Genomic DNA, 217,137 nt, shown 5'->3' on the forward strand with positions numbered 1-217,137 from the left:
GTGGGCAAAGCAATTTTTTAAAAAAATTTTGAGCGGCTCACTCTATGGAGCACGCCTGCGCCTTTTCCCACCCCTCTCCCAAGGCGGTTTCCTGGCCTCCCTCCTTCTCCTAAGCTCCAAGGGCCCTTCTTCTGCCTCTGTAACTTCTTCCCTGAGCCCATGCAGTTCAGCTGGCGCACTTCTTCCAGGGCTCACTTTTTCTACCTTGTGACTTTCTAAGTAAACTTTTGCTTGTGAAAAAAATAAAAATAAAAAAGCCCCACAATTTTAAAAAAGAACTACTAGTATAAATGGGGAAATCTGAATAAGATTGATGAATTATATCAATGTCAATATCTTGGTTGTGATATTGTATTATAGTTTTATAAGATGTTACCATTGGGGGGAACTGTAAAAGGTACATGGGAGCGCTCTCTCTGTATTATTTATTTTTATTTATGTATTATTTTAAAATTTTTATTTATTGATTTGAGAGGAAGGGAGATGGGGAGATAGAGGTAGAGAGAGAGAGAAACATCGATTTGTTGTTCCACTTATTTATGTATTCATTGATTGGTTGATTCTTGTATGTGCCCTGACCGGGGACTGAGTCCTGAACCTTGACATATTGGGATAACGCTCTAACCAACTGAGCTACCCAGGCAGGGCTCTCTCTGTATTATTTCTTACAACTACTTGTGAATCTATAATGATCTCAAAATTAAAAGTTAAATTAAAAAAAAAAAATTAAGCCCTAGCCGGTTTGGCTCAGTGGTTAGAGTGTTGGCCTTCGGACTGAAGGGTCCCAGGTTCGATTCCAGGCAAGGGCTTGATCCTGGACCTGGGTTGGGGCACTTGCAGGAGGCAATCAATCAATGTATCTCTCCCACAACGGTATTTCCCTCTCTCTCCCTCTCCCCCTCTCTCCCTCTCCCCCTCCCTTCCACTCTCTCTGCAAAGCAATGGAACAAATATCCTCGAGTGAGGATAAAAAAAAAAATTAAGTTGGAGAACTTACACTTTCTGAATTTAAAACTTAATATAAAGCTACACTAATCAAGACGGTATGGTGCTGGCATACAGACAGTCATAGAAACTGACAGAACAGAATTGAGAGTCCAGAAACAAATCTTTATATTTACGGTCAACTGATTTTCTACAGAGTTGCCAAGGCAATTCAAAGGGGGGAAGAATAGTCTTTTCAACAAATGGTTCTAGAACAATTGGATAGTCACATATAAAAAATATTAATTTAGTTCAGTGGTTTTCAATCGCAGTGATTTTGGCCTCCCAGGGAACACTGGCAATGTCTGGAGACAAGTCTGGTTGTTGAAACAGCGCAGGAGTGCTACTGGCATTGAGTGGGCTGAGGCTAGATATGCTGCTAAACATCCGAGGACGCACAAGGAGGGCCCCCAACAGCATGATCCAGCCCAAAGTGTCAATAGGGCTGAGATGAGAAACCCTGATTTAAACCTTTATCTCACACCATATACAAAAAGTAACTTTAAAATAGATTACAGATCTAAATATCAGAGATAAAACTATAAAATTTTTAGAAAAGAATACTGGAAAAAATTTCTGTGACTTTGGGTTAGGCAAAAGTTCCTTAGGACACTAAAAAGCATGATCTATGAGGGAAAAAAAAATTATTAAATAAGACCTCATCAAAATTAAAGACTTTTACATTTCAAAACATCATTATGAAAATGAAGTTAAGTAATAGATTGGGAGCAAATGTTTGCATACCATATATATGATAAAGGACTTGTATCCAGAACACATAAAGAATGATAACAATGCAATAATAAGACAAACTGAGACAGGCTTGTAAGCCAGGACCACTAGGATGGGAAACGGAGACAGATCGTTAAATGGCCAATCAGTTTACAGCCATCTAGTAAATTCCCCAATCCTATCTTCCCTAAGCAAAGGTTTACACTTCTCCCCAACCAGGTAAATAGCTTAAACCACTCTACTTAGGAAGGCAGATAACAGAAACCCAATTACTGCCATTTGCCAAGGACAGATGAAGTTATGGGAATCAATCTTATTTTGGTACATCAGCATAAAGCTGATGAATATTCTATTGAGATCCTCGCCTACACGTCCAGCCTTTTTTTTTTTTTTTTAAATATATCTTTATTGATTTCAGAGAGAGGAAAGGAGAGGGAGAGAGAGAGAGATAGAAACATCAATGACGAGAGAGTCATTGATCGAGCCCGCAACCCGGGCATGTGCCCTGACCGGGAATTGAACCCCGATCGCCTGGATCCTAAGTCGATGCTCAACCGCTGAGCCACACCCGGCCAGGCCAAGCCCAGCCTTTAAAACCCCTCAAAACGAAGGTTCCAGCACGTGCTCTTCCTCCCAGGAGCACACCGGTGCCTTTCCCATCTTCCTCCTCTTCCCCCACAGGCATGCACCTCCTAAACTCTAAGGGATCCTAGGAGGGCTGCAACCAGGGGAGCAATGGGCAGCTGGAGCTTGTCCCCGACTAGCTCCCTGAGCCTGTCACCAAGGCTTTCTTTTCTCTGACTCTCCAGTGAGCTGACAACAGCCCCACATTGGCTCACTTCTTTCCTGTAATGTTTCTAGAGAAGGGCTTCTAACCTCAGCCCTTCCTTGTTTCACTGTCCCTGGCTTTAATAAATGTAATCTCAAAATCACCTGACACGTATTGTAAAATCTTGCCTGTGTGAAGTCAAGAGCCCACACCCTGCCCAGCCAGCGTGCCTCAGTGGCTGAGCATCAACCCATGAACGGGGAGGTCTTGGTTTGATTCCCAGTCAGGGCACATGCCTGGGTTTCGTGCTTGATCCCCAGTAGGGGGCGTGCAGGAGGCAGCCGATCAATGACTCTCTCATCATTGATGTTTCTCTCTCTCTCCCTCTCCCTTCCTCTCTCTGAAATCAATAAAAACATATTAAAACAAAAAACAACCCACACACTACTGGCAGGCCCTCTCCAGGCTCGTCTGGTAATGAGACAACCCAATTAAGAAATAGGCAAAAGATTTCGACAGACATTTTACCAAAGAAGATATCTAAATGGTTATTATGCCCATGAAAAGATGTTTAACATCACTAGTAGCAGGGAAGTGCAAATAAAAATCACAATGAGATACTATCTCATTCCTACTAGAACAGCTATAATAAAAAGGGAATACAAAGGGTTGGCAAGGATGTGAAGAAACTGGAATGCACATGTGTTGCTGGTGGAAATGTAAAGTGATACAGAGACTTTGGAAAATAGTTTGGCAATTTCTATTTAAAAGTTAACCATAAATTTACCATATGACTAAGCAATTTTACTCCTAGAGATCTCAAGGTAAATGAAAACACGTCCACACAAAGACTTGTACTTGAATATTCAATAGCAGCATTTTTCATAACAGGTAAAAAGTAGAAACCACCCAAATGCCCATCAACTGGTAAATGGATAAACAAATGTACTATATCCCTACAATGGAATATTAGTTAGCAATGAAAAGGGATGAAATAATGCTTAATGCTACAACATGGATAAACTTCAAAAACATTATGCAGAGTGATAGAAACCAGACACAAGAGACTAAATATTGTAAAATTCTATCGATAGAGGCTGAGAGTGGATTCGCAGCTGCCTAGGGCTGAGAGTGGGAAGAGACGTTGAATCAAATGGGCACAAGGGATGTTTACAACTGAATTGTGGTGATGCCTGCCATAGCTTCATAAATGTACTAAAAATCATTGAACTTTACACTTAAACTAGATGAATTTTATGGTATGTAAATTATCCTTCTATAAAAGCTGCTTTTAAAAAAGAAGGCAATTCAATTTAAGCGCTTCTAATCTTCAAAAAAAGGAAAGAAAGATAAAAGAGAGGCAAGATATAGAACTGCGTAGCTAGGCAGCAGTTAGGAAGCTCAAAAGAAATTGTTCCTATTCCAGATAAACACGTAGGTTTAAGTTACTGTGCAGTTCATAACACACCGAGAGAGCAGGCCGGGGGACATCGTTAAAATGCCTGGAAAGCGAGAAGTAATGCAAATAGTGGAGTTACAATAATTAATTTAAGGCAGGAAAGACTTGCAAGTGTAGCTTCATTCTTTGAGCTTGATGTTGCTTTCTAGTTCATTTGAAAGTTTTTAAAAAAGACCCAAATGAATCAAGACAATGACAAAACACAATAAAGCTCATCTGTTATAGCATGAAAGATTTTAATCAGATAAGTATCATTTTGTTTTCCTTCTCCCAGTCTTTGAAGAAGCAAAGATGGCTTCTCTTCTCTTTCAAGAGAGTGTCCCGTGGTCTTGGCCAAATGCAGAAGATATGACAGCTGACGAAAGCCCCTTTCCTGTCCTAGGAGACTGTGAACTTCAGTGGCAAGAAAGAAGTCATCAACTTGAAGTGTGGCTGGTTGAGAACTTACAGGGAAGCAAAGCGTAGGGTGTGAGTTCCATCCTGAGCTCATCTTGCAGGAATGGGGACCACCAGCTGAGCAGATGAATCATTGAGGTTGAAAAATTTTAAGGGAATTGTTCCCCAGTTTTAATCTGCTGCTGTGGAGAACCTGCAGGGACACTATTTTTCTAAGTCAAAGACTTGCTTCATAGCAGGTTGGGAAGTTGACTTACGAAGTATTTACCAAAGACCCATTTACAAAAGAGAAACCAACCAGGAACAAAAATTCAGATGCTTGCTTAGAATTTAAGCTACGTATTAATAATGGTTATGAAGACCATAGCACCACGGAAAAATGTTTACGATGTGTTACGTGAAAACAGCAGGACACAAAGTTGAATCTATACTGTAATTATAACCAGGTAAAAAACGATATGCATGGCAGAAAAGGCTAGAAGAATTAAAAAAGAAATGGTGATGTTAGCATGGTGAGATTGTGATTGATTTTTTTCTACTTTCCAAAATTTCTTTAAAGTGGTTATGTTGTAGGAGTTCTGGCTAGGAATGAAATCAGAGTCGAGACGCAAACTATAAGAGAACATTTATTTGGAAAATCACAGAGGTAGAAGAAGTAATTTGTAGAAGAAATGGGCTTAGGAAACAAGTTACAGAGGTAAAGGAAGGAAGGGCCCTAGGAGCTTGGGACCGAGGAGGGTAATGGGGAGGGGGAGGAGGAAGGGAGAGGCACAGCATACTCCCCGGAGGGAGAGTTCACTGGGTCCTCTGTCCTAAGGGTTTTAAGGGTGAAGATTTTATGGGAGGTCCCAGGAGAAGATCTCAATAGAATATTCAGCAGCTTTCCAGGTGTGTCCTTTCAGTGCCTAGATCTGCAGTGACTGAGAGGTCTGTGCCAGGGCAGGGGGTCATTATCCAATGCAGCTGGTTGTGAGGTCAGCCATGGGGTTGCTTGTCTGGTTTTGCTGCTTTTCTGGGCCTGGAGCTGAAACACAACTGAGGCCTAGATGTTATCTCTAGGGAGGAAAGGTCAGGGGGTTCACCGCATGACCAGCGATATGCTAGAGGAGGAAAGGTCACCCTCGGGGCAAGGTCTCACCCTATAACTGTTCTTTGCTAGGCACCCAGAGCTTTCCACCCTGGTGACCTTCTCTACCTGGACCATTGCCCTTGCTCTGCTCATGTGCGTCTAACTGCCTACCACAGTTATTGACTTAAATGTGTTTAAAAAGTGAAATTTAAGCAATTTCAACAGTTTTTGCAGTGTCGAGTCCACTCGTTTGCTCACAGGACAAACAGTGATGGGTACACTATTAGTCTTAGAAGTGAGCAGATCGAGTTGAGAGAAAGCTAATGTTCTTCCATGAAGATGGCATCAGCATCTCCCAAATAATAAAAAGAGAATGAAAGCCTGAGAAACTTTCTCTTTCTATGGAAGAGAAAGAAATACATACCTAGAAAGAACACTCCTTCACTAATAGAGGGCTAACACCTAGCATATCAGACTCCACGGACAGGCGGGGTGACCTAAAGGGTGGATGGACCCCGCTATCTTGACCCTGCTCCCCAGGTGACACCTCTTTTTCAATCACCTTTAGAAGTATGTTATCTCCTTAATGGAAAGGCAGGACCCATTCTGAAAGAAGAAAAGTTAATTTGAGAAGGGATTAGTACTGAAGGTAGGAAAAAGGAAAGAGGTAAATAATTATCTTGTTAGATTGCTTTGTTTTAAAGAAAGTGCAAATAACTTGATTATTACTAAAATATAATTAACAATAATGGAAACTTAATAATAATGGGATGACAATCTTGTCCTCACAGTTACATAGATTAGAAAACCAAGCCAATCCATCTCTGCCCTTTTGTGCTTTGGGTGCCCTCTCTAGGCTGAGAGGCAGTCATTACAGAGTCTAAAGATAAATCCTAGAGCTTCCATTGGCCACAAAGGTGATCTTAACCATAGGATTTTAGTGGGAAGACACATGAAGAGGCAGAAAAGGATCTTCTTGACACTAAGAACTGGAAGGAGACTGAACTGAAAAGGGTTTTCTGAAAAGCAAGGTTTTCCGTATCAGTGATGGACCAGCTGATTAACTAGAGCCTTTAAAAAAAGGGTATCCTTCAGCTGCCATTTTGCTGATTAAACACAATTTCCCCAAACCCACTTACCCAAAGAGATCTATGTTGTAGCAACCTGTCAGGTTTTGAAAGGTGATCATACAATCATGGCTATTCCGATTACTTTCTGGTCACCTGAGTTCAATGAGTTGTATATGTCTTCTACCCTAAGTGTGTAGGTGTCACGCACATCCTGAGCCATAGCAGTAACATTGTCGGAGAGAAGATAAAGTGTCAGACACTGGAGAATGGGACCTGGACCAGGCAAATAAGTCGCTGGTAATTTATTTTTATGTGTGACTAGATAAACCACATTATATGAGCAAGAAAACCTGAAGCAGATTTAGTGCTGTCATCAAGTAAAACTTACAACCAAGTTTAATGAGAAGCGTAATCCTTACCCTCTTTCAAAGTCTCTAATCCTGAATGGCAAATAGCTCACTATCTAATCAATATCTAATTGATTTTTTTTTTATGCCAGAAAAGTTTTTTTCTAAGTTGGGGAATTTTTAAAAAGAGGACTTAGTGGGAAAGAAAACTGGGAAATAGAATTTACATGTTTAGAAAAGAACGCCTCTAGAGGTGGGATTGAGAAAGATGTATCAGGCACAAAGGAAGGGGGTGTGTGTGGGGGGGGGTGCAGGCGCAAGGGGGAAGTCTCGATCAGCAACATGAACCGCTGGGGAGGCGGCCTGCCCGGGAATGGCTGGGGATTTCTCAGCAAGGCCGTGCTCTGGGAACTGCCTCTCCTGGAGTTCTGCAGTGAGACACCTGATTTGTTCCACAAGTGTTCTTTGAATGCCTAAAGCGTTGCCACTGGTCGAGATGGTGGGGACCTGGGAGTGAATGGCCAATTGCAAGGGAGTGCTGGTGAAGCTGGGAGGGAAAAAGCGGAGGTGGATAGTCTGGGCATAGGGAGGACTTTTATTTCAGGGACAGGGCGACCTGAGCATACTCACAGCCCCTAGAGGAGACACTGAAGACTCAAGAAAAGGGACGTGAAGGAGACAGGAGGCTACAGGCTTGAGCTTTTTGGAAAGGAGGTGATCCTCTCTGTGAATGGGGCTAATATTTACCCCCCGAGTGGTGATGGGATTCAAACAAGATGGAATAGTTAAGGCCCTTAACACAGAGCCCTCACTAATGCAATCTTTATTATACTCTCTGACAGGGAGCAGAGTGCAGGTGAGTTCAGGGACCTGGAGTGAGGTTTGAAGGAGATAACTGGCAAGTTTTGGGGGACCAATGGAAGGAGGCATGATCATGGTTACTGACTGAATTCTTCCCTCTAGCAAGAAACTGGAGGTGGGGGCACTGACAGACAAGGGTGAAGGATGGGACATGCTATGGCCACTAATTCTACCATTCCTTGGCCACAAAAGTGTAATTAAGCATGTCTTGGTTCCCCATATTTCTCCCTAGAGGTTGTGTGAAATTATAAGAACTTAATATGAGTTAATAAATAAATATCCCTGAAGATGGGGCCTGGAGAAAGGCTATCAGTATTTAATACTTTAGAGTGAATTCACCAATGTGTTACGTTTAACAAAAGCATGCCCAGATGCTGAGGAAGTGAGAACTCCGCTAAGTAAGACCTGAAAAGACAGGCAAGGTGCCCCATGGGCAGAGCAGAGCGCTGTCACTCACCAGTGAGGGTGGTAGGAAAGGTCCCAGAGAAAGCAGAAAGGTGGGTGTTGAAACAGGAGCCTGGGATTACATGTCATGCAGAGGTGAGCTGGGAATACTTCAGGTCACCTGGGAGGCAGCTGAGCAAGAAGCCTGCCATTAAGTTTCCTGCATTCCTTCAGGGCCCCTCTTTGGGCTTCACCTTCCCTTGTCCTTGAGTCTCACATAGCATCTTTGTTATCTAGACAGTCAGAAACGGCAAACTTTTAGAAAATAAGACAAAGCTGGAAGGGACTTCATATGCTGTCATTTAACCTTATTTTACAGATAAGGAAATTGAGGATCAGAGGGAAGTGATTTGCTTAAGGTGACACAGCAAACCAGTGGCTATACCAGAACCAGATGTGCCCTAGGATCTTTCCTTGTGTCCCGTGGCACCTGGCCATCTGCTCAATAAAACCTGCAGCTTGCCTAACTTCCTGCACACCCACACAGCGCCAAGCACAACTCCTTGGTGGAAGTTAATGATTAAAACCTAGTCTGCTCTAAAGCATCTAACCATAGTTATTAATTAAGCCCATTTCTGTGAGAAAAGGCATTTCAAACAGAAAAGTGTTCTCTTAAGTTAGACCTATAGGCCTTCAAATTGTAGTAGCATAAACTGTACAATTATAATATTTCAAGTACACTTAAAATATTTCATAATATAATGCATCAATCTCTGTAGCTGTAGATTTTCTCTTCATTGCAGGCCTAATGCTGAGCCCAGACAAAATGGTTTTGTAACTTTTTGGGGGGGGGGGCGGAATTTAACTAAAATAACTTCACTTAGTGTTGGAGTGAACAAGGTAATAAAATCTGTTTGCTGTGTCTGCCGTCTCCAGATAGGGCTGTAATTACACCACATAAGGAAGAAAGGTAGCTGAGTCTCAATCTAGATCATTTATGTAAACTCAGCCTCCTTGTCAACGGTGTTCTCATATTGCATGCACGCAAACCACACAAATATCTCCTCTGAGCCGCACGGAGACAGTGTCCGGTTGCAGGCCTGTGAGCTGGCTTCTATTCCTTCTGAAACTGATGTCTGTGGTTCAGACCAAAAATTCACATTCTGAGGTTTAAAAAAAGTATTGCCAATGAATTCCGTAGGGCAACTATTTTATTTATATATATATATATATATATGAAACTTATAAAAATCAAAGGTATTCTTTACTCCAGAGTATTACAAATAAATGCATTTCACTTGAAAAAAGTATCTTGTTCAGCTTTTAAAAAATTTTTCATTCTTTGAAATGTGTTTAAAAAAAAAATAGGTCTTTAGGAAAGAAAAACAGGCATTTCCTACTACAACCAAGTTAACATTTGATAACATTTTAATCTCTTAATTCAACTATTTGGCATTTTACCCCAGCAATCCCCCTGCAAATCTCACAAAATTCACAAAGCGTAAAGTATATTCATACTGTATCTATAAATACAGAGAAAGAACGGCCAGAAGACAAAGCATAGCTTTTTCGTAATCACTGGACTGCGTCTGTTATGACAAACAGGTCACGTCTTTGACTGACAGTCCTCCCTGGCCGGCCTTGTCAGTGTTTCTTTTGACACCTGCAGCTTCCAGCTCACTCCGTCCTCTCTAGAAGGAAAACCACAGGCCACCACCCTGGCGCCATCCCTGGCTCAGTCCAATCAATAAGGACTTATTTCCTGTCCATTTGCTGAGGTCACAGGAGCAAATCTCATTAATTATTTCTGCTACTGCAGCCTCAAGTGCGCTTCTGGCGTGACAAGTGAAAACTGCTTGACCTTTTTTCTTCTAATTTTGTTTGTAGCAGTTCCAAAAAGAAGGCGGTATTCATTAAGCAATGGGATAAAAGGAAAGAAAAGTGTATGTTTTTAAAGTCATTAGCAAATTGAGATATTTCATTATGAAAGCTCCCGGATCACCTCATTCCTCGTTTTTCTTCAGCTAACGAACAACAGTGTCTTTTTAATTTGGTGTCATGAAAATCTGGTCACAGCAAACACAATGTTTTCTAAAGCAGATCTGGCCTCCGAGGGAGGAAAGCTCTCCAGGGCTTCCAGGGCCTTGTTTCCATGGTAACGACACAGGTCAATAGCTGAAGTCACACCTTTGCCAGCTTTGATTGTTGCTCGCAACTGTTAAAAAACAAATGCACAATAAAAGTCAGTTTTTAAGGTAGCACAATTAAACTGGGAGGGGAGGGGAAAAACAAAGAAGGGGACAACCAGTATAGATTCCTTGTTTCTGCCACACTCTTTTGAGGTAAAGACGACATCGTTTCCCCAAGATCTTGAGGCACTAATGCTCCCTAAGGCTGTGCAGTGTCTGCGCTCCAGAGGAGCACAACAGGCTCAATCAGCCTGATGACATGCCCCCCACTCCCCACCCCCGTATCTTGAAATGTGCCCTACTGGGGGGGGGGGCGTTTGCGCCTCTGGCATTCTGAATTCAGCAGCCCGATATTCTTATGTGAGGAAGGCTGCAGTAACATCCTAGTTAATAACTAATTTTCCTACACTGTATGTTGACATGATATCCTTATGAAAATTCAAAGATAGACACTACATTAAAAAAGTGAACACTACATTTTTAAAACGGACTTTCTTTGGGAAGATTGAATTGAAAACGGCCTTTGTAAAGAATAAAGTAACTTCTCGCTAATGAATGGAGCTGATTTCCAATAAAATGGTTAAACTTTAGGGCTGAAAAAGATTCAGCCTTCCCCTCGCCCTGTCTTCTCTCTCTCAGTGACTGCCTCACATGCCTGCCTAAGTCCCTGATCAGGGACCCGAGAGTCCTCCATCCCTCACATCCACTCAGGCGCCACGGCAGCACCAGCTATGTTTACCCGGGACTGCGCTTTCTAGCCCCCGAGACTGGGTGGGGCCAAGTGACAAGTTTAAGTCCATGTGAAGGATGCATGCCACTTTGGGCTGCTAATTGTTCGTGTGAGTCCCTCCAGAGCCTTCCCTCTGGCACATACCCCAGCCACACTGGAGGGGCTCCTCAGCCTGGATCCCAGGGGGCCACTGTGAGCCACCACGGTGCCTCTCCAACCTGACGGGACGTGTCTTACGGGCAAGAACCACATCTGTGTTGGGATTGTGAGGGTGTCTGCAGCCATCTTGACTGATACTGTCACTGAGCCCTGGTCATTCTATCTTTAAAGCTCCCAACTTTATCTTTTGCTCTTTACGCCCATTGCCACCGCAGTGGTTCAGGCTCTCATCCTCCCTCGTCTGGGTTATTTTTTGTAATCACCTCCGAAAGTCTTCCATCTGCTTCCCCCTTTCATCATGTATGTAGGGAAACTACTTGCGGCTCTCGTCTCCCCTGAGGCTGTCTTCTTCTCTGCCACCAAGCTTCCCAAATTCGGAATGCGCTCAGCTAGGATGACAGCCCTGAGGGGCTGGGTGTCACTTCCAGGAGCAGCTATAGTGCCCTCTGCATACTGCAGTACAGCAGTTACACAGAGTTGTATTTTTAATTCTTCATTCACCCATCTGTCTCTTCATTAGATGTTAAGCTAGTGCATAATCCACGAAATATAAAAGAATAAAAGAAATATCCTGTTTTATTCCTCTAATCATAAGAGATCACAGGGGTCTGGAGAAGCTCAGTGGCTCACCCTAGAGTATAGATGGACAGTGGCAAAGCTGAGATGAAAAGCCAGGTTTTTCTTTTCTTTTTTTAAAATTTATTGATTTAGAGAGAGAGAGAAAGGAAAGGGGGGGAAGGGAGAGAAAGAGAAAGATCAATTTGTTGTTCCACCTATTTATGCATTCATTGGTTCTTTTTTTGGGTTGATTCTTGTGTGTGCCCTGACTGGAGATGGAACCCACAACCTTGACATATCAGGACAATGCTCCAACCAACTGAGCTTCCTGGCCAGGGCCCAGAAGCCAGGTTTTTCTAACACCCAGTCCAACAGCACTTAATACTGTGCTCCACCAGACTCTCAGCACTTCATGGATACTTCCACCCTGCATGTGAAATTGGGGTGAACTTGGGGACTCTTGCAGCCTAGGGGTCCCTGGTCTCTTGCCAATCGCTGAATGCATGAAGACACTAAAATGGTGCTGGGCATCACAGGCAGCCAGATTCAAACTCCCATTCTCGCTTTGTAATCTTAGGGAAGCCATTTAACTGCCCTGCGTTCTAAATGGAGGTAATGCCAGTCCCATGTAGGACTGCTGGGAGGACCACATGAGCTAGCAGAGTGCTTGACAGTGCTAAATGCTAAAACACTACAGATGTTCACAACGACTTAACTCTTCCTCCTCAGCCCTTAGCCACTGGCTCTGTTTTCATCAGGTTTTGTGGGAATGTAACCAGGCCCGTTCACTTAAGGACTGTCTGGCTGCTTCTGTGCTACGATGGCAGAGCCGCAGAGCTGAGGAGCTGCCACAGAGACTGTACAGCCTGCAAATCCTCAAATATTTACACTCTGAATATAGAAAAAGTCTGTTGGCTCCTAGACTAAAACAATGAATATCTTCTACCTAGATTCAACAATAGTTAATATTTTGCCATTTTTATTGTGTCTACACGTGTGTGTATGTTTATGTTTTCTGAACCATTTGAAAATAAATTGGGGGCAGTGGCATGCTGGTAAGTTAGCTCTCCAGGGGAAGACAAAGCTCTATTTGTAGCATTTGCAGAATTTTGCAATATAAAGACTCCCATCATTGAGTTGAAAGCTTCCATGGGTGTGGGATCACAAAATTAACAGGCTCAGTTGGTGGGACCTGCCTTGGAGACACCATGAACGCAGGAGGCTTCGCCCATTTTGACGTGTATCTCCTCAGAACATCCCTGACATAACCAGAATACCATTATCACAGCTAGGAATGTTCACGACAATTCTCTAATATTATCTAATATCTAGTCCAGGTGCAAATTTCCCCAATTGACTCTACAATGTCTTTTTTTTAGCCTTTTCAATTCCAACCATGGCCCGGCTGGGGGTGGCTCTACAGTTGAGCGTCAACCTAAGATCCAGGCGATCGGGGTTCGATTCCCGGTCAGGGCACATGCCCGGGTTGCGGGCTCGATCCCCAGTTGGGGTGTGCAGGAGGCAGCCGATCAATGACTCTCTCATCATTGATGTTTCTATCTCTCCCCCTCTCTTTTCTTCTCTCTGAAATCAATAAAAATATATTAAAAAAAATAAATCCAACCATGATCAATCCTGGTTTACACAATGCATTTGTCTGCTATGACACTTTAATCTTTCCCCCCTACAACGTTGTGTTTTTTTTGGCATTGCTATTTTGAAAGGACCAGGTTGTGTCATACATTCTGTATTTCTCTGATCATTTCATTTAGTTTGGTACTCTATTACTCAGCTAGGCTCAAATGAATATTCAAAGGTGGCTTATATGATATGTAACCCTAAAATGAAGGATAATTCAGATTAGGACAAGACAGCACCCAGGAGGACATCACTGAAAGTTCCTCAAATCCTAAAAGAGTGAATTTCTCTCACCCAATGATGATTTTACTTCCAGTTAATAGCTGAATCTGTTCTGTCCACAGAGGTGGGATCTCAGGGCTTCAAGTGCCAAGGGACCTGAGTCCAGGTGTAAAATGCCCACTTAACAACTCACCAGTAATCTAATACTTCATGGAAGGTACTGTTCCTCACAGCATCTGTAAACACTTCCACCACGTACACAAACTATTGGCTCAAAGGAAATCCTTTAGATATAATTAGTAGACTATACATGAGATTTATTTTATACTGTAAATTAGAATAAGCAATGGGTCTATCCTGATAAGACAGTCTTTTCCTATGTATACAAATGTGACAAAAAACACATTAAGCTGGGGTTGTCAAACTTGAGTGACCATAATATTCACCTGGGGAATTTTAAAATGCAGATGCCTAGACCCCATTCCTGGAGATGGAGTCAGTAAGGCCTTTAAAAAATGTCTTTTAGGTCATTCCGATGATTAGCCAGATTGGGGAGTACCTCACATGTATTTTGAGTTAGTTTATTTTAATAATATTTGTGTTGGGTTTATACTGTTTCAGCTACACTTTCAACTAATTGTCTTTGCAATGATCTAATTCAATTCAACAAGCATTTGTTGGTCACCTATGTAGCCTAGGTATGTTGTAGGAGCTGGAGACACAGAGAGAAACACCACCTCCCAGGACCACCTGTAAGAGGGGCTGGTATAGGGCTACAGGACCAGAAAGGGTTAAATAGAACATAGAGGGATTGGATCTATGATCTTGGTTCTAATAGCTGCAAGAGAAAAGACCACAATTAAAAAAAAAAAATCCTTCTACTTTTGCCTTCACCTACATTTTGACTGGGCAGAGCCCAAATTAATGCAGAGACAGAACTTTTCATATTAGGACATGGCTAGAAGAGCGAGCATGCCAATACCGGCCCTTACGACTGGAAAAACACTTTAGCTGTGGGATAAATAACACACACACACACCCTGAAGGTGAATTACTAGTCTGTGTTTTATTTCCCTAATATAGCACTTTAGGGCACTAAAATAATTAAATCTCTAATTAATTCCACTGAGCAATTGTATAATTGTGGCATCACCTGAGATAAATTAAGTCCAATCTCCTGCTAGAGGATCCAATTAAAGGTATTAAAAGACAGAAGAGGAGGCAAAGTACTTAAAGGTAAGTGCACTGTCACCTAACGTTTGTCACAAGGTGTTACTAGATACCTTTTCAGCAATAAATGCTGCTTCAAGAAAGCCTTTTCAGAAAATCATTGTATGTCTCTAAAAGCCATTTGGTTCAAAAGTGCAAGACCCTGCCACGGGGTTTAAGTAGCTTTTGGAGAAGTGGAGGCAGAAGTCACTGGAGAAGGAAACCAGAGAAAGACTTGAAGACCCAGAAGAAATGCCAAGCACAATCCTATCTGACTTCATTTTGCAGAAGACACTGGGATGAGAGAGGCTGCACAGGGAATTTGTGAAGTAGCCTGGGTTCCATTCTCACATCCAGGCGCTTTCATTCTACAGCACTGGGAGACATTTGAAGGTAACCCCAAGTGTCCTTTCACCCAACTGGACAGAGTGCTTAGAGAAAACTGGGATGCTGAAACTCATCTGGACACAAAATACACCTTCTTCTGAAGAGACCAGGTAACAGAGAGTAAGGGAGTATAAAACCATACATTAAAGTTTTTTAAAAATTTATTAATTGATTTGAGAGAGAGAAATGTCAATTTGTTGTTCCACTTATTGATGCATTCCTTGGCTGATTCTTGTATGTACCCTGACTGGGGATCAAACCCGCAACCTTAGCACATTTGGACCATGCTCTAACCAACTGACTGCCCAGCACATTAAAGGTTTTTTTAAAACACCTGGATAAGGGTAAAAGGAAACAAATGGAAGCTATGGTGAAATGGGAAGAGACCATATAGTTCTTTTTTTTTTTTTTTTTTTAAATACATCCTTATTGATCTCAGAGAAAGGAAGGGAGAGGGGGAGAGAGAGAAACATCAATGATGAGAAAGTCACTGATCGGCTGCCACCTGCACGCCCCCAACTGGGAGTCGAGCCTGCAACCCGGGCACGTGCCCTGACCGGGAATCGAACTGCGATCTCCTGGATCCTAGGTCGATGCTCAACCGCTGAGCCACGTCGGCTGGGTGAGACCATATACTTAATCAAGGGCAGAAGTGGACCATGCTTCCCTGGTGGAGATGATGATGCTGGCAGAAAGGTAAGATTCAGGAATGATAAGGACTTCAGTCTTTAAACATCTGCTAAACTCACGTATCGTAGTTGACAAATTCCTGGTGTGCCTGACTGATACAATTTTATGTATCAGAAGATAGAAGAAGCACTTCTCGCTTAACTGCGTCAACATAATTGGATGTAAGGGTGATAGGAATCTGGAGAGAGAGAGAGGGAGGGAGGGAGAGAGAGAGAGGGAGAGAGAGAGAGGACACAGGCCATCTTGGTATTAGAATCAGGTTAAGAAAGGACCAGCGGGCGTGGTTTTAGACACCCAGACTATACATTAGAAGAGTGCATTGCAAAAACTAGTGAAAAGATTACCATGATTCTAAGAGGTCCTAAGTAGAAATACAAGGTGGGAGACAGTAGGTCTACAGTTATTTGTATAGAAAATAATACATTAATAAATAATAATACAAGAATAAACTCAGCGTTTCTTGTACTCACAACTGTAAACCTACTTTGCTCGCCCTGCATAAAGGGCAATAGGAACCTCTGAAAAACTAAATTCCAACAATGGTCATACTTAATTATGAACAAAACCAAAATAAATGGCTACCGACTAAGCTGCCTCAGGGCTCAGACCCGAAAGGGCCCTGGCGTGAGGGGAGGAGCATATCAGCCCTTCTGCTTCTGGGCCCGGGCTGAGCACCTGCTCTGCACAGGGCAGCTCTGTGGAGATGGACGCTATCCCTGATTTGAAGGCGCTGACAAAGGAGAGGAACAAAGCTGCAAAAACTTGTGGGAATCCACCCATAAGTCTCTACTGTCACCAGGATACTTGTCACAAATATTTTTAAAGTTCCATTCCTTACAGAAAAATGTTCAGAAACAACCAACCTTGTTAGAATCTGCAAAAGACTGATGGCTGTGGTCGAATTAAAACAAGTAAGCTCAAATATTCACAAAAGATATATTGTTAAGAGAAGACAAAGAGGAAATGGAACAATTAAAGAATGAGTTAAAATTGTAATGACTAAAATAGGTTACATGAAGAGAGGCCTTTAAGGGTGAAACGTACATCCACGAAGCCATTACCAGTTGTCAGGAAGGCCCTGGATGCAGCTGCCATCCTGGCTTTTTTTCTGCTTTCCGGTGTCCTTCACTTTCCAAGACCACCCACCCTCCCAGTGCAAACACAACATCTCTAGAAGAAGTAACCAGCAGCTTTCTCACTCATTCTGTCTGATGCTCCTGTCAGGCTTCCATCTTCCGGCGCTTCCCCTCTCTGCCTCCCTCCTCACTCTGAAGACCTGGTTTCTGGTCTGGTGCACGTTCCCAGAGGCACCTACCCACCTCTGTCTGCTCCTGCATGCTTAGGCTGCACAGACATGTCCCTTCCGGCTAACTGAAAGATTGTGAGAAACCTCAGGGATGGTGAGATTCAAATCACTTTTAACACAGGACAAAAGACAAAGATGAGTGTGCAAAGGTGCACGCCCTGGAACACAGGCCAGTGGACTTATGAACAATTATGGCAAAATTCCAGAAAGGGTTATTAAATAGATGGTTTGTGGTGATGGCAGTCCCAGGATAGGTCACAATGGACAGGTAAGTCATGGCAAAAGCAAAACACTCTCATTTGCCTTTGGATATGACCACTTGGCTGTTAGCTTCAGAAACAGTAAAGACGAAGTATATTCAGATTTTGGAAACTTGGTCCTTTGTGGATAAGACAGAGAAATGGGGTCTGAATTAGAGTATGTATTATGGATTTGAATATGTAAAACAACTATTCCTAGAAAGTGGTTAGTAGTGGATTGACATCGAGCAGAAAAACGATTTTGAGTGTTGTGCTATAGGACTCAATACCTGCTTTCTTTCCAGTATCACAGTTCTATGCATTGCTTGGGTGAAGATGGAGAAGAAATGCATATTCACTTTTTTTAAATTTTTAAAAATATCTTTATTGATTTCAGACAGAAGAAACGAGAGGGAGAGAGACAGAAATATCAATGATGAGAGAGTCATTGATCGGCTGCCTCCTGCACGGCCCCTGCTGGGGATTGAGCCTGAAACCCGGGCATGTGCCCTGACCAGGAATCCAACAGTGATCTCCTGGATCCTAGGTTGATGCTCAACCACTAAGCCACGCCCGCTGGGCTAACTTTTAATTTTTAGATGTCATGCGGCTAAGAGAGGGAGCTAACACATGGACAGCATGAAAATGTTAATGGTTCTGACATGTTGAACAATAGACTTATACTAGCCAGATGAAATGTAACAGGGATAACAATGTAGTTGTGTATTTAGGTTTCAAAAATTAATCGTAAAAGTGTAAGCTCAGTGTAGCGATGACTCATTAAAAAATGCTGAGAATCTGTGATAACCACATTCCTTACAAAATTCAAGACTATAATGTAGACTTAAAAAAGCAAACGCAAACTTTGGCAGCATCAACAAGTGTACATCTCCAAAACACAGGTGGGAATGGTCACATCACACTCTCTGATGGTCAACTCATGTTTAGAAAACTATGTTCAGTCCGGGCCGACACTGCCATGTGTGAGAGGGGCATTCAAGACAGACTGGGTCCAGTATTAGGATGAAGAAGCATTTGGCAACACGTCATGGAAGGAAATGTTTAACCTGGAGGATTAAAGGCAATGATGAAAGCTATCTTCAAATATCTAGAGTGATCAGATGGAAGGAGCAGTCCTGCTCTATATGCCACGAGGCGCAGTTCTGGAAAGCAGATTCCAATTACAGATAAGACACAGCTTTCAAATGTCTAGAGTTGTCCAACAGCAGCATAATTATTTTTGACAAGTTGTGAACTCCCTATTAATCGAAGTCCTTAGCGACTGGATGACCATGTCAGGGAAAGTATGAATGAAACTCTGAGCAGGTGTGGGAGGTGGAACAAGGCTGCTTCCAAAGCGCCATCCAATTCCAAGGTGCTAGCTGACAGTGCTTCAATGGGAAGGTCTCGTCAACTTCTAAGTGGCAAGACGGTACATCAGGAAAAGCTATAATTATAAACCTTCCTCTACTATGGTAAAGTGCAAAATGCACTGCAAACGACATAAAAAGCATTCCTTCTTACTTAAGAGTAATGAATTATTTGCAAGAATCTATAAGAAAAAGATTCTACTGATCTTACCTAAATATCTTACTTTGGCAGAGACAGGAGAAAGAAATAAGAGAATTCTTAGTTATTTTCTTAATCGCACGAATTCACATGCAAAACAGTAAGCGTTCTATTAAACTGAGGCTTGAGAAGCAATCGGTGCTTATAACTGACCACAGCTTTATCCATATTCTGATTCAAAGCTGGTTTTTAATTTGGGTATCACATGCTACAGAGGAACTTAATTCTACACACAACATTCAAAAAGCAAACCTGGGACTGCGAAGCTTTTTAGTAAACTCTGCAAGAGAAATTCAAAAGCAAAACACAGCATAGGCTGTGGAGTGCAGTGAGGAGCCACTCTTGCCTGTAGCTTTTTTAGGAATGAGTCAATAAATACTAAGCGCTGTAATCTGACAAATACTGTGCTGGTTATTTAAAGAGAGCACTGTAGGACGAGAGCACTCATCATGTAGGCATCAAGCAGTCCTGGGGGCTCTTTGAGGAATACATAAACTATGTAAGAGTGAATTTGGGTTTCTATTATTTTACTTAGGTCCTTATCTGACTTACACATTTCTTAAATCCTTCTCATGTCTCAATTTTCATCTGCTTTAGCATTTGGATGCTGTTACTTGGGGATCACTTCCCTCAAAACTACTTCCACCACCACCACCATCCACAGGACCCTACATTCCTAACATCCTAACACGGATCCTGATGCAAAATGAGCTTAAAGCACATTTATGACTTCCATCTCTAGAAAGCACCTCAAACTACAGAACAATTACATTTAGTGAGAGTAATGCCAACGAAATAAATGCGTACCCCAGCCAAGCCTTCGAGGCTGCGTGAGGCTCGGGAGAAATGCGGGGACCGGTGTCTGAGGTGAGGACGGTACTCTCTCTGCCGTGTATGATTACGATCATACCTGCAAGGTCAGCGCCTCTTCCGGGCGCAGGTCTCTGTGGTAAGCCACAGAGGGTGTATCTGTAAACACACATCCTTGCCTCCCTCAAAAGAATGATGGTAAGGACCTGTTTTAAATGGTTATATCTATAAAACACTTTTGGAAGAATGAAGAATGCTTACCAGTTTAAAAAAAATCATAATAATTAGTGCACTGGTTGAGCAAACATAAATCCTAAGAGAGTCTTTTACTAGACAGCCGCTATTTCTGAGACTAGGACTGTGCTGGATTAGAGAGCAATGCATAACGCTTTCTGGGTGCGTGACCAGAGCCTGCAGTTCTCCCTTCTTCTGTCTTGTGTCTAAAGCATCGTGAGAAGCAGTAAGGTGGCAACACACCAGAGTCAGCAGACGGGGGCAGAGTCATGACTCGGCGAGACGGTAACTGTGAACACTGTTAGATAATTTGACCTCTTCTCCATAACATGAAGGGCTTCAGGGATAGAATTTGATAGAAACATCTGATCAGGTGTGTCTTGAACAGAGCGCACACTGAAACACGCGTGTGAGGGCATGATGGCGTGCCCCACAGAAAGATCATGGCACATACAAAGGCCCGCAACCGTTCCTACCCAGTGTCGCAGATCTCATCAGAGTGGACGCAGATGAAGGTTAGCAGACTTTCCCGAGATCTAGACCAGGGAGGCCTTCCACAGGGGGCGCCATTGCGCTACACAGGAGCCAATCTTCAGAGCTTCATCATTGGCTTTACCATGGCCTGGTGAACAGGTAAGATCCTTCATCAAGCCAGGACATCAAGGACTTGGGGGGAAGGGACAGGATCCACTCACCACAGTGGGGAGGCTGAGCAGTACTTGCGGACACTGCTTAGGAAACATGGCTTCAGATGCAGCAACTAAATAAATTACAGGTTTCTGATAGATCAGACATCCTGAAATCACAAAATCCTTATTGCTGTACAAAATCAGGCTGCAGGGTCAGTGTATAAGTTTGGAAATATCAATCTAGGTTGTGACAAAGACTTCTAACTTACTAAAACTACATTCAGCATCTACACAGAAGTGCTTCTCTTTCCTTTCTCTCAAAAAACATACTTTTGGAAAACCCGTGTTTCTCTATTTTTTGTGTGTGTGTTTTTTTTTTTTTTTAATGACAAGGAAACAGACAATATTCCCTTCAGCTCTCCTCAGAACTCTTTCAGGGGACTAAACAGGCTCCTCTGTGGGGACAGAATGCTCTAGCCTCTACATAAAGCCACATAGGCTCTCCCTGTGCACAGGTGGCTCCTGATACCACAAACTGGGAGCAATAATTGAATCCAGCTATCCCACAGTGCAGAGCATTCACCCACAGAACCAGCCTAGAGGGCATTTTTAGTTAGCTTTCTAGACTAAGATTCAAAAGGTTACTCCAATTGCAACTTTATTTCAACCCAGGGAGGGCAAGGCATGGAGGATATAACAATATGATCAAAAGAATACTTGGGGCAAAATAACAGGAGCAAAGGTGGAGTCAAATACGCCTTATGAACTAAAAGTACAGAATATAGGCACAAACATTTGGCATACCTTAGATCATTTATTCATTCAACAATAATTCAACAAACATTTATCGGTTACCTAGTACGTGCAAGGCACTGTGTTAGGCCCTCAGGGTATATATAATGGTGAGCAAAACCGGACAGGCCTCCAGGCTTGCAAACAAGAACTGGTCATTGACATTCTAAGTCTGCCCAAGCTTCCTGACAAATGTCAGTTAGTATGTAAACATGTCATGTTTTAGGGGCCAGTAATTCAAAATGGTTAATTTAAGAATGGGAGAGATTGCCCCACTAAATATTATTCCTATGAACTAAGTAATTTCACATTTTATTTTTTTTTAATTTTAATTTTTGTTTAAAATATTACAGATGTCCCCTTTTCTCCCCAGTGACCCGTTCCACCCCCTCTTACCCCTCCCCAGTCCCTCTCCCCACCATTGTCCGTGTCCTTGGGTTGTGCATATACGCACATAAATTCTTTGGTTACTCTCTCCCCCTCCACCCACCTGCTCTCCTCCATCCCTCTGACATTCGTCAGTCTCATCTATGCTTCGGTGTCATTGAATCTATTCTGTTCATCAGTTTATTAAGTTCTTTAGATTCCACATATAAGCGAGAGTAATTTCACATTTTAGATATAAAATTAGAAACCAAAGATCACAAAGTAGGAACACATGATCTGAAGAAAAACAGAAAAGAACTGCTTAGAGGATTGAATTAAACTAGTATTAATAGTATTAGGCTAACAACTGAGGGGGTGGCATATTTTATGATGTCCTACAGAGGCTTATTATTGATATCATTTAATAATTTTATTCATGATGCACAAGGGAATAGAGATTATGACCATTAAATCTGCTGATGCCATTGAGGTGTGTGGGATTGCTAACACCTCAGAGGACAAGAATCTAATTTTCAAATAACATTGAGAAATTAGAAGACTAGATCATCAAAGCAAGATGATAGTCACTGAGGACCAGTGCAAAATAATACACTAGGAACATTTAGAAGGAAAAAAACCCAGCTTGATGATGAGCAACAAATAAATGTCCAGAGGGCAACTGTTTTGCAAAATGACTCGAAGGCTTATAATAGGCACACCCTGGTTAAAGACATTAACGATCGCATGTGTGATTAGAATTTATTTTGATTAAAAGTTTCACAGGGTACAAAAGCTTCTAAGATTTATTATGAACAGAAACTGATCGACGATTATTTTTCCATCATTAATAATTACATATTGAGGGAGATTTGGTATCAGAGCAGTAGCTGCAAAAACCGATTTTAATAAATTAATTGTTCTGAAAAACAGAGTAAGCAAAATCCACTCATTATTGCTGTAAGAAAAAACAGTTGTCTGAAATGTGATTGCCAAAAGAAAAAGAACTGGTTTTATCTGATTTTTACGGAAACACAGAGTGGGGATTTCAGGCTTTTAGCTGGCAGCTCTGCAGATTCCTCCTGCACCGACCACGGCGCTGCATCAGGTCATCACACAGCAAGGCAACGCCTGCCCAGTGCACTAGTTCCCATTCTCTCGGCTGTCCCCCAGCACCGCAACCGCCTGCGGCCTAGCATAAAACTTGACAGCGTAAAACATTTACATTTCAACTGGGCATCTCTGCCTCTTGCCATAGAAGCAGGCAATTCTTTAGGAGCCTAGAATTATATTCTGATTTTATCACTACAAACGCATTTTTCAAAGCTCAGTAGCCCAGGTCATAATCTGAAAAAATTCCAATTCAAATCAGAGTTCACTTTAAAAGCAGAAATCCTTAAAAAGTACAATGTATTGCTTATTTTAAACATCTGAAATGTTGTCATCATAATGCCCTTATTTTCATTTTTACGTGTTGTCTCCCAGTCTTTATCAAGCATATAACATTTTACACAGTTGCATCCGTATCATAATGGCATTTGAATTCGGATAATTTTTCTTTAAATTCTACAGGGTGGAGCAAAAGAAGGTTTACAGTTGTTTGTATGGGAAATAATATAATAATTAATAAATAATAATAGAAGAATAACCTCTATGTTTCCCATACTCACAACTATAAATCTACTTTTGCCCACTCTGTATTATAAACATCTGATCTAATTGGACCACAAGTCCTTTATGGAAAAAAGATGGGGGAGGGTAATGTGAATGCTTCTAAATAATCTCCATAATTATCACTAAAACAGAAATCCTAAATGTTAAGACAACTTCAAGAAGGCTAGAGGGAACAAGAGATTTCGCGCATACAGTGATGCTGTATGGGATATTCTATCAAAGGAGCTAATGTAAAGTCCCAGGGTAGGAGAGGCAGCATCTGTCCAAGAAAGGGGTACTGGGAAGAGAGAACACGGCAACATCTGGTCTCTGAATGTGCCAATGTGAAAAATCCTCAGAGCCAGTTAGCTAGGGTTTGGGATAGAATGAGCAGGCATAAATTGTCTGCCAAGAAAAGAAAAACGAGAAAAAAAAAAAAAAAAAAAGAGCCTGGTTTTGTCAGTAAAGAAAGGACAATAATATTTATAGAAAATTTTCTATATTCAGGGTTCAAAACAAGAATTTTGGACTCAATATGCAGCAAAATGTTTGACACAATCTATGTATAATAAAAGGGAAAAACTGGCTAAAAGGGCAGCCCTTGGAAAGGAGAAACATGACATGAAAGGAAAGACTTTTTTTCTTCTTAAAGGGGAGTGATGATATGTGATCATGCAAATACAAATGCAAATGTCTGTGGACAGCACTGTTAGATGGTTGGAAGAGAATTTTAATGTGTACCCTATGCAAATGCGTTTTATAACAAAACAAAATGTGCGAGGCCTTCTGCGGGTGGGGAGGAAAGAGGGGAGCAGCCACTCTAGACTCTGTGCCTGAGAGGCGAGGGAGGACCAAGGACCAGGCCGGAAGAACGTGCTGCTCTGGGACCCTGAATAAATTCCAGGAGAGAGGGTAAGTCCAAAAAAAAAAAAGCTCACCCAGCCTGTGTGGCTCAGCAGATAGCCTCAATCCATGAACCTAGAGGTCATGGTTTGATTCCCAGGCAGGGCACATGCCCGGGTTGCAGGCTCAATCCCCAGATGTGCAGCAGGCAGCCGATCGAAGTTTCTCTCTCTCCCTTCTCCCTCTTTCTCTCTAAAATCAATAAAAATTTTTTTTAAAAATCCCTCTTACATTTGACTGAGGACTGGATGCCTAATAAATTAACACCTGCAAGACCTTTCTTTACCTAGTGCTTCATCTTGAGCAATTCTCTGTGGTTAGAGTGAACTTAAGAAAACAATAGAAAGAACAACTCTGCTGTACTGAGTCATGGGGAAAATTATATGAACTGCACAGCAAAGACTGGTGATGAGTATGAAGAAAGCTGCTGTAAATTTAGAGTCTTTGTGTCAAAATTAGGATGAATGTCAAGGCCCATTTAAGGCCCAGTCCTAGGCACTTGTGAAAGAAGAGCAGGAGGCCCACTCAGTGCTGACAGGGTTTGGTTCTGACCAAGTGACATTTATATGTATCTGTATATCTGAAGCAATTATAAAAAAGAAATTAGGAAAAGCCTGCATCTCTGTGATGGAGATATTTAAGCAAGCCATTCTGAATGTGTTAAAAAATTAAAATTGTAGAATGCCGAACCATAGGTGCCATGTTTTGCCTGAAGTGGTAAAAATACCATCTGCCTCAGTCTTTTAGCAGCATGCTTATTTCACGTAGCAGTAGGCTAAACTACAGGCATACGCTCGGCTCCAGCTGGGGAAAATACACAGACGCTTGTAGATGTTTTTCTAAGCAAGAGTAGTCAACATATTTGCTTTCTTTCAGACATATATATTAGTTACCATAGCAAACCGAGTGCGACTGTGGTCCGAGAAGCTTCTCCACCAGTCCCAGCACATGGTCACAAATTCCTGCAATTCAATAGGTGGCACTCTTCCCTCTACCACTGAACTGAATCGCTTGTGCTTAACCTTGGGGCCAGAAGCCTCCGGAACAGGGAGACACACATCCAGGGCTGCAGACCAATCACTGTAATTAAGATCCCCACAGCATTGTGTATACGAGCAAAACTGTTAGCACCAGCTTCTTGGTCACAATCCACTTCTGGTAATTACATTCTGTCTAATAAAACTTCTGTAGTTTTAACTAGGTAAGCTACTGGGTAGAATCGCCTTACAGTTAAGCAGCTTCCTTCCCTGCCCAGGCCCCAGGTGGATGAGTTTCAGTCATGGGTAGAGGACTCCTGTGCTTGTGTTAACGACCTTACAGAGGGGATAGAGACTTAATGAATTAATAGTTGTCGAGTGCTTTGATATCTTAAGATGAAAGGCACTGCAGCCGTGTAGAGCATTCATATTCAGGCTCTATTGCAACAGGAACTCAATTAAAAAGTGATTCAATTCCTTATCTGAGTGTTTGCATACTGACCACTGTTTTGCTGAATGTGACAGACATCCTCCAAATCCAGCTGAGACTGATTCTGAAATGATCACCTCTTCTGCCCTCTCCCTACTGCCTCGCCATTCTCAGACTGACAAAATATGAGAGATGATATCTAAAGCCACAGAGCACATGGCCAAAAGAATTTCCTATGGTTCTTGAAATCTAATCTTTCAGATAAAATTTGGCTTTTGAGTAAATACTCATAACTTGGCAATAAAGAAATTTCCAGCAACAAGTAAATTTCATGACGGTCCCCAGAAATGGCCACTGAGTTTCAAATGTAGTTTTACAGATAAATGCACCAGGGAAGCCCTAAGCCACTAAGCATGGTGGCTGCATTAGTCAGCATGAGCACTGTGATCACACAAAACAAGAGGTGAGTAGACCTTAGGTAATGATGTGTACACGGCTTAAAAGACTATGCAAGCTGCACATTGCTGACATCAACTCCATACATAGTAGAGATGGATATAATCTTTCTTCCCCATGGTACGTGGGTTTAGGTCTGTGTAAGGATGACGGGTCTGGACTAATTACCTAAAGTTATGCCCTTAACTATTAGACTATCACCACATAGTCCAGAGTGGTAGGTTTCTGTTTACTGCATGAGAAATATTGTCACTGGGGACTTGGGAAGGTAAACTTAGGGCTACTGAACATTGGAATGGACTGTGTTAAACAGTCAATATGCTGTTAAAAATGTGAGTTTGAGTCTTCAGTTCTGGATTCCAGGCCACTCAGTCTCCTGCACTCCTCCTAGAATAACACTAACGCAAAGCTCATCCACAGGTATATCAAGCGCTCCTGTGTGAAAGCCTGTGCTGGGTACAGGTGATGCAGCCATGAGCAAAGAGACACCCTGAGCCTTGCCTTCTGGGCTCTGACAGTCTAGTAGAAGAAGAAAGAAACAAGCAACTAAATAAAAAATGATAAATGTTAAGAAGAAAAATATAAAGCAATGGGGAGTGCCTACTTTAGACAGGGAGGTCTGAGTCCAGGAAGTGTGTGATGGCTGTGTCAGTCTTGTTCATGCTGGGAGTCAGCACCCACACAGTGCCCACACATATTAAAGATCAAATGCATAGTGGATGGGTGGATGAAGTGGATAAAGGAATGAGTCTGGACCTCAGGAGTATACAAGATAGGAATCCCCCCCCCCCAAGAATGTCTCCTCTCAAATTTGGAAGGGCTAAAGAGTAAAACAGCACTACTCTAAATTGCTTGTTTTATACTAAAGAAACTGAGGGAAGACCAGAGAAGTTAAGTGATTGATATCAGATTTTGCAGTGAGTTGGTGGCAGAGCTCGGTCCTGGGGTATCTGATATGTGCATCATATTTTTTTTCTTCTCTTTGACACTCTTCCATTGCAATAAGAAACCCTAAAGGAGTTCTTTGAGTCATAAATAAGCATCAATGATCAACAGTCACTCAATTGCCAAATCTTTTCCTTTCCTTTTTTGTTCATAAGTTAGCTTTCTTTTACTATCAGAGTAAAATCCAAGCCTTTATCTCCAAACTAGTTTATTACAACCTTCCTCAACAACCTTCTCAATCTGGTTGATACCTGCAACATGTGTCAAAAGCATTCCTTTCTTCTCTGAGATAGAAAACCCTATCCCAGATTTTCTCCTGCAACTGACTTCATGTGTCTTTTATTTTCTTACTCATGTCCTCACTCACTCACTCACACACCACTTACCAAGTGCCAAGCACTGTGTTAGGCACTAAATCTACAAAGACAAATAAGACACTGTCTTTGCTCTCAAAAAGCTCACAGGCTATGATCTGTCTCATAAACGGACCATTGTAACAGTAAGCTTGGTGACCGAGAGAACCACAATGCACTGAAGAATGGAGGAAAGCAGCCTGGGGAGCCTTCCGATAGGACATGATCACAGGAGGAGCAGGAGGGGCCAAATGGAGGGGCAAGAGCATTCCAAGCAGAGGGTTAGTATGAGTCAAGGCATGAAGAACAGAAACAACATGTTTTATGTAATTTGGTGCCGCTGGAGTGCAGGGTAGAGGAGAAGCCAGAGAGTCCCTCCAGGGGGTGAGATCACACAGTGCTTTATATGCCAATCTAGCAAGCTTTGAAATTGCTTTATAGACAACATAGAGCTAATGAAGGGTTTCAAGCTGGAGTGTGAAACTGTCAGATTTGTGGTTTAGACATTCTGAGTGGTAACGGATTTGTGGGGACAAAGGAGAGGCAGGGAGACCAGCCAGTAGGTTTTCCAGGGGTTCAGATGAAGTGACTTACACTGAGCAATGGAAGGGGGATCAAGAGGAGGGGCTGGATTCAAGGATATAAAATTTTTCACAATATAAAACTGGAATGACTTGGTCATAGAACCAAGTTTCTCACATGATTGATCAGTTGGATGACAGTGCCAACAACAGGAGAGGGAACAAGTAACAAGGACCAGAGATACAACACTAAGAGTGGACCCTAATGTACACTATGGACTTTGGGTGACAATAATGTGTTAATTTCAGTTCACCGATTGTAACAGATGTACCACTCTAGTGCAGGATATTGACAGTGGGGGAGGCTGTGCATGTGTGTGGTTGGGTGGAAACTCCCTATACTTTTAGCTCAATTTTGCTGTGAACCTATAGTTGCTTTAAAAAATAAAGTCTATTTAAAAAAAAAATCAGAGATGTCAGGAAGATGCTGAGTTCCATTTAAGATGCACTGAACTCCTTTGCCTGTGGGAGACCCAAGAGAATTATGTCCACAACCCACATTTGGGTATATGATAAGACTCAAGTAGACATCTAAGAAAAAGTGACAGATATGGAAGTCCAAAGTGACAGATACAGCGCTCCTATTATCTAATTTTTCTTGAAGGAGGCAAAAGTTTGTGAAACAGAGAAAAGGAGGGATGCCATTCCAGGCAAGGAAAGGAATTAGAGTAAAGGCGTGGAGCCCTGGTGTGCACCTCGGGGCTGCCAGAAGAGCACAGGTTGGGGCCAGCCCTGAGAGAGCACTGTGGGTTTCAGTTGTCCCCCTGCAAGTAGAACTTTTACACGTCATATTTCTTCCTCCCAGTCTTTGGATGCAGGTGTGCTCACATCCTCGATATTCTTGCTGTTGCATAAACCAGATGGTTAACCTGTTCCTTTAGCCAAGCATCCATATGCATCCCACACACCTGCTAAAATGTTCCACTTGTCCCGAAGGGGAAAACAGAATGCGACCCAAGTGTGTTCCTAGGCTTCACTGGTAAACTGAAACAGCTCCCCAAGCAGCTTTTAACCAAGGCTGTGTGTCAAAGTATCTGCTGCACCTTTTCATAAACCCTTCCCTCCTGCCCCTGCCCCTGCTCTTCCCACCAGGGGGTTTTGATCTCGGTGAACAAGGGTGTGATGCAATGGTAACCCAGACACGTGTGTTTTCCAAAGCTCCACAGGTGGTGTGAGATATACTGCCTTTAGGAGCCCGAGTCTGCCCTGTTTGGTGCTTCCCAGGTACGATCTGATGGCACTAAAGCTCTCTTCCTTCCACTGGCCAAAGGCATCTTTCCAGCAATGCTTCCTGATCTTACCTTCCCTGTTTATTTTTCTCTTCGTAGCACTTACCCCTACCTGGCATTATATTATGTATCCACTTAGGTTTTTTTTTTTTATTAGTTATCTGTCTCCCCCACTAGATTGTAAATGTCCTGAAAGGAAAAAATGGGTCTGGTTCACTCTTGTATCCCCAACACCCACCATGGTGTGAGGAATGAAGCGGGCACTCAGTAAATAAACTTATCGTTGAATGAATCTTATTTTACCTGCTAATGCCTCTTAGTTAACAGGCAATGCCCCTCAGCTTTGAATGTGATTACTCCTTTGAACTTTCAAATATAAACAAAAACCGAACACCCAACTGAAATGAAAAAAACTGTGTAGTATAAATAAAATCCACCTACCTTAGCATAGTCTAACCTTCCTTTCTCTTGAGCCTAAAACAGAAAAAGGAAAAATTAATTCATTAGTTCTTTAAAAATTCAGTGCTTCCATACTTTTCTTCTCAAGGAATAAAAGTCAACTCCCTCCTTCATATATATCTCTACATATCTCTATAATGAACTATAGAGATATATGTATATAGTTCAGTAGATGGTCTACATATAAACATTTAAACATATTGGAAAGCTGAAAGAACAGCACAATGAGCACACATGTGCTCTATATAGATTTGACAGTAGCAGACATAACTCTTCACCCCTCCATGCTTTAGGACACATCCTGTAAGCATAGAACATCTCATACATAACCATGTGACCACAATTAAAGTAAAAAAGGTAACAATAATGCCATATCATCTAACATACAATCCATATTCAAATTTCTCCAATTGTGTCTAGAATATCTTTTATAGCCTTTTTAAAAAACCCAAACCAGTTTATCAACGTTCACACATGGCATTTTTTTTTTTTTTTTTAATATATCTTTATTGATTCCAGAGAGAGGAAAGGAGAAGGAGAGAGAGAGATAGAAACATCAATGATGAGAGAGTCACTGATAGAGCCCGCAACCCGGGCATGTGCCCTGACCGGGAACCGAACTCCGATTGCCTGGATCCTAGGTCGACGTTCAACCGCTGAGCCACGCCCGGCCGGGCTGCATTTGTTTTTTTTAAAAACTTTATTTTTATTATTGACAGTATTACAGATGTCCCCATTCCCTCTACCCCCACCCCCTGGTCATCACCTCGCTGTCGTCTATGTGTATGGGTTATGCATATCTGTTCTTTGGCTTATCTCTTCACTTTCTTTCATCAGGTCTTCCTACCCCCTCCCCTCTGACAGCTGTCAGTCTGTTCCATGTATCCATGCCTCTGGTTCTATTTTGTTTGTCAGTTTGTTTTCTTCATTAGATTCCACATATAAGTGAGATCATATGGTATTTGTCTTTCTCTGACTAGCTTATTTCACTTAAGCCTAATTATCTCCAGGTCCATCCATGCTGCTGCAAAAGGTAAGAGTTCCTTTTTTTTTAGTACTCCATTGTGTAAATGTCCCACAGCTTTTTTATCCATTCATCTACTGAAGGGCATTTAGGCTGTTTCTAGATCTTGGCTACTGTAAATATTGCTGCAATAAAAATAGGGGTCCATATATTCTTTGTGATGGGTGTTTCAGGATTCTTAGGATATATTCCCAGAAGTGGGATCACTGGGTCAAAAGGCTGCTCTATTTTTAATTTTTTGAGGAACCTCCATACAGTTTTCCACAGTGGCTGCACCATCTGCATTCCCACCAGCAGTGCACCAAGGTTCCCCTTTCTCCACACCCTCCCGGCACTTGTTTGTTGGTTTATTGATGGCAGCCATTCTGGCAGGTGTGAGGTGATATCTCATTGTGGTTTTACTTTGCATCTCTCTGATGATTAGTGATTTTGAGCATCTTTTCATATGTCTATTGGCCATGTGTATGTCCTCTTTGGAGAAGTGTCTATTCAGGTCCTTTGCCCATTTTTTAATTGGATTGTCTGTCTTCCTGGTGTCGAGTTGTGTAAGTTCTCTGTATATTTTGGAAATTGATCCCTTATCAGACGTATCATTGGCAAATACGTTCTCCCACATAGTGGGTTCCCTTTTCATTTTGATGGTTTCTTTTGCTGTGCAGAACTTTTTAGTTTGATGTAGTCCCGTTGGCTTATTTTTTCCTTTGTTTCCCTTGCCAGAGGAGACATATAAGCAAAACTATTGCTATGAGAGATGTCTCAGATTTTACTGCCTATGTTTTCTTCTAAAATTTTTATGGTTTCGTGACTTACATTTAAATCTTTACTCCATTTTGAGTTTATTCTTGTGTGTGGTGTAAGTTGGTGGTCTAGTTTCATTTTTTTGCATGTGTCTGTCCAATTTTCCCAACATCATTCATTGAACAGACTGTCTTTACTCCATTGTATGTTCTTGTCTGCTTTGTCAAATATTAATCGATCATAAAAATGTAGGTTGATTTCTGGGCTCTCTGTTTTGTTCCATTGATCTATATTATATGTCTGTTCTTATGCCAATATCAGGCTGTTTTGATTACAATGGTTTTGTAGTATAGTTTGATATTAAGTATTGCGATCCCTCCAACTTCATTATTCTTTCTCCAGATTGCTAAGTCTATTTGGGGTCTTTTTTGGTTCCATATAAATTTTTGGAATATTTGTTTTAATTCTGTGAAATATGCCATTGGTATCTTGATAGGAATTGCGCTGAATCTAGATTGCTTTGGGTAGTCTGGACATTTTAATGATGTTAATTCTTACTTTAATGATGTCCATGATCACGATATATGCTTCTTTCTTCAGTGTCCTATAGTTTTCTGAGTATAGGTCTTTTACCTCCTTGGTTAAATTTATTCTTAGGTACCTTAGTTGTTGTTGCATGCACTTGGTTTTTATGTTTTGGCTAAATCTAGACTAGTTTCTTCTCATTTTCATGAAATGAAAACAAAAACCATTACCTTTTTTCATAAAAATCATTGACTTTTTGAAAAAACCAGGGCAGCTGTTTATAAAATGTCCCTTTTTTTGGGATTTGTTTTATTACTTCTTCATTGTGTCATTTAACTTGTCCCTATTTTGCTTACAAACTGAAAGCTGGGCCTGAAGATGCTTCCTTAGCTTTAGGTTAAACATTTTTGGCAAGAACACTTTATGCGCAACAGTATGTACTTCATAATGCATCAATTCAGGAGGCACAAAATGTCAGGCTTTCCCACGCTTAGTAATGCTATAAATTTGATTACTGGGTTAAGGTGGTGACTATCAGATGGTTCTACTGTAATGACATATTTCCTCAATTCTTTCTGACTTCCCTTGACATAATTTTTATTATGCTGTATTATATCGAAAGACCCCCATATCCACTCTCTACCCCCACTGGGAATGAGGAAAGGAAGAAAAGGTGGAGGTGAAGGAGACGTCCTGTATGAGGTCAGATTTTACTTAAAAATACTTTTAGTTATTAAAGAACAACTTAATATCAACACATATGCTCAAAAGTGTTATATATCAAATTTTAATACAATAGAGACAACTGATGTGTTTATCTTTGTTGGTAGGTCAGCTCATTTTTTTGTAGACCAAAATAGAACTTCTCCTGCCACCTCTGCACAGAACAAGAGCCCTTCAACTTACGTACATGTTGGCCTTAAGATCATTTTGATCCTGAGTCCAAAAGGACACTATATAGATAATAAACACGGGTAGATTACTTTCATGAGAGAAAAGGAGAGGTTTATAACCTTGGTCCTGACTCTTCTTGCTTCTTTACAACCTTTTAAAATTTATCCAAATATGCCTGAATTTTGTTTTTCTTATTTTCATTAGTGTCATCATAAGACACTGCTCACGTATTAGACACCATCACAAACCACGCTAACATTGTGACTTGAACATTTTCAATGAGACAAAAGGCCCTTGCAAACAATGTACTATAAAAGAGAATTTGGGGTTTTCAATCTGTTCTTTAAAGATTTTGGGGGTGATGATTTAGGATTCTTGGTGAACTAAGAAGAGTTTGACCTTAGTCTTGAGATGTATTATGCCAATAGGAATATGAGTTAGTTCTTACAGAAATTTGAAAACCAAGATTCTTCTTCTTCCTGTCCATATATTTTACATTTACTTGATTGTCTGTTTGTCTATGGACATCTTTTCCCAAAATAAAGTAGTTTTGTCTATGCTGAAATCCCTCTCCCCCTCTGTAACTTCTGCAAGAGCGGCAGGGAGCCTTAAGCATGTCTGGATAATGCATTCATGTCCTAGTTACTCACTTAGATACTGTGCAAATGTGAATTGGCCTTGATCCTATGAATAATCTGTGGCTTGTGACCAACATTTCAGCAGCAGCATTTCATTATATGCTTAGTCTTTAAGTTCTCAAACTTCCAGTTCTCTCTTGAATTCATTTTAGCTGAGAGATATTTGGCGCTGAGGCTGACCCTGTGGTTGCAGGTGTCCTACCTTTTCAATTCGTCCTCCCTGTCTCTTGCTGACCAGTAGGGATTGCTCAGGCGCAGCACTTTACATGATGCAGAATCACTTCTCTCAAACAACTCATTCCTGAAAACATCTGTCATCTCTTCTCTGCCTTTAATTTTGTTTCTGTTCTAACAGCTCCTCTTCATTCCAGGTCTTTCAACATTCTCATCTCTCAGGGTTTAACACAAAAGACAGGTTAAAAGTGTTGAAAATGGTATCTGTTGAAAGTTTAAGGAAGTTGAGGTGCTTTTATGTCTTGAGATTGCAAGGCAAAGTGTGGAGACAGCATATAATTTACAATGACTTAGGGTGGATTTCCCCTTCTGGAGGCACTGAGCCATTTCCCAGTTTGTCTCATTAAAAGAAACGCAACAGTATTTCTTCAGGTAGTAAGAGCGAACATAATGCTGATTATAAATAAGGACATCTAGAGTAGTCCTACTATAAATTCTTATAAAACCATGTTTTCCATCACATACTTTGCTTATAAACTAATCATCTTAGAGAATCAATCACAAGCTCTCTCATTTTATTTTGTATTCCTAGCTTGGCCACCACCCTTTCACCCAGTATAGATACACTTTGCTGGAGAGGATGGCAGAAACACCACTCATGTAATCCATATGCATTCAATATCAGCCCTTAAATGTCCTGAGAGCCGAGATATTAGAAGGCTACATAAAATGGCAGCACGATTACTACAGCCATTACAACCCCAACAGACTGTAACTACTCATAGGCGGCTCCTGCGAATGTCCTTTTATGTTATCACAACAAATATTCTAATTCTGTGAAACCATTTCATCCTTGGCTGCTTTAGCTTGTACATAAAAATATCATTTATTTTGCCTGACCGATGTGGTTGAGCATCACCCATGAACCAAGAGGTTGCTGATTCAATTCCCGGTCAGGGCACATGCCCAGGTTGCAGGCTCAATCCTCAGTAGGGGGCGTGCAGGAGGCAGCTGATTGATGTTTCTAAATCATGGATGTTTCTCTCTCTCTTCCTTCTCCCTCTCTCTCTAAAAATCAACAAAAACATATATTTTGTAAAAAGTACCATTTATTTTATAAAACAAGTATGAACATTTAAGTCTTTATAGGTATCCTGTATTTTATACATACATACATATATATATATATATATATTTTTTTTTTTTCCCCCAGCTGCTACGTGAGTTAAAATCTACATATGTCATATACACACCTGAAGTACACATTCTGATAGAAAATTTTTTTTCACAAAAAGCTTTTTGGGGGAGATGGGAAGAGGTTAGCCAAAGAACTTATATGCATAACCCACGGGCACAGACAATAGTGCAGTGAAGGCCTGGGGGGGTGCGGGGTGGACGGGGTCAATGGGGAAAAAAAGGCGACATCTATAATACTTTCAACAATAAAGATAAATTTAAAAAAAGAAAAACATAAGAAAAAAAGCTTTGGCAATAAAAATAACAGCAAATTAGAAACAGATGCAAATGATGACTTTATCTCCTACATAAATAATATTTCTCATTAAACAGTGCCTATTCCATTTCTTTCTGTAAAATAGTTCATCTGGGAGGGGCCACAGTTTCTATTTAACCTGATGGATGCTCGTTCACTAAATAATGATCCACTGTGCAGTTAGTAGGCTTAGGCACTAGAGACACAGCCGTAAAAAGAACTTCATGGAGCTTATACTCTAGGGGGCTGCACAGTCTTGTTTTAGATAGGAAGGCTTCACATACAATCTCCCTTTAGAAGTAAGGCTCCAGGAGAGTAGGGAAATTTCTCCCATGCTCACAACTGTATTTCACGTCTAGATCAGTGCTAATGTATAGTAGATGGTCCATCATATCTGGCGAATGAATGAACAGATGGGTGGATGCTTTTTCTTGATAAGTATTGGTTATGTACTATCTATTCAAGAATCTTACAAAGTTCACTTTACTCACTCTTAGTTCTAGGAGAGTTGGGTATGTAGGTTCAGAGCCAGAATGTAGCAAACGTAGAGTCATTAGATATGCCTTACAAATAATTTTTACCCACACTGAACAAAACCGTATCTTCACTTCATTATCCAGCTTCTATTTAAAAGTAGACTAAGGAAGGGAATCTACAGAAAATAAAGTCAAAGAATTCATGAAAATCAAACAACAAAAGGGCAGAACAGAGAAGAATGAGCTAGTAGCCTTCTCACAGAGGCAGTAGTTTAGTGCAATTAAGGGCCTCAACCTTGAAAGTAGTATGTTAAAGTGAAGAATGGAAGTCAGGCGACCTCAGGAGATGTCTAAATGCACACCTCAAAGCCTCCAGTGTTAAGTAGGTCTTGTCTACAGAGGAAAGCAAGTGGCCTAAGATATTAACTGTGACCACCTCAGGAAACACTGTGACCTCGTGGGAGGATGGATATGCTCCTCCTCCCAGACAGAAAATACGGTTTCTAATCCACAACAGGTTAATGCCTTGAATAGTTTTAAAAATTTTATGTGGGCCTTTTTTTCTTATCTGTAAAATAAGAGTACTGGACTGGACCAGACCAGATGTTCCCAAATGCTGGGCTCTCACAAACACTGGGCTGGCTGCATCAGAATCACTGGGCTTGTTAAAAATACAGACCCTGTGAATCCTGGCCCTGAGATTCTGATCACTGCTCTAGCCTATGTCTAATGTTATTTTTGACGAATGCTTCTGTATGCATCAGTATTTATTTCAAAGGTTAAAAGAGTGCTTGCTTGCTTCAGCAGCACATATACCAAAATTGGAACAATACAAAGAAGATTAGCACGGCCCTGAGTAAGGATGACACACAAATCTGTGAAGGGTTCCGTAATAACAAAACAAAACAAAACAAACAAAACAAAACAAAGGTTAAAAGAGAACAACTGTATAAACTCCTTGTCTCAAGAAAAATGTAATGCTGCAACTTCTCTTTTTTCTGACACCTGCCACTTATGTATATTTCTAGCAGAGCAAGATTTTATTAAAATAACTTTCTCACTGGGGCCCAAAATAGGCAGATATAAAATAAATGCAGGCTGTATTTCAACAGCAAGCAGTGCTGAAACTCTTCCTGCCACACTGTTCATTTCCAGAAGCCACTGTAAATTCTACCATAGCAGGCAATTCCCTAAGGGCTTCATTACCAGGGTCTTTAAAAGGCACTCACTCATCTTTTTGCCTCCTGTAGGTGTGCTTCTTGTCAATCCAGGCCATGAGAAAAGAAAGTAATTTTTGCTAGTCTTTAGCAGTTCACAGAGAATGTATGGTTTGAATCTTGTTTTATCTTAAAAACATGTGAAATTGGGATGACAGCAGAATAGGTGGAAGCTACACTCACCTCTTCCCAGGCCAAACTGGAATTACAACTAAAATATAGAGCAAGCAAGCTGAATAACCAAGTGAAGACTAGCTGAACAGAAGTCTTATAACCAAGGATTTACAGAAGAAGCCACATCGTGAAAAGGGCTGGCCCCGCTTCTATAGGAGGGGGTTGAGATTCTGGAGGGATATCTCAGCTGCAAAGGTTTCCCCTGAAAAGAGTGGGGTCTTAACCCCAAGCCAGGCCCCCAGCCCAGGGCACCAGAGTCAGGAAGAGGCGCCCACATAACATCTGGCTGTGAAAATCAGCAGGGACAGATTACAAAAAATGAAATTGAAACGGTAATTTAAAAACTTCTAATAAACAAAAGTCCTGACTGGATGGCCTCACAGGTGAATTTTACCAAACATTCAAAGAACTAACATCTATCTTTCTCAAACTATTTCAAAAAATTCAAGAGGAGGGGAGACTCCCAAGCTCATTTTACAAGGCCAGCATTATCCTAATTCCAAAACCAGATAAAGACACTACAAAGAAAGAAAATTACAGGCCAATACCCCTAATGAACACAGATGCTAAAACCCTCAACAAAATATTAGCAAACCAGATCCAGCAATACATTAAAAACCTCATACACTGTGATCAAGTGGGGTTTATTCTGGAGATGCAAGCTTGGTACAATGTCCACAAATCAATAAATGTGATACACACATAAACGAAATGAATGAAGGATAAAAATCACGTGATCATATCAATAGACGCAGAAAAAGCATTTGATAAAATCCAGCACCCATTCATGATAAAAACTCTCAGCAAAGTGGGAATAGAGGTAATATCCCTCAACATAATAAAGGCCATGTAAGATACATCCACAGCCAACATCATACTCAATGGGCAAACACTAAAAGTGTTTCCCTTAAGACCAGGAACAAGACAGAGATGTTCGCTTTCACCACTCTCTTTTTTATAAAATATATTTTTATTGATTTTTTAGAGAGAGAGGAAGGGAGAGGGAGAGAAAAACATCAATGTGAGAGAGAAGCATTGGCAGGTTGCCTCCTGTAAGAATCCTGACCAGGGACCAAACCTGCAGCCTGGGCATATGCCCTGACCAGGAATCAAACTGGAGACCTCTTGGTGTTTGGGATGACATTTAACCAACTGAGCCACGCCAGCCAGGGCTCGCTTTCACCACTCTTATTCAACATAGTACTGGAAGTCATATGCACAGAAATAAGACAAGAAGAAATAAAAGGCATCTAAATTGGAAAGGAAGTAAAATTGTCATTATTTGCAGATGACGTGATACTGTATATAGAGAACACTAAAGATTCCACCAAAAAGCTACTAGAACTGATAAATGAATTCAGTAAAGCAGGATACAAAATAAATATCCAAAATCAGTTGCATTTTTATGCACCAATAATAAACTATAAGAAAGGGAAACTAAGAAAACAACCCCCTTCACAATTGCATCAAAAGAATAAAATACCACCTCCTGGATCCTAGGTCGACGCTCAACTGCTGAGCCACGCCTGGCCGGGCTGAATACATTTTTAAAAGGCTATTGGGAGGGCATTATTTTGAGTGATACTTTAAAAGTTAATATTAAATCAGATTGTAGCCTGGCCGGGCATGGCTCAGCGGTTAAGCGTCGACCTAGGATCCAGGAGATCGGGGTTCGATTCCCGGTCAGGGCACATGCCCAGGTTGCGGGCTCGATCAATGACTCTCTCATCATTGATGTTTCTGTCTCTCTCTCTGCCTCTCCCTTCCTCTCTCTGAAATCAATGAAGATATATAAAAAAATAATAAATAAATAAATAAATCAAACTGTAAATTAGTTTACATATATTGCCTTAAGGACCTACTAAAGAATGTGCCACCAACTTTAAGGGATAGTTGCAATATCCTTGTCTAAAACAAAAATCAGTGTTGACTGAAACATTTTAACACCTGTCTTTTTTTTTTTAAACCTGACCTTTCTCTTGCTCTTTTTCATTGAGGAAGTCCTTTACCTTCCTTACTCACAGAGAAGTATTGACGTCATTGTACACATTCTAAAGTACTTCTGATTTGAATATTTTTGTACATTTTTATCAATTATTAAACCTTCTTTTCCAGAAAAAAATACCAATGGCACGTTTCACAGAACTCGAACAAATAATCCAAACATTTATATGGAACCAAAAAAAGAACTCAAATAGCCTCAGAAATCCTGAGAAGGAAGAACATAGTTGGAATAATCATACTACCTGATACCAAACTATACTATAAGGTCATAATAATCAAAACAATATGGTAGTGGCATAAAAACAGACAAATAGATCAATGGAACAGAATAAAGAGTCAGAAATAAACCCATGCCCTTACGGTCAATATTTGACAAAGGAAGCAAGAACATACAATGGAGTAAAGATAGTCTATTCAGTAAATGATGTTGGGAAAATTGGACAAATACATGCAGAGAAATGAAACTAGGCCACCTTCTTACACTATATACAAGAATGAACTCAAAATGGGTTAAAGACTTAAATGTTAGACGTGAAGCCACAAAAATCCTAGAAGAAAATACAGGCTATAAAATCTCAGACATTTCTCATAGTAGTATTTTTTTTCTGATATATCTCTTCAGGCAAGGGAAACAAAAGAAGAACAAATGGGATTACACCAAACTAAAAAGGTTTTGCACAGCAAAGGAAACCATCAACAAAATGAAAAGACAACCCACTGAATGGGAGAACATACTCACCAATGATACATCTGGCAAGAGGTTAATACCTGAATAGATATTTCTCCAAAGAGGACATACAAAATAAACATATGAAAAGATGTTCAATGTCACTAATCATCAGAGAAATGCAAGTTAAAGCCACAATGAAATATAATTTCACATCTGTGAGAATAGCTATCATCAATAAATCAACAAGTGTTGGCGAGGATGTGGGGGAAATGGAACCCTTGTGCACTGTTGGCGGGAATGCAGTATAAAGTTAACTCAAAAAATTAAAAATGGAACTATCATTTGACCCAGTGATCTCACTTCTGGGAATATATCCTAAGAATCCTGAAACACCAATCAGAAAGAATATATGCACCCCTATGTTCATTGCAGTGTTATTTACAATAGTCAAGATTTGGAAGCAGCCTGAGTGTCCATCAATGGATGAGTGGATAAAAAAGCTGTGGGACATTCACACCATGGAAGACTACTCTGCATAAAAAAGAAGGAAATCCTACCTTTTGTGACAGCATGGATGGACCTGGAGAATATTATGCTAAGTGAAATAAGCCAGTCAGAGAAAGACAAGTACCCTATGATTTCCCTTATATGTGGAATCTAATGACCAAAATAAACTATCAATCAAAACAGAAACAAACTCATAGATACAGAGAAAAGACTGACAGCTGTCACTGGAGAGGGGGGATTCGGTGGGAAAGGTGAAGGGATTAAAAAAACAAAACAAAAAAACAAAACTCATAGACACAGATAGTATGGTGATTACTAGAAGGAAAGTGGGGTGGGGGGAGGTAGAAGAGGGTAAAGGGGGGATAAATTACTTGGATTGGTGAACACACAATACAGTATACAGATGATGTATTACAGAATTGTACACCTGAAACCTGTATAATTTTATTAACCAATGTCACCTCAATAAATTTAAAAAACACACAAAAAACTATGTGAAACAGACAAGATAGCATGCCAGTGCTCATGACATTGGAGGCCTCCTCAGATAGCTACAGTGAGTACTGTAAGACAATATTCTGTACAAAAGCAAAAAAAGCCATCACTCTGAGAGGATGCACAGAGGTATTAATTCCAGAGGTTTATATACCAGTCTCTGCAGATTCCGTGTTGGTAAGTAATGGATGTACAATGTGGTCTTTATTTTAAGAAGCAAGTGCTTTTTTATAAGTCAGGTAACAAAGAAGGATTGAATGACATAAGTGAACTGTTTCCAGTTTCCAACTACTGTTACTTGAACTTTTGAAAGCTGGATATGGGAAAACCTTTTTCTAAAAGCAGAAAACTAATATTGCATAGCAGGGAGTCCAGCAATTGCTAGAGGCTGATAATCTCTACTTATCATGTTATTCTTCCTCCATGCTATCAGCTATATTTTGGAATAATGGTCTTTTTAAAAAAAAAATATTCTCTTCTTAGGCCTTCAAAGAAAACTACCTTTCCCTCAAACTTTTTAGTTGAAAGAAACAGAATAAACTTCCATTTGCCCTCCACCTAGATTAACCAATTGCTGGCATTTTGATATATTTGCTTTCTCTCTAGATAATCAATTGCTAAGTATATGAGAGTGAGTTGTAGACATCATAATGCCTCATCCCTTCAGCACTTATCTCCAAAGAACAAAACGGTGTTCTTCATAACCCTAACCCATGATCATATCCAACAAGTGTAACATTTACTATAATACTTAAGATAAAATCCATATTCAAATTCTCCAAGTCAACCAATAGTGTCTTTCAGAGCTGTTCTTTATGCCAATACAAGAGCCTATTAAAAATCATACATTCCTAACGGATGTTATAGCTTTTTAATCTCTTCTAATCTACATACTACTACATTTTCTGTCTTTCATAATATTGACTTTTTTTGAAATACTTTTTTTTTTTTAAAAAAAAATTCAAGTACCATTCTGATCACTCATAGTCCAAGAACTTTCAAGTAACAAACCAAAAAGAAACAGATGTTAAAGACAGGTCTATAAACACTATAGCCAATGATGCCACTTTTACCTATGACTTGCCTACATAAAATCATATCCACACCTCAGTGGCCACCAAACCATTCAGCAGAGCTTTCTTAACTGTGAGCTGTTTGAAGCTACCAGTTTGAGCACTATTAACTATTTTTTTCAAGTTCTGAATAGCTGTAGGGATCTCAGCAGAGGCTGGAGGAATCAGCTCAACCTTGGCATAGTGCCAAAATATGGCCAATGGGGGCTTCAATAAATCACAGCAGCATTTTATCAGCATGGGGACCTTCTCCATGAGATTATGGACAAACTGGGCCATGGTTCTAGGGTGTAAATTCTGTGGCCCCGAATGGCTAGCTGAATGTCCAATCTTTGCATTTTTTTAAGAGTCCAGGTCAGTTGCTCTGCAGAATGTCCCTTATCCAGGATTTGTCTGACTGTTTTCTCATGATTAGATTAAAATTAAAACATTGTGGGAAGACAACTATATAGATGATGCTGTCTACTTCTCTATTACATCAGGAATCACACAATACCAGTTTGACTCATTACTGGAGAAACTAAGTTTGTTTAATGTATTTAATTTGTAATCTATAGGATGCTTTGAGTCTATGTGAATATTTGGTTCCCTACTAACCATTCATCCAATTGTCTTAAACAATTATCCATCAGAATCCTTGTTTAATTAAAAAATTACATTGGTGGCTGCAAACATAAAGACATTTAAAGATATTTTGCCTTGGCATGGGCAGAAATATCATTGGTTCCTTTAGAGAAAACAGGTCTCACTGAAAATAAACTCTCTGCACATTTGCATTGGTATCAAGAGGTAGAGTTATACATAAAAAGGGAGTTTGTTGGGGGACAGAAGAAGGAAGGATACCTTCATCCTCAACCCAGAATGGTTTAGGTATAGTGTATAAGGATTTAAAAAGGTCAGAAATCAGAAATCTACTATATCTGCTAGTCCAGCAGTTGAAGCAGCCAGTTGAGCTTTGGTTTGGTAGAAGAATCAGGCCTTCTATTGTCAGGCTCTCCAGTTACAGAGTTGGAAAGGCATTAGAATATAAAGAAACACGCAGGCCTCTTCACCATCTTGACCATTCCGGCCTGCTAGTAAGAAAGCACAGAAAGCATCTGCAAGGAAGTCAGCACCATTCAGAAATGGACTGCTCGGGTACCTCATTTCACCATGTCTTTCACCTGGAAAAGCCAACCTTTGAAGGTAAATGCGAATGTCACATTTAAAAAGGTCACAAATCAGAAATCTACTTTAGATTAATTTTGTTAATCTACTTTGGATTAACTTTCTCGTATTTTCCTTTGATTCGTTGAGAAAAGAGGAAGTGAAAGACAGGTGCAGAAGGCTGTGGTACCCAATGAAAACAAAAGAGGAGGGGCTTGTATTATCTACTTGATAAATCTCTCTGTTCAAAAGTCTTGTTATCGCTTTGCAACCATTTTTCTTGCTATGATCTCTTAGAATCTAGGAGAGACATGAAATTTAAAATTGCACAGTTTGGCCAAGAGAAAAAAATCTACCCAGATTGCAGAAAAGCCATGAGGAAATTAGGTTGACAGTGGAATTGGGCTGTTTCCTCCAGTGGCCAAGTCCCAAGTGACAGCCACCTTGATGGCACACCTCACGCTCACCAAACTGACACAGTTTTTCTACTGCACTTTTCTATTCTTCTTAAAGGTAAAATACTTCCTGATATCCAAGTTGAAAATCCTGGTTCTGGCCCCCCATGGCCTCTCCCTGCTAGACACCTGCCAGCTCCTCCTATCATATCAGTTTTCAGGTCCTATACATTTTCTCTCTGGAACTGGTTTAACTCCTAACCTTCTTACCTTGCCATTCTTGTTGCCAACACTGACTGGGACTTTTCTCCTGCACCTACCCAAAGGTCCCCCCAAACCTCCTAACTGATCTCCTCTCTAGTATCTCCTTGTTCCTTTCATCTTATACAAGGTACCCAGACACACCTCCCTAAAATGCATTTCAGACAGACATTACCTGGTTCAGAAACTTTCAACGTCTGCTCCCTGACTTCTGAATCAAGTTCATTTTCCACAGGCAAACATCCTAAAGTGTTTTTTTTTTAAGTTGAGGTAAAATTCATATAACATAAAATTCACCATTAGGATATAATTCAGCGGCATTTAGTACATTCACAATGTTGTGCAACAGTCACCACTATCTCGTTCCAGAACATTTCTGTCCTGCTGCAGCATGTATCAGTACCGCACTCCTTTCCACGGCAGGATAACACTCAACTGTACAGATATGCCATATTTTGTCTACTTATCATCTAATGAACACTGGGTTGTTTCCTCTTTTTGGATCTTGTAAATATTGCTGATCTGAACATTAATGTACATATTTTTGTTTGGACTGAAGTCTTTACATATAGTCATTATGTACTACTTTAGATCAATTCTTCATCTGTCCCTATACTGCCCCATGTTTTTCACATTTCATCCAAATGATAACTTTTTTTCTTTGAACACACTGCACACTTGCCCATCTGCATTCCTTTTCTGTGGGTTCCACTGCCTTGGAAGCCAGCCCCTCTTTTCCATCTTTGCTGTCAAGATCTTCAAGGCCCATTTCAGATCACCTACCTCACAAACCTGCCCTTGACTTTCCCAACTCCGTATAAACTCTCCTTCCTCTGAGCTCCCTAGATGGCATCAATTACAGTATCCCTTGTATTTGTGTGCTTCTCTTATACCCTCTTTATGAGGCCATAGACAACATTTAGGCGATTTCCTGCTGTATCTCCTGTAGTGAAACACTTTGTTTCCTTAAGTGCAACAGAAAACCTTAAGAAAAATTTTAATTTAGGTGGTATCTAGAACCACTTCATAGTCTTTGTGATTTCAGATACAGTCCTTTCAGATGCTCACAGTGTACACCCTCTATGGTATTATTACTCCTTTTGAAATAACACAAAATAACTTAAATCATTAGAAGACTATCACAGGGCATTTATGAGGACTCTCTGAATATGCATGGTCTCTTTTGTTTACAAATATGCATGTATTATGTTCATGCATATTAGCCTTACCTAACAATCTTTGTTTCACTTTTGGAATAAGAACAGTAGGATATCTGGGGACAAGTGAGTCACAGCTTAGCATTAGTAATATGTAGTTCACTTACGGTATTTTATGGCTGGTTATGACAGTATACAGTGTCAGAATGTCACAAGCCTAAGTGACATTTCAGTACTTTCAGAAATAACCAAGAAAATATAATCATAATTCTTATTTCTTCAGGTGACTTACAATGGCAGCAGGAAACTAGAAGGATCATTAAAAATAAAGCTGCTGACCTGCAATAGCCTCTGGACTCCCTGAGAGAGTCAGAGCTCTGTGATTCCCTGAAAGATTCTACTTTCTTTTATTAGGAATCAAAATGATAACTGAGTAATGACTTCACCTCCCTAGGGTGAATCACCCATTCACTATCAGTATTTTTACCTGATCATTATTTTTCAGCAGCTACAAATTTAAATTTAAAATTAAGGTAGGGAGAAATCTGTAGAATTTAGTATGGAGACATCGCCCAACAAATATTTTTCAGCTCTTTCAGGTCTGGCCTGGTGCCCTAAACTGCCTCTTGTGAAGGAGTATGGTGTGTGTTTGTGTGTGTGCACACGTGTGTGTGTGTGTGTATACACCTATGGGTGTGATGGAAGAGGGCTATCTAATCTTAAGATTTTTGAGGGAGGCCTGGCAGGGCGTGGCTCAGCGGCTGAGCATCGATCTAGGATCCAGGAGATCGGGGTTCGATTCCCGGTCAGGGCACATGCCTGGGTTGCGGGCCAGGCAGCTGATCAATGACTCTCTCATCATTGATGTTTCTATCTCTCTCTTTCCCCCTCCTTTCCTCTCTCTAAAATCAATAAAGATATATTAAAAAAAAAAGAAAAAAGATTTTTGAGGAAAAGAGGGAGTTGGAGAGGAGGTAGCAGGTCCTGATATGAAAAATACCAGAGGTGCTCCTCCTCCTGGCCCACAGTGATGTTGAATGGGCACTAAGGGCATGTTGTCTCCTCCTTCCTTCCTTGTCTAGTCATTAACTCACTTTCCCAACCAGGACATCAAAAGAGAAGATGGGACACAAACCTGTCTGAGCAGAATGGAGAAGTAATTTCATATGCGATAATAAGAAATCATAGGTGACTTCTATCATTGGGAGCAAGACTTCTCTATTTCTCAGTGTCAAAACTAGTATTAAACTTCTAAGAGAGATAAAAATTTTTCTTATGATGCATCTCTTGCCCAAGAGACCTATGCCTTAGATTTATTTAAGAGCTGAAAGAGACTTTAGAAATGATCTCGTTCAAATGCCAACATTTTCAGAAAATAATTTTTAAAAAGGTGAAAGGATGTGATTAAAGTTATACAGATGCTAGCAGAGCACAAACTAGAATCCAGATCTTCCAGATCTTGGTCCCCTATGGGCCATTTCTACTACACCAACTCAACTCTTTCTATTTAACAAAATGGGCTGCCATCAAACATAGCGCACCCTGAGAAGATCACACCACACATACTTTTTGAGAAATATTAATTGAATGACTACTCCAAGTAAGTTACTATGGCAGGCACTATTGATAATGCAAAGGTGAATTCACTATTATCTTTAAGGATCTTGCAATAAAATTCAAAACTCAGGGGAGGAAAGGATCACAAAAATGCAGAGGAGCTAAATTTCATGAAATATTGGAAAAAGGGCAGGAGAAAGAACCAATTTCAGGATTAATAAGAAACCTCCTTGAGATTTAGGATAGAATGTCTCTCTCTCAAGTGTTATGCAGATTGTTCCCTAACTCTTTCATAGAGTGGGATCATTATCTTATAGAGCTTTATATAAACATGAATATTATAATTTAGAAGATTAAAATAAACTCATTAGGAGTCTTCAATCTGAAGAATGTTGCCACCTGCAATACAGAAACATTTATTTGCTTCAGATGAATTCATCTTCTCTCACCAGTGACCCCTGGTCATGACTTACACATGCAGTTATAAAGAGAAGGTCCTGAAATCAGAGGCTACACATAGATGATTTGGAAAGGATAGCCTTTTGAATTTAAATCAAGTTAGGGATAATGATTTGGGAGTATTTCACCAGCTGTTTAGGAAATCCTGGACTTTCATGTTGTCTACATTTACAACTTAGTATGCCTGCAAAGAAATGAGTTAAATATGTCCCTTTTCTGTGAAGCTTCTTTAAAATTCATATCTATGCTACCCTTATATGTATATGCATATATGTGAATAGCTGGTAGGGGGAGTTGGTAGCTTTCATTGAACATATTTAGCTGTATCTTTTCAACAAAAATGTAAATCTGCAATGTATTCTAATGTAACTCAGTTAGAGCTACTAACACCATCTGTATATATATTTTCAGTTCAGCTGTCAAAAACACACAAATACACCCTAGTAATACAATATTCAATAGTTGTGTGATATTTCATTGTACAATGCTTCATTTAACCATTTTCTATATTGAAATGCATCAATTTTCACTTTCTTCCTTTTAGAATTACTATTTTACTATATATTTTAATATGTAAGTCTTTGCCCACATCTCTAATATTTTTCTTGGTATAGATGACTAGAAGTAAAACTATTATAGTAAAGTATATACATTTTAAACTAAAAGTTTTAAAATAAAACCAAATATGTGTATATTACTTAAAAAGGTCAAATAATACAAGACTTCCAACAAAATACCCTAGCACTCTCCAGACTTGTCTGTCCTGTGTCCCTCTCTTTGTTTCTTCTGCTGTTAATCTTCAAATACTGTCCTTCCTCAATTATTATCTATTGATCTTACCATGAAAGGAATAATTATATGACATTACATTTTTTTTCCCTAGCTGCCTTGCACTGATTACATTTTTTGCTTTAAATCAATATTCAATATTTGCATTTTATGCTATTTAAATATTATTTTCTAGGCCATGTAGAGTACTGATTTCCTTTCTCACACATTAAAATTTTTTTCACTATAGCTAATAACTGTCTCATTTTTTAATATACTTTTATTGATAGAATACCTCACCTGCTCCCTGAAAAAAGATGCTTGGGAGGTAAGTTTTTTGAGACCTTATTTATCTCTTTTAAATTGTCTTTATTTAATGTCACACTTGATAACATGACTGGCATAAAATTCTAAGTTGGAAACAATTTTCTCTTTGAATGTTGAAGTAAACTCCATTGTCTTGAAGCTTTCAGTGTCACTACTACAGCCATTCTGATTCTTTTTATTTTTTTTAAGTGCCCTGACCAGGGATCAAGCTCACAACTTTGGAGTACTGGGACAACGCTCTAACCAACTGAACTACCCGGCCAGGGCTCCATTCTGATTCTTGATCCTTTGCAGGTAGGGTTTTCTTTTTCTTTCTATAAGTATTAGGATATCTTCTTTATCCCCATTGTTTCAAAATTTGATAATGATATGATTTGGTGTTTTAAAATTCATTATTTAGGGTAACAGTTAATTTGGAGACTCAGGTCCTTCAATTCTTAGAATTTTCTTTTCTTTTAAAAAATTCATTGTTAATTTTTTCACTTGCATTTCCAGTATTCTCTTCTGGAGTTCATAATAGATATGGAATCTTTCAAGTTGGTCCTCTAATTTTCTTATTTTTTCCCTTTTATTTCCTATTATCTTTTCATTCAAATTTCTGGGAGATTTCTTATTTATATCTTCCATTAAAAAATTCTGCTTTCATATTTTTATATTTTATAATTCTGATTTCTAATTCTTGGATTATCCTTTTTAAAACATATCACCTGCTCTTATTTCATAGATTTAATATCTTATCTCCTGAGTATACTGATTGTAATGCTTTTGTGAATGTCTTTTTTTATACTGTTTCTGTTTCTCCTAAGTCCCTTCTTTTAATCAGTCTGCTTTTGACTCATTTTTTTTTTTTTAATGTTAGTTCATGTCTTATATTAACCCATATACAATTACTTGTCTTCTGGTTTGTTGAAGCAACAGGTCAGACAACATTTGCCATAACAGTGTCTGTCCAAAAAACTCCAGCACACATTCACCTGCAGGACACTCCTGATGAGGGTGACTGGCTTTGCTACCCTCAGCCACCTTATAGTACTTCAGGACAGCAGCTTAACCTTCTTTCTCTGATGCTTATTTTTCTTGGGAATAGTAGAAGACTTCTTCCTTTTCTTAGCACCACCACAAAGTCTCAACATACGATGAAGGGTGGACTCCTTTGGAATATTGTGTGTCTGTATTCCGGTTGCTTGCCAGCAAAGATCAGTCTTTGCTGATTAGCAGCAATTCCTTCCTTATCCTGGATCTTGGCCTTTACATTTTTTATTGTATCCGAGGGTTCAGCCTCGACAGTGATGGTCTTCCCTGTAAGGGGGCTCATGAAAATCTGCCCCTTGGAGGGGATTCCACTGCAGATGGCGGACTGGAAGGAAGAGCCTTGACTCACCCTTTTACGGCAGAGGCTTTACTCAATGCCCAGCGGTCCTCTAGTGCCTACTGTTCTGCACTTGGATACTTTGAGGCTTGTCAACTGGTAGGCCTCATGGTTGGAGGGCTGGTCAGGGACATGGCATGCTTACTGGGGGAGCCTCAATCATTCACATCTGCAAGTCTTTCTGCCCGGGTTTGACAGTTTCCCCAGAAAGGAATCCCCATTGTTTTCTACCTGGTGAATAAGAGGGATTTTAAGATGGCGGATAGCATTTTGAGAGCCAACAAGGGAAGAGGGGTAGAAGAGCAATAATTTTATCTTTCTGAATGCAGATATCACTTAGGATCCACCTGCTTTAAGTATGGTGGCTACCCGCACCCTCAGCTGCGCCTGGCTCCTTCCCCATGTCAGCCTCAGGTTAACCCAATCATTCAGAACCATGAAGTGAAATAAATTCCATGAAGCTTTGGGTAAAAGGGAAAGAACTTTTGGACCAGAGTTTCTGGATTAAACAAAAATCAAAAAAGTTTCCTTTCATCACCCACAACTTCCCCCATCCCCCAAAATGGAAAATTTAGCCAATTTAAGCCCCGTAATCCCTCCCACTTGACCATGTTTTTCCCCCTATGATAATGCCTCAGAACTTTAATATTCAGGGCCCAAGTTTGTTTTAAAATAACCCAATCAGCTGACAGACGGACCTCCTGGAATTCTGCAGCTTGTGCTAGAGTCTACAGATGGAAAATTGCCGTCAGTTAAAGGGTGGTGCTATTACCATAGCCCAATTTTTGAAAGCCCTTAGAAAAAAAAAAATCATCTGAGTTAATTAGTATTCACCACACACACTAGTTTTGTGTTGCAGTATTCTAAGAACTCAGATAATAACAAATATGGTATTGTAGCTTCTAACTCACTAATATTTTACCTCTTAAAATGTAGGTTATAAAGGAAGACTTTTACCTGTTATATGAATGAGCTCTTATATGGCTGATCTATATGGCTGATGTCTTAGATCATCATAAAATACAAATTATGTTCTAAAATTAGCTAATACTACTGGTACCTAAAATAGGAGTACTTTCATTTACCTCGCCAATCTGTTTGATCCACAAATCTCTTCCAAGAATCTCCTGATGTAATACTACAGGAGCTGAGTTCAGATTAAAAGTCGTGGAGTCACTGGTCTTTTCTTTAATAAAAGGCTGGAGATCAGAATTTATCTAGAAGAAGAAGTTAGAGTTAAATCAGTGAAATGCATATACACTAGTATGTTGTAGTCACATACAGGAAGCACTAGGTAAATACAGAGAAAAATGAAGCTTAAGGGATGCAGGTTTTAGATATACTTTAATAAGCCAAAGAACACTTTATATAATTAACAATAATCTTTAAAATTCTTTAATTTTTCCCTAACAAATTCCTTTTTTATTTGGCAGAAGCCTTTATTTTACTTTAAGTTCAAGGTAAGAATTTACAAAAATATTTAATGTATGTAATTGCTTAATAAACTAACCTAAGATATAATAAAATATGTAAAAAATCATCTGGAGATATTACGTTTATATTAAAATATTTCCCCCTCTTCTGAACTATTTAAGTAACACCTAAGGTGTGTATGTGTGTGTATATATATATAGTTAATGAAATTTGACAATTACATATACATAGAGGAAACAATACAACAGCTAATTTTAGGACATTTTATATTTCAATATGCCCATTCAAAAGAATCAGTTATTAGAATTTAAGCTTTGAATTTTATTCAGTATATTTCCAAATTTCATTAACTTTCCACAATTTGTTTTACACGAGGAACTATAAGGGAACTGTAATAAAAATGAAAGTATTATTTTATTCTATAAATGGCAACATTACATGTTATTTAATAATTGCCAGAGTTCTTTCAAGAACCCTTTCAGGTGGTAAGAAAAGATAAACATTACAAATATGGTTAAAATACGTTGTAGCTTTCTATCAAAATTACACAGCATTCACCAATCACACTGTTTATGTAACAATCACTGTCTATGACTGATACGTTTTAAACACACAATAAACATTTTTTGAGATATAAAAGCTTATCAAACGGCCAAAGGTTTCTCATGTTTCATTTTAGCTCTTTCAGTACTGAAAAAGAGAAAGGGGATGTAGATACCTTATGACTCATGGCCATGTGCTTCCCATACTGAAAAGCCATATCTTGAACCTCAGCGTCATGCTTTGCTAATTCCATTGCAGCTTGGCAGCTCTTTGCTAATAAGGCACCATGGGAGAGAAAAGTCTGCTCCTTCCAAGTCGATATTCCAATGTCATTTGTGATATAATCTTCCTAAAAAATGTAATAAAAGCCAGACAAAAAAGATGTTGGGAGTAATTTATTTGTTTCAGTTTTTGAAGAGTAAGAGTTAAGATATAAACTATTCAAAACACTCATGCTATTGCAACAAGACAGAACTAAGAGATGCTGAACCTTTTTTAGGGCAAGGGGGAAAATGAAAAAAATGCTGAAGCAAATTTTATCTTCACCTAGGGAACTTCTATTAAAATACATTTATAAAATAAAGCAGAATTAGAAACTTGGACCTCTAACTCCCTTCTATATTCACACCAGCTCCTAAAATACAAGAATCCTACTGCTTTTAACTTACATGAAAATGCCAAAGGCATAATGAAGGAACTGCATTCTTTCGTCAACAGTTAAAGAGAAAGTCAGGGAGAAGGCAACCGATCTTAATGGAGTGTGATCAGATCAGATCACCCATTGAACTTTATTCCCAGAAGAAGAAATAGCATGATGAGAGAGGGTACAACTGTAGTTTATTTACTTTCACCCTTTTGAAATTAGGAAAATCACTGCAGTATCTGTAAGTAAACACATACTTACTCTATCTAGACCAGTGACGTCCAATAAAAATATAATGTATGCCACATGTGCAATTTAAAATTTGCTAGGAGCTACATTAAAAAAGTGAAAAAAAGGTGAAATCAACCTTAATGCCATATTTTATCTATCCCAGTATATCCAAAATATTACTTCTATATATTATCAATATAAAATTGTGAATGAGATATTTTACATGCTTTTTATACTAAATTTTCAAACTCGGTGTGTATTTTATAATTACAGCATATCACCAGCCACATTTCAAGTACTCAACAGGTACAGGAGTTAGTGGCTAGCCTACGAACAGCTCTGCTCTGCGCAGCGCTCTCTGAGGGCAAGAATGATGAAGTAAATATATAAAACAATGTTTATCTTATGGTGTTTCTGGGAAGCCTTTAACTAGAATCCATCGAGAAGGGTTAATTAACCAAAACATTTTACTTCCTGTTGTCCATACCATAATCCTTCTTTCACCATTATTTGAATACAAAATAAAAAATAAGAAGAAAATTTTAAAAGGAACCATTAAAACAGGGGTGGGGAACCTTTTTTCTGCCAAGGGCCATTTGGATATTTATAACAAGGGCCTTGATTCACTTAATATATATTTGTTTTGCTATGAAAAAAGCTCCTAGAGTTATTGAATTTTGAATTCTTCCTGCGGTTGTCCTGTAACCCAGCAATCCTGCTTCCAGGAATTAATCCTACATATAAGCCCACACACATGTGAAATGAAATGCATAGAAGGTTACAGTCCATTGTTCACCTAGCTGCCAGGGTGATCATTTTAAAACAAAAGTCAGGACAACCACCATTATTATTAGCTCATCTCTTACGAGTTGTGAAGTTGAAACTGCCCTAGAAAACTGAGGGCATAAGGCTTGGTATTCAGATTCAGTGGAAAATGGATCAATTATATTTTCTCTTACTGGAGTTGCCCTTTTATTGATGGATGCTAAAGAATGCTTTGTATCAGCTGAAGAAATATTTCTAGCCAAAATGAGGAAGTTTATTAACATTCACCAAAATGTTTTTTTGGTTCCATCTGCTGCCCTCCATGGGCCCGAGGAATGGAAACTGATGTTCAGGATTCAGCAGAGATTCCTTACGGATACCTCCACTACACAACATAGTAAATGCTATTAATCTTCTATGCACTATAGCTAAGATCACCTCCAAACCATACATAGAGTGCATCTGCTACAGAATAACAACTAAAACTTACATCATTGAGCAAATTCCTGTTTGGAAAACACTTCAAAAGACAAAACTGAGTGATTCATTTAACCCAAATTAGAGTATCAATCATAAACGTTCGTTTGCAAGAATATTAAAATAATCAGACCAGTTGAATTATAATGTTCAAATATGTATTTAAAGATCTTTTAAAATTTAAAATAATAAAATATATACAATTAAAACTGAAAAACAGCAACAACACACCACACCAAAAACACATAAGCCAGACAGAGCCACACTGGCCTTCATGCCGTTTCTCAGGCGCTCCGGGCTGATCCTCCGTGCGGCCTCTGCACTTGCTATCGCTCCATTCCACACTTTCTTTCCCCAGGTGTGTGCATGGCTCGAGTCCTCATTGTTTTTGGGTCTGTAATCAAATTTTAATTCCACATCCCTCCCCCATCACTCCCCCTTTCTTTACCCAGCTTCAAATATTTTTTCCTTGATACTACTGGACCCCTGATCCAGTTATCTGTTTACTGGTGTATTGCTGATGTCCCTTCACTAGAATGTCAGCTCTGGAAACCAAGGCCTTCATCTTGTCCTCAGCTGAATTATCAGCACCAACAGAGTACGTCAGGTGCCCAATAAACACTTGCTGAATCTTCCCTTTGGTGTCCTTCTCTTTCCCTTTCACCTCCTCTATCCTTCCTGAATGGGATATAATAAAGAATTGAATCCATTCTCCTCGAATGCTTTCCTACCACCCACAGAATCAAGATGAACTCCGTAGACAGCATTCAAGGACCTACTTTTTGATACCAAGCAGTACTTCTGATTCCATCTCCTACCCCAAATATCCCCTTTGAGGCCCGAATTTCAGCAACACAGGATGATTTGTTGTTTCTTGGGGAGAAAAAAAAAAAAGTACTTTCACACTTGGCATGAATATAAAAATAACATTCCTTTCAAAGGGAATATCATCTCCTCTCATTCTCTGCCCATGGAATTGTACATATCCCATTCAAATATCACTTCTTCGAGAAGCATTCTCAAATACTTCCACAAATGCTTTCCTCTTTAGACTAACATTACCTTATATTTCACCGTAGCACTTAATTCTCTCTGAATTGTATGATTTCTTAGTTGTCTGTTTCCTTGAGGGCTGGATATGGGTTGCAGTCACCTTTATATTTTTAATTCCTTAGGCCATCTTTAATTTTCAACAAATGTTTGCTAAATGAATAGGCCGCATTTATCTGTTGCATTTATTAAGTAGTTGTGTGCTCTTTAAAAAATTTTAAAATGAGTAGATATATCCATACAATGGAAGATTATTTAGCAATAAAAAGGAATTGCTGACATGCTATGCCATGGATGAACCTCAAAAACATTAAGGTAAGTGAAAGGAGCCAGCCACAGGAGATCACATATTGTACATTCCATTCATCCGAGTTGTAGATTAGCAGTTGCCTGGGCTGGGAGTGGGAACAAAAAATGGCCATGAAGGACCTTATAGGGCATGTTTGAAAAGGTTCTAGAACTGATTTATGATAATGATTATATCACTCAATAGTTACCAAAAATCACTAAATTCTATGGTTAAAACGGGTTAATTTTATGATGTCAAATATATCCCAATAAAGGTGTTCAAAAATAAAAAAAGGTAATGAGTATAATTTTACATTTCTTGGTCTTAAGTGCTTAAATTAGCATTTAAAAAAATTTATATGACTCTCAATGAACTTCTGGTGGTTTGTATACATCCTCCTTTAATCATACAATAAACATTTATTTAGGTTCTATTGTAGGTCAGGTTCTCTGTGAAACAATACAGATATGAAGATTTTAAATAGCCTGTCCTCAAAAAGCTCACAGTTCAGGAATGGCATGCATATATCTCTATATCTTTATTTATATGTGGTTATAAATGCACAGATACATCAATACAGTTCTGTGGCTAGCAGTTAGACAGGCATGAGCAGAGCAAGGACAATGGGCAGGTACAGAGGTCACCAGGGAGGAAAGCCCCGGGTGCCTAGCAACGAGCAAAACTGGGAAAACAAGGACCTTGCCCCCATAGTGACTTTTCCTCCCTAACATATAGTTAGTCATGTGGGAGACCCCCCTCGGAGGAGGAACAAGGGACCAAAGAGTGGCCTCATGCGACCCCTATACAGACCCTTGCACAACCACTCTCTTAAGCATTAACCCTTAGGGATAACATCTAGGCCTCAGTTGTGTTTCAGCTGCAGGCCCAGAAAAGCAGCAAAACAAGTGATGCCATGGCTGACTTCAGGACCAGCTGACTGACTCTCTGCCCTGGGGCTGACCAATCAGTGGAGACCATGACGAACCTGAGAACAGACACACACACACACACACACACACACACACACACACACACACACGAAAAGCTGAAGAATATATTCTATTGAAATCCTCCCTTGGGACCTCCCCTGAAATTCCCACCTTTGGAGAGCAGATAAAAGTCTTTAAGATGAAGAACCCAATGTAGTTATGTGGTTTTCTCTATGGAGCACACGGGCACCTTTCCTCACCCCCTTCTCTCTCTTTCTAAGCTCCAAGGGCCCTTCTTTTGCTTCTGTAACTTGTTTCCTGAGCCCATTTTCCTATGGCTCACTTCTTCTACCTCTGTGACTTTCTAATTAAACTTTCTCTTATAGTTCAAGTCTTGGCTCTGAATTCCTTCTTAGCCAGAATTCAAGTACTGAGGAAGTTGCTGAACAAGGTCCAATCGCCAGTAACATTCCAGTGCCATTTTGCCACCAACAGTTCTATATGAGAACAATTCTTGCAGGATATCCAGTGATCAAAGATTAGTTTTGTTCATTATATTTCCCTTATTGTGATGAAGACATTTTATTATTCATCATTTCTATGTTTTCAATTAGGTAATACACAATCACTGAAAAAAATTAGAAAATCCAGATAACCAAGAAACAATTTATAGTCCCTTGAAATCTACTACTATAAGTTAATCATGTCATAAATCTGCTACCATAAGCTAACTAGGTCATAAATTAATAATTCTCTTCCTAAACTCAGAAATTTTATTCTCTGAACATTAAATTATTACTTATTGTGAACTTGGTTACAAATGAAACACTCCCTCCATTCATTTTCATCAGCTTGCCATGTATATATTAAGAAAGCATGCTCTATTACAAAGGGAAAGTTAATGTACAGTTGTAAAATACTGAGGAACTGATCTGATAAACACATCCAAATCAATATCTGCAGACAGCAAATATACAGAATTGGTGTGAAATGAATGAAGGCAGTCAGGGTAAATGAGATTTAGATACACTTACAGTATCAACTTGCATATGTGCAATTTTTACTGATGATTTATTATATATAAAAGGAAGATACATTCAGTGGATATTGATCTTTGATGGGATTCTCTTTTTTTCAGAAGGGTAAATGTATACCAACATATCTATCGAATGACTGTCAGAAGTACATTAATTTTAAAAATGAAGGTCTCTCATTCACCATCACATGATCTTTTTGCTCAAGTAAAGCTGGTTCAAAAACACACAGGAAAAAACCTGAAGCTTGCAAGACAATGTTTGCCTGAAACAGTGGCACCGGTGGTTTTGCTCACATATTATATGCTGTTCTGCTGCTGAGATGTCTGGGGGATGTGTGCTGTGAGTTGCCTTTTTAACAGTAGTAGTACATTTGTACATACCTATTCACATGACAACAAAGTATGTTTGTAAAAGTAGCTGCTTGGGATTAAAGGTCTGGTCCATGGACACAGAAAAAAGACAAACTGACCCAGGAAGATATCAAAGTTCCAAAGAGAACCTGCCAAGCCAAACGTCTATCGTTCACATTATCAGAAGGGTTTAGGAAGCTGAGGAACTAACTACCTGTTGAATGAAAAGTATTTTAAAGAAAGCAGGCAAACATCTCCTGTTCTCATACTTTCTACTTCAGGTTCTTATTTTATAAATGCAGCATAAATCTGAGTTTGATAAGAGACCAGATCTCTTTAATGCCACACTAGAACATTTTAAATGCTTGTTTTGAATTGCCCTTTACAGCTCTTTTGAGAAGTTAAACAAGAACCAAAACAGTTTACTAGCCTTATTAAAAAAAAAAAGTCAAGTTCAAGAAATTTTCAATAAAGACCTTCTACATTTAGGGATGAAAAGAAGCAAGGGGGGAAGAGAGTCTAATATTTCCTGGGACCTTACTATGCAATGATACTTTCACATACATTATATTAGTTCTCAAAAAGTTCAATTATTCTTATTCCCTTTTAATAGGTAAGGAGATTTAAAGGCTGTATTTTGACCAAGATTCAACATTCATAAGTGGCAGACATGGGTCTCAGGTGTATGGCAACTGGATTCTACTTTGCTTAATACGTAATAGAAATACATGCAATGCATCTTTTATAGTTTAAAAATTAGGTTGTATTTAGGAGTAAACGACATGTTTTACCTATATATCAAAAAGCATTTTAAACCTGTAAATTCAGTTTTTAATAATATCCATTGAAGACATCCAAGAGTCTATAAGTAACAAGATTACACATAGCAGATATCATAAGTATTTTTCAGGAATCCCAAGGAAGGAAAAAAAGAATACTATTTTAACAGCATCATCTAATAGGATAAAGTAATTTGCTCTGATTTATAATCCAATCACACGGGAGGTAAGTAAAGTAGGTATCTGGAAACTTTACATCTATGGAAATCATGGGAAAGAACCTGATAAGATTAGATAAATGTACGTAACTAAAGTCTGTTTTTAAAAGTGCTTCTATACAATAAATAAAGCTATTAAAGTTTTACTCACAAGGTAGAGAGAAGGGTTGTCAGGGAATTTAAAAATCAGGAATTCTTTGGTCTAGGGCCAGCAATCCCTTCCTGCTCTCCCCACTAGTCAGTTCTTGCTGAGATGTATGGGAATGACCAGGCTGAAGAGTGGTCAGGGTGAAGAACGGAAGACTATTTTACAGCACAAATCCTTCAGCACAGGTATTCTTGGGATGGGGGAAACTTCCAACAGCTAGAGGGCAGCAGACAGTTTTCAGATGGGTTGCACAGTAGGAGCTGCAGGGAATATAAATTCTTTGAGATGAACAAACTGAACAGCACCAAAAAGAAACTTGGGTTGCTTTGAAATGCTGTGTATGCTAGTGCTTGATATACTATGTAAAAGTAGGTGTGTGTGTATGTGCTTACTGCATGCCAGGGCACTGTGGATATGTCTAGGAGTAATGTCTAATTACTCCTTATAATTAGGCATTAATAGGCATTACTCGTTGACCTTTAGTAGAAGTTCAGCAGGGGAGAAACACAGTAAATAGTTAGAAAGTAGTTTGGTACATGAACGGAGAACTACGCTTACAGCACAAAGAAAGGAGTTAATAGTTCTATCAAGGAAGGGTTAAAGAAGGCTTGGGGTGGGGGCTGTTAGCCGAGTCTGGTTCTGAATAGTAAACTGAAATTAGCCAGAAAGATAAGGTAGGGGATGACTTTGGGGCATCGATACTAGTTCCATACTGTTGAAGCATACGGTGGGAGAGGTAGGTGAAGAAAGACAGGACTAGTGAGGTAGTTAGGAGGTCTTATTTGTGACACAGGAGGTGGGGTAAGGCTGCTGAGGGGCAGAGGTATTAAGGATGAGCCCTAGATTCTGACTTGAGAATCTAGATGAATGGTGGTGCTCACTGTGAAGACAGAGTGCAGTGGAATGGGTCTGGAGAAAAAGAGCACAGATCTGGTCTTAACATGTACTGAGTCTGAGATGCTTGTGACACCCTGAGTGGAAATATGAGTAAGCGGCAAAATATTTAGCTCTACATCTCAGTAATCTGGGATGGAGATATAAATTGGGACTCACTGGCATATAGGCAGATGGTAATTGACGGCTTGGGCTTCATTTTCTGAATGGTCTATTCTTGTCCTGAGATCAGAATGGCATTCTATTAAACAATTTACATGCTTAATAGTGAATGCTTTATCTCTGCGGCAAATAAACTGCTGACAAAGATGTTTTGCTGTGATAGCTGTCAGTGAGTGACCTCGAGTACCTCTAAATGGTATATAAATTCAATTTAACATTTAACAAATAAAAGCATTCACCAACCAGACCCACTCGAAACTTGAGGGTTTGCTTAATCAAAAGGGCCATTCTATGTACTAAGCTCACTCAGTCACTAATAGTTTCTCTGCTTTCACATACGTGTATCAACCTTTGCTTTACTGCCTTGGCATATCTAACTTAATACTCCTATATTTGATTTCTAATATATCCCCTTCATAATACATTTGCTGCCTTTTCCTTTAAATAAAAACACTTTGTGGATTAAAACATATATTTAGTATTATTTCTTAAGTGTGGTGGTAGGCACTTAGGTGTTTTATTTTATTATTACTATTTAAGCTATATATATATATATATATATATATATATATATATACACACAGAAAAGCATATATAGGTGTCCCCAAAAATGTATACACACACTTTGAATAATTATAAAAGCAGTGTTTATTAAAATGTTTCATTTTTAAAACTGATCTATCAGCTGTTAAAGTGAGTATACATATTATATAAACTCTCTTTTGTATGCTTGATACATCTTAAAACAATTAAGTCACACTCAATTGCCTTTAAATCTGAAGAAATTCAACATTTTTATTTGCAACAAATGACTTAAGACTGTGTCAGCTTTATGAAAAAGTAGTTGTTAGTAAAATCATAGATATTTATTATCACCACCACCAGCATCTTTAAAGTCTTAAATATGTGAGTGATACAAGTTTGAAGAGATGCCCAGAAAACAATAAACATGACACGGCATGTTTTATTAGCTCGTGAACACATGCCTTGGGTACAGTGTGAGAGGTAGGTTATGAGTAAAAGTACTAGTGAAAGACGTACATTAGTACCTATTTTTGCTAATTGAAAAAACCCAAAGAGAATTTTTGCATTTACAGAAGGAGGCAAAAAGTGTAAATAGTGTTTAGCATTTGTTTTCAGTGAGCCATTATAGAGGCAGTGTGTACCCAGAGCAGCAAGAGTGGCATCACCAAGCTATTTCCCTGGGAACTAACTACACTAGGCATCTCAGCATCAAGTCTCCATAACTTTGAACTGTGTCTCTGAGCATCTGTGCTTCATCTTGATTTATTTTGTGTATCCATTAGCAAGATGTGTGCTCTGAAGTATCAGAAAAGCCTAAGAGAGCTTGTAAGGGTGTTATGTTTTGTGCAAAACTGGATATAATTAAGCATTTCAATTATGGTAAATCAGATAAAGACACTGTGCTTGAGCTGAATGTGCCTGCGTTCACCATTTGTACTATTTACATGCAAAGAGAAAGATTCTTGAACACTGCCCAAGTCACTACTGGTTATAGATCCAGTAACAGATAAAACAGAACATCTAATGCCTGAGTGGATTGATGAGTGTATAAAGTATTGTGTTCTGGCAAGTTATTTATACTTAAGGAGAAGTTGGTCAGTCTTTTTTACAAGCTGAAACAGAAAGCACTGGATGATGATGATGAAAGTGGAATTTACAGGTAGTTCTGGGTGGTTTGATTGGTTTTTGAGGTGAGGGCAGCTTCAGAGTTTAAAGGTAACTGGAAAGAGTGCTTCAGCTGTTGCTGAAGTTGCCGAGAAGTTCCCAGAAGAACTTAAGAAAATAATTACAGAAGATGATTATTTGTATAAGGAAGTGTTTAACTGTGACCAAACTAAAATTTATTGGAAAAAATTGCTGAGCAAGACATTTATTTTGATAGAAGAAGAGCAAGCTAAGAGACACAAAGCATTAAAGGACCAGTTTACCCTAATGCCTATTATTAACGCTACTGGTGATGTTTTCCTTAAGCCTCTACTAGTGTACCATTCAGAAAATCTGAGGGCACTTAAAGGTATTAATAAGAAGACATAAATAACCTAAATAGCCCGATAGTTATTAAAGCAATTGAATTTGTAGTAAAAAAAATTTTTCCATAAAGGAAGGGCAGATGGCTTCACTAGTGAATTCCATCAAACATTTATGGAAGAAACAGTGCAAATTCTACACAAACTCTTCCAAAAAATAAAAAAGAAGACTCCCCAATTCATTTTGAGGCTGGCATCATTGTAGTACTCACACCAGACACAGACATTATAAAGATTAAAAATAACAGATGAATATCCCTCATGAATATAGATGCATGAATTAACAAAACTTTAGCCTATCAAATCCTACAATATATAAAAATAAGATTGCATCATGACCAAGTGAGGTTTATTTCAGGAAAGCAAGGTTGGTTTAACATTTGAAAATCAATCTATTAATTCATATTAACAAACTAGAAAAGTTTCTAAAAGAGAAAAAAACTAAAAACTAAAAATATGATTATGTCAATAGATACAGAAAAGAATGGTCAGAATCTAATATTAATTCCTGATAAAAAAAACTCTCAGGAAATTAGAAATATAAGGGAACTTCTTTACTAATCAAGAGCTTCTAACAAAAACAAAAACCTATATCCACTTAATAATAAAGTACTGAATGTTTTCCTTCTAGCACCAGGACCAAGGTAAGGATGTTCATTTCACCACTTCAACACTGTATTGGAGGGTCTAGTTGTTGGGTCTGAGAGTTGATTTTACCCTACATATAAACTAATGAGTTAGCCTGTTAATGTTTTACAGGTGCTAATAGAAGACACAAGTCTTCTGGGTCAGACACAAAGAACTTTATTATTCATGACAGGGCAAGAAGTATGTGCATCAGCATATTTGTGTTGGTTACCCTTGGTGCCAAGTCCTGCAGGGGCAATGCAGTGGGCTCAGGTCGATACTATGCCTTCAGTGGATTTGTGTTATAGCAAAAGAACAGTGAGTTTGGGGGAATCCACTGCTTTTGTAGCAAGCAGTAAGCAAGCCTGCTCATTGGGAGTGATGGATATGTTTATTATCTTGATTGTGATGATAGTTGCATTGGTGTACACATATATCAAAACACACCAGACTGTACACTTTAAATATTTGCTGTTTGTTGTACATCAATAAATGTGTCCAAAAAATGAGAAAAAATCTTCCATTCCATGCATTTGAGACCTTTCTATATCATTAATTTAACCAATATTTTGGGGCTACTACTAATATGCTAAGCACTGGTCTGGAAAACAACGATAAATAAAATCCCTCTTCATATTCTTACAGTAGAAGACTGAAAATAATAAGTAAAACACCAAATGATGACAACTGTGATTAAAAAAAATAGAATGAAGTTGGGTGGCTACTTTAGATTGGGTGGGGTGTTCTCTCTGGAAAGGTAATACTAAGTAGAGCTATGAATATCAAGAAGGGGCCAACCATGTTGAAGCAGGACAAGAGCACCTCTGACGTTCATTATTATTTTGACTGCCTGACTGTTCTCATTTCCCTTCAATCTCTTGTAAATGACTGTTGAATTAACTTTCCCAAAGGTTATCTCATCATATAATTCCTTTGTCTAAATGCCTTCAATGCCTCTCATTTCAATTACTATATGGTATTAGCTCTACATACTGGCATTATGGTCTTTATGCGTGTGATAAAACCTACCTTTCCATTCTTCTCACTGTCCCTTTATTTTTATATTTTACTTGAAAGCTGCCTGAGAGACAAGGGAAGATAAGCATAAAGATAAAACAAATAAATGGACAGAAGTTATTCTGTCCCACAAAAACATAATACTCCTCATAAGAAAATAATCTACTGAAAATATAATCTGTGCTTGGGAAACAAATAGAATGGATGTTTACAATTTAGTGACTTTGTTAAAACCAGTTCTTTTCCAAGAGAACTCGATTCTCTTTAAAAACCTCATTTTCCTGAGACTGGGGACAAGCTAACATGAGCAGAATTTCTGAAGATAGAGAAGAGGTGTGCTATTCCCCATCTCAACATGAAAGTGAGCTGAAGACACTTCCCTTGCGGAAGCCCTTGATTAGATTCCTCCAGAGGAAACAGGAGTGGGTAGAAAATAAACATTAAAGAATCAGAAAAACCCCAGCCAGGCATGGCTCAGCAGTTGACAGTTGGCCTAGGATCCAGGAGATCGCAGTTCGATTCCCAGTCAGGGAACATGCCCAGGTTGTGTGCTCGATCCTCAGTTGGGGGCGTGCAGGAGGCAGCTGATCAATGACTCTCATCTTTGATGTTTCAACTCTCTCCCTCCCTCTCCCTTCCTCTCTCTGAGATCAATAAAGATATATTTAAAAAAAATAAAAATAAAGAATTAGAAAAAGAGTGTGTTGAGGTCCCCAAGACCATCCTCAGCTTTGATGATTTGTTAGTAGGATTCACAGGACTGAGCACATAGTTAGACTCACAGCTATGGTTTATCACAGCAAAAGGATACAAAGCAAAACCAGCCAAGGAAAAAGCTACATGAGATGAAGTCTGGAGGAAACCAGGTACAAGTTTCCAAGTCCTTCCTCTACCAGTGGAATCACACAGAATGTGCTTAATTCCTCCTAGAGTTAACACATGTGGTAACACATATGAAATGTGTTATCTTTCAGGGAAATTCATTGGAGACTCAGTGCTCAGGGTTTTTGTTGGGGTTGGTCATTCAGGCATCCTCTACCTAGGGGGTACCAAAATTTCAGACTCCTAGAAGGAAAGCAGGTGTTAAGCATAAACCACATTGTTTGCAGAAACAGTTCAGGTACAGCAAGCTGCCCTTATCATTAGAGAATGGTAGAAACACTCCTAAAATCCAAATTCCCAGATGCCAGCCAAGGGTCAGCCTTACAAGCAGGCTTTTCTAAGGATAGTAAAATCCTTTTCTGCACAGGGATGTGCAACATGAATATCTTGCAAATTTTCATATGCAATGTGAAAATATTCTTGCCCAGCTGCCATGGCTCAGTGGTTCAGTGTCGAGCTATGGACAGGGAGGTCATGCTTTGATTCCCGGTCAGGGCACATGCTCCGGTTTTGGGCTTGATCCCCAGGATGGGGCATGCAGGAGGCAGCTAATCAATGACTCTCATCATTCATGTTTCTCTTTCTTTCTCCCTCTCCCTTCCTCTCTCTGAAATCAATAAGAGTATATATTTTTTAGAATAAATATTCTTACTTTTTTATTAAAAAGATCTCACTCTTAGAATGTTTTATATACAAGGTGCTCATCACAATATTGTTTACACTAGTAAAAAAAAAAAAGGTAAACAAGGTAAGTGCCCCAAAATTGTGCAATGGTTTAGTAAATTATAGTATAGTAGTATAAAGAACTATTAACTAGTCATTAAAATTATATTTTTGAAGAACAAAAATGATTATCCTAGGGAGTAAATCAGTACAAATCAGTAAAAATACACACACACACACACACATATATATACGTATATATACATATATACATATATATACACACACACACATATATATCCTCCAAAATGGGAGAAATGCAGAATGAAATCCAGAAGGAAATACACTAAAATAAAATATAATCATGATTCATTATTTCTGGAGGATAGTTTAATATAAAATCATTTTTATTTTCCTCTTGACCTTTTTCTATGTTTTCAATTTTTATTTAATGAACATGTATTTACTTTTCTAACTAGAAAACAAGTTATAATAATAAGATAATTATGTTTAAAAATATTTTAGATATAAAGGTCTATGGATTCAAAGCCAATTTTGCTAAAGTGTTAAATATTTAGTGTGTACAGTGAGTAACATGAGCACAATGTATAAGGCAGCTCGATTGGGGAATTCTTAGAATGGCAAATGACCATTTAAAATGTGACTTTTCTATTTAATATGCTTCTCTCTTCAATTAGCTAACAAAAAAAAAGTAGAGAGAGGGAAGATTTTATAAACATTAAAGAAAGCACGGTGACTAATTTTTATTGTGAGGAAGAAATGGTTCACAAACTAGCAGATGTAAAAATAAAATTTCTATTTTTCAATGGCTAGAACAAAGGATAAATTTCCTAAATTACTTTGAATGTTTATGTGATCACAATTGACCCACAATCTGTTAAGTATTACTAAAATAAGTTGCATAAATTTTCATACTTTTAAGGATTAGACAATTGGTCTACAGACTTCTTCAGGAGAAGGTGATTTGAAACATGTTCAGTTCCGGTCCCCTCCACGTGCTTCAGTGCATCTACCTTATTACAGACACCACTCCACAGGAAGCTATTTTTATACTGCCCAAGATAGATTCTCCAGCACTGCATTAAGTCGGCATATAAAAAACAGACCATTATTGTAACCTCTTATCCCCAGACTGATGAAGTGGTTTGCAGCTTATTTTAAATCACAAAGCAATTCTTTTGTGTACTGAATTGGCCCAAGGCTGGGAGGCTGTGCAACTCACTTCCCACGTGACCTCCACTTCGGGTGGCTTCCCAGTCCTGCCAGAACAGGAAAGCCTTAAGGCACTCAGTGTGGGGCAGTGCTCTTTGCATCTGAATCGATTCCTGGGCCAAGTCAGAAAAACCAAATTCAGAAAAGCCATTCCAATGACAAGCACATTTGGGGGGTAGGGAGTGGGGTGGGACCAGAGCTTTTCTGGTTAGGAAGAGAAACGTGGTTAACCTGAATTGGACATGGGGCACAAATGGAGACATCAAAAAGTACACCAACTGCCTTAGTTCAACTATGCATTTTTGGTTCCATTATTTTTAAAAAGGCACTTTAAGTAGTTTGGCTATATTCAGAAATGTAACTGCTTTAAAAAAGGTCTCTACTGCATTAAAGGACTGTGTTTGGGGAGGTGGTGGGGAAAGAGGGCAGATGAACAAAGTATTGCTACAAATTCTTTTAAGTAAAACTTACTCGCTAATCAAAGCCAGCAATTGCTGCTTGCTAAGTGGTGGTTCATATATGATCAACAGTCCTTCAAAGGCTTTGCTGCTTCATCTTTCCTTTTTCCCAGGAAGAAACAGATTATATGAGACTTGGAGTAAAAAAAAAAACCTGGGTTCCGATCATGTCCCTGTCAAACATGCACTAACAATTTCCAGGCACTATGCTTTCCTGCCACTTGTCATTTCTGAATTTCAGTCTTTACCTCTAGGAAGTAGGTATACCACAAATGTCCCCCTTTTCATAGTTGATTGTGTAGAAAGAAAGTATAAGCAAACTGTAAAGTGCTAGCTAAGCATTTATTGTTGTTGTTGGTATTAGGTCTTCCTGATATATAAAAAGTACTTAACAAATATTCACAAAATTATTAATGAACTGGGCTAATTATAGTAGACAGATGTTAAGAGTGGATAAACCATGCACCTTTAAGCCAATAACACCTTCACTTAAAAATGAAAAGATATTTAACTGTAAAATATTAATATTTTACATAAAACCAAGTTGAACATCTTGAAAATATCCCATGGGAAAAGAATACCTCGACTGCCAGAAGAGGTCACTGTACTCATCATATATGGTGGGGTACCAGGTATGGCAGATGGCTATTAGCAAAGTCAGGTTTCATTAAGGCACAGAGGCAGCAGAATGAGAGGTTAAGAGCCTGAGCTCTGCAGTTTAACTCTCAACTAATAAGCTGTGTCACCGTAGGCAAATAACTTAATCTTTTCTAGACCTCAGTTTTCACATATGTAAAATGGGGATAGGAGTAGTATCTGCTAGCACGATTTCTGGAAAGATTAAGTGTAAAAACACGGGTGAATACTTCCACAGTCATGTCTGGTTAGCTATCCATCTTCATCATACTATATACAGGATAACTTTCTATAAGTGGAACTGAACCAGGGGTCTTCCATCTTACAATCTCCTATTAACCTTTAGCCGTGGTGAACTATGGTATGTTTTTGAAAAACACAGCAAAGGGGGACCACTGTGATCATATATCCTGCCAGGTCTCCACATACCACTATGCTGTTTGGGTGAACTTACATACGCTTACTGGGAACTGTAGTTCCCTGGACATATTAGCAGATGTCCAAGGTACAGTTCTTCACATTTCACTAACCACTCTCTGAACATCCAGAGTCCCTGGGTTATACTTTTACATTTCTTATCCAAGTTGCTCATGCTCTGTGTTTCACTTCCCATAAAATTTATCTTTCTTTTTTCAAATGGGAATGTCAAAAAGCTGAAGATGTGCATACATGCATATTTTTTCTCATTTGCAGTGAGTGAAATCTTGCTAATTCAGATGCTAAAGAAGTTAGAATAATGAAACACTATGATAGGAACCCCTTATAATAGTATATACCATGTTAAATGACAATGGTGGTCAATGAAGCAACTGCTTCACATTCAATATCCTATTGAAATGTATTAACTGCATTAAAAAAAAAATAAAACCTAACCCTTCTTGAGATGTCCTGCCAAATGAGTCAAAAACCTTCATTCTAGAGCTATAAAATTTATCAAAATAATCCAACTGTGCAACCATTGAAATTTTTATCATAGAGAATTTAATAATGCAGTAAATTCGGGATCTTCGATATAAAAGACATTCCTCCTTCAGGCCCCCACCAATCATCTTCTTGAAATCACATCTACTCCTCTGGGACACAGAAGGCCCCTTCCTCTGGGGAGAGGCTAGGCTCAGTCACCTCAGGATGAGCTGTTCCCTCAGTTGGCCTGTCTGTGACAGGTCGCTACCTGGCAGCCAGCAACATCCTGGTGTCGCCTGGGCTGCTGCAGATTGAGCAGACTGTGAATCCAGCTAAAGGATAAGAGGTTGTTTTAATTGGCTAAATCTGTGATGTACTAAGCGTATGGCCATGAATTTGTAGCCAAAACACTAATCTAAAAAAAATGTCATGTGCAATTAAAACAGAAAACAAAAATGACATTTTCACTCGTCAATTCTAGTGTTGCCACAGGGTTTTTAACCTAACATTTTATAATGAATACCAAATTCTTACCTTTGCAGAAGTAGAATTTTCATGGTATACTCCTTGTACCAAGTCCCTAAGGGCACTTGCTAGAAGTTCCACAACCTAAAAAATAAGATCAAAAATTTTAAAAATACAATTAAAAAAATTATCCATATTTTTACCCCAGAATGCCTCAGAAGGCTTAGGAGCAAGGCAGTATTTATGTCTGATAGAAAAAAAACCCACAGTGTTATGTGCAAAGATTCTGGCAAATGGCATTGGCATTGCCCACCTGAATATTAAGAGCTGTGATCCAATTTTTTCAGTCATAATTTAAGCAAAAAAAAAAAAAAAAAAAAAAAAATCTTATAAGCACAGCATTTAACTAATAATATACATGAAAATCCAGTAATAGCCATTTTGAACATAAGCTTAAATTTCAGACAACTAATGAAATCTTAACCCAATTTATTTTTTGTATGTTTATTTCTGTTAGGTAAATACTTTTTCAAAATCCTCATTCTGGGAGCCATTACAATGCTAATTTTCATACTTAATACAGAAAGAAAAGCAAATGCAAAAGAATGGTTAACCTTTCCAACATGTTTGTTCTGATATGCACCGTGGATATATTCAGTGAAGGGACTCGGACCAAACACACCTTATTCTCAAACCTGAACGTTTTTACAGAAACACTAGACTGAAATCGTGTTCATCAGACCTGTATTACTTTCAAGGCTCAGGCTATTAAAAAAAAAAAAATCAAGCAAAATCAAAAGCTTTGAACTTGTTCCAGAATGTAAAACAAGCAGAAAACAGTAAATGGTCTCTTTGGAACTACTGTACAATTTAGAGTTGTTTGCATAAACCATCTTAATTCAAAGGATAAAATGGTGCTATTTATTATAATGATCACTGCAACCATTTCAAACAAGAATTCCCCAAGGCAACCCTATCCTCTTCTTATGAAACCTTAATATCTTGTATATTTAGCTTCCAATATTATGCATTCTGTATCTGATTCTCACTCTTTGTTTCCTAAAATTTAGCTCAGCTCTGATTGAATTAAAGGATTCTGTTTCAGCTTTTATCATTCTTGTAATTGAAGACATTAGTAAGCAAAAGGATATAGACCCAAACAACAAGATATTTCAATTCCAGGTACCCTGGATTTAATAAACATTTTCTTAGAGGCAAATTACATTAATTTGGAGAAAGACTTGCTTTACTATTTTAACACATGAACATTTATCTCCAAATTTACATTTATATGCATACTGCATAACATACACAAGGCTGCTGATATGGAAATTTTGCTGATTAAAAGCATGTTTTTTTTCTAGCTCTGCAAATAGGTTAATTTGTAAGACCTATACAAAGTCTTTTTTTTTTTTTTTAAATCACATTGCCCTTTAGGTAACCAAATACTTAAGAAATATTGTAGCAATATGAGCTGCAGAGGAACTGGAAGGACAATGATCCTACAGTGTTACCAGATGTGTTGAGTTATTTAAGTGGGGAAGAGAGAAAAATGAATGGATTTTTTTCCTCCTGAAGGTATCAGATAAACCCTATTCCCAAATCCAGGAGGATTGAGTATCGCCAATAGGTCTATGAAAGACTGTAACTAAATGCACAGCATCAGATTGGATTACAGTTTATACAAGCAACATCCCAAGATCCTCCTGATGGCTGGACACATAATACAGATCAATCACTCACTAAGAAATGTTATGGTTTTGAAACAGTTTGAGCTCTGAGACCAGCACTGGTAAAGCAAAGAGGAATTTACAAAGAGAGAAAGTCTGACACTAAATGTCAAAATGACAGTATGTATGAACTTTTAACAAAGAATCTGGATCTGTGTTCCTTTACTTTCCTGAAATTCCAGACCAGGCAGAAACAAGAAAAACATTTCATTCTCTTTCTTCTCTTAATGCACTCAGCATATACAGGCAGACCTGTACTTACAAATTCATAATTTGTAAATGACCTATACTTCCAAATGGCCATACTTACTTGAGCAGAATATACCTCCATAGCCAATGACAAACGTGAAGGAAAAAGCTTTGGACTATTGTGGGTTAACAAGTCCAGGAAGATAAGAGATTATGTAAAGCAGGAATAGCCTAGGGGAGTTGCATGTGTCCCAGGCAAGGGTGACTTGCTCAGTGAGCACAGAAATCTCTTTCCAACGCCTCAAATGTTTCCTTTACTTTTAAAATTATACCAGAGAGAGATGTGTTTAAGTATCATCCTCCTTTAAAATTGCAAACATTTTCAGAAAGACCACAGGGCTACCAGCCACACACATACTTTAACAAAACTTATCTTTTTTTCATTATACGGCTTACTACCTCAGGCATTCACCTGCTTAGACACCTATAGTACTAAAATATAAGAAAGCAGTTGCTTAATGACATTTCTCTTCTTCAGATTCTTGAGGAATAATTTGTTCAAGCAACCCAAAATGGTAGCAAGGACAATGGCAGCCAAAGGAAAATCCAGAAGCCTAAATGCTGAACCTCCTGAGGCTAAGAGCCCAGGGGCCAGACTTCTTGTGCTTTAGATAAGAGCAACAGGAGAAACATTCAAGGACTTTTGTTTCTCAAGCCCAGGGGGGCAAGCAAACACTTTAGCCTGAAAAAGCCTTGATGGTAGCAAACCTAAGAAACCGGACAGGTTAGACTGGAATGACACAGAACAGGTGACGAGTCAGCGGGTCTTGAATCTACTTGAAGGCTGACTATTTATTTGTGAGATTTGGGGCAAATCAATGAATTTCTCAAAGCTTTGGTTTTCCTCAACTATAAACGAGGAAATTTGCAGGCCATAATTCCTTAAAGTCCCTTCCAGTTCTAAGATTCTGAGCTTCTAGAAATGCAAATCTTAGAACTTATAGTTAGGCATGTAAATTTAAAAACTGCTTTTTTGGTAATCTGTTCTTTTTACCTGGACCTTTTCTTCTCTGTCTGATTATTTGTGAAACTTTTTGTCCCCAACCCCCCTTGGTTCTAATACTTAGAATTGAAAGGAAACAATTTCCATTTTTAAAAACCATTATGATTGGTAGTCCACTCCATCAGCTGGCAAAGAAGTCCTACTTGAGTTGTTTAGAGGACACATTGCTGAGTTTGGGTCTTGAAGGGCCCTAAAGCTTGGGAGTAATTCACACATATGAGATTCAGAGTGACATCAGGTTTAAGTGAGCAGTTGCATCAAACAAATAATGGCACTAGTTGGCCCATCACTTCCTTCTCTAATGAATAAATATGTGGAGCGCTTAGAGAAGCATCTGGACCATAATAAGTCTCACTGAGTGTTTTAGTCTCCTATACGTCTATATTATTACTCAATATTCAATATAAATCTTGGATAAATGAAATGCATAGTATGGAAACCAAGATTACAGTGTCTTTTATGTTGTGTGCTCAAACATTTTAAAAGAAAGTGGGGTTTAATTCAACAACAGAACACACAAAAAGACTACTTTAACTAAAATCAGAGATCTCTGTCACACTGACTTGTTGCACCCTGAAATAATTTCAGATTATATGACTGTCACCATCAATGTTATAAAATCTACTTTAGCAGTGTAGAGAGTACACAAAAAGGAGGTAGTTTTCATTTCTGCATTTCTGGAGGTTGTGGGAATAGCAGAATCGCTCACCTGTACATTCAAGTGCAAAAACGCTTTTCTCTTCATTTTGTGCCATATGTTTAAATCTGACTCTAGAGCAACGCCACACATTATCCTCCAATCTTCTAACACCTTAGATTTCAGTGAGACAGAAGTGGTAACCATTCACAATGTCATTATTATGAGCTGGCTTCTCCTGCCACCTCGTTTTTTGGCTACCAGGGAGGTCACATAGAAAAGTAAGTGAACAATGTATTCCCTTCCAACGGGTATTCTTAAGCAACTGCTGATCTTTCTCACTGCATTCACTACTCTATAGGAATAGGCCACATTCATATGTACCTAACCCTTGGCACACAGATCTGATTTAGTAAGAGAGGAAGGGAGAGGGAGAGAGAAACATTGATGTGAGAGAGAAACATCAATAGGCTGCCTCCTGAACACCCTCTACTGGGGACCAAGCCCCTAACCTGGGCATTTGCCCTGACCGGAATTGAACCTGCAACCTTTTGGTGCATGGGACAACGGCCAACGAACTGAGCCACATTGGCCAGGGCTATTCTGGATGATTTTTAATTAAAAATTTTTCCTTCAACTTTTCTGAATTGTTTAAATTTACAATGTATTACATTTCCTCCCTCTTTTTATGAAACTGCTGTAATAATCAGATAAAACAATAAACCTCCTTCCGTGGGGGAGAACATGGGGAAGAATACCTTGCTTTTGGTTTTAGAGAGGCTTCATGCTACGCTGTGTTCACAAGTTGATTAATGGAATATATCAATTAATAGTCCCTGGATTAGCAAAACTAGGATCTGTAAATGGTGGCAAGCATTCTGTATAGACAAGTTGTTCCTTTTTCAATAAATGTGACTCAGGAGTAATTTCAGTTAGCATTTGGCAGAAGGAATAGACTCACCAGAGTTGTAGATGTTTAACTAGTAAACCAGAACACTTTGGTATGAGCAGAGCACCTATCTTAAGTTAAAAGTAAAATGCAACTAAATCTTTAGAAAAAATGTTAACTATATACTAATGTGGCCCAATCAAAGCCAGCCAGCATAAGTTAACTGAGCTGATGTAATAAGGCAGTAGAGTTGTATTTTATTTCACTTAAAAGAGGTTGATACATATGCAATTTGCTTGGTAGGTATATAAAAACTGTGGAGGCTATTACAGATTTACAATCTTCTTTCAAAAACTTGCGCTGGAAAGGTTATTTTAATGACGGTTTTTACTACAGTGTGGAATGACAAGACAACATGTGATCCATCACTCTATTTAGTAGGCGAATGAACACATGGCCCACAGCCTTTACTACTCTTAACAGCTGCTAGCAAAGGAAACAGTCATGTGTGCACGCATCTGCAGCTCTGATGGCATTAATTACACGCAAATTTACTGCACTCCACCCCCACCCCCAGGAACAAATAGCAGTGCATAAAGTAGTAGCAAAGGTAAAGTGCCCTTGGGGAAGAATTATTTCTCATATATATCCTGGGAGGAACAAAAGATGAATTTAATGTAAATATGTCATTTTCTAAGAGCTTTGGCACTTGAAGGGCTATTGTCAAGATTTTTTAAATCCACAAAACCTGTATCGTCAGTGAAAAGGTCTTACAGAAAAATACATTTATAGATAAAGGATACTGAATTGCCTGCTAATGGTAATAAGAGGAGTTAGCAACACGCTTTAGTTCCTCTTCATGCAAATGAGGCATGAAGTATTTGAGGGATGCATTTAAAGACCAAGGTAAGGTAGAAAGGGGCTGGTTAAGAAGTGCACTCCTATATGGGGACCAATAATAACCTCTAACATTTGTAAAGCAGTTTATCATTTTTAAACTGGGTTTAAGCAAACTATCTCCATCCACATGGATTCAGTCCTCAGTGCTCAGCCAGAGCTACCAGGCTGGCAGGCTCAGTGGAGAAGCAACCTCGAAAGAACACGGGGAGCAGTAGCAGTGGCCAAATAAGGGGTGAATCTTCTCACCCACCACCTGGGCACACATAACCCAGATGAGCCCTAATCTGCAGTGCTGATTAATATAAATGAGTGGCTTTAATAAAGCCATTGATGAAGTCTATGAAAGAATGGTTCTCTCCCCTCCTTCCTATCAGACAAAGATGAAGTTTAATGAAGACAATGATGAAAGGTCTGTTGCAATAAACACACCACTAACTCACAGGAGTTCTGGAGGAAGCGTTTAACTTGGCTTTTTGAAGGGAGCCTTTTCAATGCTGCCAAATGTGTAAGGCCGAGCTTATTTGTGGGAGGGATGGCAATCTGTTCTCATGAGCTGGAAGTTCTTTCTGGCTAAGGGGGAAGAGCAGAGAGAGAAATGGCACTACCAGTGGGACAGGTGCAGCAAAAACTAAGCAAATTGATAATCTTAATTTTTAATTTAGAACAGCTGATACATTGGTTTATAAACTTTAACTACCAGTAACATTTGTCAAAGAGGATTCAGGAAAATTTAGTGAACTAAAGTATAAAATCACAACTCATAAAACGTAAAAGAAATAGGCCACAAGTTCAGGAAAATAGTGTTAATCTAAAGTGTTGAAATTTAATATTATTGACTAGTGCACTCATTCCATAAACATCTGCTGATAGCCTACTATGTGCCTGGTGCTGTGCTAATGAAAGCAGTTATAGCCTTAAAGATAAAAGACATTGATTTGTGTTTGATCACTTAGGAGGTTAATATATAGGTATGTGGCATGACCTCAGGCCAGCCATATCAATTCTTTGGGGCTCAGTTTGCTGGTCTAGGTAAGAGGTGTCTGCTTTATCAACAGTAAGCTCCATGATCAGAAACAACTAAATGTGCAACTGTATACATTTTTTTATTCATAACAATTGTAATAGTTAATTAGCCAAAAAATGTAGCTTTCTTTTACTAACAGTAAAAAGGCAGTCTAACAATTTGTTCATCTTTTGAATAAAGGTGCACAGTTCTTGGCCTTCTGTTTGTTACTGAACAATGACAAATAACCATTTATTTATTTAAACAATGATTAGTTCCCTGAAAAAGTGGCAGATAAGTTAAAATGCTTAAATCAAGATTAACTTTTCAGCCCGGCTGGGCATGGCTCAGCAGCTGAGCGTCGACCTAGGATCCAGGTAATCGGGGTTGGATTCCCGGTCAGGGCACATGCCCTGGTTGCAGGCTCAATCCCCAGTCGGGGGCGTGCAGGAGGCGGCCGATCAATGACTCTCCCATCATTGATGTTTCTCTCTCTCTCTCTCGCCCTCTCCTTTCCTCTCTCTGAAATCAATAAAGACACATTAAAAGAAAAAAAAAAAGATTAACTTTTCATAAGACATAAAGGAGAAGATGATTTCCAGTAGGTTAAAAAAAGCTGGTTGTGCCAAGTATCTAGCATTACTACAAAAAGTGTAACTAGTAGCTGCAAATTGAATGCTTAGTCATGAAACAAAGTAATTCTGACATGATCAGACAACAGTTGGTTTTTAAATTCTCCACCTTCTTCCATGTGGGAACTGATGTACATGAAGTCTGTGGTACTCAGGATGTTCCACAGTAGTGCTTACTAATTAGCTCCTTACTCAGTGGCGCTGTAATACCCTGTTCTGATCGAAGTTTCTCTGAGAATTATGCCTGCCATTTCAGTGGTCTGCCCACTTTTCCCCATGTGGCTGATAATCTCTATTTTCTTTCAGTTATGTTAAGTGATGTTTTCCAAGTGTGATTTTACTTAAAAGTTAAACTTGAGAAACACAAGTTCACAATGTGAAACTTGAACGCCAGAATCACAGTACAGTATTTCATTCAACTGAATGGAAGCTGCTGGCTAGAGCACTGCTAGTAGTATCAACTTCCAAAATTTTAAAATTGCAACTCACAGTAAAAACTGTATTTTACATCATGACAAAGTACATGCATGCATATAAAAATGAATGAAAATTTCCATAAAACAAAAGTTTCATTATTCCTCTATTTTCTACTATATTCCATTAAAAAAGTGTTGGTAGTGATTTGCTAAATTGATTTCACCACCCACCAGTAAACAGGATGCGATTTGTGGTTTGAAACATGACCTTATATCATAGCTCAGGCCTTGGTTAGCCATCTGCAGTGCACATGAAGTGCCCACATTTCTGACATGCAGTTTAAACACTATTATTCTGAAATATGTTTGAAAAAATGTTAATTTATTATTTATACCCAAACATGTAAATTAGCTGAATGTAAATAGAGGCTGAAGGCAGGATGAAACAGAATCATTCCTGGGTACTGTGGGGTTTATTCTGTTAGGTGCATATCAGTCTTGTTGGTTTGTATAACTGATGTTGACCCTTAGCTTTGATCCTACAAGATTTATAAAAACAATTGGCTTAGACCACATTTGGACAAAGAGTTAAAAATTTCAGGATTTATCTGGGATTCACACATACGTCTTGGAAATTCCAAGGCTACCATATCTTTTGGGTAACACAAGTCACTTTTTAGCTCCACCAGCAGTTCCCTTTAAATTGGGCCACACTAAAAGGCAGATGTTTGTAATTTAGAGACATCTCCAGGTTTGTGCTTCAAAGGCAGCCACAGAAATCAAACATAAATTATATGCATTAAAACCCATGCATCTTGTCTAAACTGTAATTGTGTTTCTTCCAAATACCTCCACAAGCTCTCTAAAATGTGTGATTCAATGGAATTCTAAAAATAACCTGGCCCTACTGGTACTACCTTCTAAAAATTCAGGTAATCCTTTTTGCCCTCCTTCAAAACAATCAGGTAGTAGAAACTGGAGAATGGCTGCATTGTGCCCTTGAATCAAATATTGAATACCTTTGGGTTAGAAATTCTCCAGTTTATAAAGATACACATACAGCTTTTTAAACTGATACCCTCAATGCTAAGTTAGCACAATGTACACAAAAATTATTTTTGAATTGCCAATACTGTTCTAATATGTAAATTAGTTATATTAATCATCACTATTTTGAAACAAATTTAGTTATCACTTTTTCACTAATTTCAGAAATTTACATTTGCATATCACCTTATACCTTTTAAAGTCTTGAACAAATGAAGTTGTATAAGTTCCTCATCACAAATCTGCCATAAAGGTGAGTTTATGAATTTAGGGCATTACTTTAGATTGCTGAATTATGCATCTAACTCTGTAGACCTCTGGCATTATAAAAGATTTTGGATTCATGACTATATCTCTGATTTGATAAACAATTTTTCTTGATTCTCTTTTATTCCTTCATATTTCATGCCGTTTTCAGGATCTGGTAATATGCTGTAAGTTTAGACCCGTTCCCACGACACGCAGAACTACAGAATATTGGAGCAAGAATATGGGGGATGCAGATAATGCTGCCTTAGTTTACAGGTGAGAAAACTAAGACAATTAGTTACTTTTGCTTAACACTTATTTTTTTAAAACGTTTCCAATGCCCCATTGATGTTTGTATTGAAATATTTAGTCCAATATTTAAAAATTACTAGTTGTTTTTATAAATATATAAATTCCAGGATCGGTAACTGTAAAGTTGCTTACAAAAAGTTATCGTGGTTCTTTGCGAGCTTGTTAGTTTTCTACTTTAGTTAAGCATGAGGGTTTTGGAGCCAAATGGCCTGGATTTAGACAGCAGCTCTACCATTTAGTAGCAGCGGTACTGCGAAGAAATTATTTAACCCTTTCCTGTACCTCACAAGGGATTAAATGGGTTTATACGCATAAAGCACTTACAACAGTGTCTACTAGATAGTAAGCACTAAAAAATATGTTAATACTATGTTTAAATGTTTGGTAGTAATTTTAATAAATATTAAACATTCTACATTATGAGGTTTCTAATTTCATTTGTAAAGTGAGGTAATTAAGACATTAGATAAATAGTCTGGAAAAAAAGAGATCTGAACGTGGAATTCTGAGAGATAAAATGAGCTATCCAATGTTAAATGGCTAATTAAAAAAAAAAAGTCAGAGATGGGAATTAAGTCCACAGACTTCTACCTCAGGGTTCTTTCCAATTCTCTTAATAGCTTTATATGTCATCTCTGAGGGGTATAAAATAGGTGAGTGCCTATATAGCTCTACACATTATGAAAACATAAGTGGTCCACAAGAGTGTAGCTGAAGATTAGTAATGAAATAGGTAATCTGATATTCTAAAGAGGGAACATGTCCTTTAAAAAAACTAAAGACTGGACATACAGTATAGCTTTGGTGTTTACTGATGTCTGACTGACTTACTGTGTACAGTGAAAATGGCCCCAAAGACAATTAAGCCACATGAATAATAACAAACAATTTAATGCATTTTCCAAACTGCTTAAAATGAAACTTCTTTGGCAGAGCTATACTTTCCAACAAACTCACTTTAATGTTTTCACAGTTTACAATATGAGAAATGACCTTGGGGTCAGGCGTTTGTCAGTTAATGACCTGTTGGGCTAATGGCCTTCAGCTTTGCCTTGGGCACATAAGTCCTCCAGTAGGTCATTAGCTGCCAGAAAAGGGCTCTTCCCCAATCACTATTGCTAAATAAATAAAATTTGCTCCTGGGTTAAGGCCTCATAAGCCAACTTTAGCTTAGAGTGATTTTTTGTTGTTGAGAATTTACAACTCTGAGGATTCAAGAAAATGATGGAAATGCTAAAATTAATATATCAATACAACTGAGCTATATGTGGCTACTAATGAAAAGTAGTCACACTGATCCTTTTGGATGCCCTTAAATTTTATTTTGCTTATGGTGTTCAAATTCAGTATTAATCTTTTACAGCAGGCATCAGATTACAAATGCACTGCACTTTAGAATTTCATCTATAAGTCAACTGCTTGGAGCTCACACCACATTTTCCCATTATGCAAGGTTATAAATGGTGGTTAGGTTCCCAGATCAGCCAACAAAAGCTTGGTTAGCCCATACATTAGAAATACTATATACTTGTCATTAAAAATAGAGTAGAAAACCACAATTACCCAATACCTGCAGTTAAACAAAATAGGAAAACAAAACTAAATAGAAATGTTTTAAAAATGATCTTTAAATATTGATATTACAGGTAAATTTGGTATAATAGGAGGATCAGGGTAGAGAAACTGGTTCTATCTTATGCCTATTGCATTTCTAATTGTATAATTTTCCTTTTTCTGAACGCAAGTGTATACCAAGCTTTACTCTGATGTTTTTAAACTCCAGGTAAAGTTTCTTGGTTTATTTTTCCTCTTGAAAGGAGCAAGGAGAAGGCAAAAGGTAGATGGTGATTTTTCTGAATAACAGGTAAGAGAAGGAATGAAAGAGAGTTGAAATCAACTGAGCTGTGAACAGTAAGAGGCAAAGAAAGAGCACTGCGTGCCAGTCTACAGGGGGAAGAAAGGACGGGTGGAGAAGACGTGGTAAGGCTGCGGAGGATGCCAAGGAAGGAATGAGCTGTTCATCTGCCCAGTGCTTTTGTAAACTCCTAATTCAGGAAATTCCCTGAGTGAAATCATTAGAAAGGCAAAAGAAGAAGACTGAATAATGCAAGCTGGAAACAGACCTTTGGCTTTGTAGAAACAGAATTTATGTCAGGAAAATGAAGGGGGGGGGAGAAGCTGGCTTAATTAATTTTATTTCTGGAAAGTAGAAAAAGGGATTTAAAAAATTGAGGTTGTTAAGTACACTGTAAAATTGCTATAATCGATATATTTCTATTTCTCATGGCCAACCATGGTGTGGGGTTCAACTCCACCAATATCTTTAGAGGATGTATTTTTATTGAACACAGACTTTTTTTAATGGGCTTCTATGAATGTCCAGGCATATGGAAGAAATGCTTTCCTTGCTCTTCTTCTTTGTCATCTATGTTTCACATGGACACTCAGAAGTATCCATAGCCATTTCGCATGATGGCATCTGACCTTCCTATGCAGGAAAGGTAGTTTGTTCCCTTGTTTTATGGTACCAAAAGGACAAAGTTCAAGGTTTTAATGAGATAAATTTTAAAAGAACATAATATTTTGTCTTCTTTTTTCTAGTAGGCTTCTCAAACACTAATCGCTTATCACTTTTACTTTAAAGATCAAGGAAGGAGGCTCAGAAAATAGAGTGTCAGTTTAATATGTGGCTATATAAACAATTGGTAAGAAAAACTGGAAAAATTAGTTTGGGGATTTTGAAATTGTAATTTAACAATAACACTTTGACTTTTCTATTTAATCGATATGGAGATAGTTTCCTTTATTGTTACAATATATGACACCCCACTTAACCTTCTGTACCACATTTACTCTAGTCATGAAAATCTACATTTGAGTGGGTTATATGTAGGAAAGGACATTAGTCTTGGTGTCAAACGAGGGTAGCTAAAAGATGTTAATTCAATAATTTCCACACGTAAAATAGTGCAGACAAGACTATAAACACACAAGGTCACAATAATGCCTATTTTAAATGCCTATGATAGAGAAAAACTTAAATTTCGTAAGACATAGAATGTTTTTAGGTGTTACTTTTCAACGTGAATTTAAAAATAAAATTAATACAACAGATAAGACAAACATCAAATAACCAATAGTAGGCTATTTATTAATATATATAAATGGTATGAAAGGAGGTGATTTACATGTATAAGTTGGACATATTTATACAAACAAAATTCTTCCTTGTAAACAACATATTTATGCCTTTAGGAAAACAAAGTTAACATATGGAAATACATCAGCTCTGTAAGGAGTACATCTGTGCCACTGGTTATTTTGAAATATAAATCACTAATGCTTAATAGAACAGCCCCCAGGAGTGACATCATGATAATATTCTGGGTGTTTAGACAAGATTCAGGCTAACTCACAGTCTCTCATCTGATGTATACTGATAGGTCCAATAAGTGAAAATGAAAAATAACATTGTGAATTCAATTCTTTAAATACTAGGGTTATCACTATATATGTAAAGTAAAACACTGTGTTTTTGTATGTTTTTTAAAGATGACAAGTAGTAATCCACAGTCATATTTGCACTGTGGCTTAATCCTAAAATACATATCTAGTCTACAAATAAACACAGGGACCAGGGAAAACCTGTAATGGTCAGCCAGATTTCTAAATTATAGTGCTTTTCCATTTCATGATTTCCCTCCAATTATTCAGCACGTCTCACTGACAGCTTGATACTCAAACACTTAAATTCTAGATTTTGGCATGACCCTATCATCTCAGCATTCAGCGATATTCTACAAGAACATAATATAGAGTAACTTATTTCAATGGTCAGGGAATTTGTGGCTTAAAAAGAGGTATTTCTGAGGTCTCTCAGTCCAGGGTTTTTATATAGTGAAGTACCAAAATAGAAAGTCGCCTTTAGGTTCCGTAATTGAAAATGAATGAAAACCCAAGCATTAATTTTTAAACTCACTCTTGAATCCCAAATCTTGTTAATTCACACTTATGTGACTACAGCTATAATAGTAAGAAGACAATTATGAGAGGATTAATATACCAATTTCTATACTTAGAGATGTTTAAAAATCTAAATGTTACCTAAGGCAATTACCTCAAAGACCTCTAATATCTTCAGGGAAAAGCCATAGGGAGAATAATTGACTTTGCTAATTTTACACTTGGCAATTATAAAAAAGCTCTGAATTTCATATGACTGCAGAACACTTCATCTAATGGTCTGTCCCAGGAGAAGTACAGAGATAAACACATAATGTAGAAATTCAGACAAGAATTCAGTAGCACAAGAAAATGGAAAATTGGTAGAAGTCATAAAAAATTAAAGTTGCTACAAATATGCTAACTTTAATTACCAAGTTAAATGCATACCCTCAAAGATAGGGTAGGCTATCACTGTGAAAAAACCCAGTGACATTAAATTCTGTATTAAGTTCTGCCTGCTCACTCACTGCTGTGGTCTCTATTTACATTGCTATTGCTGAGAATTTTTCTTTCTTATAAAAGAAAATTAAAACATCATTAAATAGAAATCTAACTTTACCAAGATATTAACCATATGTGGAGAACTAAAGAAAACTTAATACTGCCCCAAAGAAATACTTATGGCCACCTCCTCCCTTCCCTTCCAAAAACCCTATTAATGGTTAGTATTATACTCAATCAAGTTAAGCTTCTGGGAACTCATTTAATAAAATTAGCCCTTGTCTGAGATATAACTTTACTTTCCTTTAAAAAATATTCTGATAGGAATACTGCCAAGTATTTAAATGAAAGGAATTGGTTTTGAATATGGGAGATTTGATTTATCAAAGAAAATTCTTGACTTTCAAGCATTTTAGTTACCCCTTATAGTATCCTCAGCATAAAATACTGATCAAATTATTTGGAAATCATCTATTATGATTAAAAGAGGGCTACTAAAAGCCTAGAGTTGTAGAACATCAATTACAGACCCCCTGGACATGGTATGCAAGGTCTTTAGCCAGGTCTTTCACAAAAAGTTTCTTTTGAAATTGACTTACAGAGCCTTCAATGTCCCTTTGGAGAAAAAGGTGCAAAGGATCCATGCTTTGGGTGAACAGGAGAGTTGCATAGAAGAAAGGCTTCAAGTCAACACACAACTACCAAATTAAAAAAGTACCATGGCCTAAAAAGGGAAAAAATTCCTCACCAGACAAAGGCTGGTAAAATGCAAATCTAAAAGTGTAAAGCTGTGCAGAGACCATGAAGATACTGGGCTCACTGAAGGGGAAGGAAATGCCTGGTCATTTTTATTTCAATGAGAAGATTCAGGCTGGACTGTTGATTGCATATGTTAAGTTTTTGTTTTTCACTGTTGTTGGGTTTTTGTTTTTTTTTTTGTACATCAAGTAGTGCTACTGAAATCTACTGCCTAATGGAGCAGATGGTGGAGGTCTTAGATTCTGGAACATTTATAGTGATGCATCTGAATGCTAAACACCAAGAGTAGATTTCACAGGCTGTGAATCTGATTTGATTTTGATGGGAGTAAAGTCTCCATTTCTCTGAACTTGAACCACGCTGAAAGAAAGAATGTGTGAATGACACAAGCCAGCTAAGGAAAAGGAACACATTAAATATTATTCCCATAATGTGAAGTGGTTAAAGTAAGTGAATACTTGTTTGTGTCACTATAGCATGATTATATTTATACTTAATACTACCACTTTAACTTTATATAATATTTTGTCAGAATAGCTTAAGTAAGCTTTGGTTTCTTTAAAGCAGGGGCCAGGCTGAGGGCTAATTACTAAAATGTGGACCTAGTTGCTCTGTCCAGACCATCTCTTCCTTTCAGGTATGTGGGTCTAATCCATGAGTGGCCAGTGTCTCTGGCTAGAGCTAGTCAAGTGCAGTTCAAGGCACCCAGAAACTACACCAGCCCTGCACTTTCTGAGACCTCCACCTTCTCCAAGACTCAAAGTTCACCACAGGCCATAGCAGGTGTGGTGAAGGGGGAAGATGAACGATGCAGCCAGAGTGGCTTCCAGGGACAACGGATCACTCAATCTTCCGTCTACATGTAAATTCCAGTAAAGGAGAGAATTCAGTGGGACCCATCAAAATAGACTATACACACAGACAATAGAGAAATTTGAGGGTGAATAAAAAGAGAATCAATGCCAAAATGGTAATAAATCTCTGGAGGGGGATTTGAGATGATCTATTATTTCATTTATATGGCAGATAATTTCTTATTTTAACTTCCTTTTCATGTAAATATATACTACGTATTAAAGATACTGTTCTATATTCTCCCTAAAACCCAGGCAGTCTGTCCCGTGAAAAATATGTGCTAGCTAAAGGTGTGATGGGAAGGTAGGACAGAGACTGCCACTTGTCTCCCATTATCTATTCTCTCTGTATCTTCCAGATTTTTGGCTGGACACATGGCTACTCACAATAAAGTTTACATTCCCTAGTCTCCCATATAGCCGGTATGGCCATATCATTAAATTCTGGCCAATAAGATGTAAGCAAATCCTCCAAACTGGGATATCTGAGAGTAAATGAGTGTAGTAAAATAATTAACATTTTATACTTTTTGAAATATATATTTATTAACTAATAATTAATTTTATTATATTGGTGGACCTGTAACTAGTTCTGTTAAAAAACTATTTGCAGTACTGCCAGGCGTGGCTTAGCAGTTGAGCATCGACCTATGATCCAGGAGATCGAGGTTCAATTCCAGGTCAGGGCACATGTCTGGGTTGCGGGCTCGATCCCCAATAGGGCACTTGCAGGAGGCAGCCGATCAATGACTCTCTCATAATTGACGTTTCTATCTCTCCCTCTTTCCCTCTCCCTTCCTCTCTCTGAAATTAGTAAAGGCATATTTAAAAAACAAACAAGCAAAAAACTATTTGCAAAAATAAAATTTCAAAAGAAATAAAAATAACATATATTCATATACATTAAAACAAAATAAAAACATATTGATGATCTGAATATAAAAAATAGTAAATTTGACCCAGTGATTCCACTCCTAGGAATGTATCCTAAGAATCCTGAAACATTCATCAGAAAGAATATATGCACCCCAATGTTCACAGCAGCACAGTTTACAATAGCTGAGATCTGGAAACAGCCCAAATGCTCCTCAGTAGATGAGTGAATAAAAAAGCTGTGGGACATTTACACCAAGGAATACTATGCAGCTGTAAAGAAGGATCTCGTGCCCTTTGGGACAGTATGGATGGACCTGGAGAATATTATACTAAGTGAAATAAGCCAGGCAGCGAAAGACAAACATCACATGATCTCACTTATACGTGGAATCTAAAGAACTTAATAAACTGATGAACAGAATAGATTCAATGACATGGAAGCATGGATCAGACTGACGAATGTCAGAGGGATGGAGGAGGGTGGGAGGAGGGTGGAAGGGGAGAGAGTTACCAAAGAATTTATATGCATATATGCACAACCCAAGGACACGGACAATGGTGGGGAGAGGGATTGGGAAGGGGGAAGGGACGGGGTGGAACAGGTCACTGGGGAGAAACAGGACATCTGTAATATTTTAAACAAACAAACAAAAAAATTTAAAAAAATAGTAAAATAATTATTCTGGGTACATATTCACATACTTTAATTCATTTCTTCAGTCCATGGGCTGACACTCTAACCATTGACCCAAACTGGCTAGGGAAACTTATATCTTCTTTATACTGAATATTTAACACTATCCTATAATTAACAAATAATTTCATTTGTAATAAAAAAAAAAAGAAATTAATTTCAAAATTCTTTCCTAACATTTACCAGTTTTATCTGGTGTTAACACTGCCATCATCATCATCATCACTATCATCATCATCACAACTTTACTGAGCATCTACACAGGGAGAGCTGGGGCAGCAGGGTGCACAGACCTCTGTGGCTTCTGCAGTCAACCAAGAGCCACCTAAAGGCCATTCGGACACAAGCAAACCCTGCCCCAGTTTTACCTTGGTGTTCTGGAGCAGAGCTAGTCCGTTGCAGGCATTTGCTAGAAGAAAGTCTCCACTCAAGATAGCTATTTTATTTCCAAAGTGCATGTCCTTCAGTGGCCCATCAGAAGATTGCAATTCATTTAAATTTACTATTCCACGATGTACAAGGAGAGCAGTGTGGATAAGTTCTGTGATCTCTGCCAAACTTCTTTGACTAAAACATAAAAGTAAGATTTGTCTGAATGTCAAGAATACCATCTTATCCCTAATGTGTGACTTTAGTTTTCAACAAAAAAATATTTATAGATTAGTCTTTTTTTAGGTTCTTTTTAATGACATTTTAAATTGAGATATAAATTACATCCATCACCACACACAGTTACAATTTTCTTGTGATGAGAACTTTTAAGGTGTACTCTCTCAGCAACCTTTAAATATACAATGCAGTATTATTAATGATAGTCATCATGCTTTAGTACATTATCTATTCCCATGACTTATTTATTTTATAACTGGGAGTTCGTACCTTTTGACCACCTACACCCATTTCACCTACTCCGCCATCCCGTCTCTAACAACCAACCACAAATCTGTTCTCTGTGAGTTCAGGTTTTTTGTGGTTTTATTTTTAGATTCCACATATAAATGAGATCATATGGTATTTGTCTTTCTCTGTCTGACTTATTTCACTTAGCATTTTGAAGTTTGTTGCTTTTTTTTTTTAAGGTTTCAATGTACTTTATTTCTTCAATTATGCCATATTTTAATGGGTACACAGTGCTTTTACTTGGCAACAATTATGAGCTGGTTTTGAAAGAATTCACTATTATACCAGCTGGGATGATTACTGATCTCTTCATTACTTTGGGGTAACTGCCAACAGGGACAGGTTCCATTGTATTCCAATCTGTATTGCTGTATATGTCCATATAGTGGCTCCACTAGCTAACACAGCATTACCATAAGTGCTATGGAAATCAGGTATACATTTCTGGTGGCTGTGCCTTGCCATTGTCTGCTGAATGCTTTGAATTCAGAAACAACTGAGTGCGTTTTTGGCTGAGGGAAACATCGTAAAGCTAAAGACAGAATTGTGGCAACCACAGCTGCTGGTTTGGGGCAACTCTGAGTCAAGCGCCCTTGCAAAAAGACTTTCGTGAAGTTTTTAATAGAGGCCTCTCCACTGAGTAGTTTGGGCTCTATATACAAGCAGATCTTGACACCTACCTTCTCTAAAACATTCCCCACTCTCTACTCCACGAGTCACCTGGATTCCCAGAGAAGCTGGCCAGTGGAGGGCAACGCGTCACAGTTCTGTTTTCTTTGTTCTCAGTATAACTTTCCCATGTCTGTAATTTTAGGATTTCTAAGAATCCTTAATAATGTCTAACCGAACTCCTATATGAGTGGGAATGCCAGACATTAGGTTAAGCACTTTTATGCATTATCTAATTTAATCCTAAATACAAAAGAAGAGTAAGTTCATGGTTTAGATTTAAATGTCATTACATGTCCTCCAAAATCACAAAGAATGGAGACATATAAGACTACTGAGAAGTTAATAGAAAATATTTTTTAAAAAGGAGCTAACATTTAAAATTATCCTTTAAAAGAACAACTAAAAGGAATAAAAATATATTTTATTACTACCCTGCAAATGTTTTCTAGTTTGAAAACCCATTCACTATAAAAATCCATAGTGTTACATTTCACAAAAATTGAACAATGAGATTATGGGCAAGTATAAAACTCAAGAAAGGTTAAGCACTGGATAAATCTTTTATGAAATTCAGCTTATAAAAGTAATAACCAGGCAAGCAAGAAATTGCAGTTGTTTTGAATTACCCTAAGGATGAAAATGAATTATTGTGAGCTTTTGATAAAGACATCTATAATCATAAAACAGCATTCAATAAATGAATAGCAATCTTTAAATGTCAAAAGACCAGAAACAACAAAAACAATGGTGATAATGAAAGTGAAAACCCATCATTTGTACAGTATCCACCACTACAAATAACTTTCATTTATATTACCTACTTGTGATTCTAATTATAGCAGGTCTGGAGAGATTAAACACCTGAATGAGAACACTCTGTTTATGAAGGACAAGGCTGGAACTCAGAGTCACCAAGTCATAGTGACCAATGATAATTTAAAATGTGTACTTAACTAATGAATAGTAAATAGGGGCGGGGGGGACAAAGTTACCACTGTTACCAACACTAGTATATGCCCACCACAAATATGTCCAATTTTTATCCTTAAGTTCTAAGCATCACAGAAGAGAATTTTGCTAGGAGAAAGTATATTATGAGCAGACTTGACTCTTTTGTTCAAGGTAACTGGGAAAAGTAATCAAGTTGTTTGCAAATTATCTGGTCAGAACCAAATCAAGAGATTTAGTCCAATCAGGAATCTAGATAATAGTTCTAATTTTGCCTCTAACGCCAGACTGTGGGCAAATCCCTTAAACTCTAGACCCATGGTTTTCTCACCACTGAAAGAAGGGGAACTGGAGATATAGTCCCTTCCAGTTCTAAGATTCAGGGATTTCAGTTCTAAAATTTAATATTTAGTTATAAAATTCTAAGTTTTGAGGGTTTAAAAAAACTACCTGGGTTGGCAGTTGTTAAAAAAAAAAAAAAAAAAAAAAAAAGGCTAAATAATTGCTATTATTAGTACCTATTTTTCTATAGGAAATAGAAATAAAATGACTGGTCATCTTGAAACCTGGCCTGTAATTCCACTATCTAGTACTGCGCTCTCAACCTCTAAGATTTTAGCATCAGATAACTCCAGATGACATTGTGCAGGAGTCTAATTTTGTGCACAGCAGAGCAGCAGTATGAAAGCTGGGAATATTTTCCTCTCATTATCTCATTCCTATTTTAGCCACCCAAAGCAATCTAGTAAACTTTCAATGTACTAGACTTAAAAAATTACCTTAAATAAAGGCCTGCATGCCATTTTATGCACATGTATTTTAGCACTCTTGGGTATTTTTTATGCTAAATCTTGATTGGAAAAGAGTCACAAATGAATGCCACTTATGTTAAGTAATCAGAGTAAGGAAGTAATTACCACATTGGACGTAACCCGGAGGATTAATCTATGTTTTCATAAGAATTTTCACCACATTACTTTCTTTCAATTGTATGTTGAACAACTTCATCTGTTTTCATCTATTTTCTTCCAACATTTCTCCAAACTTGTTAGCACTCTAAGCTTTAGAAATAAGGATAGCAGACACTGCTAGCTACCGACTCACTATTTCCTTCCTCACTACTAACGCATCTTTGATTATATTTGGAGTAACAATGTCCTCACTTAAAACACTTGTCTCCCCAAGGTCCCTGAGACTAGAAGTGATCATGTAGCACAGTCTGGCCAATGAAAGTAGGTAGAAGTTCACTGGGCAAAGTTTCTGAGAAATCTACCGAGTTCCTGATCTAAGAGGACAGATTCAGTTGATGTGCACCTCTGGCGTTTTGGGCCTACCCTTTTTTCTTGTCTGGAATACGGCCCAATGGCCTGGAGGCACAGTAGACACCTAAGGATCCTAAAGGGAGTTCCCAATCCAAGAACAGTGAGCAAGAGGAAAGGAGAACCCTGGGCCCTTAATGACTTCTTGAAGTCAGCTCGGATGTGCCCATCTCTACACATTTTATTATCAGAGTTAAATAAACACTGCACTTCTTTAAGCTACTGTTTGTTAGAGTCCTCTTATCTGTAGCCAAGTGAATTCCTGAAAGATACTCAATAAAAATTATACTACAAAAATGGTAAAGACACTTTATGTTCATATTTCTGTACTCTGGTTTTATTCACCTAATACTATCTCTTGGAGATAGTTCCATATATTACTTACAAATAGAGAAGTTCCACATTTTTTACAAACAGAGAATCTCCTTGTTCTATTTAACACCCATCTCTATAGAGGTTCATTGTGTAGCTGTGTCATGCCACTTTTGCTGCTATAGGGTGAATAATAAATCTATATTTGTTTACAGTATTTTTAAGAATCAGCCCCTGTGCCAACTCCTGTGAAGTCTCCCCTCATTTCCCCAGAGTTAGCTCCTGCGCTTTAAAGCATCTCAACACAGCACATTCACTGTGCTAACTGGGCTAGTTTCCTTAGCCATCTATCTTTCTGCCATGTCTCTCCCTCACTACACTGTGAATTATAATACCCTATTTCCCTGGCTGCCTATAAATACTTGTTAAATGAATAGCTCTTTGCTTAACAATCAATTGTGTAAAGCAGCTGATGTGCCACAGTATTTAAAACATGCAATACCTGACTATTTAGTCAGGGCCACTGACCTCTTTTCCTTTAGATTGTCAAATAAAAAAATGACAACAGCCAACAGAACAATAGTCATCTGATGTGAATGACTCAGGATTATACCTTTTTTTTTTTCCAAATCGGGAAAAAATGTAACCTATTTTTTGGTGTGCCGTAGAATTTTAGTAATCAGTTTATGTGCCATGAGATAAAAGGTTGAAAACTGCTGGTATAAAGGTACAGGGAATTGTTACCATTCTTAGTTTCATAAGGAAAAGAATGATGTCAACTAAAAAGTCAGGTTTATGGAATCAGAGATGGAAGTGGCCCCAGAGGTCAATTAACCTCAATTAACCCCTTCCAGGGATGAGCGATAACAAATTACACAGGAGCCAGGTCTGCTGATTAATAGTTTTAATTATTAGAAATTGTTCCTTATATTAACTTGAAATCTCTTTAAATGTTTTACATTTTCTAATTGATGTTAAACTAGTCAGAGGGTCAACTGTGTTTCAACACACAGGCAAGGAAGACCAAAGACAACAGAGTTGCCTTCTCTTTCTTTTTCCATTTTTCCTTTTCTTCTGCCTTCCCTCCTTGCTTTCCTTCATTTCAGAGGTTTAACAAAATACAGAAGAGTTCAGAGAATAACATAATAAAAACATAATATTCCACTTAGAAATAACAAATGTTTACGCTTTGTCATTTTTAACAGTTTTTAAAGATGCATTTAAAAAGAAGTTTGTATTTTGGGTATTTTAAAACATTCTGAAGTGGAAAATATAACATAAAGCACCTCTGTGGACCCTAATCTTGTTTCAGCTACACCTTTCACTATCTTTCCAGATTATTTTGAAGTAAATGCCAGATATCATGTTATCTCATCTGCAAATACTTCAGATATCCTATATTTTAAAATGCCTAATTTCAATTATGGCTTTTACTATCTAAATTAACTGTTTTGAGCCAATGACTTACTGTATGCTGAACTATTTTATACAAAAAAATTTTGCAAGCATAATAACTCAATCAACAAATTAATAAAATAATGTAAAACTCATAACAGCTATCTGAGGTAAGCATTATCATCTCTACTGTGCAGAAGGGAGCTGGGCTGGCAGACTAACTTGCTCGCGTTCACATAGCTAGTAAGCTGCAGAGCTGGATTCAAGCCCAGAGCTCTCTGATTTTAAAGCCCAGGCTCTTTGCATATCAATAGGTAACTAATAAGAACCCCAAACACAACATGTACAAAATTCAGGATGTCTCTGAAAGCATTTAAATGGTAGGTAAGAGTCATTTTTTAAAAAGATTTTTTATTTATTTTTAGAGAGAGAGGAAGGGAGAGGGAGAGAAGCATCGATGCTAGAATGAAGCATCAATGGGCTGCCTCCTGCACACTCCCTACGGGGACTGGACCTGAAACCCGGGTATGTGTCCTGACCAGGAAGTGAACTGTCAGCCCTTTGGTGCAGAGGACAACGCCCAACCAACTGAGCCATACTGGTCAGGGCAGTTAAGAGTCATTTACTTAAAATAATTTTGTTTGAATCCTAAAAGGCTTTTTAAATTGTAAAACTGACTTTTATGCCCATGTAGAAAAAATAACTTGAAAATTACAAAGAAAATTTTGGAAAATAAAATAAAAGGCCTGCCATTCTAGATTTTAAAACTTATTATGAAGCTACTGCAATTTTTAAAACTATAGTACTAGTATCACAAGAATAAACTAATAGATTAGTGGAACAAAATCCAGAAAGATATCCAAATGTATTTGGAAAATAAATTATTAATGGTTAAGATAACATTTCAAATTGTTAGGGAAAAGACGAATTATTCTTGTAAAAGATGTTGGGGCAACTGGCTACTGATTAAGAAAAAAAAAATAATAAAGTTAGACCCCTACCTTACTCCATAGGAAAATTTTTTTTTTTCTGGAAATAAAGATCTGAATCTGAAAAAACAAATGTACAAATTTAAGTCAAAAGGTAAAAAAGAAAAAAAAGATTCAAGACTAAAAACCTACTTGAAACCACAGCTCTGTGGCTCATCTTGATGGATATAAAATACCATTGTTTTTTTAAAATTTAGGAAAACATTCTTACGGTGAGACCTTGGGGTGAGAAAACCTTGCAAAATAAAATAGAAAGTTAGGAAGCCTAAAAAAAAAAGAGGACACATTCGAGTTACAATATACAAAAATGTTTATATAAACCATAAAAAAGACCAAGGCAAACAAAGACTTGAAATAAAGTATTTGCAATACATACAATAGACAGATTATATTAAAAATATGCGTGCAGCTTGTCCAAATTGGACAAGAAATTGATAAGAAAAAGATAAACAGTTCAAGAGCAAAATGGGAAAGAAGATGAAGAGGTAATTCTAGAAGTAAATGGCCAAAAACCACACAGAATGATGCTCAACCTCACAAATAGTTGGGAAAGTAGTATTATAATAATAATGAGATAATATTTTTAGTCCATTAGCTTTGCAAAAATGGAAAAGATCAGAAATGAGGCGAGCAGGAAGATGAAGACACCATTAAACCCATCACTTAGCTCCCAGCTCAAAACCCTCCAGTGGCTCCCCGTCTCACTCGGGGTAAAAGCCAAAGTCTCTCCAAGGTCGAACACAATCTGACCCAGCTCCTCTCCCCTCTCCCCTCTCTGACTTCATTTGCTACTCTCTTCCCTCCCTGATCACTCTTCTCCAGCTACATTAGCTTCCTCAGTGTCTCTTGAACATGCTGAGCCTGTTCTTGCTTCAGGGCCCCTGCCCTTCCCTCTATCTAGACCCATCTTCCCTGACATATATGCAAGACTTAGTCACTTGCTTCCTTTGGGTCCCTTCAAAGTTCACTTGATGAGTAAGGCCTTCCCTGCTTACTCCATCTACAGCTACAACCCTCCCACCCTCACCAGCACTCCCAATCTCCACTTCCTGCTTTTTCCCCCCATAGCACTTATTGCCACCTGACACACTAGCTGTTCTGTGTTTTGTTTCTCTCTCCACAGCCACACAGAGAAAGCGCCAACAAGGGCAAAGAATGGAGTGGGCAGGGGAAGAAGCAGATCAGAGCAAGAGTGTCTAAGATATACTTCCAAAATACCAAAAGTCAAAAATATCAAGGCATATGAATAATAATGAAAAGAAAAAGTGTATGTTCTTAATAAGTATATGCTCTTAATGCCAGGTAAGAGAATCTTTCATGGTGATAAACTTTAATTATGTGTTAAATATTAATTTTTTTATAAGTAGGCCAGACCCCAAACTCTAAGAAATTCATTCAATTCATTACAGTAATTATAGAAACATAATGATTTTCCTGTTTTGCCATTTATTCATGTTGATAACCTAAGTGAAAATGGAACTTTGAATTTTGGGTTTGCCGTGATCACAGCATTCAAAACTAATCTTGTTTCATCCCTGTATTTGGAAATGAGAATTCTGATTTAAAAACAGGTGACTGAAACCAAAAATCTCAACCATTAAAAGCAAAATGGCAAAGCTGAAGGCTATAGTAATGGTGACCTCCAAATACAGATGGAGTCACAGGTTCAAGGGCTGAAAAGAATGACCAGGCCTTACTTCCAGCTCTGACCACATGCACTAGGCAATCACCAAAAGTGCTGTGGGCCTCCGTTTTTTTTGTTGTTTTTGTTTTTTAGTAAAGCGAACCTGACATTTTAACTTAGACCAGTTTGCAGCTGATCTCATTCAAAGAGAGTAGATACTTGAGTCTATGTTAGAGTTTTGCCGTGCTATGAAAACACAAGGTCTGTAAGTGAAGGGGAAAAAAGACAAAAATCCTTAAGCAGTGCTTCAGTAGAAGCCTTTAAAACAAAGTTCTTCCATATTCAGTACTGTAATTTTGAACTACTGGGAGTTATACAGAAATATAATTTTAAAATAATCATAGCTTAACACAAAGACTTATCTCTCTTGATTTATTTCCAAAAATGAAAGCTCAGTATCTTTCATATTTTTAAGTAAAATTATATATATTTATATATACTTAAGGTATATAAAATGCTATTTTGATAAACATACACATAGTGAACTGAAATCATTATTATAGTCAAGCTGATTAACATATCCATCTCCTCACATAGTTACTGTGGTTTTTTTAGAAGAAAGCTCAGTATTGCCCTGGCCGGTGTAGGCTAGTGGTTAGAGCATTGGTCCCGACACTGAAAGGTCAAGGGTTCAATTCCCAGTCAAGGGCACGTACCTGAGCTGCAGGTTTGATCCCAGTCCTGGTCGGGGTGCGGGTGGGAGGCAACTGATCTATGTGTCTCTCTCACATCAATGTGTTTCTTTTCTTTCTCCCTCTCCCTCCCACTCTCTCTAAAAATCAATGGAAAAAATATCCTCAGGTAAGGATTAACAAAAAAAAGAAAGCTCAGTATTGATGTGTTCTGCAATTAGTTCCCTCCATACATGCTGACCAATCTACTAAGAGGTGAGCCGCCTTCATGGTGGTAGTGATGCTTGAGAAAGCAGAGGTTGCTGGGACTCAACAAGAAGTCACTCTAGTTATTACCAGAAATTAGCCAACCAAACAAAATTTGTAATTCATGTTCTCTTTATGCATGAACATAAAGTTCTGCTTAGTGATAACTAACACACCTATGAAACTAATAAAGCGTAACTATGCCAGGTAACTTACTGTATTTAAGAATATTTTCAGAAACATTATTTTGAATAACTAGACACAAACTTGACATTGTCAACACATAATTATCCTGCAGGTCAACTAGATACTTGTTATGATGAGGAAGAGGGTAACTAGTAGTATCTGGTTTCTGGAAACAGTTTAAGTTGGCCTGCTTTCTGCCAGAGAAGCAAAGGAAAAGCCTAGCTGGCATTGTTATGTAGGTCTCTCTAATTACTTTTTGGTTTGGGTATCACAAAAAGGGTTAAAAATACTTGCGACTACCAAAAAAGCCTAATAAGACATCTGGGTGCTGCGGCTGTCACTGTAAGGGCAGCCCTTGGAGGGAATGCCCGTATCAATTCGGTTTATCAGATGGACAGCTGATCAACATTAAACAGACTTGCTCTGGGCAGGCTGGGCTGAGCTTCCTGACATGAATTCCAATGAGAGCCCTCTGCACGCTGCCACCGAGCCTGCCATTTTTTACTGCTGCAGCTCCCTGGACATATGGGAATCCCTAGCGATGAGCACATAAAGCTGCCTCTAACTCAAGTGACGGCTCATTTCCCCCGGCTGAAGGCAGACATTAATATCCTGAGGAGATCAGACCCGCCTCTCTGACCCCCATCTACCGAAGCAAAACGACTGTCCTAGTTTTTCATTTAATAAGCTTTTAATGAAGAAACCCATAACCCCCTCTCTGACTGCAACACAGTTCTACATTAAAAGGTTACACAAATACATCCGATTCCATGTCAAAGTTTTCCAAAATATCTGTCCCTCTCCCCACTGGAGAGTAGTCTGTCACCCCCCCCCCCCCCCCCCCCCAGTGCTAGTTCTTCCCGCTGCAGTGCAGGAGTTCAGTCCCTCCCTCCCATGATTATGAGAATTATGAGCCGTCTCCATGGCACGGCAGGCGGAGACTTAAAGAACTGGTTACGAAGAGCGTGCTGGTGTCTCCATTTTCATTACGTACTTTTTTCTTGGAAGGCTCATCATTTAGCTACGAAAACTGCTTCAGGCACAACCAGACTGGGAGAAATGACAGTCCAGGGACAACCCAGAATGTACACCAGAAAATGCTTCTGAGTTAAATTAGAATATGAGAAAGCTAAAAATGTTTGGTGAATTGGGGTTGGCATACCTACTTTGGTTTTAGGAGGGATAAAAGGATGCATGATGGCAAATGAAGAAGCCAAGCAGATTTGTACCTGTGAATCATGAAGGTGGCTTAACAATGAGAGAAATCGGAATCATTGCTGAAGTTGAGTGCCGGGCCCATTGCCTACTGCCAGGCTCTGTGAGCTCTGAATTGCTTCATGAGGTTTGAGTTTTCTCTCCTTAAGAAAGCAAGTAGGGGTTAGGAGAAAAGTGAAGGCTGTATGCTCAATGGGGCACAGGAAGCACTGCAGGAAAGAAATGTCATTCTGCAAAGATCTCTCCAACTAATAATAGGAGGCAGCGATGAACTGAAAAGGGAACCTTGGCAGGCTTCATTTAGACCACGAAACATGTCTAAGGCTGGGAAGGGAAGGTGAGAGTAACAGGGAAAAGATGTTTCCTATGGAAAAAAGTGTCAGGGCATAGGCTCTGCAGTGAAATGCTGTATATTAGACTGCTCATAATGCCATCTAATCAACCTAGGTATCTAGAGACATGAAAACAAGTCCTAAATGTTCCCCCAAATATTTCACCGGGTCTTTTCACTGATGAATAAAAGTAGAGTGGCTCACCACCATGTTTAAATCACAGACAATAAAAGCTATGAGCAGGTACTCAGTGTATAGGTTAATGTACAATTAATGTGCTATGTCTCAGATACTATGATTTTTAAATATAGCATCTCATTTAATCTTCACATTTAGTTATTAACCCTGTTTTACAGATGAGGAAATGGATTTCCACAGGGGAAAATTATCCAGGAGATGGCAAGACAACAATCTGAACATTAAATGGAAAGGAGATCTGAAATCAAGTGACATTTCCAAATACCTCTGTAAACAATCAGATTCTACAAAATACTTTTGTTACTATGCATTAAATTATTTCAAACTGCAGACATGACTATAAAAATTCTTGATAGCATCACTGAAGGCTATTCAAAGAAAAAAGTTTTATTGAGATATAAATTACATATCATAAAATTCACCCATTTTTAAGTGTACAATTCAATGAATTTGTAGAGTTGTGCAACCATCACTATAATCTAATTTTAGAACATCTTCCTAAAAAATAAACCTTCATTAAGAGTCATTCCTTATTTAGGCTGTCTTGATTTCCACTTTCGTTTTCAAGTATGTGGAATTTTTAATAAAATTACTATAAACAGCAACAATATAAAATGGAAATGTCAACATAGTTTTACCGAAAAAAATTACAATCTGTAGCAAACAGTAAAATGTCCATATAATGCATATGTTCTTGAAAGCCAAATATGAATGATATATTAGGTGTCTAAAAGTAATGCTTGTTTTTAAAAAACTGACTATAAGGTATCTCAAAGGACAGATGCAGAATAATATCCATATATAACATTCAAGCAAATCACTTTGAAAGGCAAATATATAGCTTATTTAGTCACCAAAAAATAAACTTTGTTACTTTATAATCACATCTTATACTCCAGGCAAGCATTAAGTTTCACATTTCTTTAGTGTGTTTTTTGTTTACATCTATAGAAATAACAGAAATGTTCAAAGGGCTGCCACAGCCTTGGGAGGAAAGGAGTAACACATACATCAAAGCAATGAAAAAGTCAGTGACTCACAATTTAGATTCTATTAAAAGCTATCTCCATTCATTCTTTCAAACTGCATCACTTTATTTAATTCCAATATAGACTTATTGTGTGTTCACTGAGATGAAACTCTATGACTACTGATTTTAAGTGAAACAAGTGTGCCATCCAAATTCCTTTTTCATAGAAAAGTGGCACAAGAAGATGAAAAGGTGAGATTAAAAGTCACCTTTAAAAAAACATCACAACTATTAAAAGGTCTACTTACAAAAACGAGTCATGCGAGTCAGATAAGAGCATACACTTACTGTAAAAAGTCAAAACAATATACAAGTATATACAGCTAAGCTGTTCAGATGGTAGACACTAACTACATGTAGCTATTAAGCACTTGAAATGTCACTGGTCTGAATCCAGATGTGCCAAAAGAGTTAAAGACTTAGTACAAAAAGTTTTAAATATCTTCAATAATAAGTGTTTTACACTGACACATTGAAATGATAATATTTTAGATATATTCATTTAAGTAAAATATATTAACATTAATTTTACTCACTGGTTTCCTTCTACAATTTTTAGCAAATTAAAAATTATATTCCCATGGGGACACACCAGGTTCACCATCCTCCTTCCCCAGAAGTTCTTTCTTTTACATTTTAGCATATTTTCTTTCAGAATTTTGTTATATGTGTTTAACATATGTTTACAAACATATAACAAATGCAGTACATTTGTAAACACAGAGCAAATGCTACGCATTTTTCCATGAAAATGAGTTCATATTATATATACTGCACTGTAACTTGAGTTCATACTAAACATATTGTACTATATTTATTTAGTCACTTAATGTAGTTTGAAGAATTTTCTTGTCACTACATATGGTACTACCTAATTCTTTTTAATGATGGATGTTTATCCACAGTATGGATGTACATAATGTTCTCCAAACTCCATTAAATAAGATTTAGGTCACTTTCTATTTTCTATTATTATAAACAATGCTGCAATGAACTCCCTGATACATATATCTATGTGCATATGTGGGAGTATTTCTGTAGGATAAACCCCTAGAAGTGAAATGACAGGGTGAAAGAGCATGTTGCTTAAAATTGTGTTAGCTATTGCTAAATGGGCTATTCTACTTTCGAAACAAAAGGGTAAATGATCTGGTTTTTGGCTATCTATAATTTCTCCATGAGCCTCTGATATGATAGGGAGATAAACTTCATGTCAGGGATTATTTAGTGAAAAAATAATAATTCTAACCTATGCTCTTAAGTCAGCCTAGACTTAGCCAATTGATTACTGTGGTGGGTACCCTTGAGGTGACTGGCCTGATAATGATTCCCTTTTCTCTGGAAATGGTGCTTCCCTACCCTCACTGAAATCATAAGGTGGGTGACAGCTGCCATATCTGTTCTACATGGCCCTCAACATCTCCTAGGCTGGTTGAGTGACCCAAAGCTGAGCACCTGGCCTAATCAAGGGCGCTCAGGTTCCTTCTCCAGGGAATCTGAAATTCAGGTTAGGCTGGGAGAAGCTAAAGGCAGTGCTCCAAAGCAGCATTTATGAACTTCAGTTATTTACTTAGTACATTTGTCATTCCTGCATATATCATACGTACTCATATGTAGTTAAGGTTTTTCTTTAAATCTGATTTTTAAATCCTCTTTTAGGATTTTTTCTAGAGATACAACATAGCAAAGAGCTTAAGAGTACAGATTCTGGAGCCAGGCTGCCTAGATTCATGTCCCAGCTCTGCCACTTATTAGCTGTGTGATCTTGAACAATTTGCTCAACCATTCTCAGGCCCCAGTGTTTTCATCTGTGAAATGGAGATAATAACAGCACATATGTCACTGTTGTGGAGGTTAAATGACTGTACGTATAGTTCTTAGAATGATAACTTCACACAGTAAGTGCTCAATAAATGTTAACTATTGCTGCTTTTAAATCAATTCACTTTTCCATTTAAATAAATCTTTACAGGAAACTTTACATCCCAACTTTCTGGTTAGGACAGGTCAGAAGTGAATCACCCACAAAGCAGCAAGACCTGAAACTATGGAAATGGAGTTACCCATTACACTACCACAGGCATTCTTCAGCTGGGCTTCCTGGGCCTGGTGTAGACCAGAATCTGGTGGGCTTCTAGATGCCTCCCTTGGTGATGTGCAATCCTTTTCTGCCCCTCTTGTCCCATCCTCACCCCCTACCCTGAACAGACCTTAAAGTTCTTGTATGAATCTTTGAAAGATCAACTAATCTAGATGAACATATCTATGGTACAGATGAGGAACTGGCAGATCTGAAAGGTCTACTTAATTACTTAAAGGCCCATGGGCTGTATATATTAGAACTGAAATCCAGGTGCCCTAACTCCCATCCAGTGCTTTTTCTTCTACAGCCAGTAAATTTGTTTTAGGAGATAAGAAAAACTTTAAAAAAATTTTTTTTATATTGATACGTTACCTTCTTGAAAGAAAACTGCTAAATATTTCAAGTAATCTCAGTGGTTGAGCCAGGTACAATTCTAGAAAGGTGGTAAGCTTAATTTCTGAGTCCCTGCCTCCTTTCAGCACTCGCTCATCCACCCCAGGTATCTTGCCTCCCCACATCAGAACCTTTGGGGATAATCACGAGTCATTTATGCTTTAGGGTAAGTTCGGTTTATCTAAACAGTGAGTTTTGTTATCAGAAAGCTCTGTTTTTAACTTCTAGCTTCATTTCCTAAGATCTGCAGAACCTTACAAGTTATCCCTCCCATCTCCCACCCCAATCTTGGTTTCCTATTGAAAATGGGGTAATTAACAGGTATTTCATAGGATTTTTGTAAGGAGAAATAAACTTCATTCACCCAGCAAGCAACAAAGACTTATGGAATACCAACTACTTGCTGGGGAGCAGATGAGGTCTTTTCCCAATTACACAAATTGCTTAGAGGGGCAGACAGATAACACATATCTTCTTTTGTTTCTTTTTTACAAAGTAGACATAACTGTTTATTCATTCAAGAATCATTTATTAAGTACCTGTTACATGGCAGGTAGTACTCAGGTCACTGGGAATACAGAGTAAACTAAAACATGGTTCTAGCAACTTGTAGTGGGGAAGGGGTTTGATATTACTCTTAGATCTTCCTAAACTAGACACAAAATATAGGACCCTTTTTCAGAGAAGAATAATGAGAACCTTGGATGCCCATCATACAATCCTGCTCTTTCATTATAGATGCAGAAATCAAAGTTCAGAGATCCTAAGTACTCTCTTCAAGGCCATACAGGTAGTTATCCACAGTCTTGATTTTAGACTGCTAGAAGTACAATCTTCATCTTCTAATCTTTTCTATATATTATGCTGCCCCAAGAAGCAGACAAAACAGTTTAAATGTAAATTTTCTAGCTGGAAGCTTCTCAAAAAAATGTCAAAATAAAATCAGGGAGTACAGAATAGTCATTCCTTATTTTATGCTGTAATGTATATCTTCCAGAAATTACAACTTATTAGAGGTCCTTCAGATATGCATATGGTATGCAGATATTTTATTATACAGAACTTAAAAAAAATTGAACTAGTATTTGTCAAGCAATCTTAAAAATCAATTAACATTGATTACATGGTTCTAAAATAATCAAAGATAATCACAGAGATGAATTTTGTAATTTAATTTGTGAAATCCGTCTCTTTCTACATAACAAACACAGAGACATCTGAAAATGTACCCTGTAACCTCAGGAAATGTGTTAATTTATCAAAAATATGTTAAGTTTGCATATTTTGGCTGCAAGCCCCAAGTAGTTATAAGCATAAAGATCTTATCTATTTTCAGAGACCTCCACATTACTTTGGGCTGCACCTTCTCCTCTCCCCAGTTATCTTTCTCTTTTCCTGTATCTAACCATGACTTTCATCTCTACCTCTGGATTCCCAGTGCGCATCTCTCTTTCTGGGAAAGGCAAGTAATATGGTTTATTAAAATATGCACACATCTTAAGAGCATACATTTAACACATAACTAATAACATGTACTTAAAAATGGTGGCCAAATGTACACATGGTTCTGTGGATCTTGTACTTTGTGAGCTCCTGTGATGTGCCAGGCGCTGGGCTTGCTGCCGCCTTTACACCTAAACCCATCAGAGTCCTGCTGTCAAGGAGCTTATAGCCCGGGAGGGACAAAAAACAATGAACAGAAACTGAGACGTCGGAAAATGCCCCCGTTCACCTCAGAAAATATATCTACTTTGCAAAGGAATAAAAAAACTACACAATCCAGTCAGCAAACATTTTACTCGTGCTTTCAGCTGATATACCAGGAAGCATCTTACGAAGTCTGGATTTAAATAATAAAATAGAGAGCTTGAAGCTCACTGAATACACTTTGAACTCATAGAAAGACACTCCATATGACTTTTTTTGTAAACAGGAAGTTGAGAGTGTGGCTGCCTTACTTCTTCGGAACAAACTGTACAACCACATCTTTCCACATTTATAGTCAACTGGGCATTTTGCTACTATTATTGTCTTCTCTATGCACCAGCCTAGTTAATTCTTATGTTCCCAGTATGGTTTCCTTTCACCACTCCGCAATCTTAGACATTCTTCTAATCAAGTCCAATCACTTAAAGCCTATAGTAATTATTTTTAAAATACTGGTGGCTCCTCTCTTTACAAATGAATGTATTTGTAAATAAGCTTTAAAAATAAGAAGTCTGGTAAAGAATAAGATGAAGTTGAAATATCTGAGTATAAGCCACCAATTTCCCCTGTTAAAAACCTTTCTGAGGAAGAGATTAACCATAGATCATATATGCATATATGCATAACCCATGGACACAGACAACAGTGTGGGGAAGGCCTGGGGAGGGGGCAAAAAAGGGGCAAGTGAGGGCATCTGTAATACTGACAACAATTTAAAAAAACCCCAAAATATTTCCCATAGTTGATGATACCAAATGGTTCATAAGCCAGTTTGGAAGTCAAAGATCAGCAGAATGTAGTAAGAAAAGAGTCATTTAATAAATACTCACTAGATTCAGATTACACATAGTCCCATTACAACAAGCTAAAATATATTTACCATAATACATATTTCACAACCAAATGAAATAGCCACTCCTGAGTTAAATTATGGGAGGGGGACTTTAAAAATTAAATATTTTGATTATTTGTAACTTAAAAGAGTCAGAACACGTGAAAATTGAGACAACTGTTAACCTGGATTATCTGATTATCTTATCAGCAATAAAATTATTAATATAATACCTACTATATGTCAGATCCTAAAAATATAAAGTATAAAGGAAGTGTTTTTGTTCTATCAATGAGTATGTATCAAAGTGTTAGTGTTTATGTATTTTTCCTTTAAAGTAGTCTAAAACATGGTCTGTGCCCTGAGGGCTCATGGTTTAGTTGGGGATAGAGTACAATGACATAAAAAGATTTAACGAGAAAACCATACAGTATATAATAAGTGTAAAATGAATCTCACAGTCAGTAATTGCTGTTATGATCACTAAGGATTTGGGGGGAGTAATGAGAAGAGGTAACAGGAAAGCTGGGCTTTTCTTGGAGGAGAAGCATTTGAGATCAATGAGAGCAAGGCTGCTGCTGCTCACCCCCACGGGTGCCAAGTGTGGCTGCCACAGCAGTGCTGAGGGGTGTGGATGGGAGTGACTCTCCAGCCAGCCAGCCAGCCAGCTTGCTGCTGCTGCTGCTGGTCCCAACAGGGATCACTGTCCCTGCCAGACAGTGAACAGAGTCGGCAGCTGCCCTGGAATGGTTTGAGAATGGCTGCAGCCAGCAGACACAAACAGGAAAATGGGCGGAGCACAGGTTCAGGACAAAGGCTTAGGTGTCTCCTCTCAGACAGGGCCTGAAAAGAAAAGAAGTGAGAACAATACAAGAAAGAAGGAGAAAAGTGCAGGGACCTCCTTCACCTTCTGGCCAAGGCCTGAAATGACTTGGGTAAATTAAGGACAATATGATTGAATTGCTACTATCTGCCAAAAAATCATTTTCACACAGAGACAAAAGAATATTAAATAATATGCTTCTTATTTATATTTTGTTTAAGTAAGGTTACCTAAACCAAAGAAATGTGGGTCTTAGGTACTGCTGTAAAATATTCACTGCCAGGTAATTATCAGGATGTGAAGTCATTATACTACCTAATTTCACCAGCATACTTTCATCTGGACACAAGGACCCTGCTTGGGATCTAAAACACAAGCCTACATATTAATCAGAGTGGTATGATACAGTTAACTCAGTCTGAAGAGAGCAGAAAAATAATTTAGCCCTTTGTCTTCATTCAAGTTCTAAAGAAAAGAATGCCGTGAAGACGTCTATCGGGGAGGAGATACAGAGAACACCATGGCTTGTTCCTGATCTTAAGGGAAACACTTTCAGTTTTTGCCCATTGAGCATGATATTGGCTCTGGGTTTGTCATATGCGGCCTTTATTATGTTGAGGTATGTTCCCTCTATTCCCACTTTGCTGAGAGTTTTGTCATAAATGGGTGCTGGATTTTGTCAAATGCCTTTCCTGTGTCTATTGAAATGATCATCTGGTTCTTATCCTTCATTTCGTTTATGTGGGTTATTACGTTTACTGATTTGTGGACATTGTACCAACCTTGCATCCCTGGAATAAATCACACTTGATCATGGTGTATAATCTTTTTAATGTATTGCTGGATCCTATTTGTTAATATTTTGTTGAGAATTTTAGCATCTATGTTTATCAGGGGTATTGGCCTGTAATTTTCTTTCTTTGTAGTGTCTTTATCTGGTTTTGAAATTAGGATAATCCTGGCCTTGTAAAATGAGCTTGGGAGTATTCCCTCCTCTTGAATTTTTTGGAATAGTTTGAGAAGGACAGGTGTTAATTCTTTGACTGTTTGGTAAAATTCACCTGTGAAGTCATCCAGTCCAGGACTTTTGTTTGTTGGGAATTTTTTGGAGTATTGCTTCAGTTTCATTAGTTGTAATCTGCCTATTCAGATTTTCTGATTCTTCCTGATTTAGTTTTGGAAAAGCGTATGTTTCTAGGAATTTCTCCATTTCATCCAGATTATTCAATTTGGTGGCATATAGTTGTTTGTAAAAAACATTAATTTCTTATAACAAAATAAAGTTAGGAAAAAATAAAGAAAACCATGGGAAAGATGAATGAGACTCTGTAGCTATAAAGCAATAACTTTATGAGCTGAAACCAGAAATATAAACCATAGTCTTATGGATCTTATACATACAAAGAAGGAGCTTTTGGTATTGTCACTTCTTTGCCAACAGAGATGCTCTTTTACAGTATGGAGGAAAATCTCATTCTCGGTCTCTGTCTCTCTCTCACACAAACATATACACACAGGTCTTGTCACATGTTGGCCCTATACTGATAAAAGAACACCAATCCTCAGGGGAAGCTTCAAATACTCTAAGACAAGGAGCTGCAAAGGGGAGGGGGGAGAGCAGATAATCCTCTATAGAGACATTTTATATACATATACACTATTTCTTAAACCTAAAATACATATAATTTTTTCTTTAATTACAGTTCCCCATATAACCATTAGTGGGTTCCAGTGATGCAAGCCATATTTATTAGAGGCAGCATGTCAAATAGGAGTTGACAATTACAGTCTCTATCAATACATATTATGCCAGACGGTAATGAGCCATCCACAAAGGGCTAGCCATCCAAAATAATCATGCTGCTTTCCAGAGAAATGTCAAAGAGGTTATGGTTTATTACACAGTGCTCATTAGATATACAGTAGCAGCATTAGCAATTTTTCCTTCATTTGCGTCTCATTTAAGGATCTGCCCCCACAAGCACAGTCAAATTAGTACACAAGGTTAAAACCATTATGCCCAGAAAAAAATTAAGTTGCATTTTATTTTACAGTAATGGTGGATCAAAGGTCCTTGGAATCTATTATTTGCAAAACCATTACCTAACACAGAATATTAACAAAAGGGAAAAGAAAGGCAAGGCCCTGCCAGCATGGCTTTGACAGGAACAAAGGCAGACTGTTTGAAATAAGCAAACACCACATTATTTAATTAAATACCCCTAAAAACTATCTTAAAATAACACTAAGGTTGTGACATCAACTGACAAAAGTCACAAAATTAAAGTTGATGAGGCATCAACCTATACTTTGAAATGCTTCATTTACATCAACTTATTTTTGCTCAATATGGTTATAAATTTACTAATTGCTATACTTATTTTATTAAAAAGATAACCTAATTTCTCATCTTTGTGGCAAACCCACATTTATTGATATTTAATAAATTGAAATTTTGGATGTAACTATTATAACTAGAAAGATCTGGTCAAGAAGGCAGATCTTACAGTAAGTTATAAAAATTAAAATAGACACCGCTCAATAAAAGCTGCTTAATGGATTTTGTCAAAGCATTGCATAATTGATTAACAGCACCTGAATTACTGACACAGTAAATAGTTGTAGCAAGGAGATCTTTTGAAGAGATTTCTAAAGTCCTGATTGGTTGTTAATAAAATGTTACAATTCATCATAGAAGCTAGTATTTCAAATATACTTTCTCCATATTTTATTATTAACAGACTGCAATTGTAGTGAATATTCAAAGATTCCTTGCTTTCATTTAATGAACGTTTACTGAGAGCATGCCACATGTGATAGACTCTGAGAGTGCATCAAAAAAGGAAAGAAAGCATCGCTCTGTCCTCAAGAAGCTCACTGCCAGATAGATCTGTGAAGGATTTAGGCAGGGAACCAAACCATTTCAATCCTGAGTAATAATTGCTATCAAAGAAGTAAACTCAGGATGCCAAAGAAGCCCAGAGGACATAATCCAAATCTTGATGGAATAACAGAAGGATTTCCAAAGGAAGTAACACTTCAAGTGGGACCTAAAGGACAATTCCACCCAGGAGAGAACTGTGGGAAGAAATACACTGAGAATGTGGAGAAGTGAAGAGCGAGGGGGCTGAAGTGGGATCATTTACCTCAAATAATCAGAATATACAATGTCAAGGGATAGCGTTTAGTAGCTGATCCCAAATAAGAAGAAAACATCCTGAAGTTGGAATGATGGGCTTTATGATCAATCAAATTTCTTAGTAGACCAGTTTATTATACATCTAATTTTAACTGTAAGTCTGACTGAATAATGTATCATGGTCAAATTTTGAACATCATTGGCTATTCTAATTGGTCTTTATCCTTGCAAATACGGTAAGCATCCTTGTCTCTTTCCCCTTAAACATGATGAAAGTGTGAAATAATATGTTATATTTGTAATATATGTATGTCTACTTTCAAAATAGATGTAATAGATAATAAACTTTGAAAGGACTGAAAGTAGACTGATTTAATCTTGAGGGTATGGTACCTAGTACCAGATACCTACACAAAAACTGAAAAACGGAAATGTCGTTATGTCCTAGTACAGAACTATATATACCTGTGGTCTTTGATACAGTAGCTTCTTCAGGGACTGAGGCATTATGATAGTAAAACTTCATTTCTTAAAAAACAAAACAAAACACACACCTTCATTTCTTCCAGAGTATAACACATTTCTTCTTTTTGTGAATATTACGATATTTCTAAACTAGGTCCAATATATTTACACTGATTTAGTTTTTTATATGACTACCATGTACATAAAGGTTTGTGTAAATGGTTGCAGCATCATTCCTGACTTTGAATTTTACTTGGTTCAATTTTTTTCTACCAGGAAAAGTGCCAGCTAAAGAACATCAGAAGTCACTAAGGGTACAGAGCATCATGAGGTGATAATCATAATACAACAAGAAGTCCTACAGTTGAACTATGGAAAAGGAAAAGGCAATGGGGCCCCATACTGGTCATTTATTGCTCTATATTCATTTCATTACCATGTGTAATTATGAATTTCAAGGACCTAAACAAGAATGAGACTGCTGAAGATGGACATGGGGAAGAGCATGGGTGGCCCACCTCAGAGGGGCACCCAGAGGCCCTGCCAGCTAGGTCATTTTGTCAGGGTGTCTTTTCTTCCCACCACTCTAAGGACAAATTGACTCATCTGCTCTCACCTCTGCCTTATTATCGAGAATTAAAGATGGTTTAGGTATTCCTAGGTGGTGTTCGATTAAAGACAACAAGCACACCCAATAGGAGTGGGGAAAACATGAGACAAGAGATAAAGTACGATAAATTGAGAAAGATTGAGAAAGAGAAGAACAAAATGGAAGGGAGGCAATTAGCAATTAGCTAATAGTTTGAATTACAGATTTTAACAGAGCATTTGGAAATAAAGCTTTTTTCTCTGTGTGATGAACTTGCTATTTTATCCTAAAATGTAAAGATAAGTTTTAGGCTTGATGACCATGCATTTTCTAAAGACAGTACATGGATTAAAACCTTGCCTGACCTCCCAGTTTTAGGAAAGAAGGAGAACTCTGTCTTGAAAACTATCAGGGCTTTGGGTTATATCTCTAAAACCTATTCCATGGGTAAAAGTAAAAGCTTCTGATATAATATTCATCATTTATAACAATAACAGAGGGGGTAACTTCATACTGTTTGAAAATGGCACTAAATTAGTAATGGCCACTATTTCTATAGCAAGAATATTTGATCACTTATTGCTTGATGATACTGTTTATATCAGTGGTTCCCTGCCTGGATTTTTCACAGTAGATAAATAATTCTTAATAGAAGTGAGTTACTTCCCCCTTTTCCAAAATGTCTAAGGAAAGCCATTCATTCACCCCTGGATAAAGGTACATCTGTTAAAAAAAAAAAAGTCAAATATCTTTAGCTTGGTACTCATGAATAAGATGTGATAGTAGTAGTTATCTCCTGGACATCAGATGCTCAGACTCTCAGTTACAAGTATATCTAATAAAAAAATAGAAAATCTAGTAATCACAATTTCACATGTAGTGTGTTTGGTAAACAGACTCTTTTTTTTAACAGGAGGGTGAGAGAATAGCAAAAGGAGTCCCAGATGGTAAAGAGGCTGGAAGGTTATCATCACAAAGTCTGCACTGGCTAATTTCCTTCCACTTTTCCCCTTTCTTTCATGAAGACCATCCAAGAGAGCAGCCGTTCCCTTCAACAACACAGGAGGCCAGAAGAGGTCAGTGGAGAGCAGTTCCAGGCACCCTGTCCTCCTACCCAGAGGGGCTGGGCTCTGGCACATCTTAGGTCTCTACCCAAAAGGAAGAAGCCAAGAAAACAGAATAACTCTTTATACTCATTTTTTAAAATTTCAAAACAATTAGAGATGGTTTTAAGGCTGTTGTAATGTTTGCCTTAAAAAAGCAAAAGGTTTAAAATAGAAAACAAAGAAATTAGCCAGTGTGGTTGTAAAAATACAAGTTTTTACAGCAAAAGTTCCCTGAAGAGAACAGTGAGAATAAAAATAATAATGTCTTGATATTGATATACAATCCTATTCTCTCTAATAATCCATTATTTCTCAAAAAACATGAATTGCAGGTATACAATAATTCCCATTCAAATATACTCAATATCTGATTATTTCTGTTTATGGAAATAAAACCACAGTATGTGATAAATAAAAACTGATTAAGTATTAAAAAGCCCCCACCTTCTAAATTAATTACAAAACAAATAGGAAAATAGAAAAATTAAACATGTTGTTTTACATATTTAAACATAAAAATTTCCTAATTTCTTCTTTTAGCTCCAGGGAAGTATAAACTCAATAGAAAGCCACCCCGAACCCCTTCCCATTTAGAAGTGAAACATTAGAAGGAAAAAGGCTATAGAGTTTTAAATACCAGTTCCTGTGTTTTTACTTGTGTGTCTTAGGAACTTCCGTCACTGAAGGCCCACCTATAAGGTACAACATCAAAAAGCGAGCCTTAGCTAGTTCTTCACAGAGGAGCTACTTTCCCATCAAAACGAAGGCCATGGTTTGGGGCATATTTATTGAGTATAAACTTGTAGTACTGTATCTGGCAGAGAGAATGTAAACCACAAAATATTATGTGGTACCTGACTTTAGGGGTTTTATGAATGTAAGAGGGGAACCAATAAAATCAGAAAATGCTAAGGAAAGACCTAATATGAGTGAAAAGATTCAAGAGATTACAGAGAGGACCAAATAACCATGCCTACACTTCTAATTGTTCCCAAGGAAGATTAACTTCCAGCCAAAGTGCTAAAACAAAATCTGCGTAAAGTAGATTTGAAAATAAAGAGTTGCTTATTAAGCACTGCAGATATGTAAAAAAGAAAAACAGGTTTTGCAAAATTGAAGTCATAAATTGAATTAAACCTAATAATTTAGTACTATTCCATTTAAATTCCCTGACAATACTGATTTTCAGATTGTTTTTGTTAAATTAAAATTTCTCTAGCCCGGTCAGGCGTGGCTTAGCAGTTGAGCATCGGCCTAGGATCCAGGAGATTGCGGTTTGATTCCGGGTCAGGGCACATGCCCGGGTTGGGGGCTCAATCCCCAGTCGGGGGGTGGGGGGGTGCAGGAGGCAGCTGATCAATGACTCTCTCATCATTGATGTTTCTGTCTCTCCCTCTCCTTTCCTCTCTCTGAAATCAATAAAGATATACTAAAAAAAAAATTGCTCTAGCCTATCTACAAAAAGAGATAAAAAGTAAAGTCCTATTTTTTAACGTCTGGAATTGAATGATATAAAATTAAATGCAGAGATGCATTTTAAGTGCAAAGTATCCTCCCACTGTGCCAGAAAACAACTAACAAAGGGGAATTAAGTAATTTCACCACCATTATTTTCTCACTCTCCTTTACTGAGAACATAGTCGTTTGTATGGCACAATAAGCTGTAAAATATAAACGTTTTTACACAGCCTGCTGCAAAGAAAAGTCTGCCAGTTTTCTACGATATTGGACAGTGTTCAAGTGATTAACTACAGCTTTGGAAATAAGAGGTGAAAACTTGTCTTGCATCTCAGTTTGTTGTTTCTCTTTTGCACAGCCTCTAGAAATCCATTACATCACTATTTGCCATGAATATGTAAGTAATTATAATAGAGTGATAGAAACTCCACATTACTGTGGGATATAAATTACCCACAGACAGAAGCAAACCTTGTAGGTGAATAATTACCAGGTATTTCCTTGAAACAGTGTCTCCAACGAGTATGAATGTAATGGTTTTCAACACCAAAATTTTTAGTACCCAGCATTTCAGAACTAATGACAAATGAAATCCATGCTGTTCTTCATCTATAGGGGAAGCCCATTAGACAGATATTTGCTTGGGGCACAAGTATATTTAAAAAAAATGGTTCCTTTATCAAAGAAAATATATAGGTATCTGTATCCCCCAAGAGATAAAGAATAAATCTGTGAAAGGAAATGTGCAGTAAGATACATAACCTGAAAACATAAAAGTTTAAAATAAAATTATATAGAGCATTACCACGATCCATATTCAACCACAAAACAAAATCAAATTTTGTGTCAAAAAATCAGCAATAATTCATGGAGCATTTGTATGCGCACCATAGTGCTAGGGCTTTAGAGGCCAAAGAAAAATTCTATAACTTGGTTTCTATTCACTACACAATTCAATACTACCACACATAAAGATCTGCCCTCAGTGCTGAGGATGTCAAGATGAATAAGAAAGTATATTTAGGGCACCCTAATCCATAGGCTGTCTACAGTAATGGAGAAAGCATGGATTCTACGGTCAAATGGGGTTTGAATCCCAACTCTGCCACTTACTTACATTATAAACTTGATCAAGTTATTAAATTTCTCTAAGTCTGTTTCCTAAGAAGTGATTCTTTTGTTAATCAATGTTGTAAGGATTAAAGAATATATAAGAGGCACATGGAATAGTGCCAGACATATAGAAAACTTGATATGTGTTAGCTACAGTAATAATAATTATTTTTCTCTATTTATTACAGTCAGATTTACACATAGCAGGTGCTCAACAAATGTTTGTGGAATAAATGAACTGGTCAATGAGTATGTGAACAAATCTAGTAGAGGGATAAGATAGGTATACTAATTACTACAAGATAGACAGGTGCCCCAAGGTACAAAATGTAATAAAAGGCTCAGTGGTAGGAGAGTTGCTGGGTTGGAAGATGACTAAAACACAGGCTCTTAGCTCTAGAATGCACTGCCCCATTGGAAAACATATACATACACAAATCAGTCATTATAAAACAATGTGTTACATGTTCTAGAAATGCAGAGAACATTCCATCTTGGTTCTGGTTCTAATTGAGCCATGGCTTTTCCTGGGGCACTCAAATCCCTGTATCTTTGTAAGCGGATATACCTAACCTCCTACAAACCCACACACTGAGGAGTTGAGAGGTGGGGCCAGTGCTCTCCTTATTTCCTCACCATCTTAAGAAAACCACTGTTCTCTGAAGCCAGCTCTGCTTTCCCCTATCACTCCTCTTCGCCATCACTCTAGATGCATCGATGTCTTGGGCATTCTGTTCAGTTCTGCTGTTCTCTTGACTTCAATCACATGTACTATCCATCTGTAGTTTCCTGATCTACTCAGTTCAGCTTCTACTATATTCTGCCAACCCCGCTCTCAGGAACAACTGGAACTTGTTGGAGGTAGGAACACTCAGAACTGTCCTACCTTTGAAATGTTCAACTCAAATATCCTACTTTCTATCTACAGTCTCCTAACCTCTCAGCTCTTTCACAGTTTTACTACTTCTAAGCCTGTAATAGGAATCATCATGACCTCCAGTTCTTAATCACTATTTCCTCTCTAATTTTGGACTCCCATAGCCCCACTTCCTTTCTGATTGAGCCTAAATAATTTTATTAGGTCAACCATTCCTTTGCACAGACCCTTTTCTTGGTGAGCAAAGAAAAACCATGATCATGCTTTTACCTTCTTTACTTCTTGCTCTAGGGCTGCTAGGAAGTGCATGCTGCTGTGCTAGGGAATTTGTATTTAATCCCTTAGGGAATGGAACACCACTGAAGAACTAAAATCTTTTGCTCCACTTAAAGACTTTAAAACTTGAGCAAAAGAGGAGGGAATCTTAATAATAGAAAATGGTGACTCAAGATGCCAGTAACAACAGAGAGGAAGGATGCCACGGTTAGAGATAACTAAGCTGAGCATCTGGTCTCTTTGCCTCTGTTTTCACCAACAGCCAGCTAAACAGTCTAAGAGTGAGAAGAAAAGTCCAAGGGCATAGTGAGGAAGGAGTTCCTCAGGCAGTAGGCCACCTGTAGATGCCAGTTCTCTCCTAGCACCTTATATGAGTGGTATTAAGGACTATTTGTCTTTAGTTAAACAAAGGGCTGCCAGTGAACGTGGGTGGATTATTAGGCCAATTGTGAAGATTATAGTTCTAGAAGTTAAGTTCCAGAAACAGAGTTCTAGAAATGAAATTGCATTGATAGTGTCAGAAGGCTGCTAGATGCATAAATTGTTTCATTACCTTGTCACATGGGGTCAAAGACGGTTTCTTATTAATATTTGCATTTCCCTCAATTCTCAGCCCTGTGCCTTGCAGAGAGGAGCTGGTTAGGATGTGCTATATTGGACCACACATTACCCAAACCCAGTTGGGTATGTGCCCTGTTAGGCTCCCTGATTTGAAGCCCATTATCATCCCCATCTTATACATGAGTAATCACATACAGTGATTAAGCAGCTTGTGTAAGGTCAAATAACTAATCAGTTACAGATTTGAGACAAGAACCCAGATCTCTGGCCCTTAACCCATGTCTCTACCATACCACACTTGTTGACTACTGGGAGTGCCTTGAATTTGGGTCCAAAGGATTGGGATTAAGTCATGAAACTATTAAGCACACTTTGCATTAAACATTTTAAGTAACTGCAAGCCTTCTGCATAGAACGAACATTAGTATGAATGTCAAGGATTAAACTGTTTAAAATGCAGAATTAGACACTGGGCTTTGCCTATGACTGTGGTTTCTACTAGTCAACATACAGGCTTTCTTTAAGAAAAAGATTTTAACTTCTTCGCCATTAACAAAACCATTAACACAGCTTGTTTTTTGCTATGATGTAGCCAGGCAGGTTAATCTATAGCAAGATATTTATATACGATAAACTAACCCTCAGCTGAGTGGATTAGTAGCTGAGCCCACCTACTTTTTGTGGTTAATTATACTTTTTTTGTAAGAGGCTGTTCTTACGTTTTTCCAACAGCTCTGGTGAAGTAATGACTTCTGCTGTGCAGTATGTTGAACATAAAGAGCCTTCCCCTTTCTTCTTCAACATGTAATTGATGCCTTTGTGCATGCTGTGTACGTTAAAAATAATAAAAAGTTAATTAAGAAAGTACTGATTGTAATGAATTAGTAATATTGTTAGATTTGTATCCAGAGTTTATTTTTATTGTTGAAAGTGGAATGCAATCAATAGAAATATGTAATCAAACTGGACATGCTTTCATTTCTTGAGATCTCCCTGGAAAGGAGCTAAGACACCTTTACCTTCAAAAATCTACTCTAAATTCTTCAGCATAATCATTTTAAATAAGCACTCCCCATGCTCCAGGTTCTTGTAGTACAAAAAGGTACATTTCTTAAATGGGCTTTCATTGCTTTCTAAGTATGAAACATAACTTTCTTTTAATTTTGAAGTTAATTTTAATTATACAAAATAATATGAATAGATTCTATTTAAAAAAATGAAATATTACTAATAAAGTTCTCTTTGACTATTCCCTTACACCTACCTGTTCCCAAACTTCCCTCTTCCCTGTGTCCTCCACGGGGTAGGTGAGGTTCCTTCTACTCTTTTCTAACATTTACATGTCATCATAATAAAAACAACAACAACAGTTTCTTTTAATGTTATATATTTCAATGTTAATTATTTTGCATTAATATAATTGAGGCCTAAATAAATAATGTGATCAACATGTTCCTACTTAAGCCTCATTAAAAAATATATATATATATATCTTTATTGATCTCAGAGAGGAAAGGAGAGGGAAAGAGAGAAAGAGAAACATCAATGATGAGAGTCATTGATCAGCTACCTCCTGCACGCCCCCCACTGGGGATTGAGCCCGAAACCCGGGCATGTACCCTAACCGGGAATCGAACCCCCATCACCTGGATCCTAGGCCAACGCTCAACCGCTGAGCCCCGCTCCGCCGGGTAGCTTCATTTTTTAAGGTGTTTTTTGATTTGGTCAATACCCAAGGGAAACGTAGTTTGTTAATTTTGTTTGGCACTTTTAAGTGCCAGACAAATTCTAACATGTGAAGGTAAGGATTGACAGTCACAGCCTATTGTTAGTATAATTAGAAGTCATCAGAACCTAATTAGTACCACATTAAAATAATAAATTACGAACTACCATATCTGCAGCTGAGACCAAGAGCAATTCCCTAAATTTAAAGATTTATTTTAAAAACCCCCAAACTTGCTTCATTCACAGCTTTTTATATTCTCCAGTTCTCTTCTTAAATTAAGATTTCATATAGTCCTCCAAATATTCTACCACTTTTCTGTACCAGCATAACAAGCTTGACCAATTTTCCCCTAGAGGAGAAAGTAACGCTAAGATCAGTAAATTTACAAAGTTTTCTAGATTTAACGTATAGTATTGTTTATACTGCTTTTTCTGTGATTAGTTCTTGAAGTCCAACAAGACTTCATGTATCTTAGCATGTATCTCATTAAATTAACTTTAATCAATTTAATAAATACACTGAGTTGAAAAAGAATTAGCACACTTACCAAGAAACTGATGGTATCAATTTTAACATGGATGATAAATCTAAGAAAGTTAATCTAAATACATCATTTTGCTTCACTCCTGCTTTCTTTATTAAAAAAAAAAAAAATTGTAGTTTACTCATGTTCATAGGATATTTGATCTTGTCAAAGAAGGCAAAAGATAAAAAGTTCAGATTAGATCAGGGACTGTAAAGCCCTCATTCTAATAACAGGACTAGGCTAACTACCTTCACTTAGCAAGGTTTTTGTTTGTTTACCAGTGTTTTTGTTTTTTGTTTTTAAATATATCTTTATTGATTTCAGACAGAGGAAGGGAGAGGGAGAGGGAGAGAGGGAAACATCAATGATGAGAGTCACTGATCAGCTGCCTCCTGCATGCCCCCGACCAGGGATCGAGCCCGCAACCCGAGCATGTGCCCTGACCGGGAATCGAACCTCTATCTCCTAGATCCTAGGTCAATGCTCAACTGCTGAGACATGCCCGGCTGGGCGGATATCAAACTTTTTAATCTTTGCCACCGACAGGGGAAAACTGTGATTTTGTTTTAATTTGCCCCCTATGATGAAATTAAAGTCCGGCCTTTTTTCCTTCCTGTTTACCAACCACCTATGATACTTCTTAACTGAACAGCCAATACCTACCTTTCGTCCATGTTATGTCACATTATCTTCTTGATTCATAAGATCCTTAATTGATTTGTTTATTTAAACTTGGCCCTTTGTTATGTATGCTGCAAATATTTTTTGTAATTTTGGTAATTATCTTTTGACTTTTGGGAATTTTATTCCATTGAAGAATTATCTTTTATACAGTCAAGTGTGTTAATCTTTTTCTTTATAGGTTCAGTTCAAGTCTAATCTTGAAGCAAGAAAGACTTTCGGCAAAGTCTTTCTTGCTTCAAGATTAAATAATAATAATAACTATAGTTATTACTATTATTATTTTCAGCCATGATCAAGTAGTCATTGGCTGCCATCTATGTGCTAAGAACATGCTGAGTGCTGGGGTGATGAGAAAACAGATCATGTGAACTATGTTTAACAGCACACAGAGCATAGTCTTCTCATACCAGATTAAAAATAAATAAGGAAGATGATCAGTCCATAGTTTTATTCTTAATCATCAGCTGACCTGCCACCTAGAAGGAACAATATCACTGCACTGGTCTCCCAGCAGCCGCTCACTCTCCCCTTCTGGAAATGGACTAGAGGGCAACAGCAACACAAACTCAGAAAAGTCTAAAACTTATCAGTAAAATTTCAAGCCACAGAGATACTAGAATGGAAGCTGCAGATAATAGAGGTACAGAAATAAAATGTATTATAAGAAGGAATAGGTCAAAATATGAAGGAAACAACTTGGAATTTAAAAAAATGAGTAGATATTCTGCAATGTTTTTTGTTCTGCTGTTATTTTTGCGTTTTTTCTTTTCTTTCTTTCAATGTCACATTGATATTGCTTGACATAATAACTAAGTTAAAAAATTAAGACTGTTCCATGAAGAATGCTTTATGTTCTGATTATAGCTCACATCCTGAATAAGAGGTTGCAAAGGATATAATAAGGGAGTCAGTCACTGTAAGACATGGTCCATGTTACATTACTCTAAAAGGTGCATACTATAAATGTGTGATTCAAATGTTTATTTTGGTCTAGAACACTTATGTTAACAGGATATTCAGTCATCTAAAGATTTAAACGAATACTATGTCCAAAGCACTGGTTAGACGCACAGATGAGTAAAGCTGGCAAGTATCGTCTAGCTAGATACTGAGAGAGAAAGGAAAATGTGTTTGGCAAACATTTCAATCTCTTCTACCAGAGTTAACAAGAGCTTTTGGGAAGTTTCAGGCAATGAAGGTAAGGTGAAAATATGTGGCCTGTTTATAATTGCTAGTTAGAAGAGAAATAACTTAGTCAATTACTGCTAAAACAACTGAGAAAGACGAACCATTAGTAAAAAAATTCACCTAAATTTTTAAAAACTTAATAATCATGTTACATTGGAGAAGTCTATACTTTGAAATGTTATATTTTATATATTATAATGATTTTTTTTTTTGTACACAAGAATATCCTATTATTAATAGAACAGGAAGTTGTAAACTTATTTTCTCAAGAGTGGCTAGGGATACTTTTACATTAAATTTAGTGATTTTTTTTTTTTTTTTATTGATGACCTTTGTAACCAATTAAAAAAACCCTTTTTATTGTTGACATTATTATAGATGTCCCCCATTTTCCTCCCCTTTGCCCACCTCCAGCCAGCCCTCCCCACCTCGCCTTCTCCACACCGTTGTCTGTGTCCGTGGGCTATGCTTATATGTTCTTTGGCTAATCTCTTCACCTTCTTTCATGCAGTCCCCCACCCCATCCCCATCCCCTCTGCCATTTAAACTCAGGATTGGTGGAATAAACGTGAAGCCCATAGTCTTCTTGGCAAAAGGCTACAGTAGATGTTTATAGTGTATTTTTATAAATGTGGTTCTCTTACTGGTTTCTAAAAATGCAGTTATTACATTTTAACCTAAATTCTGCCTCTTGGCCATATGATAAATTAGATGCATCCACAAGTTATATCCATCAGTTATATCCTTAGGCCAAACAAAAGAGGTCACCTACCTTACTTTGGTCCCTTAGGTAATTTACTCAGGTCCCATTACCTGACATCAAAGTCAAGTTTATGAGAGAAAAACACTAACAATGTAAGTCCCAGTAGTTTGGAGGTGAATTTAAATAGCTCCCAAGTCAGTACGTTCCTCAAATGTTAAATAATTCACTGCAGAATTATAGATACAAGCCTCCAGCAAAAGTTACACTTGAACAATTAAGAAAGCAGGAGCCAAACAAATGACTTCAGGGATAGAGAAACAAATTAATGGTTTCTCATAGTACTGTGCCAAATTATGTTTTCACATTAACAAGTGTACAAAACACCCAAACATCATCAACGACATAATGGATCAAGTTTGATTACAGAAAATAGCCCAGAACCAGGGTTATTCCTTAAAAGTAATTATAGATTTTATACACTTGGGTATGAAACCCATTTATATTATTTGGAAAATTTTTATATTCATAATGTACCACCTACTCTTTTGCAAAGTTCTTTCTCAATTGCTCATGTTACAGTGACCATCTACCAAATGCATATGTTCCTGTGAAGGCTCAGAAGATGTTGCAGTTGTTTCTTAGAGACCAGGTAAGAAATCTGAAACACAAGGCCACGTCACAGTGCACTATGTGCAGATAGACAAGAGCACGTGCATAACAGAAAGGGTATATACTTTAGAGTAAAACGAGGATTTGATTTCCAGCTCTGTCACTTTCTACCTAGAGGATTTTAGACAAGTCTTAATCTCAGTATTAGCTTCTTTTTCTGATTCACTTATGCAACAAATATTTATTGAACACCTATTATGTGTCAAATAGTACTTTACATGGGTTATTTTAGAATGAGAGATAATAAAACTTATCTGGTGCTCATTAGCAGTACGTATGGTTACCCAATTGCAAGAGCAGACTGATCAATAAAACAGGGTCAAAATCAGCAGAATGAAAACCAAAGGGATTCCTAACAGGAAACAGAGATACATGGGATGGAAGGTGATGTGAAGTCGGCTTGCTTTGCAGGGATTAACAAGTTAATGGTGTTCATTATGGATCCTTATGTGTTTTCTCTAGTTATTTCAACTAAACTCAGGCAAGAGCTTTCTACAAAACTTATAAGGTAAAGTTTTCACCTCTAATTCAAACAGTTTGGGGGAGGGATACAGATGTGTTAAAGATCTTCCAAGTTGCTTTCAATTCAGGAGTTTTTCAAAGAAATACAAGAAAACCTTTTTGGTGTATTAGTTTAATGGTTAAGCTAATTATTTGAATCAGACTAGAAAACAGAATGGAATAAAAAAACACACACATGAGATTTAGAAGGAAACTATAGTTTGAGCCTCAACTTTCCTCAATTTCCAGTTTTGCCACCTTGAGAAAGTAACATGACAACTCTTACCTACAGAATTATTGTAAGGATCAAATGGGACAACTCTCATAAAAATGATCAGTACCCTACAAAGCACTATAAAAATATAAATTATTTCAGAGTGAGTAGAAAGTAAAAATGATCCCAAGATACCTCTTTTAGTGAAGATACCTATATGGATAATTGATAAAAGGTCTGCAAAAATTATCCTGGCTGGAGGAGGGGTCATTTGTAAGTAGCCACAATAGTAATAAATTTTGCTTGCTTGTTAATGATGAAGGATCACTGGACTTCATAGCTGGCAGTCAACAGTCATTTCTAAATATTATAGAAGAACAAAACACTTATGGATTAGACCACTAGGAATAAAAAAAAAATCTAAGATGTGGATTGATTTTTAAATTAAATCAATAAGATATATATCAGCCATAGGTAAAAATTTCTAGAAATGCTTCTTTTTGTGAGAAAAATGGCCTTGTCACCCATGTTTTTAGTGGTTTTAATTTCATATGCCAAAATCCACCTGCAGATTGTTACTTCTAGAGAGGCTTTTAACATAATGCCAGGCACTCTACTAAGATTAAAGTTACTGCTGATATACTGTTACTAAAAAATATGCAGTAATTTTTTAAAACAAAATAAAAATTGTAAGTGTTTTATATGCAACAAATGTAGCTAATACATACTCATAAATTTATTTTTAATCTAAATGTGTGAGATGCAAAAATTTCTAACTCCAGTAACTTCAGTGAAAAACCTCTTCACCATAAAAATAAACAAAATGAAATAAATGATACAGCATTGAGATACACTACTTCTGCTGAAATGGTACTTGCATCATTATCTTACAACTATGTATCAGTTTGAGTAGGTTTAAAAATAAAAAATCCTGGACGAAGTGACAAAGAGGTTTCTACAGAGATATAATTATTCCTTGATGGGGGAGGAAGGGTAGTGATGAAGAGAACATTTTAAATGCCCAGGGTAGTAATGCAAGTATTCAACACATATGTATGGGTAAATTTACCACAGTTATGCATGGAGCAGCCAAGACAATCAGATTTGTTAACAATAAAAATCTATATTTTTAAACCTTACAAAATATTTTAATCTATCTTTGAATCAGAGAATGACAAAGAACTAAACAGTGATTTCTGCTACCACTGTTCAGTAAAAGAAAACATAATTTAGAGAGCAATGTCAAAAGACTCATTTCTTACCATGAATAGATCCCACTGACCATGTCATAGTTCTGACATGACTCATTCACACTGCTGGGCCCGGCTGCTTTGGAAATAAGTAGCACCACCAAGCCCCTCAACTGGAGGTTATTCCGGCTGTCTTGTACAAGCCCCCTGCCAACAAATAAAAAAAGAAAAAGGTTAATATTCTTTCATAAGGTCAGTCAGGTCATGTTGGCAAATTGCTGCAAATATGCCCATACTTCCAAAATCGGACAGTGGAACTTGTTGAAAAGAAATAGGATTGGGAGAAGAAAGAGTTAACAGGAGGAAAACACGAGTTCAGCAAACAAGGGGAGAAACCCTTGGCTGGCTTTAGAAGTGACAGTCACACTGTGAGCCTTGATGACCCGGCCTTCTCTTCTTCGCAGGTTTTCCCACTGTCTATACCCTACCTTGCAATATTGACCATCTGCTCTGAAAAATAGAGGGCCCATTAGTTTTAAACTGCTTGTGGTAGTCGATAGCAACTGAAATAAATACAAACTGTACAGCTTAGATGAAGAGATCTTATTTGGTGATGGCTGTGAGGGGAGTGATAAAAAATGATTTCAGTCTTCACAGTTAAGAGAAGAAGCTCAGAGAATGAGAGGATTAAACCTAATCCAAATGACTCAGTTATTTCAGAAGTAAAATGGAAATGAATGCATGAGCAAATATCGTGCCATTTCCTATTATTTATGCAAAGTATTATCATTCTAGACAACAATGAGGCTTCGGCTTAGAATTTTTTTTTTTTTTTTTTTGCTATGAGGACTGAACTTTTATAATTTCTACTATAACTAAGGTTAGGAATAGTTTCCTAGAATACACTGTTCTGTTGATGATGTTTTGTTTTTAAGTATTGTAAACGTTGTCATACAAGAACTAAATGGCATCATTAAAAAAAGAAAAAAGAAAACTATGGATAATATACTATATATTTATATAATTTATAATAAATTAACATTTAGAACAATGCTCACAATAATCAAATAGATTATTTTTAGTATACATAAATAATACACATATGTAATTCTTGATTGTAGTAAAAAACATTTAAAACTCTTATTGTAATACTTCATTGAATTATCAAGACTTCCACGGTGAATTTTGAACAAAGAATCAACTGAAATTAATTATTTTAACTGAGCCAAAAGTAATCAGCTAGTTTATTACTTAAAAAAAAAATCTTTGCTCCTCAGGTCTCCAAACAGGAATTTTAAAAAGGGCTCCTTCTTGCTCTTTCACTACTTTCAAAATAAAAGAGATCTTCAGGCTTTTTGCAAAGTAAAAGTTACAGCTGTTTCTCTACTTATATTTTCTCCTTAATCTAGTAAGTGATCTTAAGCAAGATAGAAGGATTAATGATTTTTAAAAATAAGTTCTCATTTCCTAGGAAAGACAGTTAAGGTAATTAAGCTATATTACAGTAGAAACAATCATCAGAAATGTCCAAAGCTCTTTATTATCATGTAACAATCTATTTAAATCCTACAGACATGAATCACAGGGAGGCTAGGAAGCATCCTATTTTAAGAAAAAAGAAAAAAAAAGTAAAATGGAGCTCTTTCTAAATTTTTTGCTTTAAACTACAAATTTTAACTTAATGTTACTTATCCTTATTTATGTATTACCTAAGGTGAATCTTTATTCTTCCATTTCTGTATAATAATATTAAAGAGGTCTAAACTGGCTCCTAATTCTACAAGGGGAAAGGAGGAAGGTGGGGCTCTGTGTGTGTGTGTGTGTGTGTATTTTGGGGGTTAAGAGTGTGTGTGTGTATGTGTGTATTTTGGGGGTTAAGTGTGTGTGCATATGTGTGTGTGTGTGTGTGTGTATTTTGGGGGTTAAGAGTGTGTGTGTGTGTGTGTGTGTGTGTGTGTGTGTGTGTGTGTGTGTGTATTTGGGGGGTTAAGCCTGGCTAGGGATGAAGGATATGATGACACCATAAGAACTCTTAAGAGGCTAACCTTGACACAAGTCTGATCAAGTCAGGCTGATGAAACAGCCCTGGCAACAGTTCTGACAACACTTTTTTCAAATTCTCAGATGAGACCTTTCTTTCAAAGGGGACATGCGCACAAACTAGTATCAAGAGCAACAGCAGCAGCAAACACATATAGTACTTCATATATGCCAGGAACGGGTCTAGGCATTTTACTATTCTAACTAAAAGTACTTCACAGCAACTCTAAGAGGAAGGTACCCTGACCATCCTGATTTTACAGATGAGGAGAATGCGGGAGACAGAGACCTAGGTACCAGAGCCAGCAGGCGTTAGAGCCTAGACAGAGCCAGGACCTGAACCAAGGCCACTGGCTCTGGACTCTAGAGTGACCTCCATCTGCCTCACCTCACAGACAGAACTCTTTGCTAAGTCAAATGAGAACAGTGCTATGTTAGAACCAGGTTTGAAACATCCTGCCACTCAGTAGTTGTGTGTATCAGATTGTCACCTTTTCTATAAAATGAGATTAATATGTCTACTTTCTATAGTCATTGTATGGAAGAGACAACACGACTGATGTATATAACACTGTGGAAGCACATGGTAGGTGATCAAGTAACCACAAAATTGCATTCTCTTTCCTTATTACTTTTTTTGCCATCTGGTTTTTCCTCAACTCCTATTTTCCCGTTCTTCTACTCTGTTTCTCCTATTTCTTAAAGTCTTCCCCACTGTACTAGATAATAATTCCTATAAATACTGTTTCCTTTTCTACCACCCAAAATAACAACAGTTAAGCAAATTTTCCTACCCCCACCCCAAACATATACCATTAAAATACCTGCCACTTTCAGAATGCAATACTGAGGCGGTCAGGAAAGGAAACGGTAGTGGACTGCTTAACAGAAATCAAGAGAGGGGTCAGAAAAGCACACCTTCCAACCACAGATTTCCGCGTAAGACAGTAGCTGACAAGCTGGAGAATAGATTAACAGTTTGAGGAAGTTAATAATTGTTTCCAAAACACCTCTTCTTGAAATTCACCTCATTAACACCCTTAAAACACACACACACACAACCAAAACAGAGTAGGAAAATTTGCACCTGAGCATAAACCCCCCCAGGACTCTCAATCTACAGAGATAATATGTTTCAGGTAGTCCAGGTCACACCTCTCCTGGACACTATGATATATTCTCAGTGCTTCTCTCTTAAGGAGGGACACTGACAAGTTGGAGCATATCCTGAAGCTGGTAAAATCACGCATGGCTGAAAAAAACAATGGATGTTAGCTAGGAGAATGGCAAAGCTGGTGTTCTCAAATGTCTTCAGTCAAAAATACAGAGGCACCTTGGTTTTTGAATGTGATCCGCTCCGGAAGACTGGTCGAGTTCTGAAACATTGGAAAACCGAGGGACCAACAGCGACAGCCAGGCCTCAGGACCTTGCCCTCAGGGAAGCCGCGGGGCACGTTCGACTCCCGAGGTATGTTTGAAAACCGAAGCATCTCCTGCCGGGCTTACGGTGCTCGTAACCCTCTGTGGAAATGTTCGTCCACAGAGACGTTGGAAAACCGAGGAGCCACTGTACAGTGGGTGCTTACTATGTGTCAGGCACCGTATTAGTTAGGATAACATGAGGAGCACTGGTGAGCTGTGGTTTTTTCGTGTGGCTAACAGTCTGGGTTAAAATGAGGCCTGAGCTAGTTCAGGGGGTGAACAAGGGCTGCGAGAGCACAGAGGGGGCAACCAGGACCACGGGGGGTGAGGAGCGCTCAGGGGCCGCGCTGAGACCTAAGGGACAGGGAGGAAGCCTGCGACCTGAAGCGGGAAGGGGAAGGGAAGCGCAGGGTTCCAAGGCAGAAACAACTGTGTGAAGGTTTGGAGAAGAAAGGAGAGGACACAGCTACTTTCAGAACCAGTAAGAGCAGGAGCACAGTGTGTGGGCGGAAGAGTTGGGACAACGAAAACTAAAGGAGTAGTGACTGTCTTTTCACTTGAAAAGGTTTCGTATGGATAGGGGACAGACCTATTAAGTGTCACTTTAGAGATTTACACTAATGGATAGAAAATACAGCAGGCCAATTTTGGCTCAACATGAAGAAATTAAAAGGCAGAGTAGCCTTTGTTGATGCTGAGTCCCTTGTTAATAACAGAGGTGTTCAAGAAGCTGCAGAGCCTCTGACATAACACGTGAGAAAGAAGCCTGGATTACTGGATATCTGAGGTTTTTTCCTACTCTGTGATTCTTTATGATCTTGCTTTACTACATTTAATTATTTAATACTCTATAATATGTATAATAGGTAAAAAAAGATCAGAACGATCCTTTATTGTCACCAAAGTGTTGTAAGTAAAAGCAATATTTAGTATCTTGTGTCTTTATTACTGAAGTTCTACAGAATTGTGTTCTTTTTAACTAACATAAACAAAAAATTCATCATTCATTCACCCAACTAATATAGACTGAATACCTGTATGTCAGGCTACTGGTGGTAGGTATGAATGCAATGGTGAGCAAAACCAGGCACAGAGCTTATAGAGCTTACAATCTAGTGGAAGAGACTGGTAATAATGAAAGAATCGCATATAAAAATAAAATTACAGTGGTAATAAATGTCACAAAGGAAAAAGAGAGATGCTGTGAGAGTTTATAATTAGGGAACTAACTTAGCCAGTTAAGTCAGAGGCTTCCTTAGGAAATGGTGACTGAGTTGGTATCCAAAGGAAAAATAGATATAAAAGAGGGGTGTGGGAAAGAAAACAGGTAATGGGAGTGTATCCGGAGCACAAGCATATGCAAGGCTGAGAGCACCGTATAAAACGAGGCTGGAAGCAGTCAGAGACTGGACCACACAAGTCGAACAGACCACGATAAGACCTTAGGTCTTTATCCAAAGAGCAAAGAGAAGCCACTGCAGTATTTTAATAAGCAGCTGGGGACATAATCAGATATTTTAAAAAACAAAACAAAACCCCAAAATATCCTCTATCATCAGTGGAAAAATGATGGGGGAGGAGGAAAACAAAGTGGGTATGAGACCAGTTAAGATGCGTTTTCAGCAGTCAGTAAGAAACATGGGGGTAGCTTGGTGGATAAAGCAGAAATGGACCACATCTCAAATAATATTTCAATTCAATGTGACAGATGTTGGGTACTATATAGTCCTGGAAAATTAGCTCAAATGGATATATCAGCAATTTTAAATAATATCACTCTGGAAAGTCTAGAAGTTGAAATTTTTTGTGAAAACACTTGGCTCCTCCAAAATTCTCCTCTAGATCTACAATAGAGGAACAGTAAACACTACTATTCTAATAGATATACAACTTCATGTAAATAAGAACTGAATGAATAGGTGAAACTTTGTGAAACCCAGTTTTTTATACCCTTCTTACATCAAGTTTCTATGGCTAACTGCAGTTCTCACCACATCGTCATTATCTTTCCACAACCATTAGTTAATTTATCTTCCTTAACCCAATCCAAAAGTATTTCAAATCCTCAAATCACAGCCATGGCACCTTTCCACATATTCTCTCACATTCCATTTCTTCAACACATATGTATCAAGCATGAGAGGTATACAAAGAAATGAGTTGTAATAAAAGAGCTATAATAATAGGTTCAAAAAATGGTTAAACTGAATAATGTAAGGAAAGATAGTAGAATAACAAAAAGCTATCAGTACACAGAGGAAGAAAGAAAATTGCTACATGCTAGAGGTGTCTCTCACAGTAGCTGTAGCATTCAGAACGAGCCTTAAAAGATGGTCAAATTTCCCCGAGCAGAGAATGGAAGTAGGAGATGGGGTTACTGGAATGGAAAAAAGGGTTATCTTAGGAGAAATAAACAGGTTATGCAGTGATGAGAAGGTAGAAGACTGGGAAGCAAGTTGAGGAGCTACAGGGCTACCCACTTGGGCAATGTGTGTAGGTGAACAAGCCCAGGAAAAGAAAGCCTAAAAAGTGAAGGGCCTTAAAAGTCAGGTTTAGAGTCAGGACTTTATTCTGCAGGCAATCTGAAGGCATGGATGGTTTGTCAGCAAAGGAATACTGTGATCAGAGCTGAAGACTAAAACAGTTATTCTGACAGTAGTGTGCTGGGTGCAATGAAAAGCAGAGGGAAGATTAGTTAGGAGTAGCTTCTTCCAACAGTCCAGGTGAGAGGGCCTACATTAGGGGAGCGGCGGCAGATACAGAAAAGAAAAGCTGAACGATGGCAACAGAATGGAGGTGGAACAGGATAGTCTGGTCAACTTACTGCATGTGGGAGACACTGGGAAGGGATCAAGAAGCAAAGGAAAGGTGAGGGCTGAAGTTAAGATTCAAACATGTTTCCTGGAGGTGATGATGCAGAGACTGGAAAAAAGGAGAGTTAACGGGGTATTAATGAGTTCCGTTTGGACATGCTAACTTTGAATGCAAAAAGGACTTCCAGATGGAGATGCCCAGCAGGCAGCTGGGAATGCTGTAGGTATAGATTTGGGAAGCATCTTCACAGAGGTGATGGCTGAAGCAGCAGGAATTGATAGATGAGTTTTTGAGGACAGAAGAAAAGAGAAAAGAAGGGAAGGGAAGGAAGAGAAAAGGAATCTTAGAGAATTCCTGTGCTTAGGGGACTAAGGAAGGATGAGTAACCAAGGTGAAGGAACAGAGTATGTCCACAAGCAAATAAATGGGTCTCCACAGACACCCAGACTGGACAGAAACTAGTGCCAGTAGTTGTTCCTTCCGTGGGCTTTTATGGTTCTTGTTATTAACCTCTAGTTTGTCACTTAAAGCAATGAATAATAATAGTGATAACAACAACGACACAGACAACTACAACATACTATAAGGCCAGGCATATGCTGTTTTACATTCATATGCCCTAATTTTCATAAAAACCATACAAGGTAACTGGTAAGTCTCTTTACAGATGAGGAAAATTAGTGAGAAGGCTTAGAAAAGTTAAATAATTACTAGTCACACTAGGCAACTAGTAATGAAAGTATCAAGATTTAGACATAATTTGGACTCCAAAGCCCAGGCTCATTATGCTTTCAGCCTTGCTATTTAATTATTTGTTCACAGATACTCCCTCCCAAGTCTGTGAGAACCTTGAGGGCCCTTAGGCTTAGTCATCTTTGGATGCCCTGCACTCAGCAGGGTAAATGACACAGAACAGGTCTCCAAAAAAAAATGCAAATGAGAGAATAAATAGCTTCAAGAAGTAGAGCAGTAGACTCTCCATGTTATATATATCATGCAAATAGACCTACTATGCACTATTCCCAACTTTCCTCATCTCTCCTGTTATCCATTTGCCACACCCACCCATTCAGCTCTAAAGTCTTGAGTCCCTCTTCCTAAATCATAGTGGCTTCTTTAAAAGCAACAGCAAGACAGGAGAAAAACCCCAATACATTCTGAAAAGCATGCTGAGATTTATTTTAATGCTATATTAAAAAGTTACTGTATGTAAGAATTATGCTAGATTAAAGGAACTATTCTTTAAGTTTTAAATAGAGAGAATTCAATAAGTAGAGTGTTTATGTGTTTTGTTTCTCATTTAGGAGAACCGACTGAATTTGGGCTGCATCAGTGCCGGTCAGAGAGGGCTGCTCTCATTGTGAACAGAAAGCAGGGGTAGTTCCAGATGGAGAGTTGAGGTAGGATGGCAGAAATGGGGCATGAGAGAACACTTATGAGATTTATGCTCAGGAGTTCTAAATTTATGCCAGTGACCCAAACCACCATCTTTTGGTAAATTTGAATCAAACATTAAGGAGACAATTTACCACCTTCAAGGACCATCGCCTCTGAGTCAGCTCAAAGCACCTCAAGGTAAAAGTGAATGGGAAAGAATCAGCACTGGCCCGACCCCCATGAGGGGAAGAACTGGCACCATTGCTAACACCTATAGATGTATGGAGTTTGTTTTACTATTTTATTACCCTACTTTTATACATCCAATTCCAATAAATCAATCCAGAAAATGAAAACATAAGAGGTGGATGTCAAATCTAACATACATGAGGTGAGTTGACTAAGATTCCTAAAAATACTTGTGACTGTAATCCCGTTAAAATTTTTAAAATTTAAATACAGAAAACTGAAACAAAACACTGACTATAGTGTGAAGTTCTTGCCAAAGAACCACAGGAACAGTCTGATCTTTTTTTTTTTTTTTTTTAAGCACTGACTGCAACCTGCTAAATTGATTTTGTGACCCTCTAGTTGGTTGCAACCTGCAATTTTTTGAAAAATAGTGCTTTAAAGTCATGTGATAAATTAAGTATATGACAAATTAAGCCAAATTAATTATGTAGGAATAGAATTATCACTACTTAAAAATGAAAAATCTGTCCATACACTAGAACAAATTTAGTGTTGCAACAAAGCATTAAAGTTTTTTAAGGACATGAGAAAATATTTAAAATGTTAACTGAAACAAGACAAAAAATATAAACTGTATATATAATATCTCAATTATGTTTCAATATATGCATATATATGTATATATATGTATATAAACAAGGCTAAGGACAAAAACTAGAAAAAAATGTGGCAAGACATTAACATTTTAAATCTGGGTATCATTATGTACATGTTCAATATACAAGGTGTCCTTATATTTTTCTGTGTTTAAAATATTTTGTTTAAAAAAAAAAGAAAAGAAAGAAGATAGAAGAAAACACACCCACATGTTAACATGGGTTTTTAGACTAGGGGTGATTTATTTTCTAAACTGTATAACAGCACAGCTTTCTCTGTAAGCCTGGAGAAAAAATACTGTGCTTTAAAAATAACAAAATTTTGAGAAGACAAATGACTTACTACATTATATTTGTGTTTCTCACTTAAAGAAAAAAATTTAACCCACATTTAATGAACCCCAGAGTCCTATATTGGGTGCCTTTTGAATTCTCATATTTCACCTTTACTTCTCTAAGATTTAGACACCACGCCAAAGTTTATAAACCTCTATTTTGGCAGTAGAAAGTTTAAATGGTATCAAAGAAGTGATGCTAAAAAATACATGTATAATTAGCAATTCAAAGACAGTGATACTACTCAGTTGTAATAGAAAAAAATTACCAATCACGGAAGTTGTTTTTTAAAGCACTGTAATTTGAAGGAGACTAAAAATAGCCTGCATGTCACAGATTTTTATATAAAATTAGCAGAAGAAATGGAAGTTAATTTCCATTGACAAAATGACCCAAATTGTATTATTCCTGACATATCTATCCTGAGACTAAACTGTCCTAGACTTGAAACAACTTTAGGGCCTGAGGTGACCAGCCTTTAGAAACTGGGAGCTGTAGCAGCACTGACATGGCTCGAGGGCCACATGTACATCCCGCCCGAATTAAATCCTTGAGGGACAGCTGGGCCAAGGAGCTGCCTCACCAAAGCCCTCCCAAAGCTGCAATTAGGTTTGATGGGCATGTGGCAGAAGACAGGTGCTGGAAAAAAAGGAAGAGAAGAGAAAGTAGAATGGGGGTAGGGCAGAGGGGTTGTTGAGCAGGGGGAAATCAAGCAGGAGCCTTTCAGAAATGGTTACCAAACACCAGTAGTTTAATAAAATATGATTGAAATTAAAAAGAAGTATAAAATAATGCCAAAATTAGCAAGATATAGGTTGGCCACCTTAGAATTAAACTAAACATACCATCAGAAAAACAAAAACAAAAAAATTCACAAAGATTTCCCCGCTCAAATGGTAACTGAAGATTTATTTAAAAATACTAATGTAGCAAAATAGGGCCATTTAAAAAAATAATATTTTGGTCACACTGAAAAGTCTGTTAAAATGATCTCATAGAATAATTTTTACATACAGACCCCTTTTGTTCACATTAGAAAAATCAATTTAGTGTTGAAGCAAAGGGGCAGAAAAATTAAGTGCTGGAACACAGGCATCATTACACTGCACAGACACAGAGGCTCACACCACCACTCAAGCAGTGACACTGGCTAAGAGCTAAAGCACCGTGAATTACACCTCCCACTACCACAGTGCGGCTGTGCAGGGATAAATCAACCATATGCGAACGAGTGCGCCCTTAATGCTCAGTGCTTTTCTCAACTTGCAGTTCTGATTTCAATAGACAGCCACTCAAATGCAAGAGAACTGCTCTCAGATTAATCTTCTATAATTTTCTATGGTCTTATTCAGCTAGTATAAAAGCATGTTTTTATCAAAAAGAATAGCTCGATGTAAGTAATAAATATTTATTTAGTACTTCACATATAAGTCCCATTTTCTAATGAAGGTGGTTCAATTGTGCAAAAGTGAGAGTGTTTGCATTAGAAAAAGTTGGAAAAGACAATTTGGCTTTTACATAACATATTATCAATAGGCTAAAGCCAAACGTAAAAGATACAGTAGCAGATGCAAGAAGCCAGTAAAAAACAAGCAAGTTGGAAAAAAATGATGAAACACTTTATGGAGAAACAGTAATACCTCAAGGGCAAATTGGGGTGGGGCTGGGGGAGGAGCAAAGTGAAATACATCATGGATTTTAGGAGAAATGAGCTTTTAAAAATTGAATCGAAAACAATCAAAACCTGAAGCTACATTATTGCTACATGATGGTTCAGAAATCAAGTGCAAAAATTTTAGGAAAATCTCATTTATTTTTCTAAAATCAACACTGAAATCAAGGTACAGGAGACCAAAGCACAGGAAAATTAGAAGTGACAGGTGGCAGGACACAAACTGCTTTTGTTCATCTTCCACAGAAAGAAGTTCCACCAGAGAAAAGATCCTGATTGGCTGCCTAAGTTCAAACCTATGAGCTCTCATAATCACAAATATTGCTTCCCAAATAACATCGAGACCTTATAGATATATAAAGTAGCTACCAACAGAAGTAGTAAAGGAAAGAGATTTCTATAATAGGCATCTTTCAAATTATGTGTGTCAACAGAAAAACATTCGGTTTTTTTGATGTTTCATTTACCTGGTATTAATAGGATGGCACCAACTGAATGAAGAGAGAGATGCTTGCCATAAATTACATACAGGTTATACTGGTCAATTTAATCCTCAGAAAACAATAACACTTCTCCACTCTAGCAGGTCATAAGGGTCTGGAAAATATCCCTCATTTACCAATTGCCAGCAAGCTACCTGGAGGCAAACTGTCTCATCCACCCTAGTGTATCCCCAAGCCTTCACAGTGCCAGCTTATCTAACCTGACAACCATCCTGTGTGTGGTAGTTTTCCTCATTTTATTGATGAGGACACTGAGGCTCACATGGAGTTTATTTTCTCCGTATCAATGATTATCACCAATATAGTACATATTTCCATTAATTTATAATTTATTTTGGTTATTATTTCCCTTCCTTGACTAGAATGTAAGCATATTACAGCATATCTACTTGTCCACAGTTGTATCTCTAGTGCTTAGAATAGTGCCTGGCACACACAGATATTCAATAAATATTTGTTGAATGAATTAACAAGGTAACCTACCTAAAATTATATAGCCAATAAATGAGGGACCTGGGGTTTAATTCAGATGTCTGCCTCCAAAGCCCCTATTCAGTCAGCCTAGAGAGATAATGACCACAGACCGCAGCATTAAAATACAGAGAGTAAAAAGGAATGATGCTTAGACTTAGAATTTACAAAGTACCTTTTAAGTAAGAAGTGTGAAAAAGTTTTAAAATTCATTTCTCCTAAGCACCTTCAAACTTCTCTTGATTATAGGTTTGATATATTCAGAGCTGGACAAGCAGCTGGGTGCAGCCTTCTCCTCATGGGCAAGTTCAACAAGACTCCCAGGCAGCACAGAGCCAGAGGATTTGTGGCCCATTAAACACAGGACCATGGCAAGTCTTGAATAGCCCATTCACACAGAGGCTGAGAAAATTTGCACTGCAGTGAAAGTGCTGTCCAGGTTAAAAACCACAACTAAAAAACAACAACAAAAGCCTTCAGACTGAAGGAGTAGCCAGGGTCTACACAACAGCCAAGGAGTCTCATAGTGAAATGAGGATCTTCAGAGCCCCAGCTTGTGGTATATGGCGCTGTGCCCTTATGGTGGTCTGTGACAGTTGATCCTCTAAAATAGTCCATAAAATTATAACTTTTACGGAAGGAGGAGATCACATTTTTCATAATTCTTTACTGAAAACCTTGGGTCCTTTCCTTGAAATTGGATAGAATGCGAATTTCTCCATGGAAATAGATGATTAAAGGGTTACTTAGTTAAAAGAAATAATTTATATACACTCTATATTTTATTTCTGGGAATATATTAAAATAAGACAGGAAATTTATGTTTGGAGACTTTTTGTTCCCATCCTAATAGCTATATTTTGTCCTAATTCATGCTAAAATAATTCATTTTTAAAAGGTAAAAGAGAGTAAAGGAAAGCAAAATAGCTTTAAAGTGCTGGGAAATGTCAAATATGTTGTGGTCATCATCAGGCTTTGCTTCATTAAGTTGCCATTTCTCCCCCACAGTTTTCCTTCTCAAAAAGTTGTGGGGCATGGGCTGCAAATGACAGCCTTCATTTCACTAGAAATGAGAAAAAAGTAATGCTATAAGTCATAGATTCTACCCTCTCCCCAAACAAAGCAATGGAACTGATAGACACCTATCTGCCTATCCTTTCCACTGATATTTTGGGAGCAAGGGAATGGGCAATGGGAGTGAAAGGGTAGGGAGCAAGCTACTCTTGTTTCAACACATACTGTGGGCTACACATTTTACATGCACTCAATAACAACGAAGTAGGTACTACAGTTATCTCCATTTTACAGGTGAGAAAGCTGAGGCTAGGTTAGTTTTTTGTCCAAGATCAAAAGTAAGCAGGCGAGTCAGAATTCAAAATTGGGACTGTCTGACCCCAAAGCTGCTACTTGAATTACTGTTTTTTTTTGTTGAAGTTCTTTGATTCCTAGAGACCAGTAATGTTGAGGCAAGGATATGACTCCAATATGAAAAGGTAGATGGATTTTAGGAGCAAAACAAACAAGCTAGGTTTTGTTTCTTGTTGGTACAAGGCTGAAGAGCCTTTAAACAATCACTGGAATATCAAGCTAAAATAAAATAGCTACTATTAGTTTTTAAACTCTGTAACTATGCAAATGAAAAATTAATGTCTACATTTATTTCAATGTGCTGACCTGCAGTACAATGTTTACTTCATATTTCTAAACTGATAAGTTTCCATCAGTTTCCAAAGGTCACTTTATCACAACAAACAGACAATAAATAGTCCAAGATTCTAAGCACTGCTCATTAACAGACTACAGACCCAATCTTGGCCATTTTATCCTGGAAAAGTAAAAGTAATGAACCCAAATGACAACTAATATCTATTGCATGCACCACTCTCAGCACTTCTATGTTTTTACTTACTCAGACCTCATACAAAATTGTAAGGTAGCATTTTTTATCCTAATTTTACAGATAGGGAAACCAAGTAAAAAAGAAGTTAAGCATAGAAAGAGCTACATACACAGTACCCTGGCACATATTATGTGCTCAATATGCATTAGTTATTATTATTATCAGTATAACTACTGCTATCCACAGTCAATGATTTTGGCTTTAGTGAAAGCTGGAACAGATGCAATCCTATTTTACTTGCTTCAGGGTAAAAATTTTTTTTTATAAAAAATATGTCTTTATTGATTTATTTCAGAGAGAGGAAGGGAGGGAGAGGGAGAGGGAGAGGGGGAGGGGGGGAGAGAGAGAGAGAGAGAGAGAGAGAGAGAGAGAGAGAGAGAGAGAGAGAGAGAGAGAAACATCAATGATGAGTCATTGATGAGCTGCCTCCTGCACACTCCCTGCTGGGGATTGAGCCTGAAACCTGGGCATGTGCCCTGACTGGGAATCAAACTTTGATCTCCTGGATCATAGATTGATGCTCAACTGCTGAGCCATGCCGGCCAGACCCAGTGTAAAAATTTTAATAACTTTTAAGACATTGAAAGATTGTTTTTGAAGAATATAGCAAAAAGTTTCTTGACTGTCTATGCAGACACGAGGTTTGTATAAACAAAACATGTGGAAGTACACTAGCATTTGGGATTAAGAAAAATTAGTTCTAGATTTTTATTTACAGCAAGAACAACAGTAAAGTATATACAGGATGGGGCAAAAGTAGGTTTACAGTTGTTTGTATTAAAATAATACAATAATAAATAATAAAATAAGAATAAACTCTGTGTTTCACGTACTCACAACTGTAAACCTACTTTTGCCCCACCCTGTATTTTTCTTCTTTCTTCCCTAGGCAGGATTCCCAGGAATATCAACTGATTTTTTTTTTATAGTTATTATAACAAAATATTTTTTTAGTAGCCACAATTTTTAAAGTCCGAACCATTCTGTTTACAGCCAAGTACTTCCCTGCTGTAAATTTTCTGATGTTAGCTAATATGACAGCAATAACGAAACATGGTTAGCCATTGTAATTATAATTGTCTTTCCTCCCCAGATACCATGTTATTGTATTTGTTACCTCTTCAGATTCCCTTTTATTCTTACACCAATAAAAAGTTTTTCTAAATAAGCAAAGCCTTTACTTATAAAAAGATAGGTGGCACTCCTCAATAGGATAGTGTTAACATTTTATTCTCAGTTCTTGGAAATGCCAAAGGTTCTCAAATTAAGAGTCCCTCAACTGAATTCATAAAATCCTGAGACAAAATATTAAACAAGATATAATAAGTGAATTTTACAGAGAAATGACTTTTAGAAAATCACTGAAAAATTTAAAATATATTTTTCTATTTTTTACTCAGGAAAAAAGCTTATGACTTTAAAAGGTTGGAGAATTTAAGCAAACACTCAGTGGTTTTGGAAATGTAGTTTCCATGGTAACCAACATGGTCTTCTTTATATAGCATTATAAACAGATGGTAAAGAGTGGTCATGTTTGTTTCTTTGCCAGTATATCAATAAAACTGCTATAACACTGCACTGAATACACTTGAACTATTTAATAAATTTATATTCTAACCACAAAATCTAGTAATTTAGACAAATATAATTAAATAGTATCTGTGGGTTTTTTTCTTTTTAATAAATACATGAAGATCTTGAACAGTGAAGTCACTATACTCCATAGAGTCAACAGTCATCCTTGGCAAGACTTTGTACAAATGTTTTCTCAGCACTTGCCATGCAGGGCATATCACCACAAATATGAATCTGACAAGGAGAACATAATGGATTAAAAAATCAAAGTGGAACCATGTCTGTATATATATTCCTTGACCATCTTTTCTTAAAGAACAAATGAGAAATTAAGAAGCACAAAGAGTTCCTTTACAATAAACAATAGGTTGTAAGCAAATGGCAAAATTGTTGTTTAAAAGTCAGATTCCTCCATGTGCACAGTAGTGGTTTTCAGAAACGCAGGTGCTCTGAATTCCACTGGTTTAACTGTGGTAACTTGCTAGGTACTACTTGCTACAAAACTAAATCAAGCCAAGAAACTATAAATGTGATTAGTCTGGCAGTAAAAGTTTGAACAGTCAATTCTTGCATGTATGATCAACACATTTGAGGCAGGGCCCTGTATCTGGAAGGCAGTCAGTCAGAAGGGGTTTTCTGAGCCTGTGTCTCTGCAGGGGCATTGGCGACCCTTTTTAATAGGCCTATCTTAGAGGCCTTGACATATTTTCCAAACTAGATGAGGAATGCTTACCTTAAAATAAAAACTTGGGACAATATTTACTATTTTTAATTATATAAATGGCTATTTTGATTACACTTATAAAACCATATTTGGTAAATGTTACCTGTCTTACATTCTCCCCCTCATGCATCTATCCCTAAATTTGCTGATTTTTGTCTTTTATAAATTCTTTCTATGCTTCCATATTGAAGTAAGTTCACTGGAAGTGAGATATTTCATTGTGCAAAACAATCCATGATGGGAATATAGAAAAAGGGTATGCATGTTTATGAAAAGAATGAATTTGGGTGATGTAAAGTATATCACTGTTTAATTAAAAAATTTTCAGTTAAAACATTTTAAGACTGGTAGAGGCTGTCCTAGGTTTATATTTGACTCAAATCTGGGGAAAAATTTTAAAATTATGTATCTTGGATGAGCTACAGTGAACTCCACAGTCTACCAAAAACTCTTGCCATAATATAGTTTTGGGGCATTATTTAAACCTGGGGAACCTAAGAAAGAGCCTCCTTTCTCATATGAGTCTGGAGAGTCTGCTATCAAGTACCAAACTCATCCACCCCCCAAATATGCCTACCTATAGCAAGTGATCACCACCTGAGTGATCACTTGACCACAAGCCCTTTTCAGAGTGTTTTCAGCATGCCTTCTTCTATGGTACTTGGAGTGTAGGAAACTAGCAAAGAGAGCCCCTAGTTTAGCTTAACTTCTAAGAGTGGCTCTCAACCCTGGTGACAAAAGAGAATCACATGAAGGACTTTAAATATAACAATACCCACATCCCAGCATATGCCAGTTTAGGCAGAATCACAAGGGTTGGGATCCAGGCACAAGTATTTAAAAAATATTCCTCAGGTGTAATTCTAATGTATAGCCAAACAAACAAACAAACAAACCACAACAAAAAACCCACCAGAAAGACTGATTCATGTTCTTTTTATCCCTGATGAGAAAGAGCTCTCAATTTACCATCATCTTTTCAGGATATACAATTCAGTGTTAGATTTCCTTTTAATTACAGAGAGGCACAAGAGTGAAGAAAAGGCATTGTTTTATTTATTTAAAAATTTTTATTGCACATATTGAGGTGACATTGGTTAATGAAATTATTGTAAAGGAGTTCAACAAAATACAAGAGTGAGGTAGGAAAATGCTTTCATTGTGAACTACTCCAGATAGTAATGTTCACCTTTTACGAAGACTATCATTATCAGGAAGATCTGGGACATGCCCAGTGTTTGAGCTGGTTACCAAAATAAATGCTTCCTGGGTTTCCAATGCACTTAACAGATATTCTGAAAAACTGACTTAAATGATCAGCAGTGTAACTCTTACTTATTACTCTCCAGATATCACATTCTCTTTTTCAAGAATGACCTTTAAACTATCACCGACAGTAGTGAAAATTCAGGCATTTGGAGAGGGAAAAGCTGCAGGGGTAAAAAGGACATTATCTATCTTCTGTAGCACATATATAAAAACAATTTTTAAAAACCTGCCAATAAACTGTCCCCTAAAGAGAGTAGAAATGAATGCCATAGATCACAAATGTTATTTCGAGCCACACATCCATAGCAAAGTTCTACCATGTAGAAAAATGCAAATGTCTGGTAGACTGTCATAATGGTTCTTTATATATATGGTTTTCTCCTTTTAAATTATTTACAAGAGCCCGGCCGGGCGTGGCTCAGTGGTTGAGTGTCGACCTAGGATCGAGGCGATCGGGGTTCGATTCCCGGTCAGGGCATATGCCCCGGTTGTGGGCTCAATCAATGACTCTCCCATCATTGATGTCTCTATCTTTCTCTCTCCCTCTCCTTTCCTCTCTCTGAAACCAATAAAGATATATTTAAAATTAAATAAATAAATAATTTACAAGAAGACCAATGCATTTTTGCTTGATATTAAATAGCAAATAGAAGTAAATAATTATAAATTCTCCAAATTGTCAGCAATAGAGATTGGGGAAAGGAGGGTACGGTTAATAATTTCAGAGGATAAAGCATGAGAATACAAGGGCTTTAGAACTGATTTCTATATTTTTGTTTGTTTGTTTTCTTACATTTCCACAGGCTGCTAAAATTTCCACAAGTCATTTATTCTTTCCCTGAGAAACTTTATTTGGCTATTTGTGTGTCTGGTGCTATTAACTCATCATAATTTTACATCAAATCCTCATAATATAACATAATTGAGGTTTAATTCTAAAAAATTTCAAAACACACAAAACAGGAAAAAAAAATCACCCTAATGCATTTGGGAAGAAACAACCTATTAAAGAGAATAAGTGTGTCTGGTAGAATTCTAGAGATGACAGAAAACAAGAGGAAACATTTCTTAATGTTATTTAAATATGCACACAGGAGACAGGGAGATGTGCTAGGACAGAGAATCAACAGGAACTCTAGTCTTCCTGCACATAAAATAGGGCTTCATTAACAATAAAGGAACAGGTGTCTTGGGACCCATTTATACAGGCTATTAACTATTATGAGCTGCTGGTATCCAAATTTATTTTAGTACTAGGCAACTGATTAAAAATAAATACAAATTGAAATTTCACCTATTAGCATGTGAAAGCAATGCTTGGCTTTCCAAAGTCTAATTTAATACAAAGGTATTTTTCTATGGACTACAGAGGATACTGAATGTACAATATGTCCTAAGTCCCAAAACAACGACCTTCATATTAAACTGCATTTGAATGTAAAAAATTGACAAATGTCCTTTGTCTTGACCTAACAAGACCAAACAAGCTTTGTTTACTAAGGACTAAATTTTTACTTAAACTTACACACAGTGGAAGAAATATGCTCATCTTCTAAAAAGTGAGGGAGGGAATCACACAGAGCAACCTCCTGCCCTATATTCAGTATATTTCACCACATTTTACAGTACTTATTTTGAAAAGCATGAGTGGCAATGATTATCCTCTGATAATTTTTACTGTCTCATCTATAATTACTGAATAATATAGTAAATATTTTGAACATTTATGAAAAATCATCTGTACATCTTACTAAAAAATATTTAGAATATTAGAGCTGGAACTGCAGCAGGGATAATCTATTTCAAAACCCTTTTTCACAGAATAAGAACAAAAGGTAGAGTGAGGCTAAGTAATTTGCCTAAGGTAAACATAACAGCAATATTTGACCATACAAATTGTCAAAATACTATTATACTGTAAAACCAGTGTACTAGTACCTATCATCCAAAGATGTGAACATTCTATGTGCTAATTGATGACGATGATGTTATTTCAAACACTACATTTACCTGCGTCTAGTTTAAAAAAAAAAAAAAAAAATTGGTTTATTCATTTATGTATGTTCTGATATTGCTATTATTTCTACTTATTCCAGGTTAAGTGATTACTCTATTTTTGTGTGCCACACGCTATAGAGAATAAAAACGATATAGCACCATCTACATCCACATGCATCTAGAAAAAGCCACTGTAGAAATGAAACGGTGAAAAATTCGACAGACTGTTGAGCAAGCCAAGGACAGAATCATGATTCTTAAAAATATGATAATTTATGCCTGGCTGGGCGTGGCTCAGCAGTTGAGCACTGACCTAGGATCAAGGAAATAGCAGTTCGATTCCTGGTCAGGACATATGCCTGGGTTGTGGGCTTGATTCCCAGTCAGGGGTGTGAGGAAGCAGCCAATCAATGACTTTCTCATCATTGATGTTTCTATCTCTCTCTCTCCCTCTCCTTTCCTCTCTCTGAAATCAATAAAGATATATTTTTTAAAAAATGATAATTTAAATGGAAATATTTTAATAAGACCAGGATTTCTCAATGTCAGGACTACTGACATTTCTGAACCAGATAATTCTTTGTTGTAAGGGTTTGTGCACTGCAGGCTCTTTAGTAGCATCCCTAACCTCTATACTAGATGCCAGTAGCATCCTCCAGCTGTTATAACCAAAAATGTTTACAGACATTGCCAAATGTCCCTAAGGGGCAAAATCATCCCTAGTTGAGAAATGCTGGGTAAGACAAATAGATCTTACATTGCTTTTCAAGCTAATGATACATACTAAGCATCACCTAGAGGTGAAGCAAATCGGGAGCTTTAGTATTCTTTAAAAGACAGCTTTGACTCTAACGGAGAAAGCATTAGGGTCTTGAGTAGAGGAATAAAATCACAACAAATTCAATATCAGGGTGTGGCTTGGGTTTTGACTTGATGTTTTTTTACTACTAACTGCCAAAAAGAAACATGAATAGTTCCATGTTCCTAATGAGGGAGAGGTTATCATTTATTATATTAAAGTTTCTCAAATTAGAAACAGTTCCACACTCCCCCACCAAGAAATTCTTAGCACTTCGTTTCCTACTCTTCCAAAATATAAAAACCTGCCATTTTGCTAAAGCACAAATTTCAATCAAGTACAATTCCAGGCAGGTGTTTAGGGGCAAGCCATTTGGTTATAACCTATCCGATGAACTACAAGCATTAAAATAATGTGGTTTTGTTCTCTGTATATTAATTTTGTGGGGAGAAAACGAATTATAAAACCATTTTCAAATTTCACATTTTCCAAAGTTCTCAAAAATACTGAAGGTTTATTATACTGGAGATTTCTAAAATGTTAGATCAAGAATCAAATAACTGAGGTGGTAAGCAAATGCCAGGTCTTCATAATACATGAAAGTGAAGAACTGATCTCTGCCTCATGCATCTTCCTCTGCAGCTCTCTGCTCCAGCCTTCACACCTTCTGAAGTATGAAACTCTGAACAACTGCTTGGTAATGGTAAAACTTTGTTAAAAATCTGGGGCACAAGGCATATGAAAGTATTCTACAAGAAGACCACTGAGAAAAATGGAATATTTCAGACTCAACAACCAAACAAGAGTTGGCTCAGGATCAAATTTTAAAAGTATTAGGCCCAATTAAGGCATGGTCCATGAAACAGGCCTGCTATTAGTGTCCCCTCTGCTTCTAGGAATCTACAGGCCGTACATAAAAAACAAACAAATAAAAAACCCCAAAAAGGATGAACAATTGATGACTTTGAGAATCATCAAAAGGACAGTGTTGCTCATTTTGATTTTGCCTTCACTTGAAAAGTTACCAAGTGGTCTCCCTTTCTCATACTCAACAAATTTTTGTTTCTTCAACACTAAAAGAGCAGAGCGGTCTGTGTTTTTGCAATGTGATGCTTACAGGCTGAAAAGTTCTGCTAATACTGTTTTGTTTTGACTCTTTGTAGAGCGATATCTTCAACATTAGAAATTTGGACATAATCTGCTAAATCTGAATTTACATACTGGGCGGTATTTCCTTTAACAGAGTCTAACTGGAATAGCATTTTATGGTACATGATAATTTAATTTCAAATGTTAGAGACAGAGAGAAATCTGATTTATATAAAAGACAACTTATTTTTAGTTGCAGAAAACTGCAATGCCAAACTATTTTGCATTTAATGCTATAATTTGCATATATTACAATATTCATGATACATGATAAATACCCAAATCTTATTTGGAAAACCTTAATTGTGAAAAAAATTAGAATTTTAACAAAATGGTGCTTCACATTTTAAATAATGTTTTCATTAAAAAAAAGAGGGGGCAGAGAGGACATCTGTAATACTTTCAATAATAAAGATAAATTTTAAAAATATATGTAAAAAAATAAACATACCAATTTGACAAATGATATTAAACTGATTACTAATAACTTCAGATTCCTTTGCTATTTCTTGAATAATTCTAAATATTAAAGGTAAACATCATATAGAGTATGCTAATAAATTTCTAAATTTATCAAATAAATAAATGAGCACCCTGCATTTTAAGTATATACTGTGGACATTTCACATAGGTACAGGACTAATTTAACAAAGGATTCTTTAGTTATAACAGGCAATACGCTGCCACAAACTAAAGAAGAAAACACTCTGAAATAATTAACACTCTTTGACCCATTTCACTTATAAATTTGTGTTTCAAAGAAAAATTTTAGGGTTGACATTTTCTACTTGAACCTATAAATGTCTTTTCTCCAAAGTATTATTTTACTTGGGTAACAAATCATCTAATTACCTAATTCAGGAATAAAAGAAGAGACGTCACCACTGACTCTACGGAAATGAAAAGGACCATAAGGAAATAGTATGAACAACTTTATACCAACGATTTAGACAACTTAGAAAATATGGACAAATTGGTAGGAATGAATTTCCAAAACTGACTCAAGAAGAAACAGAAAATATGAATAGACCTATAACAAGTAAATAAGTTGAAATATTAATTAAAAACCTTCCCACAAAGAGAATCAATCCCAGGCCCAGATGGCTTTGTTGGCAAAATCTACCAAATACTTAAAAAATAAATACCAATCCTACACAAAGTGTATCAAAAAACAGAGGAGAGAAACTTCCTAACTCAATTTATATATAGGGCCAGTACCACCCTAACAACAAAGCCAGACAAAGACATCGCAAGAAAATCACAGATCAATATCCCTCATGATTACATACACAAAAATCCTCAACAAGATATTAACAAATAAATCCAATATATAAAAAGGCTCATACATGATGAGCAAGTGGGATTCATCCCAGGAATGCAAAGTTTAACATCTAAAAATCGAGTAATGTTAATATATTGCATTAATAGAATACAGAACAAAAACACACAACCATTTTGACCCATGATAAAGCTAACAATTTTTTTTTTTTTTTTTTTGGTATATATTTTTAGCTGCTAGGGAAAAGGAAGCATTAGAAAAGAGACAACATACATATTTCTACAAAACTTATTACTTAAAACTTATTACTATTCAGTGATTTAAAGAACTTAGTATCACTAATAACCAATTTTAAAGTACAGAAAGAATCCCAAAAGCCTTCAACAATGAGAAATAATCTCTGAAAAATAAACCAGAGCTTTGAACTTCTGATTTGTGGAACCACTGAAAAGGTGGAGTGATGGAAGAGCAAGACAGACTTTTGAGATCATCACTTCACATCCTATGATTATAGTTAGCTCTGGGTCATGCTAGAATTGTGGCAAGTTTGTTAAAACTTTACAGGATTATCACCCTGAGGTCCAGATATTTTTAGTATAAATTACTGACAAGGTCTTGAGTAATTAAGAGAATATTCAGTAGTAATTAGTGGGATGTGTTTCAGTGAAAGCACTAGCAGCTCTTCACTGGATCTTTGCACAAGATCACTTTCAAAAGTGATCCCAATTTGATGAAAACAAGACCATGTAAAGAGCTGAATATACTATCACTGAGAACTTCATCAGTAAAACAAAGTTTCTTGACTTGCACTTTCCATTGGGAACCTTGCACTCAATAACATCTGCAAAATTAAAGAATCTCCAAAGAGAGCATGGTGTGGTTTGCAATGTTGAATTTTAAGTCTGCCATCTAAGCATGTCTGGAGTGTATTTGAAAGATAAGGAAGTGCATATTAAAGAATAATGAAATTTTAATTTCTTCCTCTCCAGTTTCAATGCAGGGTATTCAAATATCAATTTTGTTCTTTTTCATTTAGCAAACATCAATTCTAGACTGACAGATAATGTATTTTATCACCTCTTCTCAAGAGGCAGAAGGCAATATATTTCTTTATGATGCTAAGAAAATCTGAGCACTTCTGAGCCTCCAGTTTCCAGTTCACATTCAAAGCAATCCTTCTTTTACCTCTTAAATATAGATGTAATGAATGCTTTAAGAAAATGTCAACTACCAGAAGCCACAGAGAAGTATACTGAATGAGGTTTTCTTGTAAAACATCATTAAGAAAGGTCTATTTATAAGTTAGCACAGTTATTCAACTTGGAATAAATGGACCAATTTTTTTTTAGCAAAGGATTGGAGTACCCAAAATTCAGATATAATAGAAAGCAAAACAGAATACTTTAGATTTTCTTTCCAACTCCCATATTAAGGGGAACACACAATATAAGATTAAACCAGATACAGCAAGATTCAAGGACAGTTGGGAGTGGCAAAGAAATTATCTATAGCTTGTATATTCCCATATTTTCACTTAACTGACAGTTTCCCTTATAGTCTACTAAATAATTATTCTAGTTCTTTTCTCAAAGTAAATGCTAAACGCTCCCTGGAAAGTTGATTTAGGCTATGTTAGAGTGAAAATACTCCTGTGGAACATAAATATGGTAACTATCTATTACTAAGAATTAATAAGCATGAAGGAAGACAGACAACTCCTGCACCCAAAAAAATTCAGCTGGGTTTAAAGTGTCTTAGGGTCTATGATACTACACATGCCATTTTCTTAAGGAACTATTTACAAATTAAACAGTTTGTCAAAGTCTGACAGGAAGGGAAGGGGTCTGTTATCTGTGGAGTTCCTATTCTGCAGCAGGCATGTGCTTAGGAATATGCATTATCTCATGTAGTCTTCATAACAACCCTGACGGACAGGAGGATTTTTCTCCTGACTTACACATAAAGAACCTGATGTTCAGATGAAATGAGTAACTTGCTTACAGTGGGACAAGAGCAAAATTATTAAAGATTCTATTCTTTTAAAAGATTCAGTTATAAAGAAAGTAATAACCACTCATTATATCCTGATGTTATGGGCTGCCTATATTCTACTGGGCAGTCAGGAAGGCAGTCAACCAATTGGATGATGGAGGCAAGATGGCCAGGCAAAGGTTTCAGTAGGTCCAAGCTTTCTTTTTTCAGTCTGGTTCTTGGTTTTTCTCTCTCACTGTAATACACTAGTGATTTAAAGAACCACGGTTGTCCTGGCTGGTGCGGCGCAGTTGGTTGGAGCATCATCCTGTACACCAAAAGGTGGTGGGTTCCATTCCCAGTCAGGGCACATACCCAGGCTACAGGTTCGATCTCCAGTCAGGGTGCCTGTGGGGGCAACAGATCGATGTTTCTTCTCACACGGATGTGTTTTTTTCTCTCTCCCTTCCTTTCTCTCTCAAATCAATAAAAATAAAAAAAAAGTTTAAGAGTTTTTAAAAAAATAAAAAGTACCATAGTCATTAAGGATGAGTGAATCACAAAGCTCAGTAGTATAGCTATTCTAAGAACACTAGGTAGACTGATTTTAGGGAAAATTCATGGCAATTAGATTTAGTTATGGGGGCAGGGTGTGAAGAAGGCAAAAATCTCTCTTTTGTTGAATAACTTTAACTTTTTATTCTGACATAATTTTAGGCTTACAGAAAAGCTATAAGACTGGTACGAAGAATCTCCATATACTCTTCACCCAGACTCCCCAAGTGTTAACAGCTTGCCAATTTGCTCCACTATTTTCTCTATATAAAATACTCATTTTTGCTAACATCATGCCCTTTTACCCCTAAATAATTCACTTTCTAAATACTATACAGTATTTCCTAAAAACAAAGATAGTCTCTTACATAACTACAGTACAAATATAAACATCAGGAAATTAGCAGTAATACAATATTATTATCTAATCAACAGACCTCATTTGGCTTTGCCAATTGTCCCAATAATGTCTCTCACAGCAAAAGAAAATCCCAGATCATACACTGCAGCCAGTTGTCATGTCTCTTTAGTTTCCTTTAATGTGGAACAGTGCTTCAGTCTTTTTTTTTTCCTAGTAAAATTTTTGAAGAGTATAGGCTAGTTATTTTGTGGAAAGCCCCCCCCCCCCCCCATTTTGATGTTTTCTTAATTTCCTCATGATTAGATTTCAGGCTAAGCATTTTTGGCAGGAATACCACAGTAGTGACGTTATGTTCTTTTCAGTACATCATACCAGGAGGCATACAACATTAACTTGTCTCAATATTGGTGAAGCTGGGTTTGCAATTTTGCTAAAGTGGTGCCTGCTAGTTTTCTCCAGTTGCTATTTTAAATTGGCAATTAATAAGAATATTATGGGTGGATACTTTGAAAAATATAAAAATATTCTATTACTGACCAAACTTGCACCCACCAATTTTAATAACTATTGATGATTATTTCCTAAAACAATTATTATGAGAGATACCAAATAGTGATTTTTTAATTTCTATTATTCCTTCTTCTTTTATAGTTGGCATTATAGTTTCACACAAAAATTTCCCTTCTCTCTTATCTATCATTTATCTATCGTTTTTATTTGTATGAACTCATGCATTCTTTTTCAGTTCAGTGAATTACATAATTCATTATTTTCACTCCTTTGATGCTCACATTGTTTGAGATTTGTCTATGGGAGTTCATTCAATCTGGCTCCTGTGTCCTTTGGACATGTCCTCATCATTTTTTCAGCAGTTCCTACTTTCAGTTACTAAAAAGATGTTCCAGAGTGATCCTGCCTCTCACAAGGAGCCTTGGTTCTCTGTAATGGAACAGGTGTTTAGAAACCATTATACGACATGAAATGTACTCTATACTATTGGGGTACCATCATTTCTAAGTCCTCTCTGCAAAAAAAAGAGGTAGGAAATAGATTGGTATTTGTGTGTTCACACACATAAACCTATATATGTGTAAATATATTTATCTATCTATATGTATCTATCTAGCTAAAAAATGAGTTTCTATGGCTATTTCCAATTCCAACTGCTGGAAATGGTAAATGTGAAGGTAAATATAAAATTTACTTTTTTCTTATTTATAATTGTCCTAAGATAAAATGAATCTAAAAATAGTAACAATATGTTGTATGTTTGTAACATTTTTAACAACAGTATTATAAACAATGGACCAAAGGACTGGGAATATACAGTTGTACAGCTCTTACACTATGTGCAAAGCAGTATAAATGTATTTGAAGGTAGACTATGATTGATTAAATAGAAAACTACTAGCAAGATACTATATTTGAATTCAGCTATATCAATAATTACATTAAATGTAAATGAGCAAAAGACACCAACTAAAAGACTGAAATTATCAGAGCAAATATAAAAGCAAGACTCAACTTAATGCTGCCTATAAAAAATCATCTTTAAATACATAGGCAGGTTAAAATTAAAGAATGGAAAAATATATAAAGACTAATAAAAAAAAGGTAAAGTGGCTATATGAATATCAGAGTAGACTTCAAACATGGATTATTACCAGTGAAAAGGGGTGTTTCAAAATGTCTTTAAATAATACAAGAGTCAATTAATCATGAAAATATGATAATCACAAGTGTACTTCAAATTTTAATTTGCTTCAAATATATGAAGCAAGAATGACTGACCTGAAAGAAGAAATATTAAATCCAAAATTATAGTTAGGAGTTTCAACACTCTTATCTCAGTAATCAACAGAAAAAGCAGTTAGAAAATGAGTAAGGATACTGAAGACCTGAACAACACTATCAACCAATTCAGTCTAAGGGGCACTAACAGACACTCCATCTGACAACAGAATACACATTCTTTTCAAGAGCACATGAACATTCACCAAGACAGACCACATTCTGGGCTGTAAGTCAAACCTCTGCAAATGTAAACAAACTGAAATCATACAAAGAATATTCTCTGACTATAAGAATATAGGAGAATTAAACTAGAGATCAATAATAGAAAGATACCTGGAATATGCCGGAACATTTGAAAATTAAAAATAAATTTCCATGTAATTTATAAGACACAGAAGCTATCACAAGGAAAATTAGAAATATTTTGACTTGAATTAATATAAAAATATAACATCAAAACTTCAGGAATGCAGTGAGAAATTTATAGTACTAAATACTTATTAGAAAAAAAAGAAAGTTGTCAAATCAATTCTCTCATTTTTCATCTTAAGAAATCAGAAAAATAAGAGCAAAATAAACCCAAAACAAGCAAAAGGAAATAATGATAAAAGTATAAGTTAATGAAATAGATAACAGAAAAATAGACAAAATCAAAGAAACAGAAACAAATTCCTTGAAAATATAAATAAAATCAATAAACTTCTAGCCAAAATGACTAAGAAATAGAGGAGACACAAATTACAAATATCAGGAATGAAAGAGACCTCACGACAGGCCTCAAATACTTCAGGAACATAAGGGAATATTTAAAAAAAAAAAGTTATACCTACAAATTCAACAAATTAGATAAAATAAACAAATTCCTTTAAAAGCACAAACTATGAACTCATGCAAAAGAAACAAAAAACTAGAATAGTCCAGGCCCAAATGTCTTTACTGGTAAATTCTACCAGACATTTAAGGAAGAACTAATACCAGCTCTTTCAGAAAACAAAAGAGGAGGGAACACTTCCCAACTCTTTTTATGAGGTCATCATTACCCTGATACTAAAATTAGACAAAGAGAACTCTGATATTAAAACCGAAAACATTACACAGCTCTGGCTGGTGTGGCTTAGTTGGTTGGAGCACTGTCTAGTACTCCAAGAGGTGGCAGGTTCGATTCTGCTCAGGGCACATAACCAGGCTTTAGATTTGATCCCCGGTGGGGAAGCCTACAGAAGGCAACCGATAGATGTTTCTCTCCCATCAATGTTTCTCTTTCTCTCTCTCCCTTTCACTTCCTCTCTCTCTAAAATCAGTTTTAAAATAAAAAACACCAAAGACATTATAAGATATAAAAAATGTCCTTCATGAGATTAGATCCAATAATCCTCAAAAATATTAACTAATTAAACCCAGCAATATATAAAAAGAAGGAAACTTCCTCAGCGTCATAAAGAATATCTACAAAAATCCTACAACCAACATATTTAATAGTGAAAAAATAAAAATAAAAATTTCCTCTAAAATTTGGAACAAGTATAAATGTCCACTCTTAACCACCACTATTCAGTATCATACTGGATATTCTAACAAGTACAATAAGTCAAGAAAAAGAAATAAGAAGACAGACTGAAAGTAAAAAAATAAAGATGTCTCTATTTGCAAAAGACATAGCTGTCCATGTAGAAATCCCAAAGGATCTTTTATTAAAAAGCTAATAATATAACTAATATTAAAAGTGATGTACTTATCTGGGTTCCTATATACAGGAATCAAAACAATTTACAAAAGGGTATTTGTACAATGGGGAATAGTAGACTTAAAAAGTCAGACTTATTGATATTAAAAAGTAACTTCATGCATATTAGATACATGCAAGAAAGGTTATTACCATATTGGGTATGTAGGTTTCAAAAAACAAAACAAAACAAAAACTGACAAGTTGATCCCATATTAAAATGTCATTTGAACATGGTAAACACTGTACTGTTTCTAAGGCTCACAGCACGACTAGACTTACATATAAATCATTGACATTATTTGGTAATTATTCATTTTAGGTTAAAATCTAATATGGCCATTCATGTCATTAAACCACAGACTTGGAAGGTATCCAAGAGCTCACTAGTCCAAAATCTGCTCATTTTACAAAAGAACCAATCAGGGTCAAAGGAAGTTAACTGACTTGCCCAAAATGCCTGGTGATCTCAAGATTAGGGCACAGTACAGTGCTAGTTGTAATATTTTAACATTAAAGCTAACTGAATCATATTTAACCAGGAAGAAATATTTTTCAAAAACTTAATATTATTCTTTCATCATAAAGTGATTTTTTTCTGAGTTTAAAAGAGAACATGAAGTTTCTCTAGCAATTACTTTTGGTAATAAAGGAAATCTTCAAAATATTTCCCTAAGATCTAAAACAATGAAAAATTTAAAAACAAACCATTAAAGTCCAAAGTTAGGGTTCTCTCTGCCATCCTTCTCTCATAAACAGTAGATGTACAAGAATCTTACATCTGAATTTGATGTAAGGAAAAGAAAATCAGTAGTAGAGCAATTTAATCTATAAGCTACCATCTCCTCAAATAAATCTGAAGTGTTTGTCAATTTTCTGCCAACCACTGCACTCTGCTTCAGTATTCTTACCATTGTGAACTAGATGTGACTTGACCTACTTAGCCTTTGACATCTGGAAATTGCACTGTTCCCCAGCTTCTCCCCACCACCTGTGAAAAAGACCAGAAAGAGTGGTTGGCTGTTCCTGAAGATGAGCTGACAGGCCTGCAAATGCACCTGTGGCCTGTAACCTACGAGCAGAGTTCTTACTTGCATGACTGAATAAAGCAGCAGCCTGGATTTCTAGAAATATTAGCAGTTTTCATTTAAATGAACTATCTCTAGAGACCCCGTGTAGGAAACGTGAATGAGCTGCTCAAAAACTTTGTCAGCAAACCTTTAACTCTCATTTTTGCTGACACCATTATTTTTGTATGAACAAGGAAAAGTCATTACAAACACAGGAGGGAGGAAAATTTTTAAAGAAAGAAAAAAATTATTTGCTCTATCTGGCATCAAGATAAGGTAAAAAGGGCAGTTTCCCAAGGTTAAGATGCAGCATGCCACAGGTATAACTGAAAGAGCTAACCTTGGAATCCAAAGAATAAATACGAAAATTAAAGCAACATGGAAGCATAAAGATCTGAAGGATAACAGGTTCCCACAGTGATTCTGCAGGAGTAACACAAAGATGGCTTTCTGGCCCTACTAACCATCCCTAGAGGCATCAATTGTGAGTCTGACATTAGAAGCTGCAATGATTTCATTTTCTCCATCTCCTGAGGTATTAAGAAACATCCAAATTACAGTTGAGTACTAGACTAAATGTAAAAAAAATGTACAAAATTACTTGTGATGTCACTGAAGAAAGTGAATAGACAACTAGAAGAGTGGTATAAAAATGAGTAAGCTCACAAAGAGAATGGCAATCATTACATGATATCAGTCCAATTTAATTCTTTCACTTTCATTCCTCTTACCTATTTATTCCCTTACTCTACCATTATTGAAATTAGATGATCTAAAATTATGCTCTTAATGAGGAAAATCTTACCCCAAAAAAAATCCTGGACTCAATTTCCTCATCAATAGAGGTATAAGACATAAAAAGAGAAGATAAATTATGTCAATATATTTACTTAACACAGCATAGTTTTTCATCCTAACCAGGATCTGTTGAAAGTGAATGAAGGCACTATTAAAAATTCCATGAGGCAAGGATGCAGAGCAACAGGGACTCCCATTTATTGCTGATGGAAATACAAAATGTTAATAGCCATTGCATAAGGTAGTTTGGCAGTTTTTTACAAAGTTAGACATAAATTCACTATACAACCTAGCAGTCATGGTCCTAGGTATTTACCTAAGTGAACTGAAAACTTATCTTCCTGCAAAAACCTATACGTAAATTTTTATAGCTGCTTTATTATTAATCACTAAAAACCGGAACCAACCAAGTTGTCTTTCAACAGGGGAATGGATAAACTGTGAGACAGTCACACAATGTAATACTACGCAGTGATAAAAAGGAACAAGACAGCAATTTGCACAAGATGGATGAATCTTAAATGTATTTTGCTAAGCAAAAATAGTCAGATATGATTCCATTCATATGCATTCTGGAATAGGCAAACTAAAGGAACAGAAAGCAATTAAGTCATTGCCAGGGGTTGGGGGAGGAATGGTTTACTACAAAGAGGACATAGAGGGGAACTTTTAGGGTGACAAAACTATTCTGTGTGGTACTGGGATGGTGGGTGCATGACACCATATATTTGGCAAAACCCAAAGAATTTTACAGCACAAACAGTGAACTTTAATGTATGTACGTTCAAGAGTTTGGGGATCCTAGGATGGAATACAGTCAAAAGAATTGAACTGTATTATAAATGTATGACATAATCTCAATGAAGGGGGTACAGGAAAAAAAGGGAGCTGACCTAAATAACTTTGGAAAATCATGTTTTGACTGAAAACAGGCTCAAGGCAAAAGAAACCATACATAAACACTGTTTTCTAGTTGGTAAGTTGTTTCTTACAGGGTAGGAGTTAAAATTTCTGAAACTGCTTTACATGTATATTATAGCTGAATAAATAAGTAGATCAATGATGGAGGTTGAAGTCAGTTGAGAGGAAAGTTACAGATAAACAAAGGGAGATGACTAGAAAGAATTCTGTAGTACAGGATTAGTCAGTACCATCAGTTTGAACTAATGTTCAACTGCAGTTTAATAGAGATACAGATGGAAAGACAAAGAAATAATTATGTGTGTGTGTGTGTGTGTGTGTGTGTGTGTATTATATATGGGTTCGTATACATATATACATATATTTTCTTGCTCGGTCTGTTGAGAGGCCCTAGAAACAGTAACACCCCAGTAGCAATGAGCACACACACTGCTCAGATATTGGTTTCTAAATACCATGATCCAATAAAAGGAACCAGGGCTCCTTGGAGAAATGTCTGGTTCTGGGACTAGGGTAGGGAAAATGCAAGATGAGCCCAGAGAATACTGTAGTAGCAGAGAGTAAGGAAGTGTTAAAAAAAAGCAAAAAGATGGGAGTATGTCAAGAGGATATAGGAGCCAAACTAAAAGCATTCCCAATAGCCAAAGTTGGAACCATCTAATCCAACAAAATGCATTATAACTCAAAGTTATAATAAATATACATGAGTCTATACTGATATAAATAAATGGTTGAAGAAATAAGTAAGTGGGGAGAAAAGACAGATCTTCCTTACAGTGAATATCAAATAATTTATGTAGACACTCTCTAAGAGCTTAATCTACCCTCTCTTTTTGAGTGTGGGCTGGACTTTAAGTGTGGGCTGGACTTAGTGACTTGCAAAGAACAAAGTATGTAAGGTAGGGGTAGCTTTACAGAGGAGAAGCCTGGCAAACAGTATCTTGGCCAGATGATCAAGTTAATATCAACAATGATAAGTCATATTGATAGAATGTATCCCTAATATTATGTGATCAGAAGGGCAATTCATTTCTGTGGTATCATTCCCAAAATATCGTAAGATCAGTCTATATGAGAAAAAATCAGGCAAACCCAAACTGAAGGACCCTCCACAAAATAGTTAACCAATATTCCTCAAGACAAAGTCATGAAAGATAAAGACTGATAAACTGTCACAGAACAGAGGAGAGTAAGGAGATTCGATGTTTAAATGAAATGTGGTATCCTAGATTGGATTATGGAACAGAAAAAGGACACTGATGGAAAAGCTAGTAGAATCTGAATAAAGTCTGGAGTTTAGTTAATAGTAATATACTACTGTTGATTTCTTAGTTTTAACAAATGTATCATGGCCATGTAAGATGTTAACAACAGGAGAAATTGCATAGCAGTATACAGGAATTCTCTATAATATCTTTGCAACTTTTCTGTAAATCTAAAAATATTTAAAAATAAAAAGTGTATTAAAAATTTTGCCAGAAAAAAAACCCCAAAAACAGAACTGTCCTGTAAAAACCAGGATATTATGCTCATCTGATGTATGATTGAAGTTTACCTTCATTCATAACATCCTTTGTTGAAAATCTACAGAGTAACAATTGAGTTTGTGCTTTTCAGTGATCAATAAAACAATTTTTAAATTTTCTTTTGTAATTTGTAACTGCACAAAATACAAAACAATTCTTCAAATAAGGTTCCTTGAACTTATGAGAGGGGGAAATTCAGAAAAAAAAAAAGATTCGTGATGAAAAAAAGATGATTTGTGACTTTTTATTTAATAGAACTTCCTTTCTGTTCAAGTTTTATATTTAGGGCTTAAGTATTTCATTCTTATGGAAGAGATAACAACATGGCCATTAGAAAAGAAATCCCATTACTCATAAGATCACTGGTGAACTGGGAGTCCCTCAACACTATAACTACAGATCGAGAGAGAGAAGAAACAAATTAGTAGAATTTTAAAAAAAGAACACTTATAACGATAAGAGGTAGTAGAAGAAGATGCTGAAAATGGACTAACCACTTTCTATCCTGGCTGGCTGCAAAACAGATTATATTTTTTAACTAACTTTTTGTACAACTCTGTCTGCTGTGGTAAGGACCAACTTTTCTCCTTAGAGAGCTCCTGCTACTAGAAATAGTTTCTGTTTTGAGCAGGGGGTAAAAATTACGGAGAGGGTACAGAAATCACTTGGAAGCAAATATTTTCTTGATGCATTTCCCCCTTAAAGAGCTATATGAGAAGGAAAGGGTGCTTTAACGAGTTAATTTCTAGTATACTAAAATGGCATAAACCCACATATTTCATTGGTGGGTGGGGACAAACTAGAATTACTGCCAAAAAGACTTCTCAGTATGTCTAATACATTACAGTATAACTAAATCTAATACAATAAATATTAACCTTAAGTTCCCCACAAAATCCATTAGATTCATTCACTTATTCAATAAATATTTACTTTATGTTCCTTATACGTTAGGCACTTTTTAAATAGCTCTATAGGTTTTGAAAGCAAAACAAACACATGCTCATTAATTTAAAATTCAAGCAATTCAAACAAGTGCAGAAATAACAGAGGGGAAAAAAAAAATCTAAAACCTACTACCCAGATTTTCACATTTGGTAAAAAAGAATGTAGACATCTCTCTTTGACAGACACATTAATAAATAGTTTATAAAAAGCACTTTGGCCACCTTTCAAATAAGAAAAGTTTTTATTTTTATTTTTAAAGAATAACCAGCCATAATGTTTGAATTTTTATATCAGTATTAGTCCTAGACTCTTCTTATATTAAAAATAATCTGAGAATTCAGCCCAGTTATTTTCCTTCACCTGAAATATGCCTAATAGAACTTTTCTCTGCCTATTTCTACTTTGTAGAAAATAAAAGTCAGCTACTATCTGCAGCAGTAAAAAAATGACAGTAAGAAAAAGAAAATAGTAAAATATTGTTGAAAATTGGCTTTAAAGGGGGGAGGGGAACCACATAAGCAGTTGTATATATTTCTCTTGACTTTTAGCTCCATGTTCATCTTGAAAATTCTCAGAAGAAAAAAGTTCAGGCATTTTCTCTGAACATGATTCATTAGCTTAAATCTGAGAATGAAAAATGACCACACCCAAGGCTTTCACAGCATCTAAATTTTTAATGCAGAAATAGAGTCAACGAAATTTTCACAGGGGAAAAACCATTACCCTCTCTTCCTTTCACTCTGTAACATCACTATCAATAGATGACTTATTGTGTCCTCTGACTTCCATCCTGGCCTCTCTTCACTTTCCTTCCACCTCACTGTAGTGTCAGAAGTGCAGGCCCACCCACCAAGACGTCAAACTTCGCTACTCCTGTTCTGGAAGCTAAGCCTCTGTTTTGGCTGCTCTCTTACTGCCAAATACCTGATAAACATGTCTTTCTGCCCATGTCTCTATCTACTCTTCCCAGTATCACTTCAGATACTGGTGGGACTACTGATCTTTTAAAAAACCTATATTTCATTTTATTTATTTTTCTCTATTGTTTGTCCATTTTCTATTTCACTGATTTCTGTTCTTATCCTTATCCTTTTATTTACTCTTGGTTTACTTTGTTCTTCTTGCTTATTCAGGTAGATTATACCATTGTTTTTAAAGTGATAAATTCCCCCCTAAGCATTGCTTTACCTGCATCCCACAAATTGACATTTTTTTCATTTTCATAAGAATTCTAACTTAATTCTGGTTTTGGTCTAGGCACATATTCTGTGTGATTTTAAAACTTTGATCAATTTAGATGAATGTTCTATGTGCACGTGAATGTTTATTTTGCCAGGTTAGGAAGCATGTTCTATAAATGTCAATTAGGTCAAGTTAGTTGATAGTGTTAAGTCATATACTATGCATTTTATGTACACTTGTTCTACCAGTTACTGAGAGAGGAAAGTTGAGCTCTCCAACTAGAATTGTGGATTTGTCTATTTCAGTCATCAGTTTTTGCTCCATGTACTCTGAAGCTCTGTTATTACATGCATATAAACATAGTTATACCTTCTTGATGAATTGACCCCTTACTCTTTTTTAAATGACCCTCTTTCTCCCTTATAATAGTCTTTGTTCTGAAGTCTACTTTGAGATTAATATAGCCATTCTAGGTTTCTTACAATTAGTGTTTGTTCGGTACATATTTTTTTCCATTTGGTCTTTATTTATTTATTTAAATATATCTTTATTGATTTCAGAGAGAGGAAGGGAAAGAGAGGGAGAGAGAGAGAAACATCAATGATGAGAGAGTCATTGATCGGCTGCAGCCCGCAACCCGGGCATGTGCCCTGACCAGGAATCGAACCCCGATCTCTTGGATCCTAGGTCGATGCTCAACCGCTGAGCCACGCCTGGCTGGGCTGGTCTTTCTTTTTAAAATAAACTTCTTATAAACAGCAGAGAGTTTCTTATTTTTATATAAAGTATGAAAATTTGCTTTTTAACTGGAGTAATTACAGTTAATGTAATTATTTAAATCTACCATCTTGCTATTTGTCCCATTTGTTCTTTGTTTCCTCCCCCCTTTCATTTCCTGTCATCCTCTAAATTAATTGAGCTGTTTCTTTTCTTTCTTTCTTTTTAAGTATTCCATTTTATCTCCGCTATTTGGTTCATTAGTTCTGTCTCTTTTTAAAGTGGTTGTTCTAGGATTTACAGTATGCATCTTTTACTTATCAAACTCTACCTTTAAATAATACTATATTCTTTTTATGATAACTTCTCAACAATATCCCCTTCCAACAATATCCCAATACTTTCATTATCCCCTTCCATTCTTTGTCCTGTTGTTTTCATACATATTACTTCCTTATATGTTATAAACCCCACAATACAATGCTACTATTTTTGTTCTAAACAGTTGATTACTTTTAAATTTTTAAATGAGGGGAAAAAAAGAACTGTTATATTTACCCACATATTTAGCATTTCCAGAGCTCTTAATTCTTTTGTGCAGCTCAAAATTTCCATCAGGTATCCTTTTCCTTCTGTCTGAAGAATCCCATTTAACATTTCTTGTAGAAGTGGTCTGATGGTGATGAATTCTCTCAGCCTTAACTTGTCTGAAAAAGTACTTCACCTCCTTTAATGAGAGATATTCTCAGTGGGTATAGTAATCTAGGTTGACAGGTCATTCTGTTATTGCCTGGTTTTTGTAGTTTCCAATAGATGTCTATAATAGTTATTATCTGTCTTCTGTACTTAATGTGCCTATTTTTCCTACCTGAATTTAAGATTTTCTCCATACCACTTTTTTCAGCAATTTGATTACAATGTATTCCAGTGTGATTTCCTTTATGATTATTCTGCTTGCGGTTTGTTGAGCTTCTTGTATTTGAAAGTTATTCCTACCATTCAAATTTGGGACATTATTTCTTCAAACATTTTTGTCTCCACATTCTGATGCTCAAATTATTCATATTTTATACCACTTGGTATTGGTCTAAATATTAATGAGTCCCTGAATTTTTTCAGTCATCTTTCTATGTTCATTCTGGATAGTAATTACTTTTTTCAAGATCACTGATCTTTTCCTCTGCAGGATTAGCTTGTCCATCTGTAATCCAATCAAGAAAAATCACCTAATATATTTTATATTTCATCTCTTTTTTTGTTGAAGTCCAATTTGGTTTTTTATATCCTCCATTTCTTTCTTTCTCTTTTTTTTTATCCTCCATTTCTTTAGTTGTAATGTTTGCTCATGGTTTCCTTTAATCACTTAAACATTTTGATCATATTTATTGTAGCTCTTTCAACACTCTGACCTGCTAATTCCATCATTTCTACCATTTCTGGGTCTGTTTCTATTTTGGTTATGAGTTATACTTTCCCACTTCTTACTATGTCCAGTAATTTTTTTATTATATGCCAAATATTGCTGATTTTATGTTCTTGGGTGTTAGTTTTTGTTGTATTCCTTTAAAGAACATTGGGCTTTGTTCTAGCAGGCAGTTAAATTACATGTAAACCAATTTGATCCCCCTGGGCTTGTATTTATGAGGGTGGGTCTAGAAGAGCCTTTATTTTAGAGCTAATTTAGTCCAACAACAAAGGTGCAACACTCTGAATTCTCCCGGATAACCCATGTATTCAATGAGATCCTTTTACAATGGTGATAGAAGCTCAAATGATTTCTGTTCCTACATGAGCTGTGGGAGCTATTCAACTTACAGCTCTTGTATAACTTTTATTCTAGTTGTTAGGTGCCTAGCCTCATGGAGTTTCACCATATGCATGTGCCGGACAAAGGGACTCCTATACAGACTTCTAGAGATCTTCCTTTGCACAACTCCTCCCTTTCTGGTACATTGCCCTGTAAATTCTAGCCACCGTGGATTCCTCAAACACTGATCTGTGTCTGACACCACTCAGCAATACCACATGGTTCTATTTGGGTTTCCCCTCCCTGCAACACGATCTGGAAATTGCCTCCGGGCAGAAAGCCAAAGAAATCATAGTTCACCTCTTTTGTTTCCCTTCATCTAGGAATCGGTGCTGTGTTGCCCATTGTCCAATATATGAAGACAGTTGTTTCAAGTATCTCGTTCAGTTTTCTAGCTGTTTATAGAGGGAACGCAAATCCAGATCCTGTTATTCTCTCACGGTGAGAAGCAAAAATTCTTTCTCATAATATTTGATTGTATGTCAAAAACTATATATAAAATAACTGTAGAGACTGTAGTTGATATTATTTTCCACAGAGGATTGCCCTTTCCTCTGTTGGGCAGAAAGAACTGAGCTGGGTTGGGACTGGAATGTAGCTTTAGTTAGACTCCACTGACCTCTATTTTCAAATATCTCAAGCATAAAACTGTCATGTGCTTGTTGCAGGTTCCTTCCTCTACATTAATGGTTCTCAAAGGATAGTCTATAAACCTCCAGAGACGCTTGAGATTTTTTCAGGAGAGAATCCATGAAATAAAAACTATAATATAATATTTAAGATATGGTTTGTCTTTCTCATTGTGTTGACATTGACACTGATAGTGCAAAAGCAACAAGGATTAAAACTGCTAGAGCCTTAGCACAAATCAAGGCAGTGACACCAGCTGTATAATTATATTCTTCAGTGCCATGCATTCACAGTAAGAAAAATACCGGTTTTACTTAAGAATATCCTTGATGAAACAGTAAAAATAGTTAATTCTATTAAATCTTTACTCCTGAGTATACATCATTTTTATAACCCGAGTTACAAAATGGAAAGCATGTGTAAAGCATTCTGTTGTATACCAAAGTATGGCAGTTGTCTGAATGAAAAGCACTCGTATTATTCTTTGAGTCACCAGCTGACTCAGCTGCTTTTTTATAAAATACCATTTTTACTTGAGAGAATAACAAATAGACAAATTTTGGTCTTTTAACCTGGCTATTTAGCAGGCATTTCCCCAAAATTATGCAGTGACCCTGTTACTTTAAAGGATAAAAATAACAGTATTTGTTGCCAATGATAAAATTTGAACTTTCAGGCAAAAATTAGAATTGTGGAAAACTTGTATCAGCTACCCTAACCTTGACAACTTTCCAATACTTAATGACTTTTCTGACAAAATCAGTAGTGATAGTAACAAATACATATTTTTTAATACTGTATAGTAAAATGTGAATATTTGGAAGACTTGCATACTGCAGTGAACCAATATTTCCAAATGACCAATGCATGATACAAAATTATGAACGGGTAAAAGATCCATTCAAAATACAAGACAGAACAGGTCACTGGGGAGAAAAAGGGACATCTGCAATATTTTAAACAGAAATAATAAATAAATAAATAAATAAAAAATAAATTAAAATTAAATAAATAAATAAATAAAATAAACAAAATACAAGACAGAACAATGTAATAAAATACAAAAGTTCATTATAGGGTTTCAGATTCTATACTGCAACTAAGAAACTACCACCTGTCAAGTTTTGGCATAAGATCAAAGAATATTCACAATTTTCCGAAAAGTGATTAAATTACTCATCCTTTTTCCAATTACTTATCTGTGTAAGGCCGAATTTTCTTCATTTAATCAACCAAAACAATACTTTGCAACAAATTTAAGGCAGAAGCAGATAGAAAAATTTAGCTGTCTTCTATTAAACCAGAAATTTGTAAAAATATAAGACAATTCACTATTCTCAATAATATATTTCTTTTTGTCTTGGAAGATAATTATTTTTAAAAACTGTTTATTATGGTTAACATGTAATAAGTTTATTAATTAATTATTTTAAAATTAATAAATATTTTCCCCTGGCCAGTGTGGCTCAATTGGTTAGAGCACTGCCCCAGGTACCGAAGGGTCACGGGTTTGATTCCTGGTCAGGGCACATACCCAAACTGCGGGTCCAGTCCTCAGTTAGGGCATGAACAGGGAGGCAACTGATCAATGCTTGTCTCTCACATGGATGTTTCTCTTTCTCTCCCTCTCCTGTCCCCTCTCTCTAGAATCAATGAAAAACATATCCTCAGGTAAGGATTAAATAAATAAAATTAACAAATATTTTAAATTTTCTTACTTTTAATTTCAGAATTCCTAATATAGTAAATATTAACAGATATAACCCAGATAAGCAAAATCTCCTTAGTGTCTTCAATAATTTTTAAGATTGAAAAGGGACCTTGTTATCAAGAAGTCTGAGAACCTACCAAGTCTTTGAAGCACCATGAGACTGCAAGAGATTTTACTTGACTTTTCCAGGCTAGCCCCCAGCCTCCCCTTCCACACTGCCCCAGTACTTAGCAAGTGCCAAGTAAAAAAATAACAGAAAAAACGCTGTGTATTTTGGGTTCATCTGGATTTCCATCTGTCAAATTAGCCCACACAACTGTTGAAAGCTCTTCTGATTTCTCTTTCCCCTGTGGACTCTGCCTGGACCAAGCCTAATCCTAGAAACCTGCCCATACCTGGCAACTGCTCTCAGGAAAAAACAACTAGTCATTTCAGTTCACATGAGAAGGATCTTCCCTCTCTAGAATTTGAGTTTATCTCATCCTCTTTGTCTCTGCAGCTCTCATAACTTTCAAAATAAGATTTTTGGAATTTATCCATTTTTTACACAGGAGCTATGTATGGCCTGCCACTCCTTACTACATACTGCTCAGAGGTCTTAATCCACTACTAAGTAACAATAGCTAACACATATATCATCTATTCTGCCAAGCAATAGTCCAGGCATTTTAGATAATATTTGGGACTCATTTAATTTTCAAGACAACATAATAAATGTCCTCACTAAAGTTACACAGCTCGTAACTGGGGAAGCCAGCAATCAAATCCAGGCAGTTTGGTTTCAGAGTCCACGCCTTTAACCTCTAACAAGCTACACTTTGCCTTACCTACCACACCTTTTCCCTCAGAAAACTTAGCCCGTGTTCATGGTTGCTGCAGTCACCTCAAGGTTTAAAGGTGTCTGAATCTTTATCTTCAGGTCTAACCTGTTTAACTGCCTGCTGAACTTCAACCTGGACAATTAGCAAATCTGAAACCAATGCATCCTCTTTATCCCTAAAAACTTCCTTTCCCAAACAGCGCCCTTTCGATTGCTTCAGGTTCACAATGACCAAAAGCCATGCAAGACTCCAGAGGAGATAGAGGAGGAAGGCAAGATGCCAACAAGGACAATGACCCCAAAATAATTCACTCTTCTATTTAACCTCTAAGGGAAAGTGTAGTGTAGTGAAAAGATTAGAGTTTGATCCATCAACAGATAAAAAATGAACAGAATGTGGTATATCTATACTAAGGAGTGTTATCCAGCCATAAAAAAGAATGAGATTCTGATCCATGCTACGGCATGGATGAACCCTGAAAACATACTAAGTGAAGTAAGCCAGAGATAAAAGGACAAACATTGTATACTTCCACTTCTACGAGGTACCAAAACAGGCAAATTCATAGAGACAGAAGACAATAGCGGTTAACCAGGTCTGGGGAAAGGGGAAAGGAGGAGCTGTTGTTTAATGAACACAGAATTTTTGTTTGGGATGATGAAAAGTTCCCAGAATGGATAGTGGTGATGGTTGCACAGCACAGTGAATGTACTTAATGTTGGTGAAACGTCATAAAAATGGTTAAAGTGGTGAATTTCATGTTCTGTACATTTTACCACAATAAAAAAAATGGCAAAAGTTAGAGTTTTGGAGGTATGAGGAATTTTTGGTTTTCTGTTCCACTTAACAACTTGTTAGTTTATGGGTTGCTTCCCCTTAAAAACTCTTCTGAAAAACAAAAAATTCAAACATTTTCATCAACAGGTGATGTGCACAAACTTAGAGGAATTACAGGAAACTCCAGAAAACAGTCTTAACAGTAAAACCAGCACTGCAGTTCTTATTAAATGGTTATTTAAAAATCCTAAACTCATTTCTATAAGACATCCATTGCCATTTAAAAAAATCTCATTTCCCAGGAAAGGGACCAAGAACTCCCTTGATCAGGATGCCATAGGAATGGAAGACCTCTGAGACTATACAACTGAATCAGCTCACCAGACCACTAATTTTAACTTCCCTTGCTCTTAACCTAATGGTGTCCTACCTGGCTATGCCTGGGGCCACAATCTCAAATGCCTAAAGAAGCCAGGAGCCAGGCAAGGGATGTAAATTAATGAAGCATGGGGGCTGAATCTAGGGGAAAAGGGAAAGACAGAGAAAGTCATGACAGCCTGGAGTGCTTCTGCCACACCTACACGGCACTGCCAACTGCTGCCACATGGTAATGCTCCACCTTCTGAACTGTCAAAAGCCACTGGAAATTCAGATTTGTCAATGTACAGGCTGAGCGAAACACATCTGAAAACCTCAAGCCTACAGGGCTCCAGTTTGTGCTTTGCTCTATGCATAGCCTTCCCCAAGCTATGAAGGAAAATGACAGGAAACAATACTTCCTAGTTATGCATATTTTAGCTAGGATCTAAGGACTCCAATTTCCTGAAAGCAAGGCAGCTGGCGACATTCAAGGAATGTAAAATAAAGAAACCAAAGGAATAAACCAAAAAGGCAATTTTCTTAATACCTATTTAATATAGGAAAAGTAAAAACCTGGCACTTAAAATAATCTACCAACTTTCAAAATGTTAGGAACTAAGATGAGGCCATGGTAATTGAGAACACTGGAAGAAAATATAAGCAGCCAGAATATAATTTTTAAAACTCTTCAAAGGCTACCCTACAAATCACACTACAGGGAATATGACCCCAGTGATTCACAACAAACCTGTTCCCTGTGTCATAACATGAAATGTCTGTTGTATTATTTTGGATCCCATTATCCTGAATTCTATCTGATTTTTACTACTTTAGTTGGTATGACAAATATAGGTCTGGAATTGTATGTATTAAATCCCAGATTCTGACTGAAAAATTTGTTTTGTGATTTTTTTTTTTTTTTAAACAGCCTGCTATTGAACTAAAAAGAAAAAAAAAAAAAGGAAAAAAGAAACGCATCTGGAAAAGGAAAAAAATATTTTGTCAAAAAAAGCTTTCTTGTAGTTTGACTTAGACACAGGAGCCAAGAATACTGGAGGAGTAAAAGCTATTATCTTTCTCTTTTCACAAAAAGAATAGCTACTCCTCTCCAAAGGTACTCCTTTCTCTGGCCAAGAAGAGTCAGAATTCTTCTTTAAACCTTATCTAGTTAATTTATTCACAAACTATCATTTCCTTCTGGTAAAAACAAAACAAGATACAGCAGGATTTAATTGGCATATGTGTTTATGTGCTAGGCACCATGCTAAGTACATAACATATATTGTTTCATTTAATCTTCACTACCCTCTGAAATAGGTACTTTTATCTCTGAATAAAATGGACATGGTTGCCCTAGACGGATTGGCTCAGTGCTTAGAGTGTTGGCCTGCGGACTGAAGGGTCCTGGGTTTGATTCCGGCCAAGGGCATGTACTTGCCCGATCCCCGCCTGCTCAGGGAGCTCTCAGGAGGCAACCAATTGATGTGTCTCTCTATCATCGATGTCTCTCTCTCCCCCCCCCCCCCCACTCTCTCTGAAAAGCAATGGGAAAAATATCCTCAGGTGAGATTAAAAAATAATAAAATAAATAAAAATAATATATAATAGACATGGTCCCTGCCTTCATGAGGCTTACTTTCTCGTGGGAGAGACAGACATTAAACAGTCCCAACAAAGAATATACAACTGCATTTATGACCTGAGTTAGAAAGGAGATGAACAAGGCATTACCAAAGGCAAAGGAAAATTTGATCTCATCTGACAAACTACTGGGTTCAAAGAATTAGCACATTTTTAACTAGGCAAAGTTTCTAAAGAGCCTATGATGGAAATACAATGAGTTTGAGGTAGAGAAAAGGGCGAGTGGGGCCAAAGCAGAGAGAAGAGGGGAAGCATGCTGTGCAGTAAGGCCGAAGAAACAGGCTATCCAAGGCCTTGCTGTTCACATCAGAAGTCTTCAACTTCAGAGCAACAGAAACTGCTCAAGTTTGCAGAAGGGGTAGAGAAGATGATGGGATGTGTGGGTGTTTTTATGCATTTTTAAATCAAAAGAATATAAAATAAAAAGTATACTGTCACACTCCCAACCTGTCACTATTTACCTGATTTCCCCCACCCCTATAGGTAATCAGACTGTCTTTCTTATGTATGGTACTGCATATATCCTGGTATTAGTACTCATACACACTCTTCTCTCCTTTCTTACACAAAAGGTAACGTGCTAACATATTGTTCTGTACCTTAACTTCTTTTACTTAACATACTTTTTTTTTTTTTTGGCAACTCACAGCATTTCTTTGTTTGGATGTACCATGGGTTATTTAACCAGTCCCCCACGGATGGGAAGAAAAAGCCCAACAAACGCTACTGGATTTTGCTATTATAGACAATCTTATACATAGGATTGCTGGGTCATGAGGTAAAGGCATTTGTAATTTTGGCATATTGCTAAATTGTGCAGTCCTACCAACAATGTATGAAAGTGCCTGGACAACTGATTGAGTTACACAACTTTTGGATTTTTACCAGTGTGATAGGTGAAAAACATATCTTACTGAAGTTTTAATTTGCATTTCTCTTTTTTTAAGGTAAGGTTGAGCATTCTATTCCTACATTTAAGAGCCAACTATACTTCCTTTTCTACAACTATCTGTTCATGTCCTTTGCCCAATTTTCTATTGTGTTTCTATGAGCTCTTAATATATATACTTGTCTGCAATATTAGTGGCAAAATTTTTTCTTCAACTTATATTTCTTTTTTAAATTAAAATTTTTAATTGAGATATAGTTGACATACAACAATGAATTACTTTTTAGGTGTACAACATAATGATTCGAGATACATGTATATCGTAAAACAATTATCACAATAAGTTTAGTTAACACCCATTACCACATAGTTACAAGGGTTTTTTTTCTTGCCATGAGAACTTTTAAGATCTCCTCTCCTAGCAACTTGCAAATATACAATACAGTATTGTTAACTATACTTATCATACTATACATTATATCCCCAGGACTTTATAACTGGAAATTTGTACCTTTTGACTACCTTCCCACAACCCCTCCCATCCCCCTGCAACTCCCAATCTGTTCTCTTATTTATGAGCTCTATTAGTTTTTTGTTTTGCTTTAAGATTCCACACATAAGTGGTATCACATAGCATTTGTTTTTCACTGATTTATTTCACTTAGCATAATGCTCTCAAGGTCTCCATCCATGTTATTACAAATAGGATTTCCTTCTTTTTTATGGCTGAAACTTTTTCCCATTGTGTCCATGTGTGTGCGTGTGTGTGTATGTGTGTGTAGGCCACATTTCCTTTATCCATTCATCCATCAATGGACATAGGCTGTTTCCATGTCTTGGCTATTGTGAATAATGCTGCAATGAACATGGGCATACAGATATTTTTTCAGATAATGATTTGGTTTCCTTTGGATAAATGCTCAGGAGTGGAATTGCTAAATCATATTAGAGTTCTATTTTTAATTTTTTGAGTACTCTCTACACTATTTTCCATAGTGGCTGTACCAATTTACATTCCCACACAGCATACAAGGGTTCCCTTTTCTCCACATCCTGGTTAACACTTATTTCCAATAGGTGTGAAATAATGTTTCATTGTAGTTTTTATTTCCTTTTCCATGATTAGTGACGTTGAGCACTCTTTCATTTACCTGGTGGCCATTTGTATGTCTCCTTCGGAAAAATGTCTATTTAGATCCTCTGCCCAATTATAAGTTTGTTTTCCCCCTATTGAGTCATATGAGTTCTTTTTATTTTACATATTAACTTCTTATCAGATATATGATTTGCAAATATTTTCTTCTATTCAGTAGGTTGTCTTTTCATTTTGTTGACGGTTTCCTTTGCTGAACAGCTTTTTATTTGATGTAGTCCCATTTGTTTACTTTTGCTTTTTGCCTTTGCTTTTGGTGTCAAATCTAAAAAATCTTTGCCAAGACCTATGTCAAGGAGCTTATCCTCTATATTTTCTTCTAGGAATATTATGGTTTCAGGTTTTATGTTCAAATCTTTAATCCATTTTAAGTTGATTTTTGTGTATGGTTTAAGATAATGGTCCAGTTTCATTCTTTTGCATGTTATTGCCCACTTCCCCCCAAAAACATTTATTGAAGAGACTATCCTTTACCCATTGTATATCCTTGGCTCCTTGTTGTAAATTAATTGATCATGTATTCACGGGTTTATTTCTGAGTTGTCTATTCTGTACCAATAATGGATGTGTCTGTTTTTATGTCAATACCATATGATTTTGATTACTATAGTTTTGTAATATAGTTTGAAATCAGGAAGTGTAATGTTTCCAGCTTCGTTCTTCTTTCTCAAGATTACTTGGCTATTTGAGGACTTGTGGTTCCACATAAATTTTACGATTTCTGTTCTATTTCTGTGAACTGAAATTTTATATATATATAAATTCTTCATTGATTTCAGAGAGAGGAAGGGAGAGGGAGAGAGAGAGACAGAAACATCAATGATGAGAGAGTCATTGATCGGCTGCCTCCTGCATGCCCCCCAATGGAGATCGAGCCTGCAACCCGGGCATGTGCCCTGACCAGGAATTGAACCGAGATCTCCTGGATCATAGGTCAATGCTCAACCGCTGAGCCACGCCGGCCAAGTGCCATTAGAATTTTGAAAGGAATTGTAATACATCCTGTATTTCTCTTTTGACTTTGCTTACGGTGAGTTTTGGTCACAGTTATTTTAAAAGGCAAATTAACCAATCTTTCTGAGTTCAGAATTTTGAGTCATAATTTTAGGAAGGATTTATAACTCTAAGGTTATAATTAAATTTTCCCATGGTTTCATGGTTTATGTTTAAATCTCTGACCAATGTGGAGTTTATCCAAGTATACAATGTCAAGTATGGTCCTAACATTCTCTTCCCAGATGGCTACACAGTTATACCAATACCATTTATTAGAATCCATCCTTACTCCCACTGATATGAGATAATGCTTTTACCATATCCTAAACTGCTATATTTTCTAGTCTATTTCTGTATTTTCAATTCTGTTCTATTACTCTGTCAATTCATATACCAGTAACACTGCTTTAATTGAAGCTTTATGGTATGTTTTAATATCTGGAGGGCAATTCCTCCCCCTGATTGCTCTTCTTTTTCAAGGTTATTCAGGGTTCAATGTGTACTTTATAATTAATTTTTCTAGTATTTTCACTGGGATCACTTTAAGTTGAAAATTAAGTATGGGAGAATAGGCATTTTATGATGCTGAGACTTCTATTCAAGATCATGGTATGTTTTTCAATAAGTTCACATCTACTTCTCTCTTCCTCAAGAGTATAGGGGGTAGACTGGAAGGAGGCCAGGCGGGTAAGGTTAGACTAATGTAGATTGTTTCTGCTACATGAAGGATATGAAAGGGACAAGTTAGAGAGAGTAGGATGATAAGACAGCATAGCAATATTCAAGCACCTGGATGAGCCTGCCATAGAGGCAGAGACAGAATGGCCAGAAAGTCAGAAGAAAATAGTGTTTTTCAAGAAAAAAGAAACTGTCAATAATATGATTAGGAAAAAGACTAAAATAAATCCATTAGATTCAGTGATATGGAAGCCATTAAAAATCTTAGATCTATTTGGGGGGAGAATTATAAGGCTAGACGCCAAAGTGGGATTTACATTCTAGTATCGCCAACTATAACTATTTTGCTCTAATTTGATCCTAAATGGGTCTTCCTGAAGTTAAAAAATGCCACTAAACTCAAAGACTATAAGTGTACAGTTATTATGCTTAAAATGGAATTCAAACATAGTCCTACAAGAGAGTTCTTGAATAATTCATGCAAAGAATGCACAGATTCAGAAAATACTGCCAATAGAAGGAAATATCAGGAAACAGAGTAGGAAGTAACACCTACACAGCAAAGAGGGTGGCAAACATGAAGCAGATTTTCTCCAAAGCAAACTAAGCTATAGCTTCACAGTAGGATTTGGCTTGGAGTTAGCCCCTGCTAACATTCTTAGGCACAGCCGGAGATCCAGATAAAATAGGTGGCTGCCTAACTAGGATGCACAAGACAAGCTCTGACTGCTCAAAATACTTCCATCTGCATCTTGTCAAAGAAACCACTCTCTCCCTCCCTCAACTTGATCCCAAAATCCTATTCGTGGTTTCTCTTTTAGGTTAGTGCCAACAGAAGCATACAGACTTCCCTAGTAGGAAAGTAAGGGTATTGGTAGGAAAGTTAGGGTAACAATTATTTCTAATTCTTTCCTAACATTCAGATAGGATAGCACACAGTATATAGCTTCCAGGGGTCTGGAAATGGAGGAGTCAATAAACTGTAACAATGCCTTGATTAGATCTAAACTGGGGATGAATTCTTCAGAACAGAAAAAACTTCCACTCTCATCTAAGCTGATTTGCATGGCAAAACCAATTTCCAACGTGGAAAATATAAATAGACCAATATCTTTTGACCTTCTATTTTAACACAAATTTAGACCAAGAAAGGAAATTAAAAAATCATAGCATGATTATATAGGCACATTCACTGGGACAGCATTATACCAAAGCACTAGTGAGGTCTCATCTCAGTGTAAGGTCCTTGTTCACATTAAGAGAATAATACTCTCAGATAAAGATTATTATCCCCTTTGGTTGCTAAAGATACTAAGCAGGATAGGTAGATTCAACTAAAATTATTAAAGAAGACATAGAGAGAAGAAAAGGGTGTCTGAAATAGAGAAGGCAATTATCACCTGTTTACGGTAACTACATCAAGGAGTATAAATTTCTTTAGGTTGTGCTACACTGTTTTGTACCCCTGACACTTTAGCCCCACTCCAATGCCCACCTAAAGTAGTGATATTGAGAAAGATTGGTGTCAACTGAGGAAATGTAATGCTACAACTTCTAAATTATCCTGTGCCATAGGTTGTTCATTCTGCAATCAGCCTTAAGTGATAGAATTATAAGGAGGTATTGCATCAGAGAACTGCATCATTTGGCAAAATTTATTTCCTGAAACCAATTATCTGCACAAGGTTGTTTCAAAAAGAAAAAGAAACAGGGGTTGGCTGTCATTTCAGTTTAATTTGAATATCTCCTTTTTGAAACAAGTGGGAAGTAAAAGAGGACATTAAAGGATGTGTTGTCTATTCTAGGCAGCGAAGTTTTCATTTCTTTATAGAATTAGAATTGTGTTCGTTCTTACCAGGGCAGCAGAGAATAAATCACATATCAGTATAGTATGGTGACAGTTTATTCTACTTACTGTTAGCGGGGGGAAGTGCATTTTATTTCTATGGTAAAGTGACAGAACTGTTTTCATGCATGTGCCTAACCCTTCTTTCAAGAAAAAGAACTGGTGAGCACAGGATTCCCCCAACTTATAGCAGGCAGGATGGGGGCACAGGAGCCATGAAGTGGGAAACAAACAGGAAAGAAACCCGGCACAGGCACTTGAGGGTAATAAATATCATAGCAATCTAGAAGATGAATGGTTCATGTTGTTTATGATTACAGACTGATTATTCCTCTAAGTGCAAAGGCTATCCAATAAGTCATATCCGGGTTGATTTGTTAGCACAGTACTTTCACTAGACAATAAATTAGAATGCAATTAAAGTACATTCTATCTGTTTATCATGGACTAAGATAGCTTACCATCATCCTCAATTATCTGGACAAACACACAACAGGAAAGCACAGCGAAGAAACCTTGAGCAAAGGGCAATAAACATCTTAGAAATGCACTAAAATTGCTAGATTTCTTCTCCAGTCCTTTTTAAAATGTTTCCAATTTTGATAAAATATGTAAATGGAACCAAGTTAATTTGGTACTTGCTTTGGTACATACAGTAAGTCTGGACTCATGAGTCCACAAACTTCTCAGCTAGTCAGCAATTTGCTAAGGGCAGTGACTAAATTACAAAAGAAAACAGATCTGAATATTTACTAGAAACCTTTATTAGGTGGGAAAACTTAAGCATAGAGAAAATAAAAGAATCACAAAGGAAAAAGATATAAACATTTTCATTAAAATTTATAAAGATGTGTTTAAAAGAAAACATCTGTAGCATATAATTCAATTTTACTATATAAAGATCTCATAAGGATTAATAAAGAACTCAGACCACGAGAAATAAATGAACAAAACACACAAAGGGAAACTAATAAATAGAAACATAAAATAATTTTCAAGTAAATTAAATTTAAGTCAGAGTAACATTTTTCACTGAATCAGTAAAAAGTTCTTTTTTAAAATAATGACCAATATTGGCAAGGACATAGTGACACTGCTACTTTCATACACTGTTGATTGTGTCTTATAATCAATTGATTAGAATGCTTCAAAAATACAATTTGACAATTTGAATTAAACACTATTCAATGTTCACAGTGTTTAGCTCAGTACTCTTACATCATGGGCTCTATCTAATAAACAAAAATATTAATCACAGCTTGATCTATCAATAAGAATCTGAAAAGACATAAAATCCAACAATAGGGTAAAAGCAACATAAAATATGCTATGATCATGGATGGAATATTATGTAGCTATTTAAAATAATGGTTATGAAGACTAAGTAAAAAAAGATAGAAAACTGTGTATGCAAGATGATCATATTCAAATAAAAACATACATATTAAAGAAGACCAGGAAGGAAAACAGCGAAGTGAAAATCATGCTAAACAGGTATGGTAAGCTGCATAACTGCACCCCATGCCCTGCTGCCTCGCAAAGATGTCCAAATCCCCTGCAACCTATGGATATTACTTTACTTGGCCAAAGGAACTTTGCAGATGTAAGTTAAGGATCTTGAGATGGGGAGATTATCCTGCATTACCTGGATGGGCGCAATATAATCACAAAGGTCCTTAAAAAAGAAGAATCAGAGTCAGAAAAGGAGACGTGACAACAGAAGCAGAGGCTGGAGTGATGTGGCAACAAGTCAAGGAAGATGGGCAGCCTCGAGAAGCTGGGAAAGCAAGGAATGGATTCTCTCTATAGCCTCCGGAAGGAAGTCAGCTCTGCCAATACCTTAATTTTAACCCCATAAGACCCATTTTAGACTTCTGACTTCAAGAAAAGCACGATAATAAACTTATGCTGTTTTTAAGCCACTAAATTTGTGTAATTTATTACAACAGCAATAGGAAACTAATATAGATGGTAAGACTGCTCTTTCTAAACTTTCTGTAATGTTTGTATTACTTCTATTGATACATGCTAATATACAAATTTAGCTAAAATTTAATTTTCGAGATGAAAACTTACTCACCTGCAGTGGTCCTCAACCCTGGTTGTATATTAGTATCAAGTAATCAGCTTTAATAAAAAGAAAGAATACCAATGCCATGTTTTCTCCTCATTCCCAGAGATTCTGGTTTAATTTTGTTAGGCTCATGCATCAGTACTTTTTAAAAGTCCTACATGCTCATGTGCAGCCACGGTTGAGAATCACTGCTCTAGTATGTCAACTCATAACTGACAAGTCTCCCTAACCCAAAGCAGGAATATATGTCAACCTAAAACTTCATTTCTTGCAAGAATTCTGCAAATAAAAACACTCAGCAAGTCTTAAGTTTAGGACTGGGAGTTGTGTCGTAACTTAACTGACAGTGTGAAAGAAAAATAAAAAAATAAAATCTCTCTACTTCCTCAATGTTTCTCACCTGTGGAGTTCCAAGGACTCTTTGGAGTAACAGTACTCCAAGAAAAAGGTTCTTATTATCCCAAGACCCCATATTTAAATTAGAATAATTCACAAGAAGAATTGTGTATGCGTCCTTCACTTTTCTACTGACAATTGACTTTATTATAAGATAACTAAAACTATGTAAGATCTTTAGTCTTTGAATTGTTATAGTATGTTTTAGAAATGGTATAGACTAGCCAAGAGAAGAACTCTGTCAAATTCCTCTGATACTCATTCTTTTTTTTTTTTTAAAGTATGTTGTTTAATTTCCATTGCTTTTCACAGAGAGTGGAAGGGAGAGAGAGAGAAACATCGATGTGAGAGAGACATATCAATTGGTTGCCTTCCGCACACGCCTGGACCAGGGCTGGGGGTCGAGCCTGCAACTGAGGTACGTGCCCTTGGCTAGAATCGAACCAGGGACCCTTCAGTCCTCAGGCCAATGCTCTAGCCAGTCACCCAAACCGGCTAGAGCTGATACTCATTCTTTAAAGTCATATTTTCTAGGTATCAAGCTCATACATTAAGAACAAAGCAAAACACACACACACTTTGGTGTGTCTGTGAGCAAATGTATAACAAAGTTTTCAAATGTGAGATCCTCGGCTAGAGAAATTACTGACAAATTCTAAGCATCTCTTGGTCAACTCATAGCATCATCTCCTATTCTTTTTAAAAAAAATATATATCCTTATTGATTTCAGAGAGAGGAAAGGAGAGGGAGAGAGACATAGAAATATCAATGATGAGAGAGTCATTGATCGGCTGCCTCTTGCACGCCCCCAATTGGGGATCGAGCCCACAACCCGAGCATGTGCCCTGGCCGGGAATAGAACCCCGATCGCCTGGATCCTAGGTCGAAGCTCAACTGCTAAGCCACACCCGGCTGGGCTCACCTCCTATTCATTCTTTCAGCAGCAAAATCCACATATGAGAAACACTGTTATCAACCAAGTGTGCCCAAAGATTGATTTCCATAGCAACTGTAACTCTGCCAGCCACATGTAGTGTATAAGGCATAAGAGTTAACACCACATGCACACAAAGTGTTGGTATTATGTAGTCAGACTGTGGTTGCTGTAGAAACCTAAACCCCAGTCCCTGACAACAGCGAATAAAATGAAAACAACAGAAGGGTCCTTGAGTACTTAGCCATCTACTTTGCTTTCAGCAGGACAATGCCATTCTAAATAGTCTTGTATTGATATCACTTAAGGAAAATTTTTTACAAAAATAATTTTAAACGACGTCGTAACTCTGTTTAACATTAGGAATAACTTCCTATTCCCTAAAAATTTCTCCCTTCCACCCTGTGTTCAGTTTGACATTCAGAAGCTCACCCAAACAGAATAGTGTAACCTTCTCTGGGGCTCAGCCAGAGCCAGTACCACACACAGGCAAGCTGGAGAGGTGCCACGTCTTGCTGTCACCACTACCAGAAATATGACAGATACAGACAAGGTTATCATAAATCAATTTTGCAAAAGTAGAATTAAGTAGGAGGAATCACTTTATCTGACATTAAGTCTTACTATATAGTCATCGTAATCAAGACAGTGTGGTACAGTGTGGAGGAAGAGCAGAAACATAGATCAATGGAACAAGAACCCAGAAATGGATCAATATAAATACACCAATTAAGTTTTGACAAAAGTACAAAATCAATTCAATGAAAGAAAGAGAGCATTTTCAACAGACTGTGATGAAACAACTGGATATCCATAGGCAAAAAATTATGAACCTTGACTTAAAACTATGTTATATACATAAGCCAGTACAAAACGGATCATGGATTTAAATGTGAAACATGAAACTATAAAACTTTTTGAAGAAAACATAGGCGAACATCTTTGGAACCTAGGGTTAGGTAGAGTTCTTAGATATCACACCAAAAACTTGACCTATAAAAGAAAATCAGTAACTGAAGTTCATCAAAATTAAAAACATTTACTTTGTGCAAGACCCCATAAACAAGGTAAAAAGATGAGCCACAAACTGGGGGAAGGTATTTGCAAATCACATATCTGAAGGACTTGTATCCAGAATGTGTAAAGGGCTCTAAACTCAACAATAAGAAAACAAGCAATCCATTTGAAAATGGGCAAAAAGAACTTGAATAGATGTTTCACCAACAGTTAAGATATAAGGATGGCAAACATCATTAGTCTTTAAAGAAACGAAAGTCAAAACCAAGATGAGATATTACTACATGCCTATTAGAATGGCTAAAATTTTAAAAAGACAAAACTGACAATGCCAAATGCTAGCAAGATGTGGAGGAACTGGATTTCTCACACATTGCTGGTGGAAACGTAAACTAGTACAGCTATTCTGGAAAACAATTTGGCAGTTTCTTATAAAATTAAACATATATTTATCATACATTCTAACAATCACACTCCTGAGCATTTATCTTAGAGAAATGAAAACTTATGTTCACATAAAAACCTATACATGAATATTCACGGCAACTTTGTAATAGCTCAAACTCAGGCTTTATGGTTAAGTGCATAAATTAACTATGGTGCATTCAGACAATGCAATATTAATTAACAATAAAAGGGAATAAACTATTGACACATACAACAACTTAGGTGGATCACAAAGACATTATGCTGAGTGAAAATAGCCAACCTCGAAATGTTGGATACTATATGATTCCATTTCAAAGTGACAAACATATAGAGGTAGAGAACAGATCAATGGATGCCCAGGGTTAGGAAAGAGGTGAGGATGAGACTATAAAGGGTTAACCCTAGGAAGTGTCTGCATGGTGATGAAACAATTCTATATCTTCATTGTGGTAGTTACACAAATCTATACACATGATTAAAGTTTATAGGACACACCCACCCAAATAAATGCATGTAAAAATTGTAAAAATCCAAATAATACCTGTAGTTTAGTTAACAGTACTACACCAGTGTAAATTTTCTGGTTTTAATAATGTTCCACAGATACGCAAGATGTTGCCATTGAAGAAAGCTCGATAACAGGGACAAAGGACGTCACTGTACTATTTTTGTAACTTCTTGTGAATCTATAATTATTTCAAAATGAAAAGATTAAAAAAAAAAATCTGTTCAGCAAAAAGCCTTAATAAAATTTAAAATAGGGAAAAAGTACGTTTTGAGAACAAGTAAAATCCTGACTATCCAGAGTTCTTATGTGTATGTCAGTGACAAGGTGATAATGCAACGAACAACAAACTCAAAAAAGAATAACACTGGCCTAAAAAGCCTAAGAAAAAGACTCAATCACTAGTATTAAAATTTTTTCAACATAAAAGAAGATATGTTTAGCACCTATCAAACTGGCAAAAATTGTCAATATCCAAGATTAGCAAGAACAAGGAAAAACAGGCACTCCCACATACAGTGGATAGAAATTACAATGTGAAAAAAATTTTAAAAGAAAATATACATACTCTTATTCCCCAAAATTAAACTTTTAGAAATTTGCCCTAAGGAAATAAGTGTGCAATGACATACAACAGTGAAGAATTTAGGGGGAAAATTCCAATAAAAGATAATGAATTATATTTGGTATATCCATACAATGGAATATCATGCAGCTATCAAAAATTATGTTTATCACCCGGCTGGTGTGGCTCAATGGCTGGAGCATCAGCCCCATGCACCAGGTCTTGGGTTTGATTCTTGGTCAAGGGCACATGCCTGGGTTGCAGGTTCAATCTCTGGCCCTGGGCAGGGCACACAAAGGAAGCAACCAACTGCTATTCATCCACACTGCTATTTATCTCTCTCCTTTTCCCTCCCCCTCTCTCCTTCCTTCCACTCTCTGTAAAACTCAAAGGAAAAAATATCCTTGAGAGAGGATTAACAAAAAAAAAATTTATGTTTATCTACTATTAAAAACAGTTCTCCATACACTACTACAAGAGAAAGGTATAAAAAAAATACACACATGGGGCAAACTCATTTTTATAGTCTTGTAACCTATATATTAAAATATTAATACTAGCTATCTCTGAGTGGTAAGATTATGGGTACTTTAAACATAAACTTCTGTATTGTCTGACAGGGACATGTTTTATATAAAAATAAAATAAAAATTTAAAATAATCAAATAACACATATTAAAGAAGTCTCTTTTCAATTAGAGATTTTTATAAATTATAAGCTAAAAACCCTACTTGCTTTTTTGTTTCACAGAAAAAATAAAACTCTTCTGCCAGATACAGCAACATTTGCTTTTTCTTTATGATTCCTCTAGGTTCTTGAAAAGATGTCATTCATTTCTAGTCTAAAAGTAAACAAAATTTGACCAGATTTGCTTTAAAAAACAATCCATGCAAGCCAAGGGCTATGTGTGCCCATTCACCATGAAGCTTATAATCTCTACATCTCTATTTATATCTAATTATAAATGGCAATGAGTATAGATTTAGATATTTTTTAATAGTTTATTAAAACATACTGACAAGTATATACTCTACAATAAATACAGTAAAGGAAAGATGTACAGGAAAAAAGGGTAAAAGAATACAATGACAAGAATGATAATATCTTCCTTAACATAATCTTTAGAAAAATATAATCACTTTGGTGAACCTCTGACTTAAGTGTAAGTATTTCTAGGACTGTAAATTTTTTTAAAGAGATTAGTTTTGTTTTTATATTCCTATTGCTGGGCATATTCTTGACACACAGAAAGCCTTTAATAAGTTCTCACAGAATTGAATTGAATGGAGTAAAACCTTTCCTAACCAAAGGATTTTGCCCTTTTCTACCTTTGCCTTAGTCATTACTTTAATTAGATCATGATATTTATCTTACATATTATTCTCACAGCATAGAACATTATGGTGGAAGGAAGTAATCAACTCTTTCTAAAGACAGAGAAAGAAAAAAAATGCACTTAAAGTATAGCGGGATAAATTAAAATTAGGTAGGGACACTTTTCCTACTTAAACATTTGTTAGGAATGGATTAAGCTGTTGCAACCTTCCATTTGAAAATCTTCCCCACAATTAGTATACACCTTCATGAAGACAGAGGGAAGAGCAACATCAAATCCCTTATGAGTCCGTGCAGTGCACCAGGGAATGTTCAGAATGTTCTAAAATTTTTGTCATCTAACATACAGTGTAAAGATATATTAACTTTAAGACATTATAGATTTAGACAGAATGTGAGAACAAATTTTAATCAGCAGGTGTACAACTTTTGCAAAAAGTACAATCTGTCATTCCATAATTTGCTCCTCTATAAAAAATAGTCTCCAAATAGTGCTTCATACTGTTGGCAAGTTAATTACAAATGTAGGAAGCAATCCTTGTTTCATATGATTGTGATTTGTAAAAATAATTTAGATGTAAGCTATCTGTAAACTTTTTTTTTTTTTTTTTTAGTAAAAATCCTATCTATATCCTCATATTCTGGCATTACGCAAGAGTATCATAGTTTAAATTCTGGAACTTTCAAGCAGAAATATAAGAAAGGGCTCATCTAGGATGGAACAACAAACATTTCTAGTTGGGAGGGCCCTCATTTTGATTTCTGCCCTCCTGCCTCACCCCTTAACCAAAAACCAAAGCAAAACATCTGGAGTTACTTAGGCAGTATAAATATCCTTAAAAGAATGGACCCCTAGTCATAAAACTTTTCTGGCACTGGAAAATGCTCTTGGATAGATAGAATTCAAATGATTGGTAAAAAATATCTTTGAATTTATAAGGCTTTCTCAAATCATGAGTGCGAAGTTTGGGTATACTGAGGTCTGAGACCAGTGAGTTGTTCCTTTGCTTTAAAAGGAAAGCAATTCATTAGCGCACAAGGGTTCTGCTTTCAAGTTTTCCCTTAGAATATTCTCCAATAAAGGTAGCTTATTTCTTGTTAAGTGATGGTTGTTTTACTTTGAATGACATGAACCAAAGGTAAAAATTTAGTTTTATTATTTTTTCACATGTTTAAAGGAGTTTTGCTGCAGGGAGACAAAGAGAAGACAATGACCTTCAAAGCCTCTATCTTTATCCTCAATTGTAGTTCTGTCCCTGTAAGATGGGGGTTGGGAGGAGAAATAATAGCTAAGTGTTGAGGTTTTAACTCATCCTATGGAATAGTAGAAAATCATCTAGGATGGAAAAACTCCACCCCAGTTTTTTTCTTAAGTTAACCAGGTATAAGTATTTTTAAAATTAAGTGCCGGGGCCCAGCCAGGCGTGGCTCAGCGGTTGAGCATCAACCTAGGATCCAGGCGATCAGGGTTCGATTCCCATGTCAGGGCACATGCCCGGGTTGCGGGCTGTAGCCAATCAATGACTCTCTCATCACTGATGTTTCTATCTCTCTCTCTCCCTCCCCCTTCCTCTCTTTGAAATCAATAAAGATATATTAAAAAATAAAAATAAAAAATTAAGTGCTGGGGCCAGGACCAACTTCTCAGTGTTCACTTCTAGAGTTCCCTTCTATGTAATCATAAAGTTGTACCATACATATTCTATTGTCATATGTTCACACTTGTTTTTAATTTTTTTAAAGGATTTTTAAAAAATATGGTTTTTAATTGATTTCAGAGAGAGGAAGGGAGAGGAAGAGAGACAGAGAAACATCAATGATGATGTCAATGACAGGTTGCATCTTTTGTTTTGAGATGGGTCTCTCGTAGACAGCATATATTTGGGTCATGTTTTCTTATCCATTCAGCCACCCAATACCTTTTTATTGGAGCACTTAATCCATTTACATTTAAGGTAATTACTGATACATACTTATCTACTGCCATTTTATTTATTTTTATGTTTTTATTTTTAAAATATATCTTTATTGATTTCAGAGAGAGGAAGGGAGAGGGACAGAGAGATAGAAACATCAATGATGAGAGAGTCATTGATCGGCTGCAGCCCGCAACCGGGGCATGTGCCCTGACCGGGAATTGAATCCCGATCTCTGGATCCTAGGTCGACGCTCAACTGCTGAGCCATGCCCGGCCGAGCATCTACTGCCATTTTAATTCTTTATGCCTGTTTCTCTTTCTCTCTATTTTTACTTCTAATTACAGCAGTTCCTTTAACAGTTCCTACAATGCTGGTTTGGTGGTAATAAACTCCTTTAGCCTTGTTTTGTCTGCTGGGGATTGAGCCTGCAACCCAGGCATTTCCCCTGACTAGGAATTGAACCGTGACCTCCTGGTTCACAGGTCAATGCTTAACCACTGAGCAACGCCAGCCGGGCCACACTTGTTTTTAATCATGGGTACTATATAATAAAAAGTATGTGAGAAAATAAATAATACTTAAAAATAATCACACTATAAGAAGATGCTTTTAATAAGTGTTTTGTATAACTATAGCATTAGTCCTGTGAAACTAAGTGGTATTCCTTTAAATATAGAATAACAAAAAAGAAAAAGCCTAAACTTAGAGAGAAATGTTAATAGAAGATTCATGAAGGCATTTTCATTCTGAGGATAAAATAAATTTAATCAATCATTTAAGATATAGAAAGCACCTGTCACAAAGCCCCTATAATTATTAAACACTATAAAGAATGTGTTCATGCAAATTATTAAAGTTTAAAAATAAAAAACACTACTAGGCTTTCAGAGAATATAATATTCACTAGCCTCACAATTCTGAAAATAAGACCAATTCAGTCTGTTTAAAAAAATCTTTGGAGCAAATGAAATAACCTTCCAAGATGATTCTGAGAGAATGGTAATTTTTAAGGCTATTTAAAAAATATTTGTTAAAAAGAAGTTTCAGTACATAAAAATAGAAAAAAAATGAAAGGCTTTGAGAAGTCTTTGGTGAGTCATAGGAAGAAAAGCAAATCCAGCTGCACTCTGTAAACTGAAGCTGTGTATCTAGAACTTTGAATAAGTATTAAATCAGAAACAGCTATCTGAATGGTTAACATCTAATACCCATTTTTTAAAAATTTATCTTTATTGTTGAAAGTATTACAGATGTCCCCTTTTTACCTCCATTGATCCCCTTCATCCTGCATCCACCCCACCCCCAGGCCTTCCCCACAACAATGTCTGTGTCCATGGATTATGCTTATAGCCATGTAAGTTCTTTGATTAATCTCTCCCCACCCCCACCTTCCCTCTGAGATCACTCAGTCTGTTCCATGCTTCTATGTCTCTGGATCTATTTTATTCATCAATTTATTTTGTTTATTACATTCTACATATGAGTAAGATCATGTGGCACTTGTCTTTCTCTGACTGGCTTATTTCACTAAGCATAATACTCTCCAGTTCCCTCCACGCTGTCCCAAAGGATAAGTGATCCTTTTTTTTCACAGCTGCACAGTATTCCATGGTGTAAATGTACCACGGCTTTTTTATCCACTCATCTACTGATGTGAACTTGAGAAGAATATATATTCTGCAGCATTGGGGTGGAATGTTCTGTAAATGTCAATTAAATCCATCTGATCCAGGGTGTCATTTAGGGTCACTGTTTCCTTGTTGATTTTTTGTCTGGAAGATCTATCCAGTGAAATCAGTGGGGTGTTAAAGTCCCCTAGTATGACTGTCTTGCTGTTGATCTCTCAAAGTCCTCCAGAAGTTTTTTTATAAATTTAGGTGCTCCTGTACTGGGAGCATATATGTTTATCAGAGTTATATCCTCTTGTTGGATCTATCCCTTTAGTATTATGTAGTGACCTTTCTTGTCTCTCCGTACGGTCTTCATTGTGAGGTCTATTTTGTCTGATATGAGTATTGCAACCCCAGCTTTTTTTTTTCAATTTCCATTTGGATGGAAAATTTTTATCCACCCCTTCACTCTCATCTTCTGTGAGTCTTTTATTTTGAAGTGGGTCTCTTGTAGACAGCATATATTTGGGTCATGTTTTCTTTTTTTTTCTTTTTTTTAAATATATCTTTATTGATTTCAGAGAGAGGAAAGGAGGGGGAGAGAGAGAGATAGAAACATGGATGATGAGTCACTGATCAAGCCCGCAACCCGGGGATGTGCCCTGACTGGGAATCGAACCCCGATCGCTTGGATCCTAGGTCGACGCTCAACCGCTGAGCCACGCCTGGCCGGGCTGGGTCATGTTTTCTTATCCATTCAGCGACCCTATATCTTTTTATTGGAGCATTTAATCCATTTACATTTAAGGTTATTATTGATATACTTATCTACTGCCATTTTAATTCTTTATGCCTATGTTTCTTTCTCTCTACTTCTACTTCTAATTACATCAGTTCCTTTAACAGATCTTGCAATGCTGGTTTGGTGGTAATAAACTCCTTTAGCCTTGTTTTGTCTGGGAAGCTCTTTATTTCACCATCTATCTTGAATGATAGTCTTGCTGGCTAGATTAATCTTGGTTTCAGATCCTTCTTTTGCATTACCTTGAATACTTCATGCCATTCCCTTCTGGCCTGTAGAGTTTCTGATGAGAAGTCAGCTGACCGTCTTATGGGGGCTCCTTTGTAGGTAACAGATTGCTTTCCTCTAGCTGCCTTTAATATTCTTTGTCTTGGATTCTTGGCATTTTAATTATGATGTATCTGGGTGTGGGCCTCTTTGGATTCTTGCTTGGGACTCTCTGTGCCTCCTGAACTTGTGTGACTTTTTCTTTGACCAGGTTAGGGAAGTTTTCTGCCATTATTTCTTCAAACAGATTCTCTAATCCTTGCTTACCTTCAACCTCTTTGGTACTCCTATAATGTGGATATTTCATGTTGTCCCACAGCTCCCTTAAACTGTCCTACTGTTTTTTAATTGTTTTTTTCTTTTTGGATCTCTGATTGTTTCTACCCCGTCTTCTAATTCGCTGATCCAATCCTCAGCTTCCTCTAATCTTCTGTTTATTCTTACCAATGTATTCTTTATTTCTGCTATGTCATTCTTAATTTCCTTCATAGTTTCTATGTCTTTTTTTCATGCTGTTGAACATCCTTACAGTAAGTATTCTGAACTCTGTATCTGAGAAATTGCTTATCTCCATTTCATTTAGCTCTTTTTCTGGAGACTTCTCTTGTTCTTTCATTTGGGGCTTGTTTTTTTGTCTCCCCATGTTGGCTGCCTGTTTGGATTTGTTTCTATGTATTAGGTGGATCTGCTAGGACTCTCGGTCTTTTTGGAGGGTCTCTGGTGCAGGGCAATGTGAGATGCAGTTTGTGACTGGCCCTGAGTACACTGTTTGGAGCTATCAACCACCCTCAGCTTGAGGTCTCCTCTGCTGGGCTAGGTGTGGTTGGACAGGACCAAGATGCACACCAAAGTCTGCTTTTCCAAGGCCTGGGTCCAGAAGCAGATCAGGCAAAGACTCAAAGCACTCTGAGGTCTGTCTTCGTCTGCAGGCTGATTAATCTGATTCTCCTAATGAGTCTCAGGCTGTAGAAACTCCAGAGAGTGGGGTGGCTGGTTGTTATCAGTCTCTTAATAAGCCTCAGGCTGTAGAAACTCTCTGGGTAGGGCGAGAGGTTTTCCAACAGGGTGGGGCAATTGCTTCCCCTTCCCCCAGGCAAAAGCAGCAAATTGTCTGCCTGAGAAAGATGTCTTCTGCAGTAAGGGGGGATGACTCAGCACAGGAATCCAGAGGGGTGCCCTCTGAGCTCTATCTCCAGAGCCCAGAGCCCCAGATTCTCCTTGCACAGCTCCAGTCCACTCTGCCCTCCCTCTGCTGGAGCCCAAGGTGAGTGGCTGCACACAAAACTTTGTGTGTTGGCTCTTTTGGAGGATGCCTGCATTTCCAGCCGCTTCTCCCTGGCAGACAGAAACCCTACTGCTTTTCACAGCCAGATGTAATGTGGGCACCTTTCTCAGTTCTGGTGCTCTTGGCTAGGAAGCCCAGCCTGAGATTTAGTCCCCAGAGTCCTCAGTGGAAACCCCCCACAGCTGAGATATCCCTTCAGAACTTCAGCCGCTGCCTGTGGGGGCCTAGCTAGCCCTCACACACCTCCGCACTTCCTACCAGTCTTGATGCAGTCTCCACTTTTCCTCCTTGGTTATGAGGGTGCTCTCCAGCTCATCTTCAGCTGCAGTTTATTATTCAGGATGGTTCTTCTATATTTTAGTTGTAATTCCAGTTTGGTCCCAGGAGAATGTCAATGTAGCTTCCACTCAGTCCGCCACCATCTTTAATCTCCTAGTACCCATTTTTAAAACCTACTCTAGGGTAGTTATTTTTAGAAAAAACATTCATTAAACTCTCCAGAAGTACAGGTGAATATTTTTTTGTTACCTAAAGAGCAACAAAAAAATACTTATCATAAGGTGTTTAAAACACACACACACACACACACACACACACACACATGAAAATTCTGAATCCTACAGAATAATAAAGGGACAATTACAGAATACAGTATCAATGAAAAGCAGTTGGAAATACAGTAGTAATGAGCAATATGAAAAGACAGATGTGGGTATCTGAATCCTAATTTGCTAGACTCTATGCACAAAGAATTAAGTACTATAGCTCTTAAAAACCTATGATCAGTTTATCCTTAATAACTGGGCCAAGAATTAAGACTAATCAGTATTCCTCAGCCATGAGTAACATATGAACATATGGAACATTTTTAAAGGGTAAAATTTCACCCATCCATTCTTGCTTTAAATGATTTTTATTAAAATACTATTTAAATATCTATGAATATAAAAATTATAAACACACAATGGTTATAGTTCTTATACAACTAAAATAAATAAAGTTACAAACTGAACACAAAACTTACTCAAATTGGCATTAATTTACTATGACAGATGATGGCACTTGACTCACACTAAATTGTGATTCCCAATATGAAAGTGGTTCTGGCAGTCTGGGTAGGTTCTTTGGAATAAGGGAAGCCTATGGTGAAGATGCTATTCTCTCCCCACTTTTCTCTACACAAACTATATAAAACTTTTATTCATATAACATACTGCTCTTAGCATGTCTCCCAACTGGTCCTGGAAGATTCTCCCCTCACTCTTGACACAAGAAATAGATTGGTAAGGGGCACACCACAATTATTAATAATCATGTTAGTGGCTCTTGTTACCAGGGCTAAGGATACCGGTGGGAGGGACTACAAATGAAATAGATTCCCTGAACTCAGAAAGCAATGGGAGATGTCCAGGGGAAGCTAGATCCAGGTGGTAGCACTTAACTTCCAGAAGCAAAGTGGGCATGGTGATTCTAACAGGCAGCAAGGTGGGTATGGGGATATTAGGTAATCTCAGGCTTTGTTGTGATAGGCAGAAATCCCTGTATACATTTAATTAATCAGACCCAAGAATTCAAATCAACAGGCATTCCACTAAGACATGTTTTGATTTAAATAACCAAAAACAAACAACTCCAGGTCTAGTGAACAGAGACCTATCTGAGACACTACAGTAGAGAGTTGTAGCCTCTCACTCAAATTTAACACCCAAAGTTCTTGAACGAAGAGGAGGCCAAATCCCTTGTGAAAGATTTTTTCCCCAAATGGACCTCTGGCCATTTACTCAGGTAATTATGAGCTGATGAAAGGAAAATACCCAAGCCTCTTGATTGGTTTGGAGAAGGGATATTTGGATAAAATGTCTGGGAATGGGACCAACACCTGAGAATATCTGCATTCCACATGACTTCTAAACAAAATTACCAAGACTTAGAAGAGGCTCTTAATGAGAAGATACACAGGTTGACTGTCACTGACAAAGTGAGCCATTCTCCTTGTCTAGTCAAGTCAGCACTTGACAAAGCAATAGTGGTGGCAGGTAATGGTGCCTATGCTTATGCTCAACTGTAGGGATTTCCTCCCACCAAGGCTAACCTGATGGCTGTCACTGCTAAGTGTCCCAATATGATATACTCCTTCCGACAAACCATTTACCTCATAAGGGATGGACTCAGTGACCATTTTCACTCTGGAGAGGCGAGGTATCCTTACCCCTGGTAACAAGAGCCACTAACATGATTATTAATAATTGTGGTGTGCCCCTTACCAATCTATTTCTTGTGTCAAGAGTGAGGGGAGAATCTTCCAGGACCAGTTGGGAGACATACACGTCTTCAGAAGAGACATTTATTCTAAGCTTGGATATGATTTCCTGTCATGCTTTTACCAACACTACCATCTGTGGACTTACCTGTGTGCTAACATGAGACTCAACAGTGCCTCTCATGAATAAAACCACTTCCCAGCAAAAGTTATTCAATTCGCTGGCGACCAAGGGCTTCTCTAATTCTTAACATGTACCCTTGCCATCTCGCAGAAGCAGCCAGGTCCACAAAATGGTGAAACAGCCTATGACAACACAGACAAGGGTCCAGCTGGGAGTTACCATGTTGGGAGACTAGGCTGTTGCTGTGAAATGCAGTTTATCAGCTGATCCAGCCCTCTTCCAACTGGATACTGGATGTGACACTTCTCACAACAACAACTAATGACCTCTCAACATTTTGTTTCCTGTCTCTAAGACTGGGAGCTGCTAAAAGTGTTTGTGTCCAAGGAAAGCATACTTCTACCAACAGGCATAAAAAATGGTGCCTCTGAAATGGGAGGTGAAATTGCAGAAATAATCTATTATTCTAATTCATTAAAATGAATTTATAATAATAATAATAATAGCTAACATTTGGATACTTTGTGTGGCAGGTAGTAGTCTAAGCACCTTGTCTATATTTGCCCATTTAATCCTCGCAAAACCCTAAGACGTAGGTACTATCATTATCCTCATTTTACAAATGAGGAAACTAAGGTACAGAGAGGTTAAGTAAATTGCCTGAGATCACAGGGCTTGGTAGTGCTACAACCAGGATATGAATCGAAACAGTCTGATTCCAGAACTCATGCTCACTATACTGCCTCTCATGAATTCCTGAAGGGCACCAACTATGTCTTACTCTTGTTTGTACACCTCGTGCCCAGAGCACCTCAAATATTTGTGGAATGAATTAAAATGTATAATTTTCTCCTAGTCATCCAAGAAAAAGTCCTTCATAAGTAATGTAGGTTTTCCGTCAGTAATTACAGAACTGAATCTAGAAAGGGTCTTTCATAAACATGGGAGACTAAAATTAAATTTCTAATAATAAATTCAAAGAGCTCTGAAGAATTTTACCATGCAGAAAAAACTAATAATTTTTTTTAGTAGCCAAGTACTGTAGTGAACTCAGTCAGGAACAAAAAGTCTTTACCAAGGAATCAATACCCTCTAAGAGAGAGACTAAATGTCATAATTTATCCCCAGTAAATGCATACTAAATTAATCCCATCTATCAAAAACTGAAATACAGATCAGTGTTTTGAAGGCAAAAGTAAAAAGACAGTCTTTAAACAAAAATTTAATCCTAAGAGCCAACTCTGTCAAGATTAATCAATTAAAACAAATAAAGCCACATTGCTCAATAAAATCAGCTGTTTAAGCAACAAAATTTAATCAATTATATATAAAAAGTATTAGTCATTACCTTTAGAACAATTAAGTGTTCGCCATATGTATTAAAAGCATTAAATTCTTTACAGTAGATAGTACATGATGTGAATTTATAAGAGCTAAAAGTACTTAAAAATAACTATTTATATAGAAATTTAAGTGATTAGAAATAAAAATGTATATTTTATACAAGTACATTTAATTAGCAAGAGAATAATGAACCATAGGGTGCAAGTTGTACTGGGAAGAAGTGGGGGTTGATGAACTGTCACCACCTTCAGCTTCTCCCACTCTAACAATTTACATCACATAGCTGGGTTTCGACTGCATCCTACATACCACTGTCCCACCTGGATAGGTCCACAATCCCTCACCCAAAGTCCCTGAAACAAAATGTCTTTCCAAATTTAAAATTTTTTATTTTAGGAAGATGCATTTTACCCAGCACTCCAGCAGGATATGGGGCAGTACCCTGTAATCAAACACATTAATATTTCTGCAGCAAAATGCAAGAATATTCACATTAAGTGGAATAAAGAAAGACTATAAATAATCTCATCAGTTTGGGTCAGGTTTATGAGTCTGAAAAAACATTGTCTTATGAGCTTTTAGGAGTTTTAAATAGTAGGGAAAGGACTATAGATTTGTATCACCATATTGCACTCAATCTGCTCATTTCCTCCTTCAGAAGTGATGATGGCTTCCTTACTTGCCATATTCGGTTACAACACTAACTTCTACGCTAGTCTAGAATTGGCAACACCTTTGGAAATCATTTAGTCAAACTCCTTACTTCATTGCTTAGGAACTAAAGCCCAGCGAGATGGGATAACTTCCTAGGGTCACACTATTCCCTACTGACAGATGAAACTAGAACATATAGGTCTGCTGTCTCCCAGGCTTTCTGTTTGTTCATTCGTTCATTCATTTTTTTCTCTCTCAATTCAAAGTGATTTTTTAGTTTTCCAAAATAATGAAATAATTATAGACTCACAGAAAGTTGCAAAAATAGTATTAAAAAAGAGTCCTATATATCCTTCATCCAGTTTCTACCAATATATAGCTGTAGTACAATATTAAAACAAAAAAATTAACATAGGTATATTAGTGTTAACAAAATTACAGCGCTTATTCCATTTTCATCATTTTGTTCAACTGCATTTATTTGTGTGAGAAGGTGTATACAATTCTGTGCAACTTTATCCCATGGACAGATTCATGTAACCACGATCCCAATCAAGGTACCAAACTGTTCCATCACCACAAAAAAGCTCTTCTGTATTTACATTACCCCCTGCTCCCCAGACTGTCCCTGATTCTGGCAACCACTCATCTGTTCTCCATCTCTATAGTTTTGTCACTTTAAGAATGTTGTATAAATGGAATCATACAAGTATACAAACTTCTGAGATTGTGTTTTTCTTTAATTGTGGTAAAATACATATAACATTTACCATATTAACCATTTTTAACTATACAGTTTTAAGTATATTCACAATGTTGTGCAGCCAATCTCCAGAACTTTTTCACCTTGTAAAACTGAAACTCTTTAACTATTAAAAACAACAACTCCCCCATTTCCCCCCTCCTTCCAGCTCCTGACAACCACCATTTTACTTTCTCTGAATATGACTACTGGAAATAACTCATATAAATGGAATCATACAGTATTTGTCTTTTTATGACTGGCTTATTTCACTTAGCATCAGGTTCTTAAGATTCATCCATGTTGTAAAATGTACCAGAATTTCCTTCCTTTTTAAGGCTGGGTAATATTCCATTATATGTATATATCACATTTTGTTTATCCATTGATCTACTGATGGACATCTGGGTCGCTTCCACCTCTTGGCTATTGTGAATAAGGCTGCTAAGAATATGGGTGAACTAATATCTCTTTGAGACATGCTTTCAACTCTTTTGGATGTATATCCAGAAGTGGAACTGTTGGGTCATATGGTAATTCTATTTTTAATTTTTTAAGGAATGAAACTGACTTTTTTCAATCAGGACAATTCTTTTGAGATTCATCCAAGTTGTTGTGTGAATAGTTCATTTCTTTTCATTGTTGAGTAGCATTTCATTGTATGAATTTGTTGAAAAGACTATTCTTCCTCCACTGAACTGCTTTTGCACCTTTGTCAAAAATCAACTGGGTATGTTTGTGTTGATCAATTTCTGGGTTTTCTATTCTATCCCATCAATCTGTCTTTTCTGTTCCTCTGCTAATACCACACTGTCTCGATCAAGGAAGCTCTATACAATACAGTATTAGGTAAAATGATTCCTCCCCCTTTCTTCTTCTTCTTCTTAACATGATTTTAGCTATTCTAGCTCCATTCATTCTGCTCATTTTACTTTATTCACTGCTTATCCTTGCTTTTAAGGTCCTCCCTATACCTTGTAGAGGTATGACAGCCTGAGGAAGAAAGGAGAAAAAATAATCAAGAAAAAATAATGAAGGAAAAAATATGTAATATACTATCATCACCTTAAAATATTACCTATGTAAATTCTACCCATCATCTCTAATGACATCCCAATTTCTTTATGAAGGTTATGTACTATTCCAGGCCACTGTAGTCTCTTTAAATGTAATAGCTAATATGTCTCTACTACTCATTAGCCACAAATCATTTACTTACTTCTGTCAGATATTTATAAATACGGGGTGGGGCAAAAGTAGGTGTACAGTTGTGAGTACTTGAAACAGTTTATTCTTGTATAATTACTTATTAATTATTGCATTATTTTCCATATGGACAACTGTACACCTACTTTTGCCCAACCCTATATACTGGTGTCAACAAAATATCTACTCATTAAGGGAAGCCATGTTTTGTATTTCTTTATATTCCCCCATAAGCTTCAATAAACATTGACTTAATTAATTGAGGATTATTTATCTAATTGGGGCTTACAACAGAGAGATCCTAAAAAACCTAGAAGAATAAAGGTAAAAAATTACCTAATTGCTACATTGTTCCTAGTAACAAGATCATTATTTTACCAAATCTCGATTTTAAATTTAATCTCAATTCTGAATTAAACTGTTAAAGAGTACAGTTCTAGGCTCTTTTCCCTGTTCTTGATAAGATGGTTTAGGTAAAGAAAGAGAAGGTAGTAAATAATGACTTATGGTGATTTCCTTTTTGTCTCCTGCTGTTTGCCAAAAATGTCACCATTCATCTAAATTTTAGGGCTACTAGACATGACTCATCCCTAAATACTATGTAGATTTATCCAAAAAAGTAAAGTGATCAGATGGGTTAGAACATTGACTTATGTAAATACTAGAAACTCAAAATATAAAATGGGACTGTAAAAAAATTACCAAACCTGGTTTCCTATGGTCCTAAATATATCAACAACAAGGAATCTGTGTCCTTTTGCTAATATGCTGAGAGCATCTTCCTCCTTAATTAGCAATGCTTTGCTGTCAAGATCTCAACAAAGTAAGATGCGTAGTATGTGAAATAACATAGCTGCCCAATGCTGTTTTTAGCTACAATTTACAATAATCACAATCTGCCTACCCTATGGATCAAATGCCTATCTGTACATAGTGTATATAGATATACAGGATGGGGCAAAGGTACGTTTACAGTTGTGAATACAAAGAACAGTTTATTCTTGTATTATTATTTATTAATTATTGTATTATTTTCCATACAAACAACCTATTTTTGCCCCACCCTGTATACATACCTCCCTAAAAGTTTTTGCTCATCAGGTACCTGTGAGTGAACTTGAAATAACTTGCAACACACACTATCTGCATGTAATAAAACTATATGTAGATTAGCTTTGTTTCCTTACAAAATAAAGCAATTCATAGATGTTACTGCAACAGCTTTGCTGGAACTTATTTTGTTCCTCTCCAATTCTTTCACTGTAGTATGGAACTAGGTATGCAGGGTAGGCTACAATCAGGAAAGTTTCAAAGCTATCAGCCTTGTGTTTCTGGTGGCCTCAGAAGAAATCTTCTCCAAGACCCCATCTGATAGTTTGGCAATTAACAAGATGAATTGGAACTCTTAGAATATACATATTAATAAGGCTCTTTTTAGTTCTGCCCTTTTCACTTCAGTGCTTTATTACAGAGACTGCAATATGCACAATGTAATATGCTATTACAACTCCCAATGCTAACACTACCATTCCTATCACACACACATCCACACACTACTTGATTAGCAAAAATTAAGACACCTCTGCCCAGCTAGGCGTGGCTCAGCGGTTGAGCATCAACCTAGGATCCAGGTGATTGGGGTTCGATTCCAGGTCAGGGCACATGTCCGGGTTGCGGGCTCAATTCCCAGTCAGGGGCATGCAGGAGGCAGCCGATCAATCACTCTCTCATCATTGATGTTTCTCTCTCTCTCCCTCTCCTTTGCTCTCTCTGAAATCAATAAAGATATATTTTTTTAAAAGAAAAAAAGATACCTTATTATTCTGGTGTTGTGAGAACATGGAGTAACTTGAGTTTAGACACTGCTCATGAGAGTGTAAACTGGTACAACCACTCTAGAAAACAATTTGGTATTACCTACTAAAGCTGAACATGTGCATATATTCCTATACCTATTCTCTCAAGACAAGTACACCAGGATACACATGCAAGAATACTCACAGCAGTATTTTTCATAAGACCAAAAAATGCAAACAACCTAAAAGCTGACTGAAAAAAGACTGGCGTATTCACCAATAGGATTTTATACACCAGTGAAAAATGAATGAAGTCCAGTTAAACACAACATAGATGAATCTTAGAAACGATGATGAATTAAAAGAGCAAGTCATAACAGACTATATGCAATAAACTACCATATTAATAAATTTCAAAAAGATGAAAAATTAAACCTGTTATTATTTAGGGAAACACTCATGCAATTTTAAGAAGGAAAAATAAACACAAAATTCAGTATACTTGGGGTCAGGAAGATGGGCCCGGGAGTAATTCAGCTTCAAGAGGACTGGTAAAGTTATAGTTCTTAAATTGGATGATAAACTCATTAGTTCCCTTATTAAGCTTTAATATGTGTGTGTGTGTTGAGTGTTTATTATATAGAATTTTTTTGAGAACTAACATTCCAGCTATAGGACAAGTTTAGCCCACTCATAAGATTACATTCTTGATAACTGGGAATGATGCCAAGAAATAAAATCACTCTACTATTGCTATTTGGTAACTTTTGTAGCAACAAAGAAATTACAGGTGTCTCAGAAAATTAAAGCAAGAGGATGGGCAAAGGAAGTGGGGGTGGCTATAAAAGAACAATGTGAGGAATCCTCGTAGAGATGGAAATGTTCTGCATCTTGACTGTATCAATGTCAATATTTTGCTTGTGATATTGTACTCTAGTTGTGCAAGATGTTACCACTGGAAAAACTAGCTAACTGGTACACTGGATCTCTCTGTATTATTTCTTCCAACCCCAATTGATCTACAATTATCTCAAAGTAAAAATTTAATTAAAAAAAACATAAAAAGAGATAATTTTCACCCAGGGTTTCAACACTTTGGCACTACTGACATTGGGGCACATAATTTTTCATTGTTAGGGACTGCCCTGGGCATTGTAGGGTGTTTAACAGCATCCCCTGGCCTTTATCCACTAAATGCCAGTAACATACCCAGGTTGTGACAAGATCTCCATACACTGCCAAATGTTCCCTAGGGGGCAAAACTGCCCCATTAGAGAACTGCTCTAGTCATAAAAGCAAAGAAGAGCTGTGGAAATGTTCCTCAAGATTGAAGGAGACTAAAGAGACATGACAACTGCAATAGCTGATCTTAGACTGGATCCTGTACTAGAAGAGGAAAGAATGCTTTTATAAAGGGAATTATTAGGTAGATTAACAAAATTGGAATATCTATGATAGATTAAATAAAAGTACTGTACCAACATTAAATATTCCTAAGTTGATTACTGTAACATAATTATGTCGATAATATTTCTATGCTTAGGAAATGCACAATAAAGTATTTAGGAGTAAATGACCATGATATATACAATCTACCCTCAAATGATTCAGGAAAAATATATATGTGTATGTGTGTATATATGTTTTACCTATACATGTGAATAGTATTTGTATATACATTATAGGTGAATCTGATGAAAGGATATACAGGTGTGTTCACTGTATTATTTTTATTCTTGCAACTTTTCAGTAGTTTGAAATTATTTACAAATAAACAGGTGTGGTGGTGTGTTTTTATTTTAAGTGGAAGCAAGAGTTGTGGTCCTTAAAATCCTAATGGGAGGCTTCAAAGTAGTCCAGCATAAGTGATAAAAATCCCAGGAGGATAATGACTACTGACTGGATAAATTCCTACTTCAAGCCTGAGGCACCCGTTGAAAAGAACTATCTACCTTCAGCCTATCTCCCCTCCCCATTCTTTCTAGAGGTGACCTCTTAAATAGTACAGAATTGAAAATGAATCCATCCCACTTTTTAAAGATCGTTTCTAGCAAGTGACTCAAACTCACGTCCCCACTCAGTTCCTCCACTAACCACTGAGACATCTTCATCCTCAATCCAGCAAAAACGCAAAAAGCATACACGGGTTTGTTAAAACAACCAAAAACAAAAAACCCACCCACTTACCCGCTCAACTGAGCAGAGAGTTAGAATGTTAAGGTGAGCGGACTAGAGAAGAGACATCACCCAATGTCCAGGAGGGCTGAGGAACGGAAGAGGTAAAAAGAGACAAGCAGGGGGCCAGCCTGAGGGAGGCGGGAACCGGTGCGTCGGTTGGAAAAAGGGACTCGAGTGCGCGCGTGTGCGGGGGCAGGAGGAGCTCACCTGGCCGTGGTAAGCAGAGGGTGCTGAGTCCCCACCAGCTTCCGCACCTGCATAGCGATGTTGCTGAGCTCGTCGCTCAGGAGGCAGCGGAGGCTCATGAAGGACGTGGGATAGCCCACGATCTTCTCCGCCTCCGATACCACTTGATTCCAGTAGGCCGGGGACTTGGAGGACTGGCCACGCCAGGAGCCCACCGAGACGGGGCCGAGGGACGGGGACCACCGCAGGAGACGCGGGGGTCCCGAGGCCTGGAGATAACCGGGCACGCGCAACAGCAGTTGCGGAAGGCTCATAGTTTGAGTCTGGGAGTGTCAGGGCCTTCAGGGTCTCTGGAGGTGGAGCGGGGAAACCAACCAGGGGCAGAGGAGGAACTTGCAGGGACTAGAAGGAAGCGGAGAGTCCTGACCCTCAGAGGCGCGCGGGTTCCTGGAGCTGTGACCAGAAATGAACTTTAACTGCAGCTTTCTGTAGCCTAGTCTAGACAGATAACTGCCCTAGCTCAGCACTGCCCCCGGCCTGCTGGGGTGAAAACCGCGGCCCATTCCCTCGTGGGGGACGCCATATTTAGAGGCGGGGAATGCGGCCTGCCGTAAAGACCGAGGCGGGCCGTTCTGGAGCTACGATTGCCCCCTGCTTTACGGCACAGCCGTGAAAGCCCCGAGGGGGTGGGGCTCTGGAGGTGAACCCCGGAAGATGCGGTTGGGTGACAGCCTCAGCCCCTCCCACCCCCTGGCCCTGGCCCTGGCCCGCGGAGGTCGAGGGTTGTGGGAACGTCGGGGTGGCTTCCTGGTGTCGCTGCAGCGCCTGGAGCCCAAGCCGAGTGTCATTCATCGGAGCATTCCCGGCGCCCAGCACAGAGTGGGCACACGTAAAACTTTGCGTGACTGAACGAGGGTGTTTTTTTGCAGCGCCCACCCCGCCGCGAGAGAAGGGCGTCGGCCGCCCGCCCTGGAAAGCCCCTCGGAGCTATCGGTCACCAGCCCCTGGCAGTGGCCTTGGGCCGGCGTGATGGCGGCCCCCGGGGCTGCGGGCCTTCAGGAGCTGTGGCTCGTCGGTGGTGGGGATGCAAAGTTCATGCGTGGGTCTGAGCTCTCGGGCCCTCAGCTCCAACCAGACAGAAGGAAGGTGGCGTGGCCCGGCCGAAAGGGTTCCTTTTCCTAAGGAATGTCCTCTGTCCTTGTCCGCTTCACTGGCCGCCTCGCTGAGGCTCCTTTAACCCCTTTGTACAGCTCAGCAGAAGCAGCCATACCTCCCGTAAGGATGCGGAGAGGCGCCTCTTTAGAAGAGCTCACCATCCAGGATTCAAAACTACCACTGACCCCAGTACTGTATTATAGCTCATGTATTCGTCCGCATAACCCTCAAAACAGCCCCATTAGGTAGGAAATATCAGTGTTCTCCGTGTTTTATATGAGGAAACTGAGGCACAGCCGAGCCCTGTAAGTTGCCTAAGGCCACACTAGGCGGGGATGTGACCCCAGACAGTCTGGTTTCTAAATCCAAGCTCATAGCTACATTACAGCCTCTCAAAAGAACAGGTTACCAAACCATTTTCCCTTATTGCTGTCAGTGTGGTTATCATTTCTGTAATGCTGCCTGTTGTTTTTTCAAGTATGCCTAGCATTCTTCCTTATTATCCCAAACAAGTGTTAAAACCCTTGTTAATAATAAAGGATGTATTATGCAGTTTTACACTCTTAAAAATAGCTTGCAAAACTCTCTTCAACTTTCATAATCCTTTCAAATTCATGATTGATATATTTTAAATTAGCACCGTGAATAATACTGGACTAGACTTAGGCTCCATTAAAAAATCGGACTTAAAAAAGGAGCAAAATAAAGAATAATTATTCACTTTGCAAAAAAGATGCTTTTCTCTATAAAAGGTTTAGCCTCAGACTCCCTTTGAATGACAAATTTCCCTTGTGATTTAAAAATCCTATTTTATTGCCAAACATTCAGTTTAGACATAACTCTTCAGGATACATTTTAGATAAAGTGAGTTATGCTCATAAGTATTAAACACAGTCTGTGCCCACAAAATAAGTAAGGGAAACTAAAGTTCAAAAATAATTCCTTTGAAAGAGATAAACTCCTGGCAATAAAATTCAGGTCTGTTCTAGATGAAAATAAACGTGGAGAGTGAGATACCTTACCATTCCAAAATGTTCCAAGGCCTGAGCTGGGTTATCCAAGGTGAAAGAAGTCATGAAAAAACCAGGAGAGATAAAGCCTGAATGTGATATATCGTGCACCTGAGGCTGTTTCTTCGGAATCACGGTACCTCAAGACTAACTTTTCATGCAATTTCCTTAATACCAATTCACAGCATGTACTTTCATTTCTCCACAGAAGCCAAGCGCATTATTCTCTGGTCATACTCTATTAACCAAGTTTTTTTTTTTTTTAATTCATGGCACTCTTGGTCCCATTTATTTTAAATAATCAGCACTTTCCTTTATACTTACAGTTAAAAGGTTGCATTATACCTAATGATAATCAGTTTTTAGAAGGTTAAAATGGTATTTGTTCTTTAATCTTGCAGATAAATATATAACTCCTTAGAGTCTCTTTGACTAAAGAGATTTCTGAATTGCTGGTGACTTTCGGAGGAGCAGGGAGAGGGCATATCTGTGGTTCTGCCCTTCCTCTCCCACTGACTACAGTCATTTTGAGGATATCTGTGAATGTGTACATAAAGAATACAGCAGGGTTTCTCAACCTTGGCTTTACTGACATTTTGGACCAGATAATTCATTGTTGTGTGTGTGGTAGGGAGAGCTTTTTTGTGCCTGGTAGGATGTTTAGCAACATCCCTGGCCTCTTCTCACTAGATTCCAGCAGTACCCCTCCAAGTTGTGACAACCAGATTTGTTTCAGGACATTGCCAAAATGTCCCCTGGGGGGCAGAATCGCCCATGAGGATACAGGGAAATGGGAGAAGCTAAAGAAAAAAATAATTTCCATCTATGACATTTATTTTACAAAGCAGCAAAAGAAAAGGTCCTGGATGTGGGCAGCCCTGCAGATTAAAGAGTGGTCATTCCACCATCTGGAAACCTTCAGCCATACACAGGGACATTTCTGCTTGGCATTAGGGTTGTTCTGGAGACAGCAAGCTGACAAAAGATGTTCCTCCTCCATCTTTCTCAGTATCCTGAAGCTGGTAAAGTAGCAATAGACTTCATTTACTGTTCTCTCTACATTCTGCTCACCTTAGAAAGAAATGAGGTCATACTTGGTGTCTCTCTCTTTTTTTAATTTTTTTATTGGCTGGAAACCTGAACCAGCCTTTGGAAACACAATTTCTTAACAAGGATGGTGTATGCTTGGACTTTGGCCTTTTCATGATTAGGTGAGTGGAAATAGATAGGGACACTGCAGCCACCCTCCTATCGCCCTCAACACAATCACCTATTGTTCATGCTAAGAGAGTTATTCCAAAAGCAGATGAAAGTGTCAGGTATATCTTGGGGCAGAATGATAAAAGGAGGCAAGTAATCAGATTAGCAAAAATCCAAAAGTCTGACCACCTACTGGGTTGGCAGACCGGAGAACAGGAAGAACACATATTGCCAATGAGAACGTAAAATGTTGCATAGCATCTATGGAAGGGAATTTGATAACCCCTAGAAAAATTACATATATATTTACCTTTTGACCTAGAAATCCCAAAATACAAAATGACTTATGCACAAGGTTATTCACTGCAGTGTTATTTGTAATAGCAAAGGATTGAAAACAAACCAAATAACAACAAATAGGTGTCTGGTTGAATAAATTGGGGTAAAGCCCTACAATGAAACACACTGTGCAACTCTGAAAAAGAATGAGGGCCATCTCTTTAAAATGATGTGGAATGATCTCCAGAATATGTGTTGAAAAACAAAACGAAGGTGCAGAACAGTATAGTATGCATTTTTTGTAAGATAGGTGAACTATGAATATACATTTGCATATCTTTGGGATGGGAGGACATGGGTAGAAGGGACAGGCATGGAAACAGACTATTCTAAATATACCTTGACTATATAGTTTTGACTTTAGAATCATGTATATATTTTACATAAGCAATTTTAAATTCAAAAGAAAAATTTAATTCCTGAAATTTGAAAACAACTGAAGCAAATGAGCTAACTCTATATTAAGTTGGTGGCATAGACACACCAAGTAAACAATGCACTGACTTTAGAAAATACTGTTTTCCCTGTACATAGTGAATATACATAGTGGAATGTGTTCTCAGGATAAATAGACCTACAAAGAAATCTTAAGCGTCATTCAGTAGTTTTATTGCTAGTAGAAATTTGATTTTTTCTTTTAAAAAATATGTTTCGAATATTCCAATAAGAAAATTACACATTTATTAAAAAAAAGAAACACACTTGCTTTGTCCCATGAAAATACCTAGAAGTAATAGTAATTTTGTTGTAATCTTTAGCATTCATATTGTACTTTCAGTACATCATTCCTTATTAAAAGGAATGAGACTCTTTGGAGGAATGGCAGCTATCAGGTCCTGGGCAAAAAAATGTTCACGATGAGCCTGAAACACCCTGTTTTGCCAGAAATCAAGGAACTTACTAAAGTCTAATGAGACAGGCCAAAAGGGCAAAGGGATCAGCATAAAAAAGCTCCCACTGCCTGAAAAGGGGACGATCTGAACATGAAAAAAGGGTAAGAACCTCAACTGATCGAAATTCATTGGTGACATATAAATCCTTGAGTTCATTATTGGGCATACCTAGGGCAATACTGTGAATATTTGCAATATAATGAAAGAATTGAGCATTTATCCTGCCTTTCCTGTATGAATTATATTTAGTGGTGTTTTAGCTTGGCTTACACTCTTGAAAGCTGAACCTGAGACAAGGGCTTACTTTTAGGTAGTTTATTTTGGACAGCCATCTCAGGAAACGGCAGTGAATGACGAGAGCGAAACGGGGAAAGTCAATACAAGAGTGTTCTCAAGTTAGTCATCACTGTGGGCAATAAGGCTTTGAGTCTTCTGGGACTCTTTGACTTCCCATGTAGAATATATCCCTCATAATTGTCAGCTTGATGCAAGAGAGGAACAGTTATTTACCAGTTCCCAGCTCCCAGCTCCCACTGGTCCAAATTTCCCACTTGGGGCCTTAGCCCCCTGACACTTCTAAGCTGTCATTTAAGTGCTAGGCAGATATCCCATCCTTGTGGAGCTAGGGGAACTCAGGGGCAAAACATGAGGTGTGCACAGCACATATGAGAAGAGGCGCTTTAGGTTACAACTGCAGAAAGCAGGCTGCTTCAGCAATGGCTATGGTAAGAGGCAGCTGAGAGGACGTGAGGCAGGGGACAAGTCTCTTCTGATGGACTAACCAAATGACCCAGGCTGATGAGGGAAAGTTCTTCTTTATAAAATAATGCCCTGTAATAAAGGAGGAAAAAAGATAGGATTAGGAAACCACCATATTTTGATGCCTTATGAAATAGCCAATTCAGGCAACAGTGGTCAATAGGGGAAAGGCTGATGGGGAACTTTGCAAACGAAGCCTTGGGCTGATAACCACCTGCAGTCACTAATGAAACTCAGCATCACTAGAAGTGGGGAGTCTACACAGATGTGCCTCCTGATGTGCATTATGAAGTACACAGAACCACCTATGAAATATTTTTGCCAAAGTAGCTGAATCTAAATCTCATAAGGTCCTTAGTACTAACTCCCATGGAGACATAGAAGGGAACAAAACAAGTGAAATAGCTTCACAAAGAAGCAAACAGGCCAATGCAGCATATCAGATTCTACAAGCCAACTGACTGGATTTCTTTAACTAGACGAAGGGAGAAGACAGGAGTGAGTGGAAGGACTTCTCGAGATTGAAAGATTTTGAGAGGCATAACAGACTAAGTGTAATGTGTGGGCCTTGTTTGGATCCTGATTCTAACAAATTTACCTGTAAAACATAAATTCTGAGACAAGTAAATAAATTTGAATTATAGTTTTGATATATGAGATATTGCAAAGAAATCATTATTAATTTTATGTGTAAGTCTATAAAATATGCATATTTTTAAGCAATACATACTAAAGTGTATAGGAATAAAATAATGCAATGTCAGGGGTTCGCTTTAAGACGTTAGAGGGAAAATAGATGAAGCGGGTGTGCTAAATCTAGAAAGTTCCTGGATGATGAGTACATGGTATTCATTATACTGCACTATTTTGTGTATGTTTGAATATTTTCATAATAAAAAAATTTTTTTAAAGTAAATATCCTCATCCCTTTTTCTTTACAAATGGAAGGAAATAAAATGACTCGCCCAAAGTCATAAACCTGGAACATGGTGGTGGAACTGAAGCTCAGACTCGCCCGGCTGGGCTTGGCTCAGGGGTTGAGCATCGACCTCGGATCCAGGAGATCGCAGTTTGATTCCCTCGCTCATCACTGATGTTTCTCTCTCTCTCTCCCTCTCCCTTCCTCTCTCTGAAGTCAATAATGAATAAATGTGGCTTAAAAAAAAAAAAAAAAAGCTCAGACTTATCTCAACCCCCCCCCCCCCCCCGATCTTGTTGTCTTCAGAACCTGAATGCACTTGTTTTCCAACCTCAGGCACACGTAACTGCTTCTGACACACTTGCATAACTGGTCCATGAGTTGTTCTTTTCTGTTTTATTATGGGGGTAGGCAGCCTCCAAGATAGTACCCAAGATGGTCATTCATTGTAATGCCCCCTGCCTTCTGGGGGTCGCACCCTGCGTGGTTCCCCTCCACACTGTCTCAAGGTTGGTTTGTGCAACCAATAGCATCCATCAGCGATGACAGTGTGTCATGTTCCTATATTAGTTTTATAAAAGACATTGTGGCTTCCAAGGTCCTCTCTCTCTCTCTCTTTCTCTCTCCCCTTACTTGATCTGAGAGGAGTCACAAAGTATGGGATGATTTGTTATGCTGCTATAAATAACTAATACAATTATCTATTAATCTTTGCATAAAATAAAACATACAGTGAACCTGCCACCAACACAAGAACTAGAATATGGACAACAGCTTATGTCTGTCTGTGTGGCCTGTCTTCATCCCATTCTTATTTTCTCAACCTAAAGTTATCCTGATTCTTATATTTATCATTGGCCATGATTTTTCAAAAACACAGTTTAATAACAATATATGTATTTCTTTTTTCTTTTATTTTAATCCTCACCTGAGGATTTTTTTTTTTTCCATTGCTTTTTCAGAGAGAGTGGAAGGGAGAGAGGGAGAGAGAAACACATCAGTTGGTTGCCTGCTGCTCTCACCCCAACTGGGGGGAACCTGCAACCAAGGTACATGCCCTTGGGCCAGAATTGAACCCAGAACCCTTCAGTCAATGGGCCAACACTCTAATCACTGAGCCAAACCGGCCCTTGCAACAATATATGTAATTCTAAAAGGTAGTTTGTTATTTTTAACTTAAAAAAGACAATACATGCTAGATGTAATTTTCTTTACTTTTTTATTTACTCAATATTATTTTGCTGAGATTCACCAATTTTCTTGTGAATAGTGGTAGCTCATTTGTATTGACTGCTGTAACACATCCATTGGGTGAATATTCCACACTATCCATTCTCCTGTCAATGGACATTTGGATTGCTTCTGGATTTTTTTCTATTACAACAATGTTTCCATGAACAGATTTACAAATACCTCCAAGAGTTATGTCTAGCACTGGAATCACTGGGTTGTAATATTCAACTTGAATAGATGGCAAAGAGCTTTCCAACATGGCTTTACACTTCCACCAGCCATTTACAAGAGATTCTGTTGATCAAACCCTCTCAACACTTAATATTGTCAGACTTCTTAAAATTTTCAGCAAATGGGTGTAAAATGGAATTTCATTACAATATAGATCAGCATTTCCCTCATCACGAGGAAGATTGCTAAATGTCCTTCCCATTTTGCACATTAGCTCCCAAAGATGATGTAGGGAAGCATCTATGACTAAAATTATTCATTGTAATTTCCTTTTGGGTTTAATGTTTAGGTCATCCCTTCTCAGATCCTCACTTTCCATGTTCACAATAGTACTTTCTTGCCATCTCCTTCCAGCGTTCTCAGTGTTTGACCTAAAACAGCCATAGTTAGGGAGGAAATGGACCAAGACCAACACTCCTTTTTTCCTAGTTTGTCACCCTACAGGGCAGCAAAGTGGAATTGACCAGCAATGCTGCTAGTTAATTTCACACTAGGATTAGCTCAATTAAAAGTTGGCCCTTTTCTTTTACAAAGGCTCTTTCCAACAAAAAATTTTCTTTCAGGAACTTGGAATGCAGGAAAAAAAATCTGCTGAGAAGGTTTTTACTTGAACACAGACAACATTACAAAATGGTCAACTGTCTGGGCTTTACAGCTCTGTCCTGTATGGCCATAGGCTAGTCATTAACACTTCTGAGTTTAAAGTTACATATCTATAAAACAAAGGTAGATGATCTCTTGGGTCCAGTTAAATACCAAAATGTTTTTATTTTATGAATGAAATTAACTAGTAGACTAATCTGGCCCTTATGATCATTTTATTCTCTCTGTCTCTTGTCTCTCACCCAACCAACCTGGTTGATGTTGGCATTAACAGAGGTTCAAACTTGAGGCCCACAAGGAAGATTTCAGAGCAGGCCCTATTATTCTATTATTTGCTTCTGCATCCCTACTCCTAATCATTACTCTAGAAAAATTATAATCTAGTCCTTTTTTGTTATTTCTAGCAGGCTCTCTCTCTCTCTCTCTCTCTCTCTTTCTCTCTCTCCCTTGCTCCCTTCCTTCTTCCCTTTTTTCATTTATTTCTTTGTTTCTTTTTAAAAAAGAAATATCTAGATCATCAAACTCCATTCCCTAGAGTTCTAGAGTAATTCTGATATAATTCTATATATAGAAAACCCTTCTTTTGTTGCATAGGATATATATATAGATAATATCGAATATAAGGGAGTCAGGATATACTGTATTTATTATATGTATAAAAATTGCCACTTGACACTTCAGGCTATAGAGTATCAAGGCATCTTGTCAGTAACTGCTGCTCTATAGTAATAAATGTAACCCCTAAATTACCTGGAAATATTTTTTTCTGTATTAAAAAATACAGAAAAATACAATTTTCTTCTAAAATTAAAAAATGTTTCATTCAGGGATGGATGTATCTGTGGTGTACAATCAAATCAGTATGGTTAGTTAATTCTAAAAAAATCACTCTTCAAAAATTTGCTGAAAAAACTCAGTCAAGCAGTTCTTGTCATAAGTTCAATGACCAATTCAGTTAAATAAGTCAATCTGAAGTCCCATGTAGACTCACACCAATTCATTTCTAAAAATACCTTTTAAAAGACTCCTAAATCAAAGTCACCATATTCAAAGGTTATTATGATGTGGCCCACAGATTAACAGATCTTTGAAAACATTTTTTTTTACCCAGCTGGCATGGCTCAGCTGGTGAGCATAGATCTGTGATCCAGGAGATGGAGATTGGATTCCTGGAGTCAGGGTACATGCCTGGGTTTCAAGCTCAGCCCCCCAGTAGGGGACATGCAGGAGGCAGCCAATCAATGACTCATCATTGATGTTTCGCTCTCTCTCTCCCTTCCTCTCTCTGAAATCAATAAAGACATTGAAAAACAAAACAAAAACAATGCCCCTTGTTTAAAAAAACCACAAAACAAAACTTTTTTTACTCAAATAAAGACAATGTATCTGAAATGAGAGAAAAAGATTTCATTATTAACTCTGGCAATATGGAAGCCATGATATCAACTTACTGGGTTAAAAAAAATTCTCGAAAGACCATCTGAGAACATCAGGTGATAAGGAAAAACCATGTAAAGTAATTTTCCAGAAGCTGACACACACATAAGAGAGATGTCACTGTCAACTACTATAGTGTCAGAACTGTTCCTTAGAATTATCCTGGTTTAAATCAATCAGTAGAGGTCTCTGTGATGTTTGCTGTTCTTTGAAATCATGTTGTAGACGAACAGCTGTAATAAATATGTTTGAACATTATAGGGCTGGTATGACTATGTCTGGAGGAATAATTTTGAAGTGCGTGACAAAATAAAAGAAATATTCTGATGTCAAAGAGTTGCTTTGTTTTTCTAGGAATAAAAGAGACAGGATCCCCAAGGTCTAAACAAAGAACAACTCAATGAAACACTCTTTCCATGGCGATTAAGGGACCAGGCACAAGCCAGACTCTCTGCATTCGGATACGGCTTTACTATTAATTAACCAAGAGTGCAACATTGGGCAAATTACGTATTTATTCTCAGCACTGTGGTCTCCTTAGTTGTAATATGGAAAGAACAACAATATCTATATCAATGGGTAATTGGTATATTAGCATGAATTCATAAACCTCAAGTTCTTAGATCAGCTCCTGGTACATAGTAAGCTCACGATAGGAGCCTCCCTTCATTCTTCATTATTCAACCTTAGCTCCTTCTAATTTCAAATCAATAAAAAATATAGATATGAAGTGTGTTTGCTTCTTACATTTTTAGGAGAACAGCTGTTTTTAATTCTAGGACAAATCATACAATTTACCCACATTGTATAAGCATATATATACATATATATGTGTGTGTATATATATATATATACATATATATGTACATATATATACACATATATATACACACACACACACATACTAAAGACAATTGAAATGCTGTGTTGTGTGTGAACATGATGGTGATGTTATTTTAAGGATGTTGCAAGTTATATGACTTAGAACGTACTTTATTTTAGAGAGAAATATATTCACTGTTCAAGATATTTTCTGATTTCTCTTACAGGGGTTTCTTGTGGTGTTTTTAAATGTTTTCCTTTTCATTGTAGTTTTTAAACTTTGCACAAAAGTGGAACAAAATAGGATAATGGGCCACGCTGCACAGTATTTACTATCCAGGTTTGGCAATTATCAACATCTTGCACTCCCCTTCCCAACAATGCTGAAGTATTTTGATGCAAATACCAGATATCATAATACTTTGCCTGTAAATATTTCAGAATTTATTTATAAGAAATAAATACTTTTTGAAAAAAGTAACCACAATACAATTGCACTTAACAAAATTACCAATATTCCTAATATTCAAATTGTTTCCAAATGTCTTCACACAGTTGATTTATTTAGGTCAAGATCCAAACAAGGTGAAATGGGTAATTTAAGCTGAAACTACTTGGTTTTATATTTTGGAAGATGTTTCAGCTTTATATTTATTCTAAAGGGAAATGAATGACCACGGCTGCAATCTGAAATTGAAATCATCATCATAATAGAGCAGGCTAGAGTGAGAAATGGGAGTCTCGCAGTAGTTTGGATTTTACTTGTAACACTGATCTAGGGTTCTATTTCATGACATTAGATTCTTTTGCTGCAGTAGAAGGAAGAAAAATAATTCTTGTGAAGTACTTATGCTATAGGAAGCATATGGAGTTCAAAACAGCCCATCTGTGGCCATTCCAAGACACTGAAGGTGCATGAACTGAAGCCTCCATCTGAAGTCCCATGGATGTAGAACTCCCTCCCGCTTCTTGTTTATCTCAGATCCTCTCTTCTCTTCCTTAAAAATATTTCCAAAGGATTTGTTTGTGACATTTGAACCTTGGTTCTCATATTTACAATCATGCTCCAGGGTTTTTTTTTCTTTCTATACAGACCTCTATTTTCATGCCTCTTTAAGGCTTGAATGTAATGTTTTTATTGGACTTCATTGTTTTTAATATAGATTTAATATGACTACCACCAAAGTTCCCTAGCATTTTTACAAGGAGACACTCTATAGTGTTACTCATAATTTCCTTTATAGGTTACTCATAATTATCAGAATAAATGAGATTTCCCTTTCCAAATAGGTGGGTAGGAAATAAGTAACAAGGGTAGTACTTAAATAGATAAAATGTTAACATATTTGTATGTGTGTGTGGAATTTAAAAATAAATGAAACCACATCCTTCTGTGGATTCTTGCAATAGAACCTCCTGCAACTATGAAAGCTAATGAGAAAATCATCTTTATTGATTAGGGTCTCAAAGTAGTCAACTCTTTTACCTTCCTTACTTCTTTTCCTCGGGTTCTATTTATTATTGTAAAATTGCCATTGCTTTTGTATCTCTTTTTGTAATGCTGTCTGGAGTCTGGTCTGTTAAAATCATATAGAGTGTTAGTTAAGATCCTTGGCTCCAAATCAGACAGGCTGGATTCAGATATTGGCTCCGTGATGTCTTAGCTGTATGTCTTCGGGCAAGTCACTTAACCTTTCTGTGTTTTGGTTTATTCACCTGTAAAATGGGTGTAAAATACCTATATACCTATCTTAGTAGATATTTGATTATAGTTAAGTCAATATTTCCCTTGAGGTAGAGTATTTTTCCTCCCTCTCAATGTTGGTCTTGGTCATGGGAGGTGGGCAGAAGTAACTGTGCCAGTTCCAAGCCTGGCATCATGTGCTTTCACTTGCCCTCTTGCACTCCTACCATCACCATGAGAAGAACATGCCCAGGTAGCTCTTCTTCCCAGAATAATGAGAGTCATATGGAGCAGACTGAACCCAACATACGCATACCCTGGAGCCAAGTCTCCCCTCCCACAGCCTGAAGAAGAGCCATGCAGCAGAGCTTAGCCTAAACCACCCAAACCATGGTTGGCCTGCAGACTGATGAGAAAGATAATAGATGCCTGTTGCTGTAAGTTACTGGGGTTTGGGGTGGCTTATTACAAAGCATTATTGAAGAAATAGCTGACTAACACATAAAACTATTGCAAGGAGCAAATGAGATAATTTATGTAAATCATTTAGCTTAGTGCTAGGCTTATACAGAGTTCTGCTCGATTGATGTTTACAATAATATCATCATCATCATCACTATTATTATTATTTTATTTTTTCTGGGTAAAAATATCGAAGTTACATATTGTGATCAATTTATAACACAGTGTTAGACCATATACTATGAGCAATGCTTAGCTCCTGGCGTAGACAATAGATGGCGCTTCGTCTAGCAGATGCTGACGTCTCTCTAACACTGTCTGTGGCTCATGTGCTTCCACCCCTTCCCTCCTTCAACATTCAAATATTTTGTCTTATGTTTATGCCAGTGACTAATGAACTCCATTTTTTGCTACATTTGTTCTCTGGTGACCCCTCCAAATAATAGAAGACTAATATCTAGCTGCATGGGCTTTGAAAGGGGACAATAGAGGAGAAAATCCATTGGGATATAAGTAAAAAAATTATATAAGGTAGTAGGGGAGTGGGGACAGATGAAACAATGAAAAGCCACAGCTGACCTTTTTCTTCAGTTTGAACTTTGCTTGCTATATAAAGTTTCATTTCCATTACAGTTAATACCTGAAGTTATACCATTACATAAAATATGCTAAAAAGAATATGTGTTTGTCAAGAAGACTCTCACTAAAAATATGAACTCCACATCATCATGTACATAATATCAAGTCAACAAATATTTATTGGGTACTTGCTATATATCTTGTGCTGATATATAATAGCATATATAATATATGCCATATTTTATTGATTCTGACATGCATTTGTTCATATTAAAATCTCTGAAATCAGGATGCAGCTTACAACTGGTCAATTGGTGGCATGTAGTTTAATTGTCATAGCTTTTGTTGTGATTATCGATGTCTCAGCGGCTTACAAGGATACGTATTTATTGTTCGCATTATGTAGGAGTGTGTGTTGACTATAGCTCCACTGGCCTTTGCTGTGGTGGCTTGACTGGGCTTGGCTTAGCTCTGCACAGCTACACATGTCATTCTAGAATCAAGGTGGAATAACTAGCCAGTATCTGGGACTATTCTACCACCCTCTCATGGTTCAGAAAAGGAGCAAAGGCTGACCTCACAAGCACATTTAAAGCTGCCTGGATATGGCCTTTGTAACATCCACTCACATTCAGTTGGCCAAAGCAAGTCATATGGCTAATCCTGACAATGGAGTGGGGAAGTGTATCCCACCCTCTGTGAGGACAGAAACTGAGAGCAGTAACATAATCTACACTGTTTCATGCTACATAAAACAATGGTATGTTTCACAATAGTTGGCATTTTAGAGTCAGTGTAATTCCATCCTCTATATTAGGACTTAAGAGAATCTGTTCTTTAGGCATAATATTTTCATGAGTTTTTTCCCCAGTTAGGTTTTAAATGCCCAAAGCAGAGTTTCATTTACTGTTTTTGTGTTTCCTTTTCCTCATTAAATCAGAGCACTTGGTAATGGAGGTAAAAGAGACTTGGTGGCATTCTTTGTCAATCCTGAGTTGAGTCATCATTGTTACCTAATTTATCCTAATTTCAGTGGGTAAAGGAGGTTAAGCTATGAAAAGTGACCAAAGGACTAGGTTCTTGGCATCACTGATTATTAACTCATTTGTTTACTTATTCACACAAGAGGTACTTATAGAGCACCTGCTACATACAAGCACTTTCTTCACACTAGAGATTCAGCAGAAAATAAGGCAGACAAGGTTCTTGATCTTATGAAGATTGTATTCCAGTGGAGAATGACAGATGATAAAACATAAATGAAAAAATTTCAGATGCTGGTAAGTGCCATGAAGAATAGAACTCGTCCTTGCTGGTGTGGCTCACTAGTTAGAGCACTGGCCCGTGCACCGAAGGGTTGCAGGTTCGATTCCCAGTCAAGGGCATGTACCTGGGTTTCAGGTTGGTGCCCCACCTCCAGTCAGGGCCTGTCCAGGGAGGCAACCAATGGATGTGCCTTTCTCCCATCGATGTCTCTCTCTCTCTCTCTCTCTCTCTCTCTCTTCCACTCTCCCTCTCATTCTCTCTGAAAAGCACTGGGAAAAATATCCTCATGCAAAGATTAACAAAAACAACAACAGCAACATCAAAAAGAATAGAACTCATGATTATATAATAGAGAACAACTGAGGGAAGGATATTTTAGATGGAACAGGTGATAGCGAGGAGGTAGCCATGGAGAGACCTGGGGAAAAGCATTCCAAGCAGAGGGACTAGCATGTGCAAAGACCTCAGGGTCACAGAAGAGAAGAAAGAAGACCAATGTGGCAGGAATACGGTGAACAAGTTGCTGAGTATCAGTTAAGGTACAGGTTGGGCTATTGTAATAAAAAGACCAAAAAATACAACTTAAAGACAAGATAGAGTTTTATGTCTTGCTCATGGAAAAGACCAGACAGTTCTGTTTTGATGGTATTGGGGATCTAGGCACTTTCTATCTCGTTGCTTTGCCATGTTTACTGTATGACTTTCATCCCATGGATTGAAATGGCTAGTCAAGTTTTCACCCTTTTACCATCCTACTGCTATTCCAGTCAGCGAGAATGAGGGAAAGGGAAACAGAAGGCTTATCTCTTCCATTTAAAGGGCAACTTGGAGGCTGCAGACATCACTATGCTCACATCCCATTGGCCAGAATTTGCCACGTGACCATATCTAGCTGGGAGGGAAGCTAGGAAATGTGTGTGGTCATTAGCTTGAATTTATGTAACTGGATAAGCTTCGGTGACTCTATGTCTAATCAAAGAGGAGACAAATCATTGTGAAGGGACAACTAACAGTTTTTCCACAAAGTGAGTGGTAGATAAAGCTAGTAACGTAGGCAGCTTTCTAAGTATGTAGGGCCTTGCTGGCCATGACAAGGAGTTTGGACGATATTGTAAGCATGCGTGTTATCTATTGTTACTTTATAGATTTTTCCTGAAATGTAGATGCTTAAACCCAACATTTATTACCTCATAGTTTCTGTGAGTCAGAATTTGGGAGCCAAATAGCTGGGTGGTTCTGGCTCAGGATATCTCAGGTAATTGGTATTGAGTCAGAATTTGGGAACCAAATAGCTGGGTGGTTCTGGCTCAGGGTGTCTCAGGTAATTGGTATTGACTTACAGTCATCTGAAGGCTTAACTGAGGCTGGAGGACCTGCTTACACTATGGCCCATTCACATGGCTATTGGCAAAAGGCCTCAGTTATCGGCAGGGGGTTTCAGTCCCTTGCCATATATAGACCTCTCCATGGGGCTGCTTGAAAGTCATCATGACATAGTAGTAGGCTTCCCCCAAGCAAGTGATCCAAGAAAAGAGAGCAAGAAGGAAACCACAATGCCTTTTATATTCTAATCTTGTGTATCACACACCATTACTTTGGTCACATTCTATTTCTTAGATGTGAGTCACTAAGTATTGCTCATAATCAAGGGAAGGGAAATCAGGCTTAATTTTTTTCAAGGGAGAAGCATCAAAGAATTTATGGACATATTGTAAGACCATCAGAGTGTAATAGGAAGCCACTGGAATGTTTAAAGCAAGAGTGTACAAGGTCTGGTTTACATTTTTAAAAAATTGGTTGGGTTACTTAGCCACTGAGAATGGCTTGCATGCATGGGAGCAAGAGTGGAAGCAGGGAGCCCAGGTAGCCGGCGGTTACTTAGTTTTGGCAATTGATAAATGAGTCTAAGATTAAGATAGGTGCTGTGGAATTAAAGAGAAGTGATGAGATTCGGGAAATGTTTCAGAGGAAGAGCAGACAGGACTTGATAAGATATTGCTAAATCTAATGTTCCTGGGTGTCACTCCTTTTCACATTTTCAACTAGTGCTTTTCAAATTCACTGATCATCAGAATCTTTGGAGAGCTTAAAAAATATGAACTGCTGGTCTTCACTTACAGACAATCTGCTTTAATAGGTCTAGGATGGGGAGATGGCCATTCAAAATTGGAATCCACTGCTCCAATTGTTCAATGAGCTAATTAGAAGTGTAATTATTGTTGTTGCTTCTGCAGAAAGAGATAGTCACTATGCAGTGGGCTGTGTTATCCAAATACCCATCTCTTCATGGAACCCCCACCCCATCACATTCAATCAAACACCAATTCCTATGGATTCCGTCTCTAAGGTAACTAACTCAGAGAGAGAAAAAATTCCTCCCAGTCAATAGTGCACTAGTCTAAGCCATCACTTATTACTTCTTAGGCTATTGCAAACACCTCACGTAATTTTTAATTTTGATCTCTTCTGCCTTTCACCTGCTGTCAAAGTAATCTTCCTATCCCATATTTCTGTTCTCATGACCTCCATATAAAAAAAGACTCATGGGCTTCCTAGAACTCTCAGAAAAAGTCCACACTCCTTTTGGGTGGTATTTGAGGTCACTGACAATCAGTCCTATCCTACCTTTGGAGTAACCTCATAGTCCGCTTTAACACATTCATCCCAGGCACACCGACTTAGTCGCCATTCCCTTAATTTTATTTGTACTTTCACATCTTGGCCCCTTGCTTCTATTGTCCTTTCTGTCTAGGATGCTCCTCTTTCTTTCTCTCTCACCTGACAATATCCTGTTCATCAGTCTTAAGGCCCAACTTAGATGATCGCTGCTTCTATCTCTCCCTTAGAATTAGTTGTCCCCTTTCCTTAACTCTGTCTCACTTTAAAAACACCTTTCTTATTTATGTTTATGTTCACAGTGCTAGTAGTATACTTACCCTTAGTTCCAAATAAAACATTCACATAGACAGAATTTTTTCCATCTCCTTTGCCCAATTTTTATGCAATGGAGAGAACAAAAGGCAAGCCCATGTCGTAAGTTTGGTTAATGAAATGTACATGGAACACATACCTTAGAAATCTATACGCATTTAGCACAGTCTACACCCCCTGTACTTTACAGCTACAAATGGAGGCAATAATAATTCTGAGGCATTGCAAAACCTTCACAACTCAAATATCTTATTAAGAATTCTAGTGACAAGACCTGACATATAAAGGTTTGTGGTTCTTTTCAAAGGCTTAATCACATTTAGTTAGAAATTTAAGTTAACAAGAACATTCTATTCCCTAAACATTCTAATTAATTGATGTTTAGCATATGGGTTACCAAATCTGTCTTTTCAAAGTTTACATTTAGAGATTGCAAATAACACCATTAGGATGAATTTCTAGGTCATTCGGGTTTTCATTTGCAATATTTAATGTTTGCAGAATTCCACCTTGTTTGACCTTTCAAAATTATTTTAACAGACCTACATTTACTTTCCTCATGGAATGATTTGCTACAAAGTGGCTATAGTGGGTAGTCTGGGAAGACACTCTAAAGTCCCTTTGCCTGCCAAAATCCATCTGTCCTTGCATTTGGGGGACTTCTTTTATCGAGTGTGATCTTGGGATACAGGAGCTTGCCTTCCACTGTGGAAGCCAAAGAGCGTGACTTCCGCGCTCCCCACACCTTGGAATACGGAGTAGGGGCCCCAGCACCTGGCAGTGAACCCTCCCAGCCAGGCCTGTGCACCCTGAGATGAAGGAAAAGCATCTGGGGCAGTTCATGGGCAGTATGTGCCCAGCGGTGGTTTCTGGAAGGAGTGGTGCAGCAGAAGCAGAGATGGCAGCATTTTGTTTAGAGTCTTTGTGTGGTCTGGCCTCCTGAGGCCCTGGGTTCCTGCCTGTTTCCCAAGCCTGTTCTCTCCGTCTCTTGGAATATGTGAGTCCCCTTTCCTCCAATATATTTTTTTCCTTTAGCATTTGTTTTTGTTGCTTGCAAGCAAGAACTATCACTGATCCATATGTACTACAAGGTGGCAGAGAACGTTCTAGACTCTGGAGTCAGACTGCTAGCCTACTTACTGGGAAAATGCTTAATTTTTTTAACCTTCAATTTCCTCATCTGTAAAATGGGACCAAAACCAATAGCTATGTCAACTGTGTAAGGATTGAATAAAACAATCTCTGTAAAGTATTTAGCATAAATACTGGTCCCTAGTGCATAAAGAAGCACTCAATAAATAGTGGCTTTTGTATTACTAAATTCTATGTAATTTTCCATGTGGTCAGGCCACAAAACTCTACCACTCACCACAAAAAAATGCCCCAGTATATATTCTGTTTTCAGTATGGCACTTCATCTTTTTCTTTTCTTTTAAAAAGAATTTTATTTACTTATTTTAGAGACAGAGAGTAAGGGAGGGAGAGAGAAACATCAATTTGTTGTTCCACTTATTTCTGCATTCATTGGTTGATTTTTGTACTTGCCCTGACCAGAGATTGAACCCACAATCTTGGTGTGTCAGGACGATGCTCTCACCAATTGAGCTACCCTGCCAGGGCACTTCATTTTTCCCCATGCTGGGTTTTTGTTTGGTTGCTTTATTTTCCAGTTGAGGACATCAGTGCCTCCCACATTGCATACATATCCTGGGACTTTCTTGGGGAGTGCAGCTTCCGGTCACTGAACCTGGATCTTCTCTCTTCAGCCTGTCCCTGACAGCTCTGTCTCAGCTCCAGGCCTTCCAAATACAAGCTGCACTAAAAAACCACTGACTTTAGATAGAAAGGGTAACACTGAGTCGAGCATGAATCCTTCCTCAACTTCTGTTATACAGACTTACTAGTTTGAATGCAATTAAAAAACAAACATACAAACAAATAAATACACAGCCTATATCCCAAGACTTATTATGGAATCCTTAATTTATCTACTTAGCTTTTGATGAATATTTTTCTTCCACTGACATGTATAATGTCCTCTAATAGTTAAACTGCCGAATCTTTTCCACTCAACTTCCTCCCTCTGGGATGTAATAAAGAGACAACTTATGGCCCAACAGCACATTGGAGACAAATTTTCTATAAAAGAAAAATGTTTCTTACTACATGTAATGTTTCTCAAAGGAGATGGGTCAAAACAGAGATATCAATCCTCTGTCACCATTTACTGAATATCATATTTGGTTTGAGAATATTAAAATGTAGTATGTTATTTTTGAAAGGTTGAGTATTTTGTTATGGCTGCTGTGATTTCTTTAACAGCTATGTGTAAATTAAAATAAAGAAAAATTAATTTACCATATTGACATGCTTTGAGAGATGAAAGCATACCTCACCTGTCTGGGAGTTGGCAGACTGGGGAATTTTATCTGAGATTGGCCATTTCCTAGTGTGACCCTGTGCTCAGCCTCACTATCCTGAGATGTGAAATGGGTACAACTGTACTCTCGAGGATGGTTGTGAGACATAAATGTCATAATGTGTCCAAAATAGTTAACTTATAGCAGGTATTCAATACATGGTAGTTGGTGATATCTCTCAACATAGAATTGTCAGAGGTCTAATAATTTTAATGGCACTTGATTATTTATCTAAAGGAAATATGATATTGTTGCAAGTTTATATTAGCATCTATATAAATCAAACCAAGAATTCTGATTTCATCAATGGATATCATCAATAAAGGCAATGACAGTTCAAGATAACTCAGATACTAAGCTAAATTTTATATTTACCAGAATTTTGACTAATTACTGAAAATGTTTTAAGTTGACTTTATTAAGATGTTAAGGCCATAAACCCAAAGAAACTATTTTCATTTGAGAGCTATTTAAATATTAAATAATTAGGCAGATAAGGCCTCAAATTTTTATTGAAAGTGAGAAAACTCCATTTTTTAATTGCTTAAAAGCAAATTTGAGTTATAGGGTAAATATATGTGTGAGCTCTATGTATCAATGTAAAAACCTAGATATTTGGTACATGTTTCTTTATTTCTTTATCACTGAACTCAATTTCTGTTTCACAAGACAGTCTATTAGACAGTGGAAACGGAACCTCCAGGTAATCTCAGTTGGTTTGGCCTTCTCTCGTGCCCACCCCCTGTGCTTTTCTCAAGGTCTAGCATTTACATGGCAGGGAGGTGGGTGGGCGGCATTCTTTGAGATAAAAGTCTTTGTGGAGTCTCTGCTCAAACATTTTGGGTCTAGGACTACTCCAATTCTGCAGTCGCTCAGAGCCACACCTGCTCCACTCTCAGCCACACACGAAACACACACATTAAGATGAGCGAAGAGTGTATATGATGAGCCCTGGACTATGCCCAGGCTCCTTCACACCACTGTGCTTACCCCCACTGTGCCTGCCTGTGCAGTGTTGGGCTAGCCTGTTCCATAAGGCTCATTACTGTTCCAGGCTCCATCTGGGAAGGGAGGCACAAGTCTCCTCTGCTCCCTGCTTTCAGCTCACTGCCTTCAGATCCTCTCAAACCTGGCAAGTGTTCCAGAATCTCCAGTGAAGCTCCTTCCATCATCTAAGCCCCTTTGTTCCTTCTTGCTCCCAACCACACAGAATTATGATCTCTCTCTGTATTGGGAAAACTCCCTTTGGCTTACCAACCTTTCCCCCGAAATCTACTTTTTACAGCATAAACTTTATAATAGAAATCATTCAGGTCATTGGGTCTTGATACTCAAAATATAGACTTTTGAAAGTGAAACTATTTTTCCTGCCTTGAATTTCACAAATCCATTTTAAATCTCAAAAATCATGGGCAACTCATATTTTTCTGTGAATTTCTTTTATAACATCCTTACCCTGAAGCAATGGATGCCAAAGTCTAGTTTGAATGAATGAGTGCATGGGATAGAAAGGAATTAGTAGGTACAATAAAACAAAACACTTCTTAATAGATCAAAATATTATCTCACCACAAATGGAAGCTTCCCTACACCTTGATTTAGTTTCTTGTTAGTTGTCTGGCCTAAATTATTTTTTGTACATTTGTATATTATGTACAAATGAACAATGGCCAGACCTACATGAGACAATAGAACCCTGACCCATATTCAGCAACAAGCCAGAGAAGCCAAACCACCTTTTCTGCCACAATTGCCCACAATGGTTAGGACTGGTCAATGGCGGCCAGCTTCCCAGCTCCTCACCACCACCATCTTCCAAGTCAAGACCAACCAGAGAAAGCCAAACATGTGCCCCAAACTGGTCACATAGGATGTCTTGCTTCTAGGTAGCCCACCTTCTGGTTAGCCCTCTTCCAGGGTCTCCACAGAGCCAATCTCCCATTAGAGCACACCCAGAGCCTTTTTTTTCACTCTAAAGCTTCCCCCCTTCCACCCTAGCCTGTGTGGCTCAGTGGTTAGAGCGTTGTCCTGTGCACCAAAGGGTCTCAGGTTTGATTTCTGGTCAAAGGCATGTACCTGGGTTGCAGGTTTTCTCCCCGCCCCTAGTCGGGGCAGTGCAGCAGGCAATTGGTAGATGTGTCTCTCTCACATCGATGTTTCTCTCTCTCTCCCCCCTCCCTCCCTTCCACTCTCTCTGAAAAAGCAATGGAAAAATATCCTCAGGTGAGGATTAGCAACAACAAAAAAAGCTTTCCCACCTCCATGCCTGACTGAGTCTCTGCCAAATGCAAGTGATAGTGGCTGACTTCCTTGCTCTAAACAAGCCTCCGTTTGTTCTCATTTGGGTGGTCTTCATTATTTCCACAGGCTTGCTATACCTAAAGCTGTTATAGTCAGACATACACATTGATAGTTGAGCTTAACTTTTTTTTGAGCTCAACTAAAAAAGAAATGCTTGGGGTAAATGAATACTGGGCTTTGATCTCTGCTTCAATGGATAAAAATTAAAAATTGTAACTGAGATTGACCTTTTCCTTGAATTTGTGGATATTGGTATGCTTGTTTTAATGGGTACAGTTGAAATGCTTTGAAAGTGTATATGAAAATCTCATTTGTATAAATTAAAATTATTACATTCTAGCAAGTTACTATTAGAGGGAACCCAGAAGTACATTATTTTGAAAATGAAGTACACTTTTATTATATAGATGTTTATTCCTCATGTATCAGATTTCCTGCCATTGGCACACATCAGCATTAGTCTGTACATGTTCTGAAAATTACAAAGGAGACCTCAACCTAGCCTGGAGGCGGGAGGGCCTGTAGGGGGAGCTCTCACGCCCTACCACCCTGTCTGTTGTCCCAAACTGGAAGAGACTGTGCCTTGCATCTCCAACAGGAAGATGTTTTCTACTCTACCACCCCAGTAGGAGTAAGGAAGATTTTCTTCTGCCCCAGCAAAGGCCCAGCCAACGAGAGGCTGTCACAATCCAGCTGATGAAAAACTACTACACTTCACACTCTCCCTTCCCCCCAATGCACGCTTTGTAGATAGCGCCTCCCAACTTCCCTTTTCCTCTATAAAAGAACGTTCTGTTCCTCCATTCTCTGGACTTGCCTATGGTTTTGTCATAGCTTGTGTATCCTAAATTGCAATTCTCGGCTGTTTCTGAATAAACCCATGTTGGATGGTTAAATAACTGTTTAATTTTTAAGGTCAACAATATAAATAATATTTTGTAAAACAAGAACGACCCTCAGAAGAGCAGATAATACACATTTACATACAGACATTTGTTCAGTTTTATTTTTAGTTCACTTTTATAGATATTATATGATCTTAACACAACACCAGAATATAAAGTACTATTCTCATTTCACAAATGAAGACTAAGATAAAATAACTGGTGCGAGGCCTCATGAAAGGATGAAGCCTCTTATCTTCTTGCACAGAACCTTGAGTCTGTTGGAAGCTACTAGCTGGGGAGCATCTTATATTCCTGTGACTGAAGGAAGGCCCCGTTCTTCTGGGAAGGTTGCAGTCTTCTCCTTGACACCACGGCAAAGGGGGAAAGGATGTTCTTTGAACAGCAAGGCGGGAAGGAAATCCTCACTCAGGGATGTGCCCATTTGAGTTAACTTGGTATTTAATGGCAGAGCTAATGACACATACAAATAGTGGAGCCGGAAAGAAACTTCGGCTTTCCCATGCAAAGAAGGGTTTCTTTGCACTGTGAACTTGTCCACATTTCTCTTAAAATAACGTTGATTCCATACCATGAACCACAGGTCCCATACAATCTGGCCTTTGCATTCCTCTTTCACTGCTTCTCCTACCACTCTCCTCCTCATTGTCTGCACTCCAGATACCTTTCAATTTCTCGAACATGCTGAGCGCATCCATTCTTCAGCTCCTTTAAAACTCTGACCAGACTACTTTTTTCCCTGTGTTCCAAGATCTCTTCATGGGCAGTTCCTTCTCATCTTTCCTGTTTCAGGTCAAAGTTCTCCATATAAAAGTCCTGCATTACCATTTTAGCAGACCCCCGACCCCACTACTCACCCTATTCCCGCTTGTATCACATTGCTCTTCTGATGTCACCAATCAATAGCTAAAATTATCTCCTTTATTACTGTTTGCTTATTTATTGTCTCCTCTCCAAACTGTAAGCTTTGTGATATTTGGGAATTTTTCTGTCATGTTTGCTGCAGGATCCCAAGCACCCAGAACAGTGCCTGGAATGTAATGGGCCCTCAATACATGTTTGTTGAATAAAGAAATGAATAAAACATGAATCCCAATTGAGAATCTGATGACAGATATGAGTCCATCCCTTGGAAAAAATGCTCTGAATGTTCTGTATACAATTCCAGGAGGTCCCCAAACCCTGCAAGCTTATATAGAGACCCCTGGTTAAACTCCTGCATTATAGTTATACTGTTTCATAACGTTCTTTCTGAAATTGACTTTGAATGTTGTTCTTTGAAATTAGATATGGGCATAAACTTTTAAAAGTATGTTTTAGGTGCAATATGACAAATCACAGGCCAATCCTTGCTCACTGGTTTTGAATAAAATAGATCCCCAATATTTATATTAATTAATCCTAATGACCATTTTTCATCGACTCAGGATGGCTTCGTGGTACAAATGTTACTTGCTTACCCATCTCCAGTTCTACTCTCCTTTGGGAAACATGGAAGGATTAAATTTCCCAGCTTCCCTAG

General features: G+C 37.5%; 1 protein-coding gene, 1 non-coding gene and 4 pseudogenes across 3 annotated transcripts; 2 read left to right on the forward strand and 4 right to left on the reverse strand.

The window, feature by feature from the left end:
• Positions 1–7,160: 7,160 nt before the first annotated feature.
• On the reverse strand, positions 7,161–193,013 carry PDSS2 (decaprenyl diphosphate synthase subunit 2). Of its 2 annotated transcripts, XR_001603546.2 has the most exons (9): positions 192,488–193,013; positions 119,858–119,992; positions 85,270–85,468; positions 68,275–68,349; positions 51,474–51,647; positions 50,407–50,538; positions 29,764–29,796; positions 10,074–10,286; positions 7,161–8,364 (listed from the first exon to the last, which is right to left on the reverse strand). XR_001603546.2 is itself a non-coding variant. In XM_016217501.2 (8 exons), the coding sequence occupies exons 1-8, from the start codon at positions 192,778–192,780 to the stop codon at positions 10,128–10,130; spliced, it is 1,200 nt and encodes a 399-aa protein (XP_016072987.1). In that variant the 5' UTR covers positions 192,781–193,013; the 3' UTR covers positions 8,983–10,127. The 2 variants fall into 2 exon arrangements, 1 of the variants encoding a protein (XP_016072987.1); XM_016217501.2 differs by lacking the exon at positions 7,161–8,364 and having other exon boundaries at positions 8,983–10,286.
• LOC148093107 (U6 spliceosomal RNA) lies at positions 36,530–36,639 on the forward strand. The gene has a single exon (XR_015714633.1). It is a non-coding gene; the product is annotated as a U6 spliceosomal RNA (small nuclear RNA).
• Positions 41,259–43,493, reverse strand: LOC107540690 (ATP synthase F(0) complex subunit g, mitochondrial pseudogene; annotated as a pseudogene).
• Positions 47,929–49,305, reverse strand: LOC107540664 (ubiquitin-ribosomal protein eS31 fusion protein pseudogene; annotated as a pseudogene).
• On the forward strand, positions 52,543–53,499 carry LOC107540665 (protein SPO16 homolog pseudogene; annotated as a pseudogene).
• On the reverse strand, positions 86,099–86,326 carry LOC107540691 (cytochrome c oxidase subunit 7B, mitochondrial pseudogene; annotated as a pseudogene).
• Positions 193,014–217,137: the final 24,124 nt, after the last annotated feature.

This window comes from Miniopterus natalensis, chromosome 5 (genome assembly GCF_054644295.1).
Source record: "Miniopterus natalensis isolate mMinNat1 chromosome 5, mMinNat1.hap1, whole genome shotgun sequence".
NCBI lineage: Eukaryota > Metazoa > Chordata > Mammalia > Chiroptera > Miniopteridae > Miniopterus > Miniopterus natalensis.

Coding starts and splice junctions, on each gene's coding strand:
- PDSS2 (XM_016217501.2), bottom strand. CDS start 192,780: ATGAGCCTTCCGCAACTGCTGTTGCGCGTGCCCGGTTATCTCCAGGCC. Junction 119,993..192,487: donor CCTCTGCTTACCACGGCCAG/GTGAGCTCCTCC, acceptor ATTTGTTGGCAG/GGGGCTTGTACAAGACAGCC. Junction 29,797..50,406: donor GGATCAAACAGATTGGCGAG/GTAAATGAAAGT, acceptor TTTCTGTTTTAG/GCTCAAGAGAAAGGAAGGTT.